General features: G+C 46.0%; 33 protein-coding genes, 2 long non-coding RNA genes and 1 pseudogene across 40 annotated transcripts in view; 15 read left to right on the top strand and 21 right to left on the bottom strand.

Annotated features, from left to right (window-relative positions):
• The first annotated feature begins 12,291 nt into the window (after positions 1-12,291).
• LOC112878064 lies at positions 12,292-13,633 on the top strand. Its single transcript, XM_025942461.1, has 3 exons — positions 12,292-12,416; positions 12,776-12,922; positions 13,021-13,633. The coding sequence occupies exons 2-3, from the start codon at positions 12,833-12,835 to the stop codon at positions 13,516-13,518; spliced, it is 588 nt and encodes a 195-aa protein (XP_025798246.1). The 5' UTR covers positions 12,292-12,416; positions 12,776-12,832; the 3' UTR covers positions 13,519-13,633.
• Positions 13,634-14,707: 1,074 nt separating this feature from the next.
• On the bottom strand, positions 14,708-19,030 carry LOC112876171. The gene is made up of 5 exons (XM_025940219.1): positions 18,768-19,030; positions 17,660-17,824; positions 17,254-17,426; positions 15,108-17,142; positions 14,708-15,013 (listed from the first exon to the last, which is right to left on the bottom strand). The coding sequence occupies exons 1-5, from the start codon at positions 19,008-19,010 to the stop codon at positions 14,954-14,956; spliced, it is 2,676 nt and encodes an 891-aa protein (XP_025796004.1). The 5' UTR covers positions 19,011-19,030; the 3' UTR covers positions 14,708-14,953.
• Positions 19,031-25,945: 6,915 nt separating this feature from the next.
• LOC112874558 lies at positions 25,946-27,765 on the bottom strand. The gene is made up of 4 exons (XR_003225002.1): positions 27,521-27,765; positions 27,323-27,424; positions 27,137-27,240; positions 25,946-26,212 (listed from the first exon to the last, which is right to left on the bottom strand). It is a non-coding gene; the product is annotated as an uncharacterized LOC112874558 (long non-coding RNA).
• A 1,849-nt stretch (positions 27,766-29,614) lies between these two features.
• Positions 29,615-32,804, top strand: LOC112874557 (subtilisin-like protease SBT1.7). Its single transcript, XM_025937934.1, has one exon. The coding sequence runs from the start codon at positions 30,029-30,031 to the stop codon at positions 32,318-32,320; it is 2,292 nt and encodes a 763-aa protein (XP_025793719.1). The 5' UTR covers positions 29,615-30,028; the 3' UTR covers positions 32,321-32,804.
• A 7,600-nt stretch (positions 32,805-40,404) lies between these two features.
• LOC112872613 lies at positions 40,405-43,240 on the bottom strand. Its single transcript, XM_025935673.1, has 3 exons — positions 42,604-43,240; positions 41,854-42,201; positions 40,405-41,760 (listed from the first exon to the last, which is right to left on the bottom strand). Exons 1-3 carry the CDS (start codon positions 43,021-43,023, stop codon positions 41,128-41,130), a joined length of 1,401 nt encoding a protein of 466 aa, XP_025791458.1. The 5' UTR covers positions 43,024-43,240; the 3' UTR covers positions 40,405-41,127.
• An 18,207-nt stretch (positions 43,241-61,447) lies between these two features.
• LOC112876056 (peamaclein-like) lies at positions 61,448-62,322 on the bottom strand. The gene is made up of 2 exons (XM_025940090.1): positions 62,126-62,322; positions 61,448-61,982 (listed from the first exon to the last, which is right to left on the bottom strand). Exons 1-2 carry the CDS (start codon positions 62,214-62,216, stop codon positions 61,786-61,788), a joined length of 288 nt encoding a protein of 95 aa, XP_025795875.1. The 5' UTR covers positions 62,217-62,322; the 3' UTR covers positions 61,448-61,785.
• Positions 62,323-62,913: 591 nt separating this feature from the next.
• LOC112875166 (elongator complex protein 1) lies at positions 62,914-68,077 on the top strand. The gene is made up of 5 exons (XM_025938906.1): positions 62,914-63,311; positions 63,611-63,928; positions 64,006-67,079; positions 67,241-67,339; positions 67,413-68,077. Exons 1-5 carry the CDS (start codon positions 63,141-63,143, stop codon positions 67,729-67,731), a joined length of 3,981 nt encoding a protein of 1,326 aa, XP_025794691.1. The 5' UTR covers positions 62,914-63,140; the 3' UTR covers positions 67,732-68,077.
• Positions 68,078-68,521: 444 nt separating this feature from the next.
• LOC112874432 lies at positions 68,522-79,877 on the bottom strand. 2 transcript variants are annotated; one of them, XM_025937745.1, is made up of 24 exons: positions 79,503-79,877; positions 78,609-78,718; positions 78,097-78,262; positions 77,870-77,970; positions 77,687-77,759; positions 77,461-77,602; positions 76,784-76,944; positions 76,493-76,617; positions 76,308-76,407; positions 75,975-76,071; positions 75,780-75,831; positions 75,209-75,310; positions 74,981-75,127; positions 74,735-74,906; positions 74,404-74,643; positions 74,092-74,246; positions 73,259-73,387; positions 73,004-73,121; positions 72,659-72,854; positions 72,333-72,444; positions 72,102-72,256; positions 69,614-71,039; positions 69,346-69,540; positions 68,522-69,240 (listed from the first exon to the last, which is right to left on the bottom strand). In XM_025937745.1, exons 1-24 carry the CDS (start codon positions 79,675-79,677, stop codon positions 68,761-68,763), a joined length of 4,929 nt encoding a protein of 1,642 aa, XP_025793530.1. In that variant the 5' UTR covers positions 79,678-79,877; the 3' UTR covers positions 68,522-68,760. The 2 variants fall into 2 exon arrangements, with proteins under 2 accessions (XP_025793530.1, XP_025793531.1); XM_025937746.1 differs by having other exon boundaries at positions 77,870-77,964.
• Positions 79,878-80,638: 761 nt separating this feature from the next.
• On the bottom strand, positions 80,639-84,704 carry LOC112876498 (metal transporter Nramp6-like). The gene is made up of 4 exons (XM_025940622.1): positions 84,084-84,704; positions 83,250-83,386; positions 82,365-83,017; positions 80,639-81,238 (listed from the first exon to the last, which is right to left on the bottom strand). The coding sequence occupies exons 1-4, from the start codon at positions 84,686-84,688 to the stop codon at positions 81,074-81,076; spliced, it is 1,560 nt and encodes a 519-aa protein (XP_025796407.1). The 5' UTR covers positions 84,689-84,704; the 3' UTR covers positions 80,639-81,073.
• A 1,264-nt stretch (positions 84,705-85,968) lies between these two features.
• On the top strand, positions 85,969-91,938 carry LOC112874965. Its single transcript, XM_025938601.1, has 6 exons — positions 85,969-86,337; positions 88,145-88,350; positions 89,581-89,872; positions 90,864-90,971; positions 91,140-91,390; positions 91,472-91,938. Exons 1-6 carry the CDS (start codon positions 86,128-86,130, stop codon positions 91,584-91,586), a joined length of 1,182 nt encoding a protein of 393 aa, XP_025794386.1. The 5' UTR covers positions 85,969-86,127; the 3' UTR covers positions 91,587-91,938.
• A 6,998-nt stretch (positions 91,939-98,936) lies between these two features.
• On the top strand, positions 98,937-101,200 carry LOC112877371 (cyclin-A3-1-like). The gene is made up of 7 exons (XM_025941663.1): positions 98,937-99,532; positions 99,646-99,721; positions 99,837-99,913; positions 100,023-100,059; positions 100,216-100,365; positions 100,452-100,586; positions 100,681-101,200. The coding sequence occupies exons 1-7, from the start codon at positions 98,937-98,939 to the stop codon at positions 100,750-100,752; spliced, it is 1,143 nt and encodes a 380-aa protein (XP_025797448.1). The 3' UTR covers positions 100,753-101,200.
• A 3,345-nt stretch (positions 101,201-104,545) lies between these two features.
• Positions 104,546-106,228, bottom strand: LOC112877372 (zinc finger protein 7-like). Its single transcript, XM_025941664.1, has one exon. The coding sequence runs from the start codon at positions 105,502-105,504 to the stop codon at positions 104,761-104,763; it is 744 nt and encodes a 247-aa protein (XP_025797449.1). The 5' UTR covers positions 105,505-106,228; the 3' UTR covers positions 104,546-104,760.
• A 1,009-nt stretch (positions 106,229-107,237) lies between these two features.
• On the top strand, positions 107,238-108,659 carry LOC112877373. The gene is made up of 2 exons (XR_003225473.1): positions 107,238-107,305; positions 107,452-108,659. It is a non-coding gene; the product is annotated as an uncharacterized LOC112877373 (long non-coding RNA).
• Positions 108,660-110,019: 1,360 nt separating this feature from the next.
• LOC112877451 (WD40 repeat-containing protein HOS15-like) lies at positions 110,020-114,101 on the bottom strand. Its single transcript, XM_025941763.1, has 4 exons — positions 113,949-114,101; positions 112,947-113,060; positions 111,344-111,477; positions 110,020-111,256 (listed from the first exon to the last, which is right to left on the bottom strand). The coding sequence occupies exons 2-4, from the start codon at positions 113,020-113,022 to the stop codon at positions 110,639-110,641; spliced, it is 828 nt and encodes a 275-aa protein (XP_025797548.1). The 5' UTR covers positions 113,023-113,060; positions 113,949-114,101; the 3' UTR covers positions 110,020-110,638.
• A 19,998-nt stretch (positions 114,102-134,099) lies between these two features.
• LOC112876880 lies at positions 134,100-135,478 on the top strand. Its single transcript, XM_025941059.1, has one exon. It carries the CDS (start codon positions 134,136-134,138, stop codon positions 135,327-135,329), a length of 1,194 nt encoding a protein of 397 aa, XP_025796844.1. The 5' UTR covers positions 134,100-134,135; the 3' UTR covers positions 135,330-135,478.
• Positions 135,479-138,653: 3,175 nt separating this feature from the next.
• Positions 138,654-140,851, bottom strand: LOC112872652 (LOB domain-containing protein 37-like). Its single transcript, XM_025935720.1, has 2 exons — positions 140,379-140,851; positions 138,654-139,593 (listed from the first exon to the last, which is right to left on the bottom strand). Exons 1-2 carry the CDS (start codon positions 140,560-140,562, stop codon positions 139,058-139,060), a joined length of 720 nt encoding a protein of 239 aa, XP_025791505.1. The 5' UTR covers positions 140,563-140,851; the 3' UTR covers positions 138,654-139,057.
• Positions 140,852-149,879: 9,028 nt separating this feature from the next.
• Positions 149,880-152,645, bottom strand: LOC112877241 (probable anion transporter 7). Its single transcript, XM_025941476.1, has 2 exons — positions 152,399-152,645; positions 149,880-151,696 (listed from the first exon to the last, which is right to left on the bottom strand). The coding sequence occupies exon 2, from the start codon at positions 151,426-151,428 to the stop codon at positions 150,118-150,120; it is 1,311 nt and encodes a 436-aa protein (XP_025797261.1). The 5' UTR covers positions 151,429-151,696; positions 152,399-152,645; the 3' UTR covers positions 149,880-150,117.
• Positions 152,646-153,778: 1,133 nt separating this feature from the next.
• On the bottom strand, positions 153,779-159,842 carry LOC112874465 (BTB/POZ domain-containing protein NPY4-like). Of its 2 annotated transcripts, none has more exons than XM_025937790.1 (5): positions 159,595-159,842; positions 158,012-158,524; positions 156,482-156,551; positions 154,714-155,904; positions 153,779-154,637 (listed from the first exon to the last, which is right to left on the bottom strand). In XM_025937790.1, the coding sequence occupies exons 2-5, from the start codon at positions 158,071-158,073 to the stop codon at positions 154,053-154,055; spliced, it is 1,908 nt and encodes a 635-aa protein (XP_025793575.1). In that variant the 5' UTR covers positions 158,074-158,524; positions 159,595-159,842; the 3' UTR covers positions 153,779-154,052. The 2 variants fall into 2 exon arrangements, with proteins under 2 accessions (XP_025793575.1, XP_025793576.1); XM_025937791.1 differs by lacking the exon at positions 159,595-159,842 and adding an exon at positions 159,165-159,338.
• Positions 159,843-165,938: 6,096 nt separating this feature from the next.
• On the bottom strand, positions 165,939-167,206 carry LOC112874981 (zinc finger protein 1-like). Its single transcript, XM_025938629.1, has one exon. It carries the CDS (start codon positions 166,815-166,817, stop codon positions 166,137-166,139), a length of 681 nt encoding a protein of 226 aa, XP_025794414.1. The 5' UTR covers positions 166,818-167,206; the 3' UTR covers positions 165,939-166,136.
• Positions 167,207-168,946: 1,740 nt separating this feature from the next.
• Positions 168,947-169,573, top strand: LOC112872751. Its single transcript, XM_025935811.1, has one exon. It carries the CDS (start codon positions 168,947-168,949, stop codon positions 169,571-169,573), a length of 627 nt encoding a protein of 208 aa, XP_025791596.1.
• A 204-nt stretch (positions 169,574-169,777) lies between these two features.
• Positions 169,778-173,337, bottom strand: LOC112874979 (protein ENDOSPERM DEFECTIVE 1-like). Of its 3 annotated transcripts, none has more exons than XM_025938627.1 (6): positions 172,285-173,337; positions 172,065-172,184; positions 171,070-171,186; positions 170,838-170,927; positions 170,433-170,503; positions 169,778-170,290 (listed from the first exon to the last, which is right to left on the bottom strand). In XM_025938627.1, exons 1-6 carry the CDS (start codon positions 173,257-173,259, stop codon positions 170,287-170,289), a joined length of 1,377 nt encoding a protein of 458 aa, XP_025794412.1. In that variant the 5' UTR covers positions 173,260-173,337; the 3' UTR covers positions 169,778-170,286. The 3 variants fall into 3 exon arrangements, with proteins under 3 accessions (XP_025794412.1, XP_025794411.1, XP_025794410.1); XM_025938626.1 differs by having other exon boundaries at positions 170,433-170,537; positions 171,070-171,168; XM_025938625.1 differs by having other exon boundaries at positions 170,433-170,537; positions 172,285-173,336.
• A 3,100-nt stretch (positions 173,338-176,437) lies between these two features.
• LOC112874980 (serpin-ZXA-like) lies at positions 176,438-179,057 on the top strand. The gene is made up of 2 exons (XM_025938628.1): positions 176,438-176,942; positions 178,070-179,057. Exons 1-2 carry the CDS (start codon positions 176,523-176,525, stop codon positions 178,847-178,849), a joined length of 1,200 nt encoding a protein of 399 aa, XP_025794413.1. The 5' UTR covers positions 176,438-176,522; the 3' UTR covers positions 178,850-179,057.
• Positions 179,058-180,006: 949 nt separating this feature from the next.
• On the top strand, positions 180,007-182,492 carry LOC112873508 (serpin-ZXA-like). The gene is made up of 2 exons (XM_025936466.1): positions 180,007-180,510; positions 181,552-182,492. Exons 1-2 carry the CDS (start codon positions 180,103-180,105, stop codon positions 182,329-182,331), a joined length of 1,188 nt encoding a protein of 395 aa, XP_025792251.1. The 5' UTR covers positions 180,007-180,102; the 3' UTR covers positions 182,332-182,492.
• A 515-nt stretch (positions 182,493-183,007) lies between these two features.
• On the bottom strand, positions 183,008-185,996 carry LOC112875354 (serine/threonine-protein kinase SAPK10). Its single transcript, XM_025939180.1, has 8 exons — positions 185,388-185,996; positions 185,128-185,304; positions 184,968-185,021; positions 184,724-184,816; positions 184,261-184,353; positions 183,966-184,070; positions 183,784-183,882; positions 183,008-183,700 (listed from the first exon to the last, which is right to left on the bottom strand). Exons 1-8 carry the CDS (start codon positions 185,562-185,564, stop codon positions 183,410-183,412), a joined length of 1,089 nt encoding a protein of 362 aa, XP_025794965.1. The 5' UTR covers positions 185,565-185,996; the 3' UTR covers positions 183,008-183,409.
• A 1,032-nt stretch (positions 185,997-187,028) lies between these two features.
• On the top strand, positions 187,029-191,345 carry LOC112875353 (protein tas). Of its 2 annotated transcripts, XM_025939179.1 has the most exons (10): positions 187,031-187,323; positions 187,484-187,617; positions 187,952-188,165; positions 188,251-188,346; positions 188,445-188,528; positions 188,905-189,065; positions 189,707-189,824; positions 190,231-190,366; positions 190,525-190,703; positions 190,805-191,345. In XM_025939179.1, exons 3-10 carry the CDS (start codon positions 187,962-187,964, stop codon positions 191,042-191,044), a joined length of 1,218 nt encoding a protein of 405 aa, XP_025794964.1. In that variant the 5' UTR covers positions 187,031-187,323; positions 187,484-187,617; positions 187,952-187,961; the 3' UTR covers positions 191,045-191,345. The 2 variants fall into 2 exon arrangements, with proteins under 2 accessions (XP_025794963.1, XP_025794964.1); XM_025939178.1 differs by lacking the exon at positions 187,484-187,617 and having other exon boundaries at positions 187,029-187,323.
• A 1,249-nt stretch (positions 191,346-192,594) lies between these two features.
• On the bottom strand, positions 192,595-195,525 carry LOC112875355 (protein OSB1, mitochondrial-like). The gene is made up of 4 exons (XM_025939181.1): positions 195,154-195,525; positions 193,876-194,014; positions 193,264-193,360; positions 192,595-193,173 (listed from the first exon to the last, which is right to left on the bottom strand). The coding sequence occupies exons 1-4, from the start codon at positions 195,471-195,473 to the stop codon at positions 192,851-192,853; spliced, it is 879 nt and encodes a 292-aa protein (XP_025794966.1). The 5' UTR covers positions 195,474-195,525; the 3' UTR covers positions 192,595-192,850.
• A 1,287-nt stretch (positions 195,526-196,812) lies between these two features.
• On the top strand, positions 196,813-198,749 carry LOC112875352 (MDIS1-interacting receptor like kinase 2-like). The gene is made up of 2 exons (XM_025939177.1): positions 196,813-197,992; positions 198,394-198,749. The coding sequence occupies exons 1-2, from the start codon at positions 196,885-196,887 to the stop codon at positions 198,411-198,413; spliced, it is 1,128 nt and encodes a 375-aa protein (XP_025794962.1). The 5' UTR covers positions 196,813-196,884; the 3' UTR covers positions 198,414-198,749.
• Positions 198,750-206,477: 7,728 nt separating this feature from the next.
• LOC112872750 (leucine-rich repeat receptor-like protein kinase PEPR2) lies at positions 206,478-207,881 on the top strand. Its single transcript, XM_025935810.1, has one exon. It carries the CDS (start codon positions 206,580-206,582, stop codon positions 207,879-207,881), a length of 1,302 nt encoding a protein of 433 aa, XP_025791595.1. The 5' UTR covers positions 206,478-206,579.
• A 4,402-nt stretch (positions 207,882-212,283) lies between these two features.
• LOC112875357 (protein ASYMMETRIC LEAVES 2-like) lies at positions 212,284-215,650 on the top strand. The gene is made up of 3 exons (XM_025939182.1): positions 212,284-212,457; positions 212,646-213,729; positions 215,046-215,650. Exon 2 carries the CDS (start codon positions 212,684-212,686, stop codon positions 213,551-213,553), a length of 870 nt encoding a protein of 289 aa, XP_025794967.1. The 5' UTR covers positions 212,284-212,457; positions 212,646-212,683; the 3' UTR covers positions 213,554-213,729; positions 215,046-215,650.
• A 2,605-nt stretch (positions 215,651-218,255) lies between these two features.
• LOC112875358 (50S ribosomal protein L25) lies at positions 218,256-222,080 on the bottom strand. Its single transcript, XM_025939183.1, has 3 exons — positions 221,663-222,080; positions 221,121-221,250; positions 218,256-218,807 (listed from the first exon to the last, which is right to left on the bottom strand). The coding sequence occupies exons 1-3, from the start codon at positions 222,032-222,034 to the stop codon at positions 218,572-218,574; spliced, it is 738 nt and encodes a 245-aa protein (XP_025794968.1). The 5' UTR covers positions 222,035-222,080; the 3' UTR covers positions 218,256-218,571.
• A 4,782-nt stretch (positions 222,081-226,862) lies between these two features.
• Positions 226,863-228,826, bottom strand: LOC112872749 (annotated as a pseudogene).
• On the top strand, positions 228,799-240,587 carry LOC112872747 (calcium-transporting ATPase 3, plasma membrane-type-like). Its single transcript, XM_025935809.1, has 21 exons — positions 228,799-229,101; positions 229,636-229,808; positions 230,157-230,330; positions 230,589-230,712; positions 230,817-230,917; positions 231,059-231,145; positions 231,493-231,588; positions 231,881-232,001; positions 232,112-232,240; positions 232,848-232,939; positions 233,047-233,158; positions 233,547-233,917; positions 234,026-234,261; positions 234,443-234,559; positions 234,989-235,301; positions 235,872-235,926; positions 236,027-238,005; positions 238,094-238,252; positions 239,119-239,290; positions 239,360-239,658; positions 239,936-240,587. The coding sequence occupies exons 1-21, from the start codon at positions 229,014-229,016 to the stop codon at positions 240,194-240,196; spliced, it is 5,259 nt and encodes a 1,752-aa protein (XP_025791594.1). The 5' UTR covers positions 228,799-229,013; the 3' UTR covers positions 240,197-240,587.
• Positions 240,479-245,573, bottom strand: LOC112875351. The gene is made up of 6 exons (XM_025939176.1): positions 244,498-245,573; positions 243,606-244,070; positions 242,451-243,473; positions 242,086-242,215; positions 240,856-241,815; positions 240,479-240,778 (listed from the first exon to the last, which is right to left on the bottom strand). The coding sequence occupies exons 1-5, from the start codon at positions 245,524-245,526 to the stop codon at positions 240,881-240,883; spliced, it is 3,582 nt and encodes a 1,193-aa protein (XP_025794961.1). The 5' UTR covers positions 245,527-245,573; the 3' UTR covers positions 240,479-240,778; positions 240,856-240,880.
• A 2,811-nt stretch (positions 245,574-248,384) lies between these two features.
• LOC112876578 (cyclin-D5-1-like) lies at positions 248,385-251,263 on the bottom strand. The gene is made up of 5 exons (XM_025940720.1): positions 250,752-251,263; positions 250,566-250,652; positions 250,162-250,468; positions 249,945-250,078; positions 248,385-249,823 (listed from the first exon to the last, which is right to left on the bottom strand). The coding sequence occupies exons 1-5, from the start codon at positions 251,085-251,087 to the stop codon at positions 249,596-249,598; spliced, it is 1,092 nt and encodes a 363-aa protein (XP_025796505.1). The 5' UTR covers positions 251,088-251,263; the 3' UTR covers positions 248,385-249,595.
• Positions 251,264-263,446: 12,183 nt separating this feature from the next.
• LOC112877708 (transcription factor bHLH139-like) lies at positions 263,447-265,242 on the bottom strand. Its single transcript, XM_025942064.1, has 5 exons — positions 264,739-265,242; positions 264,403-264,624; positions 264,247-264,312; positions 264,086-264,151; positions 263,447-263,983 (listed from the first exon to the last, which is right to left on the bottom strand). The coding sequence occupies exons 1-5, from the start codon at positions 265,240-265,242 to the stop codon at positions 263,894-263,896; spliced, it is 948 nt and encodes a 315-aa protein (XP_025797849.1). The 3' UTR covers positions 263,447-263,893.
• A 4,035-nt stretch (positions 265,243-269,277) lies between these two features.
• The window catches only part of LOC112878103 (probable N-acetyl-gamma-glutamyl-phosphate reductase, chloroplastic), a 4,243-nt gene continuing 3,740 nt past the window's right edge, over positions 269,278-269,780 (bottom strand). Inside the window, exon 14 of the mRNA XM_025942506.1 lies at positions 269,278-269,780. This exon is cut by the window's right edge and continues 27 nt beyond it. Within this exon, the coding sequence (XP_025798291.1) occupies positions 269,700-269,780 (81 nt within the window). The 3' untranslated portion in view covers positions 269,278-269,699.

The following is a 269,780-nucleotide window of genomic DNA, read 5'->3' as shown; positions in this document are numbered from 1 at the left end:
TCATTGAGTTCTAGTACTGAGATTGGAAGGGAATGGAGGCCTTATCCTCCTGTGCCCTCCGGGGTGTTTGATTCATCTTTTTTTTTGCTGTGTTCCTTTTTATTCCCGTGGTTTGGAGTTGGCTCTGTTCTTGGTGCAGGAGCTTTGGGCGGCTTGGTTCTTGTGCATGCGTGTGCAGGGAATTAAGTGCAGCACAAGAAGCAAACACCCCCTGTCCTCAGCACATGAGCAGCAGCAGTAGCGAGAAGCCAGGAGAGGCACTGCCCTTTTTGATTTGGCGCCAGGCAGCGGCACAGGGAAGGCCAGCGGGGCGCAGCAGCTGCGGGGCAAGGGTGGTGCACGGCGCGCGCACGGCCTCACAGAGCGACGGGGCTAGCGGCAAGCAGTGCTGAAGGCTGGCCAGCAGCAGGCGGAGCGTGCTGCACGCGCTGCAGGAGGGCACGCAGGTTGCCGTGGTTAGGGGCGTTCGCGCTTGCAGGTGCAGGGCACCTAGTGGAGGAAACGGTAAAATTCAGCAGCTTTGTGGTTTCATGTTTATGTGATTCTTGTGCAGGGAGACGAATCGAGTGCGTGTGTGGGAAATCCCAACTCTGATCGTGTTCGTTCTTCATCAGCACAACTCTGCCCGTAAGGTGTTCGATGAATTGCTTCACCAGTCTTTTCTTTTTCTGTCGATTTTGCTAGATTTTTCTTAGGTCCCTTTTGAGTAGCAAATCATGTTTTAGGGCTGCCTTCTAGTATTAGTCGCTTAGCTCCTTCTCTAGATTTATTTTCATGTTCTAGGTTTAATTAATTTTCTGCTTAATTAAAACCTGAAAAAGCAAAACAAAAATTAGTTTAGTTGTTCTTATGTTAGCTAGATTTCATTCCAGTATTTCTAGTTTTTGTTTTATATATGCTCTAACCCCTTTGTTCGAGTTTCTGAGATATTTTGGCTTTCCGAACACTTTGCTCCGATCTTTGTTTGCGTGGTTGAACTTGTGAGATTTTGTTTGGACTTTTCTCGATCGAGCTTCCGATTGTGAGTCAAGAGTATTCCTAGTGCTGATAGTCGTTCTGAGCTATGCGGTACTGATACTCTTCGTCCGAGGTGTGTTGGGTGTAATCGGGACTTTTCTCTTCGGTTTTTCAAATCGAATTTGAGGCTCCCATTCACCCCCCTTCTGGTCGCCTATCTGGTCCTTCAGTTCCTAAACAATTTGGAAAACCCAGCCGGCCTTCGTTCTCGTTTGATCCCCGTCCCCGTCGCCTCTTCTTCCTCCATCTTGTATTCCACAAAGATGACGTGCACCACGATCCCTGTGCCGCTGCCGAAAGGATGCACAAAGGTGAGGGCAACGCCATTGCTGGAGTACTTGGGAATCCTGATGCCTCACCGTCACAGCGAGGCCCAGATTAAATTTCTGCATAGACTCTGTTGTGCCCTGAGATGAAGCAGCAGGAAAAAAATAGTCAAGAAACGAGAGGAGAGATGGCAGGGGCGATGCTGTGATGATCTGGGTATACAACCACCTACCAGAGAATGTGTTGTTGGCTTCTTATTTAGTTTGAAATATACAGAAGGACGACAGAAGTTTAAAAACTACCAGCTGTTTGTTGATCTTGAGCACAAACCCGCAAAATCGTCTTTGTTACCAACAACTTCGATGGTGTTGATATTTCTATGTTGTAGCATTATATTTCTGGACCTAGTAGCTCTGATGGGCTGTTTAATAGCACTAACGGTTGAAAGGTAGCTTGACCTTCTGTCAAGAATCAAAGAAGAGTTATGGCACTCAGCAGTGTACCATCTCGAAGCTCAGTGTGAGACAAACAAATTAGCAGCATTATGTGAGCTCCAGTGCAGGGACACTGATGGCCTTCAACAACGCCACCAATGCATCCCTGCATGCTGCAGGGATGGGGGAACAATAATCTCGAGACCAACACGCTCACCAGCTCCATCTTATCTGTTGCCACTGCCTACCATAAACTAACCAAAACTCTACTTCCCTGGACATATAGTGAACAAAACAATTTTTTTCCATAAGACAAGATGATAAATCATCTCAGCTTTTACAGAGAATGCTATAACAGAGCTTTTACAATTCCACTGGGGTTACCAGCGAAAAGAATTGGAATCACAAACTGTGTGACCCTTGACTACCACCTGCACACATACATCTCCGAATTCAGATAGCCGTTACATCTGAAGAAACACATGCTGATCAGTGCAGGACCCTTCACACCCAAAGGTCAAGTGCCCATCCAACAAGAAACACACCCTCCTCCAACAAGATTCGCTGCTTCTGCAGAAACGTTGTTCGACAGTTTCGACGGACATCTTGTTGCAAAGAAGCAAACATGTTTCATGTACATCAGCAGTTTTGTAGGATCTGCCATAAATAAAAATCTTCATATTTTCAAAGGGATTTTACAATCGCATAGCCTTCTGGCATCCATGCTAGTCATTTCTCTGCTAGTCTGGAACTGGTGAGATAAAGATGAATAGTATATTTATTGCATTTGGCCATGCTCAACATCTGTCAGTGCAAATATCCATAAGTAAACCAAATTAAGATGTTCGACTGGACGCCCACACCATCGGCACCCACCGCCCCCGGAGGCAGCATCTGAGCGCGGCACGGCGCACAGATCAAAGCAGCACGGCGGAGCACCGGCGAGGCCTACGCATACGGCATACCTGGAATGTGGACTCGATTGCGGCAATTGCACGCGATTTGGATCCTTGGCGCGAGGTCGGGGATGGATGGGAACAAAGACCTGGTGCTAGCGCTTGAGGAGGGGGAGGGGATAGATGGCTCGAGCCTTGCGCTTGCAGCGGAGTGGATGGACCGCGGCGGCGCTGGATCGCGGAGAGGAGAGGAGGGTCAAGCTGCCCATACGGCGACGACGGAGGGCTTACGCATGGGGAGGGTATGGATTGGTCGAGCCTTGCGCTCGCAGTGGACAGAGGGCGGCGACCCTCCGCGGTGGCGGATCGCCGAGCCGAATGGGGAGAAGCAGCGGCTGCCTATCTGGAGGACGAGGAAAGGGCTTATTTTACATAAAACTACAACCCGATATTTTACATAAACCCCCCAATTTGGATCGCGATCAATACTCGCGATCCGAATTAGGGGGCTAATTGCAAAATAGTGACCCAGGTATTTTACATGAAATCCCTTAATTTGGATCGCAGTTATTAATCGCGATCTAAATCAGGCGTTGTTCGGAAAACGTCCAGGCCGGCGAGATGGTGGCGACGAGGCGGCGCTGCCGCCGGCGCCCGGCCGCCGCCGCGATGCATCTAGCCCCTCTCGTAGTATACAGAGCATACTCCACTGCGGCTCTAGCGCCGGCACCATCAACCACACGCGCTGCTGCCTCCGGCACCAGGCCGCCGCCTCCAACTAGCGGAGCTCACCTTCGCCTGGACGCCGCCACCATCATGGATGAAAATATGAGGAAGACAGTTGTTGGCCATGCGGAGCATTCACACAGCCGCCTGATCTCCGATGATCTTCGATGATACGATCGATCCCCGATGGAAATGGATAGGTTCAGACAGAAAAGCATCAACCTTCAGTTGGGCACTTGGGCTGTTAGATGCATGGCTATTAGCACTGATATTTTGTTTTGGCGTGGGTGCATTGGCACCCATACTGAAGCTCATATGGCTCACAGACGACTCCAAAAGCAGGCAGTGCCGCAGTGGTGTTCTGTTTTGTTTGTTCTTTTCCCTTAGAAATCAAGAAGAGCTTAACATTTGCTGAACATTCGCACTTGCTAAAACTGAAAGACACCAGCTTTACAATTCATAGTCAGGCGGGCTCAAGCCGAAAAATGCGGCCAAGAGCATGATGACTCTCTCGTGTTTATGTCCAATTTTCACCAATTTGGATGGGAACCGTGAATTGCTAGTATCTTTTATTCTCACCAATAGCAGAGGGTAAACGACACTATAGTAGTTCAGAAAAGAAGAAAAATCTTGCAAGTTACTCCTTAGCTAATATATAGCAGGAATATCAAACGCAAACTACTGATTTTGTCTTGAGTACTTAAAGGGACAACAAATAATGAATGAAAATGTTCTTTTCTATTTACTTAGGGTAAACTTGAAGGGCAAAGATCGCATGCTCATTGAAACTATTTGCATCATTCACGTCGTTAAAAGAGAAATAGTTTTAGAGAGTAATAAGGTAACTGTCCACTAATAATGACATGACAGATGGAGTAAAGCGCTTGCTTGGATGGTAGAGGCTGTCGTCATCCTGTGAGAGAAGGGGCGCGCGGGGGGCGCGGGGGGGGGGGGGGGTGGGGGGGGTGGAAGGGGATAGACAGGCTGATAGAAAGGCCGGTGTTCTTATTTCTGTAGTAGAAAAAGATTAGCATGCGACTTTTTTTTCGATCATCAACTGAATGTTTCTGGTTTTGCGCTAGATGTTCGAGGACTCGGTTTGGATCCGTTCGATCCCGATTTGCAAGGTAAATAAAGAAAATAAGTCCAAACCATTAGTACGTGTTTGTCGATCGCGTCTCAGCATGGCGTGCGATTACTGTTAAGCAAGCACCGGTCTGCACGAATCCGAGGACGGTTGGGAGACAGAAGAGAAGAAGCTTTGCTCGTTTCACGGAGCCGGCCGACGTGCTTTTGGCCTGAAAAGGTCTGCCGGCACTGAAATTTCTGCTAGCCGCCTGGGCTTTCGGAAGGAGAGCGAGACGGCCGGGCACGCTGCCCTGGCATGCATTTCAGCGCAGAAGGGCACACCTGTAGCTGCAGTGCAGACTGCAGAGTAGTAGTAAAGCTTCTCTTCTTTCTGATACTAGCTGCGTGGCCTTGCTCGACGATGATTAAGTGGTAGCAACCCCGGCCGGTCCCAACGTTGTTCTGAGTACTTGCACGAGTACATGTGCATCATTTAGATCTCAACACTGTGGTTGAAAAGGAAAACGCAAGCTTGTCTCCAGCCAGGTACATCTCTGAACAGTGGTGTTTGGAAGAGCATGCAGCTTATCTCTGAGAAAAGGAGGTAAATTCAGTTTTTTCCCTACCGTGGCTGAAAAACACACACCAAAATTGAAATGAACCGGATTCCAAAGTTAAGAATCCAACTCCCTGTTCATTGCGATAGTTCCTAAATTAAATGCTATCGCATACAAAACTCATTTCAGTCATAATATCCTAGTCATACTTAGCATAAGGTCAAACATAAGTTTAATTATTACATATTACAGCCGGAATGTAGTTCCCATTACAAACCTCTTGAGCTAAATCGAGCAAACAGAAAGTGGAAAACGGTATCTATGCTTGTGGCCCATCCTTCATCTTTAGGAATCTCCACTACAGGTGAACTTGAGCGTAGTACGGGCTTCAGTCGTACCATCCGTCGTCATTGGGGTCGAATTCCGGATCGGATCCTGCATCGTACCAGCTTACCCCCAAGGAATGGGATAGATCTACGTCACCATCCGTATGCAAGCTTTAAGGTGGACTATACTAATACTAAAGGTGTAACAAAATTCAAGGAGAAAAGCTGAGGTTTCCTATACAAGAGCAACATCAAGATATATCATCATCCAACCTTTGAACTCGGGCCATTCCAGCATCCCGAACTCTCGGTCCAACACACACCTTTCAAACCCACCAAGTTGGTGCAAAAACTTCCACTCCTCGCACATCAGCTGCCCGGGCAGGAAGTCACCACTAGAGGGAGGTAGAAACATGAGTGACACTACTCTAATAAGAGCAACAGAAGAGTAGGATTGTCCACAACCGAGGACGCGGCTATACGTATAGTTTTTCACCTGCACGGCCGTTTAGCCCGTGTACACGCCGTGTAAACACTACATAGTGGGCAGCCGAGTCAGTTTGATCAGCCGTTTACCCCGTTAAATGGCCGTGTAATCCGTTTAAATAGCCATTTAGTTCGAATAAATAGCTAAATGGTAGGCGACCGACTGTTTAGCGTTTACCGTTTGGCTAACACTATTTTCACCCTGCAGGGGTTGTACACCTGGACCTACTCGAATTGAATCCAGCCGGGGATCAGCCAACTGGACAACGAGACACCGGTCTACTTAAACAGGACTACCGGTCTACTCAAAGAGTACTAGGAGCCACGGTACCATCCGGTTTTTCTAGGTCTCGGGGGCATCCTCTCGCGAGAGGTCACCCAAGAACTGTGAAGCCTCCCTTGCGTCTCGGAGGATGTGAGGTCAGTACCTCCTCCCCCTGCACCGATACTCGATCCTCCTACCGGCTTGGCGCCGCACTTGCTAGCCCCGGACCGGACCCACCCGCATAATGGGTAAGTGGTGTGCACGCTTAACATAGTCCCACAAATCATAGTTACTCTCACACGGTCCTCAATTGCCGAAGCGAGCATCTTCGTCACATGCGTTTCCACCGCCGTGGTCCGCAACTACATCCATTACGGGTGCCCCCAACTCCTCAACCAAGTAACCACAAAGTTGTACCGCCACAGGTACTCCATAGGATGTGCCAAGATACACACCCCAAGCCCTCGATCCGAGATCAAGTTAAGTTGGCTCACTCCCGGTTAAAAAGCCCTATACACCAACTCCTCAGAAGTGTATCTCCACTCACATCAAGACTATCCATCCAATCCCACACAAACACATGCAAAGCATAGCAGGGCATCTCATGTTTATCAAGTGTATAGGATAGCAAGAAATTCAGGTAAATAAAATAGGATATGCGGGCTCATCTCAACATAACATATTCAAGAGCAATAGTGCCTAATAGGTATTCAAGTCGAAGATGGGCGTGAACCTGGCGGCTCTTCATAGTCCTCCTGGGCCTCCGGGTAGTTGAAAGGATCTTGGTGATGTCCAGAGGCGGGAGGTGAATAGACATTCCTCAAAAATCTGAAAAAATTCTTCGCAGGAATTAAATGCGTTGGAACTTCCGACAATGTGTAGGAAGTTCCGACGGGTTAGAACTTCCGACACTGGACCGGAACTTCCGACAAAGCTAAAGTTCTTATACGAAATTTAAAATTAAACTTGAAACTGCAGAACATGCCTGAATCAAAAGTTGTACAATAATACTAGGAGACTTCTGCAGGTGATCTTTCCAAGCACAACAACTCGAGTACATAGATCGGCATAAAACAAACTCTAGGTCAATAAGAACTAAATAAATGCAATAATCACAAGACACAGGAGACTTATTCCCGAAATTCACTTCCACTAAGGAACCTACGTCTCCGTTGAGAAGCTCACAAAGAGCCGGATCTTCCATTAACCCTTTACCTTACTCAAGGATTGAGTTATTTACTATGAAATCCACAAAGGATAGGGTAATACAAACTTTCCAGGACGCACACACACGAGAGGACGCTCCACGAGCGACACCAAACGGTCTAGAAGCAAGCTTCAAGAGTAACAAACATGAATCAATGGATGAAGATGCTTCAAGTACTTTTGAGATAAACTTGGCTGCCCTCACACTCAAATGGTTAAGTCTCACACCTCAATCTTACTCTTACCGAAGCTCTAGCTCAAATCAACTAAAGGATTAGCTCAATGAGGGATTGGGGAGGAGTAGTAAATGCTCTTGGAGGTGTTTGTCTCGGGTTAGGTTAGCAGCAAGTAAAGAGGGGCTGAGGGGGTATAAAAATCCAAGTCCCAAAAATTAGCCGTTAGTGCACTGGTTAAGTGATCGTCGGAACTTCCGACAATTTTAAAACAGCTGGCTGAAGACCCCTTGTTGGAAGAATCCAGCTTCTTCCAACACATACTGAACCAGACAGAAAACTAGGTGCACAAGTGTGTGATTTTGTGTCTCTCCTTGATGGTTAGCATCTCAAATAAGCACTTTGACACCTTCATGCTATCCATTCACATCTCTCTTAATAGTACGGTATTTTCTAAACTCAAATTCAAAATATAAAATAAGTAAGGATCTTCTTTTAAGACCAACACCATCCTTTAAGCAAATTTAACGTCTTTTCATGCTCTTTTTCATTTTATTAAGTTTTAACCGGTCCAAAACTCGACAAACTCATTAGCTCCTTAATTTTGTATGTCATCAACACCAAAACCCACTTAGATGGGTCATATTCGTAAATACGTGTAAGGGCAAGGACCAAAGTGCAAAAGTTCACAAAAAGTATTCAAATAAGGTCCTAATCAGAACAAAACCTATTCTAGCGGGTAGATTATATTTTTAGAAAACTTATGAAACTAGTTTCATATTTTTTGGAGGTACAGTTGATTTATTATGAATTTCTAAGGAAAAATCAATTTTTGAAATTAATAAATGGTTACTGGAAAATCACTCATCAGTGTCACGTGGCAGCACCAGAGCATGCCACGTGGTAGCATGACGTCAACGCTGACCGGTCAACACTGACCAGTCAACGGGTCAAAGGTCAGTGGGACCCCTGGTCAGTCTCACCCTGAGGCTGACAGGTGGGGCCCACGGGTCACGTCGGGTAAAAAGGGAAAGAGAAAGAGACACGGCTCGATTCTGGGGTCAAAGGTGTTAGGCCGGCTTAGTCGGTCCAACAAGGCTCGGCTTGGCTTCACGGGTCGGCTTGAGGTGTTAGCGGGCTAGCTCGGCTTGCGGCTTGGCGGGCCAGCTCCTCGGACCATTAGCTCTGGGTCTTCTCCTCCTTCTCCCACCAAAAGGCCGGGTCCATGCGTCGGCATCTTCTCCTCCATCTGGCAGCTGGGGCCCAGGTGTCAGCCTCAAAGCGGATCTGGTGCGGCTGTGCTCCGATCTGGTGTGGCAACTAGCTTGCATGCGTGCGTGTGCAGAGGAAGGTGTGCACATGTGGACGCACGTGAGGCGCTTGGCGAAATGCCGTAGTGACACGCGCGTGCGCCACGGCACAGCGTTGCAGGGACGTGCGCGGTCACCGTGGCCGTGGCGTGGCCATGGCACGACGGTGGTGGCTTGGTGAACGGGAGGCTAGGTAAAAAAGGCTCGGCCTTGGCCGGCGGCTTGGGCGTGCGCGCACACGCGCGGGTTCCTGGCATCCCAGGGCCGTGGCGTGGCCTCGCCATGCGCGTGGGGCACTGGCACTCAGGGCCCGCGTCACGACTTGGCGGCGAGGTGAGGCGACGGCGGCTGCGGGGGTGTAGAGGCGGCGTGACAGGCTCCTACAGGCGAGGCAACCAAGGGGGGTAGGGTCCTAGGGCTCTTCTATAGAGGGCTCATCGGCGGCGCCGGCAGCACTAGGTTGACGGGATTGGGTGGCGACCTACCGGTGGCTCGAGTGACGACGGCTTGGTGCAACGGAGAGGTGAGGCAGGCGGGTCGTGGCTGTGCAGGATGCGTGGCTTCGTCGATGGAGTCGATCGGGCGCAGGCATGGTGAAGCTCCGGTGGCGTGGCGTCCTCCGGCGGCGACTCCTACTTCTCCACTCCCTCTCCTCCTCGTCCTCTCTCTCCTTCTCTTGGTGTGGCAGCGACGGAAGTGGAAAACTCCAATTGAGCTAGGATTTCGAGCGGCGGCCGAAGGGGATTTATAGGGTAGCACTAGGGTTTGGGCACGGCTGTGGGCGGCGTATTTTGGCGTCCGGGCGGGGATGCGTGGTGGCATCGCAGCGATGTGGCGCTAGGGTTTGGGTGCGGGCGGTTACGCTCCTTTGGCGGCTAGCGAGAGAGCAGGGCGCGGCGCGGGCATCGCTGTCGCGTAGCGGGGCAGGCTTGGCGCGAGGTGGGGTGAGGCGTGAGGCGGGGTGGCGTCGAGAGGAGAGGGATAAAGCTGACATGCGAGGCCCGCATTGGCTCGATGGAAGGTAGGGTTAGGGGAGCGGTGCTTGGCTGCGCGGACCAGGCTGAGTTGGCCGTTGGGCTGCGCGTGGGATGCAGGCTGAGGCGGTCAGCTGGGCTCGGGCCGAGGCTAGGTCAGGTTCCTTGGCCGGATTTTGTTAGAGTTAAGGTTTTGAAATTGAATTTGGAGGGTACACTTCAAATTCAACTTCCGCACAAATTCAATCAATCAAATAAAATCCAAATAAAGCCAAATTCAATAAGAACCAAACATTTCACACTAACAAATATATCCTTAGGGTGGATAGATTTTTTTTAAAACTACTAGAAATTTGTAGGGAGAGAGAAGGTATTCTTATGGTGAATTCTAGCTAGTAGCATAAACATGAAAAAGTTTCTGAAAATTGCACTTTTCGATATACAACACTTCGTAAAAATTATTGGATGTTACATAAATCATCTAAAAAGAGCCAAGCGAAGTCAATACGAGGGCACCTAAATGTCCGCTGCCATTGCTTTTCGACCAAAAAGGGTGCGCCGGGGGGCCCGGGAGTCCCGCGCGCCTGCGGCGGCCCGATCCGTCCGGTGGGTCCCGACCTGCCACGTACGGCGGCTGCGCCTCCCGCCGCCGGCAGCGCGTGCGTCGCCGCTGTCTCTCATCTTATCCGCTCCATCTCGTTCAAACCCAGAGCTCAGTCCGACGGCCCCTTTTAACTTCCTCCATGCGCTGCTGCCAAAATTCATACCAAGCAATGCAAGGATCATCATCACAGTTCAGAAGAGTCCCGAACAGCTTGGGTTGGGATCACGGGGCAGCAATGATCCCTAAAATATGCAGGGATCGGAGAGATGCTTTGCGTTGCTTGCTCTCAAAGGGATCGATGTCGATGATGGCCATGTATGTAGCTCCACTCCAGGCCCTAGAAAAAGAAGAGCCGCGCGCTTGCGCCGTGTATGCGTGGCAACATATATACAAGTACAGTACAACATGCACTCACCTTGGCGTGGCTCTCCATGTCGTCACCTATGCCATGTGGGAGGATCGATCTCATCGATGGTCGATGGATCCACACGCCGCCCGCTGCCCGTGCATCCATTGCCTTTGCTTGTTTTCAGTGACCAACTACTGATTACTGAAAAGTGCATTTTTATCTCAGTTTCAGAGCTTCTGCAGACTGCAGCTGCCCCGGCCCCTCGAACTCATCCCCACCAATCTTTTTTTTTTAATAAACATCCCCACCAATCTCATAAGTCAAGTGTAGTATTTGTTTGTTTCAGGTTTTTCTATGGTCAATGATGCTTCCACTTCTGCCAAGTTCTTATCGGAGCAGTGTAGTGTATCAATGAATCAACCTACCTGTATGTGGTATAGTACATTCTGCTCAAACAGATGCACTGTAACTGTATATGTCTATTGTATTGTATATGTATCTGACCATGATTTGGTCGGTGGATGCAGAGACTGCTGGTGGTGGTGGTAGGGGCCGGGCCAGGCCGGGCCGGGCCTGCCCTGCGCTGCGCATGGCATGCATGGTACAACGGTGAAGGCAGCCACGCCCTCGACATGCATGCATGATTCAAAGAGGCTTGCAGTCAAGGCATGTGATCATTATCAATGTTTCCCAGTGCTGCAGCTAATGAGGGGAAAAAATTAAAGGAGCCAGGACAGTAACCTATAGCTGCTGGCCTGCTCCTAATAACTCTCTTATGGCTGTTACAAATCATATCATAGCTACTAGCAGCGTGTTGAACGCTGACTGTGGTCGATCTGCACCCAAATGAATTACCACTAGGAAGTGCTTCATTGACAAGGCAATTTCCCAATGGGTACTTTATATATTTGTCGTCGCCTGTTTTGAGTTCGTTGTTGAATCATATCTCACACAAACTTGTTGATGCTTGAATAATACCAGCTACTGATCATGTCTCGTTCTCATGAGGAAAACTACGGTATGGACCCAACGTGGCCTCTCGTCATATATACTATATATTTCTCTTAAAATTGCACAGGCAATGAGGCAAACTCTGAAACTCATCAGGGTCAGTTATTATTCGGTGGTACTCTTGAATGATGCAAGTTTTCATGGCATAGTTTAGTTATTTGGACCTCAAATATCTTCATGAATCGATGGAAAAAAGGTATCCAAGAAGTAGCCAAGTGAGAGAAGCAAATAGCGATCATAATTTGGAGCCGGAGGGGGTGCCCATGTACGAGCGCAATAAGCACTGTCAGTGCATGCATCGCGTTGCACTGCATGCCCAGTTGCCCAGCCACACAGAGAAACTGACACTGGTACTGGTACTGGCCTTCGTTCTACTGGCCCGTGTGGGGCCCGCACCGAGTGGGGGCCAGCCAGCGGCTAAGCTAGGCTCCTGCCAATGCTGTCTGCTCCGGGAGGGGCAGCTCATGCCATTGCAATGGCTCTTGTTCGGCATGCCAAAAGGGCCAGCGCCCAAATATTCTCTCGAGGCATCATTGCATTTTCTGCAACCTTTCTGAGATGGAGCTGCCCGAGTTTAGCTTATAAAACACCCCCTCCCTTACTCTCACTTTGCTCCCCCAGTAGTGGCTGCAGCATCTGAGACATCTTTGCTCTCTCACTCTTCCTTCTCTTGTCTCATGCTGCCGGCCGGCTTCAACTGACTGAAGAGAAACCTACTGAAGAGAGGGAGACAAGAAAAGTTTTAAGGTAAAGGACAAGCATCTCTTATCTTGATCCAGTTGATAAATGGGGCAGTAGTCTGTCTCGGCTTAACTTCCAGATCGGTTCTGCCGTTGTTCCTCGTGGGATCCGGTGGCTTCAGTGTTCTGTACTACCAATTGCGTATCATTATATGAGGGAGTGTTTGCTCATTACTTGCATGATAAAAACGCCCGTATCAAAGCAGCCTTGACCTTGAGGTCATCCTTTCTTGTTGGCATGTGTTGATTTGCTTGCCTCATAGTTTGATCCTCGAATTCAGCAACCCTGAATCCTAGAGAACACACATCGGTCTCCCTTTCCAGCAATTGAGGAGCTTCCCTTTTATTTAATTATTCTTGCTGCAGGATATTCAGTCAGCTGGTTGGTATTCATTGAGAGGAAGCGCCAGTCAAGCTCACAGGATGGTGCAGGTGGAGAAGCTTGTGAATCACTGCGATATGGAGCTGATGAAGATGGCCATGCTCAGGCACGAACAGACCTTCAGGCAGCAGGTACGGCAACACATTCAGACGCAAACTGCAGGAGAACCTGGTTAATCCACTCCGATGAACTTCTCACAATTGTTTTGCCCATTTCCTCTTCACAAAAGGTTCATGAGTTGCACCGGCTGTACCGCGTCCAGAAGCAGCTGATGATGGGCGGCGGCATGTCGAGGCCGCCGTCGGAGCTCATCAGCTGCCGGCGGCATCAGAATAGGCGCGGCAGGCAGCCGCGTCGCGCGCTGGACCTAGGCCTGCACCTCCCAGCTGATGACTACATCCTCGTCGCCGGCGCGGACAACACAACGCCATCGTCGCCGAGGCAAGAGGACGGGCTGGAGCTGACGCTCGCCGTCGGCAGCGTCAGCGCCAGCAGCAGGAGGAAGCGCCGGGACGAGGGCACCGGCGCCCCCTTGGGGTCGGACTGCTCCGGCGGGAGCATGACGTCGACATCGTCGTCCACCGGCACCGCCAGCGGATCGCCGCCACACCGGAGGGCGGTGCCGGCGTCCCGTCTCCAGGAAGGGGCGGCGGCGGTTTTGAAGCAGCCGCAGCCGCAGACGCGGTCGCCATGGCTCGTGCAGTGCCTCAGCCTCAAGATGGCGTGAGATGGCCAGCCAGTTGGGCCACGGCGGTGGTCATGGCCGTCGGATTTGCAAGGCCGTGGTGTCTGTCGCTCGTAGGTAGAGGTAGCTGCTACTGCTGGATTGCTAGGGGCTTTGGCATGCCTTGTCAAGTAATATAATAATGCTGTTTGACCAACTGTTGATATCTAATAAGACCCTCTCCAACGGGGTAGCTTTAAGCTAGCTGCGAAAGTTTTTTAATCGATGAACAGTAGAAAAACTGATGAGATATCGTAGCTCTAACATTTCCCTATGCATTTCCCTCTCACACGTACGTTTCCTTTAGCACTTGCTTAGCCTGTGCGCTACTATCCAGTGCTAGCTTAGACGGCCTAAACGAGCACCTGCAGACCAATTTTCAGTAGTGCTGTTGATCACCACGATTGGTGTAGCTCATGATTTACATGTTAACATGTGTGAGCATGGAAAACCGATTCTAGCCACACACACACACACAAAGGCACTTCAGAGATGATTCCGCGAGAGGTGGTCATATAGCTCTAGAAAGCACATCACATTTTAGTATTTTACACGAGACATTTATTTCAAAAGTTTTACGTCAGACATATAACATATTAAAATGGAGTTCATAATTCGGCAGAATTCGTTGCGGCTTGCAAGAATAAACTTCACAACTGTGTTACACATGGTATGTTAAGGTTTGTATATGGTTGTGCATTATTCAGTAAAGATTCTCGCTATAAACGTCCTTCCCTTCTTCTGCATCCCCTCGGGCCGACACAACACGGGCTATGACTAACTAGCTAGGTCCATCCCCTCTCTCCTTTCTGATGATCCAGCTTTTCACCAAACTTTCAGAGCAGGAGGCAAAGAGCAGAGCAGGCATGCCAAAATGTCAACTGGAGGGAAAAAGTAACACTGACACCTTAAAGTTTCAAATAAGCTATCGATTGTACAACAGTCATGGGAAACAGTAACTGAAAGTAGACCACTGGTATCGTGGACATCTCTGGGTATTATCCAAAACACAGGCTATAAGGCATAAGCAGAACACAAGGCACGGAGAAGTGTATGCAAACAATCGTAGTGGCAAAGATGTCTCAGAGATCAGAAGGAAAGTGCATCGCGGATATAGTTTGGTGAATTTGCAGCTCGTTCATCCTTATCTGTGATCAGGCAATGCAAGAAGCAACCAGATAAAATGCATATGTATACCAAGAAGAATCAACTATATGCTATCAGCATTTTTATTAAACACATCAGTGAGTACTGAGTAGTAACTGCAGCTAGACAACTGCATTGAGCAACAAGCGGGGGGCAAATAGTAGTAGAGTCCAGCAAATCTATCGGGGATATCATCTAGTAACCTGTTGACAATGTCAAGCTTTACGGCAGGTCAAGTTGTGTTCAGCAGAAGAAAGGAGTTCAGAGCTTGCAGTTTCCTCCGAGCTATTGTTCATAGCTCCCTTGCAGCAACCATCTGCTTCTGTTCATTCTCAGCTATCCTCCAAGCAGCCTAGAAACCAGTAGAAACATTTCAGATGTCAGCCTGAAAGGAACAAAATTTTCTTTTACACGTTTCAGATGATGCTTTGGTTTAATAGAATTACCTTAGCTCTCTCAATCTTGGACACATGAGGCTTCATCGAGTTCCCAAGGCCCATTCCTCCCCACGCATCCAGAAGCTCCTTCTCTCTTGCTCTTCGACGCTCTAAGACAGGGTTTAAGCCACTGGCTGGTGTTTCTTCGGCAGCAGATGCTAGCTTGGCCTGCTCAAGTTTTGTTGGACGCTTGACAAAGATGTCAGCCAAACTTCCTGCTGCTCCATCTGTACATTGTGCATCACTCTTCTTTAGCAAGATCTTACCCCCATTCTTTTCATGCTCAATCTTCTCCTTTTCAAGCCTGGAGATGTTCTTGACTAAGACTTGATCTAAACTGTCCACAGCAATGTCACTGTTACAGGGCCGTTGCTTCTCATTCTGCATGTTGGTTCCTCCTCCCAATACATTCCTCTTTTCATATTCCATCTTTTCCCTTTCTAGTCGACTTACATGCTTCACTAAGACTTGATCTAAACTTTCAAATGGTTGCGCATTGTTACCATTCTTTCGCTGATCATGTGGCACATTGGTCCATCCTTCACCCAATGGATTCCTCTTTTTGTAATCAATCTTTTCCCTTTCAAGCCTAGATACATGCTTCACTAAGATATCATCTAAGCCCTCTGACACAGTTGTGCTTTGACCATGCTTCTCAGGATGTTTGTGCACATTGGTTTGTCCTTCACGTGCTTCCCTCTTTTCCTTCTCCAATCTATGGATTGGCTTAATGAAGACCTTATCCAGGCCAACATCTAATGTGTTGCCATCTACAGTACAGAAGGATTTAAGTGCTTCCAGCTTAGCAGCTTCGATTCGAGTTAATCTTTTACCACCCTGTCTGCCCATTGCACCAGAGGGCGGTAGCTGATGTGAATATAAACTTCTGTTCTCTTTATCTTCTTGCACATAATCAGAGAAGTCTTGGATGTGATTGCTGTCTTCACCTGATCTCTTGGAATCACAGCTTCCCTTTAAATCACTCTTATCTTCAGCTTCTAACTGTGTCCTGTTGAACTCCGGTTCTTTGTTTGCGGACTGCACATCACTGGCTTTGACATCTTTGTAGCTTCCTTTCAAATGAATGCTTTGATTATTTTTCTTTGCTTCCAGGACCTCCTTCTCAAGCTTAGATACATGCTTCACAAGAATGCTGCCCAGATCTGAAGTAGATTCTGCTGCCTTTGCATTGCTGCTGGAAAATTGGCTGGGGGCATCATGTGCCACAGATTTTATCGAAGTGGCTTTTCTGCTTGCTTCTCTTGCTTCCTGAACTTCTCTTTCGAGTTTCGAAAGATGCTTCACCAAAAACTTGTCCAGACTTGGTAGCTCAGAAGCAACTTCTTTCTTTGGCCCTTGGACATCAACCAAGCTCGCTGCAGTAGAATACCTCCTTGATTGTGATCTGAGTGACCCAGCACTAACGTTGTTCACAGGATCTGTTTCATGATATTTGCCCCTTTCACTTTGAAGTGCAGTGTTAAGCCCAGATGTGGCTACAATGACTGCCAGGGAAGCAAGCTCATCTTCATGAAGAGCTTTTAGCCTTTCAAGCATAATGCTAACTACATCTATGGATTCTTGAACAGTTGTGGTATTGAAATCAGAAGGAGCACTGCTGCCAGTGATGTCTTCTTTATTGAGTTTCGAGCTACTTGTACCTTCATTGCTACAGTCACCAAGCTGCTGTTTGTCATCAGAATTCAAATCAGCCTCTGTCAAATCAGGATTTTGGCTTATTTTCCATAGCAGCTCCTTAAACTCTTCTCTCTTTGCTGAATCTGGAGAGTTTGCGAGTCGAACAAATGCCTGTTTAACTGCAGCAGAGACCTCCATATCAACCTGAAAAGCAGTCTGAAAGGATGCAGTAACTTTATGGGTTGATCGTCCTCCAGTATGTGATGACGATTCCACCTCATACTGCTGATGTGGACAATCTGGTCTGTCATACATCATCACGCCCATTGCTCTAGCTTCCTCGAATGCTTCTGTTGCTCGAAGCATGGCCTTTTCCCTATCTTCTTCAGCATTTTTATTTTGGATCCTGTAGCAAAATTAAATAAAAGAATTGAATCACGAACAGAAAACATAATAAAAGAATGAATGCATAAGGTCCAGCATGAGAGATTAAAAGAGTATGTGGGAGTAATCTCACCTGGCTGCTCGAAGAATTCTACACCATGAAGCTTCAACCATAGCTGCTTTACGAGCTTCTGTCGCCTTTCTGGCAGCCTCTCTAGCTGCAATCTTCTCCCTTGCCATCCTTGTATAGTGAGGATTAGCATTTCCTAGAGTCTCATGAAGGGATGCAGTCATTCCATCTGTTTCCTACAGAAGACAGAAAGGCAGAGCTTTAATCCTTCATGCTAAAAAAATAAATCTGATTTCCCTTCTCCTTAATTTTTTGGGTTCTGTCTAGACAAGAAATATTCAGGTAACGGAAGAATTTAGATTGCAATTTTGTAGTCAAACATTACATTTATGGGCACTAAAAAACATTGAAAGCAATGCTCAAGCACTTCACGAAAGAGAAGCACCATTTGACTTTATTCATTGGATACCTGAAGATGCTTTATCTTCCTCTTCATGTATGACTCGGTCTTCTTCCGAGGAGTCCAATTGATAGGTGAACCACTTCTACGATTCCTAGATTTTTTGAACTGCACTGTTGACTTATTCACAGATTTCAAAACTGAACCTCCTCCAGAATCTCTTGACCCTGGACTCTGCATGAAACAGTTGAATGAAAGACATGCAGGGGTAAGGATAACATTAAAACAATCACATATATACAGAACATTAATAATTTAAACGCACATCATGAACATTGGTAATGTTAAGAACCTAAATATATTCTTGAATCCACTCATTTATGTCAGCTAAGATCCCACCCAGCGTTTCCTTTGACAAAAACTATCAAATAAAAATATTCCTGCAAAGTGTATACCTCTTTTAGACCTAAAGAGTATGACTTAGCCCTTTGTAGATGGAATAGTTTGGGAACATGATTTATATTCTGTATGATGCTGATAATTGAAGAGTAACTGATGCTCAACCGTTCAGAAACTGCATACAAGTACAAGTCCTTTTTTCAGTTGACCCAGATTCTCAAAATCAATGAATTCAGCTGCCTTGTTATAATCGTAAGCTTGTGATGATAGCAGTTGAAATGAGAAAAGAAATTTTGTTGTACTGACTTTCTGTAGGCTATAAGTTGAACGAAGCATCCATTAGAGGTGAGAAGTAAAGATATTAAGCCAGTTCACAACCAGTCGTGATCCTACTGCTCCATCGAGTTGTGAGAATAATTGGACGAGATCACCAAGCAAGAGGGTGAGAATAAGTAGGGTTTTGACCAGGCATTTGACTCCAGCAAACTAGATCAACTAAAACGCAGAGATTCTACCGAGAATGTGAAGCAATAAATGCATGAAAACTGAAGGATTCCACGAAACACATCGATTGCTACACCGCTCAGATTGGGCGGCACATACCCCGGCCCGATTTCTTTTTCCGCCACAGATAAACATTCCAAGCCGGAGCCGCGCCTCGTGCACTCCCAGCGAACTCGATTTCCCCGCGCGAAGGCCCCCACCGAGCCCCCACGAACGCAGCAAGGCGAAATCTACGCAGCCGCTAGATCGAAGGGAAGGGGTCGAGCGGGCGAACCTTGCGGGCGCTCCCGCCGCTGCGGTTGGGGGAGGTCCTCCTGCGGGGCTTGGGCGTGGGCGAGGAGCACCGGGCGGCGGCGCACCCGACGCCGTCCTCGTCGGCTGCGCTGGGAGGAGGCGGAGAAGAGGAAGCGAGAGGCGCGGGCGTCGGCGAGGAGCAGCGGGCGTCGCCGTCACCTTCGCCGTCGGCTGCGCCGGTAGGAGGGGGAGACGAGGAAGCGGGAGGCGCGGCGGCGGCCATGGCGGTTGGAGAGGAGAGGCCGTGGAGGACTGGAGGGGGTAGGCGGAGGTGGGAGGAGAAGGGGGAGTCGAGGAGGGTGGGGAGATTTGGATTCAAATGGAAGAAGGGGAGGGGATCCGAGGAGAAGTAGCCGTTACATATTGAGAGAGAGAGAGAGAGAGAGGTGGCCGTTACGGACAAGATGAGATCGGGCAGGCGCTCGGAGGACAAGATGAGATTTGGGCCATAAATCCGTCACTAATTCCAGCAACCGCAATAGGTTAGAATTAAATTTTGTCCTATTTTGCTTTCAAACCTTTTTTCGGATTAGAAATGTCCGTAGTAACGTTGGAGCATCCTTTTTTTTTCCATCCAGATTCCAGAGAATTGATTGGATCCCATCCAAGCTTATTTTTTTCAGAAAAATTTGAAACATTACTTGAAGCTAACCCGAGTGCTATACGTCTCAGGCGGGGTGGGCTCAGGCCGGATGGTTGCGTCGCAGCCCTGGTGCCCGAGTGGTAAACGATGAGCGCGGCGACGGCCGGGTAGCCGCCGGTTCAGATCAGATAGAAAAAAAGTGGTATCTGGATCCAAAATTGCTAAACTAGCTAATGCACATGGAAAGTTCATTTTTGTTTTTGAAAAGTAAGTAGGAGCACCAGCATATCATTTGAAGGAGGAGAAGCGGTTCAATGTCCTACATAGTTATGAATACATAATAACTAGGAACACTCTTGCTTCAAAGCTTTTTCTTTTTTTACGGGTAAAGGAAAGCTTTATTGATTAGATCAAAGGATTACAATGGTTTTGATAAGGTCATGTACGCATGCAGATGCTCGACCTAACCGGACTGCCGTATGTGTAGTCCTTCGAGCTAAGTGAGCTAACTCATGTACAACTAGATTACACTCTCTCTTTACCGTGGCAACATGCCAATTCACCAGCAAACTCGCTTGGGCCTTGGCTTCAGCTATAGAGAAGCTGAGCGTGGATCGATCTTCAGTAGGTACTATCGCGGTACAATTAATCTGTCTCCACAATGATTGGATCCCGAGTCCATTGTCCTGCAAGGCCTAGTCCCTCCAGGCACTCTTACTTCAAAGCTAGCTGGTAGGTTGTCTAATCATAAAGCTATGAACCCTAACTGAACAATGAGTTCCCATTTTCCCACGTACCTGCACACGCGCGGCCATCTTCTCCTACTCTCTCTATCCAAAAAATTACAACTCTCGCTACTCGATGAGCAAGTCAAACAATTTTAAATTTGATAAAAATTTTATAAAATAGTATTAATATTTATATTATAAAATAAGTATCATTAGATTAATCATGTAATATATTTTCATACTGAAATTTTTTTTAATCATGTAATATATGCCTTAGCTCGCCTTGGGTGGTGTTCTTTGGCGGTTCTGCGAGGGGCTTGGTCCACCACTCTTCCGTTCCATATTCTTTTCTCCCTTTTTCTTTGTCTCCGGTGTTGCTCCTGAAATCCCGGACCAGATCCTCATCCTCTGATCCCAGACTTGCAGTGCAAAAGGGCGGTGCTATCGCAGATAACCAGCCGTTAATCTTCTCCTACTCTCTCTATCTAAAAAAAATGCAACTCTCGCTACTCGATGAGCAAGTCAAACAATTTTAAATTTGATAAAAATTTTATAAAATAGTATTAATATTTATATTATAAAATAAGTATCATTAGGTTAACCAAACTTGCAGTGCAAAAGGGCGGTGCTATTGTAGATAACCAGCCGTTAATGTTGGGCCTTTCTTGAGCTGTTTCGGATTCCCAGCCCACCTGAAATGCGCTGGGTTGCCGGGCATGCAGGCCCAGGCTCCTCTCGTCGACCAATCGACTAATCAAAATGGATGTGATCGATCAGAGGCACCGTACTCTCTCCTGACAGGTTGGGGGTGCAGAAACTTTAGGAGCACAGCGACGCTGCGTATCAGCTCACCAATATACAATCCGATCTGTGCGATTATCTCTGGTGTAGGTGTGGGTCTTTAATTTAATTCCGGTCCCGGTGCGTCAGGAAACTGATCGAGCGGCTCGGATGTGAGTGGCCGGCGCGCGGCACCATCGTATAGACATTTCGTGCAAAGAAATTGTCAGTGCAGTCAGGGTCGACGACGCCGCCAGCAGAAAACACACCTGCTGCAGCTTCCGTTGGACGCCGGCGGAGACCCCAGTGCATCGTGCGCGTGTGGTACGCCCAGTTTGTTCTGACTACTTCCTGAGCCGCCAGCTTCAGAGCTCTCGCAACTCGCATACTTCGATTAGGAAAGCGGCGCATGCCTGTATGTGGCCCATCCACGTCAGCGTCATCGCCGTCATCGGTTTCAAGGTGCAAAGCACGGAGCCACAGGGATGGAAGACATTCTTGGTCAATCACACCACACTGCCGCAAGGGCTTGCTAGCTTTGGTCTGAGAATTCTGATTCCAAGCAAACAGCTGGCTGTGGCTTGCGTCTGAAGAATGCGACGGCGCCGGGGGCCCTCGATCGGGTTGGCACGGACAACCAACGGCGCGCGCGCGGCGTCGACGGTGGCTGATCGATGCTCGAGGCCGGCGGGCCGCCTCGACGACGTCCCACCTACCGATGGCCGATGTGGCCTCAACATGTGCTGTGCTTGTAGTACGAGCTTTTGCCCCTCCTCGCGTCGCGCGCGGTCTGGCCTTTTTCTCGCTAGCTCGTTGCTGCAGCTAAGCCTGCAGCTGCAGGTGACAAACTGATAGCTAGTAGCGGTTGGCTAATCACACTGCTGCAGTGTCTGCAACTCACATGCAGCTGCATAATTTCGCCAAGTCAGCCGGCCGTCGCATCATCGCCCATGGCATCATCATCATCCATCCATCATGTAATTCGTTCGGGCCATCATCGCGACAGGAAGCATGTAACTGTAGGCGCTCCAGCTGCTTCCGTGGCTTTTGCGTCGTCATGCGGGGTTTGTAATAAGCTTGTTGTTGGGCGCTAGCCTGATACTTGCCCCTTGATGACTACACACATGCATACAGAGATTCATGAAATGAACTGTCCTGGAGAATGCATGATGGCAAGCTGGTATCATGACAGTAAACTCCCTAGCCTTGCGTAGGTTGGGCTTTATTGTTCCAGCTGCAGGTAAGTCGGTTCGTGCAACGCCCAATATTTTGCTACATCGATCGTGTAAAATTCTCGCCACAGTCTGACAGTCGTCGTTTCGGGAACTAGCTTGAGGCCGTACCAAATAGCCACAATATATAGAAGCTGCCGCGCGTTGCTATCTGCAGGTGATGATGAGCTGCTAGTAGTGGTAGGCTAATCAGTGATCACACTGGATACAGCAAGTAGCGACACGATCGAGCCTGCACATTATAGTATGGACGATCATCACATTATATTAGTACTCCAGGTCAGCCGGCGCGTCAACGTACGGCACCATACGGTTATATTCGGACAGCGTGATTAATTGATGCAAATAAACGATTCGTTTACAGGCGGCGCATCTGTCACTTTTTGATCGTCATGCCCTGTGCTGTGCATCACTTTATTAGGACTGTGTTAGGAGTATCGATCTGTCCGTCCGCTGATCCGTACACGTACTCCAGCAGTTCAGCTTCATGCACGTCTTTCATCGGCACCGGCGGCAGATCGAGGGGTACTAACAATTTGCATTGGTTGTCCGGCCGGCTCGATCTCTGCTGTATATGTAATGTAAACCCTACTTGATCCAGCCAGGTTCGATGGCGGCGACTGCATGCGCCCAGTGGCGTCGCCAGCAAGCTTCGACGGCGATCGCGTCGGCCGGCCCGATCGGTCCGATCCGTCCAATAGAGTCCCGGCCCCGCCCTCGCGTGTGCACATGGATGGAATCGTGGAAGACGAAGTAGCGGTGCAGTGGACAGTGGTGGCCAGGCATTGCTGCATGGCTGGACAGGACTGGAGCAGCGCGTCAGCTTAGCCAGCAGCCGCCGCGACGCCCCCGGGGCAGGCGGGCAGTCCCACACTTGCTTGGAGCTATTAGATGCTCCCGCTTGGAGCTTTGCGGCGACACGCTCGGGCGGCGGTGGCCCGTGATATGGTATGGGCGCCCGGGTTGGATGAACACTAGCTAACGACGACACGCAGATAGATGAGCACGGTGCGAACTAACTGCACTCCCGTGTGTGGAGTTCTGCAACTTGCTGTACCATCTTCTCTGCAGCTTGCTGCCACAGGTGACCGCCACACACGGAACACATATATATAGCACAAATTGGCCGGTGTGCATGAGCTAGCATGCACGCGATCGAACAATAAGTGCAAGAGCTAGCTCCACTGATCTCCTTTCTATCCTGTCGATTTCTCCATGATCTTGCTAGCTACCTGCCCTTCTTCTTCTTCCTCCTCCTCTCCACATGGCGGTCCTTATTAGGGCCCTTGATATCTTATCCCTCGGCCCATTTTCAACACGATCTAGTACCAGTGTACCACCAGTACCGCCAACATGATGTTGAGCGCCCGTGATAGGGAAGAAATTATTCGAGGACCACGTACGCTTTCTTCAGAACTTGGAAAGCTGCCCCGGCCCACCCCAGTCGTTAGTCGCAACGACAGTAGTCGATTCTTGCGCGCCGTGCTGCTTACCCAATCATCGAACCATCATGTCGCGCGCTTCAGCAGCAGCTAGCTTTTCTCTGTATGTACTGCCGGGGCCTCCGCTAGCTATCTCCAACTAACGACCAGCAAGCGCGACGTCCCCATCACCCACCCTTCTCTTCCCTATTTTCTCCGTGCGACTGTGCTGCTGCTGCTGCATGGTACACGGCCGTACAAAACCAGCTAGCTGCTTTTTTCCATTCCACGCACCGAGGGCTGCAGGGGCGCTGCATTGCCTTCCTAATCGCCGCCTAATTTCGTTGGGCAAGCCTTCTCATCTCAGGCTTCTCCGATCCGTTTGTATATATCTGTACATGCTTAACGTAGCAATCAGCGGTAAAGATTCTCTATATATACACGGAGAGTATACTCTATAGCTGGCTACAGAATAGTTTATTCTGTAGCCAGCCCACCACATCCACCATCAAGCGAGCCATGGTCCCGTGTGGTGCGGCTATAGTTGGCCAAATGGGTTGGTCTAGTGGGTCGCACGAGGCATGACACGAAAAAACTCGACACTAATCCAGCCCGGCCCACTACCGATAGGGTCAGTGCCAACATGACCCGATGGACCGTGTCATGCCAGAGCCGGGACCTTGGCCCATAGTGCTGGTCCGGACACAACACGACTAACGGGCCTTATCCGCTCAGGCACGACTAATTTGGGCTAGGCCAACTAGCCGTTGGGGGCTTTGAGCCCATTAACGGCCTGCGATAGGGCCCCGAGTATATACCCCGCCGCCGCTGCTCCCCCGGGCAAACCCTAGCCAATTTCCTCCACTCCCCCGCGCCTCCTCGCCTCGCCTTCTGCCTTCGCTGCCCCGACTCGCCTGTGCTCTTCGGCTCCTCGCCTTCCTCCTCTCCGACCGGCGGTCCTCCGCCGCCGCCGCCGATGGCCGGCAGCCCGAGCCATCTCATCTCCTACACCCTCGCGCCCCTCCTCCACTCCCCTCGTCTAGATTCAGAGCACCTTGTCTTTTCCTTGTCCGACGGGCAGTCCTCCGCCGCCGCTGGCTTACACCCCGGCATGACGCGACTCTTCCTCTCCTACTCTTGTCCTCCTGTGTCCTCTCCAACTCCAGCTCGGCACTCCATCCCGAAACCCTAACCCTAGCCTAGTCTTCCACTCGTCATCTCCTTGTCCCCGTTGTCTACCTCATCGGCGGTTCTGGTGCTCCGGTTTGCAGTCTGTTGAGGAACCAGAGTGCCAGATCCGTGGGTTCCTGACCTCACCGGCGACTCTGGTGCTCTGAACTCGCCCTTCTTCAACCTCGGCAGCGGCTCTGGTGCTCTGGACTCGCCCTTCTTCGACCTTGCCGGCGGTTCTGGTGCCCGGCGGATCTGGTTCATTTTGCCTATAGTGTCTAGGTCGGCACTAACCCTATGGGTTTGCGGTGCTGATGGGTCGGCACTAATCCTTAGTTGTGCCATGGCTGGATCCGAGGGCAGGCACACAGTGCTGCCATGGCACGACACGACTAAGCCATCGTACCTAGTCGTGCTGTGCCTAGTACTGTCGTACCGATTAGGGTTAGGATCCAGTCATGTCGTGCCGGCCCATTTGACCAACTATAGGTGCGGGTCATTTATGCTTGCGGCGTAATTTGGGGTCGTCACCGGCTCACCGCTTAGGCAGCCACGTGAGCCGAGCCACGCTGCCACTCCTGGAAGCTGGTAGTCACGTCATTTATGGAAAATAAACGGTAATTAGTTCACGTACGCTGATTTCGGGAAATCGAGCTCATGTACGTCGTCGCGGCTTGCATGTAAGCTAGCGGATATAGGGGTTACGATGACACATTAGCATGTTTCAGTGTACACGTGCATGTGTTACGAGAATACTAGAACGAGAATGAGGTTAAATATAAGGCCAACAAAGGTAAATATTCAGGCAATTACGTTAATCCAGCTAGAACATCAGACGCCTCGGACACCTCACTAATATATGGTAAACTTGTTTCCATAATTCAAATGTCGTGAGACGATTCTGGCATCAATTTGGCACTTGTAACTTTCGTACTACAAATGGCATCATGATCTTCAAATGAAGATACTAATTTACCATAAAATAGTTATATTCACTCGGATGGCTCAAGATGACAAATAGAACCAGAGAATTACCACAATTCATCGTCAATGCACCATGATGTTCTGAAGAAACAGTTATTGTAGTGGCGAAACTAGTTTACCATGAAACTAATTACTTTTTCCATTAAGTTTCGTGAAAAACTATAACTATTTACTACATTCTACGCCCCTTGCATATGAATTACTAGAATCCATACCAACTATATTTGTAAATCCCACAATTCAATGGTGGTGTACGAGTATTTAATTTGTAAATGGTTTACCAGATTTGTGCATCGAGCTTTATAGCACATAACACACTGATGCATTTGTGCATCGAGTAAACAAAAACAAGTACAAGAAAATAAATACCAAGCCAGAATCGGCTATATATATTTTTGACACATATTTTCATCAGCTATACATATCAAGGCCTGTGGGCATTATCAAGCAGAAAGCTTCTTGATCATGCTCAGTGGCTTGTAAAGCATGCAGAGGAGGAGCTCTGACCTAAACTGAGGTACCTTTTCCTGCATTTGTAGTTTGAACAAAATTAGAAATAATGAACTAGATTGCATAGGCAGGCAATCATACATTAGAATTCCTAGTAAAAAGAAAGGTAGATCTAGCTTGCCAATAAGAAATGATCAGAAAATAAGCATTGTATTTGTATACTGGATCGACAAAGAAAAAACGAAGTCACAAGGAAGCTAGTAGACTAGTTCTAGAAGGAACATGTTCTACATACTGGTGGATCAAGGACTGACAATGCATTCGGGGATGGAATATGGTAACTCAAAATTAGAATATGAAACTAAATTGGTACATGGGGTATGATATATTTTACAATAGTGCAGTGTATGTACCTGAAGAGTGCATGGAATCTCACTTATGTATCGTCTTTTGCAGACTATGATTTTGAAGAAACAATTATGAGAAACGTGTAGTATGCATGTAAGAATTAACAATATAACAGTAATTTAACCAAATAATTTCATTCAAAAAAATTGGTTTGGCACAACTAGAAGAACATGGTGAAGCCAATACTTAAAATCGATAGGATCAAAACAATGCTATACAAACTGGTTCGTGCTGCAGTCCAATTTAGTTGGTATGGATGCAGCAATTACCAATTCCTTGTGGGAAATCAACAAGGGAAAATCACTTAAAAAACGGATGTACAGTGAAGGAATAAATCTAATCAAAGAGGAGTCGACTGCTAATCTGAGGGAATCCGCTGCTAATCCCAACGGAAACGGATTGTTTTGAATTAGTAAGGCGGAATTTAGCGGCTGCCATTTGAGAACAACGGAAAAGGACTAAAATTGTTGGATGAACAGTGAAGAAAAAAAATCTAATCCAATAGTAATTAGCTGCTAATCTAGAGAGAATCGGCTGCTAACCCAAAGGTAACCAGATCAATTCAAATAATATGGATTTTTGTGGCTCCTCACCTCAGAATCCTTGTCTCCGCGGGCCTGGACGAGGAGCAGCCAAAACAATTGGCAGGTACCTCTTGGCCGCCGCTGTGGATCACAAACTCATTTGCCCAACAGATCTACATGAATAAATCGATTTTCAATTCCCAGGAAGGAAGCGTGAGCAGAAAAGAAAAACAAACTGAGCAAGGGAGTACTTACCAACAAAATTGGGGATTATCAACCGTCAAAATTTGTGGTTGCAGGCTCATCTGCAGGTGGCCAATTCAAACGGAGGTAGTGGGAAAATTCAAGGTTAATCTCCTACGGAAACAAGATTTTATTCAGATAAATCTTACTCACCAGATCTCACGAGTCACGAAAGAACATGTTAGAAATACGAAACCTACAACAAATTACCAGCGTCATGGAAGGAGAGACGATGTGGAATCGGGACGCCATATATAGGTTGGAGAAGTCCGAAACCAATAAACGAGCGGCGGCAGTTCGGGCAGATCGCCGCGAACGGGATCGTCTCCAGCGGCGGCGCGTCTCGCGGTGAGCGAAGCAAGCGGCGATGTGGAGGGGGGTTTCTGTCTTTCTGAGGTCAACAAGGAAGCGTGATTTGGGGGCGCCGCGCGGCTCGAGACGGTTGGAGCTGAGCCGACCCGGGGTGGGAGAACGCGGTGTGTGCAGCGCGAGCTGGCTGTGCGGGACCGTGGTCGGGTACGCGGGTGCGGCAGGCTGGCTCGGTCCGCTCGGCTATTCTGTAGCCGGCTACAGAATATATTTTTCTGAAAAATTCATTGTACATGTTTATAGCTATTTCTACACGTGTATCTCATCATAACGTAGGATATATCTGATCCAATGAAAAATATATACGTAAAATATGTGATATACTAGAATATATATGATGGTATATATATTTTGTATGTAATAATACATACAGTATGTGAACATACTAATTTTTATATACTAGTAATTTGTATATACTAGTGCTAAAATATAATTATAATATATTTAAAAAATAGATGCATTTTTAATTTTTATATATATATTATTTTGACGTATCTTAGAATTAGTATATATACGCCTGGCAAGAGGAAAGAATGAGTATATATGCGCCCTGAAAGGAGTGGCGATCTAGACGGGCAAGCTTTGTCAAAAAAATTTCTAGTCCGATCCTGATTCCGTGTAGTGATTGTTGCCTCCTGGATTCTCCCTCCTCCTCTTTACCCCTCTCGCTATCGCGATTTGATGTCAGCGCGCGGTTAGGGCCATCTCTGGCTAGGTCCACAATGCTGGTCGCATCATCACGCCAGGCACAGCTAGCTGATGAGGACGAACAATATAATTATTATGCGGGGATTTAATTATCCCCGTGCTCGTGCGAGTTGGTTGCGAGATGGTGGGTTGAGTGCCCTGATGGATCACCTTTGCGCGCACTTTACCTTGATCGCGCGCGCGCGCCCAAGTTATTGGTCGTCCTCAAGCAAATCCAACCACGTCTCGCAGGTACGGATCGCTGGCACCTACATGTTCTGGCGACCGATGGTGATCAGTTCTGTAGTTATTATTAGGTTACTAAATCAACCGTACCAGTTGTAAGTGCGCTGAGATTCAGTTCAATCAGGAAGCAAGACGCAAACCAAGCCATCAAACCAACGCAATGCAGACATCTCTATCACTGTCAATTTGGTTCTTTCCTATTGTACGCTGCTTCTTCCATCCTAAAAAATAAATCCTTATTATCGCTCGGAATTTAAGTTCGATATACTCTTATCTTCAACGAATGGCCCTGCTTTCTTGTTATACCCTATTCCCTCCGTCCCAAAAAATAAATCCCTATTTATTATCGCTCGGAATTTGGGTTCGATATACTCTTATCTTCGACAAATAACCATGTTTGCCCCTAATTATTACTTATATTTAGCGTTAATTGATTCTTATATGCACATGCACTTTCTAAATAAGCTAAGATAACTTGTTTTTGGAATAAATTTTAAATTCTGAATGATTTTGACGGAGGGAGTAGCTCCGAGCCTCCGACGCTGCATCCGGGGTGAAATTTCGTCTTCATCCGTGAATTTTTGTCCGTTCCATTGGACGCCAGGCCGCACGTACGCGCGAGACAAAAGATGCGTTTGCATGTCATCCTCCAAACCTCTCTGTGCGCTACGCATACAAATACAAACACAGCATGCATGTCGGCATGTGAACACCGAGCTGCCAGTACCCCTGCGCGCACGTCCGCTATCTCTCCTCGCTAGCTAGCTGCTCGCCACACTGTCCGCACGCGCGCACGGGCCTCCGTCCACAGATCCCTGAGCTGAGCCGACTAAACTTTCTTTATCTGCGGTCGACAAGCCCAGCTCAGCAAGCAGCAAGCTCACGGCCATCCCGAACCGATTCCTCCAAAAAATCTCCTCCATCCCCATGGCTGCTTAGCATGGGAGGTAATCAGGTAACAGCGCGATCCGTCGCCGATCCGGCCGCCAAAGAAAGGTCCCAAAGTTTGCCAAGAAAAACAAATCCATGTGACCCGTCGACCGACCAGCTCTTTCGTCCCCTTTCTTTTCCTAGTGCGCGCGTATGCTCATCCTTGTCATCTTTGTTTAGTTTTACTCCTTTCGATCGATCGCTTACCCCTAAGCAAGCAATCGCTTAACCACACAAAACCTTCACCTCTTTCTTTCTTTCTTTCTTCAACCTCTCCATCCACCTCGGCCTCTCCTGCAGCCTTTTTCAGTCGTGCGCGCGCCACCAACCGCCCATCTTTTGCTCACGCTCTTCCACTCCCCCTCTCTCCCAGTCTCAGGCTCCCAGCTCACTGCGTATATATATCTACACGTTCTTGTAGCGGCGAGCTAGCTCCGCCACAATATAAGCCACCAATCTATCTATCCACCTACCAACCTACACAAGATGGGTAACACCGTCATGCTGCGGGCGTTGGTGCTCGCGCTCGCGGTGGCCGCCGCCGCCGCCGGGAAGAGGAAGACGTACATCGTCCACATGGCCAAGTCGGCGATGCCGGCGGAGTACGCGGACCACGGCGAGTGGTACGGCGCCTCGCTGCGCTCCGTGTCCGCGGCCAACAAGATGCTGTACGCCTACGACACGGTCCTGCACGGCTTCTCGGCGCGGCTCACGCCGGCGGAGGCCGCGGGCCTGGCGTGCGTGGAGGGCGTCCTCGCCGTGAATCCGGAGGCGCGGTACGAGCTGCACACCACGCGGACGCCCGAGTTCCTGGGCATCGCGGGCGCCGACCTCCTCCCGCAGTCCGGGACGGCGGCGGACGTCGTCGTCGGGGTGCTCGACACCGGGGTGTGGCCCGAGAGCCGGAGCTACGATGACGCGGGGCTCGGGGAGGTGCCCGCGTTCTGGAAGGGCCAGTGCGCGGCGGGCGCCGGGTTCAACGCCTCCGCCTGCAACCGGAAGCTCGTCGGCGCGCGCTTCTTCAACAGGGGGTACGAGGCCGCCATGGGGCCCATGGACACCGACCGGGAGTCGCGCTCCCCGCGCGACGACGACGGCCACGGCACGCACACGTCCTCCACGGCCGCCGGCGCCGCCGTGCCCGACGCCAGCCTCTTCGGGTTCGCGGCCGGCACGGCGCGCGGCATGGCGCCCCGGGCGCGCGTCGCGGTGTACAAGGTGTGCTGGCTCGGTGGGTGCTTCAGCTCCGACATCCTCGCGGGCATGGACGCCGCCGTAGCCGACGGATGCGGCGTGCTCTCGCTCTCGCTCGGCGGCGGCGCCGCGGACTACTCGCGCGACAGCGTCGCCATCGGCGCCTTCGCCGCCATGGAGCAGAACGTCCTCGTCTCCTGCTCCGCCGGGAACGCCGGGCCCGGGAGCTCCACGCTCTCCAACGTCGCGCCGTGGATCACCACCGTGGGCGCGGGCACGCTCGACCGCGACTTCCCGGCGTACGTCGCGCTCGGCAACGGCAAGAACTACACGGGCGTCTCCCTCTACTCCGGGAAGCCCCTCCCCAGCACCCCGCTCCCCATCATCTACGCGGCCAACGCCTCCAACTCCACCGCCGGGAACCTCTGCATGCCCGGGACCCTCACGCCGGAGAAGGTGGCCGGCAAGATCGTCGTCTGCGACCGGGGCGTCAGCGCGCGCGTCCAGAAGGGCTTCGTCGTGCGAGACGCGGGGGGCGCCGGCATGGTGCTCTCCAACACGGCCGCCAACGGCCAGGAGCTCGTCGCCGACGCGCACCTCCTCCCCGCCGCGGGCGTCGGCGAGAGGGAAGGAATCGCGATCAAGTCCTACGTGGCCTCCAACCCGAACCCCACGGCGACGATCGTGGTCGCCGGGACGCAGGTGGACGTGCACCCCTCGCCGGTGGTGGCGGCGTTCTCGTCGCGCGGGCCCAACATGGTGACGCCGGAGATCCTGAAGCCGGACATCATCGCCCCCGGCGTCAACATCCTGGCGGCGTGGACGGGCAAGGCCGGGCCGACGGGTCTCGCCGCCGACACCCGCCGCGTGGGATTCAACATCATCTCCGGCACCTCCATGTCGTGCCCGCACGTGAGCGGGCTCGCGGCGCTGCTCCGGAGCGCGCACCCGGAGTGGAGCCCCGCCGCCGTGCGGTCCGCGCTGATGACCACCGCCTACGCCACCTACTCCGGCGGGGGGTCGCCCCTCCTGGACGCGGCGACGGGCGCGACCGCCACGCCGTTTGACTACGGCGCCGGCCACGTGGACCCCGCGCGGGCGGCGGACCCGGGGCTCGTGTACGACCTGGGCGCCCGCGACTACGTGGACTTCCTGTGCGCGCTCAAGTACAGCCCCAACATGATCGCCGCCGTGGCACGGAGCCGGAACGTGTCGTGTGCCGAGAACAGGACCTACTCCGTGGGCGGCCTCAACTACCCGTCCTTCTCCGTGCCCTTCTCCACGGCGAACGGCGACGGCGGGGAGTCCTCGGCGGCGGCCACCGTGACGCACACGCGCACGCTCACCAGCGTGGGCGGGGCCGGCAAGTACAGGGTGTCCACGTCGTTGTCCGGCGCCGCGCAGGGCGTGGCCGTGGCCGTGGAGCCGGCGGAGCTGGCGTTCGCGGCGGCGGGGGAGAAGAAGAGCTACACGGTGAGGTTCACGTCCAGGTCGCAGCCGTCGGGCACCGCCGGCTTCGGGCGGCTCGTGTGGTCGGACGGCAAGCACAGCGTGGCCAGCCCGATAGCGTTCACGTGGACCTGATGGGCACGATGGGTAGGTTTTTGGCGCCTGAAAAAACGGTGCGTGGGCAGACAACGGTCCCGGTGATGGCCACGTACACCGCCACGACCGGTCGAAGGGCCCGAGTGTAAAATTGGGAGGCCTGGAAGGGGGTCAAAGAAAAAAAAGGGGGGGTTGGGGGTGAAAATTGGAGGTTTCTTATGTGCTGCAAATAAGGTCATTAAAATCTTGGCAAGTGTCTAGCTAGATTGTGGTTTTGGAGTGTGAAATGTTGGTGGTGATGGAGATGGGATGATGGTGCTCGATGGGAGTGGAATTATTAGGAGGGCTGCCTGGAGGGGCTGGACCTGATTGCGACGCTGCAAGTGCCAGGGGCAGCTTCACAATGACTGATTTGGACCTGTTCTCCGCGAATGTTTTACCCTAAATTATCTCTATCTTTTTTAAAATTCCGTGGCGTTCCCTGGATCGTGGAATTGGATTAATTGGTGGCATGTTCCCATGATGCTTTGATTGTTACCAACATCGTAATTAGTAGGAGGACTTCTTCGAAACATTGGCACATCAAAGTAGGTGTCGGCACTTGAGGCCGTCGCCTTCCATGCCTCTGCTAGTGGTAGCAATATATACAGGGCTATAAATTGTTTGCAAAGTGGGAAAAAGCATGGCGCCTCAAAAAGGTTGCTAGGGTTGTGTTGGTGAGAGCCAGAAACAGAAGACATGGTGCTCGGGCCATGCAATGGCTCAATCTCCTGCATCAAAGCCCCATCCGGCAGGAGTGGAGGAGGACAGGGAGGCGCGGAAGGAAAAGAGAGAGAGGCGGCGAGTAAAAGCAGGGGCGCTGGCTGGTGAGAAGGGGAAAAGGAAACAAAGGAAGATGCCCGGTTTATTAATAAGCGCCTTTTCAGTTTGGTAGAGCCGAGCAGTGGCGTCCTCGTGGCACCACCCACACGGCCGCACCTGCTTGCTACTGAGCTTAAGGATAACGGTACGTAGGGCAGAGTAGCCAAAGGGGAAATGAAAGAGAGATTTGTTGAGGGCCAGGGCGAATAAAGCGGCGCGAAATGGAAAAATGCCGCGCTGCCGTCGCTGCGTGCTTTCACGACATCGTGCTCGGCGGCGTCGGCATGGGCCCGTGAGTTAGAAAAATGTGGCCTGGGCTTTCCTTTTCGCCTTCCAGCTGGCCTGGCCCAATGCCGAGACAATGCCTTTTGCTTTCCCTTTTCTTTTGTTATTATTATTACGGCGGTTTGTTTGTTGAGCAGGAGCCGGAGCCGGAGGTTGGGGGGTTTACGGGTAAATCGATTGATTCAGCTGCTGATTTCTTTTTACTGGAGCCAGCTGGTAATAGTCTCCAAAAGAAGTGCATGCTGCTGCATGATCGCATTCGTAGTGCAAGCAACAGTTCACTTTAGCTACCTACACACGTATGCATCTGCCGACGCAGCACCACCTAGAGGAGGCAATGCAAATCCTAAGACCAGCATCCAACCTTAGCAGCTCTCTTTTTTCTCCCCACTCCGAGTCCTTGACACTGACAGATCCTTTTTCTTATAGCTTACAGCAGGATATATGTAAAGATCCATTCAGGCAGGCATTGTTGCTCATGAGCATCCGAGGAATTCAAAAGGCGACATTTTTGCGGACAATTTCTACAACCTATTTGTGTGGATCATACTATCGCTTCAGCTCTTTAGGTTTATATATGATCAGTTATCCTGCAGGTAGCACTACTGTCGTGTGGCAGACACGGACCCGAGCACTATGCATAATACAGGCAACTTGTTCATCACAGTAGCTGCGAGTGTCAAATAATCTTAATAAAAGAAGAAACATCCAACCTACCTAGTAGCTTTGCTTTTTTCTTCCCCCCTCCCCTACCTTGACAGATTCCCCTTTTGTGGGAAGGGAGTGACGAGGACCCGTTCACCATGCAGGCATACTGAAACGAAATTCAGAAACATGATTAAAAAAAAAACAGCGTTGTTCTTGGAGAAAAACTAACACGATAAGGCAATACCTTTTCAATCATGCACTCAGTGGCATTGGGATAATGTGATCTACGTGCCATGATCCTCTCATCTGCAGCCAGCCGGAACGAGCTACGTGCAGAGATTATGAAAAGCAGCGACGAGGCAGATAGTGCTGCATCCTGATCTCTCTGCTCGATCTACCTGATCCTCTGTCCACACAAACAATGCTCTGAAGCCTGCTGGGTGGTGGTGGCCAACAAGAACCGGGTGCGAAAGCGATTGGACTTGACAATTCACATTAAGAATGGTACAACAAAACTAAAGGCTTCCGCGGTCCATTCCGGCCAAGTTCACAGCAATAATTTCCGGGTTTATTCGGCATGAACTAGACCTACAACTACTTTTTTTTCTGGACGCTTCTCATCTGGATACAGGCACCACTCGCGTACAACTAGACCTACGCAACTACACACTAATTCGAAGACCGCGTCCTTCTAGAGATCACCGGAAATCTCCAAGACTCCGTAGGCGACGGACACGTCGCTGTCCCTTTGTGGCTCCACGTGTAAAAGATAACGGAAATTATTCAGGGTAGTGAGGCATGCGAGATCGAACCCACGCCCGGCCGCTCGCTCACCTGGCGAGCGAACTAACTGAGCTGTCGCTCAGTCCTCAAAAAAAAAAAGCCTTCTGTTTCTTGGATGGAAAAATGGGTTTCAGTTTGTCTGTTTTGGCATCATAAGAAGGACTTGGCGCGGGGAAGGTATTAGCTGAATCGAAACTAAACCATAGTTCAGAGCAAGCACAAGAGCTCCATAGGCAGGTCAGGTATTCCTTTCGCATGTTACTTGTCCAAAATGTTGTGAATCTAGAACAAGATACGTCTCTGTTTCTTTTTTTTTTTCATTTTCTGAACGATAAAGATATCCCTAGCTTCAGTTATGGAAGCCATGTTCAGTCAACAAACCAACATCTCCATTCTTGGGCTCCTGATCGGCACTTTTGTTCCGTGGGAACGCCCTGAGCAACTGCTATTCTGCGACGATCTATTGAGTGAATGAAGAATATATATGCGAGTTGCAGAACCTGGGGAGAAAAAACTTGTGTGCGATGATTGCTGGTGCTTGTGGACCTTCGTGACCGGTAAAGTGTCTGAACTTTTCTTCAGAGTCGACATTGCCGGAAATAAGGTGATGATAATGCCCTCCAATTTCAGATCGTTAACCGACATCAGACAAGCTGTTTTGGTTGCCTTTATTGGGGCGGCGGGGGGGGGGGGGGGGGTGGGTGGTGTTGAAACGAGTCATTACTCATTAGTTTCAACGACCATATCACATCCTTCGGTAGATTTCAGGGCAGCCTGAGGATTGAATCCTCAGGAGGGAAGGTTTCCTTTGCCATGGATTCTCAGCCACGAGCCTACGAGTCTAAGACAGACGCAACGAAAGGCCACGGCTTGGCAGCTCCAAGGGGGGTCGCGCTGCGCAGCGAGGGCTCAAAGCTTCTCAATGACATGGCTGCACGGTGGCGGCCTTGGCGGCGTCCATCCAGCGTGGCCTCCCGTCGCTGGTGCCCTCTGGCGAAGCCAGGGAAGACGTGACGGCCATGAGGGGGCAAGCATGCTGTCCATTAGGAGCAAAGACAGAGCCGCGGGCTGCGGGAGGCCCTGCTGGGTCGCCATTAACTCCGGCCGTTGGCTGCCGGCGGCGGGATAGAGTAGAGGGGAGCGATTTTCAAAATAGCCCCTCATTTGCGATTCAAATATTTGCAATAGGCCCCCTTATTCGGATCGCGATTAATATTCGCGATCCGAATATTTACAATAACACCCCTATTTGTTTACATAAAACACCCCACATAGGATAATCTTATTTCACATTAATCCCTCGTTTTCGTTTACGCCTGCTTCCTCCATTGACGGCTCGATCTCCCCGTGGCCGCATCCGGATTCTTCGGAGATGCGCAGCGGCCCCGTCTTGTGCTCGTCCGCCTAATCCTCTATGCTCGCCTTCGTCCTCCCTTCTCGACCCCTGGATGTCGAGCTGCCCAGGTTGGCGAGGGCCTGTGACTCACCAGTCACCACCGCCGTTTGTCCGCCATGGCAGCTCTGCAGGAATCTTCAATCTCGCCGCCGAGCTTTCCTGATTGAGTTGTTCTTTTTCTCTGCTATAAATTCCGTGAGCCATGCGCACGCATACAAATCAAATGCCTTCTCTCCGCTTCCACTCACCTGCGCTGCCGCATTACCTCATCTGCCTCTGCGGAGCCGTCGTCCTCACCTTCATCCACCAGAATGCTGCCGCTACCCCCTACATCTACAGGTCGGCTCCGACGTCACCAACAGCGACCTCTTCTTCCACGGCTCCGGGTCGACTTCTCCACTACATCCTGCTGCTCGGCTTACCAATCTTCCCCGGCGTCTATCTCTACTATACTCCAGTTTCCTCAACGACACACTGGTTCTCTACTTCATTGTTCATTCGGTGAATATTCAGATATTTTTATTGTTCCAATTGTGATTGTGAACCTGTGCTTATGCTTTGTACTTGATACTTGCATCGGATTCGTAATCCTTCATGTGTCTGTTGGTGCGTAGTAGGAGTTGGTAATCGAGAACTGTTGCAACTTGTCCATGCTACTCTGGTGTCATTTAGTTTCAGTATCTCTGCCTTTGGTCAATGTATAGCCAGTGAATGCAATTTTCCATTTGTCAGCATGTGCTAGTTTTGTTCCTGTTAGCTGGAGATTGCTCCCGTTTCCTGGACCGACTGCTCAACTTGTTCAATCGATCCTTGCCCGCGGCCTCTTCTCATTGAGTATTCAGACTGTTGTTGCTCTGTAATATTGTAATTGTGAATCTGTGCTTATTCTTCAGTACATAATTGCGTCGAATTCTTGATTGATCGTGATCCTGTTGATGCACAGGATTGTATAATTATTGCAACTTGCCGGTGTTAATTTCGTGCCGTGGTCTAATGTCCGTTTCCTTACATTACATTGGATAAATTTATGAGCAGCGAATAGTGCAATATATTCTGTGTTAATATTGATTATTTATTTTCTGTTTAGCAGTAACAAAGATTGCAGTTGCTTGAAAGTTTTTTTTCTCTCATAACTGTGCCCGCGTTTGTTGTTCCATCATCCATGGTAACGTGCATGAGGATTATTTGTGTCGTGTCGTGCGGGTCCAATGCCAGCCCATTAACTAGTCTGGTTGATTCGGCCTCGGGCTCTAAGCAGAAGCAGGTGGACGCGGGCTTCCCATTCGTCGTCGAGTGGTTGGTGGTTTTCATACGAGAAGGCCTGCTTTTCGTACGTGGGCTAGGTTGCGTCTCGTCAAGTGTGGGCCTGAGATTTTAGGGGAGCAATGTTGGTCCACCTTCTCCCAAAGAAAAAAAAAGATGCTGGGCCCCTTAACTAACATTGGGCTGATAGGCCCGAGCGAGATGATCCGAGTCCCGACCATTTTCACAATTGAACGTTGCGTTTTCCCTCTGTCCTTTTCATTTCCTTCCCTTCTTCTCCGTCCCTCTTCTCGAGACCGGTGCAGCACATGCTAACGAAGCGGCCGTACCTGCCGGTGCCGGTGCCGGAGAGACGACCTGCAGCAGTAGCCAGCAGATGCTGCCGCCGTCAGTGCCAGTCAACGAGTGCTGCTCATCATTAACACCCCCAAACCGGTCAATTTGAATAATTAATCCCCTTCGGTGTCAGGAGGTCCAAGAGCCTCCTCATTGTGCCGCCTGCTGCAGCCGCGTCAGACCGTCAGTTAACTAAGCAGCACGCCTCCATTGATCGATCGATCTGCCAGACGCACGCACGCACGTACGGCTGGGGAGAGCCAACGGCCCCGCTGTGGCCCCGTCTGTCTGTAACAACAGCGTACATCTCTTTCTTTCTTACTGCGCCGGCCGGCCACTGTCTCTGCTTGGCAGACAAGGCTCCGCGCAAGTCAGCAGCTGCTTCTGGCTTCTGCTACATCCAGGTTCCAGGACCCCTCTCCTTCCTTCCTTCCTACCTTGACTCGAGAGCTCCTTGGCTTGGACTCCAACCCTGGGGGTGTGCTGTGTGGCAAAATCTCTCTTTTCATAGACGTCCATTGCAGCTGCAGGCTTGCCGATGTGCTCTCGACAGCGGGTTCCATTTCACACGCCGGCAACCTTCCGGAAACGGAAAAGTACGCTGGTTCTCCCTCTTTCCCTGTGCTGTGCTGTGCAACTTGCCGCAAAACATGACATGACATGACGGCCAGGCTCGCCCATGCACCATGATTGCTTGTTAGCGGGTGTTTGGTTCGGGAAAACTAAATTTTAATTCTATCATATTAATCTATCACACAAAAAAAAGAATATTATTATTTAGCTAGGAGTATTAAATAAAATCTAATTATAAAACTAATTGCAGAACCTCTATGCTAATTCGCGAGACGAATCTAATAAGATATATTAATTCATGATTAGCGGATGGTTATTGTAGCATTACTGTTGTAAATTATAGATTAATTAGGTTTATTAAATTTGTCTCGCAAATTAGCACTTATCTGTGGAAAAAAATTTGTAAACAGATTTTATTTAATATTTTAAATGATAACATTCTCTTTAGTATAATGGGGCTAAAGTTTAACTCTTCAAAACCAAACGGGATTTAAAAGAGGGTTTCAGAATGCTAGTAGCAGCCTGCGTCTGCCTGGGAAAAATAAAACATTATCAAGTGTGGTCCGTTCGATCATAATTCAGAAAGCTGCACGATGGTGCTGGGGCATATACATACAGTGGAGTAGGGTCGTCAGCAACGCTGCTTCTGTGCGGGCTGGCGTTCTTTTTTTCATCTTATTTTTGCTCCCTGCGTTTCTGGTACTGTAGGTCCGGTTTGCGGCCGTGCGGGGGGCGTACAAGGAACAGCAATGATTTGATCGATCTACCCTGCTTTCCTGGCTGTAGCTACTAGGAGCCTAGCTAGGAGCATGGCCACTTGGGCAGTTGGGCTTTGAGCCTTTGCTTGTGGTTTGCCTTTGGTGTAGCCTCAGGCAGCATCGCATTGCCGATTGAATTGAAGTGCTAGCTGTTGCACCGCTGCATGTGGCGTCGGGGACATCCAGTTCATTGAGTCTGCTGCCCGCCTAATCTCGCTCGAGCTAACTTCAATGTTCCCAGCTCTTGCTGCATACGCACGAAAACTTGCGGTCGATCAAAAGCCTGGATTTTCATTTCAGAGCGAAACCAAAACCTCAAACCGAGCGCTGAATTCAGCAATGCAGCGCCAGCTGAACATTGACCTGGAGCACACTGACAATACACTGCAAATCTGCAATGCAGCTCTACTGAGGTTAACCGCTAGGAATTGTGTATTACGCGCTGCACGGATGCTTATGATACTCCTAGACGGGAGCACGAAAAACAAACATATAACCTACTGTTGCGAAGCTTCAGACTATAGTAAGGATTTTGACCTTGCAGGATTGGTTTGCTTGCGAGTTCCCAAGCACTCCCCAATAGGTTAGGAAGCGAGCACTGCCGCGGAAGACAGTGGTGGACCTGGGCGCATTAGAATTCCTCCGGCGTAGACATTGGTCCCTCCTTCCCAGGAAGAACACGCGGCCCTACGAATAAAACTACCCCTCACTCCAAGGAGCGGCGTGCGACGCCATTACTGCCAGCAGGGGCGAGGTGGCACACCGCCATGGCTGGCCCTCAACCTGCTCCGCTCCCTTCAGGGAATGGAGCTCCCTGCTCACCGCACCGGCACACAAAGGCGGCAGAAAGATATTGTATATACTATCTACTACTGTGTTACCAGTCCTGCTGCTACCATCATGGTCGCAATGCACAGCTCAGTACAGATTATAGTAAAGCTAGGAGATGTAATAGCTAGCTAGCATCCCTGTGCTCGATCGCCACAGTGTCACTCTAATGACAGGCAGCACCTGGGGAGGTTGAGGCCGCCATAGAAGCGCCACATGGGGGCCGTGCCATCATACTTATGGATCATTACTCCTCCCCTCCAGCATACTGCAGACCAAAGTAAAACGCGAGGCAGGCCTGGAGAAAACCGCATTGATGGCGCCAACACTGTTTGCACATCAACGCTCCGAAAAGCCTGAATCATTTCATCTCGTTTCAAGGACAATCACAGTTCACAAAGCACAGCTCAATCCATGACAACTCAAAATAAAAACATGGTTGGGATTACATGCATCGACCTGCTGTTTAACACTACATCCTTTCATCTCATGGTAAAATATAAAGAGATGCCAAAGGGAGGAGATTCAGGAAGAAAAAAAGAAAACCTAAGAAACACGGGTAACAACCATCTAACAGGTTCTACTCAGTACAAAAACACAAGCAACAACCATTCAGATGTTCAATTTTTTCTTTCTCTCTGAGAGGTTAGCTTGACATGAATCCATCAGACCATCACCAAGGAAAGCACACTGAACCACCGCCAGTCGGATGCAATGACAGCTATCACTGCCAGTTGCCGGCAAGGAAATCCTTCTTCCCCGCTGACGGCAGCGACCAATTAGTATAGCTAAAAGAGAACCAACCACAATGATCCTTCTCATGTAGCTGGGATGGAGAACACACCTAATAGGCACTGACAAAAACAAAAGCCTGAAGCAGCAAATAAGGCTACCTACTACCATATCGCTGGATGAGATCAGAAAAGGATGCTTCACACAGATCCGCTTCCACCATATGCAGGACCTTGTGAAAATCTCATGCTTCTTCCTATACACAGGAGGCATTTGGATTTACTAAACTTCCAAATCCTCCCATTTCACTTGTTTCTCTCCTACACTAGATCCAATAGAGTCAGCAGCTGCACTGCGAGAACCAAGTATGAACAGACTGCAGATCAGTTGTGATTTTCGAGTACGGTTCCACCACCCCATGCCACTTTATCTTCTTCTGCCTTCTCCAGCGCAGCAACTTTAGCGCGGTGGCCTGGGGGAGGGCCCACCCTGCTCCTCTCGCCATGGGTAATCTCCATAATCTCGTCATCAGATCCAGACTTGATATCAGTGGGTGGGATGAAACAGTCCATGGACAACCCGGGAACATTGAACGCGACCTCCTCAATGCTCCACACCTCCTCCATCCTAGTCTTGGTGTGGCTCATGGCCACCTCGCCGAACCGGAACAGGGTCACAACTGAGCGACCAGAATGCGCGATCATTATACCATCCACTGGACGGTAGTCCTCCATGAACGAGCTGATGGTAGTCTCCCAGTAGACTGCATCCCCTCCGGTGTTTGACTGAATTCGGGTCAGATGTGAATCCTCGATGTGGACAAGAAGACCAGTCCTCTGGCTGAAGTACCCAAACATGACATGCCTGATCATTTCTGCAAGGCCTTCGCTGCGTGCCTTAAGGGTCTCAGCGTCTGTGCTCAGCTTCAGGATGAAGCAATCCTCCCCATTCACCTTTTTCTCCCCGATGCACCGTGCACCAGCAAATATGCTTGCTGTGACCAGTGGATCCAAGCCCTGGAGAGAACATCACGCAGAACACTTGGGTAATTAAATCGGAACCAGCTTATATGGCTGAATTAACAGTGACAACCACAAACAGGAGCATACCTGAAGGGCACGGCGAAGCTGGCGAACAGGGCCCTTGGCAGCATGGGCACCAAGCCATGGGGTGTGGCGCCACACGAGCTTGCCATTGCACCCTGCGTGCACCTTGCTCCCACCGACAGCCAGCTCTATGTACCACATTTCTGGAGCCATCTGCCACAGCACGAAGCGACCGGGCTCGCCGCCGCGTCCAGCATTGCGGTTCTTGGTGAGGCGGCCGGCGGTCTCGTGCTCAGTTGCCACCATGCGCACCTTGCCCATGGTGTAGGCGTTGCGCACGGACGCCAGAATCCTGTGCCCTCCGGAGGCCGCGAGGTACTGCTGCAGGATGTAGTGTGCCGACGAGGTCTCCTGTGGAGAAGCACAGTCACAAGCAGTTCACTTGTCAGTGACAGTAAAAATATCCATTGTTTTACAGCACCCCGGTAACATCCCTGAATTAAACACATCATAGCGGTGAAAATAAAAGATAACACATATCAGTCCTAAAGAGCAGTCAAAGGTCCCAAGACCAGAGATATCAGATATAGTAGACATCAATAGTTACTCTTTACAGCGCTGAAATCATTAGCAGGGAATTTTACAGTCTACAGGACCATGAATTCAAGAACTAAGTAAACTGGGATACAAACATTCACGAAAATCTTGACTCCGGCATTTCGTCGAACACACGATCGAAACCAAATCTGCAGCAAACAAGGTGGGAAAAAAAAGACAAAATTTGAAGCGCAGAGTGACAAGAGAAGAGCTCACGATGGGGGTGTCCTTGACGCTGAGGTGCGGGAGCGGCTCGGTGGTGCAGACGTGAACGGGCGCAAGCGGCGCGCCCATGACGCCGAGGAGCATCCTGAGGTCGTTGCGCGGCGCGCCGGCGCCGGCGGCCGCCGCGGATGGGGCGCGCGCGAGCTGGCCGCGCACCCAGTGCCCCCACCCTTCCTTCCTCCCGCGCGCGCCTCCCCGGCCGCCGCCGCCCTCCCCGTCGCCGGACTCCAGATCGGGCCCCTCCATGAGCGGCGCCAGCATCTCGCCGCCGCCGCCGCCGCCTCCGGCGAACCTGAACGCGGCGGCCAGGTCTGCTGCCGCCGCCTCGGACTTGCGGCGCGCGCGCGCCGGCGACAGCCCGCGCGCCACCTCCTCCCGCAGCGCCGCGAAGAAGCCCTGCCGCCTCTCCATGGTCCAGGGGCCGGGCGGGGCACAGCAGGGAGGGGGACCTGCTCGCGAATAGCGGAAACCTTTCGGGGGCGCCCGGCGAGGCGTGGCTCTGTGGCCGAGGAATGAGAGGGATGGGGGGGACTGATTGCGAATTTATACGGAGGCGTGGGCTGCGGTGGCGAAAATGGTGGGCAGGGGAGGCCGAGCTGGACGCCGGTTTGCAGGCAGAGGTTGCTGCGAGTGTGCGCGGGCGGGGACGTGTGACGGCGAGTGGAGGTGGTATACGGCCGTAAAGTCGGCTGCCGATTCTCCTCACCTCCTTGGGTGTGCTCACCGCTCCCTCGGTGTCAGCCACTGCTACTGGTACGGCCGCCGGTTTTCATCCTTGAGATATGGTGGTTTGTCTTTTTTTTTTTACCGCTACCATGGTTATTTATCAGAGTGAGCATTTTTCTCAGGGGTAGAATTTGGAAATGCGGTATGGTATCTATACATAGAGCTCGGATATGTAGGTGTTTTGCAAATGAAGCATGTTATAGTTGTGTAGATTCGTCGAAGTAAAATAGTCATGTTGTAGAGCGTTGGGGGAGTAAAACGTTTTATGCATGATACGAGTTAGTGATTAGAGGGAAGCATAGCGTGATGAGGGGTGATGTTTGACGGGTTGTGGCATGACAAAGAGGAAAGCCGGCGATGCTACTGGTTGCATGGTGTGAGTATCGTGAACGTTACGAGTGCAGCAATGTCACAGTTGTCAACAAATAATATCCCGACACCATAATTGGTGGATTGAAACTGTAACCATACATTTAGCAATATGTTAGTGGCTCCATTGTGCATTCCAAGGTGGTGACTCTTGTAGCATCCGTATCCAAGATAACGGTAAGAGTTATCGATATTTATACAGTTGTCGATAATTATGTGTAAATAATATTGATAATTGTAAAGGTTGTCGGCAAGCAAGATCATTGGTGGATTGATTAACATCTATACTCCGCAACAAACCTGAATAGAACTATGACGTTGGTTGCATAAGAAAGATTATCTTTGGGAGAATAAGATAACAACTTTTGACAGTCAATACATTGAGGTTTCTGATTGGTGGATATAAACAAAATCCATTCAGTACGATGAACCGAAAAATTTGATCATATGCTATCGGTCGTATGGCAAAAGTATCCATAGTGATAATATTTTGCATGGCGTGTATCTAAGGTTTAGCGATCCGAGTTCCACAACGGTTACGGTTATCCGTGATCAATGTGTAGACATTGACAGGCTCAGGACCCTACGACCCTAGGCCCACACTTGAGCTCCCCGGAATCCAAGTCCACTTGGAGCACTCGTTGAGCAGCCCATCCATAAAAGATATGAGATAATGAGATATAATCCGTTGCTTAGCCCACCAAATCGTTGGGCTCCTGAAAACCCTTTCGCCATCACCATGTTTATGTAGATGATTTGATGCATAGAATCGACGTCTGTGCTTCACGACAAATATGAAAGTCACGAGGTCATTTATCGCGTTGTGTACATGATCCGTAAACGGAAAGGGTAACAGCTGTTCACAATAAATGGGTTGTGATGATAGGTGGTGGATAGCTAGACCAAAACGATACTATGTATATGAACTGAGAAAGTTAGCGATGTTATATCGCACTTGACTTTTTGCAACACTATGCTAGTGGATTTTCTTTTGATTAACATTTCAATTTTTAGGTAGGTGGTAAGAACCTCCCCAATCTTGTCATAGAATTGCTCATCTTGTAGGCAGAAGTTACCACTAGCTAAACTTTAGGAACGAGGTTCTCTGAAGTCTGAACGGTTTACTTACCGCCAGTATTTGCGGCGTCAAAAAAAAAAAGAGGCCAGGAAATCCCGGGAACCCACAGATCCCCACCAAACGCCATACCACAACCTGGGCGGTGAGCGTAGCCGCCGCAGCCCATCCCTCTATCTCTTTGGACAAAGAGAAAAGGAAAAAAGGAAAAAAAAAGAAAGGCAGCGGCGACGGGCGCGGCGCACGAGCCCCCAAACGGCGCCGTCAAGCGAAGGTTCGGCCCGTCCGCGCGACGGGAGGCCGGCCGCCACGTGAGCCGCGGCCCCGGTCTTCCGGTCTTCACATTTATCGCTGCGGCTAGCTCTATCCCTCTATCCCCTGCCGGCCGCCAGCGCCGGCTGCGGGTCGCCCGCGAGGCGAGACGGGGACCGTCGGGCCCGGGCCCCTCCCGGCCGCACCGTCCGCCCGAGGGGTTCCAGCCAGCCTGCGCGCGCCGGCGCCGCGCGCCCTACGAGACGAGCCGTGCGGTTGGCGGGGCGCGGTGGCGGCGTCGCTCGCTAGCTTTCGCCCGTCGGTTACGTGGCCGAGCGCGGCCGCCACATCCGCCCGCCGCGGCATGCATGACGACGGGTCCCGGGCCTTAGAGGTCATCGGCGTTTTGGCCCGGAGCGCGCGCGCGCCCTGGAGAGGCGGAAAGGAGCTTGGGAGTTGGGAGTTGGGACGGGAGGGTCCGCGTCACGGCAGCTCCAGCAGCCCTGTGCGCCTGGCGTCGGCGTCGTCTTCCCGCGGAGATCCGGAGCTCTGTGCATTCGATCGGTTTAGTGCGTGGCATGCATTGGCCTTTTCTTGGCAGCGAGCTCATCGCGTGACGTCAGAGCCGCCGTCGCCGTCTGGCCTTCTGCAGAAACCAAGGTGGAGCTAGTAGTGATGCGTCATGCGTGCTCCGAACGTGCCCAGAAGGATACGGCCAGGGGGTTTCCTGCTGCAGACGAGGTAGAAAACGCCATAGCATCAGTATGCACTAGTAACCGTTGCTTTCGACCATGGCCGCCGCCGCCGCACGCGCGTGAATGCAAGTATTCTAGGACGAGGAGCCCCTGCTGAGTTTTTTTTTTTCAAAAAAAAAACTGCTGAGATCTGTGCTGGTTTATTTGATTAGTGTACAGAGATTTGCTAAGGATTATAATATAAATATATAATGGGCGACCGTATGTACGGGCGCGAGGTGGGATCCGCCGAGCGTCGCCATCATGTAGTGGGTTGGCGTGTGATGTTAATCAACACTAGAGTACACTAATACGCTGCGACTGATCCCTTTGGTTGGTGTACAAATATAGAAAATCCTCCCATGCTGGACATGATGAGGGGTAGCGTCATACCATACGAAGTATCATTAGCAGGGGCACCATCTCTGGCCTACTTGCTTGTGTGTTCTTAGTATTAGAATCGACCTCGTGCAAAGGCCAGGTAGTATGGGTTGTTGCTTCCTTTTCTTTCTTATTTTTTTTCCTCTTCTTTTTTACATAAGTGATCTCACGCAGGGAAGAAAAAAATACATCTACGCGTAGCCTCGGAGCCTGTTTGCATTTTGCATCCATCCAAACTGTGGAGCACAACTCAGCTTTGAAAAGCTCTAACTGATCCAAAAGGTCCAGCTTTTGATTTAGATTGCAATCTACAAGCTGCTCTCCCTGCTAAGCTTTTACAGTTTATACGTTATGGATTTTAAAAGCTTTAACTGATCCAAAGAAAACAGACCTTTAGTCCAACTTTTACAAGTCAGTTTTCATAATTTGAGGGTAGATCCAAACAGGGCCTCAGAAAAGGTTCTGTTCAAGAAATCTAAATGACCCCCTAAACAAAAGCCCCTTTAATTGTTTTTTAAATTAAAAGCCCCTTTATTTGTTGCCCTCAGCTACAAGAATCATCTATCATTATTGTTTCTCCTTGTTGTCCTCAATGTACTCCCATTCTGGAACATCCTTGCTCAATGAGTAGTGTTCCAAATTAACCTATTTGATAGTAGTACATATGGTTATCAAGTCCTTAGCTACAATTTTACTTCTTAAGACATGCATTAAATTCGTGTCATAGTTGGTATGTTTCCCAACAAACTTAACACTGTTTCCCAACTTTTTTTACAATCAAATTCTAGACACCTCATCTGCCCTGGTGTGTTTTTTTTTTAAACATACTCATCCAACTCCTCCGATAGGCTAGGCTAGCTATCACATCTTAAGATTGGCAAGATTACCACACGGTCTCGTTATTGTTGACTGGTATGTCCTCAGTTGGATACTTAATATATGTATGGGCTAATTTCCACCGTAAAGAGCTAAAGATCCTAACGAACTTTCCTAATGAACTTCAAAGATAAGTATAGGAATGTTGGTAGCTTCACCAATAAAAAAGTACATAAACATTAACCAATATTTTGGTAACAGTAGTAAAATAATCTCGATGCAAACCATTTTTTACTACTTTTACAAAGTGGTAAGAAAATGCTAAAAAAATTTATTGCCGGTGCCACAAAAATGTCAAATTATTTCTAAACTGAGGGATTCCTATACACACATACTCATCAATCAATCCATACGATTCCAGCACTAGTTGATGGCTGACAATGACCTATGGGCTTATCAACAAATCATAGTGTTTTGGATCAGAACCACTGGAGTCCAGGGCATGCATGCATGCATGTGTGGAGAACGGCATGGTAATTGATCAACATGCTTGGCGACTCCACCCACAATGTGACTACTGCAAGCAACCAAAAGGGCCGGGACAAATCATGGTGATTGGCTATGGCCCTGCTATGCATATATAGTTAACTTCAAGCCCCCCTATTCGCTATTAGCTAAGCTGCTTATAAGCTAGGGGGCAGCAACACGACATGCAACTGCGTGATTGCATTGCCCCAATTGCTGCCTGCCGCAGCACCAACGGCCGTTCTCTTGGATCGGGACAACTTGCATGAAAGTTGACAGGCCGCAGAGAGCGTACATTAGTACATAGTATGGCACCATCTTGCTGTATGAATCTCCAATGGATATGGTTTTTATAACGACGTTTCCGTCAAAATTAGTATGCACGCATCTTCCGTCGACCCATGCATGCGGATAAGTAGTAGTAGGCGCTGCATGAGGTTCCTGTTTTATCTTTTTTAGCATTTTTTTATGTCACTGTCCAAGTACAGAGCACAAATCCTTGACAGGCTTGTTTCTTCTGCCTACTTGGATTGAGCACGCATGACTATTATTTTTCTACCAATTTTGTTGTACAGATCATTATATAGACGGACTCGAATTAGCAACCTTCTGAGAAAAAGATCTGCATACCCATACCTGAATGCTCCAAATGAGATGCAACCCAACTCAGGGCTTGTTTGGATCCGCCGGACTAAAATTTAGTCCCATCACATCGGATGTTTGACCATCAATTATGAGTATTAAATAAAGGCTAATTATAAAACTAATTGCATAAATGGAGGCTAATTTATGAGATGAATCTATTAAGCCTAATTAATCCATCATTAGTATAATAGCACAACATGCTAAAATCATGGACTAATTAGGCTTAATGGATTTGTCTCGTGAAGAATTAGCATCTATTTATGCAATTGGTTTTATAATTAGCCTTTATTTATTACTCCTAATTAGTGTTGAAACATCCGACGTAATAGGCGCTAAAGTTTAGTCTCCTCGTCCAAACAAACCCAGAGCAATCTTTGCGTTCTAAACCGAACCCAGCTTATAACAACATTGATATTGCAGAGCAGTACGTAGTAATATAGTATGTAGTATTCTTACGGTCCATTTTTAAGGATCATTGTCGGTTCTTCTCGAGTCGATCATTTCTGTCTGTTCAACCGATTTTAACCAACAATATTATTGGTCGACGGTAGCCTAGCTAGGACCATTCTTGTGTCAGTGTAGCTAGGCATTTCTTGCACAGTGGTGTGATCCGTCCTGAAATGGGAGCATTAAAACTAGCTGTCTGACGAGGCATGATCGTATTAGAGAAGTAATCTCTCTGTCCTCCCCTTAACACAATAGTAGTTCACAGTGTGACATTTTCAGCTAGCCTGTCCGATCCCAACCACGCCTTACTGTCGGGTAAAGTTCAGATCCAAGTAGCGCTCGACAGCTATTAGCTAGTAGTCGCGGAGCATGCATACACGGATCGATCTTGCTTGCATTGCTCTAGCCCAGGCTTTGCAGCAGCGCATCATGGCATCAACAACCAATCGCTCTCATGTCGATCGGTACAGGTATACGTACACACAACCAGAAGCCGAGCATGTGCAGTAGTACGTAGGGTATACGGTATCGTACACGTACAGTATACATACAAGTAAAGGGTTATAGATGGCGTGTACTTGCCTGCCGATACACACAGTACTTGGAGTAGTTGTTCATCAAGGAGCACCATGCTCTCGTATTGATGAACGCTTCGCGGCACCATACGGCCGTGCATACGCTGCACGCGCATGCATGTGAACTAATAACACAGGCGTGAGCTGATCAGCTGATCGATCTACCAGCAGACTACAGTGGCGAGGCAACTTTCAGTGGCTTTGTAGTGTAGCTCGGTAAGTGCAGAGAGCAATGACCTACGCACAGAAATGCAGTCGACATGGAGAATCGCAGGTGGCACTTGATGGATGGATCTACATGTCTGCTGAGGTGACCACTCTCTCTAGAAGCACTACTGCACACAGGCTCTCTCCTGGACCAATGTCATCTCTCCCTTACCCCAGCATGCATATGCTACAGCATTGGGAGTACATATACATGTACTACATGCGCCTGCGCGCGTACGTGCCTACGTGGCATGCATTTTTCTGTGTGAAGCGAATCATATACAGACTGAGCTATATGTTCTTCCATTATTGGAAAACTGCAACTTTCATGCATACTACCAGCACTGGTTCCTTGAGTACTGGTGTAAAATGATGATATTTTGTAATGTTTTTATTCAATAACCACTGCAGTGGTAAAGCAAACAATTGCTTTAGATGGACAAATAGGCATTAGTGGTAAAGGAAAAGGAACTTCAGTGGCAGAATCAAACATAGAGTACTGTTAGTTAGGGGGCAAATCATCCATATTCTTCTCGGTTCTCACACTTTATGGTGAGACCACTGCAGTGTATATGACAGTTGCCCCTATCCTCCGCCACCACATGCATTTGCTAGTTCCAAAACATGCCATTGTACGAAGATTACTTTTTCAGTCTAGATCAATTGTAGTATATTACTTCTTTGTTCCAAAACTTGCAAATCCGGTAGTATCTTCTTTTCAGGAAAAAAAACTAAAATAGAAAAAAAACAACTCTGACACCGTACAATAGTGCCTGCAACAAAGAAATATGGATTGTAAGATTTCCGTACTACTACTTAGATGGACATGTGCCGTGCTCTCCAGCGATTTGTGCCGCTCCACTTTTGGTTAGCCTTCGCACAGCTAAACTACCTGCCGCTCCACCTGCCGCTCCCGTCACTACCTGATTACTATGCTCTAGTGGCACAGTAATGTATAAGCATGCCGTACATGTCTCACATGTTTTTACTTTTCGCTGCTAGCTAGTGCTCGCTACTCAGCGTACGACGGATCTGGCCATGCATGATGTCTCTGCAGTCTCAGCATGGCGTGCCATCCAATTACCTATGAACGGTTGTGTGCAGAACGAACGATAATCTTATTCCATTGTCTAAAACAGAAATTTGAATATTAGCAAAATCGAAAATACAAGTGTTCTACCCTTTCACACACTGGCCTTGACCGTTGCAGCACCCAAGTCTCACTACCGGAAAAAAGATCTTTGCCGAGTGTCAAATATTTTGCCGAGTATTTTTTTTTGGGCACTCGGTAAAGAGCTTCTTTACCGAGCGCCGGTCTTTGCCGAGTGCCTTTTTTAGACACTCGGCAAAGATAATTTTCAAATCATATTTTGAAGTAGTAAATTAATTCAAATAAAAATATTTTCAACTACAAAGTTGTATAACTCATCAATATGCACAATTCTTATTTTGGACATTTCTTTATTTGATAAAATAAATGTACATTTGTTCACAAAATATATATATATATCTCGTAGTTTATGAAACTATAAGAGAGATATATAAGATTTGTGAACAATATTAGAATTATCATGTCAGATGAAGAAATGATAAAACAACCAAAATAAACTTTTTATATCTTGAGAAGTTATAAGATTTTACAATTGGCAATATTTTAATTTAAAGTCATCTTGTCAACAAAAACTACATCTGAATATAGAAAATTTAAAATTCGAATTTTGTAAATGACCTCAAATGGAAAAACCATCAAAATTAAAGTTGTAGATCTCAAAAATTTATGAAAGTTTGTAGTTGACAACTTTTTGATTTTAAATCATTGTGTCATATTAAAATACATTTGAAGTTTTCAAATTTGAAATTCAAATTTTGTAAACGATCTCGGATGAAGAAACTACCAAAATAAAAGTTGTAGATCTTGAAAAGTTATGCCACTTTGTAGTTAACAACTTTTTCATTTGAGTTTATTTACTATCTCAAACAAATAATTTACACTCGGTTAATTATAATATGTGGAGAATAAAAACGTAATGTTGACACACTTGGTCCAATGGTGCAGTGGTAGAGGGAGTTGTGAGTTCGAAAACTATCATCGACAACTTATGAAAAATTGCTGAAAAAAATATGCAACTCATTAGATGGGTCACTAGCTGGCTGTGCATGCCTCCCCCAATATTTTTTTTCCTGTTTCATTTTTTTGGATATTTTCCGATTTACATTTTGCCAAGTGCAGCTCTTTGCCGAGTGTTTTTCGGCAAAGCTCCTGAATCCGGTAGTGTCTAGATGGAACAGTTTCGATCAGTGGGAGTACATGGAATGAAACTTTATAATGTATAATTGAGTGCCAATTGTATATTAAGATACCAGGAGGTTGTTGGAGTTTTGTTTTTTGTTTTTGCTATATATATTTGCCTCACAGCTAGCTCTTCCCGGTTGCACTTCATCTGGCGCAGCAACAACTTGACTTAAAAGTTCCCATGTCTGGAACATGTCCTATGTATGTTGCCCATTTCAGCCGCAGCTGCACTTGAAAAAAGCTTAAAAACCGGTGGCCAGGGTCTAACATTTTCCTTCCTCCAGCACCACCTGTTTCTTGCATTGTCTGGTGGACACATAATTAGACAATTATCTATATTGCATGCACCATCTCCAGTTCTATAAACATGTAGTACTTAGATGAGAATCTTTTACCAAGCTCCACATGTACAGATTGCGTCGGCATGGTCAGCCCCTGGCCAAGAACTGCATATACTTGACGTACCTGTTGATGCGCGCAGCGCGTTGCTGGTCGCACCCTTTCGGCCGCCGGTCCTTGATTTCGATGGATGGATCTCCTCTTCTCTCTGTTTTATTTTTTCACCCGGCATGCATGCATGCACGCTGGCTGAAGCTGAATGGCGGCTGGTCCCGCCGCCGGACCGCCGGCCCGGCACGCACGGAAGCAGAACTGAATTCAGTGCGCGCGCGCTCGTGCCCCAGGCTAGCTACGCAGCTATGCTAGCGTCGCCGGTCGGCTGAATCGATCAAGCGGACTGACCCGACACGTCCGGAGGAGAATGCATGATTGGGCTTCAAAAATTTCGCTGCAGTTTTGAAGATGACAGTATATACACCTTCGTCTTGAGAGTATCAGTATCACTTGCAACCCCGCGGGATCGCAGGAAACCCTCACCTCACGTTGAGACAATAATAATCCTTGCCGTAAAGAGCAAAGGGGAAGGATGGGCCATGGCCTAGAGATAGCTAGACAGAGCTAGCTTAGTAGGGGGCGCACGCACACACGACGATATGGACCGACAGATTTGACAACTTGGGGCACGCACACGCACAAACAGGCGGCGGAACGGCACGCTGCATGCAGGCATGGCAAGCTAGCTCGCTCGCTCGACAACCCGGAGCAGCATGCATGGCTGCTGCGACCGCGACGATCGAGTAGGGGGCTGAGGATGCCCACAGCCTGCACTGCCGCTCCACCGCTCGATCGATCGCATTTGATGATGATCCTCCGACCGCGCGCAGCTACTGTAATTACTAGGGTTTCGATCGGCTCCCATGATTGGCCACAATGCAAGCTAATCCTCTGCTGGTTTGGTGGTATTATTTGTCCGCGCACGTACTATTGCTCACCAGCCGGCAGCCCGTCGATCGAGGACTGATCACTACTGCATGGTCCAACTTCAGTTTTAATTATACTGAAGACACAAGGCAGAAGACAGAAGCCCGCTTTGCTTGGCCTGCACATTACACTCACAGGGGCTGCGCTCTCAAGTCGGAACCGTACTGCTGTTTGGCGAAGCGGATCGGAAGGCACGCGGCGTCGTACGTCCAGAATGGCTAGCAGTGAAGCCTGCCGTACCTAGCAACTGTACGTGTGTTCGTTTTCTACCCTCTAAATTTTAGACCATCACATCAAAGAGAATCTTGTTATTTAGAAGTATTAAATAAAGTCTAATTACAAAACTTTTTACACAGATGGATGCTAATTCGCGAGACAAATTTAATGAGCCTAATTAATCCATAATTTGCCACAGTGATGCTACAGTAATGATCCGCTAATCATGGACTAATATACCTCATTAGATTCGTCTCGCGAATTAGCCCTGGGGTTCTGCAATTAGTTTTGTAATTAGACTTTATTTAATACTTCTAAATGACAATATCTTTTTTGATGTGACCCCTCTAAACTTTAGACCCAGTAAACGAACACATAGGCACATGCTGACCTGCCGTACGGTATGGTACGTCCAAGTATGGGAGTGCAGAGACGACGGGGCGAGTTCGAGTCAAAGGGCACGCAGCCCGATGGCCGGCCGTACGTACGTGCACTCGCAGCGCGCGAGAGCCAGTCTCCACGTCACGTGCGGGCACGCGGCGTGCACACATCTCCATGCAAAGTTGCTCATGACCATGCGTGTTACTGGCTGGCGCGCCTAGCTAACGCATTTAAATAAGCAGATCATAAAGTTAGTTATACAGGCCAACAGTATGCATGGATATGGTTTTAAATTTGACGATGTTTTCCTTTGGCCCGTGCACGCCCCAGCAGCAGCAGGGGCTCTGAGGTTTCTGTTTTATTTAACACTAGCACTATTTTCCCTGTACATGTACATGTGTCAGGACATAACATGAACACTTGATAGGTGCATTTTTAATATTGATTCTCTGCCAATTTCGTGCATTAGTTTGCTAGCTCCGAATTAAATGCGACCGGGCTTTATCTGTATGCACCTTCCTCCTGTCAGAATTACATGACTGGATTCATACTCTTAAATTTTTGGACTCGACATCGTTTGCTTTAAATGTCTTATTACCTATCTCTTTATATAAGATGTACCAATGCAATTTGTGTGTGTGTGTGTTGCCACTCTTTCGTTAATAAGTGCCTTTGATTAGCGCCCGGGGTATTTCTTCATTAGACTAAAAAAGCACAAGACTCTTTGAGGAAAAATACACTCGGGAAATGTATTGGGAGAAAAAAAAAGCAAAGTGCTGTGTTTCACTAGCGGAATCAAATTTTAAAGTTTCCTTAGCTGGAAAATTACCCGACTTTTCCACACTTCTGATAATGCAAAGTGAAAGCAAGGATGCCATCTTGATTTCAAAAGAAATATTTGAAATAGTATAAGTTTGATTTATGAACCGAAAGTTTGGCCCTCTACGCACCATGCTGTGGTAGCTGTCGACTAGTTCCAAAAAAAACGAAATTAGTGCGGTTCTGGGCTAATCACTTCCTGTTTGAAAAGTCCAAATCTAGTAGTAGTGTATCACTTCATTCAAAAAAAACGAAACTAGGCATAAAAGCAACTATTGAGGTCGTACAATAATGTTGGCCAGTAATCTAGATAAAAAAAAAATCATTCGTACTAAATATCGACATGTGCAGTGCTCTCCCCAGATTTGTGGCGCACCACTTTTAGTTAGGCCTCATGCAGCCAATACCCTAATTAGATGCTTTAGAAAGGACAGTTAGCTGTGACTAATGCCCTAATGTCACAATAAAAATAAGCATGCCGTACTTAGAAAAGATGTCACTGTATAATTTCTGAACGTGGTGTGCCATCCAATTACTTCGCAGTAACATGTCACGTACATGTGCTGCGTAGCAACAGCCGCCCGGGGAAAAGGCCGGGCCAGCACATCACTTCAACGGCAGACTTCTTTTTTTTGTACAACCAGCTCCGCCGAAAGCTGATTATTTTCCGTTTGATGTAACAATTTCTTTATTAATATATGAAATAGCATTTCAATTTAATTATTCACTTTTTTATTTGAAATCAATCGATAATATAAATTAATTGCAGGGTCAAGAATGCACACCCCCTCCCTATCTACAAGATAAAGCAAGAATACAGACATACTATGATTGTGCTAATAAAGTCACTATAATTCAATGATCGTGCCGAAGTCATAAACACATACCTTACATTTTGGAACCCCATGTCATTGGAGAAAAAAAAACATTGTGACAGAGGAAGCATACGAGATCGAGATAGGATTAGCTAGCAACAAACACGGTAGGCAAACTAAACTGGTCGAGCCCATGCACGTACACGCAAGCATGACGTAAGGCACGCATGCTACATACAGTGACCGGGTAGGTAGCTCGCCAGAGATGCAGCATCACATGCGCCCACCCCGACCGCCGTTTTCACTTCGCCCGGCCCGGCCGGCAGGCATGCGCGATGCTGGCTGGCTGGCTGTTGCTGGTCCCGGCCGTCCCGTTGGATCGGAACGGGCCGGCACGCACGGGACCGGAATTGAATTCGGTGCGTGCATTTGGAGGCCACGGCTGCTACCTAACCTAGCTGGCTGCGCGATGCGATCCGATCCTGCAGTGCGACCGCACCGGAGACCCCGGCCGGCGGCGTCAGCTAACACGGCCGTACGACCCCACCCGGCCCTGGCACGATGCACGCAAAGACAAACCTGGCACGCAGTGGGTGCAAAATGCATGCTTAGACAGTCACTCCTGCATTATTTATTAGGACTCATTGTACTGATTCTCTCTATTTTTTTCCGATACCCTTTTAGATAGTTTTGATTTCTGCGCTATTTTTAAAAATTATCAAGTCACCTGCAATGACCATCCCCTTCCAACTAGGTTGGCATCGGTGGAAGGAAATTGTACCTGACCGTTGACATGGCATTGGTGAAGCTAAAAAACAAAGGTAAAAAGGGGATGGGCCACGCATGGCAATGTTGTTGTGGTCACAAGGAATCGGGTGGCCCTGTCGAGTAATTTCGGAGCACATGCACGCTACAACTCCTCCTCAACCGACTGGGAGCGGCATGCCTGCATGGCACCCGGGAGCACGCTGCATGCACGCACTTACAGTACAGACAGGTGTACGCCATCGACTGGGGATTGGATGCACTGCAAATACTATACGTACGGCATGCAAGGATCGATCGCATTGTGATCATTCGTGACGGTCGAGACCCCGTACATGCAGCTTGCCTTTCGGCCCACATGATTGGTCGCAAGGCCCAAGGGAGATCTAACGAAAAAGCGGAACTTCCGCATGCATGCATGCCGTATTGATTGCAGGCACTTGAGCATGTACACGAACACGCGAATCCCCTACAGTACCCCTAAGGTCTATTCTACTAGCTAGGGTTTATAGGTTGTAGATGAAGATCCAGCGTTTGTACGTATAGCTAGTACAGTATATTGTACTATACGTCTATTTGACTCGATCATGTACACGTATAGTACAATGTACTTGCTAGGCCTTCAGCCTGGTGTTGAGAAAGAAAACATATGTATGTAGTTTTTTTTCTTCAAAAGTTTCAAATGGTTAGAAGCGGAGAGAAAGTCATCACAAATTAACAAATAAATATAGTCCGTCTGGAGTTGTCCTGAGTCAAAAAAAAATTAACATTGAGTCTCATGTTCCGCACCAACAAGAAACCAACAAGAGAGGGAGGGAGGGAGATCATACATCAGGGGTAAAACCGACTGACCGACGCCTCTACGTACCCATGCCTGGTTACTGCAGCCTGCCCGTACCATGCCGTGGAAGCACACACGGCGCAAGGATCGAGAGGGGCGGCGTGCGCGTGCCTGCGTGCTACCCGCTTGCCCGGCCGGCAGCAGGCTCGCTCGCATGTGGGCACGCACGCAGCCCGCACATTGATCGTCGTACGTGTTTTTTCCAGCATGGACGGTGTTCGCTTGCCCGCCGCCCTGCCGAGTACTAGCTTGCACTGGAAGCAAAGTTAGGTAGGTGGTGTGGTACTGCGCTGCGCTGCGCTGCACCGTCCGGACTCCGGAGCCCGGAGGACGACCAGCAGAGGGGAAACATCAGCAGATCCCCTCCCCCACTCGCCGTAAAGGCGGATGAGCAGCCGATCGAGCCGGCGCCCCTGGTCACAGCCACGGTACTAGTACCGTACCATGATGCGGCGCCGCCAGTGAAGTGGTGATCATCTCACATGCATGACCTACCCGACCTGATCGATCGATCTACACAGACGACTACAGTATAGTAGTAGGCAACAGGAGTTGTAGTTTTGTAGTGTAGCTCTGGAAGTGCAGACAGACAGAGGACTATATGACCAAAGCTCAGAAATGTGGTCGACATGGAGGACTGCAGCTGCAGGTGCACGCCGCATCACGTACACGGCTACATGGCTGAGGTGACCCCTCTCTGCGCTGGCGGCTCATCAACTCTAGAAGTACAGTCCTCCCAGCTCTTCTCTGTTCTCTCCAGCGCCTCAGCAATGCCCCGGTCACGTCCAGTTACCATGCCGCAACATGCGTCGAGCAGCTCAGATCACCGGCAGGCTTTCCGCTACGACAGGGGCGGAGCCAGCAATGAAATTTAGGGTGCCGAGCTAGATTATGTCAAATCAATAAATAATAAATCTATTTATAACGGTGTCTAAAGTATTAGAGTCAGTAAAATGCTACGCCAGACAAATTTTTCCATACTAAACAATGATCAGGATGCGGGCTCCAAACGATAAATACGAGAAGCAAGGGAGCAGCTCTTCCGGACGGATTCATATAATGCGCTATCGCGTGATACAGTTCCAAACAAGTCCAATAATAATTGTGGTAGAAGTATATATATAGTATGATAAAATACTTATTTATATTGTAATATAGCATGGATAATCATATTCCACCTATGTCAAAAGGTGGCCAAAAGAGAAATAAATTGAGTATTTTTACAGGCTTAGCATAATTTGTAGCTTATCTATAGAAAAAATAACTTGTATGTCTGGTAAATAGGATAGTAGAAATTGATAATTATATCTATAAAAATCTAACAATGCTCAGTCTAAATGATTAGAAGTCCTAATTAAAAAATGCCAAACGATTAATGATTAGTCTACATAAGTAACCTAAGCTTGCTTAACTGGATCATTAGGAGGGGCCATGGCCCCTGCCGGCCCTCTTGCCTCCACCACTGAGATGGAGCCATGAATCAAATTTAGGGGGGCCGAACCAAGCTATATCAAATCAATAGATAATGTATCTATCTATAATGGTGTCTAGAGTGTTGGCGTCAGTAAAATGCTACGCTAGACAAATTTTTCCACACTGAACAACGATCAAGATGCGGGCTCCAAACGATAAACACGAGAAGCAAGGGAAGCAGCTCTCCCGGACGCACTCGTAAAATACGCTGTTGCGTGATACACTTCCAAACAAGTCCAATAATAATTGTGCTTGAAGTATATATAGTATGATAAAATTTTTATTTATATTATAATATAGCATGGATAATCATATTTCACCTATATCAAAAGGTGGCCGAAAGAGGAATAAACTGAGTATTTTTACAGTTTTAGTATAATTTGTAGCTTATCTATAGAATAAATAATTTATATATCTGGTAAATAGGATATTAGACTATAACATTTATATCCACAAAAATCTAACAATGCTCGGTCTAAATGATTAGAAGTCCTAATTAAGAAAAAGTTCTAAACGATTAATAATTAGTCTACATAAGTAACCTAAGCTTGCTTATCTGGATCATTTAGGAGGGGCCATGGCCCCTGCCGGCCCCTCTTGCCTCCACCACTGCGCTATGATACGATATTTCCTAGTAGTGTCCAGCTATAACTAAAGGTGACTTAACGAAGGACGCCACAAAAGAAAACTTCCGTAAGGACAATTAATTAGCTGGTACTGACCGCGATCGTGTCATCTTTTCTTACTGATCATGCAAGCCGTACGATTAATCCTCTCATGTTCTACCACCTGACAAGGTTCCGGCAAATAGGTACTCTGGTAGTAATACTAGCACCCTCCGTTCCAAATTACAGTTTATTTTATTTTTTCTACATATATATATATATATATTTTAATATGCACCTAGATATATACTATATCTATCTAGATACTCCCTCCGTTCTAGAACATCGGTCGTTTTGATTTTTCTAAATTCATATATTCTGTTATGCATCTAGATATATATTATATTTAGATACATAGCAAATACAATAAATCTAAAAATTCTAAAATGACCTACATTTTAAAATGGAGGGAGTACGTAGAAAAACCATGTATGTAAGAAAAGCCAACATGAATTGTATGTATATGGAAGTAAGATCCTGATGCTATCCAATAATTAAGCTATCAGGTGACCAAGTCAAGCTGCATAATCAATACTACAAAAAGTTAGCGCGATCATTCTCGTGGAGAAGTTACTGCTAAGCTGCGAATTAAAGTGCGGTGTACACCCAGCGTATGAACGAAATCCAGCGTGAACATCCATGCTGACTTTGTTGGCAGGAAGGGTTCGAGAGTTAGGTCAGCGCGGGTAGCTGGATCAAAATACCGCGTTGACCATGTGACAACCCACACGTTGACTTGCCGTGCACAAAAAGTAATGCGAGCACTAGTATACACCTGGAACTTAGCTGCGCGCTGAAAATGTCGTTACAGGTCCGCAAGCACTGCTGTCGATCAAGCTAATTCAACTCAACGCTGGCTAGTGCACCAGCGACCCTTTAATGCAGTCGATCGGTCCAACCATGCATGGATGTTCTTCTTTTCACCCGTCATGCACGCCGGGAATCGCTGGCGTGTGGACTCTGGAGGTTGACCACATGGATCATGGCAGCTGTTCAGGAGCCCGCTGGTCCAGCGTGGTCGACCGGCCGGCATGCACGGGCGCATGCAGGAATTCAATTCGGTGGGGCAACGCAACAAAGACCACCCCAGGTCCTACTGCTGTGCAACATATGTGCACGGTGAATCGGTGATCACCGTACACGTTCGGAGTAAACTTCCTTAGTGGGGACGGAGCCTTAATCAGCGAAAGCGCATCGATCGGTACGTAGTTGGATCTTTGGAGACGATGACGGGGAACGTTCCTTGGAGCGCGGCGGAGGGGGAAGAAGCCTTTCTTTTTTTCTTCGCAAAGCACGGTACAAAAATAGACGATCACACGCGCACGCTTGTTTCTACGAATATTCGCACGCAACTCTATCTCTATAAATATATTTAAAATACTGAACAGTAGATGTTGAGATTGGTGAAGTCAACGGGCTACTCGTTAAGTCAACCTGCTACCACTAAAAAAAATACTATCAGCTAAGTCATAGAATGATTTTTTTTTTAAAAAAATACGAGCATGGCGTGCCTGGTCCGGCCCAGAACGTTTTCGAATCCACCACACCCGTCTCGTCTGTTGCAGCCCAACAGAGTACATGAGTTACCGGCAGGGCCCAACAGAGATCCGGCCGGTCACGGTCCGGCAGCCCATTTATGCGGCGATCGCCCAGCAGAGAGTGACCCCAGAAGGCACTATTGATTTGCCCGCACACTCTCTGCTTGTGTGTTTATATACATGTGCTGCTGCGCTGGAAATAGCAGGATCCGATCGCCGGTCACCAGGACATACTGAGGCTCAAATCAGATTACGGCCGGGTGGCCGCCGAGTGTGCTTGCCTGTCCCTGGAAGCAAAATCATGTCTGGCCCCTTGCCGGCCACATAGTCAGACCGCAGGATCCAGGTGGGAAGGAAGCAGCGGCTAGGGAGCTTCTTCTCGGTGGGCGGTGGCGCCCCGCGTTCTGTGCAGCGCGGCATGGCGCCGCCGGCCGGTCGGTCGGTCGGTTGGGAGACGAGGACAGTGCCGTACTTCTCGTTTGCGCATGGTGGCTCATACAACTACAGCTACGGAACAGCGCGAGCTGCTTCAATTCTTCGCACGTGCATCCGCGTGCCTCTCCATTGCGTGTCGAGCCAGTGATGGACTGACTGGTGGGCTTTGTTTCCCCCAGGCTTTGATGCAACTAAACGACGACGTGCGCGCGCTCGTGGGCTTTGCACAATGCTCGGGCCTGCGAAACACCACCCTTGCGTGCTGCTTGCTACCCCTTTGGCGCTTTTGCAGATGCATCCGAGCGCACGCCCCGTTCGTGCCTTGTCGTGAACGGGCTCGTAGTGATAGCAAGCAGGCATGCACAGCGCACGCACTTCGAGGGGCGTGCAGGCGAAAGCCGCGCCGCGCGGACGGCAAGCTGCAGCTCACGGGCAAAAGTCACGGGAAGCAAAAACGCGTGGCCCGTACCGCTGGTGTCTGCTCTGCTAACCGAGCTGCGGCCTCCACCGGTCTCAAAGTCATCAGCAGTACAAGTGCCATGACATTAGTAGTAGTACATCTTAATTGGTACATCATGCACGCCACGTACAAAGGTAGGATCGAGTACGAATTAGTACAGGCACGGCCTAATCACGACACGACACGACACGGCTGGGCGGCCTAGGTGACACTTGGGAGCTTGTCACTACCGGTGCTGGTAGATCTCACATACTCCACGACGGCTCCGTACTACGTCGTACCAAGTCACACTGACGCTGTACACGAACACGTACACACGCACAGTACGTACGTAGTCTAGATTATGCACGGTCCGTCGTCCGTCTCGTCGGCATCTTCGCAGGTGGTTGGGTTCAGCCGTTCAGGGGCACTTGGGCCTCTTCTTGGGCCCGGCGGTGAGCATGTTGCGGTAGCAGGGGCACTCGTTCACGCCGCCGCGCGCCCCCGTGGGCACGCAGTTGCACTCCTCGCAGCAGAGGCCGCAGGTCCGCATGCACGCGCCCCGCGCGCGCGTGCCGGCGCGGCCGCACCGCACGCCGCACTTGCTCGAGCAGAACCCTGCGGGGATGCATGCCGCCACGCACGCACGCGGTCAGGGGAGGGCACGGCCGGAGGACGGAGCATCACGCCGGCCGGCCGGCCGCCCAACAGCAGATAGAACCGGCCGAGTCATCACAAGCTAATTAATTAGGAGGACGTACCTGAGGCGGCGTCGGCGGCCTGAAGCCACGACGCGGCGGCGACGAGCAGGAGGAGGAGGAGCACCGCGGCGAGGCGCGGGGGCTTGGCCATCTCCTCGCGTTGCGCTGCTGGCGGGAACCTGACGGGGAGCGGAGCGGATGGATGCTCTCTGGCAGCCGGCTGTGAGCTTGCTTTGGGTGAGCGAGAGAGGCAGAGGTCTGTTCGGGCCCCTTTGTACTGGCAGCGGCAAGCACCGGGCGAGAGCCTGGGGCCAACCGGCCAAGGAAGGCTCTGGAGACCGGGCTACGTGTCGCGCGGCCACGTACCCGCCGTGATTGTCCCGGACGACGACGACGCTGCGAACATCAATGCCTGCCGAAAACGGACACGGCCAGTGTGGGCCGGGGCGATGCAGCAGCAGCGGCGAGCGGCGAGCGGTGTCCGGTGCTGCATGGCGCGGCCCCCGGGGGCAAGGCATCCGTGAGACCGTGACCGATAGCCCCGTGATGCCTGACGCCTTCTCTCTTCTCGGCCGGCCTAGCGGGCGGTGCAGCACGGGCGGGGATTGGCTGCGCACGGCGCGCGTCTTCCGGGCAATGGCCCACGCCGATGCAGGTGTGTGCCGGCGGCCCGGGCACAGCACCCGTGAACGTGATAGCGATAGCCTGCCACCGTTGCAGATACGTCGCGAATCATGTAGACAAAAAAAGCCATGGAAATGTGTTGGGCTAGGTCTAGTGGGATGGCCTTCGTTGGGCTCGGTCACCGGGAAAGCCCAGAAAAAGCCCAGTAGCCCTTCCCCAATTCCCCCAATCCCGCAAACCCACCCCTCCTCGTCCCCGCTCGCCACCCACGCCCAGGACCGCCGCCGCCGCCTCTCCCCCGCTCACGGCAACGGCTCCCTCGGTGCCCCCGCCCGTCATCGACGAGCCCGAAAAAGCGGAGCGATCGAGAGGAGGGATTGAGGGCAAGCGAAAGAAAAGCTCCTCGAGCTACTAAACCCCTAAAACCCTCGGCGTCGGAGGCGGCGGCGAGATGAAGAACCTGCGCCTTGTGACGAGGCTCCCGCAGCAGCTCCAGCTCCAGCTCGGCGGCGAAACCCTCGTCGCCTCCGCGATCGACCCCGAGCGCCGCCGCGCCTTCTTCGCCTCCTCCGTCAACTTCATCTACACCGTCCAGCTCCCCGCCGCCTCCGCACAGGGACAGGTCTCCTATTCCATCCCGTCCCGTTCCATTTGGTTGCAGTAGCTGCCGCATCTCGAGGACTGGAGGCAAAGTTTTTGTTTCTTTCACCGCATACAGGCTACACTGCTAGCATTCCTGCTTTTAGCTTCGCTAGAAAGCAAGCAAACAGTTCATGATGGCCGATTTACTGCGTCTACAAATGTTGCTGTATAGCCAATGGTTTTGTTTGAAGCCTAGGAAAAAGGTCGCTATGGTGATGACTTCATCTTTGCAGTTTTCCATGTTATGCTGACCGTACTGCTTTCGTCTAACTTCTGCAGCAACCACTGCCATGGAGTAAAATTACTGCTCAACACTCCGACGTGGAGGAGGTTGTTCTTGAGCCTGGAGATTGCATAGTTGCCATGGATTATCTCATGGAGAGGGAGTCTCTACTCCTTGGTTCATCGGCTGGTTGCCTGCTCTTGTATAATGTGGAGGAAAAAACAACCGAAGTTGTTGGAAGACTGGAAGGTGGTGTCAACACCATTGCCTCTAGCCCTGATGGTGCTCTTCTTTCTGTAACCACTGGACTTGGGCAGCTGCTTGTCATCACACAGGATTGGGAAGTGCTGTTTGAGGCTTCTCTTGATCCTCATGTATGTTTTCTATATTAAAGTCTTACCAAAGATACAAGTTCTTTCTGTTCCCTGTTCTAAACATGCTTCTTCTTTAGGATGCTACCATAGGCGACAAAGACAGTACCGGTTGTCAGATACGAAGCTCAATTTCTTGGCGTGGGGATGGGAAATATTTTGCTACACTTGGGGCCCTTGATGGCGCCATTGGCCCTACAAAGCTTACTATATGGGAACGTGAATCAGGAAAGGTTCATTCATCTTCGGATGCCAAAACTTTTATGGGAGCATTGTTAGATTGGATGCCTAGTGGAGCCAAGGTTGCCACAGCCCATGATCGGAGGGCAGAGGGAAAATGCCCTCTCATTGTATTCTATGAAAAGAATGGCTTAGAGAGGAGCCACTTTTCCATTGATGAGCCAGCAGAGGTTGCCATTCATGCTTTAAAATGGAACTGCAATTCCGAGATCCTAGCTGCTCTGGTTTCTTCTGAGCAGCATGATGTTATTAAAATATGGTCCTGCAGGAACAATCACTGGTACTTGAAACATGAACTGCGGTACACAAAGGAAGAGAGGGTGAAGTTCTTTTGGGATCCAACGAAACCAATGCATCTGATTTGCTGGACACAGGGTGGCCAAGTCATTATTCACAGGTTTTCTTGGACTACCGCAGTCAGTGAGACTTCAGTTGCACTTGTTATTGATGGTTCCCATGTTCTTGTTACTCCTCTTAATTTGGGCCTCATGCCACCTCCCATGTCTCTGTTCCACCTCGCATTTCCTTGTGCAGTGAATGAGGTTTCTTTTGTGTCCAGTAACTCAAAGACCCACTTGGCTGCTTATCTCTCAAATGGCAGCTTGTGTGTACTGGAGCTTCCAGCACCAGATTCTTGGGAAGAATTTGAAGGCAACAGGATAAATGTTGACCCTTGCTGTTCTGGCTTCACTCTGGATAACTGTATGCACCTTGCTTGGATAGATACCCACACCTTGATTGGCATCTGTTGCCATAGCGAACGCTGCTGTTCAACACCGACTGGGTCCAGTGAAACTAGTAACCTGGTACACAAACATGATTCACTGTTTTCCATCAATGAGATTGAACTTGTACGTTCAGAGGATTCTGTGCCAGGTTCAGTGATTTCATCTGGTTGGCAAGCTAGAGTATCAAAGAAAGTGCCAATGCAGAGTTCAGTCATTGGAGTCTCTCAGAATCCAGCAAAAAAAGGTTCAGCCTTCATTCAAATTAGTGGAGGAAGGATTGTTGAGTACTGTTCAAGTTTAAATCTGTTGAAAATGTCAGCACAACTCAATGAGGTTGATTCTGACCATGGTTTTCCAGCAGCATGTCCTTGGATGACTGCAGTTCTGTGCCATGAAAATGGTATGGCTCAACCCTTTCTCTTTGGACTTGATGATAACAGCAACCTTTATATGGGCAAAAGGTTATTGAGCAACAACTGCAGCAGCTTCACATTCTACTCCAGTGCTTATGGAACCACTGAGCGAGTTATGAGCCACTTACTTGTGACTACTAAGAAAGATCTTCTATTCATTGTGGATATCAATGAGATCTTTCTTAAAGACAATGAGGTGACAGTTGACAGCCATGTCAGTAGCCATCCTCGAGGAAAGCAAAGCAAAGAGCACATCACTGTGTGGGAAAAGGGAGCAAAGTTGGTTGGTGTTCTCCATGGTGATGAAGCAGCTGTCATAATGCAAACTACACGTGGTAACTTAGAGTGTACTTACCCTAGAAAGCTGGTCCTTGTTTCAATTGTTCAGGCATTGGCTCAGAGGCGTTTCAAAGATGCAATGGACATGGTGAGGCGGCATCGGATAGATTTCAATATCATTGTTGATTATTGTGGTTGTAATGTTTTTATCAAGTTAGCAGCAGATTTTGTCAAACAAGTTAATAACCTTAGCCACATCACTGAATTTGTTTGCTCAATGAAGAACAGCAATTCAAGCAGCAAATTGTATGAAGCCTATATGTCTTTCCCTGATCACTCTACGGACTCGATGGTTGATAATGAGTGCAACAAAGTCACTTCTGTACTGATGGCAGTTGGAAAAGCCCTTGAGGAACAAATGGAAGAGAGCTCATCAAGAGAACTTTGTGTTCTGACCACTTTAGCCCGTAGTGAACCTCCATTATTGGAGGAATCACTAAACAGAATAAAAGCAATTCGAGAATTGGAACTTCTTGGCGTTGATGATGCCAGGAGAAAACTTTACCCTTCTGCTGAAGAGTCTCTGAAGCACTTGCTTTGGTTAACAGACACTGAAGCTGTTTTCGGTGCTGCTTTGGGGTTGTACGATCTGAATCTTGCTGCTATCGTTGCTTTGAATTCCCAAAAAGATCCAAAAGAGTTCCTCCCATTTCTCAAGAGTCTTGAATGCCTTCCTCCTGCTGTCATGAGATACACGATTGATTTAAGGCTTGGAAGATATGAGAGTGCCCTCAGAAACATTGTTTCTGCTGGTAACGAGTACCACGAGGATTGCATGAAGCTCCTTAATGCTAATCCTCAGCTGTTCCCACTGGGCCTCCAGTTATTTAATGAATCAGATAAAAGGAATGAAATTCTTGAGGCATGGGGCGACCATCTTTCTGAAGAGAAATGCTTTGGAGATGCCGCATTGACTTACCAGTGCTGTTTGTCATATCAGAAATCATTGAAAGCTTACCGTGCTTGTGGGGACTGGAAAGGCGTGTTTACTGTTGCAGGTCTTTTGGAGTTAGAAAAGGAGGAAATTACTCAGCTTGCACACGAGTTATGTGATGAGTTCCAAGCTCTCGGCAAGCCAGGAGATGCTGCTAGAGTAGCACTGGAGTATTGTTCAGATGCCGAGAGAGGTGTAAGTTATTATATCACGGCAAGGGAATGGGAAGAGGCTCTTAGAGTTGCTTATATGCTTAGCAGGCATGATCTGGTTGGAACTATTAGAGATGCAGCTTTGGATTGTGCCGCATCGCTGATATCCGAGTACCAGGAAGGACTGCTGAAGGTTGGTAAATATGTAGCACGTTATGTGGCTGTGCGGCAGAGGAGATTGTCGCTTGCTGCCAAACTCCAGTCAGAAGATCGGTTTATGGATGTTGAAGATGACAGCGTTTCAGAAGTGAGCACTAGCTTCAGCGAAATGAGCGCATATACCACAAGGTAAAATTGCACCATTTTGATGTTGCACAACACGTCTTGTCTCTGTTTGTTATCCTTTCTTGCTACATAGTTTCTGTCTTGTTTTAGAAAGAATTCTGAGATCGAATTCTATCTGTCTCAAGTTACCCATCAGTGTGGAGCTCTGAATTTTATTTGGACAGGTCAACCAAGGAGTCAAGTGCTTCGGTCATATCCAGCAGCGCCAGCAAGTCACGAGGAGCAAGGCGGCAAAAAAAAGGTGGCAAGATACGAGCTGGAAGGTTGGCAACCTGCACTTTTGGTGTTGATTTGGGTTTGTCTGTTTTGCAGACTGACAATGTTTTCTTTATGCAGTCCTGGGGAGGAGATGGCCCTTGTGGAGCATCTCAAGGGGATGGCGCTGACAGACGGTGCTGAAAATGAGCTGAAGAACCTTCTCGTGGTTCTAATACAATTGGGGAAAGAAGAAACTGCCCGTCAGGTGCAGCAGGCTGCAGATAGCTTTGAAGTGTCTCAAAGGGCTGCAGTGAAGTTGTCTGAGGATACAGTATGTAACGACAAGGTAGATGAGAACGTTCACACCCTTGAGCATTACATAAGAATGCTGAGGGCTCATGGGTCAGGTCATAGCGAGACTGGTTCATGGCGAATCAAAGCATTGTCTCCCCCTTGATGGCTTGTTTGGTTAGTGCCCTCCCCAAGGGGGTTGAGGGGGCTCATGACTTCAGACTTGCAAACGATTTCAAGCTGGCTGTAAAAGAGGAGCACAGTTTTGCTATTACTGAACATTGCGAGCAGATCAAACACCAGTCTTCTGTCATGCAGGTTTTAATGTCTTGTATATCCGGCCACTATTGCCATTTGCTATTCACATACACCGAACGGTTGGAGCTGTTAATATGCTTGTTAGTATATTAACAAGGATACAGAAGGCTAACCAATTTCATTTGCATTTTCTTTTTTGAATTTCATTAGCAGTTAACTGAGTTGATTTGTGAATACAATTTTTACTTCTGAAATTGGTTCTCTAAGTCCTGGTTTGCTGCAAAGATTGGTGGTACAAATATCCAACCAATGAAAGTAATTTTGATTCCAATCCAGACTTAAAATTTCCGGTAACTTGCATATGTTTGCGTCACTTGTCCTTCTAACCATCTTTCGCGTTTTTTTTTCCATAGCTAAAGTGGTATTGCGAATCGGAGGTTCTTGAATTGACTTGTGGGCTGGTGTGGTGGTTTTTTTTATATATATATATTAGGCAATCAGTGTATCTCATTTACCAGCATGATAGTTGTAGTGTCATCTGCTGTCTCTAGGTGAAGGAATTCCTGGTTTCTAGTCTCCCATGTGTAGTATGTAGTCAGTCATGCTCTCCAGTTTGCTGCACGCTCCCTGTTCATTTGGTTTCACTTCACCGAACTACTGATTCTGGTATTGGTACCTTATGCCTTGCAAATCTTGAGTGTGTATAATCACATCCAAATCACATGTGCAACCAAATGGCACGTCGACTTTCCTTACATTGCTAGCTCGCCAACAGCATGTCCAAATCAAAATACAAGTGTACATGGCTCTCTCAACACCAACGTGCTACACGTCAAAAAGGCTACATACAAGCTACAACAATCGAATGGGAGGGAATGCAAACTGCACACTAGATACAAAATCAGAAAAAGTGAGGGAGAAAGGAAGCGTCTCCAGTTTAGCCGAAGGGCGAGGGGACAGGTCCAGGTCCACCAGCGAGGGCATCAGATCGCTTGATGCTCCCCATGCCACAGATGACGCATCCGGGTGCGGAGAGCGCTGAGAACTTGGCGCCACAAAGGTCGCACACGTCGTGGCCGATGGTCGAGAGCCGGCTGAGGGTCACGGAGCAGAACTGCGAGGGGTCCTCAAACGGGTCGATGGACTTGTTCGTCAGTCCTCTCTGGACACACATGTCGATCAGGCTCTTGAGCTCGTCCTGCTTCGTCGGGGGCGCTTTGGAGTAGAGGAGGTCCAGCATTTGCTTGGCATAGGCGTAGTTCTGGACCTCCATGTTCCGCTTGATGGCAGTCCTGATGCAGTTGATCCGGTGCTTGGCTTGGATGGGCAGAGAAGCAAGGTGCCGAGATAGCCTGGCCATTTCCTCCTTAGCACTGAGAGCGCCCGCGCCTTGAACCCTTTGCAGGCGAGCAATTTCCTGCAGAGAAATCAAAACTAAGCTAGAGCAACTGAAACCTTATACTGAGCTCACGTTAGAGGCATGTCCTATTAAGTCTTCATGCCAGATCAAAAACTAAATTACCTGTAGCAAAGCAACTGCAATCTTATACTGAGCACAAATGGTGGCCTGGGCTTTGATATCAGCTTCACGTGACTGGTCCTTTGCAAGGGCCAAGAATGCTTCATCCAAACAAGATAGTGCATCGGTAAGCTGATTCTGCTCAAGGTGAGCAAGAGCCATCTTGTAGCATTCTGCAGCAGGAGCACCACGTGGTACCTGTAACCATGGATGAGGGTGTCAGGGAAATAATTCCAACCCATTAGATTTCTATTCAGGAAAAACATAGTACCTGGCCAGGGCGCACAGCAGTAGGTGCTGGAGGACGAGCAGCTTGCTTTGCCGCTCCAGGACCCTCCACCAGAGCGCTGAGATCAATTGGCTGTGATGGAGCAGGAATGCCAGGTTGAATGCCTTGTGGCTGTGAAGGAAGTGTCTGGGGTTGTGAAGGAAGTGGTTGGCTCTGTGGAGGAACACCACCATCAGGCAGGCCAATATTGTCCATAGGAATGCCTGGTTGCTGAGGAAACTGGGACTGTGGCGGTGGTGCTTGTGGCGGCACCCTGCCATCTGGAAGGCTAACGTTAGGCATCATGTTTTGATTAGGTACTGGTCCTTGATTCATTCCAGGGGCAGGTTGAGCCATTCGTGACAGGACTATTCCAGGAGGGGGTAGTTGAGCCGCAAGTTGATGTGATGGAATAGTGTTCTGGAAGAAGTCCTCAGGTATAGGTCCAGCCGTCACTCCCATGCCTGCAATAACAGGGCCTGTGGCACCAGAGGGTGCTTGTGGTTGAACTAAAGTATTTGTTCCAAACAAATCAATTGCAGTATTTGGCATTGCTGGAGAAACAGCTCCTGCTGGACCTCCTGGCTGCGTAGGAGTCTGATTGAATTCTTGCGGTGTCCCTGATAATGATCTTGTCCTACTCAGTGGAGGACCCAAGCCTAGCTGTTTAGTGGCTTCTTTCAATTTGTTAACATCAACAGTAGATGCAGCCGGCTTATCACGTATCCTTATATGTATCTTTTTAGTCTTCGACGTTGACTCATCTTCATCACTGCTCCCACCATCGACAACACCATATAAAGTCTTCTTAAATTCCTCAGCAGCTTTTGCCTGTTCATCAGCAGACGCAATTTGGACACCCAGCTGCCTGGCCAGAGTATCACCAACCGAATCACCACCAGCAATTGCCTTATTTTTCTCTGCTGATTCGGAAGACACCGGCTGTGCATTCTCACTACTAGCTGCTGCTATAGCTTTAACCAAACTCTTTTCACTAACTTCCACTACATTACCACGGCCCTTCATCACACCCAGGTACACACCAATATGATCTGCAACAACAGATGGTATACCTGCATCAGTTGTCCTCATGTAAGGCATGACTTCTCCTGCAAGCTCCCACTGAGGTATAGTCTTGACATTAGTAGGTGTTTTGATCTCCCAGTTTCCACCTGCCCATTCAGGACCTTTAGGTACCATACTTTCAGCAGCAAAATTGGCAAAGACACCCTGTGTCCATCCAGTTGAACGAACTCTTAATATTCTCTCAAGGTATCGCCTCAGCTCAGAATCTGTAGCAGATTCCTCCAACTTTTGTGCAAGGCGTCGCAATGCGCTCGGGTTCAGATGACATATAAATAGATCCAGCATGCTCTCATGATCTGCAATAACCTCAAACGTTTCTTTTGCACTGTCAAACTGACCATACCTGAAAATATGTATTGAATGTTATGCTATGATTCTTATGAGAGCATATCTCTTTTCAAAATCAGCATAGAAGAAATTTGAAGCAACAAAAATAAGACAGGCAAACTTGTACCAAGTGTAAAGAATTTAATGATATATCAAAGAAAAGAAAAGGCAAATCAACGGTCCACAAAACAACAACATAGCCTTTTAGGCCCAAACAAGTTCGTCTAGGCATGCCCAACAAGAACCAACAAAGAGGGAAAAAAATTATATGGAAAGTGTAAAAAAGGAATTAATGTAAATTGTAATGCCCCAGTCCCAGATATGGCTCAAGTCCTACTTGCACATGGAGTAAAACACGCACTCGCACCAACCCCGCTTACGCTTCCATCCTTGGTTCACATAAAAGGGTTAACCCGAGGGTTGGAATGCATTTAGCACTTGGGTTTATATGTTAGTGAATTTCATCCTTAAGTATCGAGGTGGGACTATTCTCCCACACATGCCATGCGCCACTCACATGGGCCAATTGTGGGGAAAATTCATCTTTGGGCCGGCATGTCACAAATAATAGTAGCAAGAAATATGATATACAATAGACATCAACATACCATTGCTTTGTATTGAATAAACAAAAATTCTATACGACTTTGCTAATCCTTCTGACAACCAGACAGTTTGCTAGATGAGCACCTAGCACATCACGGAACATTTTACAAAATCAACTAGTATGGATTATGGATTCTGTCTGGTGCAGGGCGACATGGGAATATCACAGAGTACAATTAGGAAAGGTTCTGAATGTTCGGTGTGCATCTTTAGGGTATCTAATCCATTGACAGTTTTGTTGGCACTCATTGTGAAAGTTCAAAACTTAAGGGCATGTCTCAAGTCTAAAGTATTAAGATAGGTTGTCATAAGATGTAACCAAAAACAAAGATTAACTACCTTTAAAATGCTTCAGACTGGGTCGATTAACAAAATGATATACTGGACAAAAGTTGTGAATATTTGCAGTTTAGCCACACAATTGGAGACAATATCCTAACTAAGATCAGGTAGAGATGTCAGCAGAACGTACTTTATACATGCGTATCCCAACTCTCGGAAGCGCTGGAACAGATGGGAAGTGGGAGGGCATTGAGGATAATCTCTGGAACGCAGGAACTCATCTTTCAGAATTGACAGAGCAGTAGAGAAACGAAGAGCTTTGATTGCATAATTGCAGCGCATAATCTAAAACAGTGAGGGAAGAAATATTAGCACAACTGAAAGAGAAAATGCTGTCAATACGAGCATAGATTAAGCTCACTTGGGTAAACTGAGGTCCTGCTTGAGATAATGATACAGCAAGGTCTCCACAAACAGGAGGTCCTTTAGCTAATATGTCCAATGACCTTGGACTAATGCGTAAACTATCGAACCTGCAAGAATGCGAACCAACAAATACAACGTAATCAAAACATGGAGATCCAACCACGAAAAAGTATGAGAAAGATTATGCTCACTAGAACAGCAACATAAATAATTAACAAACGCTACAACTATCTCTGTGCTAAAATTCAACAGGAGTTATTAACAAGCATACTAAAAAGTGGACAATAGAATCCAACAAAATAAATAAATAAATAAAAATACCTTGAGGTTATTTGGTACAGGACTTCTGAAAGATCAAGTTTTTGCTCAAAGTGTTGCTGCATGGTAGCAAATCCAATGAGAAGAGGTTCAAGAAGCCCAACTAAACAGCTCCTTATTTCCACTGCCTTTTTCTGTCTTGGATTTATATCCGTTGGATTTACAAGCAGCAGCCGGTCGTTCAATGCACCAAGTAATACTGCAAATATAAAGGGCATATTGTTTTGTTCAGCACAAACTGAGGAAGAAGAAAAGAACAACAGATCGATAGCATGCTAACAGAACTGGAGGAATCACAAAGAATCTAGGTTGATCTTACTAAAAAAAACTGTATGGTATGGGTTTTACCTGAACGAGGAAAGCTAGTGGAGAGGATTGATCGGACTCTGTTGTCCCACCCAAGCATACTTATAGCAGTTGCACTTGAGAAGATAAGTGCTGGCCCAACCCACAACATTGATCGATAGTACAAAGTGGTTAAGTACTCAGCAAAGTAACATGGCAATTTACAACAGATAATAAATATGCTAGCACAGTTTTGTATAACAAGATAAGCAGAAAGAGTAGGGGGGAGGTAGATGCAAGACTCATAAAAAAGGATATTGATGGGAGACCCCGATCAAATTTTGTTGAGCTGCTTGACAATATGTCAAGATCTGCAGAAGCAATTAGTACCCTCTGAGTTGTCAATATTCCTACTACAGGACCTCTTAGAGTTGTTTGCCAATGGACCTGCATAGTGGACAAAATTGATTACAGTCAATTGCGGATAAGTAACTAGCGGTACATATGGTTTTGGTGGTGAAACTAGAGTCGCAGCTACTCGCTTTACATGAATTTCAAAAGCCCAGATACTTTCCACAGCAACTTTTTTTAAAAAAAAATCAAATGCCAGCACCTTTTAAATTTAAGATCTTTCATTTCATTAAAATAGTGCATACAATGTGCATCTAATTCAATGATAACTGCCCGCATGCAGTAAGGTTTAATGTAGTATCTCAGCCCATGGCTGGACTTTGTAAACAAATGGTTGAGTGCATGCCTCATGCAGTGTCCGGAATAAATAAATTACCTCATCTAATAAACTCTGGTGCCTCATGCTAATAGCTCTGTTCTAAGTGTAAGAATGTGTTCTTTTTATGTATACTTAGTTATTTGTAGCTCAACCCAAAGAAAGCATCAACAGCACACAAATGCGAGTGTGAAATAAAATACAAATTTAAGATCTGAAGCATTCGGGAATTGGTTGCCTCAGAAAATCAAGTTAGTTCATATTTGCATAATAACAATCAAGCTAAATACTAAGGACTAACCACCTTAAAAAATATTTTTTGGATAAATTAATACAAAATTTGAGCCTGATCAAGCATTGTCATCAACTTAATATTTAAAGCTCAGAAAGGACCTTAATGAGAGAATTAGCAAGGATAAAACACCTGAAGAACGGTCTCATTTGGTTTCAACTTGATAAACTTCTTCCCATCAGTTTTTGTTGTGATGGATAGCCCATTGTCTGTAGACAGCCTGTATCCCTGCATGAGCTTCGCGAGTCCAATATGCTTTCCCGAAATCACATACAACAATGTTGATTCTACAGGACAAAATAAGTTGGTCACTTACTCTCAGAGTTCCATATAGATAAAATGTTCAAACAAGGCAACCCTACAATCCTTTACGTTTTTCTCTATGATGAAAAAGTGAGAGTCAGTTGGATGAAGGATGAGAGGAAAGCAGTCCACTCTACCTACCTAGAGGAGAAGAAAATATGCGATCAACCTCTGATTCAAAAGTAAACTGCAGAGGACCTTGGCGTTCCGTTGAGTTAGCAGCATTATCAGCAAAAGTGTTTTCTTCAAGCACAGCAGCATTATTTTCAAGAGCTTCCTTTGTGGCTACTGCCTTGAGACTAAAGAGATTCAGGCTACTTCTATCTTCCTCCAGAATAGCATACTGATTATCATCCGGGCCAAAAAAGGCAGCATCACGACCTAAAAAAGAGCCAAATAATGCAGTTGTCAGCAAGCCAGATAGAAATAACTAAAGCATAGGTAAGTAAGATGAATGTCAGAAAAGAGATACCTCTTATCGAACTTCCTTTGCTGTTTACTGTCTGAAGATCAGTCTGCTCCCAGTAAAGAACAACTTCATGCACCACTCCATTTGGACCACTTAATTCAAATACAACAAGAAACAGGTGCTGCTTTGGACTGTATGACATATTCTTGGGATGGCATTCCATATTTGAGGGAATCTGAGAATGGGTTGCATTAGAGAAAAAAATAAAAGGAAAACAAACAAGAAAATGTGCTAATGGACGGTCAATACCGTCGAGTAAAGCTTCTTATAGAGATTGTCAGCTCCAGATGATAAATTATGGGCCATCAGGTTAAATCCATCCAAATAGAAAGCCCTAACTGGATACTGAACAACACGGTTTTCCTTGTTGAAGAAATTCAGCTCCAGATGATATGGCTGGAGTTACAAAAATAATGAATTGTTTAGAGAGTGAAAATGGAGCATGTAAGTGAAAAGATAAATCACTATGATAAGTACCTGACAAACAGGAACGTCTCGCAAAAGGTTGCTAGAATCTGAAATTGTAACGAGAGGTAGGCGAGAAATTGGACCACTTTTAGCATGCCCTTCCATGAAATGCTGCACAGATCATGTATAAGAAATTAGAAATGGTCTACAAACACCATTATTGACTGAGCTGGTAGAATCAACCAATGGATAAGGAGTGGACATGTAGGGCATAATATATTAGGAAGATGGAAGGCTGAAATGGAGCACAGATGCTCAAAGCTTGTGCTAGAATGTGGCAACACTGCATATGGCAATATGGCATCATCAAAGTACACACAAGATTCTTCGGAAGGCCCCATTGCCAAACACTCCTAGTTCATTTGTTTTCTGTAGCACTGATACTGTACCAAAAAGTAGGTCTTATTTTTTTTTTCTTGAACAACGCAGGAGAGCTGCGTGTCATTTCATTAAGATAGAGAAGTACAAAAGGATGGGTTTAATAAATGTGTTAATTCTGTAAAAGTTCAGGTTGAGACACTAAAAGAGAAGTGGAAAAAGTACTTTTCAACCAATGTTAACGAACAGAAATTTCACGTACACTGTGAAGGAATGCCTTCCTTGCAACATCTGAAATAGTTAGCTGGCTCTGGCTGACAATAAGAAAACAAGTGAAATCAAGCCAGCAATCAATATGGCAATCAATAAAGAATACATCTAATAGTGAATCACCTAAAAATCAAGTTCATACAAATGAAAAGTTTCTATGATTTATGCAGGAAATACTTAATCTTACCCCTTCAAGTGCTGCTCTTGAAGCTGTGCCTGAAGTTGATGCTCTGCTAATATTCCTGATGATCCCAATGCTAAAAGTTTCTCTTTCAAAACAGCAGCTGTAGCACCAGAGCAAACCATAATGTACTTAGGGCATGTATGAACTGCTCAAAATATCTAATTATTACAGACACATAAAACCATTATGCAGCAGCAAGTCAGCCAAGGAATAGAATAAAATCAGATTAGTATTGCATAAGAGCCTGATATTTTGTCCTGTATGAACCGAGGTTCCCATTTCAACGAGGGCCTCATTAAAGTAAACATGAGAATAACTACAGGAAAAGAAAGGTACCAGTTGAGCCCCTAGCTCCCTGAAGAAGAGCAAACAGCTGTCTCCTCCCTTCCCTTGTGTACGCAGCCTTGTTCTTTGCAGCTTCTGTCCCAGACATATCCTGCAAATCAAAGATGACAAGTGCTCCTAAAACTTTTGGCATTAAGTGCCAGAATTATTTGGGTTCATAGTTGATGTTGCCTAACCGCAAAAATTACAGCTGCCAAATTGAACTTGGGATGTACTGCCAAATTTTTTATTCGAGGTAATGGGTAAACTGCTTCTCCTCCTTGAAGAGTTAGTATCTTTGTGATATCCATTGTTTCAATAGCTGCACCATTAACAAAGAAAATGGTTGCAGAAAATCATTCTCAAGCAAAATACATGTGTAACTAAACCATGTAAATGTAAAGAACAAAACGCAGCTTGAGAGGGAAAGAAGAGATAGCTAAGGAATTTCTCAATTTCCTCAAAAGATGAGAAGAACAAAAACTAACCTGCGTGCTCAAAGAAATGAGTTTCCATGGGTTGCCTGTTAGGATTTATTATAACTCGTGTCTTCCATACTTGAAGTGCTCCATCCTTTGCAATCGTCACAAGCAACCGCAGTGTAGGAAGCCAGGATACAGATGTGATAGGCTGGGAACCAGCCTGTGTACTAAGTAAAAGTGAGAGATGAAAATCAGTTGGAAAATAGAGTAATAGACAGAAATGTGGGTATGACGGAACAAAGACGAATCAGAGGATTTGAAATCATAAAAAATAGAGACATGAACAACAGAAAGGTGCATGCAGATGATTGACTGGGACAAAAATGCAGCATTAAAATTTTTATATCCATTTTATGCCAAGGAACTGCAAGCACTATATCGGAACTTTTAAATTATAATTCATGTGCGAAGATGCTTTAAATCAGATGTGGATGCAAGTTTTATCCTATGGGGTCAAAGGATCTCAGATAAGTTTAAACAAGTCCTAGTGTGATCTAAGGAGTCGTAGGAAAATTGTTCTAGTTTCACTGGTGCTTTAAGCAACTCAATGTTTGACTTCACATATACTGAAAAATTTGTTATCACTGAGATCAAAGTAGCAACTTGTATTGGAAAGGGGAGGAACAACGGATGAATACAACTCTATTTTTCCACTCTCAACAATATACTACAAGCATACTTACATGCCAATCATACTTGGCCTCTCAGTTGATACATCCCATGCCAGGAGAGTACCACCTCTATCACCAACAAATATCCACTCCAGGGTCGGATGAAACCCAAAAGCACCAGCTCCCATTAGCTTAATTGTACTGTCAACAGCAACTGAAAATTTGTGCAAATTAAGAAGCCAATACGTGGATAATCATATTAAAATACATGAATATAGAGTACAGCATCCCATCTTACGTTGTAAGGTGTAGTGTACAGCATATGTCTGGATGTTGTAGGCACGTATCAAGCCTTCAGCATAAGCTACATACTAAAATGGTAAGCTTGTATGTTAGATATGGGAAAAAGCAATACATGATAACATAGAATATTGCTGTGTGCAATTAACAGCAAGAGGCAGGTAAAGATATGGTTGTCTACCAATACAGGGAGGCGGGGATGGCAAGCCAGGTTAACAATAGGTTTTTTAAGATCAGTCTTTATTTTTGTCGGCGGTCTCCCTCCTTCAACAGTCCCTACAACTAGAAGAAACCAAAAGGTTAACTCATGGAAGTGAAACACTTAAAAACATAAACAGATGAATGACCACTATAAGCCTCCAAAGCAAACAAACAAACAAAAACAACCTGCAAAACTAAGAGAATAACCTGTTACACTCATTCTTTTGTGGAAACCGAAGAAGACAATAGGCTCAAGCGGTGTCAATGCAAGATGTACTTCCGTATCTATTGAAACATGATCTGACTTTTTCTCAGGCGAGTGCAACACAAGTGTCTGCTCCGTGGAGAAATCACAGGATCTGATTGTAGCATCCTGCAGAGCAAGAGATACAGGAGAGGGTCAATGGTTGCATAAGTTATTAATAAAAGGTGAAAAACACACTGCCAATAGACCATATTAGTGCATGCAGACGGAACTTGCTAAAGAGTTATTATTCACTCTGCCATGGTAGATGACTAGATGAAAAGGACTCAAGAATATGCCGATTAGCCTACTAACAGCAATGAAGCATGATCACTTTTCTGACATTCTGTTCACAGTATCATAAGCATTTGCCTTATTTTGGAGTTAGTGACAAAAGGCAATTAACAGTTGTAGCAATAAATGAAATTACTGTTTCAGATAAAATAAAGAAAAAAAGTGAAGTGTTGAGGCAGACCTCAAGAATAGCAATAACAACATGACCGGTGGTAGGGCTATATGCCATACGAACAACACGAGCACCAAGGTCAATCGAAGCTATCTTGCTTCCCGTCAGAGCATCGAATTCTGCAAACAAATAGGAAAATTAAGACAACTCAGACGATCCATGTGCATCATACAGAAGACAAACAGCAACTAAAGCACTCCATTGAATTCTTCAAGAAACTCTTTGATAAGAATAAGCGGTCCGGCTATCAAAAAGCAGAAACCAAATAATTTCCCCAACAAGAAAGTATAAAGGTGAAATGAACCAATGCACTAACGGTTGTAGCATCCAATTTTTCATGGTTGACAAGACCAACTTATTCTGATAATACCATGATTTTGAGCATCCTAAGCAAAGAATTTGCCAGTTATCCACAGATAATCGTCACTTGCTGCATGGTAGAGCAACTGAAATAAAAAACCTAGTGAGATGTGAGTCTAGACCCTCATGCTGTTAAATGGTACTTCAACCAAACCCACATGTTCTAACTGCCAAAATCATCACCGACAGCACATATCAAGCTATAAAACTGATCTATAAACTAGTCAAACTGTTACTGCACGTTCATGGTACTCCATTCACAGGGGAACATTACTCAGAGCAACGCAATAGTCTTAAAATGGGATCCAACAGAGGTGATCACAAGCTCCCTCCAAACCTACAGTTGAGTTACTGGGATCTGACTCCCTGATACCAACTCCTACTTCCATCAGCTGAGCGAACCCGATTGCAGTGTCCCCCCACCTCAGATCACAACCGGTACAACCCGCGCGCAGCATGAGCACCCCCTTGGAGCGCCCACCCAAGTACCTACGACGAGGCTACAGCTACTGAGAAGTTCTAACGGCGTAAGAGGGAACTCACCGACGACGTGGGTGCCGATGGCGACGGCGGCGATGGCCTGGGAGGCGCGGAAGGCGGCGGCGTGCGGCTGCATCGAGCGGGCCGAGGCACCGCGGCGGCCGCCGGAGTGGCGCAGGTCCAGGTGCTGCACCGTCGTCCACTCCATCGGAGCGCCGGATCTGGTCTGCTCCGGCATTAGGGGCTTGTGTGGCTACCACCCTGAGCCGAATTTGCCTGGACGGAGCCCTCGTCCCTGCACCCCCACCCCTGCGTCTGGCCGCCCGCTGCCGGCCTTCAGCAGCTCGATCCTGCTGCGGAGCAAGCTGCTCCGCTAGCGATCTGTGTTCTGGAGGGGCAGAAGGATTTGGGGAGTCGATGGGATCTGGGGGTGGAAGAGAGACAGTACCGACTGGAAATGGTCTGGAAATGTACAAAGTTCTATTAGAGCCGTCGGATGAGGTACCAGTGGCCTGGATCATGCCCTACCAGCACGTTTCGGAAAAGCTCCTTTGCCGTCAGATATGAACCTGAAAACATTCCAATCGTGCCTTTCATCGAAAAGAACATTTCTATTTGAATAAAAAAAAGAACATTTCTATTGTTTCGAAAAAAGGAAAAAAAACATTTCTATTGCCTTAAGCGGATTTAGTTTTCTCCTAGTTCAGTATTCACTTTTCTCCTAATTCAACATTTAGTATTCTCCTAATTTGAATGCATGGGTCGGGAGTGGGGACATTCGTGTACCTACTTTACCATTTTCTAAACCTTGCCCGCATCGACAATGTTTGTGCTATGACATCGTTCAAGTATATTTTTTTTAGAGAACTGCGGTAGCCGGTAGGCAAGAAGCCAGCCTGAACTTTTTCATACATGCCAGTAGTTCGTATACAAAGATTTGAAAGAAGGGGTGAAAAAAAGAGAAAGAGCGGTTCAACTAGGTTACACCAGAGACTCGATCACTCAATAAGAGCACGATCCGAGACGCCCCTCGCTTGATGAGCCCAGAGTTCGCATACAAGTATGTTGTTGATATATACATGCTTAAAGCCAATCGGTTCCTTGTTTTATTTGAAGACAAGTGTGTAACGGCCACTAGAATGAATTAATCCTTTGTCATTTGGAGTCTGCAAAAGTTTATCAGAGCTTTGGTACAACCTGATGAGAGCTGCTACTCTAATTACATGACAACGTTGAGCTCATAAGCTCAAATATATTACACGATACATCACCCTACTTTCTGATATCTAGTGCCTTGTTTAACTCCAATTTCTGTGTGTGTCTCACCCTATCTGCCATCCACATACCATGAAACAAGAAATTGCCGGGACATACAGCAACAATGACGACAGTTATCTCTATTGTCTGCTTCCAGTTGCAGCCATAGTTCAATGCACAGACGGCACAACAATACTCAAAGGCGCAAAAGCTCTCGTCAACAATTGAACCTTCTCCTTCCTACTCTCTGTACAATGTGCACTCCAATATCTCAGTTTCCTAAATGTTAGTAAGCTATCATAGAGCAAAATGGTTTATCCTGTTCTTTGTCATGTGAAGCTGTTCTTGTGTACCCCTGTCGCAAAACGGTTAGAAAACTACGTGCCTCGGAAAATGAGATATAGTATGAACATAGCATAAGCAATCACGGCCGCGCAAAGAGCTGAACTGGACAACAGGCCTTCCGTTTCTGAAGAGAAGAAATCGAACAACATGTAGCTATTTATTACGATTGGTACGGATGCAGCTGTCCAGGAAGCAATCTACATCAATATGCCAAGGTTAGTTCAAAATGCTGTATAAATATGATGATTTGGCAAAACTAATATAACTAAGAGACAAAAGCATTCAGTTGATAAGTTCTAAAGCAGACTTCCTAAAGAAAAAAGAGAGCTACTCGCTTTGTACCAAAATGTATGGTGTTTTTGATTTGTCCTAACTTGAACTTCTTCAAGTTTGACCCAATTTTCAGGAAAACCACAGAAATATTTCGAAAACTAAACAGTTATACTATAAAAATATATTTAATGGTGACTTAATGAAATTAGTTTCGTGTTTGTACATGCTGTTACAATAACAGCTCTCAAACTTGATTTTTGACCTATTAGGACAAAACCGAAAGACCTTATATGTTGAGGATTTTACGGTGCACAACATGACCATATACTACTGTTTGAAAAGGACTTGTACGTAAACATCGGACGGTCGAGATTTTTCTATACCACTGAAACATTGATCAGTAGTATGAGGTAGTATATCTAGATAATATAAGGGTAATATGGGAAAAATTCATTTCACAACAAGGTTTCATCCCTGATGCAACGGCCTAAAAGTGTTGCAATATGCCAAAAATGGTTGCAAAAGACAAAATTGCAAAAAATATAAAAATTATTCTTAATTTATATTAAGTTAGTAATGACAATCTTACCCTTCTAATGGACGGTTGGATCTTTCTATACCATATGCACCATATACTACCAAGTGGTAGTATTGTGCGCCGTAAAAGAGGCCATATATTTTTTAATGGAGGGACTACATTTGAAGACGTTCAATGCATGATCTGGTAGAACCTAAATGATTATAACGTGAAAAGTCCAATGGCAACACCTCAATCTTTAGTTTAGCAGACATTTTGCCATGAAAATATCCAAAACATTTACATGGAAAGCTCTGGAATAGGGATCCCGCAAGAAAAATGAAGCTTTTGTTAAGCTTGCATTGGTGCGCTAAAGCTCTGGCAATCCAAATAGCTTAGTTCGGCGAAACTTAGATTGTCAAGTTTAAATTCACAACCTTGATTGAGTTGAGCTTATATTACATCTCTAAAACTCGTTGAAAAACGAAGAAAAACGTGTCAAACACAATAGGGAATCATTACTTGTTACTTACTTTTGTTCTTGGGCCGATCTTGAAAACCCCCATGACTTCCTCCTTAGAAACCAATGTTACCAGTGGAATCAGTGAGAATGGGATTTGGATTGATTGGAGCACATTGAGCCATTCATTGAGAACATCCAGTGCAGAATCAGATGTGTTGAAGTATAGAGCAACAATTATAGTTGGCACGATCGCAAAGCTTCTAGTGATCAATGCCCGGATCCATTTTTTCACCCGCCAATTCAGAAGCCCACCCATTATAAACTGTCCAGCATAAGTTCCAGTTATGGTGCTACTTGTGCCAGCAGCTAATAGCCCAACACCCCAAATATAGAGGACCGGGAAAAAATCACCCCCAAACTTCTCATGTAAATATTTCCCAGCATTCTCAAGACCAATATTATCTGCTTCTTTGGTACCATAAAACCCTTTTGCGAAAACTGTTGTGACAAATAAATTTATCATGAAGGGCACTACCAATGCCATGGTGGATTCAATGGAATAGTACCTCAACGCTTCACGGACTTCATATTCATTTTCCGGGTCAATTTTTCTTGATTGCACAAGAGCAGAATGCAGGAACACATTATGGGGTGTGATAACACTTCCAACAAGACCAACAGCTTGTTTTATTGTTCTTGAGTTCAGCTTTGGGACCAGAATGCCTGTAGCACATAAATTACACTATGATTGGCTGGAGAACATAATATCAGACAGGTGAAACACATGGATAAAAGATTAAGCAGACAACAGAACAGCATTGGTCATATGGTAGAGGCACTTGATGCACATATGCCCACCAGGGTTCAGATCATATTGGGCCATGTAACCATCTTTTTAATTGGGATCTCCTTTGCCATGTTTCGAGAAAGAAGACAAGCACCAATAGATACTCACCGATGATTAGGTCTTTCCCTCTGGGCTTGGTTTCTACAAACATCCATGCAAAGGAGCACGCCATTGTTGTAATTAAAACTGCAAACAAAGCTTCCAACTTTCTCACCCCATAGTTCTCGAGTGAAAGAAAAATAAAGCTGATGGAAAATAATATTTCAGTTAGTGGGATACAACCTTCCTGCTATTCAAACAATAAGGGCAACAAAATCAGTGCTCACGAGCCATGATATTGATGAGCAATTTTACAAGTTCAAATCAAATAAAATAACACCAAACTTGAACTCAACGTTTTTCTTATACTACTGTATGTGGCTCACAAGTCCATACTAGGTTAGGACTCTGGTTCGGATGGTGGAACATAATGAAGAAATTCTAGATACAATTGACTACTGATAGACAGATAATATCATGCAGTTGTGCTGCACCTGAAGTTTTTACCCATTATGCTAGAGAGCAATATGTACTGCTCCCGCATTGACCAAAAGTTTTGTTGGAGTATGAGTGACAAATCTTTAACGTTCTACCTGCTGACAGACAGCAAAGTGACGAAGGTATTCGCCACATTTGACGTATTCAAATAGATATACTGGGTTCTAATCACCTACATTGTCCACCAATTTAAAATTCCTCCCACTTTTCACTCCAGATGGGCGATATCTTGTTACAAGTTAGCAATGAGTCATTGACCAGACACGATACTCCAATTTATGGAAGCAACTTGAGATTTAGCACCAAAATCACCAAATATACCACCGTTTTTAAGAAAATGCTCAAAGGCCTACATAGATTTGTAACATTTCCATAATCCAAGAAGATTCTAGCAAAGAAGCTTACCAATCCAACGCGGTGATGACAACTCCGGCCCAAATCGGCAACAAGCCGTGGCTGAGGATCTTGATGGCGATGGCGCTCCCGATGACCTCCTGGATGTCGGCGCTGACGAGGGCGACCTCGGCCATGAGCCAGAGCAAGCGGCGCGCCCAGTCCGGGTACTCGTCGCGGCAGAGCTCGGCGAGGTGCCTCCCCGTGGCCACCCCGAGGCGCGCGGCGAGCAGCTGCACGAGCAGCCCCATGGCCGTGGACCAGAGGAGCAGCCAGAGCAGGGAGCCGCCGGCCGTGGCGCCGGCCTGGAGGTCGCCCTCGATGTTCCCGGGGTCCACGAAGGCGATGCTCATCAGGTACCCGGGCCCCGTGAAGAGCCAGAGCTTGCGCCACGAGAAGGGCGGCGCGCGGCCCCCCGAGGCGTAGAAGAGGCGCTCCTCGTCGGGGTCGCCGGAGACGGAGACGACGACCTTCTCGGCTGGCTCGAACGCGCGCTCCTCGAAGCCCTCGTCGTCGTCGGAGATGGTGGAGACGAACGACGAGGGGCGTAGGAGGGCGCGAACCTCGGCGCCGGAGGCGGGGGGCGAGCCCTTGGCGGGATCTCCGTCGGCGGCCATTGGTCCGAGTTCGCCGGATGCGCGACTGACGGCAGGCCCGCATGGCTCGTGGCGCGAGCCACTATCACCAAGTGTCCACGTGCCGAGCCGATCCCCCGTTGCCGCGTGGTTTCGGGGACTCCTATGTTTAGCGCCTGGATGAGTGTTCCTCTGCATGTCAGCATGTGTATGATGCCATGACCATTACAGACCAAATAGCGCGCTATAGCGGGCTTTAGCGCCGCTAATAGCGGTTTTAAAATCCTACCGCCCCGCTATTTAAAATATTAGTCTGATGCTATCCGTTAAAGGCTACGTAAAAAACGCTAAAAATGAGAAGATGCCGGCTTAGAAACGTCGTGAACTTGTATAGATGTAGGAAATGTAAGTGTGTAAATTCTTTTGTTGGCACACTCTAATTTATTTCTTCTCCTAAATTATCTGCAAACTCTAGTTTATTTCTCCTTCCAAATTATCTACGTAGAATGTCATTTTAGTTTATTTTATCAATTTTAGAATCGATCCAATAATCTAAAATATAAATAACTTGCATCTCTACTTCTAAGCTAAAGGTACGATTATTTTATGTTAGATCCTTAAAAGTTGATTGTAGATCGTGGATTTGAAATACTGCATATTTTCTGGAATGCCTAGTGCAGAGGCCGTTATGGATGTGGACTATGGACAAATAAGATACCCTCATTTTTTTATACAGAATCCTAAAAATTTGCTGGCACCTTCACGTTCCCGTGCATCACTTTCCTAATGTACACGAATGTGGTGTGCAGTGTGCGCGGCATTTTTACAATCCAAATGGAAGTGCTAATAAGGTAGCCTAAACTTTAATCGAGATTTAAAAAATTTTAGCACGTGCATAAGTGATAATATATACTAAAATTTAGCACTTAACTTTAATTTCTCCCAGAGGACTTGCTGATTTGCCTGCTGGGCTCAAGAAATGGTCATGAAGTACACACACGACCTGCCTCGAATGCACAGGCTGGGCCGTGCCACAAAGCACTGGTTGGGCCCGCACATACATTAGGCCCGTAAAGCACCTGTCGTGCTGTCCAATCCAGAAGACCGACCGGCGGGCGGACACCGCGGAGCCGCTCACGTGGACGAGCAGCCGAGGTGTCAGCCATCCACGCAATCCCACCGGCCTCCACGTCCACCCACCGGGGGCCAGCCGCGGCCGTCCACGAGTTCCCCCGCCTGCCCCACCCGCCAGCGACCCACCTCCGCCCGCAAGTATCCGCGGCTCCGGTTCGCCTACCACGCACGCACGCAGGGAAGCGGACGCGGGCAGCGAGACGGAGACGGCCAGCGGGGCAGCTGAAAAAGCCTATCTCCTATCGCCCCCGGGGAGGAATCGCCGCCCACGCCCGCAGAGGCAAGGGGTCGGGGGGGAGGAAGGGGAATAAGCAAGCGGGGGAGAGCGACCGGCGGCGGCGGCCCACATGCCGATCGCCTACAGCCTCCGAGCGCCGCCCTCCGCCACGCAGCAGCGCCTCAGGCTGCCCCCTCCGCCGCCGCCGCCGCCGTTCGCGGCGGCGCCGCCGGATGCGGGGGCCGCGCGGCGGAGGATGGCTGTCGGGGTGGCGGCCGCGTCCGCGTCGCCCTTCGACGAGCTCCACGCGCGGGGGAGGCCCGTACACGGACCCTCCAAGGTGAGCAGGCCACCGTCTCGCCTACCTCACCTGCCTCGGGCGCATCGCCCGAGCGGCCAACCCCCCCCCCCCCCCCTTTTTTTCCCCAAATTGAATAGTAGTCTGGTGGGTAGTATTGGGTACTGCTAAATGATTAGTCTCCGGTGGTCTCTGTGGCGGGTTATTTGAGGTTTGGATATCGGAAAGGTGCTGTCGGTAATCATTTCTTGTTTGAAAATTTGATGTGCGAGAGATGAATAAGATCTGGCCTCTAGGAAAGTTGATCTTATGATGGAGAGCTCCTGCAATAGCCTCAGCTTCTTCTGTAAATTAATTATTTCCCTGTGAACGCGATGGGATCATAGCTGCCAGAACATTTCGTGCATCGATACGAGGTGCTTCAAAGCGGTTGTTTGCTGCGCTCACCGAATCATCGAGGGAAGATAGGATTCAATGCTCCTGCAATTCTAGTTATTAGTTTTATGTTTAGTTTCTGTACGGACAGTTGTGATTTTTAGATGTGGAGTTTTAGCTGCACGAGAATAACATTAGGCCCAGCAATTCATCAGTGGGCATGGTCATTTGAGCATATGCTTGCTGGATGATACTTACATGGATCATGAGGCTGATGGGGATTTTCCTTGTAAGCTCCATTTCTCCCCATGTTTTTGAGTTCAGGCTGTGATTTAGGAAGAATGATTGTCTACTCTAACGCAACAACCTGCTTTTATAAGGGGGTCATATATCATTGCAAAGATAAACAAACTGTGTTCTGAGTCCTGTGGGACACAGGGAAGCATAGCGCTTAAGGTTTTGAGTGTTCTACTAACTACTATTATATATTTCTTGCTCAAAACATTATATATTGCTGCCTATCATCATTGAGTCTTGGGGTTATAATTTGGTTAGATTTTTTGGGATGTCATTGGTACTACTACTGGGATGGTGGGTAATGCTGAGCTAAGTTAGTGATTCTGTTCTTGCAGTACGTATTGACTAAGTGAAAAGCTATGACCTTATACTTTGATATCGAACTTGTGTTAGATAGCTCGAGTTGAATTCCTGAAAGTATTGCAAATATTGAGCTGGGTCCTTCTCAACATTGTGACTTATTATCTTTCTGTAGGATACTAGGATGATCGATTCTGTATATATACTCGCTCTGTTTGAAATTACAAGGCATATTTTGTTTCATCTGGACAAAGCTTTGACCAAATATTACCCCATTAATACGTAATTTTGTGACGCAAACTTAACGTTGTAGATTAGTATTACAAAATATTTGTGATAATGATCTTGTATCATATAAATTACATAGTAATGGAGTAGTCATTGGTCAAAGCTTCCTAAAGAATGAAATATGCCTTGTATTTTTAAATTGAAGGAGTAGTTCACACTGTGTTTGTCTGAAGTAGCAATTTCTCATCTATGCTTCTTAAATGCAGTAGCAATAGTTATGGCCACTAATGTTGCAAGGTAATTTGAAATTATTGCCTGTCCATGCCATGGTTTTTCACTTGCTGGATGAAGCAGTTGGATTCTACGCCAAGGAGCTTTTACCAGTTAGCTGCCACTTGTCTTTATGCATTAATTGCATGTAATACATGTGACTCCATGATTTTGAGCATTGGCTTATAAACACTTGCTAGGGGTGAGACTAATACACATGTTCTAAGTATTATATTTTATAGAGTGCCTATGAACTTGCTTGATTTAACTGCTATATAGATATTCATGATGTTCCCGTTTTCATCTATTAAAAGCCACTTTACACATTGTTTTGGTCATGCTTTAAAGTTGTCTTATGATGTGTTTGGTTATCTTGTAGAAATCCATGCTCTGGAACTTGATCCAGGATATAGAGCCCTTGGACCTAAGTGTCATTCAGAAAGATGTTGCTCCTGAAACAGTAGATGCAATGAAGAGGACCATATCTGGCATGTTGGGTCTGCTTCCATCTGATCAGTTCCGTGTTGTTGTAGAAGCCCTTTGGAATCCCTTCTTCAAGTTATTGGTATCTTCAATTATGACTGGGTATGCTTCTATTTGAAAGATTATTTTATCACAATGGTTATGACAAGTATTTTCTGAGACTTGGTTGCATTATTAGGCATGTGATTTGCTTTTGCTGTTGTTGAATTTATAAGTCAAGAGTCAACATCCGTGACCTTCCAACATGTACCGGTCTTAAATGACATGTGAAACTGATGGCAACTCCTGCAATCTTGTATTGATTAGTTCAGTAGAATAGCATGTGGACCTATAAAACTGATGATGACCAACTTTGTTGTATACCTCTCTGATGTGTTATGTCCGAGAAAGAGGCCTATTGTTATCAGATTATTAAAAAAATGATAACATTCTAGTTAGGTTTAATAGTTTCCTTAGTAGTCACATTTCTTCTATCTGTACCACTTCACGGTGGTTTCTGGTTCCTTTCTGGCTTCTTTTGGGTCAAGAAGAGAGTCAACCATGTTCTGAGCATTCTGCTTGTGTGGCTTACTTTTCCTATAGAGCTTGACAGCTTGTTATAGTATGGTCGGAATATGTTGATTTGGCTAGTTTCCCAGGTTAATAGACACCTCCCAAAGCCAATCAGGTTCCATAGCTCCTTCTGAATTACTCCCTCTGCCCAAAATATAAAGCATTTCTAGTTGTCCTAAAGTCAAACTATATTAAGTTTGACCAAGTTTATATCGAAGAGTACCAACATCTACCACATCAAAGAAGTACTCTATGAACTTGAATTTCATAATGGATCCAATAATACAAATTTGATATTTAAATGTTGTTATTCTTTTCTATAAGCTTAGTCAAACTGAAGATGGTTCGACTTAGGACAAAACTAGAAATGCTTTTATTTTAGGATGGGTGGAGCAGCTGTTAGTTTTTTCATTTTTCACAGGTGCAAAACATAAAAAATGAAAGTTTGCTTGCTCACTCTCTGTCCCACCTCCCTCATGTACGAGGCAGGGAATGAGATGCTGCTGTGTTTCTTTTAAATACTTGCTCTTATAAACTTTGTTTGTGGTCCTGACCTACTTAGTTAATACTATGAGCTTTTTGAGGTCCTGACCTACTTAGTTATTACTATGAGCCTATCTCCCATGTGATAAACTCATAATATATTGTTTTCTGTAATACCTATGGCTATGTAATCTGTCAATAACTGAGATAACAAGAAGTAATGCCTTGTTTCAAGGAAATATAGTTCACATGTATGCCAGAGTAAAACTCTGATCTTTGCTTTGTTTCTGCCTCCAGGTATACTCTACGTAATGCTGAATACAGGCTTTCTTTTGAAAGAAACCTAGAATTGTCTGAAGAAGATGCAGAATGTCCAAAAAGTGATATCACTGAAGACAATCATCATAGCATCAATTTGGGTAGACCTGTCACTATTTTTAGATTATCAGAAGAGGACATGCCCCAGGATCCTGGAAAAAGTGATGAAGAATCATCACATGAAAGTATGGGAGAAGAGCTTGGTAACTTAACACCTCAAGCAGAAGAGTACATTATTCAGATGCAATCTCGTTTGGATGCCATGAAAAAGGTAATGTAGTCTGTTGCTTGATTAAGTTCCAAGCCATTTCATCTTCTAGTCTGATTCATTATACGACATTATATCTATTGCAGCCATGCATTCCATGTAATTTATCAGTTTAGTTCATAAATATGAATGTTGCATATACCATAGGAGGAAGACCACAAATAACTTGGGAGTATACGCATTATGCATGGGCTAGAGTTGGTACTTCTGTAATTAACTTAAGCTTACCCACTATGTGTATGTAGTTTTTACTGCTACATGAATTTGTGAATGTTAGCTTAATGCATACCAGATTATTGAATGTATTGATAAGTTTGTGAATATCTTGCATGCCATATATTTACTTTGCTTTTCTGTGCCATTTTTTGTTTGTCACTGATTCGTTTTGAAAATATGTTGAGTTTATTGATTGTATCTAATTAATTTATAGCCTGGTCCCAGCAAAATAAACAATGTAGATTATTCCTTCTATCAATTATGAGATGATATAGTAGAACGTTTTTTTTGTTACTGATCCACATGTAAGAGAGAAGCCAAGCTTGAAGAGGTCAGGTAGGCTCAGCTCGAGCTCAACACAAGGTTTGGTACAGGCATAAGCTCAAGTTGAGCTTAAGCAAGCAAGTCAGTGTTCAAGCTTGGTGGGCTCAAGGTCGGCTCTGTCAAAGCTTGAGCTCAATACAGCATGCTCTGTGACAAGAGTAACGCATGTGTCTTGTACTCTCTTGTACAATTGGACATCATATATGAAAACAAAAGCCCAAGCTGCACTCAAGTAAGCTCGGCATGCAAATTGGACAAATACCCAACACACCTGTTTCGATCCACTCTGAGCTGGGTAATTCAGTGGATCCGAAAAAAACAAACCTTTTGTATCCCTAGTGACCATTTTGTGTGACTGGTGCTGTTAAATATGATTTGATCATTTTGCATATGGCGATGCTGTGTTGTGTCTTATATCAAACTTGAACTCTTATTGATTTTATTGACATTGCAGGAGTTACATGACCTCAGGAGAAAGAATTCTGCCCTACAGATGCAACAGTTTGTTGGAGAGGAAAAAAATGACTTGCTGGACTATTTGAGATCACTAACACCAGAGAAGGTATGTTCCAAATTGAATCTCATGGTCAATGCAAAGGGTCCATTTTTCATTACGTCTCATCGTCATGAGTTGTTTATGATAAAACGTTCTTAACACAAATCCCAAGTGTAAAGCAAAAAATAGAAAGCTCTCTCCTGCTCATTTGCCTAACCTAGCTGCTTTGAACAGGTTGCTGAACTATCAGAGTCTACGTGTCCCGGCGTGCAAGAAGCAATTCATTCTGTGGTTCACGGTCTGCTTGCTACTCTTTCCCCCAAGATACACTCAAAGGCCCCTCCGCCACTAGAGAACACTTCTGGGGGTGCCCTAAACCTAGGGGGTGAGGATGACGACCGTGCGGAGCTTGTCGAGAATGCTTCCCTCCCGTTCCAGCCTCTAATATCTGTTCCCCGTGATTATCTTGCACGTTTGCTCTTCTGGTAATGCAAAACAGACTTAATGGCGTTGTTTATTCTTATACCATATATAGCTTCTGACCACCTGTTCTCTGAACTGTATAGGTGCATGCTGCTGGGTCACTACATCCGGGGTCTGGAGTACCGGTTAGAACTGACGCTGCTTCTGCGAATGTCCAGTGATGTGGGTTCTTTCACTAATGGTGATGATCATGTTTGAGAATGCCAAGTTCACTGACATTCCCCACCGCCACTGGAGAGAATTGCAACGCTGGCTGAGAAATGGTGGAGCTGGTGGTTACAATGCGTTCCCTGTACAGAGCATGCCCAAATACAGGGAGCACTACTGAGCTATATAGTTCCTGTTGTAGTTCTTGTAAATTCAGAAAACAGCCACTCGAGTGTAAAGCTAGTGTTATATATGGACGTGAACTACTCTCTTTTTCTTCTTTTGATGTTGTGCCGTATAAGAAAAAATTTGGCTGTTCGTTGCTGTTAATCTTGTGGTAGCATGATAGGTATCCTTGTATTTTAGTTGTATGTATTTGTTGGCTGTGATTGTTGTCCATTTAGTGCTCTTATGTCTCTCTTCTTTATTTCGAATAAAGAGAACTTTTCATAATGAGAGGTCACAAATTCATACTTTTGTTGGAATTATATCTGGATTACTATGGTATCTTTGTCAATTAGCTGAAACAGAAAATGCAGCTATCTACCCAGATCGCTATGGTATCTCTGTCTCTTAACTGGAAAAAAAAACTCGCATAAAGAAATGAGTAATATGCGGCCATGCGGGTACACGAGAAAGTGCAATCGCCGTGAAATAGGATCGATTCCTTGACTGGAGAGGGGAACAGATAAAACCCTGCCATATGGCAGTTGCCAAGAATTCTATTAGGACAAAGAACAAGTGGGTGATCACCACCCGACCAAGAGAACAATGCAGAATGCAGACGCCTCCCAAAATAGTGGCATACTAGATCAGTACCTGCTGTAGCAACATAGTGGCATCAAATGGAAAGCAACAAGAGGTGGGAAAAAGGAGAGCTGGCTAGGTGGGAGTCAACAAAAAGAGATCAAGTGAAGAAGAAGCAGGCCAAGTGTTGGCTGGGCTGAGGAGCAAGGAGGAGTACTATACTACTACTCTTTTGCCCACGTTTGGAATAGACTTTTGGAAGTACAGGCAGAGAGCACTGCCCCCATTTCACTGAGAGTTTTACAGCGTCTCAGTTCACGCGAAAGCACCACACCAGGGTAAGCAGATAACTACAGCTGAACCTCCCACCCGGTGCTGCAAAACAGTTTAAAGCTTACTTCCACCCTTACAAACCCACTGGACAAACCACACCACAGTAGGAAAAACAAAGCAGAAGGCACAGTGAAAGAAGTTCAGGCAAAACTTAGCACCAAGCAGTAAACTAAGGATATGGCATTGTTTCTTAATTTAAAACAAACTCAAGCAACCAAGTACAAGCAAATCATCTCTAGTTTAAGGATACAGAATTAAACTGTTGACTCGAAACAAACTGCAGCCAACGAAGTACACTGATGATCAAGATACAGTTCATTGATGAAAACTATTCCTTTGATCTGAAAAAAAAAGTCTAATGATAAACTGGTGTAATGAAACTGAAGCCATTCTCAGAAGCATCCACCGGCGGGGGTGGGTTCAGGGAAGGCCCTTCCTCGGCTATGGCAAGCATAGCGAGCCGATTTGCGACAATGTCAGGTGATCCGGTGGGGTTGTTGCCGCTGCCGCCGCCATTGTCGTAGTGGCTTGGCCCAGCCTCACGGTAGTAGAGACCTGCCAGCCTCATGGAAGTAGCGACCTGCAAACACTTGGTTAGGGTCTTCAGCTGCACGGTAGTTGCTGAAAGCCTGCTCCTGCTGCACAGAGGTTGGGAGCTGATGGAACCGAAGCTGGTTGTAGTATCCACCGGCCTGGTGATCTTCAGCAAAGGGGTGCCCCGGCGCCAGCGCGTACGGGGATGGCAGGTAGCCACTCTCCTGGGGGTAAGCAAAGGGCTGGTGCTTGTCAGTGAAGACAGGATCGTCGTACATGGCTTCCAGAGGGAAGTGGTCGCCGACGCCGACGCTGAGGCCCAGGAATGGCGCCGCCATAGACGGCGGCGGCAGTGGGTTGTCATCCGACGCCGGCACTTGAGATGAGGCTGCAAAATTGGAGCCTGGAAATGGCACCGTGAACTCATTGACCTTGTTCTTCCCGTTTTCCTTCAGGCTGCGCATGTAGTCCTCGATGATGCCGGGGCGGGCATCCCTCTTTATATTCTTGCGCTTTGCCTTCAAGCTGCGTTCGGCCGCATACCATTGGTTCTTGATGGAGTTCTCAGACCGGCCAGGGATTCTCCTGGCAATCTTAGACCACTTTTTGCCGAGCCGCTTGTGGCACTCCACCAGCAGCAGTAACTCAGCTTTTGTCCAGGCCGTCGTCTGCAGGACACAATGGCATATTTCAGCACATCAAAGTATGGAGCAAGTACCTCCTCGTGCAAAACCGAAGTACTGTGGAATCAAAACAATAGGCAGGTACTTCATAAATACATTTCTATGTGTTTAATAATTACTTCGGCACTTTTGCATATCAGGGCAACTACTATAGAATTGTGTTCTCTTAGCTTACATATGACTTGGTGACGACAATCTCTACATTAGGATGCCTCTTAAAAATATCTCTATATGACTGCATGGAATGTTCAAGTAGTCTCTTAGGATACCTCTGTGTGACTACACAAGTCCTTAGGACATGGCGTGTTAGTTAAGACTTGAGAGACAACCTGCACTCCACCTCCTCCACTTAGGATTTCCATGACATGGCAAGGCTTAGAGATACAGTTGTATATAAGTAAATGAAGCAACCAAACTAAGAAAATAAATATATTTAATTAATTAGTATATAGTAAGGATTTTTCTAAAATGATACTGATTTTGTTTCAGATGAATGGTTTTACTCAGTGTGAATGTGACTTTGATATAAATATATATACTAATATAACCATAGTCACAACTGGACGACTAGTTCGCCCAGTGAATTGCAAACTGATAGCCTTACCTATTTGATAGCTGGTTCAATCTTACTAATTTACTATAAATCAAATACTGCCCACAATGTTTTTTCTTTAAAAAATATTGCCTACATTTGAAATGGCAGCAACATTTTCCACATGCATGACGGTAAAGTGAAACAGAAACATATCGGTAGCAAAATATAAAGCCTAGAGAAAATGGAATAAGACAAAAGCATCTCAAAATAAATGAATAGCACACATTTATTGTTTAGTTGCATCTAATTGCTAACTGATTTCAGGGTAGATTGTTAACTGATTTAACAAAAGAAATGGTAGAAAACGGCACATAAATGTTTTCTGCAAATGAACTGCATCACTGCACAATGTACCAATGTGAAATAGAGTATTGCTAGCAAGGTCAAAAACACTGCAAAAACCGTTTTTGTCCCTCTACTATGAAGAAATTGTTTTAGACAAAGATTGAGAAACAATGTTTATTCATGAATTTGCAAATTTCACAGTCAAGGATGAACATGATAATATATGCATGTTTACATTGAAAACCTATGGGTAAGAGTAATCGATAGAAAAACATGTTGATATATAAAGTAAATAAATCCTAGAGGATCAAGCAACAAGAGAAAATATACCTTAATTTTCGGGTCTAGATTATTGATCCATCTCTCCCGACACTGCTTGCCAGTTCTGCCAGGAAATTCCCTTGCAATATTCGACCAAGCTCTATTACCGTGGCGCTCCATAAGTTCTCGTAGCTTTCTGCAAATGAACTATGTCACTACACTATATAGCAATGTGCAACTCATACTCATGGGTAGTTAGACATGAATAAATGAAAAGGTGCATTGACATGTGTACAACATAACTTGAACAACCATAATAATGGCATGGAAATAAACAATGATCAACTATAACAAACATGAAACTATGTTTTCTTACTTATCAGCTTCATAAGTCCACTTCCTTCCTGTAGCATTGTTTACCACAGAGCTAGTTCCAGCATATGCCTTGCCCACTTCATTCATTAAGGCCATGGAACCTATCATCTGGCCATGATATTCATCGATAGGAGCTTCTTGGATGGGATCACCCCTATGTCCTGTAAAGCCTGAAGCACCTTGCCAAGGAATGCCATAATCGCCCAGCCCAAAGTTGACAGCTTGACCAACGACCTGACGAGCAAGAACACCATGCATGGTGTCAACATCTTGCTGGCCAAGGGCATATTGATCCTCCTGCAAAAAGCACCGAAAGGATAATTCTTGAGTTGTGATGATTCAACCTTATTCCAAATCGATAAAGTTGTGCTCACCTTCTCAAACAGCATCTTGTGGAACATGGATCTCTTCTCACCCATGCGGACTGCCATGGTCGCACAGAAGACAAAAGCAGAGGATTTGAAGAGCTCATGAAAGAATTAGGGGTAAGGAATTCATGGTTGGATGCTGCTGCGGTACTAAATAGGCTGACTCGAGCAATCCAATTCACGTGTATGATTCACGCCAATGTATCCATAAAGATTTCATAGATACAAGAACTTTAATTGTTAACCTAGTCCTAACATAAGAGAAAAGCCAAGCATTAATTGTTACAAAAAATATGATTCCTAATTAAAATACTGACTATCTGTGATCACAAAATATGCCACTAGCTAAAAGCTATACTATCCTACTAGGTGGCTGCTTACCTTGTGCGGCCTTTAGTTGGTAACATTTAAAATCCTCTCTAGAAAGGCCAGGTTATCTCTAGCTAAGCAAACCCCTATTTTACCCATAAGAACTTTGTTGGCACCATTTATTGCACTAAATTAGTGTGAAATTATCTCAATATATTGACCGGCAGGTTTTAGGTTGCTCATTTTATCTACCAGACTCCAGACATTTACGTGGTGTTGTGTGAACATGCTCGACGTGTTGCAATGCCAACTCTAACCTAAGGACTTGAGTGTTCAATGTCCATACATATGTTGGTAGTCATGAGCTTGTTGCCACTCTTAGACTAAAATCCTTTACCCTGGACCCTCATGAAATGAACCAAAATCCTGTTTGCAAAATTCTAACATTATGTATCCCTCGTGATAGTCCATGATACTTCACCTATCACATGCAGAGGATTATCACATCCATACACTAGAATAACAATTTAACAATGTTTCATTACATTCAAAATATTGTAGAGTACATCATGAAACGAGCCGATATAAGTCCATATGACTAAACAACGTGATGGAAACTTCTACGCAGTGGAAACTAGGGCATCATGAAATCTTCATCTCCAGCGTTGTTTCCATCTCCAAAGCATAACATAGCATCATAACTCCTTAGTGGTACCAACCGTTGTGGTCAAAGTCGTAGTCCAGCTCTTAGCCTAAAAACTCAAGATTGACCCACATGGAATGGGTATGCCATGTCACCACACTAGTGTGCAAAGCCAAGGAATATCAATGTTCTAGTATGCAAGTATTTCAACGAGTCGTGACTTTCGATGCAACAATAGTAGCAGTAGTCATCAAAAGAATCTTCATCCCAAAACCAGACTCTCACAGCTCAGTATGTCTCTTTTATGAAGAATATTCATCTAGCAACAATCGAAGTTGTGCACCAAGTCCACATCCACCTTAGCTCTCACTAGGTATTGAGGGAAGCTCCCTCATCTCAATGATATACACAAAATCTTAGCTACAAATAGGGAGAATAAGAGTAACCCATGTTAATAGGAAAAAGGCAATTCTAAGGGTGTCTATGGCCGAGGATATGCATCAATACAAATAGTTTTAACTCTGTATAGTGTGTACACATGTTACGTGTAGTCATACGAGCGATGCATCGTGTGTAGCAAAAGTACCTTAGTACCAAAACACTAGCTGATCTTGATTGGCACCACCTTGCTTTCCCGGGCTTGGAGATGTATGGTCACAATTGTACAACCCTGGAGTGAGAAGCTTCCCTAATGGCCAATGGGGTCCTAGTAAATCAAAATCCAAAGGCCTCCCGTCACTCCCTTTTCGAAGTCTTACATGTGTCAATCAGCCTAGTCCTAACATAATATACCACATACAATCTTATGACCAACTTGACCTGAGCAAAACTCAAACCGGGCAAACCCTCCCCCCCCCCCCACCTAATCTTGGGCTCTTGGGCCTAAAATTTGGGCGACCATCCAATGAGCAGTTTCAGATCCATTTTTCAGGCTAGGATGAGGGTTATTGTTCCTTTTCAATGACTTAAAACAATTTTCAGAACGCCCTAACTTTTTTTGGCCTAGGGTCCTATGCCCTTTTGCCCGAACTTCGATACTAGTCTTGGGAGCTAGGCCAGATTAGGCCAAAAATGCTCATGTCTTGTGCCAACGTATAATTGTTCAAATACGTGCTTACACATCATATTGTCATGTGTGTCATTTGAGCATTTAAGCATATGTGCGTGGTGATGTTCTTGTTTGATGCCTAGCCTTTAGATTATTTGAGTTGACCTGCTAGTTAGACTGTGTCACGTTTGTTGCATTTGGATTGTCAAGAGCTAAATGACACATAAACATATGTTGACTCGAGTCAAAAATGATTTGGTCAACGGCCTTCCTAGCCAGCCTCGGCTTGGCCGCTTGGTTAGGCGGTTAGACCTGCCAGTTTGCTAGTTAGACCGTCATGGTAGACCATGAGCCGTCACACACACACGCCCTTCGAGACGTGTGTCACCCTTTCTCCTCTGCCTCAACCTACATGTTAGCAAAATTATTTATATAAACAAAATATTCATATTGTCTTCAAAACGTTGAAAATCGGCAAGGATATATTCGAAACACAATCTAAGGCGGTGTACAAACCAACAAACCCCCCAAATTCTGAGCATACGCACTAAACATTAACTTAGCTTTCGTGTGCTCAGTTTGAGAAACAAAATTCAAACAGCAACAAGCTCCAAATTCCAAATCGTCCTACTGCAACTCATTTACCAGAAGCCAGCAAGGCACCAGTACAAAAACACCCGCGTGCCAGGTCAACCACGAGGCCCGGCGTCGTGACGGTGACGGTGACGCGCCCGAATCCCAAAACTGAAATGGAGCCTAGCGCCTGCGCCACGCACGCAACCGAATCAAACCGAGCTCCTCCCGCGTCACCCCTCTGCCAGGCCCACCAAAACTCCCGCGCTCTCGGCACCTGCCCGGCTGCCCGTCCCGCGCCGCCTCGTCCCGGGAACGCTCCCAATTTTTTTAAAAATAATTCCCAAATCTTCCCTCCCTCCGCTCAAAACTCGAACGAATTTCCAAACAGCGGCGGCGATCGAAACCTGAAAGGCTGCGCGGAGTGGGCTTCCCTCCAACCGGAGCGCTCGCGAATCCTTCGAATCCAAAATAATGGCGGCCTCGTCTCCCTCCCATTCCCCGCGCCCCGCCCCGCTACTTAACCGCCTCCTCCCATGCTCGCTCAACCCCTCCTCCGCCTCCGCCTCCTCCGCTCCGGCGCCTAGCTACCACTCCTACCACCGCCGCCGCGCTCGGAGCCGGAGGAGCACCCGCCGCCGGTTCCCATGGCCGACAAGGAGAATTCCGCCTGCGCCGCCGCCCCGCCGCGCCTCACCCGCGCCCAGGCCAAGCGCGCCGCAGCCGTCACGGCCGTCGCCGTCGCCGTCGCCGCCAAGCGCAAGCGCGTCGCGCTCACCGAGCTGCCCGCGCTCCCCAACGCCGCGCACGACGACGACGACTACTGCGCCAAGCCCGCCAGGAAGCAGCGCCTCCTCGAGCCCGAGCCCGAGTCCGAGCCCAAGCCCAAGCCCAGGGCCGCGCCCGCGTCCAAGGCGGCGCCTCCTCCCGCCGCGGACGGCGAGGAGGGGGACCCGCAGCTCTGCACGCCCTACGCCTCCGACATCTACTCCTACCTCCGCTCCATGGAGGCGCAGGCGAAGCGCCGCCCCGCGCTGGACTACATCGCCGCCGTGCAGGTCGACGTCACGGCCAACATGCGCTCCATCCTCGTCGACTGGCTCGTCGAGGTCGCCGAGGAGTACAAGCTCGTCTCCGACACGCTCTACCTCACCATCTCCTACATCGACCGCTTCCTCTCCGACAAGGCGCTCAACAGGCAGAGGCTGCAGCTCCTCGGCGTCTCCGCCATGCTCATCGCCTCGTAAGCACCCAGTCCATCGATTTCTTCCCCACATTTCTGCTCCGATCTGCGTTCTGCGAGTAGTTCTGGAACCGAAGCTTCAGTTCTGATGCGTTGGGTCGGATCGATTGCAGCAAGTATGAGGAGATCAGCCCACCGAATGTGGAGGACTTCTGCTACATCACCGACAACACCTACACCAAGCAGGAGGTGTGTGTTTACATCCTTGAATGCTTTGAATGGGACTTTGTTCTAGATCTTGCCAGCAGTTGATTCTGAATTGGTAATTGACCTGTGCTACTTCTTGGTGCTTGGGGATCTGTAGGTTGTTAAGATGGAGAGTGATATACTGAATGTCCTCAAGTTTGAGATGGGAAATCCTACAACCAAGACGTTCCTGAGGTAGATCACTAATCAGTTCAATCTGAAGAAATGTTATCCGCATCCTTGTTTTTCAGCATTGATCTGTTGCTAAATCTCTTGTCCTCTCTGTTTCCTTGTCTTTTCACAGGATGTTCATCAGATCTGCCCAAGAAGACAATAAGAAGGTAACACACCTTTCAGATCTGAAGAAATGCTATCCGCATCCTTGTTTTTCAGCATTGATCTGTTACGTTTGAACCTTGAATTCTGCTTCCATTCAAAAATGCCTGCTACCTGTGTAGAACACTGTCTGATCCGCTATGTTGTGATGCCTATTGCAGTATCATAGCCTCTCGCTGGAGTTCCTGGGAAGCTATCTTGCTGAACTGAGCTTGTTGGACTACGGCTTGCTTCGCTTCTTGCCATCACTTGTTGCGGCCTCGGTGGTGTTTGTTGCCAGGCTGACCCTTGATCCACACACCAATCCCTGGGTATGATATAGATCTGCCCCGATCCCAATTGTTCCTCTGGTTCATCTGCTATGAGATCCCAACTCAATTTTGTTGTATGGATGCAGAGCAAGAAGATGCAAACGCTGACAGGCTACAAACCATCTGAGTTGAAGGACTGTGTTACTGCCATACATGAGTTGCAGCTCAACCGGAAATGTTCATCTATGATGGCGATCCGGGACAAATACAAGCAGCACAGGGTAAGCATGAGCCTTTGTAAGCCACACATGGTTTACCTATCAGATCGTTTGCATAATTTTAGTGTCCTAACTGTGCAATAAATCTTTTCAACAGTTCAAGGGTGTATCAGCATTGCTACCTCCTGTTGAGATCCCTGCACCATACTTCAGGAAACTGAAGGAGTAGGTGTTCTTGCATAATCTAGCAATGTCAAACACACTTTGAGCTTTCCTCAAGGAAGACGCGCAATGATGAGGTTGAGAAGTGACCTGTCAGTCCAGTTGGGGTACTGAGGGGTTCTTGATGCTGCGTCTAGGCTCGAGGAGGAGCATTTGGAGTTAATTTATTTGAAGTTGAAGCTCTGTAGTAGGCTAGACATGTCAAATCTTGTACCCATGTATCATAATTATACATTACAATCAGAAGCCTTCTTTGTTGGGGGCACAATTCCAAAATTTTCATTTATTGGTCCTTGCACCATTTTCTCCTTGATCATTTTTTTTCCCTCATACAGTTCTAGTCCGGAACACAAAAGTATCTAGTGGGTAGTTTTACACCAGAGGGCAGCTTATGAATGTATTTAGAATTCTAGAAGTTGGTAACACAATATGCAGAAAGTGAGACTCTTTGCACAGGAATTGAGTCTTCGGTAGACTTGAAAGTTGGAACAGTTGTGAATGATCATTACTAACACAATGTGCACCTTTACTGTTGATTGGAAAATTGGCCACATGTGAATGATCATTACTTCTAGCACAATGCACACCTTTACTGTTCTTTCCTGAAAAACTGGAAATCTGAATATCTGAATTCTTGTTGTCTTAAAATGTTAGTCATTCATGATGATATTTGCAGTTTCTTTAATATGTTAGTACTTAGTAGTATGCTTTGCTAAACTGATGGATGGAGTAGAGTACTCAGCAAAGCACTGAATCTGAAAATTCTTGAATTGTGCATATGTGGTCCTGGAGAAAGAGCAGATGAGCTGATTAGCTATACTAGTACACTGTAATGATATAATAAGCATGCATTCTCTTTAGCCTGATTATAGCAGCCTTCACCATGTTGCTTCCGAGTGGATACAAATATATTATTGACCTTCGTTGAAGCAGATTGCATGGTTAGAAGTGGGTAATGAAATTCTTTGACAAGATTGACATTTGGTGGATTCCAGTGGTTTCATGTCATCTAATTCCATTTCTTTCTGTATTGGCGGCTGGTGTAAATGTCGTTCATTCAAAAATCCGAAGCAACATTTCTTAGCAAATAAACAAACTTTCTAAATGTTAGTAATTTCACTTTGGAGCAGTGTTGAAATTTTTCATGTTGTACTTATATTGTGAGTTATACCATGACAGTTTTTCTGTGCCAACTGGCACTACAACTTACCACTTGACCTAATAGGCTACAAAGTTACAGCAAGGCAAAATCTCCAGAATTGTAACTGGATTCGCTCTGCAAAAAATACTACAACTTTCATCCAGCGGCTTGAAGTTGTTCATCTTTGGACAAAATCCAAGGGATTGTGTTACAGCCTGAGAACCCGGACACCATCTCATGGAGGTGAATGGCGGATGGTACATATTGTGCTACTTTGCCTATTTAATCCAATTTCAGGGTTCCTTTTTAACCCAATCAAATTTGGACGCCAAAAAAGAAAATAAATGCAAGGTTTTTACTTGGCTATTGCGCAACACAAGCTGAATGCTGCAGACTATCTTGCAACAAAAATCTGGCCACATAACAGCCAATGTTCCCTGTGATCAAGCACAAGAGTCAGGTCATCTCAGCCTACAGTGTGTTTTTCCGAGAGTTATGGGAGCATGTACCAAATTGATCATATAGACCTGAATTCAGAAATACGCTCCAGCGAGACCATACTTCAGTTGTGGCCTGGTGGGAGGAGACAATGTGTCCATGGCAAACCCTGACCCAAAGCCGCCTCTATCTTTATCGATATATGCTAGAATATTTGGAAGGAATGAAACTAACAGATTTTTCAAAGTAAAAGAATAGCAGGCAGCTTTTGAAGATATCCTATCTGGCCAAGGATGACGTTGAAAACAAGCTAGTTGGTTATGTGTAGTTTCTCAGCTGCTCTGTTCTTGATGTTGTTCTTTCTTTTCTTCTGAAACCGTCTTTTGACTGATCAGCTCATGCACTTGTTCATCATTTTCAAGTGCTACTCTTTGGTTTTGAAGTGATGTAATATCTTATTAAAGTGAATGACAGAGCTCACCGCCCTCTAGTCGTAAGTGACGTTTTAGGTCATAAGGGCACCTCCAGTGTGCAAATCGGTTTTACTGTGCAAAACCTGTAGGGTGTCAGAAAATTCGATAGCCACAGTGTGGGTATCCATTTACCGAGACCCATCAGGACCTGTTCGTTTCCTACCCTCTAAACTTTAGACCCATCACATCAAAGAGAATCTTGCTATTTAGAAGTATTAAATAAAATCTGTTTATAAAACTTTTTGCACAGGTGGTTGCTAATTCGCGAGATAAATTTAGTGAGCCTAATTAATCCATAATTTGCCACAGTGATGCTACGGTAATCATCCGCTAATCATGGACTAATATACCTCATTAGATTCGTCTCGCGAATTAGCACTGGGTTCTGCAATTAGTTTTGTAATTAGACTTTATTTAACACTTCTAAATGACAAGATTCTCTTTGATGTGACCCCTCTAAACTTTAGATCCTAGAAAACGAACACACCCTCAGTTAAACAAATGTGATGTCATGCACTTTTTTTCTAGCCACTCAATGACAAAGCTGACACCTACTACCGCCGATTTTGATTATTATATTTGTTTGTGTGGCTTACGGCTCGAACTGTGTGTTGGAAGGCCGATTTAAGTGTCTCACACATACGAGTGAACGAGTCGACCGCTCCAGTGTGTAAAATTCGATTCTCTCGCTCCACGATTCGTTTTAGAGCAACACTAGAGCTTCCCTAATAATGTTTCCAGCTTCCACTGCGTCTCATTTCTCTAGTAGAATATGCCCCTGGACATTTCAGAGATCCTCTTAAATTCTATTAGAAAGTTAACCAAATTTATCAAGTCCCCTAGCCACGAAGGCCAAGCCATGACCACGAGTTTCTTCTATCATCAACATTTGATCATGCTTTGGATTTGACTTCATAGTTCACATATTAAAATATCTGTAGTATGTGAACAGAAGTTCTGTTCGGCTACGGAAACAGAAGGGAAGATTCTTGAAATAGATAATTGACATTCTCTCATGTTGAAAATGACGCATCGGGTTCTTTGTCATTAATAAAAAAAAATTCTGAACATTGCATAGTCTTGTGCAATGTTCGGAGGTGCTAAATTCTTTTGGTATAGTATTAGCTAACAAAAGTGAACTAGGTTGCTTTTCTGCTGATCTTTCTGTATCTTATTGTGCTGAGTAGAATGGCACATTGGCATCTGCAACCACAACTTGCTGAATAGGAGGGAAACATCTGACTAACGCATTATATATTCCATGTCAGACTTTGCTGGACATATTCAGAAATTTCAAAGGCAATGTTTTTTAAGCAAACTTTATTCCTGGCAACAAGTTCTTGATACCGATAGACTTGCAAGTTGGCTTTTCTTGTTTGGTTCCCCTTTTTCATATCTTTTTTTTTTCTTTCGCTGAACATTGTGGGTTTTGGTCTTGTGGGAAGTACTCATTCACACTAAACTGTTAGACTCGAACAATAAAATAAGAATCCTCCAAATTTGTTTTCTTCCTAGTAATACACTAATATTTTGCTCTTGTGCCTTTTTGCCGAAAGCTCTTTGTCTTGTACTGCAAAAGAGCATGTTGATGCATATACACACCATTAGGCAGTTCGAAATGCACTCTTCATCCTGTGATCCTATCTTATGACAGAGTCTTGCTCATGAGTCATGGCCGTCCACTAGATTTTAACTCACAAGAAATGTATCAGAAATCAGCATGCGCTGAAAATGGATTTCGCATCTGATAAAATGAACAGCCAAATCTTCAGAAAATTACTGCCTGCATGCCTCAGCGACGATGTCTGAAGATGCAGACTTAACTGATCATTTCTTGAATGATTCGTTATTCAGAAACTAGAAAACATCTTGAGGAATTAAACACCTCGTAAATAATTATATACTGGTCAAATAAATTAAAAATCAAAGTACAGGTCGCTAGCTCTACATCCACTAGGATCTTTCACAGCCTGAGGTCCAAGTCTATCTTCTTACTCTGCTCCGGTGGCTGCTGCTCCGAGCACGGCGGCTCAGGCTGCGTTCTCATCCGGAAGCTCCCCGGCCACGTCGAGCTGACCGGCTCCTCGTACAGGAGCTGCGCCCACGGGGTGGCGGCCGTGGCGGCGCTGTCGCCGTCGTGGAACCTTGGCGCCGTGCACGTGGCGGCGGCAGCCGCCCGCGCCTCGGCGAGCTCCTGGCTGGCCTTGTGGATGGCCGAGCTCGACGGGCTGACGCGCAGGGCCGCGTGCACGAACGCGGCGTGCGCCTCAAGCGGCAGGCCGGCCATGATCATCCTCTGCGCGTGGAGGTGGTGGTAGGCCGACGCCGATGACGTGGAGCGCTTGGCCGCGCTGCGCTCCCGCTTGTGCGCGTTCTGGTGCCCGCCCAGCGCCTGCGAGCTGAAGAACTTGCGCATGCAGAAGTTGCACGAGAACACCTTGTGCGGCGCGGCACCGGCGGCAGCGGCAGCCGGAGAGGGAGAAGCAGGCTTGGCCGGCTCGCCGTCCGAGGACGAGGAGTCCCCGTCCGTCGCTGCCGCCGGAGCCGCAAACTCATCACGCGAGGCTTTCACGGCCAGCGTGAGGTCCAGCCATGCCATGGCGCCGTCGCCCCTCTTTGCCTGCTCGCCGCCGGCTATGTGCTGTCGCTCCGTGGTCTGCTCGTTCACCGACGCCTCGTCCATTTGCTCCATGCTCCAATCTTGCATGGAAACTGAAACTAGCTGCTGGTGTTTCCTGGCTCTCGATCGCTGCTTGCAGTTGCAGGTAATCAACTACCAGCTACTACCACGCCTGGTTTCAGGTTTGCAGTTTGCTTTATAGAGAGTGAGAGGACCCGAGGCCGGGGACACGCTAACGTAGGAATTGTAGAGATGGAGAGAATAATTCTTTTGGGTAATGGAGACTTGTGGAGGGTCTCTGCGAGGAATCAGGAGGTAGAGAGAGAAAAGAGGGAGAGAGAGAGAGAGAACCTTTGGTTTGTCTCTCTCTCTGCCCTCCACTTATTAGTGGATATCTTCTCCGAATCACACTCTCTTTCTCTGTCTAGCTTCCTTTACCCGCTTATCTCTTCTTCCTCGACCTCCTTTGCTTTCCCATCTGGATCTGGCCCATGCCCCTGGAGCTACGCCTTCTCACGTCACCGTCTCCGATAGTCCGATCCTATGCCATTGCATGCCCATCCTCATCCGGTTCTGTAGCCAGGTTCATTCTTCAGCTGTGTAGCAGGTAGCCATGTTAGTAGAGCTACCTCCATCTGTGACTGTAACTACTCTTCTCTGAAAGATCATAGTACTTGGTAGAACAAATAATTGACTTTCCACGACAACGTCAATGGTTGCTCTCCAGTTGCGACCGTGCAATGGATTGCGTGTCGTTTTACCAGTGGCGCAGGTTGCGGTGAAAGTGATCTTCTTTGACAAAAACACGCGTGAACACAACATACAACTGGTTGTTCTGGAATTTTGCTGTCCAAACTCCAGTTAAACTCATGGTTGGGTTCATGTCACAGTCAGAAGTAGCCATGCACGAAGTAACCCGTCTGTCCTGCACATTGGCGCAGCAATCACGCCATTGATGGCACCCTGCTGCTCAAGTTACATGCTTACACATCTAGCAAACCTTTAATTTGTCTGAAGATTAGCATTTACGCCGGAACATGGTGACCGGGACGCACCGCGTGACGTTGACTGCACCCTGTTTTCTCTGATAAGTTCCATTAGCACCGATGGTTTTTCTTTTCTTTTTATATATGTGTTCGGTAGTACACACACTAGTGCGCGCTGGAAAGATTTCCCGCATCAGGTCCTGTCGTTTTCTGTACCAGCACTAGAGCTGACTGATATGAACACTAACAGTTCAGAGTTTACACTAAATCACTATGACTTGTTCATGAACCTTGTCTCATGCATGCATTTTGTATTTTGTTTAGAGTATCCTCCTCAAGTGGCAAGTGGCAGCAATGGGATTGTACAATGATGCCCCCAGGATTTTCCTTTTGGTAGTGGGAGACTGTTGCTGTCACAACTCACAAGTGCACTGGTGTATAGAGGAGGACCAGCTGTACTTTTTTCCGGTGGTCTTCTGTTTGCAGCTGGGAGCCGAGCTGAGCTCTTGCATCCTAGCTTCCATTCCACTCCTTGCGAAAGCTAGTGTGTGATGATGTTAGCATTGGGGACGTCCTGGGTCAACTTGATCAGGCAGGCTTCAGGATAGAAAAGGAGAGGCACCTGGCTTCCTTCCACATACTTAGCCATATCTGCAGGGGGCAGCTCCAACATGCGTCGCTTTCGGCGAGATATGCAGATCTACATGCATTTCTAGAGCACAATCGGTCAGGGACCCAGTCGAGTGGCATCTAGTTCTTCAGTTCCACAATCACCCTTGCATGTTTCTATTTTTTTTAAAAAAAAATTGCTAAGGAAACCGCTTTTCCGGCTTGAATAGGAGGGAACACACAGATCGGTTTCGCCGACTGTTGCAAGTGCTGCCTGCCATCATGTTATTTAGGTATGGAGTAGTTCTCAAATCATGAGCTCTACTCAATCTGTGGTCCAGCTCAGCTGTTTGTATTTGACCTGTGCTCTCAAACTTTTTTTTTTTGTGGGGGTCCAATAATCTCAACATGATCATAATGGGAGATCCTGCTTGTGCAGCTATTCCTTTCGTAATGGAGACGGCAATACATCGGCAAGTTTTCAACGTGATTAGACGGCTATAAGCCATGCAACAATGTTAGAAATGGCCAATCAGGAACACGCACAGTTTGGCCTGCCTGTTGCTGCAACTAACAAGTCATCAACTGGTGTCACTTCACTATGGATGAGGTTGCCTTCGGTCCTGTACTTGCAGCAACCTGAGCTCAAGGACAGTTATTGTTTTGACCTTATCCCTCCCGCTTCAAGCTGAATGCGACAGTAAGAAATCCTATTCGCACTGTTACTCCTTTCTTGAGACTCTGATCGGAGCGACGACAACTTCCTGAAGAAGTTTCTAACCTGCTGCTTTACTTGAGAATCAGACGTCTGCCATGTGATAAATGAGCAGGACTCTTCCTAATTCTCACAAGTGAGTGAGATTAGTTCAACTTGTCCAAAAGGCAACCATACTTTTGTATTGTGATGAGTTCCTGGTGATGGCGACCCTTGTCTGCCACTTTGCATGCTTCTAGTACCGGAGCAATGGCCCATGGAAACCACGAGAGGGCAAACTACTTTTCAAGCAAGAGCATACCTGGCCGCTGCAGGAACTCCTGATGTTATGTTCACTCAGGGAAAGGGTCCTAGTAAAAGCCTCTGAAAATCTTTTATATATCAAGTGCATGCAGACATGTTTCCATGTTGATTCCTTGGACCTTGTATGTTTGGCCACGATGGCAACCATGGGGGCTGTATGCTGTCTAGAAGCCAAAAGAGAAGGGCTGACCGTGACATGTAGCCGCAACGAGCAGAATTAGGGACGGTCTCATGAAGTGCAAGAATATTGGGAACTTGATGACACTTTACTGAAAATCAAACTTGTGTGTCCGGATCGGGCACGTCTCTCTTGTTTGTCCTCTCATCTCATGAATGTTCGCCAATCGCGTTGCGACAAAGACGGGTCCTCAAGAGCTGCATCTGCCGACGAGCATTGAACAAGAACTTTCAGTAGTAGTAGTGGTAGTTACTTTGTTACTTTGTTAAAGCATCTGACAAGTAACAAGACTTGATCCTGACTGAACGCACATGGTGAAAATCAGGTGCTTGTTTTGTGGATTGGATAGGAGTTGTGCATGGTGTAGGAGATTCGTCTCGTCGATTATTTATCAGTAACTTGATTAGCCCAGGAAATGAGTTTGCTGGGACTCCTTGGCATCTTTCTAACTTTTTATCCTGTTTTGCTTTAACAAACACGTATCTTTCCTTTATTTCAGATGTCTTTGATAACCATTGCGGTACCATATGGTTCATGAACTAAAGATTTACTACACTTGGCAAATGGAAGTATTAGTGAAGAAGTTTGCGTTGATCCATGGAGCATGGCTGGTTTTGCAGAGAGCTTTTGTTTGTTGTAACATTTTTTTTAGCAAGCTTTGTTGTAACATTTACCTCTGAAAGTTAAATTTATATCAGGAATACTAAGTGTAGTTCAAGAATTGAATAAATCTTTGCTCTAGATTGCATTCAGCAACTTCGTAGCATAAAGAGTGTTCTCTTGTCCATCGCGCGTGAATTTTGAAAAGAGTTCCAGAGCCCACGAAAGTGTGTGATGAAAGTGAAACTGAATCATTCTGATGCGCTGCACTGTCAGAAGGAGACATTGAAAAAAAGGGAGAGAATCCAAGAGGGAAAAAAAGAGCATAGAAATGCAAAAGCTTGTCAATCTAGCTACTTTTTATCGGTATTAATAAAGTTATAAAAACGCAACAAACTATCAAGGGCACGCTGCCAATCTACTAGAGAAAGTAGCACAACTTTGTCGCGTTTCCATAACTGAAGGCATACACAACTTTGTTCTGAAATTGTGCAGTATCTACGTTTATGTCACAGGTACCTCATGAATCAACGAGAAGAATTAGACGAATAAACACTCCTGATCACGGTGGTGCCATTTAACATCTACAAGAAATAGGAGAAGTTTTGAATGTCGATCACAGGACTGCACATGAGCCTTCAGTTATGAACAATGCAATTGAAAGCTCTCAATTGCATTGGAATGTAAACAGATGCTTTCATATTCAACTGTTACCACGTGTGCAGAGAGTGCATTGGAATGGAGAAGCAGGGCTCTGACTAAGCTGCTGCTTTAGAGGGGAGGAGGGCAGTAACAAAGTGAAACGTGTTATGGACTGCATTACTGAGGCGCCGCCTCCCCTAGAAAAAGAAATCCGATGCATTCTCAAGGACTGAAACCAACAGAACAAACACCACGCCTGATCTTGACAAATTTGCCACCATGCATTGCACAGTTTTGGGGCTTTCATCTGTTCACTGCAAAAAATGACGCATCAGAATGTCACGAACTTCACTGATGAACATATTGAAAAGGGATGCCGACTGATGCGCCCATTGATCCAGTATGACGTCCTTTAACTACAAGCCACAGAACCAAAATAAAGCTACAAGCAAATTAAGCAGAAAAAACAGCTGCGTATTCCTTAGCATAGCCTGAACTTGTTAGCTGACAACAGCACGTTATCGGTACCTTGTACATAAGTTTTATTTACCATTTCACATGGCATGGGAAACAATGCAACAGATTATGTATTCTCTCAGTGTTACAAATGTAGCAAAAATCAATACACAATAGGTTATCCTAATGTTTGTCAAAGGATAACCTAACATGTCTATTTACTATAAAAGAGGAAAAAGTAATGATTTACAGAACCAGTGGGCTACCGCATGACCAGAGAGTCATCTATCTGAAACTAAGTAACCAACCATGTACGAGGCATTGCTGGTACAGAAATGCAACCAGTCAAATGAAATCTCCTTCCACCCCCCAAAAAAAAGCACAGCCTGGAACCATTTATGCCAACTGATCAGTCCGTACCAAATTCTGTGCATATTGTCAGTTCTCCTTTCACATGCTGACTATCACATATTCACATGAACAAGAACAAAGTCATCCATCCCAAGTATACAACAAGTTGTAAAACTTCCTGTACCAAAATGCTTGCTAGATGTCCTTTAGTATACTGTCAAACAAATGAATAACGACTCAGAAACTCAAAGGTATCAGTCATAAATTGCGATGTACTGATATTATTCTAAGCATCCTGTCAAATCTCCTTTAGTTTCACACGCTGAATCAGTAGTAGATTTCAGAGTCGAACTTCCGTCTCTTCGCTTCCTTGTCTAGCTATTAATGCTTCCATTTTCTGAGTCTAGGTTTCTTCCCTATCCACGAAAGCTGCTGCAACCCCTGTCCTGTAGTAGTCTCAGCAGAACCAGTCTTTTGTGTAGTCTCAGCAGATATGATGTTTTGTTCTTTGGAGTCCATCCTTTGTACCTTTGCATGCTTCATTGGTTGAGTTCTATGTATTTTAGCAGTCTCACCAGGATTGCTGTTCTGTGCAGCCTTCATTTTCCGCATAAGCTTCTTCCTATGCATTGTGGTAGCCTCAGCAGAACCAGTCTTTTGTCCAATTTCAGCAGACCTAATGTTCTGTTCTTTGGAGTCTATCCCTTGTGCCTTCCCATGCTTCATTGGATGATTTCTATGTATTGTAGCAGTCTCATCAGGACTGCTGTTCTGCACAGCTTTCGTTTCCCGCATAGGTTTCTTCCTATACACTGTGGTCGTCTCAGCAGAACACTGCGCTTTGTCAGTCTCAACAGAATCAATCCTCTGCTCTTTGTCATCCTTCACAGAATTGCACTCCGAACTTCTGGTAATTTTCTTTCTTAGCTCGTCTAAGTCATTGGTCATTAGGTCCAGAGTATCAAAAAAGTGGTGCTCGTCATTGCTACCAATCTCAGACTACAGACACAAATCGAAGAAAACATGTTATGGAGTTGCCAATAGATAATGCAGGGATCATCATGCAAACTAACTACTTTAGCTTACATTTGCTTCGAACTCGATGTACTGAAGACCTTTATGCACGATCCTGATCAGGGCACCTTGTGGAATCATTCCCTGGATGTTGCCTTTTCCAATGTCTGCCTCGTAAAAGAAATTGAATGCAGTATGCACGAATCCTGCAATTTCATATGGAACAAGTACAGCATTAGGTTACATCTTACAAATAATTTACATTCTTTAAGATATAAAAACCTAAACAACATAGCCAAAAGAAACCTATAGTACCAGAACCTAGACAGCTAAATATAAGATTACTGCAACTTTTTGTACAATGGCAAACAATGCAATTGGCTTTTATGTTTCATATTGAGCAAGCTAACAATAAACAATTAGATTGGTTCTAGTGATGTTTTTAGAGGCGCAGAATTATTTTGGAGGAGAAAACCTGACAACCTTATAAAGTCCACGAAACAATTAAGTATTGCAGAAATAATTCCACAACCCACTCAATGAAGCCAAGTAGTACAAATGAGGCCATGTTTTGTTGCTACATTAGATACTGTTCTTTTCCTTGATTCTAACCCACCAGGAGTCCCAACTCCCTCTTACCTAGCTTTTTGCAACATTTCTAATGGCGCATCAGATTGATCAAATTATAGGTCAAGAAAAGAATAATGCCTGCCAGGGGGGGGGGGTCCAATATTTAAAATTGTTATCTAAGCAAACACAGTGGCGTAAAAGAAGGAATGCTCCAACAAAGAAAGAAATGTCGTTTCTTCTTATATATTGATGCGCAGCTCTCCTGCGCGTTTGAGAAACAAAGAAAGAAATGTCGCCATTTATTCAATTATCCTGACAAGTTCGTATGTACAGTTCAAATTGGCTTCTCTTCATATGAAACAGATCAACATAGTTAACATCACTTTATTTTTCAATCCCAACTTATAAAGAATTCGATATGTGGTCAGTTAAGTGTATAAACAAACATGAATGAGCTATATAAATAACCAAATAACTTGTTAAATTGGTTCAAAGTCACCAAAGCAGTACACATTTTTATAATCACAGAACAAAAGTTATTGGTCAATTCTTTTGTCTTAACAAACCGTGAACAATGTTGTTCTATACTACCAAGCCAATAATGAGCAAAGTACAGTACTTGTTTTTTAACTTTGTGGAAAAACAACATGCTACTTCCTAGACCCTAAAAGAAAGAACTAGCTGTAAAAGGATGTACTACTGTTTCCTTAGAGCCAAAGCACAAGAAATGTTTCACAAAGGAGGCACCACCATAGTTTTAATTAAACTAGAAGCACTCTGCTGGTTCAGATTTATAAAGAAACCAGCATGCATGCTATTTGACGAAGCAAAACAAGACAATGAAATGACATGAGTCGTCTGATCAACATAAGAGAGGATTACATAAATCTGTTCCCCCTGTCTCCCTTAATGTACCTATTTATTTCTTTTGTTCTCTGACATAAAAGCCTCCAAAACTACCAAACTAAGCAAACCAATACTAATTTTAGCCAATATGTAGATCCCTAACAACACCATGATCAGTATTTACCCAAGAAAGAACTAACAAACAAGTAAAGCCAATATCTGACCAAGATGTGAGAGCACTGGACTCTGGTTGTCAAACCTGATTCCTGAAGGTATCTGTACACTGCAGCATTCAGCTCAGTTCCTGTGAGGGTCTCAGGCCCTTTTCTCTTCATTGGAGACCACCCTGAAGAAGCCAACCCTTTCTTGGAGTCTAGCAATAAAGTTACATAGACAAAGTCAGTCACCAAAGATTTGGCTCTAACCAAAACATTATGTCAACAAAACACGTTTTGCCAGTTCTGATAAAAATGTACAAAATTTTAAACAATCATTGGCTCTATCTGAGGATCTATGCTGGAGATTCAATGAAACCAGAAGAATCATAGGTTCCAAAATTTGCATTAACCTGCCTTAACAGAAGTTTAGCATTGCCAAAATTTGTTAATGGGTAACATTTGAGAGAATTTGACCAATAATTGGCCAGGCTAATTAAGCCGAACACTAATAGGAACAGAACTTTCCAAAAAAAATGTGGGAATCTGAACCTAACGAACAATATGAATGTACCTAATAATCGAGCAATGTTGCAAAATAAGAATCAACATCGAGGAGAGTTTGATCCAATTAATTACTTAGACATGTCTTAACTTCCAACTAGACTGAGCAAGCCAAAAGTGGAAGCGGTACTTGTGTTTCGGAGTTCAGTGTTTACACGAATTCTAAAGCTCTCAATCCTAACCGAAGTGAGAGGAGTTGAACAAAAGAAGATAAAAGGAATCAGGGGACAATTCAGCAACCCGATCAAGTACGGACATGATCAACCCGATTCAGCTATCGATTTTGCTCATGTACTACTAGCAAACCACGAGACCTCCGAACTGACTTGCTAAGGCACTAACCAAGAAAAGAACGCCCAAACAGCTAACAATTCCAGAACCCTAGGCAAGATTCCACCCACCCGCATTCATGCCACAAAAGCTGATCAAGAACATATGGCACGGCACGATGAATCCCAGCCCAAGCAAAAGGGCTCGCCGATCCAAAAAACATCCAAATGATGCGCAATGCCGACACGGGAGGACGGGGCTTGAGGCCAAACCTGAGACGTACGCCGTGGAGCCGGGGGTGCACGGCGGCGGGCAGAGGCCGCCGCAGAGGTCGTTGGACGCGATGCGCGCGAGCGCCCGCTGCGGCTGCGTCTGCGGCTCCGGCCGGCGGCGCGGAGATCGCCCGAGGGCGTGACCACCCTCGTGCGGCTCCGGCAGAGCGGCGGGGGCACGAAGCCGGCCTGCCCCTTCTCTTGGAGCGAGAGGGAGCGGCAGCGGCGCGGGGGGGTTGGGTTCTCGAGAAATCTTGGCGTTGCGGCGGTCTGGTCGGGGACGGACTCGAACTGCGAACCCAGCGGAGGTTTTATTTATAGGCACTGGCTGGTGGGACCACATAGATTGTGTGTGGGCCAGGGAATGCAAGGAACTGTCATGCCCAGATTATGAGAAATTAAAAAAAGAACATCGTTTAAATAAATTATTATAAACACAATTTTATATGTGGGATGTGAAATATGGAGCTATTATACACTTATATTATAATAACCAGTAAATATGTCCGTGTGTTGCTACGATCGAAGATTAATGCATATATTATTACTTGTTGCTTATTTTAAAATAGTAGAGTTAGATATTAGGATTCCGAATATATAGGATTTGGATTGACGATCAATAAATCATTACTTACCTTAAAAATATTAGAGATTAGTCTAGTTTTCATATCATGACTAGAATGAGAACCATACATATCTCGAATCTATATATCGAAAGAGATATTGATTATTATGATGAGTAAATTCAAAAACTTTGGTCTTAAGCGACTCGAAATGTCCTTTTATTTGCAGCTGATAAAATTAGCATTGCCTGGAATATAGGTACTTCTTCCCATTGTAATTACAATGCTTATTTCAAAACTAATACACGATTTTATGACACAATGTTGATGGCATTAATCCGTGTTAAAAAAATTCATACTATAATTATAACTTTTGTATGATATAAGTGAAATCATAACAAAGCAAAATACACTCTGTAAGAAACCGAGAGAGTATCAACGCATATGTTCTTTTAGTGTATATTCTCTCCATCCTAAAATAATTAAGTGTATTTTTGGCTTTGTTCTAAGTGAAGATGTTGTAACTTTGACCAGGCTTATAGAGAAGATAGTATCCATATTTATAATACCAAATCAGTATGTAATGAAAAATATATTTCATGGATGATACCTATTTTGGTATAATAATAATAATTATTTTTTTATAAACATGTATCAAATTGTCTTGGGTATCACACATTTTTAATCAAGGGAACCATCAATTGTGTTTTAGTAGCAATGGAATTTGGTAGCTCCATATCCACCACAACTTCTTTTGGTCAGGTTAATTTCTGTTTAAAATGAGGAAAACTGGATGGTTTTTAGTCACATCAAATATTACTAAATATAAAGTAATTATAAAACTAACTGCATAAGCCTGGGGCTTTATTTACGAGACGAATATATTAAGCCTAATTAATCTATTTAGCATATATTTATTGTAGCATCACATCGGCTAATCATGGACTAATTAGGTTTAATAGATTCGTCTCGTGAATAAGCCTAGAGGTTATGAAATTTATTTTATCATTAGTCCATATTTAATACTCTAATTAGCATCCAAACATCCGATGTAACGGGTTTAAAATAAATCCTAGAAGAACCAAATATCCCCTTAGTTTTAAGCCCAGTCGATGCTTTGTTTGGACAAAGTTGTATGTTGGACGGCTGAGCACAGCAAAGTACTAGTTACTGAATACTTCAGACACATAGCTGTGATGGCTCATGTAACGTTATCACTACTCTGATGTACTACTAGTAAATTTTATTATTCGAATTATTGTAGTAAATTTTATTTATTGTCCGTGAATATGAGTATTTTTAGATGTTCAGATCTAAGAGCAACTTCAAAAGCATAGGTATAATCCTAACTAAATTTAGAGCTTTAGAGGACTAAAAAAATAGAAAATGTCCTAAATGGTGCGGTAAATCAACAGACGATTTGGTCCATGGCGGATCTTTTCCTAACATCGGTCTTTTTCCCCCTCGTTCTGTCCGACGTCACCGCGACATCGCCTGGCGCCTGGACAACGCCGCGACCTTGACCTGGCGCCTGGAGCCTAGACACTGCCGTGACGTCATGCCTGGACGGTGGATGCGAGGGTGCAAGGACGTTGCCGCCGCGACATCGACGCCCGGGCGCAATGCACGTAGGGCCTCCGGCGCAACGGTAACCTTAGCCTAGACGTATGGAGTCAGATGATGAGTTTATTCAGTGGATGATGAGAATGATGGATTGTTGGATCACTAGGAGGTGCGGGATCTTGAGAATGTGACGCTGTTTCTTCATCATCATTCACTAGGAGGTCAGTGTAATATCCTGAATCCATAGCATTTGCTACAAAAAAGTTTATATATCATGTATGAACATTCAACAATTCGATAATTCAGCAAGTATTCTATAGGTGAAAATCATGTACCGATCATTCAATAATTCGACAATTCAGCAAGTATTCTACAAGGAAAAATCATATACTGGACATTCAACAATTCGATAATTCAGCAAGTATTCTATTGTGGAAAATCATGTACTGAACATTCAACAATTCATTTATAAATAGATCAGATACTCAGGCATTCAACAATTCAATGGTGCAAGTATCTCACCATTGCAGCCATCTTCCATGTCGAATTGCTCAGCATTGAGTAGATCCTCAGACATGTGGCCATTGAAGGTTGTTGGAGGAACCACCCAACGGCGCATCGATCCGACACCGGATTGATCCAACTCTCCCTCCTGATGATGTGCCTCCGGATCCCCCCTACCTAGCGCAAACTGAGAAAAGGGAAGAGTGGGAAGAGTACCGGTGGATCCATTCCACAAGCCAATTTCCGCAGTAGTCGTTGAGATGAGCGGAGCCAGTGCGAGGGCGGCAGGGCGCGGGAGCGGCGTTGATGCGAGGGGGAGGGAGCGGCGCGACGGCGCGAGTGCGGCAGGGCGTGGCAGCATGTATATGGCAAGACGAGCGGCGTTGGCGCTGGCGCGAGGGCACGAGTATGGTAGAGGAAGGCGCGTGGGACTAGAAATTGGTGTGGGAAAAGGAGTGCGCAAGAGGAGGGAGATGGCGAGGGGAGGGCGCTCGGCAAAAAAAGGCTAGCGGAGGGGAGAAGATGCCGAGCGAGATGCAGAGGAGAGAAAGAAGGAGAGGCTGTTGGATGGGATTTTCACTAATGTTTTTTTTCAAGTTTATCGTCAAATTAATTTACCTAGGCTCAAATTGATTTACCTACGCTCTTGGAGTGGAGTTGCTCTAAGGCCTTCCTTTTGTTCCGTGCTCTTTATCCCTTATTAATTATTATGGTCAAGGTTTTGATTCTCTATCAGTGCCAAATGGTGATAGTTTGTCACAAAACATGGACAATTATTCATGATTAATTGATTATCCCTGGAAATATGATCTCCCTGTCCTCCAACCAACTAGGTTGCACTTAAAATATTGCAACGGCCGGTATCTCCTATGCTTGGAGGTGGTGGTTACCATGGCCACGATACTTTTCTTGCCATGCTGTAGAAGGAATGAGCATGCAGAGAGATCACCAGAGAAGCTTTACCCGCATTGCAAAAAACACAACTTGTAACTACTTCTATATATGTATCTCATGATGTAGGGCGTATCTGAGCTAACGAAAAGTAAAGGTACGTACGAGACGTATCTAACCCCTTTACACAGGCGAAGCAACACATCGTCATTCACTTGTGATACTAATAAACAGGGCGAGAAACTGGAAACAAATTAAAGATTAACATTAAAATCAAACAACCATTATTATTATACTGTTAAAAATAAAAAGGAAAAAAATACAAGCTGCAGGAATGGAACAAGAACTAATTATCAGATGCATGGACACATGAACATAATTGAAGAAGGTGCACTGATAGATCTATAGTGTGTCTGGCGTTTAGATCAGAGTCCGAGGCCGAGGAGCAGCCTCCCCGCGAGGCGAAGGCCGCCGTCGAGCAGCTCCCGGCCTTCGAAGAGCATCCGGCCGGCGAGGTCGGCGCCCGCCTCGGGCGCGGGCGCCTGCGCCGGGGCCATCTCCATGCCGGCGGCCATGCTGGGAGGCATCGCCGTGACGAGCAGGCGGCGCGCGTCGGCGGCGGCTGCCAGGCAGCCGACGAGAAGCACGGCGAGGACGCAGGCCGTGGCGGCGAAGCTCCTCGACGAGGCAGCGGCGCCGGCCATGGCTTCGCTTTGCGTCGGTAGCCTTGCCTTGTTAATGGCTGGTGCTTGTGCAGTTGTGCAAATGCTGTGTCGCCGATGAATGCCAAGGTCTGGAACCCCTGCCCTGTATCTACCCGTATATATAGCCGGCCACGATCGGGCAGGCTCTTGCGAGGCTCGAGCCCGTTCTGTGTAGGTGCGTCGGTGCGGACAGGCGTCGAGGTCACCAGCTGCGCATCAGTTGGTGTGCGTGTGCGTGTGCCGTGCGACGCGGGCCAACGCGCGTTGGCTGGTTGACCGATCGATACGTGCACCGCACCACCAACTGGGTTCGGTCGTCGTCGTCACGTTACAAGTTGTAAATTAAAGGTTACACGGCGCGTGGGGGTTGTTTGATTCCGTTCCAGCCGGCCTTGATGCAGCATTATTTTTTGAGATTATAAGCCGTTTCAGCAAACAAATTTTTTTTCCCGATCGATTGCAATCATAAAGCATCGGCTCACACGCACAAGGAGCAGTCAAGTTTGATGTGAGTTTTATTTGTCGTTCAATTCATACCGTCGAAAAGCGACCAACCCTGAAGGACAGTTGGCTGGTCAAAATACAGCGTGTTTCTTTAATTTCAGTTGGTGCAGTGCACAATGAGCTCTTATCTCCGAAAACAAATTCAGTTGAAAAAACGGTTTCAAGAGGAGGAGCTCGTATCTCCCATTCTTCTTCTTACAAATGTTTCCTCTAAAATGTAGTAGTATCTATGAGGAAACTACTAGAGTCATTTGATGAAGCTCAGTACCGCTACAAAAGGCCCAAAAACCTTCAGATGCTCCATGGCCTCTCAGGGGCATCAGCACAAAACCCTCCTCCGGTTACGTAATTTTAGTTCCAGTGCCACGGAGCAGGTAAAACAAGACGGCATTGGAAGAGAAAGGCAAGGTTTCCGGACCGCAACCTGGTCACACGAGTAGTGTGGGAGTTCGATCCTTGCGGGCAGGTTCCAGGGGTGCTTGGTCGGCGCAATGGGGTCGACATCCCGTCGCTTCGCCGGCGGCTCGCCGTCGCCGAGCGCCGGATCCCGCCCAGGTTCCGCCATGGCGCGTACTAGCGAGTGATTGGGGTTTCTACACTTCAGGGTTCAGGCTGCCCTGAGGAAGGTGGACAGGCAGGATTTGAGAACCGGGCCGTTGCCCAGATGGGGGCGAGGCCTAGCTAGGTTTGATCCTGCGGGCCGGGCCGAATTCAGGCATTCAATCAGGAGCGTGCAGATGCCTGGGCAAGCTTCAGGCGTGTTACAAACAAATGACGTGGGAGTTCGATTTGAGCCTGAAGTTGATTGCTTAAGCCCATCATTATTGTTCCGCACCAGAAAAAGTTTGAAGAGTATTCAAATAAAGTAACAGCTATAAGTCATGATGGCTACAGTATGATTTAGTCTATATCTTATTTTAGAAAATGCTCATCTAAAGTGCATGGCAGGTCTGACGACATCATTAGTTGGCACTCCAAACTTTTTTTTATTGCAGCTGATCGTCCATGAACTTGAGCAGCATTCAGGGAAGATGATACACGAGCTAGCTGGTCTGATTGTGCAAGAAGAGATCTCCAACTAATTAGTAGTTTATTTCCATCGAACAGATGATGGCTCTGATTCCGATCTTCTTTGATACCTCCATGCGTAGTCAGCTAGTTACGGGGAGGGACTAGTTTCGAGCCTGTAGCGCCCTGTAGCGCGGAGCCGGAGGAGCTAGGAAAGGCAGCTCTACCTGCTCCTTCTGCTGTAGGCAAATGTAGCATAGAGCCGGAGTCTTTTTTTTCCCCCGTTGCTAGGGGGCACAGTGCCGATTCTGTAGCAGGGAGCCGGAGCACCTCTGGTTGGAGCTGTCCCAAAAAGGGCCTTCGTATCGATTCCACAATGCAGTTGGCATATAGCACATAGCACATAGGAGTATACGTTAGAACTTGACTGTAGAGTTGACTGCAGAAAACTTGCATATATGAAGGACTCATGGTTTCTCTACGCATGCGGGCACATGGCCACATGCCCCGATGCCATCTCATCACCGTCAGAGAATTCTTGGGGGACTGATGGCTACATGATGGTCAAGTAGTTTAACTCATGTGCACAGTGACTTATTAGTTGTGGACGGAGCAGCTGACTTTTGGCATGGCACACTCTCATTGCAAAATTGTATATTACGACCAGTAGACTTTTTTCAAAATAATGTATTATTTGTGCATCTTCGGAAGTTTCCTATAGTGTTTCATTCGTACTTTATGCCTTCCATCTTTTGATCAGAAGGGGATCTGAAATTAAGAAAAACTGTGATACATAGTATTCATCAAACGTCCGGGCAAACTTTTAAGTGAACCTGTGATACATTCAGCCATCTAACACTAACTGTAGTCAATATAACAAGCTCAGTGCTGCTGAAATTGTACGTAAAGCTTATTCCTCTGTTCCAAATTATTAGTTGCTTTAATTTTTCAAAATATATTATATTTAGATGCATAGAAAAGCTTATAAATTTGAAAAAAAATAAAAAATAACTAATAATTTGATACGGAGCGAGTAGCTACCAAGAAAAGCTGCTACAGTTAAGTCTGAAATTCGAAGGTAGGGCTCACGGCAGAGAGATACATATGGAACAAACATCACGGATTCAACCCGTATCCTACTGTCCTGTCACCGAGCGTTAAGGAAAACACCAAGAGTAAAGCGTAATATCTGCAGGAAGATATGCAGTGAGTGGCACGCACGAATGTTTACACTTCTGAGAAAAAGAAGAAGAAGCCGGTGATGTCAACTGAACTTGCTCTGATCTATAACTTTATCACCATACAATCCAATTCAACAGCCAGAGCTTATTACATCGGAGTTGAGCAAATGGCATTGGCTCAAACCAAGCGGCGGACATGTATCAAATCAACCACAACAACGGAACAGCAAACACGGCGGCGACAGCGTACGAGAGCAGTGGCAAAGGAAGAAGGGAAGAACTTGAGTAGGACACACTTGACTAGGGAAAAGAAATTAAAGAACGACACCGTTTGCCCCAGATCTCCTGTGGCATCAGGGTTTCTGCCCCCGCGCTTCACGATCCCTGGATGCCAGCAACCAGTTCACCGAGCGCGAGAATTACACCCCGCCCATTGCTCGGCAGACTCTGAAGACCGGGCGCGCATGCGTCCACCTGGCTCACGGCGTGCCCCAGGTTCCGAAGAGCGGCGATAAGAGCAACCAAATTGGTTGGAAGAGCAACCGCAGTTGACATTAGCTTGTCCTTCAGTACGCTGATCTCGTCCATCAAACTGGCTTGAAGATCACTGAAGCAGCCCCCAACTGGCTGCGCGTTCTGAAACTGCGTCGAAACTGTTTCCAGCTTCGTCGCAAGCTGGTTCAGCAGGTCCTGAAGAACAGGCAATGTTCCCGGGTGGGGCACAACCAGAAGAAGATCGCGCACCTCAGTTTGCACCTGAGCCTGCGCTGTGGCAAAACTGAGCGCAACTTGTTGCAGCTGGCCTTGCAAATCGGCCGGCAGAGCAACTGTTCCCAACAGGAGCTTCACTTGGTCGCTAAGTTTCTGAAGACCAGCCGTAAGTGCTTGCAGCTGGTCGGTCAGTCCGCCGCCTGCCCCGCTGACAGGAATCTGCTGCAGACGGCGAGCATTGGCGGCAACAGGAACGGCGGAGGCCAGGCAGCAGCCGGTGACCATCAGGGCGAGGAAGACGGTGGCGGAGACCGTCCGGCTTGAGGCCACGGACGCCATTGGGTATTTGGGTGTCCCTAAAGCTACCCTCTTCCTTCCACTCTATCACTGTATGGATGTAGGAGCTACAGGTATTTGCGAGTCCGTTTGAGAGCAAGCAGGCATTTATAGAACTTGGAGCTCTGACCAATTGTCGATATGCTAGGCTATGGTGTAGCACTTTGTCTCTCTAAAAAGGCTTGGAGTACTTTTTTTTTTTGGATGATTTACAATGCAGAGTTCCCAAACAGCATAGAGATTGGGAAGTTCGAACTCATATGTCAAGATCTGAACAATGATTTTCTAGCTTACATGTCTTAGTGTACACATTGGCATATCCAACTGTATATGTAAATCTGTTTTGTCCAAATGAAATCTGAAGTCACATGAGCATATACACGTCTAATCAACATCACTCGCTCATGAAAACTTGAGAAAAACTCGAGTAGAGAATTCTTAGCTCATGAATCATGCATGGCTCGCAAACAAATACGAGGGGTCGAGCTTGGTGGGTGGTGGAAGCCAAGAAAATTGCAGGAGGGGGGGGGGGTCAAAAGAAATGTTAAGATCCAGGATAATATATATTTATAGGATTTTATATGATAAAAAAAAACTAAGACCACCGAGAAACCTTTTTTTTTTCTGGACATGCATGTCTCGCTGGGATTATGCAGTATGTGGATTCTTATACAATTCACTATGACCAACACAGCTAGTATAGTATCCAAAGCTAATATATTATACTAATACATAGGGGCAATCAACAAAGTAGCTTGCATTAATTCTTCCAAACAATAAACTATATTTGTGTGATTCTGGGTGTTGGTGGACCACCCCTAGAAGAGAGAGGCGCCACAACAGCTCTTGAGAGACTTCAATGGGGTCGCTATACTCAACCGTCCGGTCTTTCTACCTCTATTTCTACTACTACTTTTCCTTCCAACTCTATTGAAAGCACCCAACGATAAGAACAACAAAATCAGCCATTCTAAATTGTATATTTTCAGGTTAACTATCTTTTCATGTACATGATCTCCACTATTTATACAGATGAACCGCCATGTTAGGCAGATTACAACATAATACCCCTTAACCTATACATTTCAAAGAATATTCCAGGGCTTCGTAAATAATTTTCTCATCTCGTTCCGCCAACTTTTCACTTGTTCCGCCTTTGGCCGCTTCTCACCTTTCGGCCTTCTCAGTTGCATTCCTTTTTACTTGAGAAAAATAATGTAAAAAGTTGAAGTGTGTGATGACAAAAAGACAAAGATAAATGTACCTCCAATTTAAGGTGGCATCTGATTATAGTCAGAGGTACTGGAGTTTGAGCGGCAGAAGATACCATTGGAAGAGAGACAAACAATTAGTATTTGGGGACTGATGACAGCTTCATTCCGAGATCTCCAACTAATTAGTAGTTAATTTTCATCCGGCAGATGACAGCTCTGCTACCGATCTTCTTCGATACCATACCTCTCGCATCCCATGCGCTCCTAGCAGCTCAGATCGTGCGTTGGTGCTTAGATTCCTGTCCATTTGTATGGTAGGTGTGTACTCAACTAGTTTAAATTCAGACTGGGAGGGACTAGGTTCATATCTTCCACAATGCAGTTAGCAAATAAAGTAGATGACATACGAGACACGAACTTTGCATGAAAATTCTCACGGAAAAAACTCGTGAGAATTTTCATGTAAAGTTCAATTGACTGCACATGCAGTTCAATTGACTCCTTAGGACCTGCATATGTAAAGGACTCTGATTTCTCTGCGCATGCAGTTCAATATATCTTGGTAAGTTTCCATGTGTTTCAATTGTAGTTTATCTCATCCATCTTCAGATCAGAAGGGGTTCAGAAATTAAGACAAAGTTGTGACACCAAACGTCCGGGCGAATTTTTAAGTGAGCCTGGGATACATTCAGGCACTCTTAACATTGATTGCAGTCAATAAAACAAGCTTACATTTTTGAGTGTCAACACTTACTGCTGCTGAAATTGTACAGAAAGCCGAGCTAGCAAGAAAAGCTACAGTTAAGTCTGAAATTCGAAGGTAGGGCTCCCTGCAGAAATGCATCGATTAAACACCACAGCTTCACCCGCAAAAAAACATTAAAAAAAACACACCATAGCTTCAACCCTTGTCCTACTGTCCTGTCACCTAGCGTTCAGGAAAACGAAATAGTAGAGCGTAATATCTGCAGGAAGATATGCTGGGGAGCGCAGCCAGCGAAACGCAGCGAGAAATGCAGTAAAGAGAGGTGGTTGGTTGTTGTGGTCACTATCTTGTTAGTAAAAAATACTCCTAGTTTATTAGGTGTCAAGAAATACTATGGTCTAGGATAATATATACTTATGAAGTTTTATACAGCCAAAAACTGAAGACAACTACCAAAAACTATTTTACTGGACATGCATATCTCTAGGGACGTAAGTTATATTTATTTTGGGTCATTGGTCGACCTAAAAACTTGATAAAATGAATTAGGATGGCATTATGCATAGTTAATTTAGGAAAAAAATGAACTGGAATGGCATACCATCGTAATTATTTAGTTGACCCATAAACAACATTGGGTACCCACTTGCACATTCACCCTACATGGCGAACGCAGCTGGTATAATATCCCTAGCTTATGTACAATGCATAGTGCAATCAACAAACAGCTAGCATTAATTCTTCCAAACAATAAATCAAATGTTAGTTTGATTCTAGGATAGTTTTGGCATACCACGAACGTGCGACCATGGCTCGTTCTACGCGTTTGTATCAGCTCGATCATGCTTGCTGTACTTAATAATAAGCTCAATCCTTGTTCACACGTTCAATCTATATAAAAATAAATTACCATTTTATTCTAATATTAAGAAAAAGAAATTAAACAGTGGGGGTGTTTTTACACAATTCCCCCATTATATTAAGTAAGTGGTATATTATTGTTGGGTTATGTAAAGGCTTATTAATATTATTTGATTGTTTTTGACATCTTCAATTATATTTCTTCCATTTGCTCTAAAAAAGTTATATTTCTTCCAAATAAACTATTATTTCAATTGTTTTGATACTTCAATTCCAGGTCTCTCCCTAAACTAATACTTCTTGCTTGATTTTGAGATCTTCGACTGTCATATAATATTATAGGATTATGAAAAAAAGAAACTGGTATGATTTCTTCCAAATATACTATTTTTTTTGCGGATAAAGAGAGATCTTTATTGATTACTCAAAGATATGTTACAATCGCGAGCAATCAAGTGCTCAACACAAACAGGGAAGCGGCCACGTCACACAGCGCTGTGGTTTAGACGCTTCGCCATCTGCGCGAGTTCATTAGCTACTGAGTTCCTATCTCTCTTTACATTCGAGTCTAGGTAATCTGCTGGACGCACACGAGGCCTCCTGGATGATAGAGTAGCAAGGAGGCTTCATAGTTTTCATCTCCTCGAAGTACTGGACGACCGCTGCACAATCTGATTCCACGATAACTGGGTTCTGGAACCACTCTGCGGCTAAGCTAATGCCCTCTTTACATGCCAATGCTTCCGTCTCCTCGGCATCAGAGGCATCGAAGATTACCTTCCATGCTCTCAGTTTGACAACGCCCAGGTGGTCGCGGATAACAACCCCGATCCCTGCATCCCCGGTCAACATTTACTTTGAGCCATCCTGGCCTAGGAGGATCCCACTTCAGCTTCTGTCCCGAGCCTATAATATGGCGCGCGCCCCTTGCTTCTTGGAATACCAGTTGCTTTCCTGTTCTGCTTCCCTCTCCTTGTCGTCGGACCGACATCAGTTCGTCACTATAGCCCGTCAGGAATTTAACTGAACCCGAGATGCTTAACCTCTTCCAAATATACTATCATTTGGTTGATTTCGATATCTTCATCTATCATTTGTTCCAAAGTAAATTTAAATTTTCTTGATTTTGAGATCTTCAACAATCAAGATTTGGTCGAGCTGTGGAAGGATGCCTGGTGGCATGGTGCCGGCGTGCAGTGGAAGCAGGCTGCCGCAAGTCAACGTCGCTTTCCATATCTTTCACCGTTCACATGGTTAGGACTGGAAGAACAGGCGGAAGGGTTTTTAATTGTGGTAACGATGATTATTAACCTACTATTATGCTTGGTATTTGATGAGAAGACCTGGCTGGTGCTGATTATTAGTTTCAGTTTAGAGGTTGCCCGCTACCCTAGCTTTGTGCAACAAACACAATGACCCTTATCTATTTCTCCGTTCTGCATTCCGATTTCCAAGGTCAAGCTGCCATCTACGTACTGGGTTTGAACCTTGGTTGCACGGTTTTATATATGTAAGGAAATTACGAAAATTGAGGGACATTCGTCTACACGATCTTCAAAAGGATCTGATCTCGCCTGGTGCTACTGATATTTTAATTCTCTATGAATATGTCCAAACAAGTGCTAATTGTAGGAACCGGAAGTACTGGAAATATTTAACTTCAAATTTGTAGGTTCCACTAATGGAGGTAATAATTTTTCTGTTAAGCATTGTTGGGTAACCATGCAGTTCGAACAAAGTAAAATCCGAATAAAGTTTACAGCACATGAAGCGTATTCGAGGCGTGCCTGCCACCCTTATAGCAGACAAGAATTATGATTTTTTCAAGAAAGAAGAATAGGCATTCCTCAGGACTCCAACATTTCAACACACTTTATTAATCATCGCATCCCGATTACATAGATCATATATAATTCAGCACACAGGCTCAGATCGAGCGTGAGATCGACACCAAAACACAACAGCAGCATGCAGCAACGAGGACGAGGACGACAAGTGATCAAGAGCAGCAAACGAGTAATGACCTCCAGGAAAGCAGTGAGTAATAAGATAATAAAAATTGGCGGGTCGGCGACAGCAGCGGCATTGAGAAGGAAATCGGTCCATTCAATCCATGGAGGGTGTACATAGGATCTAACCTTTCCGCCCAATCACCCCGCTGTCCGCAGCACCTTTCACCTCATCCACGATGCCGATGCACAGTTTTATTGCACGGTTACCAAAACTGAGAACTTGGTAACTATACCGGGGAGTGATGAAACTTCTCTCGTATCCTATGAAACTCCTCTTCCTAACTTTTTTAATAACCCTGCCATGTTAGTAAAATTGCTGATGTAGCATGATATTTAATATTTATAAAACTTCTTATAAAATCTCTATTGCGACTGGCGTCACCACCAAACGCACCGCGAGCCTTGGCGCCAGAAACGGCGAAGGCCAGCATGATGAGCCAAGTGGTGGTGGCGATCTGGCTCGACTTCACAGCAGCCATAGTAGCTTTCGACTCAACTGGTCCGCTAAGAAACTTGCTACGAGCTCTGAAATGATGCTCCGACCAGTGAGTGGAGCTCCAAGTGCTTCCGCTTTTGGTTAGGAACTGGGATATGATATGAGATGAGGCCGGCAGGAAGCACACATATATAGTATCAGTTTGGGGAACTTTGAGTTCCCCATGATATGGGCGCCAGCAACCGCATCCTCTGACCAAAGGCATGGTTCATCTCTTTGGATTTTTTTTTCTTTCCACAAAGATTCCTAGAGTTTTAAATTTGACCATGTCAGTTAATTGAACCACCATAAGAAACAAAAAAGGAACTCATAAATCAGTGTAGTTACGGTTTTACAATTTAAACTCTCTTTTACTTCTTTTACGCTTTTGAATAGCTGTATGCCCAAGAGGTAAAATAAAAGGAGAGAAATTTTAATCTTATCAGTCACGTGGCCTTCAAAAATTCACAAACACCATATATGTCTTAATGGAACTGCGGTGGAACTATTTAGATATCCTCAATAGCAACTCCAGCAATATTTCCTAAATAAGACCCTCTAAATGCTAAATTGCTAAATGGGGGTTGCCTCTATTCTTTTAGGGCTTCCAAATTTTCTTTAACTCCAGCAATAACCCTCATATTTTTAACCTGCCACCAAACAAACTGCTGCAAAACCATAAGCATGATGAATTTATTTGGGCATAATCTAAATGCTCGAGCGGGGCTAACTCAGCTAGCTAGGCCTTTAATGGCTATTAGGTAGTGAAAACAGGTAAAATCGGTTAAGCACATTCTCAGCCGGTTGTTTTCACATTGAAGCTGAGTGGAGTTGGACTTTTTCAACAAAATACCTTTAGGATGGAATATTGGCATCAAAATGACATTTGTGGTGGTTTTTATTATCTACTTTTAAAATAAATATTGTAATATTAGAGGGTTATTCAAACAACTAGTATCATCTCTTCTGAAATTTATTAATATTTAATTTATTCCGAGATCTTCAACATAAACTAATATGTTCTCATGATCTTGATATATTTAACTATCATAACACTCGTTAAACTAATATTTTCTTGATTTTGAGAACCTTAACTACCATAGTTAATTTTGAGCCCATGGCTAGAGATATTCTTCCAACTCAAAACATATGGAGATGCTTCTTCCAAGCGAAAAAAAAGAACTCGTAATTTGGCTTGATTGATACCATAAGCATCCACGTCGTAGGTAGTATAGCATTAAGCACTATTCTGACAACTAATATAATTCTGAATAAAATAATGATTCCTTGATTTTGATATCTCCAACTATCATTTCTTCAAAGTAAACTAACATTTTCTTGATTTTGATATCTTTAACGATCACATTCAGCTTTGCGTTGCTTGCTACGGCAGTGGCTTGGTGCGGGTGGTGTCTTCTCTTTTTTTCTTCTCCTCCTTCGTCTTTTTTTATAAGGGCGTCCTCTCTCTGTATCGGTTGCCAAACGTAGATACCTCCTAGGTCTCTTGCTGGTCTGCTGGAGGCCTATTAATTGGTTTCATTTCTAAAAGTTTCAGCAGGAAAAACATTCTAGTACTATTCTATAAAACCCAAATGCAATTCAAAATTTCTTTAGTTCGTGGGGTATCCGCATTTGACGAACTTGCTCACATTTCCTTCGACTGCTGAACATCTCTGGGCCATCTGATTCAACATCCTCAGATCCTGGCCCCTTCGCTTCAGCCCCCGACTGCCACGGTCATCGCACGAATGCACGATGCGCCGGCGGCGGATAGGCCGGAGAGGAGGATAGTGGGTAGTAACAGTAATGGATTTCATCCTCGCCGCCTTGCCGGTCTGGTCCGATCCCACTCCACACCTTGCGCCCTCTCTGCCTCCACGGCCTCACCGTCCGTCACCGACGGTTTCTCTCCTCCCTATCTCCATGACCCGCGAGCGCCCCCTTCCGTTTCCTTGTCGCCGTTGAACTCTACGCCGCCTGCGCCGGCTCCGCGATTGGGGGCGTCGTGGACCACCGAGATTGCCGCCACAAAATTGGCTGCTGCCGGACAGTGCTGAGCTTCTCCCCCGGCTTTGGTATCAAGTAACTGTATTTCTGGCTTCTGGCTAATGTGCATCTAAGCATCTTCAGTTTCTCTTGTCTCTTCGAATTGCTGATGTCGCTGTTCCTTGAGCATGCACAACGCTGAGAATTCCATCCACTTTTACCAGTACGGCAACAAACAGTAAACAAGCACTTGCTTGATAAGCTAATGTTTTGGCAGTCATCAAAACTGATCGCTGTTTGATATAGAGCAGACAGTAGGACTCCCAGCGGGCATTTTGGCCTTTTACCGTGTATGTAGATGTAGATGTACAAGCTGTTCAGATGTATGCTTTTCTTAATAATGTATACTCCCTCCGTCCTGAATTTCTGTCGATTTCTCTAGGCAAAATTCCTGCCTTCAGAAGGAATTATGTCAACTGTTGACTGAATGCATAATTTTTGAGTTAGAATGACTGAATGAGGCTATTATATTTTCGTTTTTCCAAGCTTAGTCAGTTTCTGTTATTCCAGTAACTTTATCTTGGACATGTGTATTAATTTATTGGAGCGGGTAACCATGGAATGAAAAGCAAGAGTGCAGCAGATGAAACGGCATACCTACTGCTATGCATATCTCATGCTGTGGATGGAAATAATTTTTTTTGTTTTACAACTTTATATGAGATGCCACTTGGAGCAAAACGAACTAAAGTTGATTAATAAATCTGATTGAAGCACATTATCTGTTCATCACATTGCTCACTGTTGTGTGCCAATTGTCGTCATCTTTGGTACTCAACCGTCCAGTTGGACAGCTCAGACCTGATCATTGTATTAGGTGATGTATGTATTACTACCATTTAATTACTCATGATAAAACCTTGCTGACCACCCTCATATGTCTTTTCCTTGTCATGGTTCAAGTAGAAAGGTGAAAAGCTTTGTGAAGTAGTGATCAAGTGCCTAAAAGTTGAGGTGTGAATGCAGAGTGTAGAGTCTAGCTCTTTGATGGTCTTGGCCAATAATAAACCTGGAGATCTCAATTTGCTTGACTATGTCACGCTCAAAGGGTAACTAGAATTGGCCAATACAAATGCGTGTGGCAGTTGAAAAGGACATGAAAAACGAACCAAGTCTACTGTTGTCAAAAACAGAAAGCAACAGTCTAGCTCTTTCTTGTGTCGAATGAAAGAGATGGACTCCAGGGACAGTAGTTCAATCCCATAACAGTATTACTAACTCATATATCTTGCACTATATTTTCACTTCTCTCTTCTTGAGATATTGTGGGCGCCTGTAAGGTAAAACAAGCCAGTGGTTGATGATTCACAGCATTTTACAGAATTCGTGTAATGGTCTCTCAAGCCTATCTTACGTATTAAGGCTCTCTTTGGCACAACTTTTTAGATGGCTTCACGGAGAGCTTCACTTGAAGCTGTGCCAAATAGATATTTTTGCTAGCAGCTTCATCCACGAAATATCTGGTGAAGCTATTTCTGGCTTACACTAGGGAAAAGGAGTCGGAAATCGTAGCACACAGCTTCTCCGGCAGGCCCACGTTTCACCAAACGATTTTGAGAACACCTTCAGCTTCACCAGAGAAGCTGCTTCAGGAGCCGTTTTAAGAGAATCTGAAGCTATGCCAAACTGGGGACTACTGTTTTGGGGCAGTGAGGATTGTACGCCGCCTATATTTTGTAAAAAAAGAAGAAGATTTCAGATCATTTCTTTTAGTTTTTATATGCATTAACATACCAATATTTCGAACATAAAGTCCTTCAATCTAAAAGATTGTAACATTAAAACCCTACACATAATGATCAAGGTTCCTACTAATCACTCAAGTTCCACGGTTGGTCTGCAAGCACTGATTTTATCCTGAACTAAATTACATCCGATCCAAGTCACTATCGCTTATGCATGATTGACCTTTCGTGCTTGTCTCTTCACTATGGCTTCTGCATAATCAGACCAGATTCAGATGAAACCACCAACTTTTGGCTAAAAGGAGCTGTGGCTTTGCCGCATCGGATACACCGTCATTATCTGGATAATTTTGTCAGGCATGACAGCTACAAACAGAGGAGGTGAGAAAGCGTTGCTGGTTTATAACAAATAAGGAACGTAACAAAGCAAAACATGAAGAGAGTAAGGCAAGAGTTTTCTAATAGCTGTAAACCCAGGAATCCACCCTATGAATTACTGTCATATCTATTCTTGTTTAAATCTGTCTCCTTAGCAACCATCCAACGTGCCTCGTGAGTTGTGATCATAAATTAATTTGCTTCAAAATTAGGGCGCAACTTGTGTGTAGATAGAATTGGTTGGAATTATTGGTCATGCCAGGAGTGATGCCATATGTGCAAAATTTTAATCGGAATTCAAAAAACTATGTAAAATATGATGCCTGGAATGGGTTTAGATTTATTCATCTTATAGAATAGCTGGATTAATTTTAAATTATAAATAAATAGATTTAGATATGATGTTGTTATTTGGTTTCTAGAACCTATGCTCCAAATACTATAAAAATAAAATAGTTTTGTATTGCAATGTAGAATAAGCAGATTTTATTTATGAGAAGTTTGTATTGCAATATGGAATAATAAGCAGATTTTTATTTATGAGAAGTTACGGCTCCTGCTTCCTGGAGCTGTATATGCAGATTCATCTATTTTTTTTCAGTACCAAAGCTAATAGAAGGATTTTGTTAATTTTAACATGTTTTCAAACAGAACGTGGTTTTACAACTCACTCCAAAAGTTGATTAAGACCGACTAGCCCAGCCTATAAGTATGCAGGGTAGCTCGAACATGACATGTATATGTAGATTATATTAAGTCTGGCTAGTTTATGGCTGGTGCAATGTGGGAAGTAAATTTCCTTCCAGAGTCCTTCGACGTAGGAACCCAAGTGGATTGTAATTATTCAATGGAGCAATTTGCATCAAGTTAGGCTACTTGACCAATTCAAGCCCACAAGATACCAGGTAATAAACAATTAAGTTTGGCTTCACCTAAAAGTTTTGGAAATAATAAGACATCAAGTAGCAACCAAAAGATGAAATTTGGACGTATTATGGACCTTGTCAAAGCTTCAAAGTTTGATAGAGACGTCAGGGTCCCTTTCTCTTTGCATTTTTCCCACTAGTCTGCCAATCACACCATGCATACTAGTAAATTAATCAATAAGTTAATGAAGTAATAATGCATTCAAATAAACCAATAGATAAATTCAGATGCATTACTTTTAAATTTCAAAGTTATTTTCACTGCTGTTTTGTTGTTCACACAAAGCTTTAATTGTAGCTTATCCTTTTCTACTTCAATCAAATCTGAAATGCATTCTCTTAGCGTTACTTGGGACACATATAGATTTTGAAGTTATTTGGTAGTATATATGGCACGCACGAAACAATAGTGACATGGCATGTTACCTTGCAATCTATGCTGATCCACCAGCCACGCTATCTCCCTATTGTGCTCACTATATATCGAATTTAAATGGTGCAAAGTGGCAATTGAACCCCAAATAAAGGTCCAGGAGAAGGGGCTGAAACAATTAATAATAATGATAAATTTATGAAAGTAATTCCACTGCAAGATTTTTAACTATTGCCAAGAGTTTTACTTGGGAACTCCATTCCATATTATTTTCCCTCTCCAATGGGTGACGGTATCAATTCCCCGAGAGCAAAACAAGAATTCCCTACTAACTATTACCGACCAACAATTCCAGACGAAACAACCTGAATCCCGTTTGATTGAGTGTTGATTTTGATATATGATACATGGAATATGGAGTTTCTTGTGACTACATGATGAAACTTAAGTGTCCTAACCTTTCTTGTATGTCTCTTTCAGGTTGGACAAAAATAAACAGATGCATGTACCCTGCACGAGACGCTAACGAAACACTAGACTAGAGGTCGCTTTCAGTTGAAAATCCTGAAAAAGATGTGTGCCATTAGTCGTGGCTAACTGATATCCAAAGTTAATATGCGTGAAACTATATGTGTACTAAAAAGTTTAGTTTTAACTGCTCCGATGGCTGTTTTATGGGACTCTCGTGAAGAAAAGAGAAACATTGTTTTGAAAGTTATGGACAAGATTCAAGTACTGAATTTGGCCGGATTCCACGAATATAACACCATGTGTTCCAGAGAAATAAAGTTGTAGTTTAAGGATAATTTAGTTATAGTATGTGTCTTTTCAGTTATGACTAGGTACTCGACCTATCAAAAGGGAAGAGGAGAATGCGTAAAGTGGAAATGTAAACTATGTCTTGTACAACAGGAAAGCGCCATGTGTAAAAACTTGTCTCTAGGAATATATGCTTGCATAATTCACATGAAAAATACACAACAATAATATGAACAGAGCACTAGCTTCCCTTAAGAAACTGGTGTCTCCTTTTCATTTTCTCTCCACACCCATCGTTCCAGTCCTTGTTCCATATAGGCTCTACTTTCTGTCTAACCCGGACTACTATACTTTGTCAAGCCCAAGAAGTCTTGTCAGACCCTACATGTGTGTTAAACTTTCGGACCAGGACATTATCAGCCAAAGTTTATGACGATTATTTAACTGCAAAGTTCTGCAATTCCAGGCTTTATCTGGCCCGAAATTTACATATCAGGTTATAATTAAGTCACACCAACGTTGGTCGGGTCTAAGAATTTGCAGCCTCTTCCTCAGCGGCTTCCATTTGTAAAGCTCCCAAGAGTCCAAGGCACTACCCGTCAAGATTCAGGAGCAACAGGCAACGCGTTCACTGTTTGCGCAAGCAACTATGAAGCCATTTCATCCTCCATTCTTTTTCCTCAGAGCATTGCTCCACACCCTTATTTATACTCTGTTCACCCACCTCATACCTGGCAGCAAGAGTGTTTCACCTTCACCGTATCTCCAATAAAGCTCGAGGTAAACCATGGCGCTCAAGCGCAAGGCGTCTCCCGGCTTGGCCGACGACCTGATGATCTCCTGCGGCGGCGGCCGTAGCCACGCGTCGTCGAACACCTTTGCGCCAGCACCGGCGTCGAGGGAGTCGTGGGCGGAGGCAGTGGGCGCGGTGGCGGCGGCGCAGCGGGGTCGGAAGCGCTTCGTCGGCGTGCGGCAGCGGCCATCAGGGCGGTGGGTGGCCGAGATCAAGGACACCATCCAGAAGATCCGGGTGTGGCTCGGCACCTTCGACACGGCCGAGGAGGCCGCGCGCGCCTACGACGAGGCCGCCTGCCTCCTCCGCGGCTCCAACACCCGCACCAACTTCTGGCCCCGGGCTGCCGGCGCCGCCGCGCCCGCCGCCGCAGTCTTCACGCTGCAACACCCGCCGCCGCCGTCCGCGCTGCCCTCCAAGGTCACCAACCTTCTCCTCCTCCGCCTCAAGAAAGCACGCAGCAGTGCCGGCGCCGTTACACTTGCACAACAAGAGGCGCCGGTGCAACACCGGCAAGCTCAGCAAGGGTACGGCGGCCAAGACGAGTACAGCTTCCAAGTCGACGACTTTCTCAGCTACGACGGCGCCTCCGACGAGCTCCAAGTCGTGAAGCACGAGGTGGCGTCCAACTGCTCCCAGGAAGCGGAGGACGATGGCGACGAGGAGGTAGGCGGGGAGGAGGACGAGGCGCCCTTGGACTTCGGGTTTATGGACAAGCAGCCATCGCCGGCCAGGGAGGTCGACGACGCGGGGCCGCTCTACTCGCCGTTCGAGATGGTGGCAGACGAGCTCGGTTGCACGGCGGAGGTGGAGCCGTCGGGGCCGATCAACGAGGTGATGAAGAGGATGAAGTACGAGAGGAAGATTTCCGCGTCTCTCTACGCGCTCAGCGGGGTGTCGGAGTGCCTCCGCTTGCGTCTCGGCGACGGCGGCGACCACGTCGGTGCCGGGAGGCACGAGCTGGCGCTCTCCGGCCTGAGGGACGCGTGCAGGAAGCAGCAGGAGCAAGAAGTTGTAGACGAGGGAGGCAACGCCGTTGGCCATGAGGAGAGCTCGAGCTGCAGCAACAGCATCTCGTCGGAAGCGGCGAGCTCGTCGCCGGAAGCAGCGAGCTCTCGGCAGGAGGCGAAAGCTGCCGAGAGCGACATGCTTCTGTGGAGCTCCCTCGATCTGCCTCCTATTTGCTAAATTTTATTGTTATAGAAGTGTTTAAGTTTTTTTTACCATAGTTAGTTGTACTAGAATTTGTCGTATTATTTTGCCAACATATGTTGAGGGTATACATCAGGAGCCCTATTCCTCGGGTCATATAGTTTGGCTTCTTACTTTTATATAATCTCCTGGGAAGTGATACTTTTTCTTCCAGAAGAATTGATAAGAACCAATTTTAATGAAAACATATGGCTTAATTATCATTTATGATTAAAAAAATATTTAACTAAAATCATCACCAGCAGTCCCTCTTTTCCCAGTAAACTGCTAGTATTGGGAAAATAAATGCACGCATCGAGAGTTCAGCCTATCCCAATACAATCGGTTTCCTTCCCACGTTTCTTTTTTCCCGACGTTTTCACTCCCACGTCCGGAACTGCGCCGCCGCCGGGCATCTATCGCCGCTGGGGTTCCCACCGGCCGTCCCCACCGTCCGAGCACCTCCTGCCGCCCACAGACCCCCCTCGCTACCTGCGCCCCGTTTGAGGTGGGAGCAGCCCACGCCACCACCACCAGCGGCCTGTGCACGGTGTGCCTGGGCGCCGCTTCTAAGCCTCGGCGGCGAGCGATTTGCCCCGCGATGGAGCAGCAGGCAGCCACGCACCGCCCCCTCCACTTGAGCCCGAGCTCAAGGAGTCAAGGTATTGAATCGTTTTGCATCAGTTGGTGAGCTCGCTTCTTGTACTGAAGAAACCAATGTTACAACTTCCTTTGGTTCAGTACTGCAGTTTGAAATTGTGTGTGCGAGGCTATTTTCACAACGAAATCTGCTAATCTGCTGTAAGATGTAAAATCTACCGTTCACTATTGCAGTATATATATGCTTACGTGCTTACAATGTATATATATTCATACTGTTCATGTACATGGACATAGAGAAATAGAGGAGAATTAATTATTGGAAAATGTTTATTGATAGACTACAAAAGCAACTTCCCCAATAACCCTAAAATTGATATTGGGACATCTCCCAATATCCGTTATTGGAAAAGGATTATTGGGGAACTGCGGGATCTCCCAATCCAACTACTATATTGGGAGAATTTGTGTAAAAGTTGTGCTCCAGCGATCCCCTTTATCTTTTCTTTTTCCAATAATTATTAGAACAAACAATAATCCATCGAAACTCTCTCCAAATAAAGGGAGAGTTGAAGCTCTTCCAATTCGGTAGTTGATTTGTGATGAGATAATTGGGGAACTGCAAAAGCAACTCTCGCAATAATCATAAAAGAATTATTAAGATGTCTCTATTAGATGGTTATTGGGAAAGATTTATTGAGAAATTGCTGAAGATGCTCTGATAAAAGCCTAATAAATCAATATCTATATTAAACTATAAATCCATATGGTTCTTGCCGAGAATCGAAATTTGTAGCACTAGAATACCGGGAATGAGTATATAGAGCATCTCCAAGAGACTCTCTATATCTTTAGGAATAGAGATTTTGATTAAAAAAAATTATCCTCCAACAACTTCTTCAATTGGATATCTAAATATAGACCTGCTCTATTCAAAATTTCTCGCTAGGCAAAGATGGAGAACGAGAATTGCTCTCTAGATTGCACACAAGATATAGAAAAGCTCCGATTTGAAGAGCATAAAGATATAAAAAAATAATTTTTATTTAAATGACTCTCTAAATGATGATTTAGAGAGTAGATTTTAGAAAACGTGTTGGAGGTGCCCTAAGCTTTTTCTATGCAGAAGTTGAGGTCACATGTTATACATCAGGATACTGGAAAAGATAAAAATGCTTATGGTTACCTGCTAAGAAATCTGTATCTGATTGTCGTTTCTATACAATTATGATGTTCTGCTCTTCTGCAAATCTGTGTGCTTGAAGCACGCATGAAAACCTGGGGATGACCATATGGTGATCTAGGTTAAGACCCTCGGATCAAGGAAAACATCGTTTTGTATATCAACATGTTCGCTAAAATCCAGCCCTGTATAATGGGGACTGAGGTTCGCTGCACTTTGTGCTGTCCCGAGAATGCTTTCTGGGTACACAGACACAGTGAGCTGACGTGAGCTCTGGATGCATGTGTGTTTCTGACCTGCTGGTCACTAGATATGATTTGTGTCTTTGGATATATGAACCATCCAACATCATACATCAAAAAAAATAAGGACTGCAGTCATATGAGCTTGTACTCGGTGCCTTACTCCCTACACTACGCACATTACAGTGAGCAGGACTGCACGCGAGTCTGAGGAGGACCCAAAGACTACGCATGAGCGAGCAGGGGGGCCATGGACATTGACGTTGGGCCAACTATGTCACGGATGCTCATAAATCATCATGGCCCGAGAACGTCAAGGAGTCCACACAGCCTCTCGGCCTCGCACCCATCAGGCTTCACGTGGTATGCGACCATGACGCCCGGGGCGACGGTGACTGATGCTGCCAGCTGAATTGCTTTGCTGCGCGACGCTGGTGGTGGATAGCAACGCACACTAGCAGAGTAAGGTTATTGGTGGCATGGCAACTGTATCTAGCCACTAGCCAGGCCCTCCTCCGCGCCCGGTGCCGACGACGATGCTGGTCAAGGCCATGCGCGATCCAGAAGTAGGGCGTGGAGGTCCCCGGCGGGAGCCACCGCCCCCGTGTGCGTCGCTTGACTGGACGGATCGAATAGGTTCTAGGCGGTGACGGTCGCCGGCGGCGGTAGGCTGCGTCCTGAATTCTGCCCCGTCTCTTGGGCGTCGTCTAGAGCCGCTGTTTCCTAGCTGCATCACACTCTCGACCATATGCAGACGGCATGCGCGCCTGAATATTCTCGCTCCGGCCGTATGCTCTGGAAAGATCAAATGTTTTCTTTCTATTTTTCTAGGACGGAGAGGTGGTTTTGTTTTGCGCGTAATCTTTTCCTGGGAGGTGTTTGGTTGACTCGATCTGTTTGAGCGCCAGAAATGCTACGATAATTTAGAGGATCAAGTGTGTCGACCAGAAACATAGGTTGGACCTAAACCAGGAAAGCCAGATTGTATTCTTCTGGGAGCCGGATTATAGTAATTGAGCATTATAAGGCCGGTTGCCGAGACAAAGGAATCATTGCCTTTTGCCTTGCATTTTTTCTTATCGCTTATTTGGAAATTTGAAATCTAGATTTGGAAATTTGGTGATTCATACCTATACAATGAAAGTAGCTTCGGAATTCAAAATTTTCATTTGAAATAAATAGTTTAAAATTCCCAATAACTTGTGTTCCAGTTCCAACCTGGCGCTGACGGCTGGTAGCACAAAAAAAAAGGATAGATGTTTCAAACTGAAAAAATGAAACATTAATTTTCCAGTCTCATGAATTTCCCATTCCTTCATTTTAGATTTCTGCCCCTCCCAAGATCAAAAAAAGGAAAACCTTGAATTGCAAATAAGGCCTTGGTTCTCTCAACCTGATCGAGATACGGACCTTACAAACAGCTCGATGTTAATCCGATCCACCTATGCATCACGCACCCTTTGCTACACCAGCCCATGTTTTCTCTAGCGAACCAACACGCTCGTTAATTCACCAGCTGAACCCGCTCGAATCAGCTGGCCGGATCGCTTCAAATCCATTTTCACACCCCCCAAAAAAAAGCTTAGTTTAACCACCACCGACCGATTCCTGCAACTAATTACCACACCCTGGTGAATTCTCTCTACACAGTTACACATCTTCTTACAAGGAAGAAAGAAGAAGGGCGATGGTACGGTCAGTCAGTTGAAGAGGTTCAGCAGCGCCGGCGCCCTGGCCGCCTCCACGTCGCCGGTGGCCTGCAGGTCCTCGCACGTCGTCGTGGCGGAGTACTCGTCCGACGCGCCGCCACCGCCGCAGCCCCGACGCCCTGATCCCGCCATCGGCGACGCCGGCGTCAGGCAGAGGTCCAGCTCGCACGACTGCAGCAGCCCCGGCGGCGGGTTCTGGCAGGCGCAGCAGGCGGGCACGGCGGCGGCGTTGAAGGCGAGTCCGCCGTTGTTGTTCCTTCTGCGCTTCCTGGACGGCGCGGAGGAGGAGTTCTCGGGCGAGGAGGAGGACGCGGCGGCGGCGCCGACGTTGCCGTAGAGGCCGTCCATGTCGCGGTCCGTGAACGCGGCGGGGATGGTGGAGAGCGCGCGGAGGGACTCGCCGCGGAGGACGGCGTCGGCGGCCGCCTGGCAGAGGTCCCAGTTGCCCGTCCACATGAGGCCGATGGCGCCGCTCACCGGGTTGATGGTCCGCCCGCAGGCCTCGTACAGCAAGGACCGGAACAGGGCTGCATCCATCCACATGGGCATGGCACGTCAGTTAACTGAACCTAACCCCAAATGCATACGCAATGAACATTTTTTTTTTCTTTTGCACACAATGAACATGATGCGGCTAAAACTTTTTTTAATGAAATCATGACTAAAAAATAAGAATGCAACTGCTTTAGTTTAATTTCTTTACAGGGCCAAGGAAGGATAGAACTATAGAAGGTATTAGCCGGCTTTGTGTGAAGTAATTGACTGGCTCTTTAGTTACGCCAGCAGTCAGGAGTCATGCACAGTTCAGAGTCAAATTAAAAGTTTATTACTTATCAAATCACGACTACAAAATCCCATCAGCCTATTAATTAACTAGCATATCTGCCAGAAGCCCAGAACACAAATATATTCGAGTCGGTTCGGTGAAGTAGCATTGGGTTGGGCCTGGCCGAAAAAAAGGATTCTGCTTTTGTGGCCTTTGTCCCATGGGGCGTCGGAAGGCCGCGTAACGCCATAAAGAAATGTTAAAGAGAACGATGGTACTTGAGCAGATACCTTTGTGGACAGGTCAGGTCAGGTCTCGTCTATTCTCTTCAAGAAGATAACATTATTGTTGCTTGGTCTAGATGAAAACAAAGCACCAGCAGTTAACTGCAGACACTAAGACTACTTATATTACTATGGCACGATCAACCGGGACTGTAATTACTTTTATCTAGATGATGATACTATATGTCTACCGATGGAGTAGCTAGCTGATAATGGAGACACGGATGAGTAGTAGTATATCAGGCTGTTGGTTAGTGGTTACCTGGGCGGTGGTGCAGCGGGACGGCGGCGAGGGAGGCGACCAGGCCGGCGCGGCCGAAGAACTTGGCGACGAAGACGGTGGCGTTGGCCTGCGGCTGCGCGCCGTCGATCCACTCGATGCTGGGCCGGAGCACGCAGGCGTCGCTGCAGCCCTTGCGCAGCACGCGGCAGCCGTTGCAGCTCATCTCACTGCTAGCTTCACCTTCGTTCTAATCTTTTCCACTCCCTCAGCTCCTCCACCGTCCTCAGCTCAGCCTAGCGGCGGAGCGACGCCGCCGTGTGCGAGATGATCTCGAGACGACGTGCGACGCGCGCGGAGAGGAGACGGAGAGCTGCTGCTGCTGCTGCAGATAGTAGTGCCCTGTAACGATCGAGCTCTAGCTGTCGGCAATGGAGACAGGAAGGAGCCAAAAAAATGGCCAAGCTCTGGTGGTGTGTGAACCGAGTTAGACGACCAACAGCTAGTGGCTAGGAGAGGAGGAGGCCGGGGGTGGCCGCTTATATAGAGGAGTGGAGGCGGTCCTCCGGGGTGTCAGGGGGCAGCAGGCCACGGGCTGCTCAGGCCTGGGAGGAGGAGCGAGGAGATGTTCTATCGGCTGCCACAGATTGGGGTTCCGCTCCAATGACATTGGCGGTCGTTGGCGCCTGCGTGTTGCCGCGACACCCCACTGTCTGCTCTATCGTCACTTCCTCAGGATCCTCTACGCATGCGCAGAGACAACCATCACACACACGCGCCCAGCATGGCCAGATTCAATTCAGTGGCTAGTTGCATGTTTGGTTGCCGACGTCCTTGTGTACAACTGTGGGGCTGGAATAGTGGAACAAGGTGCCGACCTCCCCTCTACATGAACAAGTAATTAACCTGTACTATATGAAATGTATGCTTTTAGTACCTATGAAACGACGATAATCATGTCAAGATGGCCTTTCCTCCTCCCACATTATTCCTGGGAGTATCTGTGTTGGAAATCAATTCACATGGTCTTGTTAGTGGCGGAGGGTCGATCAAGGACTCATTATAGTTCTTTTTGCCTAATGTGCACATTTATTAATTTTAAGAAAAATTTAAGTAGCTTGTAAATGGATCTTTTCATTGTAGGGGGCATGGCCCCTTTAGCATACCTGCAGCTCCATTGATAGCTCGGTATGCTGTTTTTTTTTTTCATTTGTGCACCATTAAACTTACGGTTACGATAAGGCATTGCCTAGCCTAATGGTGTAAATGGATAGTAGACATTATAATAGACAACAACTGCAGTTACAGTGGTGGTGTGCGCAAGAAAACATCACACGGTTATTGAATGGCACGTGGTCGCAAACAACAGATTCCACATCTATTGTACGAAAAATATGGTAGATAAAATTTATTTTCTTCTATAAATTTGTTTTTCCATCATCCTTTCAAACTAGTATCTTTAATTTTTCTATCATGCTTCCGCACCATCTACATCGTAGTCGACAAGCAATCGTACCAGTTGCATTGGCTGCGGGCAATGTAAATAGCACCTAGCGGTTGAATGGTATGCGGTCTCAAACAACAAATTCCACATCTACACTAAAAATGTTGATAAGATTTTTTTATCATCCCCTCGAACTAGTATCAGTTATTTTTCCTATCGTTGCTTCCACGCATCTCTATCTCTACTTTTTGACAAGAGCCTCTCCTCTTCCTAGGATCCTAGCCATGCATGCATGCATGCATGTGAATGCAGCCGCACACAGAACATAAGCGCGCAGAGGATCCGAGCGTGGCGCGGGTGTTTATTAGGGCTAATCTAAGCCAAGGACGGGGGTTTGTGGATAGGAACAAAGGAGGGGCGACGCAAAGGCGGAAAGCGACGCGCGGCGCCAGGGCGGTGGGGGCACCGCGGATGCAACGCAAGGCAGGCAAAAGGCACACAGGGATGGGAGGAGTCGAGGAGAGGGGACGAGACGGCCCCCCTGCCCCGGCCCCGCCCCGCCCCGCCCCTTGGCGGCCACCAAGAGCTGAGGTCGCCGCCGGCCGGTTGCCATCGACCGGGCCCGCGCGCAAACCGGCCCCCGGCTCGCGCGCGCTCCCTTTAAGTCTTCCCTGGCCCTTCCGGCGCCCGTAGAATCCGCCAGCCCGCCCTCCGGAGTCGCTGGCGCCCCCTGTGGCTGTCCGTCCTCTCCCGTCGCTCCCACGTATCTGGCGCCGGCTGCAACTTGGCGCCGCGCGGAGGCGCCTTTCGGCTAGCTAGCTAATTTTCCTCTCCATGGGATGGGATGGGCCTACTCCTACTGCAACTTGGGGATTGATTACTGGCAGCTAATCTGGCTGGTTGAGCCCAGAGGGAGTTTTAAAATTGATGAGACGGGCAGCTTTGATTTTCGTACTAGCCTTAATAGTTTACTAATCTGTGTGTGTATGTGGGTCACCAGTGGGTGTGGTGTGATGAGAGAGAGAGAGAGAGAGAGAGAGAGTAGTGGTAGTGGCAGGCATGCCATGGCCGCGGCGCGTGCGCGCCGGTGGTGGATCGGAGGCGTGGAGTGCGGCGTGACGTACGCCGGCGGGCAGTGGAACGAAATGGAATGGGATCGCCGGTGGCTCCGCATCCGCAGGCCGCATCAGATTCACACATCTTGTTCAGTTCAGGCCCCGCGCGCGCGCGCTCGGTCGGGTCGGGTGGGGTTTCTTCCTCTCTCCTTTTGGCCTTTTGGGCGAGTCACCACAGATCACAACGAAATGGCTGGTGGCGACCGCCGGCCACACGACCGAATGAGGACGGGCGGGCGCGGCAACGACCAAGCCGCGCGCAGGCCGCTCCAGAGACCGGAGCCACAGGCCGATGCTTTGCCTCGGCGCGCGGCCGGGACGGCGAGACAGGAAGAAGCCAGCGGGGTCCAAGTCGTCCCGGTACAAGCCAATTCTCCATCATCTCTCTTCTGTACTCGCTCGGCGCGTATAGAAGGCGACGCCCTGCTAGCTACTTATCGTGGCGTGTTGTAAGGGCGGCTCAGGACCTCGGTCTCTTGCTTGCCTTACGTGCACAAAGCTGGGTTGCGAAGAATGTGGTCCTGCGGCTAGCAGGATTTAAGTCTGTTTGGAGGAGCTAAAGTAGAGTGCTAAATTTTAGCCTAACGTATTAATACATACTAGATTCGTGCCCATACGTTGCTACGGGCTGCAAAAATATTCGTAGTGCATTACAAATAGCACTCAATAAATCCAATCCAAATATTAACAATCCAAAATGCTGGATTCAAAAATATAGTTCCCGAATTGTGCAGCATGATTCCTTTATGAAATACTCACGTGTCTCATTGCGCAGCATGGTTTATTTACTAATCGATTCGCATTAATTATTTTGATGTTGATATGTCCGTGCGAACGTTAGTTTGATGGCAGCACCAGAAGTTTTGTTAGTTACATAAACCGGACAACATAACTGCAGATAAGAGAATCTAGGTTTGGGTCCGAATCTCATATTTAAAAATGTTATGTCCAACAAAATATTCATATTATACATCAGTTTAGATCTAACTAATTCGGACTTGTGAGCATGAGCATAGCATATTGCCCACCCTACAAGACACCAAAGAATCCATGCTCTTCGAATTGGCATCGCAACATGACCCAGCCAATGTCAACTTCAAAACTATTAGAACATACATTCCAAGTTCAATTCAACGGAGTTTTACACATCATTTTTTTACAATTAGAATTAGTAAAAAGACAAAATTTGTCGTGACTCGCTGAAATCATCAGACAGTACAACAACTACATTCTCTTATCACCATGACATGAACCAGAACAACCGACTACAATTTTTTACTTCCCAAAATAGCATGACTGAAAGTATCTATTGCCAGAAATCATAAAAGTTACTGCCATCATACATGGCAACAAAATTTCAGCAGTCTCCAACTTTTACCATGTTTACGGTTGCTAAGAAAACTGCTTCCAGAATGAAGAAACTATATTTAAGTCACTAAAGGCTTGTTTGCAATCACCAAGGCTTAAAAGTTATTCAAAATAAGGCTCTCTGCTTTCCAAACTAAACTTGCTAGCATCAATTACAAAGTCAAAGTCTTATTTCTTTATGAACTAAAAAAAGTTTAATACATTAGCAATCATAAGCTAAAATTTCAAGCAGTTATTGATAAACAATGATTCTAGGTCCATCTGAACATTGTACATCTGCAGTATGTTTTAGCTGACACACAACATGGAGGCCCTGCTGCAATGTGAACTTCTAATCCTTATCATCCTTGAACAATCCCTTTCTAACCTGAAATAAAGCCAAAATTAAGCAAGATGAATGAGAGACAACCTATTCAGCACGTTTGTTAGTGCACAAAATTAAACAAGTCCAATTACATCAACATCACAATATTAAAGAGTGTTGGAGAGGACGTGCATATTGTGCCATCTCGGTTATTTCTTTCTAAAATCATGATGACCCAAAACATTATAATTTCCTCAATTAACTATCTATTTTTTAGCAGTAAACTGATTTAAAAGGTGGTTGTGTGTGGTTACCAAGTAGAAGCCCGAACTGCACATTGGAAATTTTAAGTTATAAATCTTAATAGGTAGTAGAATTCAACAATATTAGATGTTCCTTTAATATATCCATTCAGTAAAGGATTCTAAAAATTCTTTTCCACGAAGCATTCTGATAGATACCCCACAGGGTAGCAGAAGCAATAATAAAATTAGGAACTAAAATTTTTTTATTGCTAAACCACAAGGTTCCTACTGTTTTAAATGAACCACCCACGTACACATCTATTCTCTGAAGATATGTTGTTTTAAATGAGTCTATTTTTAGCACATAACAGGCATGTTTTGTCATCTATCTTCTTCCTTTTTTTTCTCTAAGTTATCCCTGGTTAGAGTTTCATAGTGTATCTATGGGGAACTATCGGCGCCCACACAGCAGAAACATGCAAAAACAATAGATTCAGAGCTCACATAGCAGAAACAGTAGAAATAGCGCAACAATGTAAGTTAAATATTACACTAATACATAATTGATATTTGCTTCAACCGATGAACCAAAAAATAGCATCAGCACAAGACCACTTGCCCAGAAAGTTAATGTCACCAGGAATACAGCATACGGAAGAACAGTATAGCCTATATCAACAGTTCAGAAAAATCCCACCCTAGCTGTATAACTCCTTTTATTTTTTGCAGCCAACGTCTGGTATAGCAATGTATACTAACAGATAATAGAGCACCTGGTTCTTGAAAGCAGGAGAGCCGAGAGCATACAATGAAGAAGTTTTTTTTTAGAACTGAATTTATTAGATCACTCAAGTCCTAAATTTTGCGGCAGTGTCATGAAAAGGGCATAGTGATCCACAAGCTGCTGAATTTGGTGGAAAACACGTTGCAGACTGGCAGAAATTCTAAAATTTCATCGGGTGTCAGTTGCTGTTTTGTGCTTGGATAAATAGTTAACAAAACTTTGCTGAGAGAGATGTTTAATTAGAGGATATCAAGCCATCTAACAATGCCTCTACATCAGACACTCGTATAAGCCACAAAGAGATCGAACTAAATTCTTTAAATAATGAGTTATAGATCAATGCTCGCCACAATCTGGTCTTGGCTGAGTAGCAGCGAGATGAAGCTATGGAGAAGAAGCAATCACTAATGCTAGAAATTGAGACCATACATGCTCAAATAGAAAAAATGCGGGAAAGTGATGCTGCGCAGATGCAAAAGTATCACTCGCTAGCTCCCGAGCTAGAATATGTGGGGAAGCAGCAGCCAGCGGAACAATCTACCTGCACAAATCGGCGTAATGCGGCGACCTTTGGTGTAGGTGGATGGCGGCAGGGCCTCCTTGCTCGAGACAGAGGTGTGCCCGTCCTCTAAAAGCCGCGGTCGTGAAAGTGCATTTGGCTCTCTAAGTGGATTTTGGTATTGACGACGTACAAAATTAAGGAGCTAATAAGTTTATCGAGTTTTGAATAGGTTAAAATTCAATAAAATGAAAAGGAGCAAGAAAAGACGCTAAATTTGCTCAAAGGATGGTGTTGATCTTAAAAGAAGATCATTACTTATTTATATTTTGAATTTGAGTTTAGAAAAACCGTACTATCAAAAGGAATGTGAATGGATAACCTGAAGGTGTCAAAGTGCTTATTTGAGATGTTAACCATCAAGGAGAGACACAAAATAACACACTTATGCACCTAGTTTTCTGTCTATTTCAGTGTGTGTCGGAAGTTTCAAACCTAGGTCGGAAGTTTCGACACTTGTCGGAAGAAGCTGAATTCTTCCGACAAGGGATCCTCGGCCAGCTGTTTTAAAAGTGTCGGAAGTTCCGACCCTATGTCGGAAGTTCCGACAATCACTTAACCAGTGCATTAACGGCTAGTTCTTGGGGCTTGGGTATTTATACCCCCTCGGCCCCCTTTCGCTTGCTGCTGACCTAACCCAAGACAAACACCTGCAAGAGCATTTACTACTCCTCCCCAATCCCTCATTGAGCTAATCCTTTAGTTGATTTGAGATAGAGCTTGGGTGAGAGCAAGATTGAGGTGTGAGACTTAACCATTTGAGTGTGAGGGCAGCCAAGTTTATCTGAAGAGCACTTGAAGCATCTTCATCCATTGATTCACGTTTCTTACTCTTGAAGCTTGCTTCTGGTGTCGCCCGTGGAGTGTCCTCTCGTGTGTGTCCCGAGAAGTTTGTATTATCCTATCCTTTGTGGATTTCATAGCAAGTGACTCAATTCTCCTTTGTGATTGATTGAGTGAGGTAAAGGGTTAGTGGAAGACCTGGCTCTTTGTGAGCTCCTCAATGGAGACGTAGCTTCCTTAGTGGAAGTGAACTTCGGGAACAAATCTCTTGTGTCTTGTGGTTATTGCATTTATTTAGTTCTTATTGACGTAGAGTTTGTTTTGTGCCGATCTACATACTCGAGTTGTTGCGCTTGCAAAGATTACCTGCAAAAGTCTCCTAGTATCATTGTGCAACTTTTGATTCAGCTAGGTTCTGTAGTTTCAAGTTTAATTTTAAATTTCGTATAAATTTTGTATAAGAACTTTAGTTTTGTTGGAAGTTCCGCCATATTTAATTCCTGCAAAGAATTTTTCAGGTGTTTGAGGTACGCCTATTCACCCCCTCTAGGTATCACCAAGATCCTTTCAGGCCGCCGTTGGAGCCTGCTTCCTCGCGTGGGCAGACGGGGACCGCCGCGAACAGGGCACCCCTCTCACAGTGGAGGGCGGTGGCGGATGGGTGGACGTAGCTGGCGATGGTAAATAGCTGCAGGGGCTCCTAGCTCAGGTTGGAGGTGTGCCCGTCCTCCTACTCACCGTTGTCGCCGACTCGCTGTCGGGACCCGCCTCCTCGTGCTGGGGACGGGACCCCTTGCGGACGCAAATGGGGCAACCTCGCGGCGGCGGGACGGTAGTGTGACGGGGACGGCTGGACGGCGCGGGGGACTGGGGTGGCGCTACGGCGACGACACAGCTGCGGGTCGACCGCAGCGACGGTGCGGTGGGGAGGCGCCATGGGATGGTTGGACGGTGCGTCGACGTCGACAGGGCGTGGCGAACGGCCCAAGCGAACGGCCCCGCGCGGCGGTGGCTCAGCGGGACGACGGGATTGGGGCGGCGCGACCCGGCTGCGAGCCCACATCGCAACGGCGGCGCGTGGCTGGATGGGGGTAAGGTAGACGCGAGCGTTAGAGTGGACGCGACGAAGGAAAGATCGGACGGATGACGGTGCTTAGCGGCTGAACCAAAACGATTAGTGTGGGGATCGCACCCGGCGACACACGACGGAAGAAATCGTCCCTCTTAGCCTCTTTTTAGTAGTAGAGATACACATGCTAAAAATTTTGAATCTTGGCTAAAGTGTAGCCCACCCATTAGCACTTCCGTTTGGATAAGCCAGTGCTAAAATTTAGCATTTTCATCAGCACTTAGATCCAAACATGTTTAGTATACAGCACACGAGGACCGATGACGGCATCACATTCTCAAATGGCCACCACCACAAGTGGCCGATGTTTATTGTTTTTTTCTCAAATGGCCGAAGGTTAATTCCCAAGGGTGAAAAACAAATTATCAGCCAAGAATCCCTAACTAACATTTCCTAACAAAAAGAAGGGGTTGAGGTGCCGCGGAAAACAAAGTAGGTGGGTGAAACGAGGACAACATACGTAGAAAGCATGCCGAGTGCAAGAAAAGAGACACCATGAACAAAAGTTGGAGGCAGCACTCAGTAATTTAGGCTATGTGCTAATTGACCCCAACTAATGAATATCTCTTAAGGAACAATAACTAGACAGTGCGTGTTTCTATCACTATAAAAGCAAAAATATAGGTGTATGTATTGTGAGCCCATGGCATGAATGTACACCGTCCTGCCACGGTGCTACCTGAACGGGAACCGGTGTATATATGTGTGTCCCCGAATCTCACCCACATTTCTTTTAAAAAAACAAAGTCACCCACATGCTTCCACCTTCGCTACCTCCGACCCGCCAGATCGATCTGGTGCTCCGCGCACCTCATCCTCGACGTCACAACGAAGAGGTCCCCGCCGGACCACCTGCATGTGGGGCACCGCATCGGTCATTGTTGGTTCACACGCACGTTCTCCGCTGCACATGGCGCTGCGGACTTTTATCAGACATCCAGACGTTTCCATGGTTCTCTCTTCTTCTGCAAGCTGACTTGTGGTTTTGTTCAGCGCCACGCCAGGGCCTCACCGCGGTCAGCTACTGCACGGGTGCCGCGGTCAGCAACGGGGGCGGTCGTGACTGCGCCGCCGGAGGTGCGCCACGGCAGCAGCCGCAGCAGCTGCTGCCTCGACGCGGCACCAGAGCAGATGTTCCCGATGGAAACCTGGGAAGATGCATGACGGTTGCAGCCATTCTGAAAGTTGCAAACTGTAATCTAGGATCTTCAGCAGACGCGAACACCATTAAGAACAACGGTTGCAAGGTTATTGAAAAGCAGCAGTAAAATACCTTCTGAGTCAATGTGAAAAGAGGAAGCATAAGGACACGTTTTGTTAGGATTAGCACAGTACCGAGAAGCAAAAGTAAGAAACCAAGCTACATCCTGTATATCTGCACAGCCATCAACGTGCTTGTGCTTCAACCAATATGCAAGACATTGTCAGTGTTTCTCCAGCCCTTGCACGTGCACATACAGACAATCCAAATAATCGGGATCCTGTGCGGTCAGGAGAAAAGGAACTGGAAGAAAGATGAATAAAAAAATTGAGAAAGGATAGGTAAGAACAAATATTTCTGGGTAGAAAAACACAATGATTGAGTAAACACACATGCTCACCTGTGTGACAATTTGCTGGAAGGACTATAATCACAACTTGAGTAAAAAAACAAAGATGAAAATGGTTCAGAGCATGTAAGCTAGTGTATTAGCCTCACTTCAAACAATGGCCATCGAAATAAGCAAATTAGTGACAGCAGTGAATTCTCATCTGGATCAGATGTTTATAGAACAGGGCAAACATAAGAGAACCTTGGTGCACAGGAAATTCTGTTAGCTGCACTCACGTGCAACTGCACCAATGAGACGACTCTTGATATCATATATAGTATATTCTACGATAAAAATGTGAGCATTTTTCCTGACATAGTTTTTCATCATGTGTGGGATGCAGTCTGAACTCTGAAATTTAGTAACAAATGCTACAGATACATGTGAGATTCCCGTTTTGCTATCCTACCTCACCGTAAATAAGAAAAGAAAAAAGAATAGGCAAAATTAATCACCCTTTATTCGAAGACCTTTTCACCGGTCGAAAAGGCCAAAAAAATGACAGAACTAAAAATACAAAGGTATGCTGGAACAAAGAAGACTGTTTTCCAGGTTTCCGAGCTTGTTAGATCCTTGTTAGAAGCCTTTGCCCCCTCCAGAATATTCCCGGTGAGGCCGACACCAACAATTCCAGCCAGTGTCCCCGCCGTATTTGAGACCCCCATTACTATCCCTGCAAACTTTGGAGCAACATCCATATGGTTTACAGCAAACCCTGCTCTTCCTAGAGCCAGAAAACCAAGAGATATCGCTGAACACATTACAGTGCCTGAGGGTGTACTGAACAAAGGAAGGGCCATGAGTGCAAATGCTGAGACAACAAACCCGATGGTGTTCAGAAGCTTCCTTGTCTTGGTAACAGATAAAATCTTCCTTGTAATCAAGTGATCAGCAACCACACCACCGATATTGGAGAAAATGAACATGTTGAAATAGGGAAGCATCTTTGAGGAACCCATATCCTGGAGGCTAAGCTGAAGGCCTAGCTCAAAATAGGTAGGGAGCCAATTCATAAGAACATACAGGGCATAGTGGAAGGTGAAGTTGTTCACAACAATTGCCCAAACAGGTAGACTGAAGATTATCCTTCGCCATGGGATCTTTACAGTGCGAGGTGCAACAACCCCTCCTGCTTGTGCCTTGATCGTGTCTCGAGATGCCACTTTTGGCATTGATACCTTTGGAAGATCAGTGCGAGGTGGGTCACTGGAAAATTTCAACCATATCACAGACCATAATACTCCCAATACTGCTTCAACAAAGAAAACTGACTGGGGTCCCATATTCTTCACCAGACTTGGGAAAAAAAGCATGCCACAGGCTGCACCAAGATACATCCCTGAGGTAGTAAGAGATACTGAGCGAGAGCGCTCCTGTGGTGGCACCCATTGCGCTAGAACAGTGTGAATGGCAGGAAATATGAAACCTTGTGCTACACCAACAAATAGGCGAGAAAGGACCAGAATGGTTATTCTGTTGGGATCTAGTGGAATTAAACCACATATCAAGGACCACAATATGAATGACAGTAGCAGAACACGTCTACCTCCTATTCTCTGTGCTGCCCACCCACCAGGAATCTGTGATAAAACATAACCATAATAGAACATAGAGAGTATCATGCCCTTGTTTGCTTGATTCACACCGATGGCATCAGCTGCGACAGTGTAAGCAATAGAGAAACCAACTCGCTCAATGTAGCAAACATTTGTGCAGATGAATGTCAGCAATACTATCACATATCGTTTTGGGAACTTCATCCTCGTCATTGATGATCTAAGATGAAGCACGCTGTTTTTGTTTACCACTCTTAGTCAGGCCAGAACTTGCTGACCTCCCATGAATATTCACCAGGATTTACCATAAGCCTGATTCTCTTCCCTCCATCTCAGAGGATACTACAATCTGAAACTGACAAATTACTGATCATCAGTGCTTCTTTACTTGTGGTTCAAATGACCTTATCAGTTTGCTGATCTCGTAAGCAAATTAAGATAGAAAACCTTGATTCCAGTGCATAAACTAAAGGAGAAAGACCTGCACAACGAGAGTTGAAGGAGCTAAAGTTAGATATATCAAGATATGTTTATACTATCTGGCTGACTAACAAAAAAGTAGATGAAATCATGCAAAAGAATCAATCACAGTTGAAATGCAAAAATGTGATACAATTAATATCATTCTGATCGGCACAAACCCTACACTGCACAGAAGGAAAAACAAGACACTGAAATTGATTCCGGCTTCTAGAGGAAAAGAACTGTTACTCCTGTAAGATGCCTGAACAAACCAGTCTACAAACCTACGGTTTCAGAGGCAGATCTTGCTAAAACCCAAGTAGTCAGAAACAAACTTCTGCTACTGTAAGATGTCACAAACCTTGGCTTGGGAAAATGACCTGACACTGCAATGTCTGAGCTAGATCTTACTCGCATTCGAAGCCCCTTTTGTTTCGCTTGCGAGATACTAGGAATCGAAGGCTGAGAGCTAGAACCAACTTGACCCCCAGCTCAAATTCACTATTAGCGCTGCTCCGACGCGATCAGATTGCACTGGCACGGTGCACCACACCCCTGAGATTCAACCAAGCAACAAACATACAGCGAGCGCTCTATTCAGGCCAGCGGCAACTCGGGGGGGAGCACGGAACGCGCGGGCGGTTGAAAAAAGCACATCTGAGGAGTCCAACCAGGGGGCAGTCACGTTCGCGGGATCTGGACGGGCAGATCCAGCACTCACCTCGGGGGGGGAGGGGAGGACGCGCCGGATCTGGTGGCCTCGGGTGGCAGCGAACAGGCGCGGAGACGACCCGCGCGGGCGCGGCCGGCACTGGGGACGCGGCGAGCGGGCGGGCGGAGCGGGAGCGGCGGGGGTCTGCGCTGGGGGCGGCGAGTTGGGAGCGCGCCGGGTGGAGGCGGGGGGTTTTGTACCAGTGGTACTGGATGCTGCTGAAATCGCCGGGAGAGCAGAGGAGAGGAGGGCACGACAGAGCTTGGCGGTTGGTCAGTCCATCCACAATTCCACATGGTGGAACCGAACCACCGGCCTCTGCCTCAGAACCTACACCTACACCAAAAATCAGCTAGGCAGTCAGCAAAATTGCCTGTGTTCTTGGTTGAAAATCTGAAAGTTTATTTATTTTTTTCCAAAAAAATTTTATTTTTTTCCTGGTTTCTTAGATCCTTTCAGGTCACTAATGCTAAGAAGATATTAATTAGTTTCCTAACCGTAATATATTTGAAAACGGAGGGAGTATATATTTTATTTGATCATACAGATAGCCCTTGGATGCTTAGTAGTACTATGTTCTACGGGGCATTGCACAGGAATCCTCGTTCCTGGTGGATCACAAACTTCCAACTTGTTTACGTGGGTGCTAGATCACAGATTCCGATCTCTTCAGTGTAATCTGTTTGATATTGTAAAAAAAACATGTTTGACTGATGGATCGTTGCCTTTTGGCGCCCATCTGAGACAGCCCATTGCACACACACAGATTGGGCCGGGCAAAATGAAGGCCCTTATGGATTCCAGCTACGAAGACTGAGGCCCCGTTTGGTGCCGCTCCACGAGGCTTCGACTCCTCCTGTCATTTTAATGTAAAAGCATTGTAGTACGGAGCCTCTTTCCTCTTCCTTCCCCTCCCTCTCACATCCGGCGGAGGAACCGGAGCCCTAAAAACTGTAGAAGCATCGTAGCACGGAGCCTCTTTTCTCTCCCTTCCCCTCCCTCTCACATCCGGCGGAGGAACCGGAGCCCCAGAAGCCCCACCAAACACGGCCTCAAATGGCAGCATGTCACCGACTCTTAAGAACGCGAAGATACCTCTCAAAAATATATTTTTCAATTTTCTTTTTTGAAAATAGGATGTTGCTCTTTCGGAATCAACGAATAGAAAGGTTGTTATATGTTTTCAGCCTTGCATTATTGATATAAAACTCATAAAGAATATATAAACTCTTTCGGTCATTCGGTGCATAAGCAATACTGTTCTGTTCGTATTAAAACCACCAGCAGCTTATGTTATGCTTTACGTCAAACCTTTTCCGCTTTAATGTGATGCTGTGTGGGTAACGGATGTTATAGCAATAAACAAACTATAAACACACTGATTCCACCTTCAAAAACACCAGTTATAAAGAACTGTACTTTCTTCGTATTCCTAGTGGGGAAAGGATCACATGAATAACCCCTGAAACTTTGCTGAAAACATCGCCAATGACCAATCCTACTCCAATTACAAGCATTCCATGCTAAAAAAAAACATCATTGGCGATATCACAAGTGAGGCCAGTAGTAGTACTCCACATTTTGAGATTGCTACTACTCTTAAGTGAAGGCAAATCAAGAGCAAGAACAAAACTATGGCTGTGACCCCCCTTAACCCTGGCGACTAGGACACCGAGCGCCTTGTGATCCGCGACTGTGTGGACTTCACCTCCTCCGGGTTCACCGACCCAGGGCTCTCCAACGTGTCTGAGCTGCTGTTCTCACCGGCGTTCGTTTTGCCGGACCAGAGCTTGCTCAGTATCTTCTTCGGCATCAGCATCCCCTTTGCCTTTCCTGCTCCGCTCTTGTCATCGCCATTCTTGTTCGTGTCACTGCTGCCACTGCTCCTCTCACTGCCGCCGCTGTTGTTGGCCAGCCTCATCGACCTTAAAGAGTTGATGTCACTCGATGTCGGGACCCCACACTCCTCCTCCGTTGTCGTTGTGGCCGCTGACCTGGAGCTGCCAATGGAGTTGCCATTCTCTCTGGGAAGAAGCGAGCGAACAGCGGATGGTAGCTCAGCTGAAGGGTCGCTCCTTGCAGAAGCAACTGATGCCCTGACTTGCTCAAAGAAGAGAACTTGCACAACCACACGCAGGGGGAGGCGCTCATTCTGCACAGCATGCATGCATGCATCCTGCGAGAGCTGCTTGCAGTCCATCAGTCCGCATAATTTCTTCTTTTCACTCTTCGATAGGCTTGGGTGCTCCTGTAAGCATGCAAAGCAGTGTTAAGTTTTCTGACTCCCAGCAATGCAAATAATCAGTTGAAACAGAAAGAGATACCTTCAGATACATGTCAATGGCACGATAGAGCCCGTCATGCGTTGGTCGGGGTAGAGAAGACGCCATTTCAGCAAGCGCCATCAACTTTGGAAGAGGAAGGTTGGGATCTTTGGCGATCTCAGCAAGATATCCATCGATCAGCTTCGCAACTGCCAGTTTTGACGTGCTGGAAACAGTCGTCACACTCACATTCTCAGCATCTACGATTTCTTCATCATCTTGAAGTTTCGCCTTACCATTATCACTATTCTGCAACATGAACTCCTCCACTATTGCCATGACCAAATCTATGTTATATACACTGTTTTCATCTGTATTTACTGGTATAAGAAGGTCCGCAACTGAAGCACCATCCAATTGTGCCCCTATTCTCTTGATCAAGTTATTGCGATGGGACTCCCCAGATTCCAACAAGTATGCAGCTTTTAGCAGCTTAAGAAGAAAACCACATGACACTGAACCTTCCTCAGTGGGCAAGAGAAATACAATAGCATCGAGAGCTGCATGACGCTTCGTGCAGTCAACTCCATTACTCACAGCATCTTCAAGGGAACCAAGAAGTCGCCGGTATGCATAGGCCCTCAGTGCTTCTCCAATCACAACAGGCGGTGTTCTTCCCTTTGCCTTAATGGTCATGATCACCCGCTTGTACAAATCCACCTCAAGCTCACAAAGGTCCTCAACCCACCAGTCGTTAGGGACCATCGGTTGCTTCCTGACACCATTCCAATGAGAATCAATACCATTCTCAGATGGAAGTTTCTTTCTGTTGTAAGTGTATGACCACTCAACCTCTGATGGATCAATCGAAGCCTTCGATCCAATAGAGTCAATGCAGTGGTTGATTATCTTCAAATTCTCACACCAAGGTAGCAATGACTTCGTGCTCTGTAAAACTATGATTGAGTCCTTCCAGGTGCGAAACACGCTTGATGTCAGGAACACATCAATTTTGTATATGAGGTTTCCTTTATCAATTGTCTCAAACATCTCTAGATACTCAGCCGCACAACGGGCAGCGAGGACATTGTATGCATTGAGTGTTACAATCATGCCATAGCAAAACTTGGCACAAATTTCGAATGCTGAAGGTCCACCAGGGATGTCAGAGATATCCAATTCATCATTTTTCTCCTCGTTGCTTGAAGCCACTAATCTTTGCAATCGCGAACTCTTTGATAGAAGAGGGAACTGAAAATAATATGCAGAAACTGTGAAATTTTTTTCCTTGGTACATAAAAAGAGTTTAAACTAGTTATTTGACATAGAAGAAAGCTGCATTATATATGAACCAGCTGCTAATCAAATGAACATAGCCAGAACTGAACCACAGTTGGCAGAAGGTGTGCAGTACATCCACCACCTGGGTCGAGTCTCTTTGGCTGAAACTTTTCCTTCTTTGTAAGAAAGATAACTAGTTATTCCAAGGTACTATTTAAGGAAAAGGCATATGTGGTAAACCACAAATATAACATTTCCTTCTGTTGTAATGCAAGACTACATGCTAAACAAAGATGACAGAAACTATGAAAGCTTATGTGCATCTAAAGATGGATATCCAAATTCCGAACAAAAGGAGTAGGATGTGATGCACTAGCAGATAAGAAACAGAAAAGGTATCATCATCTACACATCACACAGCTAACATTTCAGGTGGCACAAAATATGACTCTTTCACAATAGGGGCCTACTTTGGTAATCAAGTGTACAGTAGCTTGTTCAATGCATTCTGAGGCTAATAATGTGTGAAGCATATAGGAGTTGATACCTTGTGAAGATAAAATTTGACGTCCCCAATGGAGATAACAATGTCCGTTGCCAGCTCTGTTGCAACAAACCTGAAAAGCATGATTGCAGTTAACATCAGCATGGAAGCAAAGTAACGGAAGTGGAGGAAAGGCACATTCTTACTAAAGTGAATAACAATAGGGCAAATATGTCAAAAATATTGCATGATAAACAGAAGTGCGCAATGTGTCAAAGCAGCATAGTTCATAAAGTGCACATGTATTGTTATCTGAAGGTAGGGTTAGATACATTAGAGGATAAAAATCTTTTCACATGGATGCAAAGATGGTTAGGTGAATCCTTATATTCTAAATGGTGCAATAATGCAGAGCTGAAATGACATGATGTAACAGAATCACCACTCGAATCAGCTAAAGGTGAGATAACAGTGACAGAGCATTTGTGATTTGCACAAAGTACATGAAGCAAAATTAGAAAAAGGAAAAAGCAACATCACATATAGAAGCAGTGTGCATGAAAGATATAACTAATTGAACTGAAACGTGGTCCAACAAAAATGAATAAACAATAAATAGGTTTATCAAAGCAAAGAGAACTTATTGAGCTCCGAGATTTAAATTTACATGATGGACCACAATGTCACCAACCAATCCACTACTAATCAAAAAGGTCAGTCCTAAGCAATGCAGAGAAAGGAACTATTGAGTTAATCGTCATGAGCCTCCAAAGTACAGAAGAACTTTAAGAACATATGCTACTGAAAAGAATCAAGGACAGCTTAGCTCATAAACAAGCTCAGTAAGACAGTTAACCATCTGCTAATCTGCATGTAATCATAAGATGCGCTACTTAGCATGACAGGCCATTAGTTTCATGCCGATTGTGAGGGCAATCCAGAGTCCCATAACTGGCACACATGCCACATAATATAGTGCACGCTATGAAACACAGAGTAGTTATATAGCATTAAGAAGATGAAACTGATTCAACGAGTAAACTTAAAACCTTAGTTGGCATAGTGGCGCTCTAATATCATAACACTAGTTTTCATACATCAAAATTGACGGATGCTCCATGCTGAATTCTAAACTCAAACAAGTATAAAAGTAATAGCACTAGCACCTATGGATATCATGCTTCCTCTTCTTTTTGTTTAAGAAACAGTGCACAGAAAACTACAGAATTAGGCCCTCTTTCCAGCTGATCTTACATGTGACCAATCACCTGTAGCCCATTGAGCAACTCCATTAATACAATTTTTCTTTTTGAAAAATAGTCCAAAATAAATCCACTAAAACTTGGCTAATTAGCAGATTCAAGATGCATACTAAGCCACGAGTTCATCAGGAAAATGGAACCAATTCCGCTGAGTCTTCTTTCAACAAAGTGAAATGGATCCCAAAATTCAAGCCATAAGATCCCTAGAACAATTCACTGGACTAACACTCAGGGCAACATGGCCGGTAGTGGTGAAGCAGACTAAAACAGTGAGACTAAAGTTTATAATCTGAAAGAACTGTGGAGCCAAGACAGGAAGAAATCAACTAACCTGATATTACTGCCCTCTGTCTGAAAGGCATCGGGCTTTGATCCAAGCTTCATATACTTCATCGTGCCACGGCGAGAAATGACCCGCAAACAAGAGAGAAAATCTTCCTCTTCCTTTTTGTTTTCCCAAGCTCTTCTTCTTCCCCCCCACCAATCACCACCAAATGAGAAGCAAGGAGGAGGAGCACAACAACCCCACAGACAGCACTTAAACCAATCCGTCAAGAAAGTACCAAACCGGTGGCCACCGGCATGTGAATGCTTCCCAGGCCAACGGAAAGGACAGGACCAACAACTGGTGATAAAGATCCAGCAGGCCTAACTGTCCCCCTATCCCAGTGGCAAAGCCCCCACCAAATCGGGTCAAGAACCCAACCCCTCCTCTAGATCAGTAAACTACTCTCAGCAGATGCATCAAGATCTGGGTCGCAACGTCTAGAAGCCAAGACCTCTTCCTCCTCCTCCAAGCTGGATGGATCTCACACCACGCGGGCGGCAGAAGGAGCAGCAGCACCTGCAGAGCACAAGGGCAGCATCTCGTGGTGAGGGGACAGTGGGAATAATTGGCGACTCGATGTTGGGAGACCATGGGAACAAGCACCAGGGAGGGGAGGAATCTTATCTCGTTAATTTTGCAAGCAAGCACATGAATGAATGGCAAAACGGGTTGCAACAGGGAATTTTTTTAAGGATCTAGCACATGTAGGCAGTCAAAACAGTGACTAAAGAATTGCAATCCACAGACCACAGGTTTTGGATTCCCCCCCCCCCCCCCCGGTAGACAACAAGATTGGAATGCGCACAAGGAAATTGACAGAGAAAATTTCCTGTGGGTTGATCCCCATTAGTCATCCCGACACCACACAAACACACGCTGATCTCCTGCCTCCTCAACCGTGGAAGAAAAGGAAGAACACGCGTGGCTCCCAGAAAAATTTGTGAATTTCTTTCAGTTAACCTGAAGCGCAAGTTTCAGCAATGCTAAGCCGGAGTGTGCAACCGATCTTGTCGAATCAAAAATTCACTCAAAAACCTTTTCCCAACTAGAAGAATTTGTGACAATTAGTCCCAAAAAAACATCTTGCTGCACGAGACCGAAGTGATTCCCAAGAACACGGGGAGCGGAAGGCGGCGACGGCAATGGCGCGACCTACCTGCGCCGGGAACGCGACGAGCCTCCCGGCGGCGCCGAGGAGGCAGCTTGTGGGAGGATTTGCGGCGAGAAACGGGGGGTTTTCTTGGGACGGAGCTTTTGCCCCCACAAAGATGACACCAGAAAAACTGCGGTTTTTTCAGAGGTGGGAAGTGGACAAAGGGCAAAAGAAGAGGCAGCTTTTCAGGACGAGGAAATGACCGAACCAACATCATCAAGAAACATTCCTAACGAACTCAAGTACTACCAGAAAACAGCGGCTGATCCCAGACAATTTTTTCTTAAAAAAAAGGAGAAAACTTTCAATAGAGAAAAAATGTGATGCGGATTTGAGAGCAGGCTTGCTGGACGCCAAAATGAATCCCAATTTGTTCTCTTCAAAATTGTAGGGGGGAAAAGAGAGGGAGGGCAAATCAACAGAAGCACCTCACCTTCCTCGTCTGCCTCCGGCAGTGCCGCCCTACGCGAGCTGCTCCGGCGAAGCGCGCAGTGGCAGCGGAGCCGCCGGGAGGCCAGGGCGCGGCGCGGCGGCGGCCGGCCGGCCGGCGCCAAGGATGGCGGGGCGGCTAGTGGAGGCGGAAGCGATCAAATCGCGCTTTCTCTTTTGGCCGCTGCTCATCAGCCGTGTCTTCCTTCTGGAGCAGGTTGCAGCTGCTCTGCTGCGGCGACGCAGGGGGGCCATGGATTTGGTTTATCTTAAAAGCTGGTGCGGTGGGGGTTGTGGTGGGGTGGGGTGGCGATGCATGGCCATGGGCCCATGGGGGGTGGGCTTGTGAATGGACGGCTTTGCCCCTCCCTCCAAACTGTTTCATGCTGGCCCCTCCTTTTCCTCCCTCCCCTCCCCTCTAGACTCCATAGATCATGTAGCCCAATTTATATGTTCCTGCTTTTCATCACGCTTTCCCATGCTTAACTAGTTTTTTTATGATTTTTTTTACTGGAGGATTTAATTTGTGTAGGAGAAGAAAGTAGGCACACTTTTGGTATATATTCAGCTTCCTTTTCTCTCCCTTGAAAAAAAAAACAGTTAACTTCAAATGGGACCTGATGAGGCCCAGCTGAATATAATTGAGTTGTTGCACAATAGTACTAATGTTCCTTTGGAATTTTATCAGCATTAGCTGAACAGTGGTTAGAGTTTATCTTTCTGATGAAGGTTACAGTGATTAGACCGCAAGTCAGTCCCATGGAGCCCCCTGCTTAGGGGACCAGGATGAAATATCTGCATGAGAAATGGCCGCAGTTCATTAGGCTGTCGCAAAGGCAATCAATTGCATGCAACAAAAGCGTCCATCGTCTGATCGTCTCCTATGGGATTTTCGGTGCAACGGTAGTGCGGTTCGTGTGAAATTTCCCGACTACTCCCTCCGTTCTAAACAAATTTATTTTAGCAAATCTATATACATAAATTTTGCTATGTGTTTATCTAAATGCATAGCAAAATCTATATGTATCTAGATTTGCCAAAACGACCTACGTTTTGAAAACGGAGGAAGTAGCGGTTGTTAGCCGATAACCACAGCAAGCAAATTTTCCAGCAACATGCACTGTGGTCAGGTTTACATACTGTAGCGCCAATTACCAGAAAAAATTTGATGTTGTTGCATTAAATTTGAGCGTGTATTCCTCAATTCGCACGTAGTGCTAATTTTACTTACTTGTATCAAGAGAACACTTGCTTTGAGTAAAGTTTGGCCAACAGTTCGATCCGAATACATGCAGAACAATACTTGCACTGTTTCATCTTTGGATTTTTTTTCCCTGTCGAAGGAACTGAATACAGTTCCGAGCGTACACTCCAACACCTCTAGGTTGGGTATAAATTTGTGTGGAGCTGCTCTTAGCATAGAAATCTTGGTCCTGTTGTTTTTCTTCTATTTTTGAAAAGGAAGGTAGGATGTACTCATGCACTCGGACATCCATCTAGATCTACATCAGCATCTAGCAGTAACACCGATATCGCTATATCTATCTAGACCACTTATCATCAGTACTTCACTCCAATAACCAACCCTAATCCCATTCCACGAGCAATCCATCAGTTCTTCAGATAATTAATCCCCATCATGCACGCCGATCGTTTCAACCAATTGCTGTCGACGAAAGCCACGCTGTCCATGGTTCGATGGCGTCGTCGTCTTGACGTTTTCCCCGCCCCCATGCCGTATCCCCCCCGTGTGCGTCGGCGCAGCCCAGCATACTACAGGCCACAAAAAAAGTCACTGTAGTTATCCTCGTGTGCTAGGAGATCAAACCTGGATTTTTCCTCCCCCGTGCGTGGTGGCATGAGGGCGGGCGCGCGTAGCCTTCAGGGGGCAGACACGATCCCTCCCCGTCGCTGCCAGCAGGCGACACAGGGCTTCCTTGACAATTGACGCTGCTGGTCAAAAATTGTCCCTACTAGACTGCTATACTGGATTTTTTTAGAATGAATATCTATGGTTCATAGGTATAATACTGTTCGAGCTATATATGTTTTTATATTTCATTTCTGGAGGAGGTGTTTATTTGGCTGAGATTCGAAGGCGCAGCTGGATCGACGAGGGCGTTGTTGGCAAGAAGAGCGTAGGTTTACAGTGGGCGATTGGATGAAGGATTGTTGTCATGCCCGTGAGATGTATGTGTGGCAGACAAGGTATCTCGATCGATCACCTCCCGGTGGCATGGAAGGCACGGCTGACGGCGACGTCTGAGGCCCAGCGCCGCCGCACCGGATTTCTACGCCGTCGTCGCGTGCAGCTAGCTGGATGGGCTGCCACCGGCCGGCCTTTCCTAGCTTGTGTCTGATCGTTTTTGGTTACCGGTCTCTGCTCTCTCGTGCGCGAGTGACCGGTAAACAGGACAAGTGGCAGGGAAGCAACATAAACCTAGTGGAAGGCATATCAGACACGAGAGTGACCCCGGTAATATGGTGATATGACCCTGTGTGGTTCACTTTACCCCAGGTAAGTTAGAACATGTCTGTAATGAATCAGTTCTACAGGGATCAGAAACGAATTAAACATCTCGTTAAGCTAAGAACAGAACCTAACAAAAGTTTTTGTTTTCAAGTGTGCAGTGAAGGAAAGTGTGTCGGGGTAAAATTGGAATTGCAAGGTCATCCATTTCAGGTAGACCTGAGGGTGGTAGATTTGGGAATATAGATTTATATTCCATCTATAAGTCACCGGAAGGGAAGATGGGTTTTCTTTATTGTAGAGAAATTGCCGCGCTGTCGTAGGCTTTCTGAAGATCTATGAGCCCGACCAACTCCGACCGATTACTCCTACCAGGGTATTGTATAATGTGTATGTGTATTTGGACATGCTCACAACATAGAACATGAGCTCAATGAGTTTTTTCAGGACCATTAGCTCAAGATGCTACCGCGCGCAGTTCTATATCAGCCTCGTAATACCATAGATATGACACATTGGCACAATGAGAATTTGCAACAAGGTACATACATCCCTCGAACCAGTTAGGCACAGAAAATGACACATCAACAGCAAAAACAGTGTGGGCTTGTCACAACTTTTAATTCATGGATGCTATTTCTTTGTCTCTTTTTTTTTCCTACGTTCATGTTGCATGGAGGTGATCAATGTACAGTTTGCACCTATTTTTCAGCTAGCGTAACAGTGACTAGAGAGGGATATGTAGATTGGCCCCCCTAAACATGGCATGCTAACCAGTAGCCGGATTGGCATGGAGTGGCTCAAGTCAAAAGTGTGATTTGGATCACTCTTCCTGTCTGCTTGGAATTGGTAGGCAGCTACGCGAAGCAATCCGCCCTGCATGGCTTCATTTGGCATTCGCTAGTGGTATCGAATCTTTCGAGACCTCTATGTGTATGCTAATAACCTTATCTTAGTTCCCATTTTTCTTCTTCCTCCCCCTTCTTCTTCATTTTTTCTTTAAAAAATGGAGGAAAATTTAGAGGGTATCCATTGATCTTAGGGAGGTAGAGGCTTCGTCCTCCTAGCCCCTCTTAGATCCGCCCCTGAGTTCGAGTTATGGTAAAGTGGTTGTTATATTAGTTATTTTATAGATTTTTAGTGAGAAATATAATAACCAAATAATGTGATTAATCTCATGACCTACAGAGGCCAATGCGTGTAGATTACTTGTTGCCACGGCTATCCCCCATTCGACTCCGCGCGCTATCATATCATCCTAGCTTCAAATTTACTACTGCTAGAAGAGCAAATGAAAAAGAATACGAGTTGATATTTTATTTCCCGAGACAGTTACAGTTAGGCCCACCCAACGAACCTTGCCTAACCACTCATAGTACAATACACCAAAGCTTTAACCTTTCTATATCGTCAAGAAACTTAAATAAAGAACATCTCAAAAAACAAATTAACTAATCAGGAAGCACGAGCATCCAAAGGAGGAGCGAAGAGATGCATTCACATGCATGCAGGCACTAGCATGCACGGATGATTCCACATAGGATGCCGCGGCTAACCTTACTAAGGCTCTGTTTGCATTTATGGATTAAACTTTAGGACGATCCAAATAGGTGGACTAAAATTTAGTTTCATGCCAACTAAAATTTAGTCTACAGAATCTATCTAATTTAGACTAAAATTTAGTTTCACCTATTTATATATTTTAAATAGTTTCCCACCTAAAGTTTGATCCATAGATCCAAATATGTATAGACTAAATTTTAGTCCTAAGTGATCCAAACAGGGTCTAAACTAAACAATTTATCAAGGAACGTAAAAGAAATAAACATTTGGTACCAATCTGAGGTGAGAGCACTGGAATCCCATGCATTAGCAGTGCTGCTGCTCGGTCGATCGGTTACTGGATTACTTTTTAAACCCAGATCCGTTGACATCATGTGGCCCCGGGGGTTTAAACTAGGAGCGCCTTGTCCCCCGACCCGGGCGACCTGGCCGGAAATGGCGCCTCGCCGAACGTGGCTGCCGGCCAGACAGGAGGGCCGCCGTCCCTGCTTGTTGCCAGCGGCAGTGACTTCCGATACTTACTTATTTATTACTTCATCCTCCGTTTCAAATTATATCATTTTATTTTTTAAGTTTATACCTTTTGTTACATATCTAGATACACACTATATTTAAATATATTGCAAAACCTATATATTTAGAAGAGTTAGAATGATCTATAATTGGGAACGCAGGGAGTTTTGCCCGTTAGAAAATTGTGTTTTCTTTTAGCAATTTGTCACATTCGGCAGACGGCACGTGTGAACCTATATAGCTAGGAAACGTCGAAAACCTTGTGGTGTCGCACTATTACTAATAATGCAATACTCCTACAGTCCTACTCTAGCTACTACTATATTATTTCCTCCAGCTAGCTTCATGCTGACCATGGAATCACACTCCATGAACGTAACTGGAAGCAGTATGACTTGTATACGCTACACGCATGCATGACATGAAACGGAGGAAGTAGCATTTTATATTAGGTCTCATTTTCTTGTCGACTAATGTCTGTACCTGCTGTTAATAAACTCACGTGAATAACGTTCGTTTACCATGTCTGCATCTTGGGCTAACAGTTCTAAGGCTAATCACAATGGGTATTTCATGTCCATGTTTCCAAGAATGCCACGTGAACTTTGTAGAAGGATGAAACACCCTCTCTCAATAGAGAGTTTCATCTCACTATTTCATATGCCAACATACTACTTAAATGCTGCAAATAAATAACCAATAGGATTTACTCAATTGTGTGAAGATGAAACAAAACACTCTCAATGGAGGTTTCACACGGTTTCCAAGTTCTTGAAAATGGATTAACATAGTTTCATCCTCATGAAACTCCATAAAACTCTTACTTCTTAAATGATGTGCTATGTCATCCAAATTGCTGATATGGCAGGCTAATTAATACCATGAAACACCCCATAAAACTCCCATTGTGAATAGCCTAACAAACATGCAACGCCAAACCTGGCCTGCGAGGCTGCAATGCGTATGTGGGCAGACCTGCTGCTTGTGGTTGGGCCCATAATGCCAGTTCGGCCCATATATATGAACAAAACAAACAAAAAAGATCGATCACTTCACTTCAGCCCCAGCAGCGCACCCACCCACATGATGCCATCGTCGATCCAGCAGCCAACTCTGCAAACAACAGCGTGCACTCCAGCAGCGAGAACGAAGGAGGGGATTGAAACGGGGGCAGCATGGAGAAGACTAGACGAGGAGAAACACAGGGTTAGCCCAGAGAAAGCCCGCACAGCAAGGTCAGGTCAGGTGATTGTCCATGGGTGGAGTGGGCTTCAGCGGCGTGGCAGCCCGAAAACGCTCGCCATGGCCCAAAATGTCGAATCATCGGGTCTTTTTTCGGCCTGAAACGTATCAAGCTTTTGTTTGTTTAGCCCGGCCGGTCTATGCAAGGTCTAGAAGGAAGGAACGTTAGATTTAGATTTGCATTCATTCAACGGTCCAAGTCCTCGTGTCAAAACTTTCTAGGATTTTGTATTGCCTTGACATGTACTCCGGTCTGCAAAAACTGTGATTTGAAAAGGCGAGCTATATGCAAGCGAATATTTCTTCTTCCCTATGAAACATTAACTTGAGTGGAGAACTATTCAGTACTTCCTCTATTCCAAAACGTAGATTATTTTAACTTTTATAGATTCATAAATTTCGCTATGTATCTAGAATATACATTATATCTAAATATATAGTATTTATGCTATGCATCTGGAATATACATTATATCTAAATGTATAGTAAATGCTGTAAACCTAAAAATTGCTAAATCGACCTATACATTTTCAAACGGAGGAGTAAAAGATAGTAGCACATAGATGCCGCATCTAATTCTTTACCATACGCTTATCAGGCTTACAGCAATCAGTGAAAAAAATCATTCTACGGAATTAAATACAGAAGCTTACAGCAATCAGAAGACCACATGCAACGCCAATCCAACCCAACCCAACACAGCAGAGCCAATCAAGCAGGAGATCGCGACTTGCAGTAACCAACTACTAGCTAACTACCTATGCCAGGATCATTAGCCTCGGCTTCTTGAAGGCCAAGGGGCTGAGCACCTCCTCCTCTTCCTCGGCCGCCGGCATGCACCGGTCGCCCGCGGTGAGCATGTCCGGCAGGGCCGGTACGTTGAGGTCGAACCCGCGGCAGCTCATCAAGCCTGGGGTGGTGGATGCGACGATGGTGGTGGCGCCGCCGGCGCCCTCGTAGTGGCAGCGCTTGTGGCCGCCCAGCGCCTGCCCCGTCGGGAACGTCTTCCTGCACACGGAGCACTCGTGCACCCTGCTGCTACTGCCAGCGCCGGACGTGGACGAGGACGCGGCGGGCGAGGCCGAGGACACCGCCGCAACTGGTGGGGTCGGGGCTGCCGCCGGCGGCGGCCTGGCGCGGTGGCTGGACTTGTGGCCGCCGAGGGCCTGGTGTGACGGGAACGGCTTGCCGCAGACGGAGCACCTGTGCTCCTGCTGCTGCGCCGGCGCGCGGGCGTCGCGCTGGCCGCGCGCCAGCATGAGGAGGCAGAGGGCGAGGTGCTCCTCCTCGGTGGGCGCCGCGCGGCGGAGGTGGCGCCTGGAGCGCTTCCGCCTCGCCCACCCTTCGGCGGACCCCTCCCTCGCCGAGACCGGGCACTCCGCCGGGCGCGGCCACGGCGTCGCCGGCGCGTCGCGAGCCGCCTCCACCATGGCCGCCATTCCTGTGCACACGATCTGTCGTCTGTCGATCTCGACGAGGTGCGCGCACGCCTTGTTGATTACACCTTCTTGGCGCAAGAGATTGAATCAAGCAGGTGAGGGTAGTGGGCAAGGAGCGGTTAATTAGCAATCAAGTGGAGGAATGGGAGAGGAGCTCGTGTTACTGCCGAGAAGGCAGAGCGAGTGGCTCGTCTTATACTGGAAGCTGGGAGAAGGAGGCGAGTGGCAGCAGGGAAGTTGGTTTCTTGCTGGTGTGAGCAGCGACTGGAGTGCTGGACTGATCCACTACTGGTGGTTGGTTGATTGGTTCCAAAGGATGTGGTCATCGTATGGTTGGAAGAGTAGTGGAGTACTTGCAGTATTTGGTCAACCAGGGAGGAGGGGAAAGAGACGATGAGGCTTCCACTTCAATACCATGTGGTGTGGTGACAGCCCGACAGAGGGCTTGGCCATTTGGAGGTCAAGTCAAGAGCGAGCTAATATAATCTGGACAGCCAAGACCAGTGGTGGGTGAAAGGGAGTGACTTTTGGCTTAGCTTAGCTTCGACCTTCGAATGGACGGTAGTAGACTGATTCTCTAGTCCAAGCTGAGCACGTCAGTGGACCAGGGCATTGACATGGCCGGGCCGGGGTTGCATTGGCGCCTGCCAAATGTGCATACGCGATGCGAGCATAGGTGCCCTGCCCGTGTGGTGTGTGTGGAGTAGTTGAGGACGGCTGCGATCGAGCAACCGCATGTTTGTCCCCGGGCGGTAGGCTGTGCGTCGCCGCGTGGAATCGACGAGCGCGCCCCGGCAGGCACCGCTAGGACCCGCGACCGACTCGGCGGCGCTGGCTCCCTTACCTTACCTTTTCCACTCGGGAGCTGGACTTGGACAGGTGTGGCCGATGATGGCGAGCGTAGGAGGCCGGGGCTTTCTAGAACCTCCAGGCCGGCCCGGCGCGTCCCTCCTGGAAGAACAGGGCGCCAGCTGTGCGTCCAACCTTTCCTCATCTGCTGGCTGGCGAGAGCTGCGCCGTCACGATGATGGGCGTTGCGGCAGGTCCTTGTCCGGCCGGCCGTCACCCCATGCGATGCGAGCTTCAATTCCCTAGTCGGACTCGGGCAGCACTGCTGCTCTTCTGGTGATCTCTACCTGCAGCCACGCACAGCCAGCAGGTGCAGGTTCACGGGTTAACAACATAGGCTGGCTTCCGGCGAGACCAACGCGTCGGTGGTTGGCACAAGCAAAGCAAGGTGCTCGATCGGTGCGGTGGAGTGCACGCGAGCCTCGATCTGCTCTTGCTCCTAGCTGGCGCCGAGATCTCGGCCGCCGTCGCCGACAGCCCGGCCGCGCGTCAACGACGACGCGCCCAATCACCTCCGCGTTTGCAGCGAAGTGCAGTGTTACGCGGCGGAATGGCTTAGCCTAGGTCTAGCTGGGGAGGCACATGCGCGAGCGATCCACCGTGGAAATCCACCGCCGACTCCTCTCGCGCGGCGCGGCAGGCATCACCGCGCCCGCACCGCGCGCCGGGCGGTGGAAACGTGCAGCGAACTCGACGCGTCGTCCGGGGGTACAGGGAAGAAGGGAGCGAACGAGTGTAGTTTATGGGCCTCACAGGCCCCGCGTGCTGCGAATGCGTCGTCGTCTGTCCGCTTGAGGTTTCCTAGGCCCCTATGCTTAACACGCAGGCCTGTTGGGCCCGACAAACGGTTCAGACTTCAGGCCACTCCCATTCCGTCCTTCCAGAGACAGAGGAACCACCACCCAAAACAACCCGCGCCGCGCGCCGGCACCACCCACGCCGGTGTCCGGCCGAAGCCGATGCCTACATCGCCGGAGCTTCTTTGGCGGACGTGTAGAGATCTTGGTTTCCAAAAAGAAAAACAAAGCACAGGCGGTGGCGCTCTGCAGATGGGACCGTGCGCAATCATGATGGTCGAATACGATGCGGGCTTCGTGCATGCATGCGGCCATGCATAAGAGATACAGTCCGATACGGTAACAAACCCAAGTCCGAAACGAAGCTGGCGGCGCGTCACGCGGACTCGCATTCACGCAGGCACGCGGCCTACCATCTTCCGCGTCCATAAATGCAGGCGCGACCTGCGCAGACGTCGATCGCCCGTTCCGCCTGACACGGCCATGGCGGCGGCCGTCGTCCGCGCCCCCAGCGACCACGACCTCATCACGTTCGTCCTGCGCCCGATGGCGGCCGCCGGGACCGGGCAGCAGGGCGTCGGCGTCGGCGGGTTCGTCCACATGGCCGACGTCTACTCCGTCGCGCCCGAGAAGCTCGCCGAGCGGTACGCGCCCGCGCCGGGCACCGGCGGGATCTGGTACTTCGTCTGCCCCGCGCGCTGCCGCTACCGGGCCGCCAAGGCCGGCGCTCTAGGTGAGGGGTGCTGGACCTCGGAGACAGGCGGCGCGATCGGCCCCGTCAGGGGGCTCGACGGCCGCCGCGTCGGGCAGTCGCGCGCGCTGTGCTACGGGGCCAGGACGGCGGTGCCGTGGACCGCGGTCACCAGGCACGGCTGGTGCATGGTGGAGCTCGCGCTCGACGACCAAGACGGCGGCGGGGGAGGGGAAGATTTCGTCCTGTGCAAGCTGTTCAGATCGCCTCGCAACGAGGCGTCGTCCGCCACGGCGGCGGCGGCAGCGTTGGCTGCCGTGCCGGCGCTCGTGTCCAGCTGCAAGAGGAAGGCGGCTGGCGGCAACCACCCGGAGGCTCCACCCTGCGTGCGGCAGCAACTGATGCAGCGTTCATTCTGAATTCAGATAGCTACACCATGCGCCAGCACGACGCAGTGCTGTTCCTGTTGGGATAGGAATATAGGATTGACTATAGTGGCCTGGAAAGAGACACGAAAAGCTTTGATCCATACGGAGGGCCGGTACACTCTCCATTACGAATAAGCCACAGAGTAGATTGAACTGGAAGCTGAATCACAACCCACAATATGATGCTCCACCAGCTGCTCGAGCATCCATGTGCTGTCCAATTTTGTACTTGAAGATCTTTACAAATGATTCATACATACGCTTCAAAGAGTGCGGCGTGAGAGGATGTTTTGGATTCTAACACAAACATCTCTGAGCTCTTTATACTTCTACTTCTATATATAGCAGACTATATATGTTGCTAGGACAAAAGCTGTACTACAATCGAATCCGTATTTCTTGATCGGACGATATATCATCTAAACTTGGCTATATAACTACAATCAACGAACAATTTTGTTCGTTATGTACTAAGATTGCCCAGAACAGCTATACAGGATTGTGTTAACAACATATAGTCTGCTAACACAATCTGGTATAGCTGTTCGACATTAACAGCGGTCAAAATTATCTTTCAAAATAAAAAATCAGCGGCCAAAATTTGCTCCACTAACCAACCTACAAGATTATCGGCTTATGGCCTTCATGTTTTTCTTTGGCTTGACTTCTCAGGTGTAAGAGTTGGATCCTCAGGCTGTCTTCCGTCACCTACACAATTGGGAATGTCCAACACCGTTAGTACAACGTAGCATCATGTAAAAAACCTAAGCATATCACCACATAACGAATGATTGAATGGAACTAAGTTTATGCCGATCAAGGTATCATTTTGTTTTTGGTGAAACTGCACCTGGATATTGAGTGCTTGATGTAAGAGGTCAGCACACTCTTCGAGCAACATTTGTTCGCTTCCCACCACTTCTGCAAGGCAGGCCACATCCTCAACTTCTTGAGCCTTAATTGCAAGATTGTCAATTAGTACCAGTAAAGAACTCGAAAGGAAAATGATCATAGAGACGACCGTTTTTCTTTTAGGAGTGGGAGGAAATCAGCAATCCATGTGCCAGGACCATGACATAGGTTATAGACTCCCATTTACATATAACATTAGTATCACTAATAACGTCTTCAAAAAGCTTTTAAATCCTCTTTGTTGGTGGCACACCACTTTGATAAAAAGGAATGGTGTATGAGCTTGCACACCCAAATGCAATATGTGAATCATGGCTACATCAAAGTTTTACATTTCCCTTACCTTTCCAGACAGTTTTTCAACAGAATGAGGCAGTTCTTCCAAAATTTTTGTTGCAGATTGAAGAGTTTCATTGATTCCTCCAATACTGGTCTGAAATATTATCAAAAGCATAAGTGTATAAACCATGTACACAGTATACCATAAGAAAATAAAGAAATTGATGTGAAGCAAAATGAATAAACTGGATCAAATTAAAATAGCATGTGTTTTACTCTTAACATTTAAAGCTTACCCTAATGTTCCCTATGGTGGGTACACATGATGAAGCAGCACAGAGGGCTGCTGTTCCTCTTCCAAGGCAACTATAATGTTCTGTCTCAAGTTCACTCCACTGTTCCAAGATAGGCACCTGATGTTTAGAATGCACAAATTGTGATGTGCGGAAGTCAAGAATTTTATGCAAAAGTCTTCAAATCTCATAGCCTTTCAGAAGGCATTGAATGCCAATTTTTAAATTTAACTTTAAGTTATGATTCACTGATAGGTGCATAAAGATTTATGGAATGGATCTATTTTGAGCACCGTTATGATGATATAAGTGAGAGAAGCAGAGGATTGTGACAGAAAACAGAGGTCAGAAAATGTCCATAAAACTGTCAGATGTCTTTTAAACAGTGAAGGAAACACCGTGCTAAACAATAAATTTGTTTTGAAATGGTGAACTTATGTAATGTACATGCATAGTCAGAAGAACAGCCGGGATCTCATATCGACCAATATTCTAAGATTGGCTGGAGACTAAGCAAACTACTTCAACATGAAACTCAAGTAAACCAGAACTTATCCAACTAAAGAGAAATTATTGACATATCTCCTAGGCAAAGCTTCTAGCTACCTTCCTAGTAAGCAAGACGCCACAGTGCTGCCTCATGCACAATACTGTCCTCAGACCCTAGCCATAAAAGTATTCTGTGCTATACCTATACTTGAGGAAGCTGTGATTAACTAGGATGAGTGCATGCTCTCCCACAAGAACTTTGCAAAAATTTTCAAGAAAAATGCACCCAGTTGTTGCCTTGTTGAGTTGTTCCAAAGATTAGTGTTTTGGGATCAGTTAAGCTAAGTATGGATAAAACCATATGGGCAAGCCCATAACATGTGCGTAACTAATTCAATATTCTGAAAACCAAAAGGCAATCACATATTCAACAATTTCCTTCTCCATGATGAGGTAACTAAAACTACGTATGCATTTCTGAGAAACAGAATAATACAACTTTGCCATACCTGAGCACCAACAACAGAATGCACCCTCTCCACCATCTTGAGGAACTCCAATTCCGCCTTCTTTTCTGCAACAGATTCCTGCAGACCAGCCATCCTCACCGAGAGCCCATAGAGTGATGTCTGTAGACCCAACAGACAAATAACAACATGATTACCACAATCAAGCATCCAATAAAAAACCAGTGGTGAGAAAAGGGCTACAACTTAAAGTATTCATCACCTCAGCTGCTGCATTCTTGGCCATCGCCACCGCCTCCGCTCGGGCATTCAAGAACCTGTACTGCATGCAGCTATTTTCCAGAATCCGCAGTTGGTGCACATCCTCCTGCTTCCCCACACCCTTGTTGCCTCCGATCACTGCGCCCTTCTTGACCACTGCCTTACGTGCAGGTGGTGGCTGCGGCGGCTTCACCGGAGCTTTTGGAAGTGTTGGTTTGCATTCTGACAGCGCCGCATCGAGTGCGCCGAAGCAGAATGGGTTTTGTGGCCGCCGGGACCCCTCTGTCATTTGCAGTGATGACCCAACCTCAGAGCACGGGGCGCGGCGAGGGCAGGACGCTGGTGCGCAGAAGTCGATGGCCACCGCCGGTACGTGCGAGGGCTCAGGCGAGGCGCCGCAGAAGCTGAAGCTGGCGCGCGCTGGAGTCGACGGCCGCGTGCAGCCCCTGCGGTCCTGGAGCGTCGCCGCGGCCACGTTAGCAGAGGTTTTGGACGGGCGGAGGATCCTCCTCGGGCTGGGAGTGGCGGTGGCGCGGGAGGCACCAGCCGCGAGACGAGCGGGCGGGTTCAGGCCCTCCGGGCCCGGGCGCGGGCGGTGCATTGCGTCAAACAGGCCCGGGGCCGCGCCGCGCTTGCGCGAGCCCGGCGTGGGCGGCAGGCGGTTCTCGTCGAAGAGGCCGAAGACGAAGGGGGCGGGGGCGGGTGCGTGTGCGTCGCGGTGGTGGTGCTGCGCGCCGCGCGCGGGCGGCGGCACGGACGCGGAGTGGGTTGACGAGGTGGAGAGGCGACGGGCCTGGGCGGGGAGCGGCGCGGAGAGGTAGCGCGAGCTCACCTCGCGGACGCGGCAGCGCGGGCGGGGGCGCGCCGCGGGCGGGAGCGGGTCCGGACGCGGCGGTGGCGGCGGACCGGGGGCGAACGAGGCCGGGGCAGGCGTCTCGCCCGGCGGCGGCGCGGTTGAGGCCGAGGCGGCGGCCATTGATTGACGGAGACGTTAGTGGCGTTCGGGCGGAGGAATGATGACCGAAGCGTAGCCGATTAGCCAAGGACGCAGCCGCGGCGGCCGTGTGGCGTGTTGAAGCGAAGGGCGGTGGGATCCGGGAGGGCCGGCTCGGTGAAAGGCTGAAAGCCGAGAACATGTGATCTATGCGCTATGGCGCTTCAAATTCAAACAAGAACTTCAAGTTCAAACTTCAAACTCAAACAAGAGCTATGTGCTGTGGCAAATTGCACAAATGACAAATGGATATTTATTTGGCAAAATGGCACAGTACGACGTTGTGACTATGAGTACTTATAAACAAATAGATTGAATTGTGGACGGTATTGTAACGGAGCTATGTTTTAACGATTATAGAGAAGAGGAGGGGGCTGCAGAAAATTTAAAAGTTACTATGGATTTATTATGAACTCATTTAGTTTTTAGTTTGAAGTACTAAGTTACTATAGATTTATTATGAACTCATTTAGTTTGAAGTACTGGTTCGTATAGAAGCTCACTAATTAGTTACCTTACCAAGCACCTTAATTAATAAGGGTTTATTTCAGTTACGAACATAATATTTCTCAAGGTTACTTTGGGATTGATATAAACATAGGGTGACATGTCCCTAACTCCTTTTCCTCTACCGCTGGAAGGTATAAAAGATTGTACGGTACAGATTTCTAATAGAAAAGAAAAATATTCCAGATAGAGATCATAATGCTTGAGAGTCCATGCAAAACGCAACAAGCATAAATACATGTCTCATGAACTTCTAGATTATACAAGGGGAGGATCTAGACTAATTGCTATATATATATAGCTCGTACTGGAATCTGGATAGGCACTACTTCATCCAATCATAAATGGTTCATTTGGATATATATCTAGTTAAATATTTACAAATTTGACTTACAATAACTTTTATATACTTATACATACAATAAGAAGTTGAAAATAAAACATGTAGGTTTCTAGAGAATTATCCTCAAAAGTACTTTCATTTTTAGTATATTCTATTAGATGCAAGATCAAACATCTTGAACATCATCAATCTTCAAACAGATGTTAGAAAATTAGTCCTAACGGTGACACAGCATCCCAACAGTAACAGTAGCCACGGAGGATCTTCAGATAGAAACTCCCATGCAGCAACCTAAGGGTCTCAGGATGCAGGTTTTACTGGATCAACCCAATGATCCAATACTCAAAGTATAAAATGCAGTATAAATACCCAATAAGTTGACCTACTTAATTTTGGTTTCAGTTGGTGTTGAGGCTATTGGATTATTCGGTAACCCAGTCATTGGATTCCAGTTGATGTTGAGTGTGTTGCGTCGTCCACTCGTCCGTCTCACCGGAGCTGTTTCCTTCTACATGTTAATGCTACCTTGTCCGCTGTCTGGCTACCTGGGCGCCATCGTCCTTCGTGGCACATCTTCCTCACCTCTAGATCGACGCGCGGGGCACCTACTGTCGGAGGATTTATGCAGTCGGGTGGTGGAGTGCACCCGTTTAATTCTAGCTTAGGATGAGTTTGGAGCTAGTTAAGGAATGTTCGATCTAGAAGCGTATGAACACGAATAACACATGCGGGTTTAGTGGTTCGGGCCGTCTGATCGTAATATCCTACGTCCACTGTATTGCTTGTATTGTAAGTTTGGAGGAGTAACTCCTGACCCTGCGTGAGTGTAAACCTTTTTTATGTGTGTGAGCCTTATGAACTTCTGCGTGTGTATTCTAACGTGCACGCTCTCCCTTTTATATTCTCAAGAGAAACACGTACACTGAGCGGGGTCCCGACAGGTGGACCCGGCGATATATTAAATAACGTACACATTGGAGCCTTAAATGTCTCAGATCCGGAGATCTTCCTCATCAGCCTTCGTGCATATCCTCCGTCTGAATATGATCTTGTGCCGTCTTGCTAGCATAGGGTTTGCTGCCGCTGACATGCGTAGAGAGAGTTGTGGTGTCGATGTTGAGTCAGCTCCCGCTGATAGCTTTTGTGCATTGTAGCAGCGCACGTTGTGACCTTCCTGCAGCAGATCATAATAACTCTTCGTCCACGCGCGCGGTGCTGTGATGTGACCATACGTCCCTATGTCCTGCGAACCGCCTCGGTAAATGGCGGGCTTACCGTGCCGTCGTCCATATCTGCCCAACGTGTCAAAGGTCAGCCCATGCCCTGTCTTGGGTACGCGCACCCCAACCACCCGCATTTAATACGGTAGTTGGGCTGGCTTATCGTAGAAGGCTGGAATCCACTGGACATGTGGCGGTGCTGGTTTAGCGGCCGCTTCCTCAGAGGCACGCGGCGGCACTGGACCCCCTCCCTGGTGGGATAGGAGGTCCGAGCCCCCTGGCTGGCCCAGTCGCTCAGGTTTCGTGGGGGTCCGGCTTCCATACGTGAGGGCCAAGACCATCCCGTGGTGGTCCGGGCTCGTGGTAGCTGTTCTTAGCACTTCGTCCTTGCAGGCACGTGGAGACACCGGACCTGCTAGTACGTGGGGGGGGGGGGGGGTCCGGAGACCGTGCCCCCAGTTGTCAGGCCCGAGATTTACGCCCTGTCGCCCAAAAGCTTAGGGCGAGGTTACGGATAACCTCGCACCTCTCGAACTGGATACGCTGCTAGAAGGTACTCCAATCTGTATCACCGACACATGCAGTGGTTGAAGCAGTTGCCGACGAGCAGGCATGGAGGCCAAGGCAAGAGCTGGGAGCCAAGCTTTTCCTAGCTACCTTGCGGCGTGGTTTTCCACCAACTAATACGGTTCATAACAGCAGCGAGCCCTAGCAAATCAACTGGAGCCTGGAGCACGACGACGGCATCGCAGCTGTCGTACATTGATGATGTGGATGAGGAGCACGATAACATCAGGTGATGAGGAGCAGAGACTCGAAGAACAAGAAGCAGGTTGGCTTCTCGGTGATTGCTGAAGGAGCGTACACAGCTTGCTGATATTTCTTTAGATCGACCCAAAATACCAAAATCCAGCGGAGATCTCACCTAGATCAACCCAAAACCCAGTAATAATTTGTTGGGTTACGGTGGGTTAGTGTTTGGGCCAACCAATACCAACCCAGTTTCATCCTGACATGGGCCCTGTTGCTTTCTCCAAGCGTCGCGCTGTCCAGCAAAATAACCCGAAGCACCCCCGCAAGACTTGGAAATCACACCACCCCGATCAGTCCTCCACTTTCCTCTCCGGCGAGCCGCGAGTCTCAACCAAGTGTGCCCAACGACCGACCCACCGACCATGGCCGCCGGCGACATCCGCCTCTCCATCGCGCACCAGACCCGCTTCGCGCTCCGCCTCGCCGCCGCGCTCTCCTCCCACTCCGCCGCCGCCGCCGCACCCGCCGCCAACGCCGCCTTCTCCCCGCTCTCCCTCCACGTCGCGCTCAGCCTCCTCGCCGCCGGCGCCGGGGGCGCCACCCGCGACCAGATTGCCGCCAGCCTGGGAGGCGACGGGCCCGGCGCGGCCGAGGGCCTCCACGCGCTCGCCGAGCAGGTGGTGCAGCTCGTGCTCGCCGACGGGTCCGGCGCCGGCGGCCCGCGCGTCGCCTTCGCCGACGGCGTCTTCGTCGACGCCTCGCTGAAGCTCAAGCCGGCCTTCGGGGAGGTCGCCGTGGGCAAGTACAGGGCCGAGACCCAGTCCGTCGACTTCCAGAAAAAGGTTTTATCTCCGTCCTGCTGTGCTGCTTTTGGACTTGCGAACTGCTACCGTAGTTACTAAAGAAGCAAAGATTGTTTGGCTGAGAAATGAATAAATCCTGCTGTGTCTGCAATGGGACAGATTTGCTAGAGTAGCTGATTTATGCTTAACTGATTATGAAATGAGACTGTAGAGGTTCCTTAATTGGCATTGGCAACAATATTTGAAGGTTCCTTAATTGGCATTGGCAACAATATTTGAAGGTTCCTTAATTGGCATTGGGAACAACATTTTAAGTATCATGATAAGCACAGTTCTGCGTTATACTGTGGTTATATGCTTCCTAGATCTAGGTGTTTTTAGAGCTTTACTTCTTCCCTACCTAAACTTGTGGCATACCATTTTTTTTCAAAAGTTAAGTTTAAGCCTTCACAATATATTTTTAGAAAGTTATCGTTACTTTCTTTTGATACTAAGATAATGCTTTTGAATGTCCATCTTCTCTGGTCAAAGTGTGCTAAAAGCTGTTTGTTGGTGTTCACTGTTCAGTCTGAATCACTGAAATTTGATAATTCCGTTCGATATTTGATGGGTGCTGGCCTGTGAATGAGTAGAATATATGGATGTTATTTTTGTAGCCTAATTGGAAAATTCAGGATTTAGGACCCTTCTTTAGGATTTATGGTTCGCACTGGGTGCATCCTTGAGATTTTGAAGGCTCTAGAGCTAAATATGTAATTTAGATCATTAGGAATGTTTATAAGTTGAAACATTTAGAAAATGTGGATATGCAGTTGAATGTATCACCATTTTCTGTGGTCTATGCAAATGTTGTTGTATCTTGACCAATTAGATATTAATGTGAACTGTTTCGTGTTGCATATAATTTCCTTCTCACAAGAATGCCCTGTGATGATGGTAGTACATTGATGTTCGGTTCACTTCCCACTTTCTGAAGTCTTTTTTATTAGAAATGGTTTCTGTTTTGTCTATATTGGTGGGACATTAATATATAATGGCTACCTCAGGTTTATTTTACATACTTGTATCATTGCACTGTTTCGATTGTTTTGGAAACTTCAGGATGATTTTGTTTTATGCTTTTCACATCATTATGAAGCACCGATATATTTATTCTTGTTGCTCAGGCTGCTGAAGCTGCTGGTCAAGTGAACTCATGGGTGGAAAAAATCACATCTGGTCTGATCAAAGAGATCCTCCCCCCAGGTTCAGTTGACCACACCACCAGGCTTGTTCTTGGTAATGCGCTCTATTTCAAAGGAGCTTGGACTCAGAAGTTTGATGCATCTAAAACAAAAGATAGCGAGTTCCACCTTCTTGATGGGAGCTCAGTTCAAGCACCATTCATGTCCAGCACAGACAAGCAATATATCGCGTCTTACAATAACTTGAAGGTGCTTAAGCTTCCATATCAGCAGGGTGGGGACAAGAGGCAGTTCTCTATGTACATTCTTCTTCCAGAAGCACAAGATGGCATCTGGAGCTTGGCTGAAAAGTTGAGCTCTGAACCAGAGTTCCTGGAGAAGCATATCCCAATGCAGAAGGTTCCAGTGGGGCAGTTCAAGGTTCCCAAGTTCAAGATATCCTTTGGATTTGAAGCATCCAAATTGCTCAAAGGTCTAGGGCTCCAGCTGCCTTTCAGCCCAGAAGCAGATTTAGCAGAGCTAGTTGATTCACCTGAGGGACAGAACTTGTGTGTTTCGTCCATTTTCCACAAATCATTTGTCGAGGTGAATGAGGAAGGAACGGAGGCTGCCGCTGCATCTGCTGCAACAGTTGTGCTCAGGTCATTCACGATGCCCATGGATTTCGTCGCGGATCACCCTTTCCTGTTCCTGATCCGAGAAGACATGACTGGTGTGGTGCTGTTTGTCGGTCATGTGGTGAATCCCCTACTTGCTCCATAGTGTGCGTGTTCAAAATCACCGCCCTGGTGGGCTTCCATCCTGTCGTGCGTGCAGGGCTGCGACAATTGATCATGCCTCCCATGTAATCTGACTTTTGTTTTGTTTCTGAATAAATAGATGGCTTGATCAATGTATGTAAGGTTGTGGGATGATGTAGCTCAGGATTGGTATACATGTCGGCCTCCACGGTCTTCTGTTTTCTGCTTCCGCTTTGAGTTTTCTTAGTTTAGTGATCTTTTCCAGTGAGATCTATAACATACAAATCTCTCCAAACAAAAGCGCAAAACACATCATATGCCCTTTTATCTACTTAGCCAACAGTGTTTTTTTTGAAGCAACTGTCAATTTTGATTGGCACTCCGAAATATGCTTGGATATAAATTTTGGTCCCATCATCGAGCTATAACTGTTTTTAGTATATTTGTTTGATTGTGATGTTTACATAAAGTGCTAGTTTACTCATGCAGCCAAATCAGAGAATGCGATGGACATGTGGCATGGGTTGTTCTTCTTTCCAACTTTTTTTTTGGGTGTTCCATGTTTTGTTGCGGGTTGATTTTAACACATCAACAGAGTGACTAATCACTTAGATCCAGAGTTAGCCCATTTCAATTTTGTAGGTAGAGTCGAAGGAGGATAGTCCGGGGTGTCTATTCATAGCACGTGCGACTATCCACTGTATCACTGTACATGTCTGCTGGAGATAACAATGTTCCAGAACAAAATAAAATATTTCAGAATAAGATAAAAATATTTTGGAATATTTTTATCTTCAACTTTTTTATTTTATTCTGGAACTTTTTATTTTGTTATGGAACAGTATTATTCCAGCGAATGTGTACGATAATACGGCGGCTAGTCGTACGTACTATCAACAGAGATCCCATGATAGACCGCCACGTCCCACTCCACCTCACTACTTATATCCTTTAAAGAATTATTGGGATACAATTATATATTTGTGAGTGAACTCTAATTTATATGATCATCAAACATCCATACTAGTAGATAATTATATTTTGCTCCAGCTGTTCCTACTGACCTCACCGAGAAAAAGGAAATTAAAATTATATTTAGACGTCCTTGTCTGACATTCTACGTGCTGGAAGGAAGGACGAAGGACTCTCTCGAGTCTTCGCGTCTAGTTGACCTGTCCAGCAAAATAACCGAAACACCCTGGGGCAGTTCGAAATTTCACCATTTCCGTCTCTCCTCTCCGCTGAGTGCAAGGAAGAAGGAAGTGAGGACCGACCATGGCCACCGGCGACATGCGCCTCTCCATCGCGCACCAGACCCGCTTCGGGCTACGCCTTGCCGCTGCACTCTCTTCCCCTTCCTCTTCCAGCAACACCGTCTTCTCCCCGCTGTCCCTCCACGTCGCGCTCAGCCTCCTCGCCGCCGGCGCGGGCGGCGCCACGCGCGACCAGCTGATCGCCGCACTCGGGGGAGGAGATGGGCCGGACGCGGCCGACAGCCTGCACGCGCTCGCCGAGAAGGTGGCGCAGCTCGTGCTCGCCGACGGGTCCGAGGCGGGCGGCCCGCGGGTCGCCTTCGGCAACGCCATCTTCGTCGACGCGTCGTTGAAGCTGAAGCCGGCATTTGAGAAGGTCGCCATGGGAAAATATAAGGCTGAGACCCAGTCGGTCGACTTCCAGAAAAAGGTTCGTCCTCTTGCTTGCAAACAACAAGCATGGTTAGCAACGATTGTTTATTGTTATACCTTTCCTGAAATATTAAGTAACTAATGCTAATTCTGCAATTTTGGCATCCTTGCTAGTACCACTCTTTACTTTACACCAGTAACAATCATAACATGAACTGGTTGATTTCTGCTTAACTGATGCAATCTAGGATGCAGAAATTTCATAGGCTACATTTGGAGTACTATTTTCATGTCTTTGTATTGAAGAATTTATGTTTGTACCCTTGAACAGTTCTTAAGCTTGTGACGTACCATTTGTTTTTTCGTTTAAAAAATTATTTAAGTTTGTACCTTTAGTGTATGCTATGCTGCGGGAAAGTTATAGTATGCCAGTTTGACAGCTCATGTGAATAGCCATATAGCTCGAGGCTGTGCTGAAATCTATTATTAACTAATATCCATGTTTGCCATGTTTTTTGTCCCTATTGCATTAAAAATGTTGGTGTTCAGTAATATGATCATGAGTAGTGGAGCTATGGAAGTCTCATTACTTGCTTTTGGTGCTAAGATGGTGTCATTCAGTGTACAGCTTCTCTCCTCAAATTATGCTGGAAGCTGTTTGATAGTATTTAGTCCAAATGGTTCTTTGCGAGTTGATATTTGGACACGTCAGTTTTACATGATTCATATAATGCAACAGCACAAGCTGCACAACAGATCTTCATTGTACCCCTGTTTTGTGCTAAAAACTGCTGAACCTATTGCTTAATTGAGCTTGTGAAAAGCTCCTGATTGAATGAAATTGGTGGGATCCTCTCCCCCCGTTTATTGTGAGCACATCTGGCAAATTATGATTTTGGCCTTATTTAGGATTTGTGATTGTCATGGTGTGCAAGCCTCAAATTTTTAGGACTAATGGTTCAGACATTGTTTTTTTAGAAAAATGATTTTTTAATTCCGGACTCAATTATGCTGTTTGTTAGTATTGAGTCCAATCAGATTTATATTATGACTCGCTTGCACAGAGGAGCCAGATATATTATCCTTTTTTTTTGGTCAGGCTGCACAAGTTGCGGGTCAAGTGAACTCATGGGTAGAGAAGGTCACCTCAGGTCTAATCAAAGAGCTTCTGCCACCAGGCTCTGTTGATGGAACCACCAGGCTGGTTCTTGGCAATGCACTCTATTTCAAAGGAGCTTGGACTGAGAAGTTCGACGCATCCAAAACGAGAGATAGCGAGTTCCACCTTCTTGACGGGAGCTCAGTTCAAGCACCTTTTATGTCCAGCACAGACGACCAGTATATTGCATCTTACAGCGACTTTAAGGTGCTTAAGCTTCCATACCAGCAAGGTGGGGACACGAGGCAGTTCTCCATGTACATAATTCTTCCAGAATTACAAGATGGTCTCTGGAGCTTGGCTGAAAAGTTGAGCTCTGCACCTGAGTTCCTGGAGAAGCATACCCCAAGGAGAACAATTCCAGTTGGGCAGTTCAAAGTCCCCAAGTTCAAGATATCCTTTGGATTTGAAGCATCCGATTTGCTAAGAGGTTTGGGACTCCATCTGCCACTGAGTGCAGAAGCAGATCTGTCAGAGTTGGTTGATTTGCCAATGGGACAGAACTTGTGTGTTTCATCCATTTTTCACAAGTCGTTTGTGGAAGTTAATGAGGAAGGAACAGAGGCCGCAGCCGCATCTGCTGTAAAGATTGTGCTCTGTTCGTATACAATGCCTGTGGATTTTGTCGCAGATCACCCATTCCTGTTCCTGATCCGAGAAGACACCACTGGTGTGGTGCTGTTTGTTGGTCATGTGGTCAATCCCCTACTTGCTGCTTAGTGTGATTGTTCTGAAGTCTGAACCGCCTCGTGTGTAATCTGCTATATATTTTGTGTCTGAATAAATAAGCGGCTTGATCGATGTATGTAAGGTTGTGACTATGCTGCACCGTGCTTCTGGATGAAGAGAAAATGCTGATATGCAATCTTGATGATGAATCATTTTTGGGAAGTTGTAGACGAACATTTCACTTTAGTTGGTTCCACTGTGTTGGCTTGGTTAACGAGGTGCTGAGCGCAGCGTTCTCATTTGCTTGCTCGTGAAATATCTCTTAACATATTTGAAGTTCCAGGTAAGATACATTGATGCTAGATACTAATGTGTATCGTAAAATTTCTGAAACATCCTAGTGTGAGCCTGTTGAAATTGTGAACATTTTAACAATATGATCATCTGGTGCAATCTGTTTCCTTTTGTGTTTCATACGCAAATCTTCTTTTAGCGGCAGTGACAGAAGTTGCTCAGCAAAATCTCCTGTTCAGATGTGGAGTTTTTTCAAACCCAACAGAGGGGAAATGGTTACTGACGGCATAAGTTTATTCTTTTTCAGAACTCATGTCTTCACTTTTTTAGCTCTGTGCCTTCTATAAATTGAACACTTAGGCCGCTCCGGTCTCAGAAAGATCTCCCGTGGGTTCTCATAAACTTGCAAGAGGGACATGACACAATGACACCATAGAGAACGGGCAAATTGTAGCATCTCTTTATTTGCCTACATCAAGATACATACTATGGTACAAACACAATCGAATAATACAAGTACATCACTGTCCCTTAGTTGGGGCGTGTATAGACGAGGGTTCTTCTCAGATTGATGAGACTCAAAACAGCAGCAGCAACACAGGCACATCCAAAAGGCTAAACTGTTGTACAACACTGGAGGTGCACAAAACAACAGCCAAAACAACAGGATGTTGAAAGGGGCATCACCGCATCAGGCATGAGCAGCACCGGCAACAGGATCTGCACTGTACTATTACCCTCAGTTCACATCCCATCTCAATAATCTACGAAGCAACATACCAATCTGAGTCCAGGGGATGATACACATTGCTTGGTTGAAGAGTATTTGGTGACATCACATAGCATAAACGATCTCCCCACTGCTTTCTAGGTCGAGATCGGCGTCCGAGTCAAGGTCCTCCATGTCGTCATCGAGGTCAAGGCCGTCGTTCAAGAACTGGTTGATTCCACTGGAACCAGCTGCTGGTATAGTCGCCTCGGCCAGTATCTGCATGATCTCATCCATGCTCTGCATTGGCTGCTCCGGCTCCTCGTACTGGTTGCTCATCGTGCTGTCATCCATTAGGTCGGCTGGGAGGTTCTTCAAGAACCATGGATGGTTTCTTATCTCAGGGATGGTGATCCTCTGTATATACAATGTCAGTGATTGGCTCAAAGGAAACAATGTGCAAAACCTAGTGACCCCATAACAAAGCTGAAAGTACTCACAGTGGCTGGATTGGCAACAAAAATCCTAGAAATAAGATCTTGGCACTCTGGAGATATGTGGACATAATCTGGAATTGAGTACTGCACACCCAATATTCTCTGTCAAATAAATCACATTAGTATCTGCAATCAAATGTTCAGCTGATTCAGAAACACTGATGGAAACATGGCTGCAATGAGACCTGAATTGTCTTTCTGAAATTCTTAGGTTCATCCGGGTCCTCAAATGGATATGCACCAACCAGCATCACATAAAGGGTTACTCCGCAAGACCACACGTCAGCAACCTTGGTTCAGTAACAAAATGTTATTGCCTGAACTAATACTCCAACGTAGTTCCCTATCACACATAGCTACACCCTATGCATGCAAAAAATTGTAAATGCTTTGAAAGGAAAATATCTTGCTCAAGTGGAGAGCAATCACATGTGCATTGCCAGAAACAGAATGGATAATCAATAGAAACACAAACAATACCTTTCCATCGTATTCCTTCTTCAGAAGAACCTCAGGAGCAATGTATGCAGGAGTTCCCACTGTAGATTTCGGCTGAGAATGTAGAACTGATGACTGCAAGGCAAAAGAAGTTATAAGCAGAGCAACAGTTTCAGGGAGACGTTCCCCCACGGTAACAGTAATTTTTGAAGGCACGCAATAACAGGTTTTTTTTAAAGGAACACGACAACAGCATTTAGTAATAGAGTTAAAACTACAAGTCTACAACTGCCTTTCTCTTCGCATTATAAAAGCAGATGATTTCAGTTACCTTTTCTCTCCACTACAACATGGCTTGCTAATTGCAGTTACCATTCAATCCTACTCCTCATTTGGTATAGTAGCAGAGTAAAGGTTTGCCATGTTAACTGCAACTACTGTTCATTTTCCCCTAATTTTGTATGTAAACAGAGTAATTTTGTACATCTGGAGCGTCTAGCAGTACCTTAGAGTAGCCAAAGTCGCATATCTTGAGGCGAGGGGCCGTACTCCCATCCAGCAAGGTGTTCTCCAGCTTCAAGTCTCGATGACATACTTGCTTGACGAAAAAGGTAGGCACAAAACAGAGCATTTTTAGCCAAACAGACCAGATCAGTACAGCACGGAACTAAACATGGATGATCAACATGCCATATCTGGTAATAATACAGGAATAATAACGCAACAAGAAAAAAAGGTTAAAACAGTACCATGGAATGGCAGTAGCTGACCCCTGATATGAGTTGCTGGAAAAAGAAACGCGCCTGAAATGTGGGAAAGCTTTGACAGGTGATTAGTCAACCATGTACAGTAACAGCAACAGGGGGCAGCATCAAGCAGGGGTGATCAGAACGGAATAAAGCAATGGACCTCGTCCTCGCTGAATCTGCCGGCGTTGCAGATGCGCTCGAAGAGCTCCCCGCCGGAGGCGTACTCCATGACGATGGCGAGGTGCGTCGGGGTGAGGATGACCTCCTTGAAGCGGATGATGTTAGGGTGGCGCAGCGAGCGGTGGTTGATGATCTCGCGCTGCACGTTCTCGTCAATCTGCAGGGGAGCAAGAAGCCTCTGAAATGGGGGGCCGAGAGGCAGGCGAGCAATCGAGCAAGCGGCGGTAGTAGCAAACGCACCTTCTCGCCTCGCTCGATGTACTTGACGGCGACGAGCTGTCCGTCAGCGCGGTTGCGCATGAGGCGCGCGACGCCGAAGTTGCCGGAGCCGATATCGCGGACGAGCTCGTAGCGGTCGCCGTCGTGCATTATCGGCATGTCCATCCCGGGCCCCACGGTCACCGCCGCCCGGTCCATCCTCGGTTGGCCTCCCTCCCTGCGCGCCTCCGCCTCTAGTCTCTCCCGCCGGCGCCACCCAGAGCTCGCTCGATCAGTCCTCGCACCAGCAGCCCAGCACCCGGCCGCGGCGCGCGTCCCGTGACCCCGCGATCCAGGAACCGAGCCTGACCTCCCTTTTAGCTCCGGGGCAGAGGTAAAGGCGGCGGCGCTGGCGGGGATTTGGTTGGGGTCGGATTGAGCGGAGGAGGAAGCACGCCTCGTGATTCCTCTCCCCTTCTCTCTCTATCACCTCGCCCTTTTCCCCCACCTCGCTCGCTGCCTTTTTATTTATTGTCGTCCTCTTGTTTCTACTATCTCTCTCTCTCCCTCCCCCACTGGTCTCTGCTGTTTCGCTAAGCAAGAAAAGAAATGTTTTTTTTTCCTCTGTCCTCTTGCTCCGTCCGAGGCGGGTCGCGGCGAGCCGAACTCTCCAGTGAGGAAGAAGACGATGGGCTGGGATCCCTCTTGTCCACCTTCCGAGGGACCCCCCCCGGTACAGGGGCGCTCTCGTCATTTCGCGATGCCGACGAGCTGGGCCGGTCAGCCTCTCTCGTGATGATTAATTTAGTAGGTCGGCTGGCCGCTGGCCTCTGCTGGTGGGCCCACGGACAGTGACGGGGGCGGATGCTTGCGCAGCAGGGGTCAGCGAAGCAATGCTGCTACTCCATCAGGAATTAAGACTTCAGGAGTGACTTGCCAGATTATTAACAGTGCGTTATGGTTCCAAACTATCTGATCCAAAAACCGAAGCAAACAGCCTTATTCCATTGTTTGTCAGTGGTAAGATGACCTGCAAATGGATACATGCTGTGGGGGTGTACAACACAACTCCACCCACCTGCAACCAATTTTCACGATTTTTATCGACCTGTATTTTCTGTTAAACGCACATCATGTTTAGTTACTTTTTTTCTTTTGCATTTGCCGCAGCTGATACAGTATATGTACGAGCCGATTTCACTCGAGGCGAGGGAAGCGCGAATATTAGGAGTCACGCGTGGGTGCGAGCAAACTCGTCGCAAAAGGCGTGCCGCAGGTCGCTGCAGGTAGGTTCTAGACTACTGTTCTTCTTCCTCCTCGTATCCACCGGGTTTCGGGAGAAGGCTGCGGGAGCGTGCGGAATCCGGCACCGCTCGACATAGAACGAGGTCGGGGCCAGTAATGAACGCGAGAAACCATCGGAAGCGGTTGGTTGGCGGTGTCCCGCCTCCAGAGACAGGCGGCGGCGGCGGCGGGGGTGAGCTGCTCGTGGATCTTCTACGATGCGCTGATTCGCAGTCGCACCTGCAACCCCGAGCAGCCCCGCCAGGGGATGGGCCTTTGAGGAACCCTTGCAGTAAGCAAATTTTGGGCTGGGCCTAAACAGTTTTGCGACTTGTGGACAGCTCAGCCCGGTTCTGGGCCGGCCGCCGGCACTGTCCGCTTCCACGACCACGAGTCTTCCACCACGGCGGCACCCATCTGCGCCGTCTCGGCAGGTGTGGGGCGTTTGGCCACCACCTCATCCGCCTCGTCGGCTTCACCTTCACCACCACTCCACCAGGGAAAGAACACTGCCGCACCGCTGCACCAGTCCTCTGGCTTCGGCTCTCCTTTCCCCTCCTCTCCTGCAGCTCCAGCCTTCGGTGCAGGGAATTACTCCATTCGTGGACTAGGTAACCGCTCATCCTCTGTTCGCCGGTGCGCTTCGGACTGGCTTGTCCGGCGAGGCCAGAGAATCACCCACACCAGCATACAGGTAGCATTCCTCCTCCTCCTCCTCCTCCTCCTCTTTCTATTGGGCCTTGTATTTTCTGAAAAGATAGGCGTAATTCAAAAGGTTTCTTGTAGCCTGCAATACGTCCCAAATTTTCTATTCGTTCCCCCCCCCTGACGATTCCTCGGTCATGTCGGTGTAGAAAACTAGAAATTCGTATTCTTTTCGGGATTGAAGGACAAAGGAGTCAAGGACGGCACAAGCAGTTATCTGCAGCATTGGTGCCTTGAGAAGCTCCATGGAAGCTTAGTTAGCACATATTGCATCATGTCATGGGTAACAAAAATAAATTCTTCGTTGTGGTTAAATTGATTACTTTATTTTGTCAATGTCCATAAAATTAGCAGTAGGCATAGCAGAAAGAAAGGGAAGACTATGTTGAACCCATTGGCGGATTCCTGCACTGCTCCTACTGTCCTACACTCAATAATACTGAATGCTATGTGTCTTAAAACTTTGAGTATGATTGTAATAATTGTGGATTGATGCCCCTTCCAAGGGGTTTGAAGCTGGAACTTTTCATTATCTAGAAAGGGCTTCTACTTTCCCGAGGCATGCTGAAGTTATGGCACACCTGACTATTTACTTGTTGATTGGATGTGCCATGCAGGAATTTCAGTATGCAACAAATGGCCATGTCAGCGTTCGCGGTCACCTCACCTTCATCGCATGGCTATGCCTTATCAGCCCTTCATGCCCGTCATTCTCAAAGATTGCACACGAGACGCATTCGCAGCCAGGTTCGGGCACTGGCACAAACGCAATTGCAGTACAAGAAGCTGGGAGATTCAGACCTCCTTATCAGTGAGGTCACTCTTGGAACAGTATGTGCAAAACTGAAAATGGTTATTCTCCTTACCGTCAAATACTTTTTTCTGCATCTCAAGATTAATCCTTTTTCTTTTTCAGATGACTTTTGGAGAGCAAAACACAGAAAAGGAAGCTCATGATATGCTCTCTTATTCTTTCGATCAAGGCATTAATATCCTTGACACCGCAGAAATTGTCAGTGCATAGTACTTTCTTGCTATTATTAACTATATATCTTGTATTTTGAAGTCAAGTGATCGATGTACCTTTCCGTTTTTCAACTTGATCTTTAGTACCCGGTTCCAACAAACAAAGACACTCAAGGAAGTACCGATCTATATATTGGCAGGTGGATGCAATCTAAGCCACGGGACAAGGTGACCTAAATAGATGTTATAATATTAATTATCTCATACTACAATGTGTTGGATTATCTGGCTAACAACAGTAGTGCAAGCATGAAACTCAAAAACTGTTATATAAACTCATTTCTCTATGCGATTAGTTTGTTTTTGTATCGTCTATATGACTGTATGTGATTAGTGATTCTTACATGTTATGCAAGTTGACACCAGTGTTTGGGGTTTAGAAGCATATTTTTACTAATAACACTACGCTGATGAGTAAAGAGTAAATACTGCTCAGTCTTTACAATTCACATTCCCTAAGTTTCCTACTATGTGATAACATGATGAAAGGATCTGATTGACACTGACAGATGGGTCTTGCCTGTTTTGTTTCTGTCCATTTTAGATAATTTTGGCGACAAAAGTTGCTGGTTATTCAGAGAGATCTGCTTTTCTTCGGGACAATGCAAAAGTGGTGCGTGTTGATGCTGCCAATATCAAAGAAAGTGTTGAAAAGAGCCTTAAACGATTGTCTACAGACTACATTGATTTGCTTCAGATACACTGGTCAGTATCAGATTGATTCACTTGTTGGCTGTATGCCTGTCAGAAACTATAATTAGGCTCACTTTGTTTGTTCAGTATTTTACCTGTATGCTTTCAAACATTCCATTAAATAACTCTATGCATTTTGTTCTCATAAATGAGGAAGTTATGTGTTACGTTATAAAAAAAACCTGGTGAATGTATTGACAGAAGCCAACAGGCCTTGTCATCTAAAACAAGGTCTGACGAAACAGGGCCCGAAGCTGAGGTGCATCTCCATTCTCATTCTTTGTATAAGGTTCTGCACGTTCTCATGCTTTGCTGGGCAATAGAGAGAGAGAGAGGAAAAAGCTAACGGGTATACATTAACTTTATCCTTCTTGCTTTTCACTCTGAGTCCCTTATAAAACTTGTTAGAACATAGCTATATACATTTCAGTTTAATTCTTTTGACCCTTTTTTTGTCAGCTTAAAGTAGTTGTTCCTTGTTTTATATATTTATTTTACACCGGCTTAAATTGGGTGCAGTTTCATGAGTTCTTTGATTGCTCATGTAAACTTGTTTTGATAGGAGTTGTTTTCTGTTAGATTGATATCTGATTTCCGATTTAACTGAATGAAAGAAACATTCTTGATTCCAATGTTTTGCTTTACATCTTCAGGCCAGATAGATATGTAGCACTATTTGGTGAATATTTTTATAATCCAACCAAATGGAGACCAAGCGTACCTTTTGAGGATCAATTGAAGGCCTTCCAGGAGCTGATTGATGAAGGAAAGGTGAGATTTTTATAACTGATATTCTTATATGAGCAAGGTAGTAACAAATAAACATTTTCCCTGGTATGAGAAAATATGACAATTACATAGCTACATATCTGGTCTTGACATGGATGCAACTTACCACATGTGCTGGTACAGTGGTACATATATTTTTGTAAAGAAAATATGTTACATAACATGCATCTGATAATAGCCGCATAAGTATTGGTTACTGAAAAACGATAGCTTATCAGCATGCAACTACTGTGTACGTAGAGGCACATCGAGTAGTTTCTTTTTTTTTTGTCTCAGTACTGACAACTCATTTCAGAAGACATTCAAGAATATCGTATTTATTTTTAGCAGAAAGAATATCATAGAATGTCATATTATTAAGCATCGTCAAATTATATCTCTGTTTTAGGTTCGCTACATTGGTGTTTCCAATGAGACCTCATATGGAGTAATGGAGTTTGTACATGCTGCTAAGACTCAAGGCCTCCCGAAGATTGTGAGCATCCAGAACAGTTATAGTCTAATTGTGAGATGCCGCTTTGAAGGTGAAAAGATTTCATTAATCCATTCATTTTATTCATTGAGCTCTCTAAGTTATGCCATCATTTCTGAAATTGTATCAGAATTATTGAGAATTTCCTTTGATTTCTCATACAAGTAGAATGATAATTCTGCCTTTTAACTTCATTTTGTTTCATCATAGTTGATCTTGTTGAAGTTTGCCACCCAAATAACTGCAACGTTGGACTGCTGGCCTACTCTCCGTTGGCCGGTGGTGTTCTTACTGGGAAGTATCTTGATGCTAACGCTGACATTTCAAAGAGGAGTAGGCTTAATCTCTTCCCTGGATACATGGCACGCTACAATGCCTCTTTGGCTAAAGTATGATTATACACTAGAACCAATTTGTTTGTGCCCCAACTCTATGGAGCTTTGAGCATTGATGTGCATTTTATTTTACTTTGGTCAACTTTGTATGGCAGGAAGCGACAAACGAATACGTAAAGCTTGCCAAGAAGCATGGGCTAACTCCAGTCCAGCTTGCACTGGGCTTTGTGCGTGACCGTCCATTCACTGCCAGTTCCATCATTGGAGCAACCACCATGGATCAGTTAAAGGAGAACATCGATGCGTTTACCAGTGCTCCGCGGCCACTACCACAAGAAGTTCTCGATGGCATTGAGGATCTGTTCAAGAGATACAAAGACCCAGCAATCCTCTAGGTGTCTATTCACCATTTGGACAAAAGAACCAGCACTGCTGAAATCATACAAAGATCAGAAAATAGTTGCATTTATGATAGTACAATTTTATTAATGCTGATACAAATGTTTCTTTGTATCTTCCATTGATTTTATGGATAGTACCATCAAAATGATTTTTTTGCACTCTATGTAGAATGTAGATTTCATAGTGAGTTCAAAGGGAAGACATTCTCTTATACTATGTTAGTAAATGTGGACGTTTTAGATTTTGACAGGTGTCCAATACACAAGTTTGATCAATTCTTTTCATGTGTCAATATTAGTAAAGGTTGTTAAATTACTACATTATTATGAAAATATTTTTCATGACGACCCAATGATACTATTTTGATATCAGGTATAAGTTGCCATGAAAAAGGTTTACACTGCTGCGTTGGTGTACATCTGAATTTAGCTTTATTATTGTTGCATTGTATATCTAATTTGTTGATCTTTTTCATCGTTGGGCTGTAACTCTGTAAGGCACGTGGAGCACTAGAGCATTTCACTGGCTACTGAAATGGGGGGAAAGGCTTATATATGAGAAGAATTTCAGGCAGGTGATTCTATTTATAACGATATCCTTACCCTATCCTGCTACAGGTGATACTACTATCTATTGTGTACACTGCACGCTGATTTAGCACTATCCACACAGTTCGTCACATTCATTGCTGCGAACGAGATTTGGCCTGAGTTTTTGCTGGGTAGGCCTTTGTGTTCTGTGATAACGCACAAGATTGCCAATCGGATTGCTTGGAAGCATAGCAACGTTGTTTGGTTTCTGGAAATATGACACGAGTGACGAGTCCGGTATGATGTCATTCGGTTGCCAACTGAATAGGAGGAGGTACGGAGGAGGAGGTATGGAAATTAGCCGTGGGAGTTGATGGAGGGAATTCACTTGAGAGTTTATTTTTTAGTTCCAATTCCTTGTTTGATTTGTGGAGGGAATTAAACGAGGGAGTTAGAGAGAAAATTCATACCCTCTGGTTAAGACCATTTGTTTTCATCTTAAAGCAAAATTCTCTCCCAATTCACACCCCTCCCTATTGGAAGATATCTGTGGGAATTGAGTCACTAAACTCCCCCTCTCACGAAACAATCAAGAAAATTTTAGTCTTATACCTCCGAATTCCCATTTCCTTTCACCAATCACCCCCAACCAAACGAGCTGGATGCTGACATACATGAGTAGTTTAAATTATTCAGTAGCCTTATAGTTTGACACCATTTCAAGCATTCACAGAATAATTGCTTCTGAGCTTAATGAGGCTACATGCAAATCATGTGGCTTCAGTTTGATCAAGATTTCAAGCATCAAGCTTGCAAAAATTTCCACTGAAAGAGGAGACGAATGACATGGAAGAACAGTCGCCAAAAGCCCCAGAATAGTCAGGGTTAGTCCTACATCAAGAAAAGGTTAAAACTGGCTGATCAAACATCTCCCACAGGATGTTACGTCATACCGGACTGGGTGGAGAATTGGGGTTATTTAATGCTGCAAGCACATCTGTACAAACTGGGAGCAATCAATATGGGGGCATCCTTTAAGTTATGACAATATATATCTTTTAGTGCCTCCACTAAAATGTAGATGTTCCATTGACTGTTGAGGTTTGCCTTTCACATTTGCACCTCATCATACAGGTACAACCAATTACAAACTACACACTAGCCAATAATTAGCTATGTTAAAAACTCCACAACCTAACTACAAAGTATACGACATATACAATTCAGTAAGGTCATCGGACAAAGAAAAGCGCAGTCCCTATTTCTTCCTCATGCTTCAGCGGAATACTGTACTTCATCATCATCACAGTAGTCAAAATCTTGGGGTTTCCAATTGTGATCTTTTAACAGTCGACCATTTCCTTTGTGACCATTCTCTGCTCTTTCCAGGTCATGAATCTCAAGCTGCTTACGTACCCAGGGAGGGTCATCTGGACGAAGCCATATTCTCTCGCGGGTGTCCTTGTGCTGGAAATCAGGGGATTTGACATGCAGTTTGGATTGCCGGTTGTCCCACCATTCGTAAGGGTTGGCAAAGAAGACATGCCACAAGCGAAGCCGGTTTATGCACTTGTTCTCTTTTAGCATTTGAGCTGACAATTAAAACAAAGGAGGTTAGAATACTTGATATGTGATGAATAGCCTACAATACAAAATTGTACATGTAAAATGGCATAACTTACGGGTGACAGATGGCATTGATGTTGGATCTATTGCGTCTGCATCATTTTGAAGCTTCTTATTTTGATCTAGTACATAATTCAGCTCGTTGGCATAAATCTGCAATATGATGTGTTTCCAATTAAAAATGTATGAAAGAAACGATGCACTGAAAAAAGCACCCCCAAAGAAAACTAATATCACAAAGCAAAATGAAATAAGTAAATATCATATTATTGTGAACATGTATCTGTTCATTAATATCTGCAAAACATTTATCTTCCTACAGTGCTGAGGTACTGAGACCTTGAATAAATGAATTTATATGATGGCATCTGAACAAAATATGGGTAAGTAATATGAATTATATGATGTGAATTCTGATCAAAGGCTGCACAAGTAATAAGAATTTATATGATCACATCTGATCAAAGGCTGGTAATAGGAATTTATATGACCACATCTGATCAAAGGGTTATCAGTAGTAGATGTGCACTGCAAACAAGGTCTACTGACATGTACAACAGATGGGCAGATGGTATTAATACAGAACCACTAATTGTCCAATTGGTTTTCAACAGACAAGTGTAATTCAGAATGGTAAAACATTAAGGAAATAGTAGCAGCTATCATACCTTATAGAAAATATACCGTTCACCACTTGGACTGACTTTATGATAAGAGCTAAGATGACCTGATACGTAAACAAGGTCACTGTGCTTCAAATGCTTCAGGCTAACATTCGCCAGCTCACCCTTCAACTGCAATGTCACCCTATTCAAGTTCTTCATACCGTAAGCATAATGAATGATAGTGTCTCATTTTCATTTAGTCCAAGTCATAATAGCAGTTAGTTGAACAAGAACATATGTAGTTAACTGGCAATAGGAAAAACAAACTGGAAATATAAAAGCTATTGTTAAATCAGGTATGCATTGAGGAACTCCTGTTTTGTTCCTGGGTGTTATGAAAATAACTTGCTGCTTGAGCTATTTTCTGGTACATAGTGCTTTCTTTGCTCTCTATTTGGATGGTAGATTGCCCTTTCTTATTGTATGTATTGTAAACAACTCAATGTATTAATTGTAATAGTCATATTAGCAACCAAAGAAACCAAAACCACTTTTTTTTTCAACCAAAAATTTATAGCATTCCTTCAAGCCAATATCTGAAATAAACAATCAAAGTTGATTCTTGCACTCCGATCATGACCCCTAGTCGGCTGCCTATCTCTGAGACTCTGACTGTAAATACAGTAGAGAATAGATAGAGTTGAACACAAAGTTCAGGAACTGGTCCGATAGGTGCAGCAGTTTGTTCCATTTCTATCTCAGCCATGGCACCACACTACCACTACCACTGAGGCAGAGTAGCTGCGTATGTAAGTCAAAGCTCGGGAAATACAAGCAGTCAAGCAGAGCATCAAGTTGGATAAACTAGATATGGGACAGGCAATTGGGGTGCAGAGAGGACGGAGGAGACAGCAGCCGGCGACAAGAGAGCAGAGGACAGTAGCAGCTTGGCCGGCTGCCGGCTGGGCTTTGAGTGCTACTAGACTGAAGCCAGAGCTAGGCGCTCGACTAGACATGCCTGACTAGTCGTGACTAATCGATGATTAGTCAACTTATCAGTCGACTAGGCAATATAATCGAATCGAATTGCCTGATCCATGTCCAGGGACCGATATCTCGATTAATCGAACGATTTGAAAACACTGGTTGCGACAGAGGACACAATCCAACCTCTGACGTCTTCTATCAGTAACCGCAAAAACCTTGCAGGAAAATACTGCAAAGCAAAATCCAGATAAGGACAATACAATCCGCCTGATTTCTAGGGAGAAAAATTCTGCAGCAGCGAGGGGGCAAAGAACATGAGGATTGGCTGGGGGAGCGGTAGAGAGGGACTCAAACCTGAAGTTGGAAGAGCTCGAGGCCGCGGACGACGAGGGGGAGACGGAGAGGAAGGTGTACGCCACGGGGTCGTCTTCGCAGCTACCTTCGTACGGCGTCACCGGCGCGGCGAGGCGGCCGATGAGGCTGCACGAGTTCCAGGTGAGCCCCTTCTTCCCGACGGAAGAGGGGCGCCGCAGCATCGACATGCGGTATGCCACACTCTCCGTCTCGCCAGAACCGCATCCGCCTCCGCTACCGGTGTGGAGCAGCCGCCGGAACGCCGCCGCTGCCGACGACGAACGCACGGTGGCGGCTCCGCCGGCCAGGCGCCGCAGCATCTGCCTCCTGGGATTGCTTTTTTTTTCTAAAATATTTTTTGAGGATGTCTCTCTGCCAGTGTGGGCTTTTCTTCCAGTCTCACTGGACCCGGATTTGGTTGGGCTGTATATAGCACCGTATTTGGGCCTTGGGTTTCTTAGAACCTCCTCTGGCCTGGTGCTGGTGGAATGGTTAAAATTTGCAGCATGAGTGGGGCGTGTCTGTTGATGTCGATAATAGGATGCTTGTGGAGTTGTGATAATTTTATCAATCTCAAGAAATATCGAGCAATCTCGTAGAGGAGACGTGTGTGTTATTTCGTAAAAAAACTTAGTTTTTTAGTAATTTTAGGATGTCAAATTTAATGTTGTGAATAGGCTAATTCTAATTCATTGTATCATGTCACATTTTCCAAAGATGTCGTGCCATATAAAATGATCAACTCTCGCAAGCATGTACCCTGAGTTAAACAAGTGTGGTTATGCTACTAGCGGGGCAATCAAAATAAATGAGTTTGCATAAATCAATTTAACCCAAAAGGCTAAGTTGATGATAAAAAGATGTGCAATTCACTTAACAATCAACAATCCTTCCCGCATTATCAAAAAAAGGAAACAATCCTTCCCACGTGCATACTCCTCAAGCTTCAAACATGAAGATAAGAGTTTGCTATAACTATTTTATTTCATTGAGATTATCAGAACTTTTATACCTTCTTATTAAGTTGCATACACCGATCAATTCAGCCTAAAAGTCTAAACTGATGTACAGTCTTCCCCCTACGTAGAGGCTCTTTCAAGCCCTAACAAATCACTCAAGAAATAAAGATGCAAAACCTGAAACTGCGAATCCTCTATTGATGTCAAACTGTAATCACCGATCAGTAGACAGAAGTAGCAATTTTAGACTGTTTCTTCATTATTCATATCCAATCTTCGGTGCATATATTCCAGTCTTTTATACCATTATTTCACCAGATGACTAGAGTCGGCGGTCCGCCACTCAAGCTACTGAAAATGACTGGGAAAAAAGTGATGGATACTTTTCACCTGCAAAACCAAACCATGGTACAAGTCTAGGGAGAAACAGCAACTCCGCTGTATTCCAACGGAAGTCGTCAGCTGAGTCATCTGTTGATGCCTTCCTTTAGAAAAGAAAAGAGCAAAGAAGTCCAAACGCCAATCACATTCATTTGCTCGAGCCGTGACTGTAGCACCTACAGGGACATCTGAACGGCAATGAACTGTATTGTATGGCAAGACCAGAACTGCGTACAGTCCTCTGCCGTCAGGGAAAGGAAAACTAGCAGCAAGCTGCAATAAAGGTGATTCTGCCTACAATTAAACCAATCGCGTCTGCTTCTCTCGATATATATGCTACTCCCAGGTAGATCGAAGAGGTCCGCAACTATGCAGTCTCAACTGAGAGAGAATGCTACAGCACATGACTCTCCTCTATGCCTCCGTTTTCCCTCTGGTTTTCATGGCATGCGCCACCAGCAAACCACAAGAAGAAGCACTTCTCCAATGGAAAGCCTCGTTAGCCGATGCCAATTCTGTGTCTTCATGGTCACCAACGGGCAGCTCCACCTGCTGCTCGTGGTTGGGCGTCACATGTGATGCCGCGGGCCATGTCGTTGAGCTTAGCCTTCCAAGTGCTGGGCTCAGGGGCCAGCTTGACTCCTTCGATTTTGCTGCTTTTCCAAACCTGACGAAGCTCAACCTCAACAACAACAGCCTTGTAGGTGACATCCCCTTTCGCTTCAGCAAGCTTCCTAATATTGTCTGGTTGGATCTGGGATCCAACTACTTGACCAAGCCAGATTACAGTAGGATGTCGCCGATGCCAACTTTGGAGCACATCTCGATGTGGGGCAATAAACTTGGTGGAATGTTTCCAGAGTTCATCCTCAGCTGCACCAATTTGATATTTCTTGACCTGTCAAAGAATGCTTTCCATGGGCCAATACCAGATGCACTGGCCAAGATGACCCCAAATTTGGTGTATCTGAACTTGTCTTGGAATGGGTTTTCAGGGACAATACCAAGGTCGCTTGCGCAGTTGCCAAATCTCCAGGATCTACGACTCGGATCAAATATTTTCAGAGGAGGGTTCCCTGAGATGCTCACCACAATATCCACGTTGCAGTTCCTTTCGTTGAGCAATAACACGCTCAGTGGGTCAATTCCAATGGGAATCGGCAACTTGACAAGTTTGCAGTACCTTTCATTGAGCAATAACACGCTCAGTGGGTCGATTCCAACGGGGATTGGGAACTTGACAAGTTTGCAGGTCCTGCGGCTGTCAAATAATCAATTTACTGGACCACTTCCCACGCTGATTGGAAGCATGGAGCATCTTGAAGCATTGTATCTTGCCAACAACAGTCTCAATGGGCCAATACCACCGGCAATTGGAAATATGACTGCACTGCAATTTCTTCTCCTTGAAAATAACAATCTCAATGGCACCATACCACCAGAGATTGGAAACATGACCGCACTGCAACAACTTGATCTTAGGAACAACCAACTGGAAGGTGAGATACCTGCAACCATCTCATTACTCCAAAATCTCAACTTCTTAGCCCTAGGCACCAACAAGTTCACGGGTGCCATACCTATAGATCTTGGCCACAGGCAGCCATTGGAAACCATTGGGTTAGCCAACAATAGCTTCTTTGGAGAATTGCCACAAAGCCTATGCAAATCGTTTGCATTAGAAGCGTTGGTTCTAAACAATAATAACTTCTCAGGCACACTGCCACCATGCATCCAGAATTGTTCAAATTTGTATTATGTTAGGTTGGGGCAGAACAACCTTTCTGGTGACATAAGGCAGGTGCTTGGAGTACATACCAACCTAACTGTTCTAGATGTCTCTGAGAATCAGTTAAGTGGAACACTTCCTCCGACTTTCTGTTCATATACTTCTCTACAGATCCTGGACGTATCGAATAATAACCTCTCTGGAGAATTGCCAAGTTGCTGGTGGAACTTGCAGGACCTCCAATTTATGGATTTGTCAAGAAACGCCTTTTCTGGTAAACTTCCAACTTCAAAAAATGATATTTCTTCTCTAAAATTACTGCACCTGGCAAGCAACAACTTCCAAGGAGATTTTCCATTTGTCATAAGGAAATGTAAGAACCTAATCACACTCGACCTTGGGGGAAATAGGTATTACAGTATGATACCTTCATGGTTAGGTGTGAGAAATCCTATGCTAAGGTTTCTCCGACTACGATCAAATATGTTCTATGGAAATATTCCGAGGAGGTTATCAAGAGACTCTTATCTTCAATTGCTTGACCTAGCTGACAATAACCTCACAGGTTCTATACCAACTGGGTTTGGCAACATGACGTCCATGATGCATCAAAATAAGGAACAATTTATTACATCTGTTGACAAATCTGCTGCGTATCCATATTTCATTCGAATTCATGTAAATTGGAAGGGACATGATGATATATTTCAAAGAGAAGTTGCTCTAGTTACAGGCATAGACCTATCAACTAACTTCCTGTCTGGTGAAATCCCTACGGAATTGTCAAATCTACAAGTCCTCAAATTCCTGAACCTGTCAAGGAATCATCTATCTGGTGGAATTCCAAAAGATATTGGTAACTTGACGTTTCTTGAATCTCTTGACTTATCGGTGAATCAACTGTCAGGCCCTATTCCATCAAGCATTACAAACTTGATGTCTCTTAGTTCATTGAATCTCTCCAGCAACAATCTGTCAGGAGAGATTCCGAAAGGCAATCAACTCCAAACACTTGATGACCCTTCTATTTATGGCAATAATTCTGGTCTCTGCGGTTTTCCTTTGAGCATAAAATGTCCAAACAATTCAAGCTCAGTATCAGCATTCAATAAGCAGAAGGAATATCACAAAGATCTTGAAGACTTATGGTTATGCTACTGGGTAGTTGCTGGGTTTATCTTTGGATTATGGGTGTGGCTTGGAGGTCTAATTTTCTTTAAGTCATGGAGAATGGCAATCTTTGGCTACATGGACAGGCTGAAAAATATAGTTATGTAAACAAGAGGATGTATTCTGTAGTGCTAAATTAAGCTCATATATTCGTTGTTATCTAGTTTACACTATACACTACTCTGTGCTTCCCTGCTCATTTTGACATGTAGGATCATGTGTAACAAGTTTTGTGATAAGTGCATAATTATAAAGGGGATTTGGATTGCAGACTTGTAGTGTTCAAGATATGTTGTAAGTGTAGGTAAAGGAAATATCTGGGTATCCAAAATACTGATCTGTGATAAATGTAATGCTCTGTTTGGATGTATTTTGACAATTGTTATGGTTTATAAACCATTAATAACGCCGGTGGGGCTATGCAATAATAGCTCTGATGAAAACCGGGTCTTCGTCAGAGCTATTATTGCATAGCCCCACAGGCGCATCCCCAAGCGGCCGATATGACTAGTTCCAGCCTTCCAGATGAGCCCTTTCTTCCTAATGGAAGAGGGGCACCGCAGCATCGACACACGGTACGTACTCTCTCTGTGTCCGCGGCGCCGCCTCCGCCACTATTGTGGAGAAGCCGCCGGAACGCCACCACAAATTTGCCTTGTTTTTTTTCCTATATACTATCTTTTTGAGGGTGTCTCTCTGTTTTTTTAGGATATATTTTTTGTATGCTTTTAAGTGCTTTTCGGACAATATCTTTTTTCTATGTTTTTTACTGCTTTTCGGTGCTTTGATTGTTGGGCTGTGTATGTGCACTTTGAGCAGCACCATGTTCGGGCAATTGGGCCTTGGGTTTCTTGAACCCCAGCCAGCGGCCCAAAAAAATGGGAAAGAAAAGGAGAGAGAGAGACAGAGAGCACATGGCCTGGCGCCACGGTCTCCACCTCTCCAGTACTTATTGGCACAGCAGCTGGCACTTGGCAGTGGCAAACTCATCATCATGTATGATGGACCTATAGCTATATAGGGTCTGTTTGGTTGCGTGGCTAAAGGCTAGCCAGGATTGCATAATGCAGATTGGTCTTGTTTGGTTGGCTGTATAGGTTCTTTAGCAGGCTCCAGTTGTCCACAGTTGTGCAGAAAGAGGATCAGGGCCAGGCTTACTGGAAACGCTTCTCATGAGCGTACTACCCAAGCCAGCCTTGCATTGCATAGCCGTCTCACCGCCCGCACAGAGCCAACACTGCCGCAGGAGCCAACCCTATCCCGCACCGGCCGCCGCGTCCTCCGGCTGCGGCGGCCCTCTCGCTCCTGGCGGCGCACGCATCCCAGGTGGCGGAGCTCCGGCAAACGGCGGCTGACCTCCTGCACGCGCGGCGCCACGGCGGAGGGTCATCTGGTTGGAGCCATATTTTCTCAGGAGTGTCCTTGTGCTTGAAATGAGGATAGCTGGCCCACGGTTTGGATTGTCAGTTATCCCACCATTCATAAGGGTTGGCAAAGAAGACCTGCCACAAGTGAAGCCGGTCTATGTAGCTGATGAAGTAAACAAAAGAGGTTTGGAGACTTGATAAGACTATAAGAGATTGCTAACATACAATGCAGAATTGAACAAGAACAATGGACAAAACTTACAGGTGGCACCTAGCATCGGTGATGAATGGACTGAGTCTTCATCATCCTTAGGTTTCTTATTTTGATCAAGAACATAATTCAGCTCTTTGACGTGAAGCTGTAACATGATGGGTTTCAAACTATGAAAGAATGAAAGAGAGAATGCATTGAAAAAGTATATTAAATCATTTGTATAACAAAGCAACATGGGATAAGTAAACATTCCGGACATATTTCTGTTTATCAATGCGTCTTGCAAAATTTACCCGTCTACAACAATGAGGTACTGGCACATTAAATAAATAAATTTATATTATCACAGTTGAAAGGTTGGGCAAGTAATAAGAACTATACGATGTGAATTCTGATCAAAGGCTGCACAGGCAATAGACCACATCTGACCTTAGGCTACACAAGTAAAAGACATATATTATAAGATACAAGGTCTACTGATATACAACACACTAGTAGGTAGTACTAATATGGAACCACTAATTGTATTGAACAGACAAGTGTATATTCAGAATGGCTAAACATTAAGAAAATAGTTACAGCTGTCAGACCTGATAGACAATGTTCCGAGCACCACTTGGGCTGACTTTATGATAAGATTTCAGAAAACCAGATATATATAGACAAGGTCATTGTGCTTCAGATGCTTTAGGCCAACATTGGCCAGCTCACCCTTCAACTGCAATGTCACCCTGTACAAGTTCTTCATCCCGTTAAGCGTAATGACATAATCCCATTTCATTTAGCCCAAATCACAATAACAGTTAGTTGAACAATAACATACATGCTGTTAACTCATAGGAAAAATGAACTGGAAAAAACTATTGTTAAATCAGGTAACATTGATGAACTCCTGTTTGGTTCCTAGTTCCTATGAAAATGAGTCTCTTTTAAGATAGTTTCTGGTAACTTCTACTTCCTTTGTTTGGTACATACATCTTTGTTTCGATGGTAGATTGGCTTTCTCATTTCCAAAAATGCACAACACAACGTTTATCACTTTTATCAAAAGATATTCACTGTAAACAAACTAAAAACAATTTTGTTCAAATACCTTTTGAATTAGAATTCCCTCAAAGCCAATTTCTTAAATAAACAATCCAAGTGGATTCTTGCACTCTGAGCATGTAAAGAAAGATACAGTCAAACAAGTGCATCCCAATGTACAATTTTGGAAATACTACTTTAACTTTGGTTGGTATGAAATGTTTTGGTGCTATTTTATGACATACCAAATTATTTATTTATTTTATAAAACATATATACCTTCAGTTAAAATGTTTGTTCCACTCAAAAGCAAGGCAAATTGATTCTTACCAGGACAGAGCAAATGGTACCATAGAAAATTCCTACTTCCTAATAATTTGGTCATAACTGCTTCCAGTTGAAAACTTGAGGCTTCTTATAGTACTGCGTCTCTTCAACAACAACCTCAATGGCACCATACCATTGGAAATTGGAAACATGACCTCCCTGCAACGACTTGATTTTAGGAACAACCAACTGGAAGGTGGTATACCAGTAACCATCTCACTACTCCGAAATCTCCTCTACCTAGCCCTGGGCACAAACAAGTTTAGTGGTACCATACCTATAGATCTTGGCAACAGGCAGACACTAGTTCTCATTGGGTTAGCCAACAATAGCTTGCATGGAGAGTTACCACAAAGCCTATGCAAATCTTTTCAATTACAAGAGCTTGTTTTAAACAACAATAACTTGTCAGGCACATTGCCATCATGCATCCAAATTTGTTCAAATTTACAGTTACTTAGGCTGGGCCAAAACCACTTTTCTGGCTACATATCGCAGGTCCTTGGAGTCCATTCCAACCTAAATGTTCTTGATGCCTCTGAAAATCAATTTAGTGGAACTCTGCCTCCAACTTTCTGTTCATTTACTTCTCTTCTGATACTGGATCTATCAAATAATAATCTCTCTGGAGAACTTCCAAGTTGCTGGTGGAACTTGCAAAACCTGCAATTTTTGGATTTGTCAAGAAATGCCTATATTGGTAAACTTCCAACTGCAAGGAACCATCTCTCTTCTCTGAAATCACTGAACCTGGCATACAACTACTTCCATGGAGATTTCCCATCTGTCATACAGAAATGTAAGAACCTAATCATACTGAACCTTGGGGGAAATGGATACTACAGCATTATACCTTCATGGCTAGTTGTGATAAATCCTAGGCTAAAGATCCTCCAACTACGGTCAAATATGTTTTATGGGAATATTCCAACACAACTAGCTTATCTCCAGCTCCTCGACTTAGCTAACAATAACCTCACAGGTTCTATACCGACTGAGTTTGCCAACTTGACGTCAATAGGGCAACAAAAAACAGAGCCGTTTGTGATATTGGTCGAAAACTTCACTGCATATCCATATTTTGGCCGTGTTGATATAGACTGGAAGGGTCATGACGAGATATTTCAAAGAACAGTGTCTCTAGTTACAGGCATGGACCTATCAACCAACTTCCTCACTGGTGAAATACCTACAGGGTTGTCCTATCTACAAGGCCTCAAGTTCCTAAATCTGTCAAGGAATTATCTATCTGGCAGTATTCCAAAAGGTATTGGGGACTTGAAGTTTCTTGAATCTCTCGACATTTCATGGAATCAACTAACAGGCGCTATTCCATCAAGCATCACAAACTTGATGTCTCTTAGTTCTTTGAATCTATCCAGCAACCAGCTATCAGGCGAAATTCCAAAAGGCAATCAACTCCAAACACTCGATGACCCTTCTATTTATGCAAATAATTCTGGGCTCTGTGGCTTTCCTTTGAGCATAGCATGTCCAAGTGATTCAAGCTCAGTACCCGCATTCGATGAGCGGAAGGCATACCACAAAAATCTTGAAGAGTTATGGTTATGCTATTGGGTAATTGCTGGGTTTGTGTTTGGAATATGGCTGTGGCTTGGAGTTCTAGTTTTCTTGAAGCCTTGGAGGATGGCGATCTTTGACTGTGTAGACAAGATGCAAAATATACATATGATTGCACTAAGTTGTTAATTGCTCAGTGCAGTACTTCAGAGTACTAAAAGATCGAATTATGAAGTGCTCAATTAAGATTGTAAATGCCCTGTTATCTAGTTTATACTACACTGCAGTTTCCCAACCCTTGTTGAAATGTAACTTCATGCAAGTATCCAGTTTGCTGCCCAAAGAGATTGTCAGAAAAGCTCCCTATCTCTTTGGGCCGTGCTTAGTTTGTTGGGCTGAGCACCGTGTTTGGGCCCTGGGTTTCTCAGGGCTGGTAGAGTGGAATGGCGCGACTGTGGCACTAGAGAGAGACACACTTGGGTTCCAGAGGGAACAACCACCCACGGATCCACAGCATGATGCATCAAAATAGCACCGCAGACGAGGCGCGATTGTGTTAGAATTGTGAGCTTCGGATTGATTTCACTTTTTTTAATAATAAAAAAGATTCCGGCAGACATCAGTTCACAATTATTACCATCACACGCTTAGAGTTTAAACTACACTATATTTAATATTTAAAGTTAAAGACTTTAAACTAGACTGTATTTAAAGTTAAAGACCAATACGTAAAATGAAGGGCCATCCATAGAACGCAAAGAATTGCATAGCTGGAGACTCTAGAAGCTGGCATGCTTCGACTAACTAACCGCTCCCTTCGATCATCATTGTGCTGCACCCACTATACGCGTCTACGATCGATGCCAATTCTTGCCTTCCATTTGCGTTTCAAATTTAACTCTAGTGCCGATAGGACGAATGAACATCTAGATGACTCCCAAGAAAACAAGTCCAGAACCGTCTAGACAGACAGCTTTGGGCTTTGGCGGCAGGAAAACCTTTTCCCGACAGCCAAAGGAAAAACTTTGCGGTCTTGAGCCTTCAGCCCCTCCCTTCGATCGTGTTATTTAAAGTGCCAGCGTCCTGTTAGCGCAATGTTGCGAGGCACAGGTGCAGAATGTACAGCTGGGGGACTGGAGGCGATTTAATTTCTTTGTCAACTGTAAGTCCCGGTGTGTCTGAGCGAGTCGGTGTGGAAGTTGTCCCCGGCCTAGTTGTTTGTAACGCTGGTAGTTGGGTGGGGTTTCGCCGGTTTTCCCCGTCAAAAACTTACTTTTGGGACAGTGGTTTAGTCGAGGTCTAACTGGATCGTGTTGAAGCACCAAGCTAGCTCAGTGTTGCATACCTGAACGTGTGTGGTGGTGTGGAATTGTTGGTTGATCAGTCGTTGTACCGTAATTGTACCCGCGGGGGGCCCTCCTTAATTAGTCTCTAGAGGTGTGTGGTTTTTTAGAGTAGGTTTCACTCATAGAGGTGGACTTTTCTGAAAAAGAATCCTTCTAATAAAAATCACTGAAAAGCCTATGAAAAGGTCCCGATGTGTACGATGTACTCTGTTCAAAATTATAAGTTGTTTTAGTATTTTTAGGTGCATAATTTTTGCTATCCACCTAGATATACAATATATCTAGATCTAGAAATACTAAAATAACCTATAATTTGGAACAAAGGCAGTATCAGTTAAGCACAGCTGCTTCAGAACGCCGCTGCACATTCTTGTCAGTTTTGAAACGTCGCTGTAATGCCCCAAATTAAAGCACATCCGCAGGGCAAACAACATAGGTTCAGACCTGTACAGCTCACCAACAAATTTTTTTTCTTTTGGCAACTCGCTTGATGACCCCAAAATAATCTTCGAGGCTGCAAATTAAAGGATGTCGCAAACAGCATCTGGGAAGTGCAACGCAACACGATCCTTATGATGATCTCCAGCCTCAAATCTGGTTTCAGTAAGAAGCTTCTCTCTCTGGAGTACTGCCGTCGGAAGCACCAGATGCTGTTCATGCGTGGCAAATGCTAGTGCTTGCCAGACTGCCTCCAATCCTACAGTTAACAGTTGGAACTCCAACTCCGGCAACTTGTCCATATGTCTATGGCACCGGCTCGGACAGTGGCAGATTATTGCTTGACCTGTTCCTGTAGTGCCGTGAGGTTACTGTAACCCCAGGTATTTCAGCACACCGACGACGTGTCTCAACCCATTAGGTCAGTCGTCCATCCAAGACAAATGCCTACTACACGTACCATGAGCCACCTATACGTCTACGATGCCAGCTCTTGCTTCATTGCTCTTAAAAAGTAACTGCAGCATATACAATACTGTCAGTTTTGACCTTTCAGTCAAAGATCACAAAATTTTCTATCCCCTGCCAATGGCGGAGGGAAAACTAACCTTGGACACGGTGATTTGCTTGAATTCTTCCTGCAAGTCTTCAGCCCTCTGCATTCAAGTCTTCTGCCTATCCTATGCCTACAAGTCACTGCATCTGCTTGAACTCTCGCTCTATTTAATCCACTACCTTGCAGCAGAGAGGTGGCAGCGGCACTACAAACTAATCTCTTCCATGATCTGCGTCTTTGCAGTCTTGTCATGGAGAAATGGTACAGCCCAAGATCCTCTTCTATGCCACCATTGTTCTTCTGGTTTGCATGTCAAATGCCACCAGCACGCCACAAGAGTTGGCACTCCTGCAATGGAAAGCCTCTTTAGCTGATCCCAACTCTCTGTCTTCATGGTCACCAGAAGGCGACTCCACCTGCTGCTCATGGTTCGCGTCACATGTGACGCTGCAGGCCATGTCGTTGAACTTAGCCTTCCCGGTGCTGGGCTCAGCGGCAAGCTTGATGCCTTCGACTTTGCTGCATCTCCAAACCTCACCAAGCTCAACCTCAAGAACAACAGCCTTGTAGGTGCCATCCCCTATCGCCTCTGCAAGCTTCCTAGCATTGCCTGGTTGGATCTGGGATCCAATTACCTGACCAACCCAGACTACAGTAGGCTCTCTCCAATGCCAGCCTTGGAGTACATGTCGGTGTCCAGAAATAAGCTTAATGGAGCATTTCCACAGTTCATCCTCAGCTGCACCAACTTGATATTTCTTGACCTGTCAAAAAATGCTTTCAATGGTCCTATACCAGACTTGCTGGCCAAGATGACCCCGAATTTGGTGCACCTGAACTTGTCTTCGAATATGTTTTCAGGGACAATACCAAGATCACTTGCGCAGCTGTCAAAGCTCCTAGAGCTACGACTCAGATCGAATATTTTCAGTGGAGGGTTCCCGGAGATGCTCACCACAATGTCCACGTTGCAGGTCTTTACACTGGGGAATAACAGCCTCAGTGGGTCGATGCCTATGGGTATTGGTAACTTAACAAGCTTGCAGGTCCTGGGGCTGACAAATAACAACTTTACTGGACCACTTCCCATGTCGATTGGAAAGATGAAGCATCTTCGAGCATTTCATCTCTTCAACAACAACCTCAACGGGGCAATACCACCGGCGGTTGGAAACATGACTGCACTGCAACAACTCTTCCTTGGGAACAACAACCTCAATGGCACCATACCACTGGAGATTGGAAACATGACTGCATTGCGACAACTTGATCTTAGGAACAACCAACTGGAAGGTGAAGTACCTGCAACAATCACATTGCTCCAAAATCTCAACTATCTAGCACTGGGCACCAACAGATTCACGGGTACAATACCTCTAGATCTTGGCCGCAGGCAGACACACAATCTCATCGGTTTAGCCAACAATAGCTTCTATGGAGAGTTACCACAAGGCCTATGCAGATCTTTTACATTAGAAGTGCTCGCTCTAAACAACAATAACTTGTCAGGCACGTTGCCATCATGCATAAGAAACTGTTCAAATTTACAATCTCTTAGGCTGAGGCAAAACCACCTTTCTGGCAACATACCGCAGATACTTGGAGTCCATTCCAACCTAACTGTTCTTGATGTCTCCAAAAATCAATTTAGTGGAACACTTCCTCCAACTTTCTGTCATATACTTCTCTTCTGATCCTGGATCTATCAAATAATAATCTCTCCGGAGAACTTCCCAGCTGCTGGTGGAACTTGTAAAACATGCAATTTATGGATTTGTCAATGAATGCCTTTATTGGCAAACTTCCAGCAACAAGGAACCATATCTCTTCTCTGAAATTGCTGAACCTGACAAACAACTATTTTCATGGAGAGTTTCCATCTGTGATACTAGAAATGTAAGAACCTAACCGTACTCAACCTTGGGCGAAATAGGAATTACAGCATAATTCCTTCATGGTTAGGTGTGACAAACACTAGGCTAATTATGTTTCATGGAAATATTCTGAGAAAGTTATCACAACTCGCTTATCTCCAGCTCCTGGATTTAGCTGACAACAACCTCACAGGTTCTATACCAACTGAGTTTGCCAACTTGACATCCATGAGGCAACAAATTACAGAACAGTTGGTGATATTGGTCGAATACTCTACTCAATATCCATATTTTGGACGAGTTGACATAAAGTGGAAAGGTCATGACGAGATATTTCAAAGAACAGTGTCTCTAGTTACAGGCATGGACCTATCAAGCAACTTCCTCACTGGTGAAATACCTGGAGGTTTGTCAAATTTACAAAGACTTAAGTTCCTAAACGTGTCAAGGAATTATCTATCTGGCAGTATTCCAAAAGGTATTGGGGACTTGAAGTTTCTTGAATCTCTCGACATTTCATGGAATCAACTATCAGGCACTATTCCATCAAGCATCTCAAACTTGATGTATCTTAGTTCTTTGAATCTATCTAGCAACCAGCTATCAGGCAAAATTCCAAAAGGCAATCAACTCCAAACACTCAATGACCCTTCTATGTATGCAAACAATTCTGGGCTCTGTGGTTTTCCTTTGGGCATAGCATGTCCCGGTGATTCAAAGTCAGTACCAGCATCCGATGAGCAGAAAGAATATCATAAAGACCTTGAAGAATTATGGCTATGCTATTGGATAATTGCTGGGTTTATCTTTGGAATATGGCTGTGGCTTGGTGTTCTAGTTTTCTTGAAGCCTTGGAGGGTGGCAATATTCAAATGTGTGGACAGGATGTTAGATATAGTTACGATTGCATTATGTTGTTAGTTGCTCAGCTCAGTATTTTATAGTACAAAAGATTGTACTATGAGGAGCTCAACTAAGATTGTAGATGCCCTGTTATCTAGTTTACACTACACTCTGCAGTTCCCCACCCCAGTTCAAATGCAAGATCATGCAATTAACCAGTTCTGTGATTGTACTAATGAATGGATTTCTAATTATAAAGGAAATTTGGACTGTAATATATAGGATATATTAAAATGGAAGTATGTATTACAGTGAAAGGGAATATTTGGGTATTTCTAAAATACTGAATTGAGCGCCTGCCAATTTGGATATATAGATTTTCGAGTGTTTACAGAATACCATGGTGTCGGAAACTGAGGGACTCCAGAGTTAACAAAAAATGGTATGCTGTAATTTCACCATGTTTGTTTTCTTTTCTTTTTTTGGAGTTCCTACAAACAAAGTGAACCATTATTTGCTTTCAAAAAGTGAGAAGTAAAGCAGAAGATCCCATTAATTTGATCTTACAGAACCATTTTTTGTTATGAAGCATTCTTAGAAGATCTAGATATCAATAAAGTCCAAGACTAAAATAAGGGATATAGACCCTTCTCATTTTCTGTATGTAATGAGTATGTGACAACTTGATCCTTTCCTGGATCACATTGCTTACCTGATACTCTTATCAGGGTTACTAAGCTGTGTTGAACTAAAGCAATTGCTTTTTGTTTTAACTAGACAGCGCTAATCATATCAAACTATAATTTTGGTTCCTGGGCCTTGTTACGATATTGTTAGACAAGAATGATATCCTATCGAAGTATGTGTGCAGAGGAATACTTACTAATCCGAAATAATTCACTTCCTGACTGCCATATGTAGCCTCAGGTAGCACCGTGGTGTCCATGAATATCACCCCGCCAAACTTGCAGGTGCCTTGGAACACGCTTGCGAAGCGAGAGATTCATTCCTGTGAGACTGAAACTGAACTCCTGAAATTGCAATTGCAGGTAGCACTGTGAGACTGAACTATAATTTCAAAATTCTCCCAGGGATTGCTGCCACAAGCAAGCAACCGAGCTGATCATGCCTGCAAATCATCATGTGTAGCTAGTCTGTTTTGTATCAACAGCATCAGCCGCTAATGAATCGCTGTGCCCCTGCAATTGAAGCGCACCTTGACCCACTTGTACATAGCTCTTATTCTTCAGTTGAGCTGTCACTGCATTTTTGTCGATCTAGACAGGCTTGATGCATAAGCTCTCTCTTCCATTCCTATACACAAGGAGAGCATACATGAATGCTACAAGTATACTGAAATTCTGTAAAGTGAACTTCACTATGAGGTTGAAAAACCTGAAGTCTTGAGTCATCTGGTGATGTCATTGTTACAGATCGTGATGCCAATCAGTAAGCATGTCAAAAAGGTAATATTTATATGGCCCCAAAGTGCCTTAATAAAATGCTAAGAAGGTGGGTGAAAAACTGATCGGGACTCCAAGCTATTTTTTTGGTCAAGTCCAGTGTGTATCTGAAGCGAAACGTATCCACAGAACACTGCACATTCACCCCCGTTAATTCAGCGGTTAACTGCAGAGTCTCAGTCCTCTGCTCAAACCATTCAAAAGGCACATTCACCCCCGTTAATTCAGCGGTTAACTGCAGAGTCTCAGTCCTCTGCTCAAACCATTCAAAAGGCACAACTGCTCATACCATTCTGATTTTTTAAGGCAAATAAATATGTGCAGAACGTGTATAATTTAGCAGCAGTGTTGACAAAGCCCAATTCGCTCAAATGTACTACAATCCGCTCAAATGCAAAGAACTTGCCCAAAACTGTGCAAGCAAACGCCTCCATTTTTCTTCGAGATCAAAAATTTTCGGCAGTAAGCCAGCGAGATACAAAACAGATCAGGATGGGAGACAGACTCAAACCTGAAGTTGGGACACCCGTTGGGATGCCGACAAGGAGGACTCGACGGAAGTAGTCGTCGGAATCACTGTTGCACGGCCTCAGCGGCAGAGCGGGGCGCGCCGCGGGCCGCGGCCAGGCGGCCGATAAGCTGCATGAGTCCGAGGTAATCCCTCATCTCTGCACCGACTTGAGGCGCCGCAGTATCGACATGCGGGAACGCCACCCTCTCTGCCTCCGTGGAGCAGCGACGCCGACGGCGCACGGTGGCGGCTCCGCCGATGAAGCGCAGAAGACGGAGTTCTGAAGACTTGTTGGTTTACTTCAAAAAAAAATAGACTTGCTGGGCCTCGGCTACAACAAGCTCGGTCCTACAAATCGGCTTCTCTCTCTTTCTGTGGGCTGCGCTCTGGTTAGCTTCCCAAAAGTAAAGCAAGGCCCAAATGCTGCCATCCACATATGTATTTTTTTTTAACAATCGTTATAATGTCCACGTTTGTAGTAAAATTCTCATGAACTTATATGTTTTAAAGACAAAAAAAAATCCCTAAGACGAATGTCACATTGATTTGTGGATCTTCTGTATTCTTCTAGATACATTTTTTCTACATTTTTTGGTAACTTCAATAAATGCACACTAATTTTCCCTCTATTTCTGCCTTAACTGCCAGGGTTTGTCAACCTAGCGATAATGGAAAAAACAAAACGAGCACTAGCAAAGATGGTAAAAGAAATGTAATTTTGAGTGGCGGAGAAGATTTTTTTTTATTTAGCACTTTGTTGAGGGAAACTTAGGACTGTTTGACAAAGCTGATGTAGCAGCTCCCAAGGTGATTTCAGCAAATGTTTGTCAAGATCACTCACAAAGTGATTACTTAAGTGATTCTCAAATGAATTATATTGTGGACCAGAAAAAACATAGCATGATTCATTTTTTCTGAATAGAATCACTTCCTTCGTAAAATTTATCAAAGAAAATTATTTTTTCTTTTAAAAAAATATTTTTCATATAAAATCAGTTGGAGGAGCTCTGTCGAGGACATCAATCAAGTTGGCGTAGTCGCGTAGGTTATGGGCCCCATGGGAACGGGCTTCAAGCTATGATCTTTGTGACAAATAAAGTTGTAGAGTGTGATCTCTCTACTCCCCCTATTCTACCCCGTGTTGTATTTGGTAAATCTTTGGACGTAAAAATGTTACTAATCCATCCGATGACAAAAGGTTTGTGAACGTGTGGTACGGCCAGCATTTTGAATGGGTAGTTCCGTAACCCAACTACCCCGGGCCCATCCTCGTGTGCGTGGTCGGCGATCCATCGGTCGGTGGCTCGGTGCAACCCGACCCTTCCCCACGACCACGAAACCATCCCAACTCCTGGAGCGCTCTCGACTGCCCTCCCCAACGATAGATCGCGCATCCGCCACCCGCTCTCTCTCTCTCTCTCTCTCTCTCTCTCTCTCTCTCTCTCCCTCCTGCGCTGCGTGACTGCGTCCTCCTCGTCGCGCCCGGCACCATCCTGGCTTCTGCACCGCCGCGCGCCGTGGAGCAGAGATCCGGCCCGGGGCGTCGGGCCATGAATTGATCCCCTCGTCTAATCCCCTGGTAAGAATAGTGCCCTAGCTCGCTCTTCGTTCCTTCTCCGCGGAGTCCTCCGTCCGAATCCCTCATCTCCTTCGTGGATCCATGCTCCACACGGTCGTCCGCGGCGCGCGTATCTGATCCGGCGCAGCAGCGGTCAGGATTCGATCCCCGTCCCGCCGCACTGACCTCCTCTCTTATGTATACGTCAGGCATCGAGGAGGAGCGGCGCGCCGCCGCAGTCGGCGGGATGTCGTCGTCCAGCTCGCCGTGCGCGGCGTGCAAGCTGCTGCGGCGCAAGTGCACGCAGGGGTGCGTCTTCGCGCCCTACTTCCCGCCCGACAACCCGGCCAAGTTCGCCAACGTGCACCGCGTCTTCGGCGCCAGCAACGTCTCCAAGCTCCTCAACGAGCTCCCGCAGGCGCAGCGGGAGGACGCCGTCAACTCGCTCGCGTACGAGGCCGAGGCGCGCCTCCGGGACCCCGTCTACGGCTGCGTCTCCTACATCTCCGTCCTGCAGCTCAGGATCAAGCAGGCCCGCGACGACCTCGCCGCCGCGCGCAAGGAGCTGGCCGGATACATCGGCCCCGCCGCCTTCGCGCCCTTCGTCGCCCCGCCGCAGTACCACCACCACCACCACCACCAGTACGCCGGCGTGCCCCTCGCCGCCGGGATGGGGCTCGGCGTCGGCGTCGCGCAGCCGCAGCACGGGCACGGGCACGGCCACCCGCACCAGCAGATCATGGTGCAGCACCAGCATCTCCACCACCAGCAGCAGATGGCCGAGGCGCAGCAGCTGGCCGCCGCCGTCGAGGTCGCCAGGGAGCAGGACCTCATGATGAGGCAGGCCGCCGCCTACGCGCACGCCGTGCCAGGGAGCAGCGCCGGCGCCACGGTCGCCGTCGTGCCGCCCGATGCGGTACCGTACGAGGGTGGTTTCCTCTTCCAGCAGCAGCAACCGCAGCCGTCGCAGGCGCAGACGGCCGTGGCGCTCACGTACCAGATGGAGCAGTCCCCGCCGCCGTCGTCGTCGGGCCAGTCGCACCCGGAAGTGTCGCACCAGCAGAATACGGACGGCAGCGACGAGGGCAGCGGTGGCGGCGGCGTGCCGCCGGCCTGATCTGACGGTCGGCCGGGCGGCCGCGTGCCTCTGATTTGTCCTTTCTTTAGCCCTTTTGTTTTCCTTGGTGTTACTTGTTCGTTATGATTTTTTTTCCCGTCTTCTTCATCATATGGCGTCGGCATCGATCTAGGATCCGTTCTTCCCAAAGGCAGGCGAGATGGATCCTTCTCAAGGTATTCTTCAATTCTTCCCACGTTTATATGCGTTTCCCCTATTCTTGTTTCTGGACTTCTGTTCGATTCTCCTTTTACTTTCTTGACGATACTTTGTTCATAAAAGTTCGACTGTTTATTTTAAACCAAAGAGCACATGAACATATAATGTTTACTAATCTCAAGATTTTCATCCTTAAAGCATGAATCTAAAGGAACAGTTTTCACTTGTTAATGATTCACGACTACTATCATTTTCTTGTTCCATTATGAGCCTCTACTAAATTTTGCGGTTGAAACTGCAAGTTGTTTGCAAGCGCTAACTCCAATAAAGCAATAGCACTGATATATTCTTAGTGCATGTAGAATAAACAATGGAGATTTAGAGAGAAGTGATCTTTAAGTAGGTGAATTGCTCACCCATAGTAGTATTATAATGGTGCGTTTATGGCTTCATGAAATGACTGTCCTGGTGATGGCATGTTAATAAAGAAGCGCTAGGACTATCTAGTATAAGTATCTTCTTGCATATGGGAAAACGGACTGCTTGAGCTCATGGGTCTAAAAGGCAACTTAACATGTGTAACACACAAGTAACACTTGACTACACAAGAAATGCTAGCTGTGCATGGGCGGCGGTGTTTGTACACAGATACATGGTATCCGTCGTGTTTAAAATTGCAAGATCTAAAATTACATTATTTTGGCAAATCCTTTTATACATTTTAATGCTTAACTCAGCTATCCTCTTTTATAGTTGTGTGTGCTTACAGTGTTTCCCTGCTAGAAGATGTAGCTTAACTATGAAAAAAGGATTGATATATGCTTTTGAAGTGCTGACAAAGTAAACAATACGTACTATTGGGTTTGTGATGATCCCAAAAAAAGATTCTGGCCTTCTAATAAAGTGTCTGACGATCCCCAAAAGATAATGTACTGATGCCAAGGTTGCAATGAACCTGCCTAGTAGTCGTTCAGTAATCTCTCTTTGCTGCTTAAACAGTTATTGACTGCCCTGTTAGTTAGGTACTTTCACTAAGCATGAGTAGACAGGACACATCAATCTGATGGTTAAGAGATACAAGTGACCAAATCACAATGGTCTTCTGGGATATCATTAATCCGTACAGCGTGCCTGCTATGATATCCTTCTGTGTGTTCCCGTGCGTATATACCCTTTTTCTATCTCTAGTTGTGGCTAGAAATAGGCAAACAGCTGAGGCCTCCTGCTGCATCTCACTATTGGCATCATGCATATGATATATATGAAACACTGTTTATCACCCATTCAATATCACTCACTGACATATCATTCACCTGGAATTATGCCTTGTCAGGTTCCTCGTGATCAGTTGCCTTTCTTCCTCAAGAGTTAGAGCCAAATAAATGCAAGACAGAAGGAGTGGTAGGAAATGGGGACAGATACTCATCATGGATCAGTGTAACACAGATAAATTAATGGTGGGAAGGTGGAGAGATGGGGTAGTAGAGGTAGACAGACACAGCAGAGAGAAGCATGCACGGTGTACTGCAGTGCAGGAGGGGAGCAGCAAATGGTGAAGTGAGATAGTAGAGAAACAAAATGCATGCAAACTAAAGGTGTATGCACTTTGCAGGAGGGAGCAGCAAGCATGAATAAAGAAGTTAACAAGAACAGTAGGAGCAGCTGAACATATATCTTCGGTCACATGTGCATTTGTTGTTCAACCATACGTATCTTCTTTTCACCTTTTCAGCGCGGTTATTATTAGCAATCTTTCGCCTTTCCTTTCTTTTTCCTTTTTTGTTAGTTTCTCACTCGTAAATTCGTTCTGCCATCTTGTGTATAAGTGAATAGAAGCCTTTATCTGGACATAAATAGACGGAGCTAGTCAGTTTCTTTGTGACATTATCTTTTTTTTGCTGGATTATTCGGTAGCCTTCATGCCTATGGATAGGGGGAAAACTAAGGCTCGCTTCTCGTATAAATATAATATATTAATTTCCTACGTACTGTCCCATTAATAGCATAATAACAGTTTTAAAGCTGAGCTGCATTTCTTTGGAAGAATACGAAACAAGCAGTGCCGATTATGTGCCTCTTGGACTCTTGGTAGTATAGCCAGCCCTAGTCCTAAATCATGCTTTAATTTGTTTCAAGTGGATCAGAAGAGTGCTACACTTCCAGGAGCTTCACAATCTCTCATGCATGTGCACCGTCACACCACTGTCCAACTTGCCAATAGTACAGTACATATGCTATCCCTTTCATTCATTACACATGGCCGCTACTCCCAATAGTGCAGTGTGCACTCACCTGTAGCCATCACATGCTAAGAGAATTTAATTTTAGCTAAAAATATTTTAGTTCTAAATTACACACAAAAATACACACTAGACGATGGGCGATAACCAGAAATCTTGATCGTTTATCGTTCATAGATATCAAAATCCAATCTTTATTTGAAACTTCCATAACCGGGAGAGATTTCAAAACCTAGTGGTAGCCAGCCCTTTTTCTATAAAAAACATTGGTCCAATATTTGTTGAAACCAATTTCTCATGGTATTTGAAGAAATCAATTTGATAAGAAATAATGTAATATCTCTATTCAGAAAATATGTACTAAGTTTTAGTAACAAGTTTGTTGTGGTTCAAAAAAAAGCTTGCATTAGGTCTTTTACCACAGAGGCGACGTTTCCATTAGAGAACTCTCCTACTATAGTAGTGTTAGGTGTATTTACAGTTAATTAATGTGATGTGGAAAATTCTTCTCTAGGAAACTACTGTCATTTTCGTACTTTTTATGTAGAAATATTTTTTTTGAAAATAATGTAGAAATATTTCAGCAGTGTCCTGCGGCAAAAGATCATGACATAACAGTGTACCACAACAAATTTTCACTGGAGGTATATTACGTCAAAACTTGAAGCGTCAATTTTTTCTTAGTTGTTCTGTGTACAGGGAGCTAGATTGAGAAAATGTTTGGACAGCAGAGACTACTAGTCTTTAGCAAAGGCCTTTATGGATTGCACTGAAACCAATGGATCTCACAGACAACTAGGGCTGACTTCCCATCTCCCCAACCTGGCCGTAGTAGTTCCCTTTACATATTCCATGGCTCGCCTGATGTTTCATTTTTTAACCGATCCCATAGCTAGAAAACCATTAGCTGGCCAAGTAGGTCTACTCCACCCATGCACATTTCTTAATCGTCATCACAAGTGTAGCATAAAGTGTAGTGCAAACCAAGGTTTTGGTGTACGTGCAATCTAGAGGCTAAATTACGCTCCTTGTCCCCATGTCAAGCTATTGACCCACGTTACAAATTCGGGAATCAGAACTCGATCTAGTGTTTTGCAAGCAGGCAGCGGTGGCACCAATCAGTGCCATGGCCATGTTGTGGTGGTAGGGCTCCCTTTGCATGGGAGAAAAAACAAAGTGCCATGCCATCGCCATCCCTTCTTGCTGTTACATGCCAAAATGTAAGGAGAGCAACAGCCTTGAATTTACGCAACTGTCCATACTCTACGAGAAGAGCGCTCTGCTACGCGTACAAGCTGCAGACCTCACCATAGAGAGTGGCTGACCACCCCGCTGCGGCCGGGTGGCCCCCTCCTTGTCAGCCACTGCGCATACTGATTTACCGTGGAAAACCTTTTGTGCGCGCAGCGATTTCCGCCATGAAATTCCATGGCTTTGAATGCAGAAACAGACGCGGGTCGCTTTGGTGTATCCAACTCTGGGGACCTCTGGATTTAGTCCCTAGTTGTTGTTGCTGTTGTTGCTCTGGGTGCGGTTTTGGAGTTATTGCCACGACTATCTGCCGGCGCTATTCAGTTACCAACGCTAGCAGCAGGAGTTGTCGCCATTTCCTCAGTCCTCCCCTGCGCTCTCTTTGTAGTTTGTGAGACCTGTGCAAAGATTAGTGGTATCTTTCAAGCATTGGACTCGTCCAAAAGGACAAGTGTGCTTTTGCTCATCCTGACTTTTAACACAGCAGTGCATTGCTGTCTGGGCCAAAAAAGGACATGAGGTCTACACGTACATAGATGTGAAGCTGCAACCGAGTCTATGAGCACAAAAATGCTGACAAAACAACCAGCAAGGAACGGGTTTAATATAGAGTATATATGTAACTGTAATCCAAAGCAACTATAATGCTGCGTGCTTCCTTTCAGGTCATCTTGCTTGGTTACATGTCTCGGAAACATGAGCCCATAAAGGACAACATTGCAGCTGTTTACCATCCAGATGGAGAAAACTGGAGATTGCATGCAGATGCCATCACATAGACAAGACCATGCATGCAAGCAATGGTCCATCTGCCAGGCCAGAAAAGATCAGATGGTCGGTGACTGGAGGCCAGTCTGGTGTCTAGAGACTGATCCACAAACATGAAGCCTACAAAAAGGGTTAAATACGAAAAGGTCGCCCGTGCAGGGCAACAACAACCCACATCCATTGCTCGCCGAGAATTGAGCTTGCAGCGGTCATCTCCCCGCTTCCAGTGCATGCATTCAGCATTCAATGCGTAAGATCATGACAGAACCACACAGTCGGAACTATGAAAAATAAGAATCACGAGACATTGCAAGAGCAACTTACAGCTCAAAAAACATCATGCACAATAATCCACAATGTCTACATGTTCTATGTCCCTTAACTCAGATGAAGGATGTTATTTTGCAGTCATCAATACACACAAGGTTTCTCTTCTGATTGTTCTTTGCTTGGTTCGTTCATTTGTATTTTGAAGACGATAACTTGTTTCAATCTACTACCACATTGAAATTGAGCAAACAAGTAACAAAAAAGGCAGGCTGAGAACAAGAGGTGGAATTGCTGGATGGTTGTACTTGTACCACATCAGGTATAATGTTATCAACTCTTGAGATCTTGCATTGTTTCCGACTCGACTGGCTTTGAGGCCAAGATCTTGCATACCGGCATGGTCTCGTTTTTACTCAGCAACTTGAGCGATGAATGGACATGAATGTCATGCATTAATACCCTATCTCCGACATCGAGATTTGTCAGGTCCACCTCAATTTTTGGAGGGATGTGCTCAGCCGGGCAGAGATACACCAGGCTGGTCCTTATTTTCTGCAAAAAGCCTCCTGCGTTGTCAATCGAATTCGGTAGTCAGGTCAAGCACAGAAAGCAAGTAATTCAACAGCTAGCAAATTGCATCAAAGAACACCAAGTATGAGCTAGGTGATGCACATAAAAATGTGATAAGTGGCCGAAGATATTGAACATGCTGGAATACTACGCTTCCCAAATAAGACTAAACAACACTGTATTAAAAAGTGAAAGTAAGCACATTGAAGTCGGAATTCGGGTTGGTAGAATTCTGGGAAGTTGTCTCTCTCATAATCAACCTGCTTTCATAATCAGAAGCACATTTGGGACCTATTGATTGCAGTTTATCATTGCAGGAGTACCAAAGTCATGGTTGATTCCTTATACCAGAGGTTTCGATACAAACAATAACAAGGGACAAGCCAGGACCACAGTTGATGCTGGAGTAAATAATAGAGGATACAGGTGCCGCTTCTAGAAAAAGTGCATAAACCTTGTCTATAGAACTACTAAAATGTCTGCTTCATAATTCGAATGTTTTAGTGAATTAGGATAAAGCTAATGGAATGCCTACAGGGTAGTAACATCTTACTGTAGAGCTTGCCTGGGGCTAAAAGGCTTTGTTGTTTTTGTGGTTTTGCAGTCATGGGTCTTACTGATAACGAAGCAAAGATTATATTTTTTATTATCCTGTGACGGATAATTGGTATGTACATGGGTGATATCTTAACAAAAGATGATGAGTGAGTAGGAGATAACACATACTGCTTACTTACTTACACTTGAGCAATGTTGCAGTGGAAAAGTTGTTTACATATGCATGTGTTCAGATAATCAAAAGAAGTCTATAGACTACAATCAATTGTGTTCTGCCTGCTTATGGCAGAAATGGAAAGTAGTAGGTCTACTCATGATTCATAAATATCTCATAAAGCATACTAACACTGGTTTCAGTTTATTCCATGAATTAGGAAAAGAAGTTATTTCGGTACACCATACATGCACGGTATCAGTACAGTTCTTTCTTTAAGGGACCTAAGTAATTAAGTTTAAGGCTTTAGGCATCAGGAAATTTTTCAAGTCAACCCTCACAGGGCATGACAAACCTTCGGGCAAGTTTAGGCTTTTTTTTTTTCTTACACGACCTTTTAGACAAGTTCACACCAAATTCGCAGAAAAACTCATGCTTCCCCACTCCTAGTTATGGGTTCGAGACATGATCGCTGAGAGAAGTCCTGCTTTAAATTTCTTCAGCTCTCCATCCAACACCCATTTTTCCCAGCATAACATGCAAACAGGCTCAAGATTCACATAATCAATGTGGGCTGCAAGATGAGCAAAGCTATTTCAAACTGCCAATCCTGTTTCACATTTTCATTTTTATGTTTTGGACAGATAAGATGATATACTTTGTCTTTAAATTGTGGATACGTTCTGCACTACAATCGTAAATGCATATTGCCCTCTGAAATCGCCAGCAACACGGTAAGGATCTCCTTTTCCAGATGAAGATGGCAACAACCTAAGCTTAGCATTTCATGTAACTGCAGAGGTTTGATCCTTAAATTCCGAAAAAACTCCGGGAAGGTAGACAAATACTATGATCAGAAAGTTTCTTATCAGCTCTGCATGATTTGGGAGGGAATTCTCAAGCACTAAAGGTTTAGATATCTGCTAGTTCAGCAAATGATATCCACTGACAAAAGCTCCTTTTTTCTGAAACAGACAATTTCAAGTGCTTTGATAAACGCAATAGATGAGAGAACATATCCAAGCCCTCTAATCTTCACTGCACATTAGGCATTAACAAAGAAACACGAGAAATTCAGAGAGTAGATCCATGTAATGGCACAATAATGAGTCAATGAGTGCCAGTTAGGCAGTTACAACATCTACTATGACTTACTGTTCTTACGCAGTCATGGTATTTGGGTAACTGGGTATCTACTTGTGGAAGAAAACAATTCTTTGTGTGTGTTTCAGATTTTCATTAATGGACAATAGATTTGACTAGGTAGGCATGTCATACTACCACCAATCAGGAAACTTTGACGTTCAGACAAGGAAACGAATAAGGCAAGTTGTACAACCTTTCTGAAATGTCATGTTTACATGACTGCAGGTAGTACTAAAGAGAGTTCCAGTGGGTGCCAGTTACACCAAGAGCTTGCTCTATGACTAATATTTTTCACACAGGCCATAGCCATGTACTTAGGCAATGCAAGGCATCAATTCTAAGCATGTGTTTCGGTATTGAAAAAGAACATTTCTAGATTGGCATGCCATCTAAACTTATATGCTGAGCATACCAAGAAACGTTGTCGAAAACGAAATGAAAGAAGCGGTACCTTTCTTCAAACCAGGGCAAGCATCCTCCCCCTTGAACTCAACAGGCAAATTCACCTTCAACATTGTTCCCTCGTCTGCCTGCACCATTACCAAGTTCAATATATTCCCTGTAGTTTCATCTCTATGCACCTGCACACAAAGAGCATACACATCACATACAGTGCACTGTATGCCAGATTATCTAGACCTCTGATATTCAAAACATGTATTTCTTCAAGGAAGCATACGGCTAAAACCACACTGCATCAGCGTCTCCCCTTCACGTAGCATTTGGTTATTTGCCCAACCAATATAGGAGGAAACACGTTGAGGAGGGCAGTAGGCCCAAAATTTTATTTGAAGGTAGCACGAGAACAAGAGGTAACATTTATCAAACAGCATTTACGAGCAACAGTTTCCGTAACGAGCATTTCGTCGAACAGAATGTGAGCAGACGAATAGCCCGCTACCCCGACAGATCACAAAGATGCCACTTCGTTGTAAATGCCATACAGCCAATGGATGCAACCTCCGGCGGGGAATACGAGGAAATCTCGGGTACCTTGATGGGGAGGACGGTGCCGGAGTGCACGACGGCGTTGGATCGCTCGCCCGCGCGGACCTGGAGGCGGACGGGGGTGGAGAGGAAGTAGGGCGACTGCTTGAGCATCTCCACCACCTGCCTCCTGTCTGCGGTGAGGAGCTTCCGGTGCGCGATCCCGTTCCCGGGCGCGGCGCCCGCGAGCGCGAGCAGGACCGCGGGGACGCGGCCGTGGCGGCGCTCCCGCGCCGCGGCGCGCGGCCCCGACGTCTCCCGCGGCACGGCCTGGATCGTGTGGTGGTACGACGCCGAGGCCGCCCGCCGCCACGGTGTCGGCGGCACACCGGCCGCGGCGGCGGCGGCGGCGGCCCTGCCGCGGAGACACTGCGCCATTCTCGGGTTCTGGGTTTACGGGAGGAAGGGCGCGGGTGGAGATGGGCTTTGCTGGGTGGACTCGGCGGGCTGTGGTTTTAGGCTGCAGAGAGCTCTCGCTTTAGTTGCTGGGCCGGCTCGCGCGGTTCGAAGGGCTTTAGTGGGCCGGCCGTGCCTTCTCTTCCATTGACGTGGTGAGTGGGCTCCAGTTGGGAGGCGACCGATCCCATAGCTCACCACGCCCGCAAGCTTCAAGCGCCATGGGACGCCCCAAAGTTCATGGGTGAGCTCTGCCATTGTTGGCGTGCCTGGTGTCCCCAAATCCCCCATAGCCTGGCCATAGTAATGAGAGAGAGAGAGGGGGTAAAGTTAGCTCATGCAGTGATGAAGCAGTGTTAACATCACAAAGAAACTATGAAAGATAAGGAGACAGACGTTCACCGTAGTAACAAGACAGCTGCTTTTTCGCTTCTCTCCCTCTCTTCTTCCTTCACTCTTTGTTTCCCTCCAGCACCTCAAAGATACGGTGGCACGCAAATGCAAGCACTGCTGGTAATTAAATTGATGAGGAAGAAACACGGCCAGGGTTCACGGCGGCCTAGAAGGTTCGCGCTGCGAGCTAGCTTATATATACACATGCTAACTAGCTAGCTGAGTGTATAATAACAGATCGACTGACAAACGACGACCGATATTGTTGATCGAGTTCTCAGTTCTCACTTGAAGTCCAGGCTATGTGTAAATTGTACGTGCAAATGCTGGAGCACACGTTTCCGTTCTCTAAAACGAAAAAAAAGACAATTGATATGATGGAAATATCACCTTACTGCAAATATTGGGCAGGCAGCAGGGAACTAATTAAGTAGTAGGCCCTGTAGCTGAAACCTGAAAGCCATTTCCCAAAAAAAAAAAGAAACTGAGAAACTAACTAGATGAAGCCTTTATCTGCAATTGGAGTTATTTGCACAACTGTGTGTCGCGCGTTTAGCGGATCAAAACTAGAGATGTAAGTGTAAGTGGGTATCCAATGATATTTTATGGATCAACTAAATAATTACGATGGTACGGCATTCCAGTTCATTTCTCCTGCTAAATTAATTACGCATAATGCCATCCTAATTTATTTTATCAAATTTTTGAATCAACCCAATAACCAAAAATAAATATAACTTCATCTCCAGTCAAAACCTTCCTGGCCTCATCTCATCGCCCACCTCCCCTGGACCTCATCATCGCCCGTCCGCGTCCATTGGACGTTAGTTGCAGGCCGGACAAACACACTAAAGCATGGACGACAGTGTTTTCTCCATGTCACCATGAATTTCACTTTCCGCTGAGAAAATGCTAGCTAGTTCTTCTTCAGATCGGAGTGATCATCTGCACAGCTTCACACACCATGACTGCATGACATTATTAACCTAATGCTTTTAACTTGGGAAATTAAATAATCACAAGGGGTAGTTGCAAGCACGCTTTATTATAATACCTACTACATACAAACCATTTCCAGCAAGTCCAGATTTTCTTCTTCTCACCTCTACATACGGACTACAATCCAAAATTCCAAATGGCAAGACGGTGGACTGAGCCTCGAAGGCTGCAGGGTTGAATGCAAACCACTCCTTTTCCTCATTCGGTGAACCAACAAGATTATCAGCACGGAGCGTCACCTATGTTCACCGGAATCCACCGAGCATGACATGCTTCATCTCCAAGCGCGGTGGCGGAGTCCTGGCGACGCCGGCACCAGCCCGCCTGCCCGTGGCGGGGTTGAGCACGCGGTCGTAGTGCAGGATGAGGCCGTCGTCGTGCTCAGCAAAATCCACGGAAAGGGGAGGAGGCCGTCGTCGTACTCAGCAAAATCCACGAAAAGGGGTGGGCGGAGAGCTCCAGCCACCACACGTCATCAGGCCGGGAGCACGGGAGGTCTGCGCGCACAAGGCAGCGCTTGGAGCGCGCTGCTTGGCTGCAAATAGATATGGTCACATGACCTTTATGCCCCTCTTTCTCCTCAGTCTCCTCATCCTCGGCTTGTTCTTTTTTCCCTCTTTGTCTTCCTCCAACACCTCAACTCTCCTTCAATGGTTAATTCGGCAGCCAGTATGTGGTCAGGCTCAAGCTCCATGATCCCTCGGCAGATCCACACTTAGCTCTGCTTATATATATAGATATGCTAGTAACAAACTGTCACGACCCCCATGCACGAAGGCAATGCAAGTATCACATGCATGTGTCAACTACTTGACAATGCCATGCATTTTCATGCGAGTTGCAAGCACGTAGGGGCACGATTGGTTCCGTGGTTCTGTCGAGCCAGGCCTTCCGGATGCAGTTTCCATGTGATTGGTTACCAGCAGATGCAAATGGCTCATGCGGTGTGATTGGTTAGATGCACGGGATCAGCCTGCCCTGCACCGGTGAGCCACGCCCTCCCTGGCCAGGCTCATGTCGTGCAGAAAGGTGTTGTTTGGTTGGCTGCATCCTTGCAGCATGACCAAGGAGAGCAGCTGATTGGTTGCCTGCCTATTGCATTGGCCCTGCATCACCGAGCTCGCAGGGCGCGGCTAGCCACCTCCCACTGCGATTGCCGGGCGTGGCGCGCCACCGTCGACCATTGCGGCCTGCTGAGGGCCGTCGCCGGCCTCCTCCCGCGCTCCGTCGCTGGAATCCTCCTCCAACTCGACAACACGTCGTCGTCATTCCTCTCCCGCCCCTCCGCGGGGCCCGCGGTCTCCATGGACCTCGACTGCACCTTCTCCTCCGGCGACGGTAGCAAGGTTCACGACGACTCCTTCGAGGCCAGAGGCCACTGCAACGGCCTCATCCTGCTCCAGGACGGCGCGGTGAGCTGCGTGGCGAACCCCGCCACGCGGCGGTGGGCGCACCTGCCCCCGCGGCCGCCGCCTCCGTGCGCGGGGCCCGACTACTTCTACGCCGACGATTACCTCGTCTTCGATCCGACCGTGTCTCCGTACTACGAGGTGTTCTTGATCCCCCGCGTCCGGCGTAGGTACGAGCCCAGCCTGGTAAGGAACCAGAGCAGATGCCGCCGTTGTGGGAGGGAGCAGAAATCACCTACCAAAAATTGGATCCCGCATTGGAGGAGCTAGAATGGCCACCGTCACCTTGCGTCCTCCATGTCTTCTCCTCCAGGACACGGCGGTGGGAGGAAAGGTCCTTTGTTCGAGAAGGGGCCGCCGCAGGGACCGTCGCTGATATGCGGGTAGATCCATTTCTTGGACACCGCTATGCGGTCTGTTGGCGAGGATCGCTCTATGTACAATGCCAAACTGATTTTATTATGAGGTAACCTCACTTTTCACTTTTTATGTACTTTAATTGGTATCTTAACGGTTAATGATTATGCAATTTTAATATGAACAACTGCTAACTTTTCCAGTGAAGTTGTTCTTCGTAGGTTGTCGCTGTCAAGTGAAAAGTACGAGTTAATTCAACCGCCTGTAGCATTCGAACCATACCATTGGACTGATGACTCATATGCAAGAAGGCTTTCTATAGGAAAATCTAAGAAGGGGGTATACAGTGTATTGGTAGATCGAAGTCGGATTAACGTTTGGATCCTTGATTATTCTAATGGTCAAATCAAGTGGGTGTCAAAGCAGATCGTTCGTTGGCCACTTGCCTAGGCTCCAAGAGGAAAGCTGCTATCAGCTAGAAAGCCATGGGCGTGGATGTTACATGACATCAACCCTAGCTTCGACGGGGGCTCCGAAAGCCAGGGGCAATTTGAGTGGGACTCCGATAATGATAATATTCTTCCGGACAATGGCATAGAGCAAGCTACAAATACTTTGTAACATTCCTTGGATTTCATCCCTATAAGGAGGTTGTCTTTCTAAATGACTCATTTGTAAGAGTGATAGCCTACCATTTGAATAGCCCGAAGATTCAAGACTTAGGCTATGTGTACCCTAAAGAGGAGGTTCATTGGCTTGGCAACGATAAATGTACCGAGCCACTCCCACTCGCCATCCGCTCCCGTGCGCCAGATCCTGCCGCCCCGCTTGTTGGTGGAGGAAGAGAGGGAGGAAAGCAAGGAGACCTCGGAAAGAGACGAGAGGTTCCACATGTCGGGTATATACATAGACGATTTGGCTAGTCTGTTGGAGTGTACCGAAATATAGAGAGGGAATTTTAGCTAAATGGATAGTTAAATGAGAATATGAAGAGTGAGATTTAGCTAGGCTCTTGAAGATGCTCAATGAACTTATATATGTAGAATCATCTTCCCACCCACTTGCTGGATAGGAGATTTTTCTAAAGAAGCATTTTTCAGTTGTAAGGCATTTGAAGAAGCTAATGGAACAAACAACACGTTCAAGTTTGAATGGTATTTGAATAAAGATCAATTCCATTACAGTCGACTGTGATTTAGGAGGTGTTCCTTCCCCATTGTGATTTTCTTTATTTGTCGCTGACTTAAAATGACCAGCAAAACAGGTGGTGGTGGGTGCCGGTGGCGGACCTAAGCTAAGAATTAAATTAGAGAAAAATTTATGTATGCCATTGAAAATTTATCCCATCTCTTCTATGCCATCAAAATTTAGACCGTCCTTTCAGTGCCATTGAAAATTTAACTCCATCCCTTGTATACCATTCTCGTCATAATATTATCTCTTGGTTGTTAAGTAGAGCTGAAAAGACAATATTACCCCTATAGAGAGATGAAATATTTTTTTATTATCCCTTCCATACCATTGCAGTCAACAACAATACTCTCCATAAAAAGAACAAGCAAGAACACTAATTTCCTTTGAGAGGAAACAACACATTAATGGCTTAATGCATATGTATATGTATAGATCATAAATCTTCATTGAATCGCTTGCATCAACAACAGGACTGAACAATTGCTTGCACCATTGCGAACGGCCGTGGCCACTACCGAGTGAAGCAGCTGCTGGCGCTCGCCGTCGCCGGCCTCCTGTTGGTGCTCTGTGGTCTGACACATTCGGCTTTCATCGCCAGCCTCGCCGTCGTGGCGTCTCTATCGCTGCTCTTTAGCCCCGTGCTCTTCCCGCGGCGCTGCTGGCTTGGCTGCTCGCCACGGGCGCCAGTGTATCAGCGCGCGGCGCTTGTCCTCGGGGCATCTCCATCCAGCGGCGGAACTTAGATAAAATTAAAGGAAACCAGATAAATATATGAAATAATTAATTTTATACTTAAACATTTAGTTGAAACTTAACTTTATTTCTAAGCTTCCAAACAACTATTTCAATTCTTAAACTTCTCTATCCGGCTTAATTTAGTCTTTTGTCCTACATACTATGTTGGCATGCTTGTAACATCTAGTTCATAAAAAAATTAACATTTTTTATAAATTTGATCATCTTGCACGCTCAGGCTGTGTATCTTGCACGCTCGAAGAAGGGCACCCCAGACTGCGCCGTCGGCTGGCATGGGCATCGACGAGATGAGCTCTCGCGCTTCTTCCAGTCGCCCAGCCCGTCCAAGGAGATCGGCCATGCACGTGTAGTACTCCAGAGTTGGTCGCAATTTGTAGGCGCTTTCCATTGTTGAGAAATACCTGCGCCCCTCGTCGTACATCGCGGCGTGGCTGCATGCCGACAGGAGGCCAACCATCGCGACGTTGTCTGGGCGGATGCCTTCCGACACCATCCTTTCGAAGAGGCTGACGGCGATGTCGCCGTGTCCGTGCATGCCGTGCCCAGTGATCAGCGCTGTCCACGACACGATGCTCCTCCTGGGCATTTCGTCGAACAGCTGCTGCGCCCGGGGCAGACTGCCGCAGCGCGCGTGAAAGTTGATCAGCGTGTTGCACAGCTGCACGTTGGTGCGAAAGCTGGGGAGCCTCTCGTGTACGTAGCGCTCGACGTCGAAGCCCACGCCACGCGCGCCCTGGTGCGCGCAGGAGGAGAGCACGCCGACGAGCGTCACGGCGTCAGGTTCAACCCCGCCGCCGTCCGGGCCACGCATGCGGCGGTAGAGCTCGAGGGCGTCGACAGCCAGGCCGTTCTGCGCGTGCGCCGAGAGCACGGCGTTCCACGACACGAGGTCGCGCGAAAACCCGCCGGGCGAGGGCGGCGCCGACCGCGCCGACTCGCGCGTAGGTGGATATGAGGCAGTTGGCCACGGAAGTCTCGGCAGCGAGCCCGGCTCGGGCCGCGAGAGCGTGGACCTGCGGCACGGCGCTCAGAGGCGCGGCGGGGACAAGCGCGAGCAGGGTGACGGCGTCGAAGCGGACCGAGGCGGCGCGCATGCGGCGGAAGACGGTGAAGCAGGCGGCCGGCAGGGCGTGGAGCGCGCAGCCGGAGATGACGGAGTTGGACGCGGTGCGGAGCGTGGTGTGGGGCGTGGACTCAAGAGGCATTTCGTCGAGAAGCTGGTGGGCGAGCGGGAGGCGGCCGAGGCGGGAGTAGGAGGTGAGCAGCGCGGAGAGGAGGTAGGCGTCGGCAGCAGGGAGCAAGCCGCGCTTCGCGGCGAGGGCGTGTATCTGGGATACGCCGGAAGAGAGGGACAACGCGGAGCAGGAGATGGCCGCGGACGGCAGCGCCAGGGCGTGCGGCGGTGGCGACGGGTCGCCGTGGCGTAGGTGGAAGAAGACGATAGAGGTGGAGGAAGACGGTGGGTCCCACCAGTCATAGAGATAGAAGGAGAAAGGGCAGCATGAGGTGTCTTTCGCGTGCCCTTCCACACGCTGGCCTGGTGATTTGGCGTGTCACGTTAGTAAAAATGGTAATTTATTAGCTTCGTGTATAGAAGGCTGACAAAAATGTAAAGGGAAAAATAAAGATGGCAAAATGACAAATAATTAAATATCCCACCAGCCATAGCACCTTCTGCAAACCCACCGCGTTCCCAGGCGCGCCGGCGGAGGAGAGGCCTCGCCGCCGGAACAGCACCCCCCCAACACACACACACTCCGCTCTCCCGCGCGTGTAACATCAGACCGTGGAGGGATCCCGGGAGGCCCTCGCGCGTCCGCCCCCGAACCCCGACCTCGTCGGAGACCGCAGCGATGTCGGCCGCGGCGGGGACGCCAGCGGAAGGAGGAGGGGATCGACCGTGGCAGTCTTACCACACGGCGTACACCAACGCCAAAGCTGGTACGGGCGCACTTTCTCCCTCCGTTCCCTTAATATTGGGGGTTTTCGGGGTTTTGGCTCGGCACCCAGCTTGGATCAAACCCTACGCCATAAATTTTCTCCAGACGTGCTTTAATGATTGGGCCACTTAGCATTGGATCAGATTGGAACTGATTTTCACTCTACCATCAGATGAGTCAAGAAGTTAGATGTGTATCTGATACTGTATTAGTCCCATTTGTTTTCTTGAGTTAATGGGGGAAGTTCAATGGGGTGATAAATTTGTAAGAGTGGAACCCTAGTAACACATTGCAAGAGAACAATAATGTTGGCGTTTTCTTCTTTACACAATCTGAAATCAGAATTTTCCACGTTATTAGAAATTACCAATAGGAGTTGAGTGGTGTGTTCCCCTTTTGTCCCCAAGAGTTTTGTTGACCAGTAGTCAGTAGACTAGTACTTTGTTAACCATGGCCACTATAAGTTTGTAATGTGTTCTATGTTCTGATGTTTCTTTGAGATTTTTGTAATTATTCTCCTGTGCTGCTGCATTAGGAATGGAGGGAGTTGACAAAGAGAAGGTGCAGAAGGTAATCTATGAAATGAGCAAGGGTTCAAAGTATTTTGAAAATGAGCAGAGGAAGGAGGCATTGACCAAACAAAAGATTGAACATCTCCATGCACAGTGTGCGACATTGACTGATAATGACATATCACATTTTCAGAAGGTATAATTTGTAAACCATGCTTGGCTCTCCTACATATTGGTATACAACACAACTAGAATACAACCAAAATACGTTATTCCTTCAGGTTAATATCAACTGATCAATTCGTCAATATTTACTTGTGCATCTGTGGTCTCCAGAAATACTCACTTTTGCACGAGCACTTTTATCGGCCTAACCTCGTTTGAGCTATGTTTCATGGGTATAAAGCTATTTGATTCATAGAATCAAACAGACACTGTACTAAGCCAATGTAACCATCCATGTATGTGAGTGGCATATTGTACTTGTAGCATTTTATTTTTCCTCTCTTGTGTTTTTACCCCTACATGACAACATAATTTTTAGGTTGCTGAAAAGAAAATGTTGGAGTTAGAGGCTTCACGGGATCTTTCAAAGATATGGCTTCACACTGACATGGATGCCTTTTATGCTGCTGTTGAGACATTGGAGGATCCATCCTTGAAGGGAAAACCGTTGGCGGTTGGTAGCATGTCTATGATAGCTACTGCCAGTTATGAGGTGAACATACTACCTTATCATGGAATAAACACAATCTTTTAATTTAATTACTCTAAGTAATGTGTTTGGTTGCTGTAGTCGAAGATGATAGCTGACGATCTAATATCGATCAAAATTTTCAATGTTGGATTTCCTTGTATTATGGAATGTAAATTGGATTGGCCAAAGTGGTGTTAGTTTTTTTTATCCTCGTTGGTAAAGGTACAAACAGTATTATTCTTTTATCTAATGTATATTTTAATTGATTAACTGATGCAGGCACGAAAGTTTGGTGTTCGTGCAGCAATGCCTGGTTTTATTGGATGTAAACTATGTCCTGGCCTGGTTTTTGTCAGACCAAACTTTGAGAGATACACTCACTATAGTGAGCTGACAAGAAAAGGTTTGTAAAAAGTAAAATAATATTTAATTAAATCATTACAAAAGAACTATGATGCTCGAAAATGTGATTGTAAGAACTGATTACTGAAGTATTGCTGCCCTTAGTTTTCCAGAGATATGATCCCAACTTCATCGCAACAAGTCTAGATGAAGCATATCTCAACATAACAAATGTCTGCATTGAGAGAGGCATTACAGGAGAGGAGGTGACCATGAACATTTCTAATTGTCACAGTGCTCTACTTACTAGGAGCATGTTAATTGAGTTGCTTGTTATGTTTCACATGTCTTGCCAACGTTCTTTTACTACAAACAAAATTTACTTATTACATCACCAATTTTCTTAGGTTGCTACTGAGCTTAGGGCTGCCATTCACCAGGAAACTGGCCTAACATGTAGTGCAGGGGTTGCCCCAAACCGCATGATTGCAAAGGTCAGAACCTGAAGCTTTTCTTTACTTCTTTTTCAGGTCTGAATTTTATCACTAAAGTGGCACCAGTCTGTTCCTGTTATGTTTAATCTCTGTCTTTTCATTGTGTCTTTTATCTGCTATCTTGTTGGGTTAACACAAAATTATGTAAGAGCATAATTGGCTTGTACTGGGCTAGTAGGAGTGTTTGTTTTGCATAACCAATATATGTTGCAATTTAAGCTGTTGTTTAGCAAGCATGACTGGAGATCTTTTTTTTTTGTTTACTATTGCTGTTTACTCCTCCTTTAGCAATCTTGTGTTCTTACTCTTCATGTTTACTCCTTTTGCCTTGTCTATCCCTTTGGTAGGTTTGTTCTGATATTAACAAGCCCAATGGACAATTTATTTTGCCAAATGATCGAGAAGCTGTATTGACATTTGTATCTACATTGCCTATAAGAAAGGTACTTCAATTTTTCTGTATGATCAAAAGTGTCCCTTTTTGTTTTACTGGCCAATTTATTCTTGCTTTCCTCTTCATATTTGATCATTTATTTATTTACGCCGTAAACAAAGATGTATTGTAACCAGTGTACAGACACTTGATTATAGTTTTCTATGCATTTACTCACATTTTAATTCTTCGGTTAAGAGGTAATATTGTTCAATATTATTCACGTCCAGAGGCTGACCTGTCGTTGGAATCTGTGAAAAGGAAAAACAGCTTATTTTCTATCTGAAGATCTTTGTATGCAGATAGGTGGCATAGGTAAGGTGACAGAACAGATGTTACGTCAGGTTCTTGGAATCAATACATGTCAGGAGATGCTGCAAAAGGCTGCTTTCTTATGTGCTCTTTTTTCTGAATGCTCAGCTGGTCCGTATGTCAATCACACCTGTTAGACATTTTTTTTCAAGCTTGTAGAAAGCTATATTAATCTATTAAGGCAAGATCTCAGAATTCAAGTTGGAATTCGATGTCTTCAGATTTCTTTCTTTCGGTTGGTCTTGGATTAGGAGGTACAGAAACTCCAGAGCAAAGGCAAAGGAAAAGTATCAGTTGTGAGCGAACTTTCACAGCAACAAAGGATTCTTCTTTGCTTTTCGAGAAATTAGGTAAAAACTGTAACTAAACAGGCTGATGATTCTATATATCAAATGTTGGCATCTTACCATTTATAAATATCTTTTGTGCTTAAGCAACTTGGTTTTGTTACAGAAGGCTGATTGCTGTATGAGAAATTTCTTCTCTTGCTTACATTTTTTTTGCACTATGCGATCTATCTAAGTATTAGTAATACCACAATTCATAATGCATTATGGATGTTTTTTGTAGCACCTTCAGAGGTCAGTTTGAACGGTGTGTTTTGTTTCCCTAGTGAAGACTGCTTATACTTTTACCGAGTATATTAAGAGAAGAAACGTCAAAGCCCAATCTGTTGTTGCTTCATATCATGATAATTTATGGAACTAATAATAAGATTTTTCTTTGCATTATGTGAACAGGCCATTTCCTATTATGATATATCTAGGTCCAATGTTTTGTTGTGGGTTCTTTAGTGGTATATTCTAGTACCTTTTCGTGTTCTAAAAAATGATTTTGTGGGAATAATCCTTTTAAAATGCTAGAGATGTTATCATGACTTCCATGTGCTAGCTCCTGATGCGATGTGTTGTTAACAATTTTCAATGCATGACTCGCCACAATGTTATCTATTGTCAGCTAACCTTGCTGAAAACTTAACGGATGATTTGCAAAAGGAGGGTTTGAAAGGAAAGACACTAACACTCAAACTAAAGACTGCAGATTTTGAGGTTTAGTTCTCCCATCCATATTTCTGCTGACTGATTTTCTGTGAATATAATTAAAGGAGATGATTTCTATATCACGGATTATTAAATTGATCGACGATCTGAATCAGGTTCGAACGAGAGCAGTAACTACACGAGGCTATCTCAACTCCAAGGAAGACATCCTGATCTATGCTACTAAGTTGCTTAAGGCTGAAATGCCTCTTTCTTTGAGATTGATGGGTAAGTTCGTGTGCATCTGAATTATTTTATTCGACCAAGCTAATGATTACCAGTTATGGGGAACTCCTACAAGTTTGACCTTTAACCTCTAATGCTGCTCACATGAGAACCATCCCTGCTGGAGTAGTATTGTCATTGGAGCACTTTTACCATTTTTTCTTATCCTCAAGTTCATCTAGTGGCTTTGACAGCTAAAGTATGTGATTCTGTCATGGTGCATCTTCATTTACCTTATAAGTTGAACTGCAATGATTTCATCATGTTTTCTGTCCATATTTTGATGTTATATATTCTGTTTGGATTATGTTGCGTTATTTGCATTTGACATTTGTTTGCTCTTGCTACTTGGGGAAGCCAACATGACAGTTACTCTACTACAAACTATTAGGTTTGCGGATGTCTCAGCTTCATGATGAGAAGGATGATTCATCTACTTCAACACAAAAGACGCTAGATATTTTTTTTCGCTCATCAAACAGTAACTTAAATGTCAATGGAGCAAATGGTCTGAGTATCACTAACATCTCAGGGCAGGATAATGGTCCTATTAGTGTGACAACCAAGGATGAGTACTTGGTACCTGACACTGGAACTGGTGCGTCCACAGATCAACAGGATTTCTTTGTCCATGATGAGAGCATTTTCATCCCAGAACAAAGGAATTTGGTCAATTACAATAATGAGGCTGTCTTAAGCAATCCGGTTATCGGTGATGGCTTAGGTGGAGCAAAGATAGATGATGTCACTCCCAGTGCAAAGGTTTGTCTGAATAAATTTTCTATTATTTGGTAGCAAAGAAAAGGGTAGAGTTCTATTTTCCATGTCTTCATACATGAATACAGTTAGTGAATCTTACTTTTCATTCAGGTTATGAATGCTGAGAAGCTTGATGATGTTGACCAGTTGATCAGTCACGAAGCTACAGCTTCATCAAGTAAACCTGGTCAGCAGTTATGGATTGATGGTTACATTTGCTCCATTTGTGGGTTTGAACTACCTCCAGGATTTGAGGAGGAGAGGCAAGAACATTCAGATTTTCACTTGGCTGAATCGCTACAGCAGGAAGAAACGGCTGATAGTAAAAGACCCATTTGCAGCGGAAGGTATTTATGTTTTGACATGCCCTCACAATAAGTTGTTTCCATTATGATTCTGCCTCATCCTTGCGAGACAGTCTTTATGCAATATTAGTATATGGTTAATTTGCTTAATGGACTTTAGTTACGTCATTGCTTGAACATAAATGGTTGTTTCATAGCTCTGTTGTCTGTCTTTTTTTGCAAGGCTGGCTGAAAAACCATGCTCTACAACTGCACCCACACCCAAGAAAAAGCTGAAGTCTTCCAAAGAAGGAAAGCATATTCCAATTGATGCCTTTTTTGCAAAGTGTAATAAGAGCTTGTAAGATAGGATTTTCTGGCGACTTTGTAACCATGGGTGTGCCAGTCAAGTGTTGTACGTGTAACTTTATTCTTCATGGCTTCATGAGAGTAACATGTAAATATCAGTTCAGCTCTCTGCTACTGGCTGTGAAAGGGCAGCTCCAAGTAAAGACCTCCAGAAATTTGAGTCCAAGAACAAGATGATGTATCCTCTCGCATTTTACTCAGGGCATTTACAGCAAGTCACAGTAAAAGCATTTTTTTTCCTATTTTCAAATTTATATGAGTTTGCTACGTTGAGGTCCAAGCATCTTAGTGCGCTTGGGTGGGACCCACGGCTCCGTTCCCCAAGTCCATTTCAGGCACCTGTGGTGCAAACAGAACTGATTTTTGTTATATCTGGGATATATTGGAAACGAAATGTTAGATATTTCCAGAGAAAATAAAGAAACCAAAAGCGTGTACCTGTCAGTACACGTGGTCGGGAGAGCTCAGCTCGCAGACATAGCCCGGCGAGCAGGAGCGAGCTCTCCCAACTCAGAGGCCGGGACCGGGAGGGGAAGGTGGTACTGATGCACGGCGGCGTCCACGCTCGGCCGGGGGCCCTCCCCCGAATTCCCTTCCTCCCCGGCGCCGCACCAGCTCCCTCCTCCCCCGGCCGCCGGCCGGGGCTAGGGGCAGCGCTGCGCCGGTCCAAGACCAAGAGCCGCCTCCGCTTCGGGGGCCCCGCCGCCGGGGACCTCTGCAAGCGAGCCCACCGTGTCCGTATCTCTCACCCTGCGTTTAGATTTCCGATGATCCGTGTGTGTTTGTGTGTTTGACTTCTCGCCCTTGTCCCTTGGTCAAAATCATAGCTCGTGGAATGGAACAGTCCGGTGCCGTAAATTCACGTGTAACTCTTCTGTAAAATACTCAGCCTAGCTGCCTAGGACTAGATATATGATGCAACCAGTGGTTTATTTACAGCCGAGTTAGTAAGTTGCTGACAGTTTGATACTCCTCTCGTTCGCATGGGTTCTCACGTCAGGGTTCAGGAGGAGCGTTTTCAATTTTTGTGGCAAAGTTTCACATTAATCTGCTTACCGTCGAGTGATGCTTCAATACACAAAAACATCTCTTTCTCGAATACTGAAGCAAAGTTTGCATCGTAGTGTCCTTTTTCTCTTTACATCAGTCTCCTCTAAGTTGTACGGCAAGGGTCAAATTGATCACAGTTCCACTCTCCCTAGAAGTTTGGGCACTATTGCTAGTACAATGACCCTTTACACCAAAAAGGTAGATTAATTTTACTAAAGCAAAACTGATGGGTGCCTTTGCGTATTTTGTGGCAGGAGAAGCTACGTGTTGCTGTCCTTGTGTCGAAACCCACACTGCAAAGTGAACATGGTAATTGGACAATGGTTCATTTGCTCCATCATATAACTTGGACTCTAAAATGTCGCATTTTCTGACTCTGATCCAGTCTCCAATGCTGCTGTTATCTAAGCATGTTGCCAAAAACACATCTACTCAGGTGTTTCACTTCAGAATGGGTATTCTGTTCTTGAAGGTGCTAAAGCTGCTGGGTTTCAGATCTCTGCCGATGAACTGGCATCAATCGTTGAAAGTCGTGACAGTGAAAAGTTGGCCGTGCATGGTCAATTGGATGGAATTGCAGGAAAGTTGGCAACATCGTTGACTGATGGGATTAATACAGCTGAGTACAGCCTAAATCAAAGGCAGGACATATATGGAGTGAACAAGTTCACAGAGAGTGAGGCCCGCAGCTTATGGGAGTTTGTGTGGGAAGCACTGCAAGATACCACTCTTATAATTCTTATAGCATGTGCTCTCATATCTTTTGTTGTTGGCATTGCCACGGAAGGATGGCCAAAAGGTGCCTATGATGGCATTGGAATTTTTACAAGTATCCTCCTGGTTGTTTCTGTTACTGCGACAAGTAACTATCAGCAGTCTTTGCAATTCAGGGATCTGGACAAGGAGAAAAGGAAAATTTTTGTTCAAGTTACAAGAAACAGTCTCAGACAAAGGATGTTGATAGACGATCTTCTTCCTGGTGATGTTGTCCACCTAGCAGTCGGAGATCAGGTTCCTGCAGATGGCCTCTTTATATCTGGGTATTCAGTATTGATCAATGAGTCCAGTCTAACTGGGGAGAGTGAACCTGTTGTTGTAAATGAAGATAACCCTTTTCTTCTGTCAGGGACCAAAGTTCTAGATGGTTCATGCAAAATGCTGGTTACTGCAGTAGGGATGCGAACACAGTGGGGTAAACTAATGGCTGCCATCACTGAAAGTGGGGATGATGAAACTCCACTCCAGGTCAAACTAAATAAAGTTGCAAATATTATTGGAAACATTGGTGTATTTTTTTCCCTCTTGACTTTTGTTGTCCTCTCGCAAGGTTTAGTTGCCCAGAAATACCTTGATGGGCTTCTTTTAAGCTGGTCTGGAGATGATGTGCTCGAGATATTGCAACATTTTTCCGTTGCAGTTACAATCATTGTTGTTGCTGTTCCTGAGGGATTGCCTTTAGCAGTCACATTGAGCCTTGCATTTGCAATGAAGAAGATGATGAAGGAGAAGGCATTGGTCCGACAATTAGCTGCCTGTGAAACTATGGGCTCAGCCACGATCATTTGCAGTGACAAGACCGGAACACTAACAACCAATCGCATGTCTGTTGTCAAGGCCTGCGTATGCGGGAACACCATGCAAGTGAACAGTCCACCGGCACCTTCTAATTTTTCTTCCAAACTCCCAGAAGCTGCTTTGGAAATTCTTCTGGAATCTATTTTCAACAACACTGCAGGTGAAGTGGTGATTAACCAAGATGGGCACCGTCAAATACTAGGGACCCCTACTGAGGTGGCTTTGTTGGACTTTGCATTGTTAATAGGTGGAGGCATTAAAGAAAAGCGGCAGCAAACCAAGGTTGTTAAGGTGGAGCCTTTTAATTCAACAAAAAAGAGGATGAGCACCATTCTTGAGCTTCCTGGAGGAGGATACCGTGCACATTGTAAAGGTGCTTCAGAAGTAGTCTTGGCTGCCTGTGATAAATTTATAGATGCAAGAGGTAGTATTGTTGCCCTCGATAACACAACTACAAACAAACTCAATGGTATCATTGAAACCTTTTCTAAAGAAGCACTTAGGACACTCTGCCTAGCTTATCGGGAAATGGATGATGGCTTTTCCATTGATGAGCCAATACCGCTACAAGGATACACATGCATTGGTATTGTTGGTATCAAAGATCCTGTACGTCCAGGCGTCAGGCAGTCTGTGGCAACTTGCCGGTCTGCTGGCATTGAGGTTCGAATGATTACAGGTGACAACATAAATACAGCGAAGGCAATTGCCCGTGAATGTGGTATACTTACTGAGGATGGTCTCGCCATTGAAGGTGCTGAGTTTAGAGAGAAAAATCATAAAGAACTCATTGAGTTCATTCCAAAGATGCAGGTTTGCCATGATCTAATGTTTATCTTTGTCTGGCAAGTTTTTATCGGTCTAGGAAATTCTCATGTTCGAGTATGCCTGTGCACTGCAGGTACTGGCCCGATCTTCACCACTTGACAAACATGCACTTGTGAAACACTTGCGCACCACATTTAATGAGGTTGTTGCCGTGACTGGTGATGGTACAAATGACGCACCAGCACTACGTGAGGCAGATATTGGACTTGCCATGGGGATTGCAGGGACTGAGGTAATGACTTAACTAAGTAATGGCAACATATCCTTGAGATATTACCATTCTAATTCTTTCCTCTTTTACAACAAATTGCGCAAGTTACTGCAGCTAAGTGGACCCGGATCTTGACACATTTTCTAGATATTCTTATTCATTAGTTGTTATGAGAGAATAAAGAAAAAGAAGTGTAAGCTTTCATTCAGTTTTTATCCTCAGAACTTTGGTTCCCTACTTCCAATATCTATTTGTTCAACTGATTTGTCAGTAAAGTACTTTGTGCATGTGTTCATTAGTAATGGCTACATTCTTGGTAAAATATTTTCCTAGAGGAAGTCCCATTAATGATGTAGATGTATATCTTCATATTCTATTAGCAAGACCCTGCGCTGAAGTTCATAGACGAAGCTACGACATGCACCTGATGGTTTCAAGATTCAACATATGATGTAGTGTGATGTTGATTTAAGGAGAACAGTGACCTTTATGGTTTGTCAAGGATTTTCTGGTACCATTGTTCAACTAGTTCTCATTAAAATAGGGATTTTTCTGTATTCCCGATCATCAATTTGATAAAATAAACATATGGCAGTTTTATTTTAAAAAAATAGGGAAAATGGGGGAAACTCCTGCAATTTTTTCCCTTTAACCATGAAAGAGTAGCATAAACAGTTGTTGGAGGCCCTACTGGCTGTATTGCGGTAGGTTGGTTTGGAGGCCCTACTGGCTGTGGTTGCTGGTTTTTTTATGGCTCTTTTTAGCCTGAAAAATAAGGTCTTCTGCATCCTCAATATTTCGAATAACTAGTGTTGGTCAACATTGTAGAAGTCTAGGTTTCAGAACACAAACATTTACTCCCAGATTCAATAAAGTAATTTATGCAGGTGGCAAAAGAGAGCGCCGATGTTGTAATTCTGGATGACAACTTCTCCACCATAGTAACGGTTGCAAAATGGGGACGCTCTGTTTATGTCAACATCCAAAAGTTTGTGCAGTTTCAGCTGACTGTTAATGTTGTCGCGTTGCTAGTTAACTTCTCTTCTGCGTGCTTTACAGGTATATTCTATTTCGTCAATTGTGTTAACTTGTCATCTCTATCTCATGATTTGCATTTTCTCATGCCAGGAGATGCTCCACTGACAGCTGTTCAGCTTCTTTGGGTCAACATGATTATGGATACCCTAGGAGCACTTGCGCTTGCCACTGAACCACCTGATGATAACTTAATGAAGAAAGCACCAGTTGGAAGGAGAGGGAAATTCATCACAAAAGTAATGTGGAGGAATATTTTGGGTCAGTCAATATTCCAATTTGCGGTCATGTGGTATCTACAAACTCAAGGGAAGTACTTGTTTGGGCTTGAAGGCTCTGACGCTGATACTGTCCTCAATACAATTATATTCAACACTTTTGTCTTCTGCCAGGTAAATCAGCCATTACGAAATCCTCACATTTGGTTCGGTGTTCTATAGTACAGGACAGGAAACAGTCGGAATCTGTCCAACTTCATTTTTTTTTCTAATGGAAAAGGATGTCTAAAAACTAACCCATTGCCCATTCTTTCTATGCATTTGTTCACTGTCCAATTGGAAACAGTGAAAATTGTTAATTCTTCATATTGCATTGCAATATAGTGGAACCAATGGTAACTGCTAACTCTTTTATATATGTTTCATTGCTGAATCTGTGTATGATGTCTAGGTGTTCAATGAGCTAAGCTCGAGGGACATGGAGGAGATCAACGTTCTCAAGGGCCTTCCGGATAACTCCATTTTCATGGGCATCCTTGCTGGCACCGTCATCTTCCAGTTCATCATTGTCCAGTTCCTAGGAGATTTTGCCGACACCACGCCTCTCACCCAGCTCCAGTGGCTCGTCAGCATTCTCTTTGGCCTTCTTGGGATGCCTATTGCTGCTGCCATCAAACTGATTCCCGTGGAACCGCATGAAGAAGGCAATTGACATAGAACATCGTAGATCATAGTCCTGAAGACGAAGTGCAATAATTCAGGTTCGCCAAATCCCAAATGTGGTAAGCTCATCCGCACTCCCAATATATATTCTTCCCTGAGCTGATGCATGAGAACAGCGGCACTGACCCGAGGTTGACAGCGAATTGCAAAGAAACATTTGGATTGGGTGCAACAGATTATGTGTTCCTTTCGGTTTTCCTCCACCAGGATCAACAGCCAACCATGGAACTTATCGGCTGGTTACCAACATGTATATTTAACTGTACAATTATTTCCCCCTTTAAAATAGTGTAGGTTATAATAACAGGGGATTGTACATACGTTCTACCCTGTGTCAATTGTAAGTCGACTGTACACTGAATGGAATAACGGTTATATCACTAGCATAGTTCATTACAATTTTTTCTTGTCAGGTGCAATGCTTTTCTACCCATTCACGCACGGTTCCTAACTTTGGTGAATGGTGATGCTGTCGTTGATATTTGCCCGTGGACTGTACCAGAACAGCAACAACAAATGCACATATATAGAAATGCATTATGCGTGCGCCCAAGTACATACTTCCCAATCGCTGCCACAAATGGTCGCAGTCAGCAAGTATGCTTACTTTCACTTCGTGAAGACACTTAATTACTACTTGCAACTCACCAGTTGCCGCCTAATACTATGCACATCAGATTTCAGGGAGAACTTGTCTTATCAATGCTTTTGTGCTCTCCAATAGCTGCCTCGAATCATCGTCATCAACAAGCTCCTCCCTGACATACCTATCAATCTCAAAGAAATTATCACGAAGAGAGTCGTGGGTAAGCTGCAGCTTCTCCAACGCCGACGTGTTGTCCCCAAGCAACCTGGCACAAACGAAGCGAGTAATGCCCAATACAATGTCGTAATCTGATCTTTGCAGCATCAACTTGAGGGTGGACTGGAGGACTCCGCCAACGCAGTCAAGGATTCTGGGGCTTCCTTTCTTCAGGAGGACCACCATCATTTCCGCTAGCTTTCTGCACGATGGCGAATCCTCACCCTCTGCAACCTGCTCGCTTTGGTTGTCCTGGCCAGGATCTTTGCCATCAAGAAGCTCATTCTTTGCCACAGCTGTGACCCACAGTGGTAAGCAAGAGTCACCAAAGTGGCAGTTGGCAGCCATTTCATTCTGTGGTCCAATGAGCCAGCGACATACAAGACCCAATATGAGAACAGGTAGCCATTGCTTCAAAGCAGAAACTATGCTGAGCGCAAATCTTGAGCCAACAAAGGACTCGACAGAGGGCACAAGATCAAGAAGATCATTGGCAAGGAAGAAGGCCTCCTCTGGAGGGATTGACGACTCAGTTGAGCTTGATAACACCAAATGGATTATCTTGGCTGCGTATGTACAGGAGCTTCGTATAAGCACTAGTGCGTCCTTCAGATCATCCCCCTTGGAAGATGAATTCTGTGCCTGATGCTTTTTGATGGATGATACTGCATATTTTGTGTAGGATGATGCGAATTTGAGGCATCTTATTTTATCATCATTGACCAGCTTGACGGTTGTGTCAACCATAAACTTGAGAATTGAAGTTCCCAGCATAATCACATTAACTGTGCCTTTCACTGTGTTTCCTGCATAAAGTACATCACCCACTTAGTCAAGAGGTGTCACGCAAAATTCCGCAGTATCAGTTTATACACAGATACACAACGATACTGGTGACAATGGATGGGTTAATTACACTCTTTTCTGTGTTTTCAGAAGATCATAGAAACATTTAAGGTTTTGAATACAAGTGTCAGTTTAAATAGGATTTTCACATCAGGAAATGTAAAGTATCAGTTTAAAAAGGCCTTTCACAACAGAAACATTTAGGGTTTTGAATACAGGTTTCAGTTTACCTTCAGATGCTCCTTTCTGCTGGTCTTTTGATCGTGAAGCTTTTGACTTTGGAGGATTTTTAACAGGTGCAGTTAGGAGTTTGTCCAAACAATTCAGTAGATGATCCAGTGACTGATTGGCAATTGATGACTGAAAAAAAAAACGAAATTTACTGAACAAAGAAAACGTAGACCTTTAACAATAAAAGACAAAAAAAACATTGATACGTAACCAAAAGAAAGCTATGGACAGAAGTGCAACTAATAAATTCTGTTACCAGCTTCCAATGATGTTTCAACTGATGAGAATACTAGTTATGATTTATCAAAATTTCAGTACAAACTGTGAGATCCAAGTGTGGTGGAAATTTGGAAGTGGAACTCACCTCAGAGCAGCTTCCAGTATCAACATCTGGAAGGGTATTATATGTAGCCAGACTCAAATAGGCCAACACAGGTGCAAGGTCTAAAGAGTCCAAATATAGGCACTGCTCGACATACACTTGAGAAATGACCTTCAGAGCGGAAAATGCAATTTCTGAATAAGAAGATTGCAGAAAGGCATCTCTAAGGTCTTCAGCTTTCATTATTTCATTGATCTGCCATGCTGCTCCAGCTGCAACAGCAAGCTCTTCATTACTGGCTTTTGATTTGGACGACCCCTTTCCAACAACATGGTCACGTGCTGGTGTTTTCTTAAGTGACTTCCCTTTCTTCCTCCTTGAAGATGCAACAGGGCATGGAGGGGGTTCGAGTCCATAGAACTCAGCAAAATCAGAGGCTTTAGATTGCAGAATATTTGTCAGTGCTTCGAACAGTTCATCAGACCAGCCACTCAAAAATATCAACTTATGTGCTGCAAGCGCTGCTTCCTGGCATTCTTCTTGCTTTGAAATCCTAGTAGCATTCACAACTATATCCATGCATTCCTCATGAAGCACAGATAGATCATCAGGTAAAATAACTGGAACAATACTAAGAATGGCAGCCCGGGCACCCTCAGAGACAACGGTTTGAAGGACCAACCTTAACTTCGCATTTGCAAAGAATTCTCGTAAAGTAGCCAAACCAGAGCGCTCTTCAGATAAACTTTTTATAAGATTGACAGAAGCAATAACAAGACCATCAATCTGGTCTGAGTTAAGTCCTGTTCGTGATAATGCAAGAGTAATAGAGAATTTGACTAGCTCAACAATGGACCTTGGGGATGACCCTTCAGACATAGCAAATTCACAGAATCTCGCCCCAGCTGTCGGTGACCTCTTTATCAGTGCAATGCAGCGAGCACATGCTTCTTTTGGGTTTAACTTTGATGGAAAATAAGAAGGAATGAGAAGTTTTGTAATTTTTTGAGCAATACGGGGATGGTCATTTGCAAGTGAAGATAATAGAGTACCCAGGCCAACAACCTGCAACAGAGAAGGGTATATAAACAACCTACCTGAAAATATTAAAAAAACACTCTAATATGCTTAAACCGAACAAATTATGGATGTTATGGTTATTTAAGTTCATAGCATAGTTGCAAGCAAGTACCGTACCTTATTGTATTGGAAAGATCGAAGATCACGAACAGCTAAAAGAAGATCAACAGCAGCAGCTCTGACAGACAGAGCAGTATCTGAGATCATATCGCTTAATCTTGGGAGTAGAACTTTAAGTATTTCATGACTCTGTGGATTGTCAAGCAAGTATTTGAGACCATTTAGTGTTGACAGCCGAACCTCATTGCAAGAATCCTTAGACATGTCGTCAACAATTTTACTCAGAAATTTTGAAATAGTAGGGGCAGGGACAATTTCCCAATATTGGTTAAGAATACGGCAGATTCCTTCAACTGCAACTGTTCGTATTTCTGGGTAGTCATCCATGAGGAGCTTATCTATCAGGAAGAACTGCTTCTCTATAAGTGGATCATTAACATCCTTTGTCACATCTGGATCTTCAAGGGGAAATAAATCTAATAGAAGATGTAAGGCATTATGGCGAACATTGGAGTTCGCAACCTGCCAAACAGTATCCAGTTGAGATAAGGCAAAGGAAATTTGGTTAAAACGTGAATAGCCAATACAGTATCATTTACTGCAGCAAATTATATCTACTTCCACTATTGAACTGCAAAGCCGAAAACTGAACAAATAATTACTTCAATTCGAGCATAAACTTATCAGTTCATGGAATTGTCATTTCATGTTTTATTTGGAGATGAGAGGAATATAATACACTGCTCACAGTATTAGAAGTCTGTTGTTGTGGTCAACCAAGCTTATATGTGGCAGTGAAGCGTCAATAACTTTGGTGTAACATAATTGACAGAGTAAGCAATTCTAGTCGGTGTTTCTTCTATCTGTCAATTCATCCCATTGCTGCTATAATTATTACTAGTCACACACGGTGCCACTGCCGCTAGAGAAGAATAAAAGGCATACGTACCTGCAACGATCGGAACAGCACAGGCTCCGCAAGCCGGAACACCAACTTTTCAACCCCGGCAACCGCCCTCTGCTCAACGAACGCCCAAATGATCTTCCTGGCCGCCTTGGCCACCTCCTTGTTCCCAGCATGCACGGCGGCCTCCACCATCCCCTGCAGGAACGCCTCCCCAACCTCCGTCCTAACCCAGCCACCATCCTTCCACGCCCTGAACACGACCTCCCCGTAGGCCACCACGGCCGCGCGCTTGGCGCCCGTAATCCCCACCTGCGCCCTGACGAGCTCCAGCCCCTCTCTGGAGATCCCCTCGCTGACGCCGAGCACGAGCGCGAGGAACTTCCTCCCTTCCTCGGCCTTTAGGAAGAGCGGCGACACGAAGCAGCGCAGCAGGAGCATCTTGAAGTCGGAGATGCTCTGGTCGTCATCGTAGTCGAGCAGCGGCAGCGCGTCGCGGAGCGCGAGGAGGCGGCGGAGGACCGGCCTGGCGCTGGAGCCGGAGGTGAGCGCCAGGGCGACGAGGTAGGGCAGCGTCTGCGCGACGAGAGCGTCGCGGCCCGGGGCGTCGGCGCGCCAGGCGAGCTCGAAGCAGGCGGCGGCGAGGGCCGCGAGCGGCGGATCGGCGGTGGCCAGGAGCGCGAGGCGGCCGTGGAGGAGCTCGAGCGGGCGGATGAGGTCGTCCCATCGCGGCGGGTGGGACGGGTGGGTGAGGAGCAGGTGGAGGAGGACGGCGGGGGCGCGGGGGGTCGGGGGTGGGGGCGCGTCGGGGTCAGAGGCGGAGGCGGTTTCGGAGGGGAGAGCGAGGGCGAGGGCGAGGGCCTGCGGGAGGGAGAGGAGGAGCGGGTGGGAGGCGGGGAGGGAGTGGACGAGTTGCTTGAGTTGGGGAGGGGCTCTGAGGGCGGTAGTGCCGGCGGCCGGGATTAGGGTGCCGGCGAGGGCGAGGAGGTCGGCGGCGGAGGCGGGGACGGAGTCGTCGGCGCCGGCGGGGGTGGAGCCACGGCGGGGCCGGGGGCCGCGGCGCGTGGGCGGCATTGCGGCGGGGATGTGGGGTTTCGAAATGGAGCGCGGGATCGACGGGGAATTTGGGAGGCAAGGAGACCAGGGCAGGGGAGGGAGAGGGACTGGAGGAAGAAGAGCTCGCGGTGGGATCTGAGCCCACGTATTAGGATGGGCCGAGTCGCGCTGCCGCCGCGCTGAGAGAGAGGACCAAGCGACAGAGGCAACTTGGGCCGTCCAAACTCCAAAACGCGAGACATGGATGTGGTGGGCTCTCTCTCATGGATTGTGGACGGATGGTTAGCAAGTAGCTGTGGCTTAGATGCCGAGCGGGGCCGGAGAGCCGTGTTCTATATTGGACCTGCGCGTCTATTTGCTATTGGGCTGAGCCCATGTACGTGGCCACTACTTATACGTAGAGCCCATGAACTCATCTACTTTGCTTCCAAGTAAAGTTGTCCTCTGATCTCAATTGCTGTTCTTCCTTGTCCCTGCTCTCTTTGCTTCTCCAATTCCCCAAATTCCCTTCTCTGAATCCTTCCCCCGCTACCTGCTGCTAACAGTAGCCAAGTAGTATCCCCTCAAAAAAAAGTAGCCAAGTGGTAACCCACTGGCAGTACACATCCCAACGATTGGAATCGAGAAAATTTTGCACGAGCGAAGAATAGTAAGTCCAGAACTCGGTTCTGTTTTACCCATTTATTCGTTTCCTTACATTATGAAAATCCTAGATTTCGTCCTTTAACCTTAGTAGGGCACAAGCCGGTAATTTGAACCCTTGTTAGTAGCAAAGGAAGGGATCAGTGCTGTAATTTTCACGGACCCAGTGGCACGCGTCTCAGCTGAAGGCTCTACCAATTGAGGTTTCCATTGCCATTCATGCATTTTTTGGAAGAAGAAATTTTTTTTACCAAGCTTCTTGCTTACAGGCGTGTTTGGTATTGATGTGCTTGTTGCAAGAAAAGACCGATGGCAATCGAATAAAGCCTTTGATTCTTCTCGATATTGTTGTACGGCGACTGTTTGTTTGGCCTCGGTCTCCCATTATCTGTGGTGTGGTGGCTCCCGCGAACAGTAAAACAATTCTTCCTTACGAGTGCGGGTGCCTTCTTCATTCAATTGGATAGCAGCAGGCGTCCATCCAGTCTCAGTCTGGTCAGCGGTAGACTGTCGGGCGTGGCGCTGGCAGAATCCAACGCAACAGAACCTTTCGTCCACGGCGTTCTTTGATCCTCGAAGCGCCGTCGCCGTTGCAGAGACCCAAGGCATTGCAGCAGACAGTCAAACTCTGTTGCTGCAGACGCCGAGGGGAAGCGGTCGATGGAGATGACAAGCGCAGGACTGCAGGGTGGGTGAACGCAGCGGCAGGAGCTAGCAGTAGCAACTAGCAAGCAACAAAGCTGCCATCGCCGCAAGTACACCCCGTACCCGTCCCGCGCCGATTCGATCCCCATCGATCGCGTGCTTGACTAGCGGCTAGCCGGCTACCACGCACAGCAGCTGCTCTCAGCTGCCTGCTGTCCGTGCACATTGATGATGCCGACCGCCGCGATGGCGAGCACGGGTCAACGGAGGAGGTGGTGGTGGGTAAACTTCGGCCCCGCGGCAGCTCCGTTGAGGCCCCACACTTCCGGCGCTCCGGCCACGCAGCGAGCACACAGTTTCCCCCGCAGCCGCAGATTTTTTTGCAGAATGAAAAAGAAGTGGAGTCGTCAAATTGATGTGCCCAGGGTCGGCGTGTGGTGTACGTGGTGGCGCCCATGGAGGCCGCCTCGCACTCTGGCAGGCCATCCGCTACCTCTGTGTTTTCATTTGTTGGCTGGCTTCCATGCGTTGTCCTTCTTCCCAGACCAGAAATCTACAGGGGCACCCGCACTGCTACGAAACCCCTTGCCAATGCCAGCTGCCCGCGAAGTGCACACACAGGGAGTCAGAGAGCGTGCGTGCTCGACGCACGGGGCCATGCCCTGCTGCTGATGCGAGCAAAGCTACCCGCTGTTCAGGCTTTCATTCAGTTGAGGCCAGGCCTCGGGCAGTCAGGCTTTTGACCCGCGCCGCAGCTGTGCTGGACGCCTGCATTTCTCTACAGTTCTTTCCGTCTCCTCCTGGAGATGCAGAGTCATGCGCGGCGGAGATGCATCGTCCACGAAACAGAATCATGCCCCAGCACCAGCACCAGCGAAAGTGAGTGTTTGGGCATTGTGCTTTTAGGTAGAGACAAGATGTTGTAACATCGTGTCGTGGAAGATGAATACAGTATACGTATATCAGAGGCATGTGAATGCGGTGAACGTGGTGAGTTTATAGACGTGTATGAAAGGTGGGGCGGATGGTTACCCATAAGTTGGCCTGGAGTCATGGACTCACTAGGGCTCCGGTAACGACGGGTGGAAAACGTGGGTTTTTTCATACCTCGGCAAAAAGTAGTTTGCATCATATGCCCCCTTACATTCCGCTTTTCATATTGAACTTCGTATTTCACATTTGCATTTCCTTACCATGTGTAGTTGTACAATAGGAACCTAGGTGCAGAATCTTGTACGGTAGGGAGTAGCCACACATAGAAAAACTTTAGTGCTTTCTTCAAAAAAAAACTTTATTGCACATTTGAATAGAAATTGCGTAGGTTCCTGCGTGTATAATTGAAATTTAGTTTTTGGGATTCTATTCCAAACACACCCCTAGGCACGCACATTTTTGTATGCGATCTATTTGAATTGTCCTGCATTTGATTATATTTTTAAAGCCGGTTCATATTTCACTTGATTAGTCGAATCATTTTTAGACTAAGATATCTTGCTATGAATGAGGGCTTAGGTCACGATGGATGATCGGTGTTCGTAATGCCGATAGTGATTGCAAACATGTAGGGAACCATGAAACACTTGTCAAACTAAGGCAAGCAAGCATGGTAGTGCACGGCACAATTCAGATGGTGTTTGTCCGAAACAACCTGACCGACCGTAGAAGAGTAGTGCATCCTCCACTGGGTGCGTCTCCCCCACGAGAGCGGGCGCCGTGTCCCCCATGGCCGCCGAAAGTACACGGGAAAAAGCTTCGGCGCTCCACTGCTCATCTGAATGCCGCAGTGCGACGCTCGCCTCGCATGTAACAGTAGCATCACCAAACATGGCAGAGCCAGGTTGGCAGGTTGCAGAAAAAAAGCCACCTTGGATGCCGCCAGCCAGCCAAAGGAAGCGAGAAAGGGCTGGCCGTCCTGAGCCCTGAACTGGACGGCACTCTGCGGCACGATCAACCGAGAGGGAAGACGACCCCAGATGCAGAGGACGGTGCAGGTTGCACAAGAATTGGGCTCTGAATCCTTATCCCCATCCCCATGCATCTCAAATTCTCAATTCTCACAAAACCATGTAGGGTTCACAGTAACACGATTCAAAGCAGTAGGCCAGTAGCAAAGAGCAAGACTGCAAGAGAATCTCACGTGCTAAAAGGGGGCTTGTACAGCTCTGCGAGGAACCACCCCTGGGTCACCGTCTCGCGTACAAATCCGCTTTCGGCAGGCCATGGGCCGTGGCGCTCGCGACGCCATTGCCACCGGCCTTGGAGATCGTCGATGAGCCAGTGCCCAGTGGAATGGCCGAATGGCGACCGGGCCTACTGCCGCTGCGGCTTTTCCGATCCAGGGAAGTGGAGTGCAGCGTGCGGCTCTGCGGCAGCGAAAGTCCAACAGCCTTGCGCTGCTCCAGTGCTCCTGCTCCTGCTGCTACTGCTTTATGCGCACACACATTTGAGATTTTCTTGAGCTCTCCTCCCCTATCCTTAGGAAAGGAGCTCAAGCTCACTCATCGCCACTCTCTTCATTCTTTTCTCTCTTTTTTTGTCTTTTTCTTCTCTTTTTTTTCTGTTTTCTTGTTCCTCTCGCTCTCGCGCGATCTCAATCTCGCACAAGAACCGAACCAAGCCCTCCATCGGCAATCCAACACGGCGGGCGGCGCTGCCAATCACCGCTTATTTGGCAGCGCCACCGGCGATCAAAGAACTAAAGAAAACACACTGAGATCCGTGAAGAAGATTAGCTGCGTCGATCGGAGCTGCGGCGACCGTAGGACGACTGACAAAAACGTGCGCCTCCCGGCGGCGCTCCTCACCGGCCGATGACCGGCAGCTCGAGCAGCCTCGCCCTCTTGTTGCTGCTCCTCGCCGCGGCCGCGAACGGTGAGGCCGCGTCGACGGACACGGACTCGTATGTGCTGCCGGCGCCGATCGAGCCGTGGCTGGATGGCGGCGGCGGCCTCTTGGCGGACTTGCTGGTCGCCGCCGGCGAGATCTCGCTCGCGCTCAGCATCAGGCTGTGGCAGGCGTGCACGTCCTCCTGATCACCGGGACAAAAAGGAAACGATCAGGATCGTGCTACAAAAAAAAACTAAGGTTTCATACCGTGTAGACGTGTCGGGAACAGAGCAATGACGATCAGGTGCTGGGCATGCACTGACCTTGTCAAGCAGGCAGGATCGAGAGAGGCTGGTCATCTTCGACTCCAGCGCCTCCTTTGACAAAGCGCCATGGCTCGCCGCCAGAACGGCGGCGACGGCCACCGTGGACGGCCGGTAGTCGAGCACGCTCGCAGCTGCAGGAACAGAGCACGCCTCAGATTTTCGGACATCACCAAGAATGTGGAGGATGCGGTTGCAGGAAAAAAAAAACGGTAACCTTCGGCGGTTGTAAAGATGAGGGCGGCGGCCTTGGCGGCGACAAGACCGTCGCCGCCGCCGCCGCCGCCTCGGCGTAGCCTGGAGGAGAGGCAGGGGAGGTAGTCGAAGGGGGTGACGCCGCCCATGCGCCACCCCAGCGTGGACAGCACCAGCAGCTCCATGCGCCGGATGGAAACGCAGCTGAAGTCGTACTCGTCGTCGGCGCGGAACTCCGACAGCGCCGGCGCGCGGTACTCCTCCATCTTCGCCGCCAGCGACACGCACGCCACCGCCAGGAGCCGCGCTGCCCACGGCATCACCGACCTCTGCAACACGTCAACCAACCACGTCGCGGTCAGTCCCGGTGGGAAAACAGAGGAGATCGCGATTGATCTACGGATGGTGATTCGATTGTTTGGTTACGTCGAAGCATCGGTGGAGGCAGAAGCGGTCGAAGTAGAAGACGGCCAGGTACGCCGTGCGGTGGGAGAAGCCGAAGCAAGCCCGGGTCTGCAATGGCGGCCGCAGGTCAAGACTCGAGAAAGAGATGCATCAAGAAAGGAATGGAGGTAGGTGAAAGATGGAAGCTTGTAGTGCTCGATCATTCACCTCGATGATCCACTTGACGGTGTCCCGGCGCGCGCACCGGAACCAGTCCTCGGAGGAGGGCATCGGCGACGGCGACGACTCGGCGCAGGCGTCGGAGAAGTCGGAGAAGGCAGGGGACGAGGACGAAGACGAGGAAGGCGAGCAGCAGAAGCTGCTCTCCTTGGACACGAGGTGGTCCATGTACTCCTCGTCCTCTTCCTCAGCTTCACTGTACAGCAGGAGCAGATTCCCGTCTTCAGCGCTGCCAGCGAGGCCACCGCCGAGGTCGGCACCGTCCTCCAGGCACATGAGGGAGAAGGAGCAGCCGGCCGAGCAGTCCTCCTCTGCCTCCCTCATTATCGATTCGCTGTTTCCACCACTCCTCCTTTCTTGTCACGCCGGAATCAGACGATGGACGACGAACCAATTAAAGAGCCATCTCATTCCGGCCGCCGGAGCTGGCCGCGGAAATGGAAGCTCGGAGGAGGGGGGAGCCGAGCAAGGTGGCTGCCGCTCGAGCTGAGCACCCTCTATTTAAGTGCCCCGCCCCCCCCCCCCCCTCCTCCCTCTCTCTCTCTCACTTCACTTCACTCGTCTAATCGCTCGACATTTTTTTTCTTCTCAATGACCTCGAGGCGCTTGTTGGTCAAGATGTAGTATCGGTTACGCTTTCGACTGAATTCATGTCGTCAGGGTGGTGGCGGTAGGGGCGCCATAGTCAGTGCAGGCGAGCTGGCTTGACTGAACCGATGGGGGCTCGGAGTTCGGGGCTCCAATCACCGGGCTTGACCGGGCGGTGCCATGTCCGCTTCTACGCGCCTCTGACTTCGAGGTACTTGAAATCGTAGCATCGGCGAGACCAATGATGCGCAGCTCGATCTCGGAACCACGGAGACGACAGCTTCGTAGACTTGGATTTGGATTAGGCGCAGAAGCATTTGTTTCGGTCCCACTTACAGCAACAGCAAGGTACAGTACTGCTAATTCAGATCAAAAGGCTGATGACTTGTAGTATAATGCTACTTATTAGTCATAAGTAGGTCTATTAGGACATGAGTACAGTGTTTTATGAAGTACTCTATGACACTTCAACTAGAAATAGCTATTCCTATACACGTACATTATCTAAAATAGGAACAGTCATATATTATGAAACTATTTTTTTATGATGAACAATTTATCCCCGTTGCACTTACGATGTTAGGGGGCGTTTGGTTTCCTGTATATGTGTTGACCAAGCTCTGGAGATGCAGTGATTGGAAGTTTGGTTGCCTGGCTGGAGGTTTGGGCCTGGCCGGCGGCATGCCGAGCCTGGCTCCCGGGAAACGAGATTGAAATCCGTTTCTCCGGAGCCAGGCTCACGGGATGCAGCCTAGTAAGTTAACGATGTTATTAGTCAATAATTAGTATATCTTAAGGTATGTTAGTATATTTTAAAGTAGATTAACGTTTAATATGATAATAATAAGTAATATGTTATGGATTCAAGCAAAATAGACATGACCTTAATACTTATCTTTTTAATTCAAATCGACAGAATATACTAGTGCAGCCAACCAAGCAGATCATGTACATGGTTGTGTTGATCCTGTACATGTTGATTCACTCAACCAAACATCACCTCAGCCTGGTTGGTAGTGCGAGTCAGGCTCACCTTATCTACAAACCAAATGTGCCCTTAGTCTGTATCAAATTATATAAAAATGAATGCTTTTTGATACTAATTCTTTTCTATATCCTAGTCAAGCTGTTTTTTCTGGCGGGAGAGGTATCTAGGAATATAAAACCATTTTTGCGTCCTTTTCCGCTAGTCCAAATCACTTCTCTTTTCAACCCATGAACACTAAAAAGCTTAACACTGCTTGACCGCGAAGACCATCGGATTGCTTGATATATCACTCCATGATGGTATGGCACATGTGCAGATGTAGTTGATATCACTCACATCGCATTTGAAAATCCACCTGTCTCATGAAAACTTGTAGCTAGAACTACTTAGGGCAGCTCCAACCCTTCAATGTGCAAAGATTTTTTTTTTTTTTGCTCACATACACACTAGAGCGGGTCTTACTTTTCATCTCTCCCAACCATTGAACATTAACGCAGTTAGATGCGGCAAAATGCAGGTACCCTCACGAGCCATTGTCATGTGCCCTCTTGCCTTCCGACGTTGTCACGCCAACCCTCCTGCTTGGGGATGTGCATCATTTGTGCGCGTGCAAGAGAAATCAGGACTCTGGAAGGTGGAAATAGAGGTGAAGTGTCAAGATCTACACGATTAGTGGATGCTTTTCTTGCCACTTGAGAATTATTGTCTATATGTTGGGTGAAGTGGGCGCAAAATTGGAAAACCCCTAAAATACCTCATCCATGGGATATTCGATGCGGCTATGATAACAGGAGAGTGCAATTATTTGCTTTTATAAGGAGACTGCAAAATTGGGCATTACTTGAGAGTGATAAAAATAGACCTAGTTCCACTATTTTTACATGCTTTCAATGGTATGCAAAGTACAAGTTCTATAAAAGTATCCATACAACTGACACAAAGAATACATACCTTAGTCAATCTAGTTTTTCAAGTGTCAATGAGAACGTGATCCAAAGCCCGGCCCCATCAACGAGCAGACAGGAGGCCTAGCTTATTATTAGCTTATGTAAAGGCAGTCATTGAGAGTGTAATCCCAACCACCATTTTTGTAGCATCTCTCCTCCTCTAGTAGCACCTCTCACCCCTTTCGCTTCATCCATGAAGTAACCACCAACTTCTTGATGCAGCCAAGCAGGGGCTACGTTTCTTGTGCCAAGTGTGCCTAGGGTGAACAAAGCTGATTTCCCACCCTGATCTCATCCGTGTAAAGGTTGAAAGGAGACCTGAAGAAATTTAGGAATTACTAGACATATTAAAGACAGTCTCGGAGTCTGACCTTACAATATTTAAGTTTGCAAGTCTAGCAAACTAATCTATTGTTCTCCGTTCCGAACGTTGGAAGAATTCTTTTTTCCAATTTCTGCAGGGACTAAACTGCATTCTGTTGCAAACATGCTCCAATGATGCTATGGAATTGTGCAAGATCAGATAGAGCATTGATGATCAATTTTAACTGTGAAGCAGAGAACAAAGTATGTATAGCAGAAGCCACCCACACCACTCCGAAGCGAGATTCGATCCATGGATCCACCGTAGCTCAACTTAATTATCTAATAGTTTTAGTCCAAGCTACTCAATTTGAAAAAAACTAGTTAATTAAGTTGAACTAGTGCGGGTCAATGGACCGATTCATGCCCATCTCTCTCTTCCGCGGTCTACTCTGTTTACAGTTCTTTCATCTCGCCATTGGCGTTAAGATTTAAGTATATTTTGTTATTACTTGTAGTTATTTTCAACGCGTTGGACAAGCCCTTTTTATACAGAACTGTTAACTGAATATCAGTTCGCAATTTTGAACACAAGGCCAACCATAAATTGTCATATGCTACTATATATAAAAATGCCAAACACAAAAAAGTAAGTGATGGCAGGTCAAGTTATTAATATGAAATGCCATCGCTGATCATATGTTTCCAAGTGCTCTGCAGATCAAGTTGATCTGAGAAACTAAAACTAATAGTGACCTGGAGTCTTCAGTTGCATCTTGGGATCAGTCAAAAGTTTTGGTATCAATGAGGATCCAGTGACAGAAATGCGATCTTAATCTCCACAAATCAAAACCAGCAATCACTCCTACCAAAGTACGACGTGTTAGCTTCAGATCCAGCAAAGTTACTGGTCCAGATGCATCAAGTCTATCTATATAGTTAATCCAGGAAAATCCAGGCATTAATCACCCGATGCCGCCCTACTGCATCGCCAAGTACTCGTGTCTATACACTGTCAGTAGGAAATAATCACCTAGATCCAGTACAGCTCAAGCTGTCTAGGCTCATGCCATGTGACTGCTGACCAAAGGTATGGGCAACGCTAGCAACAAAGCATGACGTAGTATTATTACTCAATCCTTTCTCAAACAGAGATGTACTGAAGGACATCTGCAGTAAATCTTTAAAAACTGCTATATATGCCTACACACAAAGCATTAAGTGATTCTAGTACAGTTGTAATGATAATTCCAAATCACCATATGAGCAGTAGTGTTACTAAACTATATCTTACACTTATTCATCAGAGACCACTATTAGAGCCTCCATATCAGTTCTAATAAGACAGTGCTAGAAAAAACCTAGAAGTTCTAAAAAAGACTATAAATCCCCTAATGTGAAATTTGACACCGTCTGTATTTGTGTACGACTGCATTCATAGCTATATGTTAGAGGAAATTCATTATCTTGGGCTAAAACTCTTGTTTATGCTATTCCTTTGGCGCATGTTGATGGACGTGTTTTTCTCTTTTTTACTTTAAAAAATACTAGTCTTTTCCCCATTGCATACATCATACAATCGCTTGAAGTTTTCAGTAAGTCGCTGATAACGTCGTATTTTACACCACCAGAATTGTTTCATAATTTTCCACGACTCAACTAAGCAGCGAAATTGTATTCTTGAGCTATGTTAACTGCATTTGTACATGTTACTAGTACTTACACTACGGTAAAATCATGAGGCAAAGGACTGAATCGTGGTACAAGATCGGCCTGATACTGTAGCGATCGATCTCCTGCATCAGGGCAGCCGGGGCAGGCAGGCACATTCAGATACGAACAGCGTGCAGGAAACACAGTGGCTACTCCGATACAGTCGCGAGGATCTGATGCAGACGCTGGCGGTCAGTGGTCACACACCTACACTACACGTACGTACATGCTGCGTGGCGTGACAGCGGCAGTTGAGCTAGTATACAGCAGGGAGATAGACGTACATGGACGGCAGATGAACGAAGGACCGACCCAGGATCAACACAGGGACCACGCCTGCATTGTGAGCAATCTTTTTCGTTGGTACCTATCGATGTACCTAACCTGCTGCTGTAGGCTCGTAGTTTATGCCGGCGTGACCACGCTGATTCGGGCCAACGGACAGCCGGGGAATCGTGCCTGAAAAATCCCTTCGTTTTGTCTGAGCTTGTTGAAAGCGACCGGAAGGGGTGGTAGGGAAGAAAAACTGATGATATTTCTCTGCGCACTTACTGTACTCTAATCCTCTGCGATTCTAGCTCAATCGGCGCCGTCGGCGAGGCTTCCTTTTGTTTGAGAGGGGATTTTCGAGGCCACAGCTGGTGTTTCTTGCGCTCTAAACTGCTCCCAAAAATTGTAATCCAAGATACCAACAGTGACCATCGTGTGAGTTGCCTGGATCTGGAGGCACGTCCGAGACAGCGAGCGGGAAACGGGAATTCAAAGTTCCCCGGTCCGGAAGCGGACTGTAAACAATTCACTTTGACGAACCATTCATCCCTGGATCTGATAAGTGGCACCTGATCCAACGATGGGGGAAAAAAGATGCTAGCGGCAAAACCAGCCTGCCCAAATGAAACATCATGGAAATTCAGAATGCAGATCAAGATCCATCGATTGGGAGTCGGCACAGAACCGAGAACCCTTGACGGGAGCAGACTGCTTGAGAACCTAGATGACTGACAAGAACACTGTCTATACCCATCCATGACGATGCATTGTTTCTTGCAGTTAAAGGTTCCCAGGCAGAGCTGATGGTGCAGAAATTCTTGGTGAGTTCAGAGTGAGCGGTCACGTCGATGCACTGTGACCGACGACCAAGGCATTTAAAGGTGATGTTCAAGGACAGAGCTCATTGTCCAAAGCATGCACAGCAAACTGACTGGCCGCAAGGAGCAGGGAGGACTCGAATCAAGTTTGTTTTGGCTGGGAGCCTGGGAGGCAGCTTTGAGCTCAGGTTTTCCGGGCATGAGTTGGTGGCTGGTGGGCATGCCAAGCGAGGGAATGAAGGGACCATCCGTCTCCTTGTTTCCCAAACATTGAAGCCACCTCAGCCTCTTTTCATCTTCTTGTTTTTTAATTAACATAAGTGTAATAAGAAGGCTTTAGATTTTTTTTCATCAGCAGGCAACGGATTTGTATTTGTTGGATCCAAAGAGACGTTCTAGCTCGATTCAGTGAGAATGATCTTACATCGTGCTGCACATGGCACTAGGACTGGATCCAAGTACAGAGTTCACGCCGCGCGCCCGCGCCCAGTGACACTTCTGGACATATTTCTTTGTTTATATTTTTTAGAAGAAGGAAAATATTTTAGCATCTACGATCGCACAGAACCGTATTTCTATGTTTACATGAAAGATAAATATATTGAGATGAAAGTTCGTATTCCAATATCTTGTGACAACACCAGATGTTTTCTTATTTTTCACTCTTTAGAACGATGCCTGACCGCTACGTCCACATTTTTACACTAAAAGTTACTGGAAAAGTACCACCAAAAGGAATGTGACATTGGTTGCACTTAGCCATCAGTTCAAACCAGATGGCAAAACCTAATGCAGAAAAGCAGCTTTGCTAAACAATTAAAAATGTACTTGTAACTTGGGAGGCACCCTGGTCTAAACCAAGCTAGACTTGATAATCTGAAACCATGTTACTTTGGTTTCCATTACTGCTGGTATAAGACCCAACCTTACTAGCAAAAACAAAACTATAATATCTCACGGGTTATAGGTGTAGTCCTTTTTCTCTAGGGGCCAACATCATGTGGGATAACTTTTCTAACACAGATAGCAGGTTATTGGAGATACCTTTAATTTCTCCCAAATGTCTCCAAAAGCTGATGCTTTCAAACCTAAAAGCAACAATGCACTTCCCATGGACCTTTTTCCAACAGAAATCCTGTCTCGAATAGTTAAATTTAATAGGAATTTTCATAATTAACTCGTCGGTTTTATTTCAATAAGATTCGAGGGATCATATTCATGCTAATGATTACTTACCATTTTATTTAAAACTGACACTAAATTGCAAAAATATGAAATAGAATTCTCTTCTCATGAACATATTTTACAAGAAATCCTGTAAAAACTCATGTACCAAGTAAGCTTTACTCAAATAGTATCTCATCTTTTGTATTGAACTTGAGAATTTATATCGAGCATACATGCACTGAAAATTGCTGACATTGGCCACCATCTCAATACGAGAAATTCCGAAATGCCGTTTTTCAGCTATAACGTCTGTTTCCTCTTACTTACATTAGTCCTCTTTTCTCTCTCTATGGCTTAACGTCATGTGAGGAAATTTCGCAAAAGTAAAAAAAAAGAAATTTCTAACACAGAGCGTAGGCTATTGGAGATAATTTTAATTTCTCCCAAATATCTCCAAAAGCTGATGCTCTCAAACCTGAAAGCAACTTGCATAATGAACTCTTGTTGTGGTGGGCACCTGTTTTTTCCAACTGAAATCTTGTCTCCAGTTAAATTTATTACGAACTTACATAAGAGGGAGCTGTGCTCATAAATATTTACCACTTTATCGGGTGAACTTACATAATGAATTCCCATGAACATGTTTTACAAGGATTTCCATAATACCTCATGCACCAAACAAGTTTTTCTAAAATAGTCCCTTATCTTTTGTATTGAACTTGGAACTTTTATGTCGAGGTGGTCCACTGCATAGATGCACTGAAATTGCCGACATTGGCAACCATCTCGATGGCTAGATCTGGTATAAACGGCACTGACATCTTGGGTCATATTCTTTTGAGCAAACTCCTCGCTCTTGAGTTCATGTTTCCACACTAGCAGACAAGCGAAACGCTGAGTAAATGACGTCTAGGTTTGGTAATGTCCTGTCAGTGTCACCAACTTCCATCCCATTCAGAGCCGGAAGCCGCCGAGCTCCAATGGCATGGCGACACCCGGGCATCTCGGCTTGAGACGACAACGAAGCAAGCGAGCAGAGGTGGCGCGCTGGTACTGGAGCAAGTTTTGTCTCCGCGGCCGGCAGCGATTCTTTTCTAGTCCGGTCCCTTCCTCAATACCATTTCTCCGTGAACTTCCGGAGAAGATATTTTGGAAACCGAACGCCCGCGGCCAGGCCACCCCGCATCATCACGTCCGGCTAGATCCCAATGACAAGCTTGTTAGGAATAAGTTACAATGACAAGGTTCATTATGAAACAATTGTATCAACACGGTAATTTGCATTGCATCCGAGCTTCGGCCACCATCCTCAACTCCACTGGAGTTAAGGATTTGAGGTTTCCAGAATGAATTTTTCATAGCAGCTAGGAGTATGACCTTAGGGGGAAGTACGTGGTGGCAGGGCGTCTCAGCGATGGTGGTGGTCACGGTTGGCGGGGTTGCGTGGTGGCAAAGGAATGCTCCGGCTGGATGGTGCCAAGGTGGAGGGTGTCACGAGGAGCCCCGAGTTACGTAGCAGTGCCATTGTGATCCTGGATATCATGGATAAAAGGTCATTCAGAAAAAGAAATTAAGTTAACTTTCAAAAAAGAGAAAGAAATTAAGGCTAAAGGTAGAAGAGGAAGAAGATCGAATGTGAACGGCTGGATTTGAACGGCTACCAAATTCAAGTGCTCATCAGATTTAAAACACCCCGGCTTCCCTATAAACATGATCTATCTGAGAGGGTCCAAAAACAAAAGATCATCTTAATTATTTTTAAAGCACATACTCAGTCTGGACCCTTGAGTATATATCTACTAGACGGGTACATATGCAGTTTTGTTATTTGTTGATCTACGTACGGCCCCAGAGCCTAGCAGCAACGGTGAAAGGCTGCTCATCAAGGGTCTGCACGTTGGAAGGCTGCAGGCAGGCTTTACGGTTGACAACGCCTGCACTGAACCTCATGCGGTAGCCGGCCCCTGTCTGATGGATCGATTAAAGTGGCTGCTGCACTGAATCCCTTTCCTTACCTCCATGCTCTTCAGTCTGGGCTTTTAAAAACTCACTAATTCCCGCTGCAAACGTGCAGCCACTCGCTAAAATCTTCAGCCGTTGTTCCCCAGCGTTTGACCGGCCCGGCCGGGGTTGATGACCGGCTGCTGCAGCAAATTAAGGAGCACCCGTACTGAAACTTGACATGATGAAACACAGCAGCTCGATGGATCATTTCCTCACGAGTATTTGAGCAGAATAAAACAGTTGGGTTGCAATCAGCGTCCGACATTGATCGTGCAGATGACGAGGTCGCAAGAAGATCCATCATCCCAGGTCGCAGTCGCAGCACCCATTGGCCACCGCTCCCACGTCGCGGGCAACTATCCGCGAGAACGAAGAGGCAGGCGGAACCGCACCATCAGAGAGGAAGGGAGAAAGAAAATTGCCACTGCCCACTGCTAACTGCTATGCTGGTGCCCGGTGCCCGTAAGAGACACCAGCCAATGGATCGGCGCCGCCTGCGCTCGCTCTGCCACCGCCTTACCGATAACGTAGTAAACGGGTGGCGATAAGGCTAGTTAAACCCCTCTGCCGGGGCGATTAGCAGGGACCACCGCTTCTAAATCTGCTCGGCTTGAACCTACTATTTCTGGGGGATGGGGGATGGATCGGAGGAGGAGGAGGAGCTCATCAGCTTTTGCCAGCAGAGAGAGACTGATGAGAAGAATAATGGCGCCGTGCTAGCTAGTCTTTTGTTTGCATCTACGCACGCGCGCGTGTCGCCGGCCGGAACGAGCTCGGCGGCAGAGGCATGTGGGCACGCCTACCACCTAAACACCGGTAGAAAATGGGCGTGGCGGTCGAGCTGCACTGCAGTGGACTGACAGAAAGAGCACGATCAGCTTGGTTCAGGTCAGGCGGCCGGCAAGTGTATCTCTGACATGCACAGGAGTTGTAGCAAGTGGAAGCAGCCTGTGGGATTGATGCGGCGGCTGGCACAAGCCTCATCGTCGCCTACTAAGCACTGGTACTCGATTAGGAATGGAAAAAACTGGCTCGGATGTACCGAGGCGCGCAGCTTCGTTCCTGCGGAACAAGTTGCAATCGCATCATGCCCGGATTCATCGTCATCCAAAACTCATCTGACGGCCTAGTTCTCGGTCATTGTCTTAAGTTCTTCTCTCTTTCGTTTTCTTGTTTCGAGATCCGGATTACTTTATTCGGTTGAGTTTCGGATTGTCTCAATGGCATCCCTAGTCACAGGGAGAAAAGGCTTGCTGATATTTTTTTACGAAAATGCTAAGACACGTACGTCCGGATGGGGAAGAAAAATCGGATGCTCCAACATATATTTCAATAGTTGATTTTTGATGTTTCAACTATTATTTTTGTATTTTTTGTGGTAAATATTGTATGAAACATAGTGTTCATGTTGTAGCGGGAACTTTCGTAAAGAGAGTCAAACGACTTAATTAATTTTTTCGTATGTTTTTCAATATTGCACCTATATATTTTTGATGTTGCAAATATTCTGTTTTAAATTGCAACAAAGCGTCCGATGGAAAAATTTCCGTCTGACGTCCAGGCGCTAGCAAACTTATTTTTTTTTATCCTGGACGTGGTCGGTAGCTGAAGATGAAAGGATGCAGCAGAGGTTTCAGAAAACCGTAATGCAACCTGAGAGATAGAACGAGTACAGACCAGAGAGGCAGAGACCACAAAGTACTGGAGTTTTTTTTTCTTGAGAAGACTGGAGGCTTTAATTAGGCTGTTGTTCAATCCATCGATACTGCGAAATTTAGTCCAGCGAAGCACACTGGTTGGGTGCTATTAGAAGTCATATGTGTAACTGGAAGTCAAAGTATTACATAAGTAATAATAGGCTGGGCGCGTGGCTTAAGAAGAAACCAAATAAGAAAAAGAAAGTTATATTTTCCAAATGTATATCCAAATTAAAATCTGACGCATCACTGTGTTTCATGCGGCGAAATCTTGAAAACAAGATCCCACTTAAATATATTTGGATGATTTTTTGGTGGACTAATTTTTAATGCGGAATAATTTTTTGAAGCTGAAATAATTGTTCTAACATAATGAAAAAAATATTTCACCTTCTGAAATAAATATTCTAATATAATAAAAAACATTTCCTTTTCTGGAACAATTGTTCTAGCGTCGAGAGAAGTTGCAGGAGGAAAGAAAAAAGAAAGAAGAATATTAAGAAAGCTGGGCCGTTAAACCACATATAGAGATAGGCCGGCAGAAAAAAAAAATTGAGCTGGCCACGCAGAGGAAACGCTTCTGCGACCAGTCAGCATGCACCCACGCGCGCGACTGGGAAGATTCGCGCGCTGGTTCGGCCCGGCGCAATATTGGGTCCTCCACCATGCAGGCCCACGTCTTCATCGGTACGGCCCATCTTAGCGCTCCCACAGGTAAAAAGGCCGGTTACGTCCCAATTTTGAACTTGTCAAACTTCAAGGGCTGCTCCCAAAAAAAAAAAGAAGCCAGATAAGACCACAGGTTAGTGACTGTCATTTTCTTTTTTATAACAATGATAGTTAGCTTAGCTGAAAATGAGAGCTCAAACGAAGCAGCAGTTAGTCAAGTAACCTGGCGACGCTGTACTGCAGCGCACCACAGCATCTCCCACCGGCCAGATCGGAGACAAGCAGTAAGCCAATCCTCAAGCTTCTAGCATTAGTTATTGGTGGACGTTTATATGTTATTAGCACTATCTAAGATAAGGTGAGTTAGTTGAGGTAGGATTATGCAGCTACGTTTCCTAGCTGAATTTGAGTGAGTTGAGCACCAAACAAAACAAAACAAATTAGCAGCGCCTGCTGCTGTCTTGGATAAAAAAAAAAGGATGAGACGCCGCATGGGTCGAAAAGAAAGCCTAGCTAGCTGGTGGCTGGTGCACGTGTCTGACTACAACAAGAGTGTTTTAGCTTAATCATTCGGCTAGCTAGGCTAGTAAAGAAATGGTGGATAGCTTCCTCTGCTAGTTCCTGTAATTTCTTTTCTTTTCGTTTATTAATATATATCCAGCAGGGGCAAGCCCCTCCTGTTATAAAGTAAAGAAATGGTGGTGTTTTGGAGCAGCCACGGTGTTCCTACCAATCCCCTCCGATCGTATGGATTAGAGGGGATTATGAAAGATGGGCGTGGATCGTGTGGATCAGCAATGGTGGCCCATCAAATGCATAATGCCTCAATTTGTTTTTCAGTCCTCGCCGAACAACCATTGCTGAGGTGTACAATTCCAAGAATGAGAATGAAACTCCCACTGAGAATGGATGGAGTGCACATTTCAACAAGTCCAACTTCCTTGTACTCCGAAACTGCCATCCAAGATGCACACAGTCCAACTTTTGAAACCCATAGAAATACATATGATCCAACTTTTAAACTTGGAGGGTTGATGCATGCCGTCATTATTCAAGGTGTAATTCTCGGATCTTGTTTTCTTTAAAAAATCACTTTTCCAAATTCATTGTTGAAAGTATAATTTTATGATAGTCTTTTCAATCTTTCTGTTTAGTTTTGCCCTAAAATAATTATAAGAAAAAACAGTTGCACAATAGGAGGGCCAGACGTTGATGGGCCAATGGTTTTTATCTCTTTTCTTTTTTCCCTTGGGATAATGATGGGCCAATGATTTGCACGTACATAAGGTCAGCAATTGGCTGATATAAAATCATTCCACTAACGTCCAATGATGGAAATAATATGCTCAAGATGTGCCGCGCTTTGTCACGAAAACGGCTCGAAATGGAGTTTCAAAAGAACAAAAAATTCCAACTGCCAAGGGATGTTGCAAGGATATGTTTCCTACAGAATAGTACAAGTGAGCCTTCACTATGTTGCACGATCTTGCACTGCATTTCATGCCTCCAAAGTGCCAGATAGACATAAATTATTTTATTTTATTTTCGTACATTCAGTTTGACTGTATACAGAAATTTGCTACCAGAGCAAATTCAGAAACGAGACAAAGCAAAGAACGAAACGACAGTCTCCAGATGTGGTTTATCAGATCCGTTGCCCTTTTCTTGTCTTGACAAGTTTCAGGGCCTCTTCCCGGTGTACAGTAACTACATCTTTTGCCATATCCTTGTGGGCATACAAGCCGGTTCTTCAGTAACTGCAGGCTGGTTACCCCAAAACAACTGAAGAACAAGTTTACTTTCGACCTTCATTTTTGTCAAAAGGTTGGATGCCACAGAATGGCTTATTGATCAGACCGGGAACATGTTAGTGACAAAGAGTATGTCTTAAGTCTACAAATCCGAATCATACTGTAAGTATAGTTTGCGGAAGTTTCTGCAACTTCAGATTGTTAGAAGTGGTCTATCAGTGCTGAGAGAGGTTCAGATCGATTCCTATGTTCATCCCATTGTACGCAATCGGTGCATACATCCACATTTCATCAGAGCTCAGCAGCTGCAAAGAGTAATTCATAAAAACCGACAACGATTCAGATTCAGTAACTCATTGACATGGAGCTTTCAGAATGGAACTGAACAGAGCTGCAAAAGTTCTCACCTTAATTTGAAGCTGCAGGAACTTCACATACTGCACTGCCTCTTCAAGCATAGTGCTGATATCTACCTACAATACAACACAAATTGCCGTTTGAGTTGGCCACCTTCTTTGCTTTCACAGTTAGTATGGATTATGTATACTTTTTTCCCCCAGAAGTTTACCTTGGTTCCATTTGGTACAAGGTTCTGCAATATCCTCAGCCTCTCGTTGATCCTCTCTCTTCTTTTCTGCACACAGCCAACAACAGCATAAGTAATGGTGGATTTAGTTTAAATTTATCATTCTTTAATGGAGAGTCAGAAGATCATCAATAGTACCTTAGCATAGAGGCTTTGGGACTCAGTTGCTGACCGGCGGTCAGCTTGAGCCTTGGCATTCAGATTAGCAACAACAGGAGGCCCTCGAAATGCACTCGAGTCATTCTCAAATGTGCAGCCACTCGAGCTTTGCCCATTCGCAGCAACGCCTCCATCCTGGTCTTCCAATTGCATGGTCTTCTTCGCCCTCTTCGAGTCAGACTTCCTTGCGCATTTCCGACTCTGCGTTTTGTACATATCAGCCGATCATCATCCACATTGCATTTTTTAGTCATTTTAAAGAGATGTTTATGCATTTCCATTGTAAGATAATTAAAAAATTAAAAAAACACTCACTCTTGTTGGGCCATCCAGTTTGCCTTGTTCCAGATGCTTTCTCTTGACAGAAGCACCAATGGAATCAAGTAGATTCATGCCAGAATCCCCAAGATCCTCACAGCTTGAATCACTACTCCCGTAAGGAGGGTTAAGAATAGTATCCATAAACTGAGCAGCACCTTGTTCCTGGACCATGTGCAGGTGCATTGGTGCAGTGCAGAAGTTGAGATCTAGGGCCTCATTTGAGTTGCTCAAATAGTAGCCCCCATATTCAGATGGCACAACAAAAGTGGGACTACCAGAACTATTGCTATTAGTGGAGCTATATGTACTAGAACTAGCATGGCAGTGGGAGTAGAACGCATTGGAAGCTTGAATAGGCCATGGCAACTCTTGGTCACCTTGCTCACAATTGGAGGGGAAGGTACCAAGTAGCTGCTCCATTATCTCCGACTCCTCGGCTTGCGATGGCATCCCGACCATGCTCCAGCCTGCCTCTGCAATCACTCCTCCAGACTCCATTGTTATCAGTAAGGGATGTGAAAGATATATAGAAGTGATATGAGGCCTGTGCTGTTAGACGTGCTTGGTGAAGGAAAAATGCAGGCTGTGAGGGGTGTATTTATACTGAAGACAAGGTCGAAGAAACCGACAAGAGTTGCAGAAGTTTGAAACGTAATCATCATTAAAGAAATGGATCCCCACGGCTGGGGATGAACTGTGGTGATAGCGGCCCCTCCAGGTGTTGTCTGGATGATGTGTACATTATAAGGTTAGAAAATGTCAACTGATAGTTGGTAGGAAAGACAGTGACTTATCCGAGATCATATAGTCAATCTCAAGCCAATCGGAGGTCGGAGTGGCCGGTGCCTGAAGGTTGGTTTCAATGATTGCAGAGATATCTCCCTCAGCATTCATGCATTATGGAAAAAACAAAAACGAGTATGATGTTCAAAACCAGGACAAGCATGCGTTTATCCTTAGAAATAATGCAGTATGGAGCGCTACGAGATTGTATGGAATGTTATTGGAAGAAATAATCCAATAAAATAAGAGACAGATAGAGGCTTGCACGAACATGGTGGATGGAATCTCAAGTCTTAATGTCCTTGGGAGCTCAAAAAGGATTGGCCAGTGCCTCAGCAAATCATGTTGTATCTTCTAGGGTTCAGCCATTTTGCACACAAGAATAATATCTGCATCAAATTTACAGCCATTTTGCACACAAGAATTGCACCAAACAATAGATGTTTTTCTGATCTATTTTTATAGAACACCACCTCAGGTGCTAAAAACATTGCAATAAAAGATTTAAACATGCTACACGCTACGCAATCTATTCTCAGATGGCATGGTTATGACTCGATTATACAGCAACTGGCTATTTGTAAAGTGGTAACAATTCAGGCAGTATTGCCAGACTTGCCGTAGCATGATTTTTCCACATTACGACACGCCTTCAAATTCACAGAGCATGTGCAACCAAACTGAATCTGCACAGTGAATATATTGTAATGACCCGACAACCTATGTCATTGGGATAGTTGCACATGACTCTAGGGATTAGCACTTATCAGTATTTTTAAGAAAAAATGAGTTGTAGTTCTTTGTCCTTTTGCCTCCCAAAAAGTTCTTTATTCTTCTTGCCTCTCTGTTCCAAGCAGAGGATCAAGGGGGGAATAAGCTATACAGCTAAAATGCTGGCAAGGAAAAATGAACTTAAGGAAACAATGTTGCTTGTTTAAAGCCCCTTACAGTTCCAGCTGTATGAAAGATTATAGCACCTTCAAATGTCACAATATAGGAATATTGTCCACTGAAGCAAAGAAAGAAAGGACACAGATGATACCCGTAAAGGGAAATGAACAATTCATGTATCTTTCAGCTTCCAGAAGGGCAAGTTTTTGCATCATGGAGAAGCCAAATTGCATCAGATTAATATCCAAGAGGCTCTTAAAATATACTTGAAGGGACAAAATCCTAGCTAATCATGTATGGAGAAATGGCCCTGCTGCTGTCCTATTAAGATTAAGAGTAGGACCAGTTATTTCTGTTGATGAGAAAGGTTTCTAATCTAAAGCTACTCAAGTTTGCCAGTTGAGTTCAGTTATGGCTTTCTCATTTCTGTTATTTTGCATTTTGAAAAAGTCCTTTTCATCTACAATTTTCAGAAGAGACATAAGTACATCTTCACAAGTCGCCACCATCTTATTCAATGTATGATACATTTTACATGTTGCATTCTTTTTGTTCATTTGTCAACAGTCCTGAAGGAGGGCGCTTAGGAGCAAATCGAATTCGCTGTGGTTGCAAGACACAAAAATTTAATAGGCACAAGTGGCCATATTATGTTTTTGAACTTGGAGCTATGGCAATGTACAGGACAATGTTTGCTGTTTTGTTTTCCATCTTACCCCTTGCTGTGAACTTGTGCTTTCAACATAAAGCAGAGATTGGCCCTTTTCTAACAAAAAGAGAGAAAACTTGTGTCTTTTCCTTAATAATATGCTGAAGTCTAAAACATCAAACAAAAATAACATAGGGAGTCCCTCATCCTATCTTGTATTCTTGTGGTCCCTTTGTACTATAACATTTTGAAAATGATGTCACTTTCGACAAAAGTAAAAGGTAATAGTATGTCCAATTTCCTATTACCTTCTTATTGATTTGCTTCAACACAAACTTTCAGTGCAGTAGCAGACTCAATTGTCAAAAGTGTTTAATGAATATGTAACTATACAAACAAAATGGCAATGATCTGTGAAGAATAGCTCTTCATACGTGTGTGCTGCACTAAACAAGGAAGTTTGCCACATAGTTGCTCTAAAGTCTTTATTGCTGATGTCTGCACGGCAGCACTGCTGTAGAAAAGTTAACCAGTGCAGCAATCTACCTAGAATCGATGACAAGGTTATCTCATGGTCTAGGAAGATTCTGCTAGGCTTTCCTGCAGCAGGTTAAATTCACCTACTTAGATCCCTTGTATGGTCCAAACATTATCAATAATTAATTGAAAACAGCTGCATATTTTTTTCTTTCCCTTGAAAACCGAGGAAAATAACTGAAGTTGAGAACGTACCCTTGATAAACTTGCCAATTGTTTGTTGCTATTAGATGATAAGACTACATGCTCTGCATAATGGATCTGTAGTAGATGCATTGCATCTGGGGTTTGGCACTTCAATCCATCAGAAACACATCTCGGCAAAAATCGCTATGGAGCAATAAAGAACTCTCAAAGGTTATTAGCAGAAAAGTAGCTAGATGGATGCACAAAAAGAATTGAATTTAAAAACTATTATGAAAATGGATGATACACCATAGCCAAAAAGATACGGTAACTGAAATATTGGAGTCTGACCGTGACTTAAAATGATAGGCTTTCGCTTTTAAATTTGTCCCGGAAGTATTCTACCATTTTTATGGATTTAAGGAGAGCATTGGAGGTATGTACACACTTTCAATTCTGTTACAGTCAACTTACAGAACAATGTCATTTGCTCTCAAAAAACAATTATGCTATCACCAACTGATAAGATTTCAGAAGTCATTTTTTTTTTGGGAACTTCACCATCCCAGTGCGCATTTATAGTTCAGCACTATCTAAAATACTAAAATACCCCCCCCCCCCCCACAAGATTAGTAGAAACAGCAAGAATTTAATCGTAGTTAAAACAAATCATATGCATCAGTTAACACAAGAAAGTCAAATAAAACAAAATAGCCTTCGAAAACTACCTATTGAACAAAAAGTAAGACTATAAACAACTTAAGGTCAAAGTCTGAAAACAGATACATTATTGCACAAACATATACAAGTCAATTGCTTTTTTCAAGTCAAACGGCATAACAGCATCTTTGATCAGCACAATCAACTGATTTTAATTTAAAAACTGCTAGATGCATTCTTCAACTAGATTCAATACTAACTTCTTTAAAATAAAGAGTTTACGAAGAGCCAGTTGTAAGAGCAGTACCTCAGGGCCACAAATGATCTTCGAGTCAGAATACAAAAAACTGTTCTATTACAAGGCTGCAAATCTACTTGTGCTTAAAATGTCAGACTGTTTACAGCTGCCTTTTTGGTATAAAGCGCTAACTAATCACAGTGAAGTGGGCATCTTGGGCGTCTAATATAGTCGCCGAGCTACCCAAGTGCCACTTGGATGTTTGGTCAGGAGGTCAGGAAATGTGTCTACGAATGTCTGACTATACTTGATTCAAACTGCAACAGCACTTTGAATTGTATGCATCACAATTTTTCAAGACGATCAAAGCAAACAAAAATGAGTGCCTATAAAAAACCCTATGAATTAAATTTGATTTTTTTAGTCCATTATTGATGCCCACCTGCTGATACATTCTCCAAAATACAGATATCATTTTGCATAGGATGGCACCAGAGCAATAGTAGTATAGAAGGCTTATTATGGTAGTCTACAAATGAAAATACACCAGAGTTGAGTTTCAAACACAAATCATGGCACTTATAGTAGTCTAGAAGAGAAGTTACTCTGATCAGTGATACCAATGCAATGGACCTGTGCAGCTGACACAGATAAAACTTGAGATTATTTCAACAAAGGGAACTTCAACCTTCACAAAAACATCTGTAGTGAGCTTAACATTTGTTGAACATAATACAGAAGACACCCTAACTATATCCACTGATGCTGAGGGCGTCTGATGTCTCAGAATTGAGTTTACACTATTGATTCCTTGATGATTATAACAAACAACAATGCAGTACGAGGCTTGTGATTTTATTGGAACCAAGCCACTCACCTAATACTATCATTGCACTGCTAAGTTGTCACTATTCTCTAAAAAATAAAATGACACAAGCCAAGCTACACTTCCGAGCAAATTTGACTTGATTGCATTCTAATGGGGGCTCCTTGCCTCCAGACAGTACTCTGATGGAAGGGAAGTTGTACTCCCAAGCACTGTCATCATGGATGAAGTAATGACATGAAAGATCAAGGAAACAGGGGCTGGTATTGCAGCCCCATGTTCTCAGGCAGTCCCATCATCAGATTAAGGTTCTGCACAGCCTGACC

Source organism: Panicum hallii, chromosome 9 (genome assembly GCF_002211085.1).
Source record: "Panicum hallii strain FIL2 chromosome 9, PHallii_v3.1, whole genome shotgun sequence".
Taxonomy (NCBI): Eukaryota; Viridiplantae; Streptophyta; class Magnoliopsida; order Poales; family Poaceae; genus Panicum; species Panicum hallii.
The sequence above is the reverse complement of the archived record's forward strand: the minus strand, read 5'-3'. Positions and strand labels throughout refer to the sequence as shown.

What these genes read in the sequence shown, in the direction of transcription:
- LOC112878064 (XM_025942461.1), top strand. Translation starts at nt 12,833, where the DNA reads ATGGTGCAGGTGGAGAAGCTTGTGAATCACTGCGATATGGAGCTGATG. An exon ending in AACAGACCTTCAGGCAGCAG is followed by an intron (nt 12,923 to 13,020) that starts GTACGGCAACAC and finishes TCTTCACAAAAG; the next exon opens with GTTCATGAGTTGCACCGGCT.
- LOC112876171 (XM_025940219.1), bottom strand. Translation starts at nt 19,010, where the DNA reads ATGGCCGCCGCCGCGCCTCCCGCTTCCTCGTCTCCCCCTCCTACCGGC. An exon ending in GCGGCGGGAGCGCCCGCAAG is followed by an intron (nt 17,825 to 18,767) that starts GTTCGCCCGCTC and finishes TGTTTCATGCAG; the next exon opens with AGTCCAGGGTCAAGAGATTC. An exon ending in GGAAGATAAAGCATCTTCAG is followed by an intron (nt 17,427 to 17,659) that starts GTATCCAATGAA and finishes TGTCTTCTGTAG; the next exon opens with GAAACAGATGGAATGACTGC.
- LOC112874557 (XM_025937934.1), top strand. Translation starts at nt 30,029, where the DNA reads ATGGGTAACACCGTCATGCTGCGGGCGTTGGTGCTCGCGCTCGCGGTG.
- LOC112872613 (XM_025935673.1), bottom strand. Translation starts at nt 43,023, where the DNA reads ATGGAGAGGCGGCAGGGCTTCTTCGCGGCGCTGCGGGAGGAGGTGGCG. An exon ending in GCGTCAAGGACACCCCCATC is followed by an intron (nt 42,202 to 42,603) that starts GTGAGCTCTTCT and finishes GCTTCTCCACAG; the next exon opens with GAGACCTCGTCGGCACACTA. An exon ending in AGCTTCGCCGTGCCCTTCAG is followed by an intron (nt 41,761 to 41,853) that starts GTATGCTCCTGT and finishes TGTTCTCTCCAG; the next exon opens with GGCTTGGATCCACTGGTCAC.
- LOC112876056 (XM_025940090.1), bottom strand. Translation starts at nt 62,216, where the DNA reads ATGGCCAAGCCCCCGCGCCTCGCCGCGGTGCTCCTCCTCCTCCTGCTC. An exon ending in GGCCGCCGACGCCGCCTCAG is followed by an intron (nt 61,983 to 62,125) that starts GTACGTCCTCCT and finishes GCATCCCCGCAG; the next exon opens with GGTTCTGCTCGAGCAAGTGC.
- LOC112875166 (XM_025938906.1), top strand. Translation starts at nt 63,141, where the DNA reads ATGAAGAACCTGCGCCTTGTGACGAGGCTCCCGCAGCAGCTCCAGCTC. An exon ending in CCGCCTCCGCACAGGGACAG is followed by an intron (nt 63,312 to 63,610) that starts GTCTCCTATTCC and finishes TAACTTCTGCAG; the next exon opens with CAACCACTGCCATGGAGTAA. An exon ending in GGCAAGATACGAGCTGGAAG is followed by an intron (nt 67,340 to 67,412) that starts GTTGGCAACCTG and finishes TTCTTTATGCAG; the next exon opens with TCCTGGGGAGGAGATGGCCC.
- LOC112874432 (XM_025937745.1), bottom strand. Translation starts at nt 79,677, where the DNA reads ATGCCGGAGCAGACCAGATCCGGCGCTCCGATGGAGTGGACGACGGTG. An exon ending in GGAAGGCATTCCTTCACAGT is followed by an intron (nt 75,311 to 75,779) that starts GTACGTGAAATT and finishes TGATCTGTGCAG; the next exon opens with CATTTCATGGAAGGGCATGC. An exon ending in CTGTACCAAATAACCTCAAG is followed by an intron (nt 72,445 to 72,658) that starts GTATTTTTATTT and finishes GCATTCTTGCAG; the next exon opens with GTTCGATAGTTTACGCATTA.
- LOC112876498 (XM_025940622.1), bottom strand. Translation starts at nt 84,688, where the DNA reads ATGGCCGCCGACGGAGATCCCGCCAAGGGCTCGCCCCCCGCCTCCGGC. An exon ending in AGGGAAAGACCTAATCATCG is followed by an intron (nt 83,018 to 83,249) that starts GTGAGTATCTAT and finishes TATGTGCTACAG; the next exon opens with GCATTCTGGTCCCAAAGCTG. An exon ending in AGATCGGCCCAAGAACAAAA is followed by an intron (nt 81,239 to 82,364) that starts GTAAGTAACAAG and finishes ATATTGATGTAG; the next exon opens with ATTGCTTCCTGGACAGCTGC.
- LOC112874965 (XM_025938601.1), top strand. Translation starts at nt 86,128, where the DNA reads ATGCCGATCGCCTACAGCCTCCGAGCGCCGCCCTCCGCCACGCAGCAG. An exon ending in GTATCTTCAATTATGACTGG is followed by an intron (nt 88,351 to 89,580) that starts GTATGCTTCTAT and finishes TTCTGCCTCCAG; the next exon opens with GTATACTCTACGTAATGCTG. An exon ending in GTTTGGATGCCATGAAAAAG is followed by an intron (nt 89,873 to 90,863) that starts GTAATGTAGTCT and finishes TTGACATTGCAG; the next exon opens with GAGTTACATGACCTCAGGAG.
- LOC112877371 (XM_025941663.1), top strand. Translation starts at nt 98,937, where the DNA reads ATGGCCGACAAGGAGAATTCCGCCTGCGCCGCCGCCCCGCCGCGCCTC. An exon ending in ACAACCAAGACGTTCCTGAG is followed by an intron (nt 99,914 to 100,022) that starts GTAGATCACTAA and finishes GTCTTTTCACAG; the next exon opens with GATGTTCATCAGATCTGCCC. An exon ending in ACAAATACAAGCAGCACAGG is followed by an intron (nt 100,587 to 100,680) that starts GTAAGCATGAGC and finishes TCTTTTCAACAG; the next exon opens with TTCAAGGGTGTATCAGCATT.
- LOC112877372 (XM_025941664.1), bottom strand. Translation starts at nt 105,504, where the DNA reads ATGCAAGATTGGAGCATGGAGCAAATGGACGAGGCGTCGGTGAACGAG.
- LOC112877451 (XM_025941763.1), bottom strand. Translation starts at nt 113,022, where the DNA reads ATGAAGAGAAAAGGGCCTGAGACCCTCACAGGAACTGAGCTGAATGCT. An exon ending in CAGATACCTTCAGGAATCAG is followed by an intron (nt 111,478 to 112,946) that starts GTTTGACAACCA and finishes ATGAAATTGCAG; the next exon opens with GATTCGTGCATACTGCATTC. An exon ending in ACATCGAGTTCGAAGCAAAT is followed by an intron (nt 111,257 to 111,343) that starts GTAAGCTAAAGT and finishes TTGTGTCTGTAG; the next exon opens with TCTGAGATTGGTAGCAATGA.
- LOC112876880 (XM_025941059.1), top strand. Translation starts at nt 134,136, where the DNA reads ATGGCGCTCAAGCGCAAGGCGTCTCCCGGCTTGGCCGACGACCTGATG.
- LOC112872652 (XM_025935720.1), bottom strand. Translation starts at nt 140,562, where the DNA reads ATGAGCTGCAACGGCTGCCGCGTGCTGCGCAAGGGCTGCAGCGACGCC. An exon ending in CCCGCTGCACCACCGCCCAG is followed by an intron (nt 139,594 to 140,378) that starts GTAACCACTAAC and finishes GGATGGATGCAG; the next exon opens with CCCTGTTCCGGTCCTTGCTG.
- LOC112877241 (XM_025941476.1), bottom strand. Translation starts at nt 151,428, where the DNA reads ATGACGAGGATGAAGTTCCCAAAACGATATGTGATAGTATTGCTGACA.
- LOC112874465 (XM_025937790.1), bottom strand. Translation starts at nt 158,073, where the DNA reads ATGAAGTATATGAAGCTTGGATCAAAGCCCGATGCCTTTCAGACAGAG. An exon ending in ACAGAGGGCAGTAATATCAG is followed by an intron (nt 156,552 to 158,011) that starts GTTAGTTGATTT and finishes CATGCTTTTCAG; the next exon opens with GTTTGTTGCAACAGAGCTGG. An exon ending in CCATTGACATGTATCTGAAG is followed by an intron (nt 154,638 to 154,713) that starts GTATCTCTTTCT and finishes GCATGCTTACAG; the next exon opens with GAGCACCCAAGCCTATCGAA.
- LOC112874981 (XM_025938629.1), bottom strand. Translation starts at nt 166,817, where the DNA reads ATGGCGGCCATGGTGGAGGCGGCTCGCGACGCGCCGGCGACGCCGTGG.
- LOC112872751 (XM_025935811.1), top strand. Translation starts at nt 168,947, where the DNA reads ATGGCGGCGGCCGTCGTCCGCGCCCCCAGCGACCACGACCTCATCACG.
- LOC112874979 (XM_025938625.1), bottom strand. Translation starts at nt 173,259, where the DNA reads ATGGCCGCCGCCTCGGCCTCAACCGCGCCGCCGCCGGGCGAGACGCCT. An exon ending in CCAAGAATGCAGCAGCTGAG is followed by an intron (nt 172,185 to 172,284) that starts GTGATGAATACT and finishes TTGGGTCTACAG; the next exon opens with ACATCACTCTATGGGCTCTC. An exon ending in CCACCATAGGGAACATTAGG is followed by an intron (nt 170,928 to 171,069) that starts GTAAGCTTTAAA and finishes ATAATATTTCAG; the next exon opens with ACCAGTATTGGAGGAATCAA.
- LOC112874980 (XM_025938628.1), top strand. Translation starts at nt 176,523, where the DNA reads ATGGCCGCCGGCGACATCCGCCTCTCCATCGCGCACCAGACCCGCTTC. An exon ending in CCGTCGACTTCCAGAAAAAG is followed by an intron (nt 176,943 to 178,069) that starts GTTTTATCTCCG and finishes CTTGTTGCTCAG; the next exon opens with GCTGCTGAAGCTGCTGGTCA.
- LOC112873508 (XM_025936466.1), top strand. Translation starts at nt 180,103, where the DNA reads ATGGCCACCGGCGACATGCGCCTCTCCATCGCGCACCAGACCCGCTTC. An exon ending in CGGTCGACTTCCAGAAAAAG is followed by an intron (nt 180,511 to 181,551) that starts GTTCGTCCTCTT and finishes TTTTTTGGTCAG; the next exon opens with GCTGCACAAGTTGCGGGTCA.
- LOC112875354 (XM_025939180.1), bottom strand. Translation starts at nt 185,564, where the DNA reads ATGGACCGGGCGGCGGTGACCGTGGGGCCCGGGATGGACATGCCGATA. An exon ending in GCGACTTTGGCTACTCTAAG is followed by an intron (nt 184,354 to 184,723) that starts GTACTGCTAGAC and finishes TTTGCCTTGCAG; the next exon opens with TCATCAGTTCTACATTCTCA. An exon ending in AGAAGGAATACGATGGAAAG is followed by an intron (nt 184,071 to 184,260) that starts GTATTGTTTGTG and finishes TACTGAACCAAG; the next exon opens with GTTGCTGACGTGTGGTCTTG.
- LOC112875353 (XM_025939178.1), top strand. Translation starts at nt 187,962, where the DNA reads ATGCAACAAATGGCCATGTCAGCGTTCGCGGTCACCTCACCTTCATCG. An exon ending in GTGAGGTCACTCTTGGAACA is followed by an intron (nt 188,166 to 188,250) that starts GTATGTGCAAAA and finishes TTTCTTTTTCAG; the next exon opens with ATGACTTTTGGAGAGCAAAA. An exon ending in AGCTGATTGATGAAGGAAAG is followed by an intron (nt 189,825 to 190,230) that starts GTGAGATTTTTA and finishes TCTCTGTTTTAG; the next exon opens with GTTCGCTACATTGGTGTTTC.
- LOC112875355 (XM_025939181.1), bottom strand. Translation starts at nt 195,473, where the DNA reads ATGCTGCGGCGCCTGGCCGGCGGAGCCGCCACCGTGCGTTCGTCGTCG. An exon ending in AACGGTATATTTTCTATAAG is followed by an intron (nt 193,361 to 193,875) that starts GTATGATAGCTG and finishes ATCATATTGCAG; the next exon opens with ATTTATGCCAACGAGCTGAA. An exon ending in ATCAATGCCATCTGTCACCC is followed by an intron (nt 193,174 to 193,263) that starts GTAAGTTATGCC and finishes TTTAATTGTCAG; the next exon opens with CTCAAATGCTAAAAGAGAAC.
- LOC112875352 (XM_025939177.1), top strand. Translation starts at nt 196,885, where the DNA reads ATGCTACAGCACATGACTCTCCTCTATGCCTCCGTTTTCCCTCTGGTT. An exon ending in TAGGAACAACCAACTGGAAG is followed by an intron (nt 197,993 to 198,393) that starts GTGAGATACCTG and finishes ACTTCTCTACAG; the next exon opens with ATCCTGGACGTATCGAATAA.
- LOC112872750 (XM_025935810.1), top strand. Translation starts at nt 206,580, where the DNA reads ATGGTCACCAGAAGGCGACTCCACCTGCTGCTCATGGTTCGCGTCACA.
- LOC112875357 (XM_025939182.1), top strand. Translation starts at nt 212,684, where the DNA reads ATGTCGTCGTCCAGCTCGCCGTGCGCGGCGTGCAAGCTGCTGCGGCGC.
- LOC112875358 (XM_025939183.1), bottom strand. Translation starts at nt 222,034, where the DNA reads ATGGCGCAGTGTCTCCGCGGCAGGGCCGCCGCCGCCGCCGCCGCGGCC. An exon ending in GCACCGTCCTCCCCATCAAG is followed by an intron (nt 221,251 to 221,662) that starts GTACCCGAGATT and finishes CTTTGTGTGCAG; the next exon opens with GTGCATAGAGATGAAACTAC. An exon ending in TTGCCCTGGTTTGAAGAAAG is followed by an intron (nt 218,808 to 221,120) that starts GTACCGCTTCTT and finishes TTGACAACGCAG; the next exon opens with GAGGCTTTTTGCAGAAAATA.
- LOC112872747 (XM_025935809.1), top strand. Translation starts at nt 229,014, where the DNA reads ATGTCGGCCGCGGCGGGGACGCCAGCGGAAGGAGGAGGGGATCGACCG. An exon ending in TAAAGACTGCAGATTTTGAG is followed by an intron (nt 232,940 to 233,046) that starts GTTTAGTTCTCC and finishes GATCTGAATCAG; the next exon opens with GTTCGAACGAGAGCAGTAAC. An exon ending in TCTTTCTTTGAGATTGATGG is followed by an intron (nt 233,159 to 233,546) that starts GTAAGTTCGTGT and finishes ACAAACTATTAG; the next exon opens with GTTTGCGGATGTCTCAGCTT.
- LOC112875351 (XM_025939176.1), bottom strand. Translation starts at nt 245,526, where the DNA reads ATGCCGCCCACGCGCCGCGGCCCCCGGCCCCGCCGTGGCTCCACCCCC. An exon ending in TGCTGTTCCGATCGTTGCAG is followed by an intron (nt 244,071 to 244,497) that starts GTACGTATGCCT and finishes ACTGTTTGGCAG; the next exon opens with GTTGCGAACTCCAATGTTCG. An exon ending in ATACTGGAAGCTGCTCTGAG is followed by an intron (nt 242,216 to 242,450) that starts GTGAGTTCCACT and finishes TTTTTTTTTCAG; the next exon opens with TCATCAATTGCCAATCAGTC.
- LOC112876578 (XM_025940720.1), bottom strand. Translation starts at nt 251,087, where the DNA reads ATGAGGGAGGCAGAGGAGGACTGCTCGGCCGGCTGCTCCTTCTCCCTC. An exon ending in CCGTCAAGTGGATCATCGAG is followed by an intron (nt 250,653 to 250,751) that starts GTGAATGATCGA and finishes CCGCCATTGCAG; the next exon opens with ACCCGGGCTTGCTTCGGCTT. An exon ending in CATCTTTACAACCGCCGAAG is followed by an intron (nt 250,079 to 250,161) that starts GTTACCGTTTTT and finishes CTGTTCCTGCAG; the next exon opens with CTGCGAGCGTGCTCGACTAC.
- LOC112877708 (XM_025942064.1), bottom strand. Translation starts at nt 265,242, where the DNA reads ATGGAGTCTGGAGGAGTGATTGCAGAGGCAGGCTGGAGCATGGTCGGG. An exon ending in TTGTACCAAATGGAACCAAG is followed by an intron (nt 264,152 to 264,246) that starts GTAAACTTCTGG and finishes GTTGTATTGTAG; the next exon opens with GTAGATATCAGCACTATGCT. An exon ending in TCCTGCAGCTTCAAATTAAG is followed by an intron (nt 263,984 to 264,085) that starts GTGAGAACTTTT and finishes TACTCTTTGCAG; the next exon opens with CTGCTGAGCTCTGATGAAAT.